Here is a 288,358-nt window from a genome sequence, read left to right as displayed (position 1 = left end):
CACGAACGTATCCTTAAAAGCAGTATCTCAGTTTAGACCAGAGCAACCAATCAGCTTCAATCCCAGTTGAGATTTATTTTAATTCAATCTTGCAAATTGCCTCAACTGACTTTCCTTGGGTGGTGAACAGTTTATACTGATGATTAGAAAAGAATGGTGTCCTTATTTGAGAGAGAGAGAGAGAGAAAGCACAGCAGACTTTGTTGGATTGTGTAGTGCTCTCTTTTCTTCTCCCTGACCTAATCCTTGCCCCAGTCCTTACTCCCGTACTCTTCATTTTACTCTCCAGAAAACCCAGCTCTATGATAAACAATTCTTCTACATCCTCAAACTTTCTTCTTTGCTCTTTCTGCTCTTGACTAAACCAAACTTCCCCTGTGAAATGCCACTTCCCTTACAATCCTTGCTGATAGAAGTTGCATGTTTCCTAATCTCCAAGTCCCTCAGGTTTGGAAGTGGGTCCATGTTCCACACAAGCATCTTTCCACATTCTGTAAATCTTGGACCTGCTGCGTCCCACGTATCTCACCTCCCCACTCTCATCCTCCACGTTGCTGTGGTCGTCTGCCCACTCCTGTGCGTCACCTGTTCTCTCCTTCAGACATTCCCCACCATCCTCAACTTCGTACTCTCTCCAGCCTACCAGCTCCTGGCAAAAGACATTACCTTCTTCTCTGGGAAAATAAACCATCTGATTGGAACTATGTAGCCTCAACTTCCCACCACCAAATTCATAAACTATTCCTTTCTCCTCCCTTCTGTCTTAACATGGATATTATCCATTACCATCAAAAGCAATCCTTCCATCTGGGCTTAGATTCTTCTTCTCTAGATTCTTCTTAGGAATCATGCACTGCTGAATCTCTCTCCTCTCTGCCCCCATGTCCTTCACACTAGCGTTTAACCATATTCATGTCTCTTTCAACTTAAAAATAAAACAGACAGAAGGCAGAACAGGACACTCCCTTAACCCCATAATCCTTCCCATCATCATCCTATTTCTTCCCCTCTGTCCACTGTTAAATTTCTTTATTTGCCTTTATCTTCTTGCTCCCACTCTTCGTTCTAAATCTGGCTCCTGGGCCCACTGTCCCACTGATATTGCTCTTGCCAAGGTCAACAATGACCTCATGATACTACGCCTAATGAATACATTTGAGTTCTTAGCTTACCTAATGACTCAGCACCTGCCAACTCAGGGGAATAATCTCTTTTTCTTAAAATGCTACTTGGTATCATCTCTTTTGCAACCCTTTTTCTGTCTCATTTGTTGGCAATTCCTTCTCTATTATATTTACCATTAAATATTGGGGTTTTGTAGGGAGGGCTCTGTCTGATGCTCTTCTCACTTTATCCTCTCTCCACATCATCCACTCTTATGACTTTGTATAAGACATTGTTGGTCTGCACAGATCCCCTCAAATCACCTTTACCAATCTATGTGCCTCTCTGGGGTTTTGGTCTGCTTTTGCTTCCAATGGCCCTTCAGCAGACTTCCTGTGGGGTTTTGGAGCTGGTCCTATTGTATTGCTCGGGTGGCTGTTAGGAACTTTGGGGGTGGGGATCTGGCCCACACTAGAACAGTCTCCTGAGAGTTCTAAGAAAGAGATCTAAAGGCCCAGAGATGTGGGCATGCTAAAATTGTTCTATGTAATTCTTGAGAACACAACCAATGATGAAGGAAAAAACCCAAGCCTGGTTGATAGGTGGATCAGCTTGGTTTGCTGGTACAAACTAAAAATAGACTGCTCTTTCACTAAACCCCCACTTACGGTTCTCCTACCTTTAAACAGCCAGAGCATCTGGTCATGTACTTCGTGTGAAGAGAGAAGTGGGAAAATAAAGGAAGGATATACACGGACTTTTGGACAGTGAAGAATAAAACTCAAGGAAGGATGTACATCGACTTAAAGGAAGGATATACATAGAGTTTTGAGCAGAGAAGAATCGCTCATTTGCAGTTGGATTATTCGAACTGGAAGATTGGGAACAAAGAGATTTGGAGTTGAGACAGGTGCATGGACCTATGAGAATGGGCACACCATGTTTATGTATCATGTGTTAATGTGGCCAGAGAGTATCCACTTCAGAAGAGGCACTACGCATGTGACTGGTTGGACAGGATGGCTCAAATGGTAACGTCAGGCAGCCTTGGCTATGCCAGTGCTGGTGCGCTGGGTGACTTCACAGAATAGTCATGTAGGTAAAAATGGAGGTTTTGTTGGCGCCCCATGGCAGGGTCTCCCTCCCACCATGCTGGTCTGTTACTGCCACTGCTGAATGTACAACCTGTCGGAAACAAAGACGTTGAGACCCAATATGCTACTATCTCTCAAGAAGACAAACATGCCATTTAGTTTAGTGATTTTAGCAAATCATTCCCATTCTACCCTGGGAAGGGAAGTGATTTGTCATGTTCAAGAATGGCACATTTTCTGGATATAGATTTGGCTTTCTGCCCACAGTGCCTCAGCCAACATCCACTATCCAAAGATTCACAGAATACCTGATTTTATGACATGGGGTCCTGAATAATATTGCATCAGACCAAGGAGCCAACTTTGTGACAGAGGAGGTCACACAATGGGTGCATGAGAATGGAATTCATCAGTTCCCCACATACTGCATAAACCAGACATTGATGTCCTAATAGAGATCAGAACAGCCTCTCAAAGGCACAAATGAGGGGCCAGCTTAGAGATGACACCCTATGAGGCTGGGGTGTTGCTTAAGGATGCTGTACGTACCTTGTGCTGTGTCTCCAGTGGTAGAATATTTGAATCAAGGGGTTAAGGTGTTGAACTAGAAAGAGTTCACTCACTCATTCCCAGGGACCTAGTAGTCACTTAGGAAATGTGCATTTCTGGGGATCTAGACCTAAGATAGGCTTTAATTACCATCCCTACAGTGACAAATGCCACATCTATTATCTGACCCACAACTTTCTTATAAGCTCCAAATCTGAATATCTAACCACCTACTGATATTCAAATTAGATATCTCACAGGCACCTGAAACCTAATATATCCAAATATGTGTGTATGAATAGTATGATAGTACTGCTGTCTCCTCCGGAGGTCTAGCCTGAAATTTGCAGGCTTCTGTAAAACCTCTCATTCCTTTATCCACCATAGCCAATTGACTGTCACATTTTACTAATTCTTTTCTTTAAAATATCACTCCTGTTTTGCAATAGAAGATATATTAACACTTCTGTCTAATCCTTCTGCCACCATCCAAATTCAAATTCCATCATTTCTCAGTTGGACCATTGCAATAGCCTTCATGGTGGCAGCCTCTAATGTGGTCCCCAGTGAGTCCCACCCTCTGGTACCCACACCATTGTGTAATGCTCTCTTCTTTTGCTTTTAATAAACAGAATACAGCTACAATGATGGGATGTTACTTCCCAGAAAGATACAAAATACTGTGCTTTCATCTTTCTCTCAGCCTCTCACTTTCTCACGTGCTTGTTCTGAGGGAAGCCAGCTGCCATGTTGTGAGCTGCCCTGTGGAGAGACCACATGACAAGGACTGAGAGGACCCTCCAGCAACAGCCAGTGAGGAACTGAAGTCTTCACTCCAAGAGTCCACGAGGAGCCAAATCCTGCCAATGGCCATGTGAGTGAGTGTGCGTGTGATCCCCCCCTCAGCTGAGCCTTCAGATGGGACGACAGCTCTGGCTGACATCTCGATTGTGGCCATGTAAGACTCTGAGCCAGTGGCACCCAGCTAAGGAGCTGTTCACTGAAAGGAGTGAATTTTACTGTATGTAATTTTCTTTAGCTTTGGAAAAAATACAGTGTGCTCTAAGAGATACCGTAACATCCATTTGCACTGATTTAGAAATAGCAAGTGAAAGTACAGAGCAAAGACATAGCAATTATAATGGCACCCAATGCGGAGTCAGAAGTCCCTAAAAAGTTCAGAATCGGCATACAATCCTAGTAATGCCATATCGGCTTTTTCCAACAGATTCATATCAATAAGATAGTGCAGCCCAGTAAATCCTCCAACATATTTATGAAGCAAGCATAGTTTAAGGACTCTGTGTGTTAAGAAGCTCTTTGGGGGAGAGGAAAATTAGTGTAAATCCAGAGGTCACTGAAGCTGGCTGAAACCTTTGCCAGTGAGACTGGAAAGACGTATTGTTACATATCATCTCCCATGGCAATAGCAGGTCGATTAAATCTAGGAGGGAGATGTCAAAATTCTAAACTGGAAAAGAATGTGATTGGCAAAATACAAATTGAATTTCATTTCCCTATCTATCCTCATACACATAAGCACATCAAGCCAGAATCGAGCAGCAGAACTGAACAAGGCAATGCTTCAACCGAATCATCTGTGTGGAAATGCTGACCCCTTGTGTCTGTAAGACACTAAATCATGGGGTCTGTGCCTAACTACTTGATCTGGTTTTACAGCTGTGTTTGTGTTAAGTGATAATGAAAGAAGCAATACAAACACACTCCAAATCGAATTCAGCCTGGGACATTGTGCTTGGCACAGAAAATGTGTGTGGGCTCTGCTTCCGTTCTCCCAGCCCCACCAGCCATGCTCTTTCTACGAGATGTTAATCACGTGTTGCATTTCTCCCAGAAAGACATAAAACCATCAGAAGAAAATTAAGCTAGAATATCCCCACAAACCCCAGCAAAAATAAGTGAGGGCACAAAGGAAAAGTAGAGCATGTTTAATTCCTTGCTAGGTCACAGCCCCATTGTGAGAATATTTACTCTGTCTCATCCCTGATTCTCATTCACTCTAATCTGAAATCTTTTTGTGGCATGTGAGCCACTGCTGGCTTTCATGGCTAATATAGGAATTCACTTCTCACACCACTTGACTGATATCTTGTTTGGCCTCGGAGAGGTAATAACACTAACAAAAGGTAACTATTAGTACATGAGGAAAAAATCATGCTGGGAGAAATTGTCAAATGTTGCATTTGCTTATCCATTCATTTGACACATTTAGATACTGACTACATGCCAGCCTGGACAAGATTAATCCTCTGTTCCCTCCGAAACCCAACACTACCAGAAACCATCTATGTGACTCCTCTTTATTCTTTAGGGCTTGTACTGGCCTCTAGTATTGTCCTTTGGCCAGTCTTCCAACACACATAAATGTTAATTTGCCTTAAAGCTACCACCCTGACAAAGGCAGGGCTATTAGTTTGATCAAGGCTACAAGGGTAAATGCAAAATGACATCCAAGCAGGAGTTTCAATCCAAGTCCTTCAGTCATTAATTCATTCAACAAATATATATTGAACATTGGTTTATATAGGAGAATAAACAAACATGCCTGCCTTCATGGAGCTCACATTTCAGCTGAGGAGACTGATAGTAAATTTAGAGTACATTAGTAAACTATATAGTACAATAGAGCAGGATAAGTTAGATCAGCAGGAGGAGTTGTAGTGTTAAGTACAGTGCTTAATCAAATCTAAGGCATCAACATTTGTAAATCACACTACTATTTTCTGGACGACTAAAAAAAAAATAATGCCAATTAAATTGTGCTGCAATGTCTAGAATGACAGTCTTGTGGCTTTGAAATGTATTTCGTATATTCTCAGGGATTTGGCAATTTCTTCTGCTTTGCTTCACAAGCTATAGGCCTTACCTTTGTGTGTCTCTTACTAGAAAAATGAAACTCAGCTTCATCTACTTATGCAGAGCCTCCATATGTAGGCCCTGTGAATCACATGGTTGTTGCTTTAAAATAAAATGTAGAAAAGGGCGGTAAGCCTTTTTTGTATTAACATCATTATTTTTAAACTAAAGGATACTATAACCCCTTCACCTCCCCTCTCCACAAAAAAAAAAAAAAAAAAAATAGAAAGGACCTAATTTCTGAATATAAGACAGAACTTTAAACTGAAAACATTTAGCATTATTTTTAAGAAATCAATAAGTTGTCCTCACTTTCTCATTTTGCTATGGATGGTTAAAGAATTTATTTTGGCTAGGTGCCAGTACTGGGAGATCCATTTGGAAAATTGCAATCAGAGCTGAGGTGTTCACAATTTTGCTAGTGTACCCCCAAAAGAATTTTTTAAATCTATGGATTCCTTATTTTTAAGTAAGATTAAAATTTTTCATCATTTAAATAATTGCAAACTATGTACGGATGTATTGAAAAGGCTACTATTTGTGAATAAAACTGTTGTAGCTTTTTAAAAAACTATGCAATTATGATCATTCTTCTAGTGACAAAATATTTGCTTCAGTACCAAGTGTAAGCCCTATTCCTCTATTCCCATGCCTTTTCTTCATACTCAATAACTTTTTGTCTCAATGCTTAATCACAATATCATAATTTTAAAGACATTTTAAATGGCATTGAGATCAACTTATACAGTACCAAAAATGCACATAACTCAGTGAAGCAATGACAACATGAACACCTATGACTAGGTTCCTGGAGGCTCAGGGCATTTGTAGCATGACCAACAGTGACTGTGAAATGTATTCCATTTTCAGAGATGTGAAAATGGGGACGTATACAGCTTAGAATTGAGGAGCTGTGGTTGGATGACCTCAGTGAGGGGGGACATATGGACAGCTATGCGGGAACGACTGATCTATGGTAGCTTGTGTGTGAGAGGACAAAGGAGGGAGAGACAGGGGTGGGGGATTCAGTTCAATCTTATTTATGTGACTAGCTATCTTTCTATCTTAGAATTTGGATCTTTTCCCTGATGAGTCTCTCACCATACCTGAGACTCAAAGGTAGACAGGCAGTAGAAGCCAGGTAGCAAAGGGTCTCCTAAGGAGAACGGTTCTCCAAGTGTGGGGTTCCCAGATCAGCAGCCTCGGCCTCTGCTGGGAGCTTGTCCAATTTGTACTCAGGCCCCAACCCAGACCTGCTGTATCTGAAAACTTGGGGGTGGACCCAGCACTCAGTGTTTTCAATGAGAAACACTGCCTCTGGAGAACCCCTAAAGAAGATGAAAAAGCAGATGAATTACATTACTCTGTTTGTTTTCTTTGTGTTATCCCATTTATTTATAAAGTCACATTTAAATGTCCAGTCTCTTCTTGGGTGTCCTCAGAGGAATTAAAGGAGGAGGATTGTATTGGTGCTTGAGCCAGAACGTCTAGGAAAGCACATCTTGAGGCTGTCTCCATGGCCGCAGCAGCAGCCACTGCTCTAATTAGTTAGTAAACCCAAGAGGAAGGTGAGTCTATGGAAATAGAGCCACCACGGGTTCCGCTTGGTCTCCCACGGAGAGTTGTACACCACCACCCTCAAAGGTTATACTTAGGGGATTTGAGTTGGTTTTATTGAGGCATTGTTTTCTAAGGTGAAGATAATTTGGGGTTGGGAGAAGCAGTTAGTACCATTAAATCACGCTGTGAAAAAGTTCCTCCCTTTTCATTTTCCCTATATTCCTTATTATATCTAGAGAAAGTCTCCATTTAGTGACCTTACCACATCTGTATATATACCCAAAGGAATGGAAATCATCATGTCAAAGGGATACCTGTGCTCACATGTTCAAGGCAGCTCTATTTACAATAGCCGTAATATGGAACCACCTTAAATGTCCATCAACAGACAACTGGATAAGGAAATTATGGTATATATACACAATGGAATACTACTCAGCCATAAAAAAGAATGAAATTCTGCCATTTGCAGCAATATAGATGAGCTTGGAGAAAATCGTATTAAATGAAATGAGCTAGACACAGAAAGAGAAATACCGTATGTCCTCACTCATAAGTAGGGGCTAAGAAAGAAGGAAGGAAAGAAGAAAGGAAGGAAGGAAGGGAGGAAGGAAGGAAAGAGAGAGAGACAGAGAGAGAGAGAGAGAAAAGATCACAGTAATATGTTAGTCTCTTAGAAGGAGAGAACAAATCTATGGTTACTGGGGGGGGGAATAGGGGGATGGGGAGAGACTGGGTAAGGGGTATAAAGAATAATTATGATTTGCAATAATGAATATGCTAATAATATTGATTTGATCAACATATGTTGTACACTGGTGATGGTAGTCAACGTGGTACCCCCAAAACATGTACAATCAATTATGCTTCAATAAAAAAAATTAAAAAACAAATAAACAACAACAACAAAAAATACTTCTGTAACACTTACCAACAAGAGAGAAACAAAAAGAGAGAAAGATTTAGGCTCAGTGCCTTGGCAGGCTCAAGTTTCTAGCTAGAATTCAATATATTCTTGTTTTTGCCATTATTTCTTTTTATGGTCACCATCTGTTGTGGCAGAGGATACTGGTTTTCCACTTGAAGTCATTATCTAAAACTTTCATTTGAGGAAAGTTTATTTCAGTGAAAGATGTACCATTTGAAAGAAAAACACTTAGAAAATTATGGTAGAGGTGGTTTGAGGACACAGTATGTAAATGGAACCACTATATTAAGGAAGACAGTGGGTTGTTATGCTGGCACGTACACTAAGGGGACTTCAAATCCCAAAAGAAAATTGTTATTCTTCATTGAACCTGCAGGCTGGGTTTCAGGAAAATATATACATGGTACCTTTAGCCTTACTTAATCAGCCATAACCACTGATTTCAAAGATCCAAAACGAGAGAGAGAGAGAGAGAGAGAGAGAGAGAGAGAGAAACACAGAACAAAAGGAGAATGTGACCAAGATTTTTAGAGTAACATTTTTAAAATAAAAACTTGAATTAACTTTATGATAAGCCATCCTTCCTAATGACAAGGAGACAAATAAGTAAACACAACTCTCTCTTTGTTACTAGTAGCAGTTAAGGTGCAAATAATTTACATGCTGTGTACAAATTATTCTTCTGTTGATAATCTTACAGGCATTTTAATTTAAGAAAATATAGTTTTATTAGTCCTAGGTATAGGATTTCTCTACTGAACTATTTCTGTTAACTTTTTTTCTCATTTCAAACGCATCTCAAGTATACTTGCTGATGCTTTCCTGGACACAGGTAGTGACGGTAGATTTTTGACATAAATTACAAACTATTGAGTTAATTTCCATTATCAGTCACTCAGGAATGAGCATCGTTAAGTTTGGCACATAGATTTATAACTGCAATGTAAGTTAATTTCTAATTAGCATCATAGCATATACTTCACAGAGCTTGGAGCAAGTCTTATATGTTTATTGGTTTTGCTTACTGGTTTAGAAGGTGTGAAAGTTTCTTGTCAAGCCAAATAAGTGATAATTAAAGGAGGGAGTAACATCCTTCTTTGAAAGGTAATGCTTTGAATGAGGAGAGACTATACGACTAGCGTAGACAACTACAACTCTCACAGCAACCAAAGAGACTTTGACTGGATTCTTCTTTTTTGGCCATTTCTCCTGCTGGGACCCTGCAGTCACCAGAGTGAATAAACACACCATGAATGTTGCTGAATTTCTGAGCTTTTTAGAAGCCAGCAACCTTACTAACAACCCACAGTTCCAGAGAATCATAGCCAGGACCATTGACTTACTAACTCATTAAAAATTAACAGAAATAAAAATTGAACCAGACTAGTACCACTCAGAACGGAGATGAAAAACTTGCTAACCACCGGGGGGATGGAGGGTAGAAGGAGCTAGCTGCTTTCAGCATCGAGCTCCTTTTACAAAAGGACCTGTGGTGAAACAGAACTGTTTACCAGAGGCTTCTAGAGATAAAGGTGGACTCCTGCAGAAAATGTTCCAGATCCTGGGAAGATAATAGCACAAAATAGGTAATATTTTGCTCTTGTTTAATTCTTGCCATCATTACATGTTGCAAAATATAACCTTGAGGCAATCAGCAAAGACATAGCTTGGCTGAATTTCCCTCTTTCTCTAAACACGTACTGCTTTAAAAATCTTGCCCAGTCATCTTTTCCTGCTTCATATCCAATTACCTTAACGTCTTCTGTGAGATGCTTTCCAGGCTGAGAGGCCATGAGTGCAGGCAAGACTTTAAGGTCAAGGCACTTTGTCCCTCCCCACCTACAGCCTGTCTACCTGGCTGCCTCAGCAACCTGGGGGCAATTCCAAGAAGGTCACTGTGGGGAGATGGCCACACTCAATTTACAGTGTTCTCTGCAGTATGAGGCCCAGAGGGTCACCTACTAGCTGCATTTGCGAGTCAGACATGGAAGAATCTCTGTCCTGAGCAGCACTCATCTTAGCCCTCCTCCAAGGACAAGGACTGTTATGTATCCACCTGCATTAAACAAGTGCATCTGTATTATTTATCTATATGCCTATGACTTCAAGTTCTATGTTAGGTGCCCTCGTCACTTAAACTCTGGGGCTTTGCCCAGATACGGCTGTGTTTCTGTGATGAAACAAATCCAGATCTCTCTATACTTCTGGGTTTTCCCTAGCTCACTGTGTCATTTTAGCTTAATTACTAAACTCCTCTATTTTTCATCTACAGTGTGCAAAGTTATGACCAGTAATTAGTGAACAGTAATACCTTGAATTTACAAAAGGCCCATCTTCCAGGAAACTTAAAATACTTCCTGAGGGCTAGCTGGTATCCTTCATAAAACCCTAGTGAGGAAGGTTTTGTTATCCACACTGTTTTTACATTTTGGTCCCATTTTATAGATGCAGATACCAAGGCACCAAGATGTTGAAATAACTTCCTTGGGATCATAAGTTACCATATTTTCTTGGTAGTATGTTATCAAATGCCTCTGTGTTCTTCTGGCACAGGCTACTCAAATCGAATGGAGTGGCTAACATACTTGGCATAGGTATCTGGCAGTAGTCAAAACTTTAGTAATCACCATTAAAGCCAGAGACCTGGCCCCTCATTATTTTAGCAAGTATTAGGAAAAATGTTTTGTTACTGTTTTCCTCAGGTAATAGTTTTTATCTCTAAGTCAAGTATAGGTTCTGTTGCTATTACTGGAAGTTAGCAGAGCGCCCGTGGGCAAGCGCCTGGAAGGGCACTCAGAGCAGTCTCCATTGCAACAGCACAAGTAACCACATCACCTAAGGAGCCAGAATGGTACATAGATGGAGACAGAAACCTGAGAAATGGCCTTGTCAAGGTCCAAAGGTCTGAGCAAGAACGCCAGGAGCCAAGTCTCTAGAGCACAAACAACCAGGCAGAAGAGCTCCCAGAACAGTATGTTCTGCTGCGTTTCCAGCAACCCCAACTGCTGGGCAGGACCCCCACTGCTCTCAAAGAACCCTCTTCCCAGGGGTTCACCTCTAGGAAGGGCAAGAAAAATACACTTTGGAAAGATCATCAAGATCATCCACCAAAGCACATTTTTACATATTGAAAATTGAATCTCTTTAGACTAAACCTCAGAGTTTTGTTTGAAGGAGAAGTGATATGATCAATTTTACCCCTCCAGACTCAGAGTTTAGTATTTTTTATTATCTGAACATACCAGTTAGGCCTAGTGAGTTATCTGTATTTTGACCACACCCAGTGAAATTTACAAGTTCTGTCAATATAGTAAACAAGGATTATAAAGGAAGAAAGACAAGGATAATAAATGAAGCAACGCATGAAGAAAGCAGAAGTAAAACAGCATAAGGTGGCATAAGCACCAAGTCATAAACCCAAGAACCAGGTAAAAACAAACAGTCTCGCCTTACCGATATTTGAAACTGAACTTTGAAATGTATAAATGCATTTGAAATACGAGAGCAGAATAAAAATAGTTTCTTTTTTTTTTTTTTTTTTTTTTTTTTTTTTGGTGTTTTCTACCTAACACTTGGAAGACGATGCTGAGAATTTCTTAATGGCTGTGGTCTAACGACTATTGTGCCACAACTTTTAGGAATAAAAACACAGATATTGCTAGTAAAGCCTATCCACGCTTCGTGTCTCATTTTTACTTACTTCCTAGCTGTGCCTCCAGCAAAGAGTCCCAAGTAGACTAGGCTCAGACAAAAAAAAAAAAAAAAAAAAAAATTAGAAAGGTTCCTTAGCTATGGAAGCATAAGAAAGAAAATTTCAAGTAATAATATGTTCTTATATGTGTTCAAAATGCTTGGGGTATTCTCTTAGGTACATCTCTCCGCTGAGGCCCAGAAGACTATAAAATCACAGACAATAAACTCATAGAGAGATAAAATGACTGACTTGATGTCAGAAACTGTGCTCAAAGATATCTAGACCAGTAACTGAAAAAAAATTCTATCAATTCAGGTTGCTGTTTTCCTAACACAGAGGCCAGCTTTGAACTTGGCAGTACCAGTCATCTAAGGAGGCAAATGTGAAAGAGGACATTAACATTACACTCCACAGAAGTAAGCATTATTATAAGCATAGTATGTAGACGTGACTACCTGCGTTACAGAAGATTCCACCTGGTGTCCCCCGATTCCTCCAAGCATGGGTGGATCACAGGATTGCATACATCTTATCTCCCAGCTACTATGTTCTGGGCTTTGTGGCATCTTTCTTGCAGTGTGACTATGGATATAAATGGTGTCCTAATAATTTTTGCCTTTCTCTAGCACACTAGAAAATTCTCAGGAGTCAATTGACATAGAAAAATGTATGTAAAATACAGTTTTACTTATCATCACTATTACATAGAGATATACACATACATATCTATGTTATATATATATATATATAGAGAGAGAGAGAGAGAGAGAGATCATAGTTGGCTCTAATCTTTAGATAAAAAAACTTCCTCTTTTCTTCTCTTGGTAGAAATAAAGAGAGAGGATATCAGGCTAAACGGGGTTTGCACCAGAGCTAATGGCAAATTAAAGTGTGTCTGTGCGTGTGTGTGTGTGTGTGTGTGTGTGTGTGATTCATTTCTGCTCTCATATTGGAATAGACTCTTGGAAACCCCAGAGTAAGTTTTACTTTTGTTTTAGCTCAGTTTCATTTTCAGGTTTTCATGGTATCAAGGTTAAGTTCATCTACTTAAATTGCAACACCAAAATGTTTTCCAGGTGTTTTTTTCCCCCCAAATACTTGTCATTTAATATTGTAAAGATCAAATGTAAGCTCTCATAACTTCTGAAAACCACCTGTTTCCTCGGTGCCTTACTTATGCTCAATGTACAATAAATATTTACTGAAGTAAAGACTCTCTTCCCAGATTTACTCCCAAAATATACTTTCTAATCCTTCACAGCAGGGAGTGGGATCTTCCACTTCTTGATTAACAGACAGAGATCTAAGTCCTCAGACCTGAACAGGAGAACCAGGACTAGAACTTGAGTCTCCAAATTCCAAGCCAAGTGCTCTAACTCCAGTCATGTGCTTTCTCCCCACACACTATTCTTGAAGTAAGTAAAAAAAATTGTGAGTCAGAATTAGACATCTGGAAAAGCATGGCTGGGACACACAACAGTAATAGTAAAGGTCCTGCAGTAAAACTCGCTTCACAGGAGAAACTAACTGCAGAACAGCTGAACGCTGTGGATTTGATGTGTTCCTCGCAATGCACGCCTCTAGAGGGCAGTGCACTCTTCATAACAGACAGGTCCTGGGCGTCGAAGTCCGGCAGTGACATACTAACTTTGGCATACTTATTAACAGCTTTAAATCAAACAGAATACACAAATATCTCAGGTCTGGTACATTTGGGGGCTGTGTTGGGGGAGAAAGTGGCTGAAATGAGTATTTAGCTATGGGCCTTTTCTCTTCTTCCTTCCCTCCCCAGGCATGAAGACTCTAATATTCAAAATAAAATAAACTTGAAGCTTCCTTTATAATGCCAACCTAACATTCTGAAGTAAAATACATTTATTAGTAAAAGCAGAAGCAATAAACAGAGCGAGAACAGAGTGTTTGCAGAGAACTACTGCCGCTGACTGTTGCCAGAGTCAATGTGAGGGGCAGGGAGCGGTAGGAGCTGAGGAGGCTCAAGGACTGGGAAAGGGACAACCCCGAGGGAGGTGCGTGCCAGGAAAGGAGGCTGAACGTCCTCGTGTGGACTCAGGAGGGGTTTATCAGAGAGGGACAGGGTCATATGTGTGGGTTTTATGGATCATTCAGGTAGCTCTGGAGAGAGCAGGATGGAGCAGAGCAAGGCGAGAAACCAGAAGGCCAGTGCCCTGCTCAGGCTGGAAAAGCAGCACTAGAGATAGGGCAGCGGCGGCAGGAGTGGCGTGCAGAGGATGGATGGATTGGAGAAAGACACAGGACGGGCGTCCATCAGGAACTAATGATCAGCTGGATGAGTGAGGAAGAGAGAGAAGTAAGGCTGACATTTTCTAACCTTGGTTACTGGGTAAAGAGACAAACAAACATAGAGGTTGGAGGGAAATGCTACATTTAGTTTTTGAGGAATTGAATCTGAAATATATAGAGAGTACTCAAGCAAAGATGCCTAGCAGGTGATGGAATTGGTTAGTCTGAAGCTTGGGGGGAGAAATCTGAGCTGGAGATTGAATTAGAGAGTTATTACCCCGCAGGTGGTGGTTGAAATCCTGAGTGTGGATAAATTCACCTAAGAGGAGTATCAAAAATGAGAACAGCAGTGGGCTAAAAACAGGCACTTGGGTGACCCCAGCATGGAAGTGGTGGGTGGAGGGAGAGGAGCCTGTGGTCGAGAAGGAACAGAAACAAGTGAGGCTAACCGAGACAGCACAATGTTACTATCGGGGGGCGGTGGTGCACACAACCGACACTGCCAAAATGCCCCCAAATGTACCGCAAGACAAAGGTCGGAAAATGCCCAGTGGACTTTGTAGTTACAAGAACATGTGTGGCCCTAACAAGAGCAGAAGCCAGATTGCGGGGGTGCAGAGTGACTGGCACAGGAAGGGGGCACATTGTTTGGATGAAATGGAAGAAGAGATGGGACTTTCTCAAGGGGGGGTGGGGTCAAAGGTAGGTTTCTCTTTTAATGAATGTGAGGGAGATGAATAAGCTTATAGTCTGAAGGGACCATGTGTCTGCAAAAGGAAAGGTTAATACTCCAAGAGGGAGGATGGCTGTGCAGCCCAGTGCTGGCACGTATGACTGGGGTCGGCCTGGAACACAGGGGCGCCCTGCATTTTCTGACACTGGAGAAAGATAACGAAGGGCGTGAGAGCAGCTCAGTTTGTAGGTGTGGGGGAGGCAAGAAATTGAAGGAACTCAGGCTCAGTTGCCTCTTGTTGCCTCTGTAGCAGGATGATTTATTGAGATATCGTTTTTGATATTGCTCTAATTACTGTAGTAGAGTTTCCCATGCAAAAACAAGTCAGCGTTTATGTTGTGAGCTCCTGATCTTGCCTCTTAGGGCAGGATGACTTTTATGCTTCTGGGTGGAAGATGAGTTTCTGGGTTACTGAGATGGCAGCTCCCTCTCAGGCTTTTGTTTGAAGTGGTTATTTAATCAGGATTCCACAAATAGTCATTACTATGCCTCCTATGTGAGTGTGTTCATACCTGAGGAGATGGAGATAGATACTGAAGTTGAAAGAGGTGAGTGACAGGACTGTGGGAGTGACTTTTCTGGAACGTAGAAAGGGGCCACTGGTGGCATATTGTGAAGGTGGCTGAAAGCCAGGCCCTTCTGGTACCATTCAGGAATATGGCAGAATCTCTGCAAGGATGGCATATGGATGTGAGGGGTCCTGAGCTCCCCAGTCAGGAGAACCAGGCCACCTTGCCCGAATTGCACCAGTGGGAAGTAGAGGTGGGTGGGCTTGGGAATGGAGCCTGTAGCCTTTGAATGGGCCATTCTGGCCCAGACAGTAAACAAGTAAGCAGTGACTGAGATAGGCTGAAAAGGGGAGGTCTCTTCTCAAATTTTCTGGACTGAGCAGTCTGCCAGGAATGCCTGACAGCCCCTGGAGAGCAGGGCCCCCAATAATGACTGCTACTGAGCATTGCCAGTCTGTAGAGGGAATGTTGAACTTGAATTAAAAAAAAAAAATGACTGTGTGACATATTTCTTTCACGTGAGTATTGTAGAAAAACTTCATCCCTAAGGTACCTCAATTTTCTTGACAAAGAAAGTAGCAAGTTTGCTAATAGTGAGGAGAGTATGGAATGGATATTGAATCAAGGGTCTGACACTTCTTAAATATAGAGTCCTAACAGACTCGTGGAATCAAAGAATGTTAATGTCGGAAGGGACCTGCTGATTCCTCTAGTTGAGGCTCTGCTGCACCCCTTTCGCACATATTTTACAGATCATGCTCAGAGAGGACAAGGGTCGCATCTGAGGTCACACAGTTAGCAGAGCTTCAGACTGTTCTTTCTCATTCTCCCCTCAGTTAAAACAGACACCCTTTCCAGCAGCCCACCTGAGCGATCACCCTCGCGCATGTGTTCCCCTCACCACTGCTCCACACAGAGGCTGCCCTGCCTTCAGCTCTCACCACAAAAGGCTTGGGCAGTCCAGCTCCCTCCCCACAGCTGACCTGCAGCAGCAGCTCAAGACATCTCCACGCTGGACCTGGTCCCCAGCCCACCCGACTCTAGCAGGCCGCCCAGGTCAGAACAAGGCAGTTGCTGGTCTCAGCTGCACACTGCACAGGGAGGGAGGAGACAGCAGAATCAAAGACCTGTGAAGGCCCATGGGCTCCCATTCCTTTCCCTCCACTTCACTTACACAGAAGGAAACTGAGGCGTCCCAGCAGGTCAGGGGTTTGCCCAGCTTCCTAGGGCGTCTAAATCATCAGGAAAAGGCTGCTCACTCTGGTTTTTCTTTTTCCAAGCCTCTTTTCCAAACACACAGCTCCTCATCTAACTGTGCAGATAACAGCAAAAGCCTCCCTGTGTTAAAATCCCCACCAAGAACACCCTGTCCAGGTCACTCTAACTCGGCACACACTGAGTCCTGGAAGTGCAGACAGAGGCAAAGGAACCCTGAGCTCCTGCCCTGTTAACTGGGTCAGGGCTTCATGCTGAGGAAAGAGGAGGAGAAAGCAACAATTTACACTTAGCTGATGGGATCTTAATGGAATCAGGGAATGGCAAGGAAAGAATTTATAAAAAAAAAAACTAGGGCTTCCCCTGTAAAATTGGCAGCCCAAGCCCCAGGTCCTTCAGGAAAGAAAGGCCAACCAACAAAAACCAAAGCAGAAATCAGAGTGCTGAGTGATAGTGCCAAAAGGAAGCCATGCGGCTGGAGCCGGAGGTACAGATGGTGCCGGAGCCAGGAGACCAAGCGACGTCAGGGAGGAGAAAACAGAGCTGGGCAGAGCCGGCACAGGCTGCTTCGACACCTTCACAGCAAATTTAAGCCTCAATGCAGGAGGCTGTGGGCAGCTCAGCAGGGCCCTTTGGAGCTGCTAAAGGGCTTAAAGTGTCGTCATCAGAACTGAAGTGTGAGCCGGACAATTTTCTCCACTATCCTCTCCACGATTTGCACCTAGAAGTAAAACCACTCCATTATGTCACATTCCTAGATGTCCACTTTGTTGCTCCATCCCCAAGCCTGGATTCACACCTCAGTGTCGGGGACCTCTAAGATCATGGTATCTCAAAGGGAGGTGCACATACTCAGGGTGCACAATGATTTTAAGGGTATATAGCATATCTATTTTAATAGTTACGTGTTCTTTAATTTTATCATCTCCCACTACTTATGATAAGCAATATTCATTTTCTGTTTATTATTTTTGAAATTTACCCAAGTTAAAAAAAAGTCTAAATTAATTTGAAAAAAACCATCTGGGCAAAATTAATGAAGGTAATAAGCAACAGCCTTAAGTCTGGGGAACACCACCCGAGATACTCCCGAACAAGGAGCAAGTCAGCTCTGTCTCACCAGGAGCCTGAAGGGAAACTGCAAGGTTGGAAAGATTATGTTATAATAAAGTGTGGATACCTCTGAGGTTTGCTTTTGTTTTTGTTTTGTTTTGTTTGTTTGCAGGAGGTTCCTTAGTTATTTTTTTATTCTTGTATAATTTTTATTTTTTAAAAAAATTTTATTAGTTATGAATATATCTTTTTGCCCAAGATGTGATGGCCAGATCCATACTGGCAGCATGACCATTACCACAAATTGTGATTATACCCCATGTCGGGGCTCCTTAGTTATTGATCTCTTGTTTAAACTTTACAGATGGGCATATTTTATTTTCCTATTTTACAGCTGGGGCTTCCTTACTGCCAGATTAGCTACAGGACCAGTGTTTACGTAAGCACTGAGGGGCTTCGAGTCCTAACAAAGGCCCCCTGCAGAAGAACCAGCAAAGTGTCAGGAGCGACTGCTCCACCTTCTGCCAATGACATGATGAATATGTTATAGAAAACAAACTTTGGCCCATGAGTGATTATATCCTTATCTTTCCTCTTCATCTCTCCATCATTTAAGGCTGGAAAAGCAAAACCAGTTAGACAAGGATTTAATCCATAGTAATCTCTGCATTGAAAACCCTTCCAAATCAGTGACATTTCTGTCTATAAACCCACCAGGCAGGGACAGTAATCTGGTTCAGTGCCAGGATAAAGCCAAGATTCAGTAAATATTTAATGTTGTCAGTGAAATAATATCCTTAAACTCTGACCTTTGATTCAGCTAGTTTCTTGCAGAAGAGAAACAAAAGCCTATTTTGGTTCTCGTGAGCATATAGAAAAAAGAAGCCTAAGCTGATTGATCAAATGAAAACCATGAATGATTTGGTATTTTGTCTAAAAGAACTGAAAATATGAATGATTTGGTATTTAGTATAAAAGAACTGAAATTTTTTTTTCAACAAAGTGACCGAGTCCATTAATGCTGTTGGTATAGTCTCTGCCTGTGTCTCCTGGTTGCATAATTTAGAAGTGGAGGATATGGCAAAGCTCCTCTCTGTCAGCTCCTCCTACCTCCTCCTTTGGTTTGGTTTTATGGGGTTCTGCATGTAAGGGAATGAGAGAGAGTCATATAACCCAACACTCAAGGAAAGAGAAAAGAGAACTAGAAGTGGAGTCATTAGAACTGGGTTTGAGTCTCCAATTTAAGATTGAAAATTTTATATCTGGGGAAAGTCACTTCATCTCCCTGGCCCTCAGTTCTCTCATGTATAAAATAAGGTGAGAGGGCTCCTGAGTCATGGTTTCTTAATCTGGAGTCCCTAGCTTCTGTAAGGGTTACGCAAAACTTCTAAAATTGAATACAAAATGTAGTGACTCTATAATTTCACTTTTCTGGGGATAGATTCCATAATTTTTAATCTAATTTGCAAGTGTCAACAACCATTGCTCTAGATCATGTTTAAGGTCACTTTCTGATCTAGAGTTTTATTATTGTAATAGGCAAAGAATCACAGGAGGCAGTAAGCAGGCATGGATCAGAGTGATAGGAGACATGCATGGAAGTTCATGCTTTCCTTAATCCTCTACCAATGCTGAGCACCCATGGGTTCTTCACCTTCTCCCAAAGTCACTCCAAGGTCCACGTATCCATAAATAATGGGCTACCTCCTCAGAAGAAGGAAGCCCTATGTGTAGAACACAAGGCATACTACCTTTGCTGTTATGAAATCATGAAGGAATTCTTAGATGTGCACAAACTAGATTTGCTCAGCTCCCACCACATCTCATTTCCATTAGCTTTGACTAAAATAACGCCCCCCCCCCATGACACTATCAAGGGAAGCTTTAGAATGAATGAAGCCATATATTCATTGTTAGAGGCTTCTTAAAAGCATGATTTCGGTTGCCTCGTAAAGGTACAAAAGGCCAAACTGAGCAGGAACTAGGGAGGAAAGTGATGAGAAGAAGCAAAAATAAAATGATGAGCTATTGAAAAGATGTGACAATTTAAAATCCAAAACTGACACATTTGTCCATAAAGCAAAGCCCCCTGAAGATGTCAGCAAACTTACTCTGTACCTACTAAGCTAAGTGAGAGAGACAAGCTGGCATAGAGGTGGGAGAAGTGCCTCTCTTCTGTCTGCGTCTTAAAGCCCGGCTAACTCTTACCAGACAAGAGAGAAAAGATATCTTAGGTTGAATAATGTAAAACTACCATCTTTGTGGATTAAAAAAAAAAAGGTCAAATATCAGCAGTTTCATGTGGCTCAACCTAATATGTGCAGTATCTCCAAAACAGGGTATTCTGACCATTTGGGTATTGACAAGGTGTTCCTGATTCATTGTTTTTTGGCAGAAATGACTAAGACTCTGGAGAAAAAGATAAGGGATAGGTGATTCACTGTGAAATCAAGTTGGCCCATTCTTAATGATTAAAATAATGTCTTAAACTGTGGTTACTAGAAGTGGGAAAGGGGGAAGTAGGTCAGCAAGAAATTGGTTAATGGAAACAAAGAATGATTACATATTGTAATGATGAATAAGCTAACTATCCTGATTTGACCATTACATATTATACACAAGTATTGAAAGTCAACTTTGTACATCGTAAATATGTATAATCAATTATGTTTCAATTTTTAAAAAGTCTTAAAAAGACAGAAATATTCAAATTCCAAGACCCAGAAAATAGAGTTATGCATCTTACAGAATTCAGTTTAACAAATTTCTGGCCAGAGCCTCAGTTGCACAAACCACAGATTGCTGGGTATAGGGACATTTGCAGGGTTTCTTGAGATTAATCTAATAGGAAGAGAGAAGTCCTTCAATAAATGGGGAATAGCTGATATCACAGTAATAATTTGCTAACAAAGAAAGGTATCTAGGTCATCAGCACCATCTCTGAAATGGTCAGATCTTGACAGTAACCATTACAGCTATATTAGGAGCAGAAAATGCTAGGGGCATGAAGAGTAGATTCTGACTTACTGCGTTAGTGTTACTGGATGTTGGGCCTCCTAAAGAAAACAATAATGCAATAAAGATAGGCTCTGGCTTTGTTTTTTCTAGCTGCAGCTCCCCATGAAAACTGGGCAGTGGAGCCTATGTTCTAGAGGGGTCGACAGTAAAATTTACAGCCTCTGTCAGCAGGAGCAGGGCCCTTGTTGATCGACATTCCAAGTTAAGGCCCATCTGTTTGTTCAGCTTTACCTAAGGGAGCTAGAAAGGGCCTGCTTCAGTTTTACAATGAGTGAAAATCCCTAACAAGAAAAAGCATTGTGTTTGAGTCAAAAATAGTAAAACAAGTAATATGCTGACATTTTAAATTCACAACTTTCACCAATTTAATAACATGCAAAGTTGTCACACTGTTTTCTGAGCATTTCTTTCCCTACTGCAATAATGAAGCTAACTGCACATGCACACATATACAAGTGGGTTGAGGGAGGACTCAAAGTCTCCACTGGACCCTCAGTTATTATCAGTGAATCCACAAGTACTACTACTACTAATGTATTAGTAGGTAGTAATAATAATGAACTTGTAATAATAATTATAAATCCAGCTAAAATTCTATACTATTCTATAAGAAAGAAAATTTAATGTAATTCTTGCCATAAGGATTAGAGAAAAATAATCCAAAAAAATTTTTTTAAGTGACCAAATAAAACACAGATAGGACTTTTAGCAATAATTGCCAAACTGTGTAATATGAACAACAGCATAAGGGTAAAGAGAAAGGGGATCTCAAATGGGAGCTGGAGGGGTTTAGAAAGAGCTGAGGAGGCAACACTTTAATTGACAGCTTCTTGTTTTGCTTCATTTTTCCATGATGAGAGAGGAAAAGTAGAGTATAACAAGTGGAGAACCAGGATAAAGAAGCAGGAAATGACATGTTTGGAGTTAGTGAGTATAGAACAGTTTGGCTGGAAATGAAGGGTTGGATTTTTTTCTGGGATAAGGTAAGGCCTGACTCAAGTTTTAAGTCAGAGGGTGTGAAATGCTGCTGGAGGTCATGTAACATTTTTTCCAGCAGTGAGTTAGTAAGAAAGACTGATGATTTGTGAACCTTTCTCTCCATTAAGATAATTAACATAAAATCTGCCTTGATTTCTACTGCTCTGAGAAGAGAGGGTACAGAAATGTCCAGAAGGGAGATCTGGTAGCATAGAGAGACTCAATTTTGCAGGTAGCTCACATCCAAAAAAAAAAAAAAAAGAAAAGCAATAGCTAAATTCATTCTTCATGCTTCCAACCTGCAAAGACAAATCAGAAGATAACTTCATTCAGTGCATTAAGAGATTCATCCAGGACTTCTGGGCAATTTCCTGTGGTTTGGGAGTTTGGTAAGTGGCCTAATTGCAGCTGACAGATACTTTGTGTTAACACTTTTCAGAAGAGCAGTTAGAAATAGCAACTAGGATCACATGAACAAATCTTTAATAGTCAATGGAAAGGCCAAGGAAAGCCCAGCAGCACAAGAATGAAAGAAAGAATAAACAAAAGCTGACAATTTTAACTATAGCCACTTGTTACCTCATCTCTGAACCAACTGAGTTGCCGTTAGAGATTGGAGCTCATTAGAGTCATCTGGTGGAAGTGGGTGGCAGTAAAGCAGAGTAATTACCTTTTTAATAACTAAGTTTTTTATAGCACTTTACAAATTGTAAAGCACTTTCACGTATATGATGCGATTCACAACTCTTAAGAACAGGTGAGGTCAACAGGATGGGTTGTAAAAGTTTTCAGTGCATAAGGGACTGCCCTAGGTTATCCCCAGAGTAAGTCACTGAACTGATTCTCTGGCTTCTAGTCCAATGCTCTTTCAAACACAAAATTGTTTCCTCTACCTTAGAAGCACAACACAGTTAAAAGAAATAAATAAAGAAAACCTTCTCTTTGATTTTGTGCTAATCCAAGATGAACCTAAGTGACTTGAACACTTTATTGCTAATTCTAAAAATACATTTCTGGCTCACTATACTGCTGAGTTTAGGTCAGAATGTGGGGGTCACTCTGCCTTTCTCAAAGGGGGAGAATTAATGCCCTAAGGCACCATTTGTATACAAAGAATTACAATCTTTCCTGTGCAAAGACTGACACTAGTTAGCTGGCATTCTTGGGATAACTGAGAAAATACTTACTCAAATAATTTTCAGTGTTCTATGGATTGGATAAGGATTCCAGTAGCATATGTATCTTTGAAGGAGGACTCTCTTGGTGACCAGAAGTCAGTATCACACTTCTTCCTGCCTATGCTCTCTAGAGGCTAATGTAATAAAAGTAATGATAATGATAATATCTCTCATTTATTAAGAAGTTATTATATGCCAATGACTATAGTTAGTTCTTTACACACATTACTTGATTTAATCCTCACAACAAATTTGGGAGTCAGGTGTTATTACCATTTTACAAATGGCAAATTTGAGACTCAGAAAAGTCAATTAACCTTGTCCAAAGTCACACATGGAATAAAAAACAGCAGTAAAATTTAAACTGAGGTCAGTTTCACTCCAAAACCATCTTCTTGCCCATTATGCTATACCACTGCAGAAGGTGCACTATGCCATTCTCATTGCACAAGGCAATTGCTTCTCCTCTATTTCACCCTCAACTGTTTCCGAGAAAGACCAGGCTGATAAAAACAATGATTGGGCAACAAATTGGCCCCTGACATTTGAATCAATGTTGATACCTAAAATAAGTATAAAATCATAAATCACAGAAAAATGGAGCTTAAAGGACTCTCAAGAGATCATAGACTCCATTCATTCAATTAATATTCACTGGGAACCTACCGTGCACTACATGATATGCTAGATGCCAAACACACGCACACAAAATATGCAAAGTCATAGTTCCTGCCTCTGAGGAACTAACATTCTTAAAGGAAGTACAGGCATACGAACAAATGATGGCAATACAGTTAACATGGTACTAATGAAGTATGCACAAATTAAAGAGGAGGCACAAAAAAGAGAACTCTGTTTGGGGTCCCAGGAAGGCTTTCTGGAAAAAAGATGCTTATGCTAGGTTTTGAAGAATGAGTAGTAATTTGACAGATAAAATTATGTATGAATAACGCTCCAAGAAAAGAAGAGAACATTCAAAGGCATGGGATACAAATTCACATGGGAGGTCTAGAGTCTTGTGAATAGTTCAACGTTGCTGAAGTATAGGATGAGAGAAGGCAGTAGAGATAGAAGACTAGTGAGGCTAGTCATAGAAGACCTTGTAAGTCATTCAATGAGAGATGAGATGCCTTTGAAGCAGAAAGGAAATTATTGCAATAGATTGGGGAAGAGAGGGTGAGGAACTGAGCTGAAGCAGCAGCACTAGAAGAAATGGGTTAAAGAGGAAAAGATGATAAGGGAACCAAATCCACAAAACTGAACTTAACGACTAATTAGATGAAACTGTCTGGCAGATGCTAGGGGGAGAGTCATGAGGATGATATTCAGGTTCTTGGTTTGAGTTAGGTGAGTGAATGAGCAAGTCAGGTGAAAAGATTAGGAGTTCAGTTGGCCATAGTTTGAGGTAGTGGTATCTGTAGAATAGCGCTGGTGATTGTTCTGCAGGTGCTTAGATACATGGAGAGACTCAGTCATGTAGATCATCGGTTGGGTCCTTGCAACCCCGACTGTAGTGGATTGAATCATGTCCTCTCAAAACTCACTGAAGCTTAATTGTGTCCCTCAAGCTTTATGTATTAGAAACAGCCCCCACGGTGACTGTTAAGAGGGTGGGAAATCCTATTATGGTAATTGAAAGGTGGAACTTTAAAGAGGTGATTAAATTGTAGGACCATGCCATAGTGAATGGATTAAAAACGGTGGTCAGGGGCGTGGTTCTGAGGGCTTTAAAAGAAGAGGAGAGTCTGTCTTTCTCTCTCTGTCTCTCCCTGCTTCCACCATCTTGCAATGTGAGACCTCTGGTTCCCTGCTGCCACCACTAGACGGACTTCGGACTTCCCAGCCTCAGAAACTGTAAGCAATAAATTTCATTTTTCTTTATAAATCACCTAGTCTGAGGTATTCTGTTATAAGCAACAAAAATGGACTAATACACCAACTAAAAAAGAAATCTGTCCATTGGTGTCATTCAGGTGACCATTATTCTCTCCATGAAAGATTTTGGCATTTTGAATTTATATTGCTCCTTTCTTTTTAAGTAATTGGAGCTGATATTACCCCAATGGAAAATAAATATGCATCAGAATTCTCTAACACCACCTCCCCCTTTCTTTCATAGAGATTCTAGTCTTTAGTTCTAATTTCCTACCAATCAATCACTTCTAACACAGATACAGAAAGGATTGTATGGAACAATAGCCTATATATAAGAACCTGTCCACTCTCATCACTTCATAAACGTTTAGTGGAACTTGGAAGGAAAGGTAGAGTTCACAGTAGCATACCTTGTCATGAAAATAACAGTAATAATAATAATAATAATGAGTTCTCAAATAACATACATTAAGAGACTATCTTGGTATATAAAAACTTGACTTAAGATTTTTTTTTTTTTTTTTTTTGTCTTTTTCGTGACCAGCACTCAGCCAGTGAGCGCACTGGCCATTCCTATATGGGATCCGAACCCGCGGTGGGAGAGTCGCCGCGCTCCCAGCACAGCACTCTACCAAGTGCGCCACGGGCTCAGCCCAAGATTTTTTTTTTTAATGTTTAATTGGGTACAATGCCCTTAGGCTGCAGTGTTACAGTGAAAACCTTTAAGTACTAAAGTACATTCATGTTTTCTCCTCATAATTGCCTTGAACTGCAAACAAAGGATTACCACAAGATGATATAAGGGAGGAAATTCCTTCTATTTTAAAGATGAAAGAATGAAGGTAGGGTGGAAAGGAACTGATAAGCCTCATGTGTATCTGAGCAGACAAGAAAGGCTACAAGAGAATTATTAAAGGACATTCTAATTACAATCAGGATAAAAGCCAGTTCAGCTCAGCAGTCACATCTGGCTTCTGGTGACATCAGTCTGCATAATGGAAATAATAAGTTAAAGTGGTGAGGTTGTTGGAGTCTCTTGTGAATATTAGACTTATTTCTTCAGTGAATCCGACTTAGAATGTCAGTGAGATCAATTTATGTGATTACAATTAATAAGGTAATTAAGACATAGAGACAGCTCAAGAGGATATTGCCTTATAATTAATAACCAGCTGGAAAGGATAAAGGCCCTAGGAAACAGTAAGTTAAACAAGATCAGCTTGGAGAATTTCTATCAATAAGATATGGGCTACCCTTTAAGGCAGTCAGGGTTAGTGTCTAAAGGTCATCTGCTAAAAAATAAAACTCAAATTAAACAGAGTTTTTAGAATTTCATGTCCTATACCATTTTAGAGAACCCCAAGAAAGTTCAGAAATAGGCAGGGAAAAGAAAAAAGGGAACAGCATGGTCCATAGAAAAGAGCACCTGTTCTGGAGAGAGGGCCCTGGTTCTGCCCCATGTCTGCTAGAGATGAGCTGTGTAAACTGAACGAAGCTCTTCGGTGCGGCAGGCCTTAGCTTCTCCATTTGTAAAATGGGGTGATTGAAATCTATGGCCTCTAAGGTTTCCCACAGTTCCTTAACAATGACAACAACTCAAAAAAGCTAAAGATGAACACTTGGGCCAGAACTATGAGTGGTTATTGTTGGCTGTTGGTGCTGAATAGATACCAACAGGCATTGAAGCCCCAGATTTTAAAGAAAAAAATCTTTTTTTTAATATAGCATAGAAGACATCATCCCATTTTCTTAAGTCATATGCCTGAAAATAAAAATAAGAAATGAAGTGAAGGACTGTGGTTTATTTTTTTGTGGCTCCTGATACCTATAACCAGATAAATTACTATTACAAGAGTTCTAGCTACAACTATTGACAAAATAACCCTTGTTATAAGAAACAACATAAAGCATTCACCTCACAGTTCAATCCCCTCAGTGACAAAGCTCTCTGGAAACCTTAGCTTTAACAAAAAAAAAATTTTTTTTAAATCTCAGGAGCTTGTTAAACTAGAAAGTGTCTTAGCTAATCAGACATTGTGGTTCGGTGAAAACTTCTTTGAAGATAGGCATCGAGTACCTTATGTACGCAGAGGCAAGTGAGAAAACAGCTGCCTGCCGGGATCTCAGTTTACCTCCCACTTCTCCAAGATGCTTCAAAACCTGAAAACCCACTGAGATTTCTAGGCTAAGTTTGGTTACCCAATTTGGATTGGAGGGTCAGAGCAGAGAGCAACAAAAGTCAATTTTCCTCAGAACGAAAAGCAAGGCTGGGAGGTCAAGCAGGAAGGAGATGAAAGCCTTCTCGCCACCACTCACACACCCCAGACAAAACATGAACTGTCTGCAGGAAGAATAATGGCAGGAGTAACCAAAGAGTCCCTTCCCCTTGCAAACCCACCATGCTGGGAGAACACAGTGTCGAGGTGGGGGAAGCAGATGACCCTGGTTTTTAACATCATCAATGTAGTTGAGGAGCTGGGGAAAAGTACACTTTCTACAAAACTTGCTAGTTTTTTGATATTTTAAGGCAACATCACAGTTTTTAGAACTAGGATGTAAAGATATTAGAAGCAGCTGCAGGAGAACAAGCCCTTGAGACAGGCAAACAAGGGAGTCACTCAGTGCAACCTTTCTCAAAGTTCCTGCCTGCCACCAACCCAAAGCATCGCCCACCCCTTGTGCTCCCTGGGCCGAGGCTGCTGCACCTTTTGGTAGATGGGAAGGCCTGAGACATCTCGGCACTGGACCCTTCATCCAGGAACCATCAGGAATGGTAAGAATGAACACCAAGGCCAGTTTTCAAAGGGGAAAACAAGTCAGCACATCAGCACAGACAGCTTGCTAAACAGGTGTAAATAGATAAGGTCTGTGACGCCAGCTGAGAAGAATGAAGGGAAGGCTGTGAGGTGGATGTCCCTGCAAATGTACCTCTAGCAAGGCTGTCTCTTCTCCCTGACCCATTGCACAGCCTGCCAGCCTCTGGAGCACCTTCAGGGCCAACAAAGGACTTCCCAAAATATGGCTGAGAAATCACAATTCCCCACCCCGAGATCCCACTTGTGTCCTTGCTTCCGAGCAGAGCACTGGGGGCATGCTTTGAGCAGTGATGTGAATTCCATGAGTAGACCACCACATAAAACAGGGCACAGTGTCCCCCTCTGCCTCCCTCCTGTGGAGCCTGCACCCCAAAGGGAGCCCATTCTTTCAGGTCCCCAAGCAGTGGAAAGATTATTTTGGCAGTTGATGATTTAAAAGGATTGCAGTTGTGTGATTAATTATTTAAAACCCATGTGTTTAGTATAAGACATCTGGATAGGTAATCATTGAATGAACTTGTTTAAGTAAACAAGTTTAAATTATTCAAGTTATTGAATAAAACTTGTTGGGTTTTATTTTGGTTTTAACCAAGCAGTTTATTTGAAGAGGGGAGACACCATATCCTAGCAGTACATAGAAATAATTGCAATGAACCTGAGGTCACCTAGAAGAGCAGAAATGATCCTTATAGTTAAATATATCTCACAGGACATCTGCATGTCATGGTTACATTTTCTTTTACAGATCAAGTATTCAATGTTGTGGAAAGAGTAGTGAGCTAGGAATTCAAATCTAGGTTCTAGTTATGTGGCCTTGACCTTGAGCAGTTCACTTCCTTGGGACTCAGTTTTCTTACCTGTAAAATGAAGACATTGGTGACCTGTAAAATTTCCTCCAGCGCCGACTAATGGTTTTAGATCAAGATGATAAGTAAGCTCATTTAGAAAAAAAGAATGTTCCAGCCCGGTCAGGAATTTCAAAACGACCACAAGGCCTGGTCAGTCTTTGACAATTATTGACCAGTATGACACTTGGAGTACAAGAAGGCAGCGTTGTTAATGTGTAAGAATATACAATATCGCTTTATTAGTCTGCAGGTTCTAATGTAGTGGTTATCAACTGGATGCCCTTCCCCAGGAGATATTTGGCAATATCTAGAGACTTGTTTGATTGTCCCAGCTGGAGTGGCATGAGGGGCCAAGGGGTGTGAGGTGCTACTGATATCTAGTGGGCAAAGGCCAGGGCTGCTGCTAAATATCCTATAATGCACAGGACAGCACCTCCCTGCCCATCACAAAGAATGATCTGACTCCAAATGCCACTAGTGCCTAGATGAAGCTCTATAAATACAATGGCCAGGCAAGGAGTGGTGAAAGACACAGGTAGCCTGGAGAGGCGGGTCCTCACACCTTGCCAGGCTGTGGCCATGCAGGAATAAGGGCCTACTGTTGCAATCTTCCAATTCCTCTACAGACATAAGTCTAGATTTTTATCTGAACTCATCTACCTTTTAAATCATGGTGACAATTAATTCAGTTCTTTCAAAACACTAAATTTTGTGGGGGTGTCAGATTCAGACTGTAGGCTGCCAGCATTCCACCCCCATATCAAGTCTTAGGTGACAATACCTACTGTGTCCCCTTAGCCTTCGAGAGAAATTGTTCAAAGGATCGCCCAAGTGATCATGCAATTCTATAAGATCAGTTTAAATGAAGTTTGGGGGGCAGGGGACTGTCCAGTTGCACGATTAGGAGAAACATGCAGTGAGGGATGGGGAGCAGCAAAGGACATGCCTTTTTCTTCCCTGATCTTGAATTTAGCCTATATTCTGGTTTGGTTTTATTTTCATGCAAATTTGATTTTCTCCTCTTTCAAGTCATTTAATCTGGGAGCCCCAAGCCAGATCAGAGGTGATTAAAGAAAAAGCCTTTCCCAAACTGGCCACACCCTTTAATGAGCATCCTCAGCCTCAGCTCCGTGAGTGCTGCGGCTTTCTTTGGAGGAATGGTAACTGTGAACTTCCTGCTTTACTGGGTCATGAAATCCAGAGGCTCCAGAAACTTTTTTTTTAAGCAGGGAAACAGGGGGAGCCCAAAATGATCTCTGACATGCCTAGTAAAGAGAAAAGGTGTTGACACTTCTTCATACCTAACGAGGTCCCTCATTGATATCACAAATTACTAACCAGCTGGCTGGCCCTGGACATTTCACTGCATGTTGATGAAACCCTTATCTGGCTTTCTTCTAGCTTCAGCATCTGAATTGGACATCAGACACTTGCACTTTGGAGCACTTGGCATTAACTTTCTCAAGTGATTAAACACTGATGCAATAATTCAGTTTTCTATCACCTAATATCACCTGCAAAGTTCTGCAACTCAGAGATGCCAGTTGTTTACTACTAACTTTGCAGGGAAGGTAACAATACATGACAGTTTCTAAAGTACTGGAAGCTTTCTCACATTGCTTTCCCATCTATCATGACTGATAATAGAACACCCCTGTGATGTCTTTAGGGTGGGTCTTATTATACACATTTCATAGATAGTGTAGCTAAGCTGCATAACAATCTATGACACAGGGAGCGTGTAGCACAGACTCTGGAGCCACATTGCCTGGTTTCAAATCCTGGCATTGTCTCTTAGCTGTACAAGCTTGGACAAGTTACTTCACTGTGCCTCAGTTTCATTATCTGCAAAATGAGAATAATAGTATCTACCTCAAAAGGTTGTTGTGAGAATTAAATTAATATGTATGTAAACATATATGTAAATATATACATAAAGCACTTAGTTAATATAGATGTAAAGCACTTAGGAAATGGCCTGGCACAAAGTAAGCACTATAATGTAAGCTATGAATGTCATCATTTTCCAGATAGGGAAACCAGAGTACAGAGAAACCCAGGCAGTCTGACTACACGGTACAGGCTCTTAAGCACTTACTGTCACTCAATGAAAAAAATAAGAGGCTGAGTGATAGGCCAGTCACCTGTCATGCAAGGGGGAGATGGAGAATTTGAAATCTGGATCTTGTGACTCCAGATCCAGTGTCTTTCCCTCTCACCATGTGGCTTTGGATATTGTAGACTGTCTGAGAGAACAAGTGGTAAATGTGGAAAGATGTATGCAACACCACAATTGGTCACATCTTACTTCAAACACAACCAGGAATGTATTCATGAGGTACTGACGTATATGAAGACTATGGCCCTCTGGAACCAAGAGGGTTGGGAGAAAGTATAGAGTCAATCAGTCCAGAAATACAGTACCTGAAGACTCATGGAAGTATTCCCACTAAGTTGTCTGTTATGCGTGTTCCAACATATTAGCAAGGAAGCACTCATTTCTCATGGAAAGTTCTCTGAGTTCAGCCAAACATACCAAGTTGAGCTTAAAGTCAAAATAATTGTCCACTCCTGCCATGAAGAGTCTCAAATATACAGCAACTTCCCAGGAGTCCAGAAAGTGATCACTTCATCATCCAAATGATCCAGCCAGGGGAGCAATCTCTCCTGCAGGAAGGTTAACAGGCAAGAAATTGAATCAGCATCTTATAGCTACAAATACGTTTTTGCTGCTCTGACTAAAAATTGCTGTGATTTTTTTTTAATGTTCAGATGCCTAGATATTTTACTGCTGAAAACATCAAGCCACTGAATTATTGTTATAATAACTGGCCACGCCACAATAGCATTTCATGACTGTCTTTCTGTTGTTATGTGGTCAGCATTATGGATTCTGAATAAATTCGAGCTATTGCTGATCTGCTTTCCAGCATGCAGCACTATTAGCTCTGAAGGAAGCATTAGCTTTGTAGGATGTGAATGTATATTAAGAAAATTACCAGGGTACAAATATTACCAAACCTTCATTTGTGCTGTTTGTTTCCTAATAAAACAATTGTAAGGTCTTCCAAGGGACCCACCTCAACTAACCCAGGAATTCACTCAGCCTATTAAGTTAATAGAGTAACACGCCAAGTCAGGGCTTCTCTGATTGTTGCCGCATGCAATAGGGTGTGATGATTTTTAGAAGTGGCTTGTTTAAAAGCTTTGCACTTCCTTGAAAGAAGGATTCATATAATAGGACTGCATAATTATTATAATCATCATACATATTCATTAAATAAAACTGTTTTATGAGTATACACAGAACAAAATATGCTAGTTTTTAATTCCAAAACAGGATGATGCTTTTCTAATGCAGGTGTGCCTCATTTTAAATAAACCAGTGGTTTTCTGAAAAGTTGAATGTACATCAATGGGTTACACCCGGCAACGTCCAAGCTGAGCAAGTCTCTCCTTGGGTATATAGTATCTAACTAGTATCTTTCACACAGGGGTCTTGCTGACTCAAATCTGGTCTCTCCTTAGGTACCAGGAACATACCTAGATCATCTTTTGAGACCACCAGGTTTGGGTACCTCTCTTTCAACAACATCTCCACAGAGATATTATGTGTAATAGTTCAGAAAACAGAAGACCTTATCTGAGAAGAACCGAAGTAGAACTAGAAACAGATTTACTTGACAATTCAGTTAGATAAATGTCAGTAATTACAGCATGTATAACCCAGCTGTGGGCTTATTTAATCTTTCCTCACAAAGGAATTAGTAAAGTCTTTTGGCCCTGGGTGGCTTGGGTCAGTCTCAGTCCCCTTCTTGCATCATTCTCCTTTGGGATTTCTGACTCCACTCCCTGTGGGGGTGCTCAGCAGTCCCCTCTGCCTGCAGAAAGTTTCTTTGTTACAGCAAGTGCGGCTGTTAGTGCTTTCGGTCCTGACTTCTTGCTCCCCCCTGCACATCTATGCACGGTTTATCTGATACTGACAGTTTTCCTGTGCTCCCCATGATGATTTTCTGTGCATATAGTCCCCGATTTGTATGTTTTCTTGTGGTTATGATTGGATGTGGTTTGTCTCCACCAAAACTCATGCTGAAATTTAATTGCCAATGTCCTGGTGTTGAGAGGTGATGGAACCTTTAAGAAGCATTTGGGTCATAAGGGATCCACCCTCATGAAGAGATTAATGCAGTCTCTGGAGTGGAGGCGTTCTCTCTGGATTGTTTTCAAACTGGTCAGCCCCCTTGGTCCCCTCTCTTTGCACTTCCCCTTTTGCTTGTCCCCTGTGTTATGACACAGCACGAGGCCCTCCCCAGAAGCTGAGCTGATGCTGGCACCATGCTTCTTATACCTTCCAGTCACCAGAGTTGTGAGCTAAATAATCCTCTTTTCTTTGTAAATTACCCAGTCTTTGTAAATTATAGCAATACAAAATAGACTAAGACACCTGCCCCTTAGGTTAGGTCACATATCACAATCCTCAGCTGGGTTACAGAACACCTCCTGGCTTCTGGGGAGCTGTAGCAGGAGAAGAACAGAGAAAATGTGACTGTGGACTTCTAGCTAGGCTTCAGCTGAGGCAGCTCAGCTTTGAGCTCTATTACATACACAGTTCTACCTAAGATTTCATTCCAAGCAAGATTTCCTTGGGAAACAACCAAATGAAGAAGTTTGAATACTCAGATGATTGAAAGCACTTCTTTTCTTAAGTCACCACAGGATCAGGGAACTTCCTGTTTAAATTCACTATGCTGGTTATCTACTACTACTGTGTTATAGAACCATCCCAAACTTAGCTTAAAAAGACAATTATTTTATTGTCTCCCCAGATGTCATGGGTAAGATATGTAGACAAGGCTCAGCTGGGTGGTTCTTTTGCTCCATGTGGCATTGAAAAAGTTCACGTGGTGTTCTTCAACTCTCAGGTAGGTCTGAAGGGTCCATACAGCATCATTACCATGTTGCTTGATGGGGATGACAGTAAGGCTGGCCTCAGCTGGATCTGTCAACCCAAGTGCCTACTTGTAAGCACGGCAGTATCAGGGAAGTTGGACTTCTTATATGGAGACCTAAGGATCCCAAAAAGAGTGTTCTAAGAGACAGAAAGTGGAAACTGATGGATTTTTAGGGCTTGGGCTCAAAAATACACCTCATTCACATTCAAAGGGAAGGACCTCTACTCTCAGTAAGAAAAGTAGCAAAGAATTTGTAGCCATCTATAATCTACCAAAGTTATAGAACTTTAAATGCTCCCATTCTTGGCCCAAACAGCCACACAGTCAGTGACTTCACTGCTCCCAATTCTCTTTCTGACCTCAGTTCCCTTCCTGGTCTTGCACTCTACCTAGGCTAAGATGGTTGTCCAGCTGAGTCAACTTACACTGACCTGTCTGGGGTAATAATAGCCTCACATTGTCCATTTTATATTTCTGAACTGACTTCCAAGAACTCTCTGTTTGTAATTAGTCCTTCCACTGTGTGAAGAGGTTTTACTTTGCCTAGGGTTGCCAGAGAAAACACAGGACATCCAGTTAAATTCAAATTTCATATAAATAGACTTCTTTTAGTATAATCATATCTCAAATACTGCATGGGACGTACTTATACTAAACAATAATTTGTTTAGTCCCACAGCCCAAATATTTTGCTGACATGGTTAAAGCAATTACTTATATACATATCACAGTCCAACAATGGAAAAAAGAGTGTCAGAATTCTTTTAATTCTCTGACTTTTCTTTTCCATTACATGAGGCTTATAACCACATGGATTGGGTGAGGGTGAGAGAAATCTAATTGTGAGCTTAATCAAATTTTACCATCACTTTTTTGCCAAACTGTGTATGAATGGCTTTTACTAAACAAACATTCCTATTTAGCAAATGCTTTTCTAAGTTGAAGAAAATCTCTGCATTTAAATATAGCTACACTGCAAATTTAAAGGATCAGTAAAAAAATATTTATCGAGTGTGTACTATGTGTAAAGTCAACAATTAGCATGTGGCTCTTGCCTAGGAGGAGTTCATAGTCAAGGAAGGATAAAGAGGTGCAAACAGATCATTAAAAGGCAATGCAATAGGTCTTAAAATAAAACAAGAGCAGAGCTTAGCAGGTGTGACTAACAGGGCTCAGGGAATTTGGCACCATAGAGAAGGTGACATTTGATCTGATCTTGAAGGACAAGTAAGAATTTCCCAGAAAGAGAAGGAGAACAAAGTCATTCTCAGCAGAAAAACAAAAACAAATAAACATGTGCAAAGAAACGCAGGCATGAAGGACCCTGCCATGTCTGTGCAGCAGAGAAGGTTCTTGTCTAGTCTGGAGAAGAGGCACTGGAGCCTCATTTGTTTAGCCTCATCCATACTGCAACTACATAAGAAAAGCAAGAGAGTGCCTCACTTCATCCAAAATTCAGTAACAGCAAGAGGAAGAGTAACAAAAGCAAGTGATCACAAGGCCTAACAATCAGAATGAAGGCAAGAGGAAAGATGCCCAACTTCTGCAAAGATAAAAAGCAAATTAATGCTGTAGCTCTAGCAACTTTTGTCCCTCTCACTGTGGCAAGAGCCAATTTTCTATGTGAGGCTGGCTTAGAAGATGGTAGAAAATTGGCTACTTTTCAGTTTTAGAGATGATGAACAGAAATATTTCCCTGGTAGGTGGTTCCCTGACACACTGTGTGAATAAAAGGACCAATAATCTTCTAATGATTCTATTAGACATCCAGTGATAGCAAGATCCCAATCTGACTGGGAAACAGACTCCTGTGCCTGCCGAAGCCATGTATGCTTGGGTACTGCATACTGACAGCTTATGATTACTGACAGCCCAGTGATCCAGCGTGGTTAGGAAAACATGGTGAAGAGTCAATGTTCAATGCTAACAAAACAGCAAAAACTGTCTAATGTCTGATACATCTTCAATTATATAATATGTTTTTCATAACTGTTCAAATTTGAAAGACACAATGAAATGCCACTATACACCTATTAGAATGGCTCAAATTTTTACAAAATCTAATAATGCCAAATGCTGTAAAGAATACAAAGCAGCTAGAACACTCATATATTGCTGGTGAGAACTCCACTTTAGAAAAAGTTTGGCAGTTTATAAAGTTAAACTTACATGTAGGTATTTACCCTAGAGAAATAAAAACCTATGTCCACATAAAAACCTGCATATGAATGTTTATAGCAACTTTATTCATGAAAGCTAAAGATGGAAACAACCCAAATGTCCATCAACTGGTAAATAGATAATTGTGATATATACACAGCAATAAAAAGGAAAGAATGACAGATACATACAACAGCATGGATAAATCTCAGAAGCACCATGCTAAGAGAAAGAAGCCAGACTCAAAAGAATACATACTGAATGATTCAATTTATATGCTATTTTGGAAAAGAAAAAACTATAGGGATAGCAATCAGATCAAATGTTTGCCCGTGTCTGGAGGAGGAACAAGAGGATTGACTACAAAGAGTCGTGAGGAAATATCTTATATCTTGACTTCAGTGTTTATTACATGACTATAGAAATTTGTCAAAATTCATTGCACTGTACAAATTAAAAGGGTGAATTTTACAATATGTAAATTATATCTCAAATAATAACAAAATTAACCTTTATGTCTAAGATAGAAAAAAAAAACTTGGAAGAGGCATTATCTTGAATTTCTTGTTTGAATATTAGTTTGACTGTTTTTAGCTTTGAAGGCTTTTGACCCATAGGCTTTTGTAGATGATAATGTATATCCTATCAATCATATCCGGTGGTAGACTTGAAGGTCCATCACCCAATTTCAGCCAGTTTTGAGAGAATTAAGACCTAACGACTACATTGTCCATTATATGTAATGAAAAAACTTCCCTCCTCTGCAGTTAGGGAGGTCCTAGTCATGTACCATGTTTGAGAGAATTGAGAAAATAGTCACTTAAGTCATTTTCCATTTTTTATGGTTCAGATGAAGAATGAGGAACTCCCATTGAACCTACAGCTCATATAGATTAAACTAGCAAAAAAGAGAGTACTTTGACGTGTTAGCACAATACAGTCAAGTAAGTCATGTTTTTGAGCACTCTTTTATTTTATGAAGTAGTTCTGAATATTACTGAGGGGAAATATAAAAAGATTTCTTTAACTAGTTTCTGTCTGCACAAGCCCTTTTGCTTTCTTGGTTAGAATACTGACAGAGACAAGCCTCAAACCACAAAACCAAAATAATTCACCACACCAGGCAGCATTTCCCTTCAAAAACAGGTTTCTTATCTTTCTTGTTTTTGATAGCCCTGGTATTGGGATATAAAATTTCTGAGGTGTTCCCTAATTAAGAAAGGTGGTGCTTTTTTTATGAATACCTAATATAAGTCAATAAAATTCTTGGTCAAGGGGCAGGAAAAAAATTAGTAGATCTTAGGAACACAACAAAGGAATAACCCTTAGACTAATTTTCTACAGTGACATTTGAGTCATCTCAGGAGACATCTGGCACTAAGTTTACAGACAAGTATTCAACAAGTGAGGGCAAGGGAAGAAATTAACTTTAAAATTCATGTAGCCGTAAATTCAGACATCAAAAACATAAAATGGGGGAGGTGGTGCAGTGAACGTGTAGAGTTGTGTATGCAATCAAAGTTAAGGTGTTATCAGCTTAAAATAAACGGTTATAAGGTTAAGGTTCTATGTAAGCTTCATGGTAACTAAGGAAAAAAAAATCTACGGGAGTCATGAAAGACACATAAAAAAGATTCAAAACATACCACTAGAAAAAAAAGCCATCAAACCACAAAGGAAGACAGCAAGAGAGGAAGAAAGAAACAAAGCATCTTCAAAATAACTAGAAAAAACTTAACAAAATTGGAGTAGTAAGTCCTGACCTACCAACAATTACATTGAACATAAGTGGATTAAAATTTCCAGTTAAAAAAATAGAGGGGGCTTCCAGTCAATATGGCAGAATAGACAGACCCAGAGTCACTCTCTCCCACAAATCAACCAATTTACAACTATTAAAAAGCAACGACAGCCAAGCTGGGGCCACTAGAGCTCAGGGAAAGAGGAGGAGAGACCTATGGAGTTCATGAAGGCAGCAGAAGCCACGATGAGAGAAAGAAGGGACTGCTCCCACCATTTCAAGCCCTGGCCATTTCAAGGCTGGAACTGATGAGCACACAGAGCAAGAGCTGGCAAAAGCCACAGCTGTGCCTTTTGTATGAAGTTGCTTGGAGGTGGCAGGGGAGAAGAGGCCCTTGGTGGCCCTCAGGCCAGCAACACCACTAACAGGGTTCCTGTGGACCCACATAGGAGTGAGAGCCACAGACAACAGAAAAAAAGGAGCCATTCAGAGGCTGTTGAGTCATCGCAAGGGACCGGCTCATGGCCCATCCCATGGGAAGTGTTTGGAGTATGGGTGGTGGGGGAGACATACCCACTGGGGAAACATTGGGGCACAGCAATGGACAGCTGATCTGCTCTCCAATCAGTGCAGGACCACTCAGTGGGGACTGGTCAGGAATATAGAACAGCAAGGGGTGCGGTTTGCTGAAAAGACTCAGACCCAGACCAGAGTTTCCACACAACCCAAGTGTACCAGAACTCATAGGACCCAGAAATACATACAACAACAACAATTAAAACCTGAGCTGCACAAAAAGCCTTCCCCAGGGAATCAGCAGCTAAACAGCAATTTAGCTCACAGGACTCAAGTTCTGGTTCCCACACAAAGTTCCCCCATTTTAGAAGTAAACAAAGTACACCAAATTAGTTCTAGTGCACAGTTTAAGTGGTAGAAACAGGGAATAATCCAACACAGAACTGAAAGAAAAAACAAAATACCAACAGACCAGAGACAAAGTTTGAAATTAACTATTAATTAAATTAACTAACACCACCAAAGAAAACCTATAAAACCTAGAAGGACCAGATGTGCTCTAGACTCCCAAGCTGGGTTGGTGAGGTGCCAAGAGCCTCAGCCACACACCCCTGATATCTGCACTGAGCCACTGTTGGAAGTGCCCCATGCTCCCGAGGACCAAGGGCCTCAGCAACACCCCCTAATGTCAGCAACCAGACAGCAATGACCACTGAGCCACTACCAGAAACACCCCAGTCTCCTGAGCCAGAGTGATGGGGGGCCAAGAGCCTCAGCCACGCTCCACTGATCTGCAACCAGCCCAGTGATGACCACTGAGCTGCCACCAGAAATACCCCAGGCTCCTGAGCCAGGGTGGTGGAAGGCCGAGGGCTTTAGCCACACACCCCTGACATCTGCATCCAGCCCAGAAATGACGAAGCTGCCACTTGGAAGCCCCCTGGTCTCCCCTGCCAGAATGAGGGGGGTATTATGGGTCTCAACCACACCCATCATACTTCCCCCCCTACCTTATTACCCTCTCCCTTCCCTTCTTCCATAACTGCTCCACAACAACAACTTAGAATGAGGCATGGAGCCAGGGGAAGCCAAACCCAGCCGCAACTAGGCAAGCTGCCACCACCACCCAGGGCCCCACCAGGGGCCTGACTCATGGAGCCAGGGGAAGCTGAACCCAGATGAGACTGGGCAAAGAGCACAACAAAAACACCATTTCCCCACAGCTAGCCCACCATAGCCACCACAATTGCCATGGCTGCCACAACAGTGGCTAGTCTCTATGGCAGCAGTCACAGCCACCATGCAGATGGAACACCAGACTCTCAACTGCATTGACACAAGGAAAGGCACCAGTGGAGACCATAAATAAATAAATAAATAAATAAAAAGGAAGAGGTCCTTTCTCTCCACAAAGCACACTCCAGAGTAATAGAAGAAGCATCTACTTTAGGATAATAGGAAAGGACTTGATCACACCTGTCTCAGTTCTGGACAGATTATCTGGGCAACAAACCAACAGAGGAATGGTTAATCTATGCAATGGAGAGAACAAATCTATGGTTATTACAAGGGGGAGGGGGAGGGGAAAGGGTGTAGGAAGAGGAGGAGAAGAGGAAGGGGTGTGGGGAGGGAGAAGGGGAAGGAGAGAGATTGGATAAGGGGCATAAAGAATAAGTATGATTTGTAACAATGAATATGCTATAAAAAATTAATTTAAAAAGATAAAGTGAGTAAATTAGTACAGCCATTATGGAAAACAGTATGGAGATTCCTCAAAAAACTAAAAATAGAACTATCACATAATCCAGCAATCCTACTGCTGGGTGTTTATCCAAAGGAAAGGAAATTAGCATACTGAAGAGATATCTGCACCTCCGTGTATATTGCAACAGCCAAGATATGGAATCAACCTAGGTGTCCATCAACAGATGAATGGATAAAGAAAATAAGGTGTATATACACAATGAAATACTACTCAGCCATAGAAAAGAATGAAATGCCGTAATTTGTGGCAATATGAATGAGCCTGGAAGACATTATGTTAACTGAAATAAGTTGAGCACAGAAAAATAAATACCACATTTTGTCACTCATATGTGGGAACTAAAGAAAAAAAATTTGAGCAAATAGAATTAGAGAGTAGAATGGTGGTTGCTAGAGACAGGAAAGGGGAGAGAAGTATATGGGGATAGGGAGAAGTGGTTGATGGATACAAAATCACAGCTAGATAGGACAAATAAGTTCTAGTGGTCTACAGTAGTGCTAGGCATCTATAATTGACAATAATTTATTGTATCTTCTTAATTGGCTAGAAGAGACCAGCTCAAATGCTCTCATCACAAAGAAATGACAAATTTTTGTGATTATGAATATGTTAAGTACCCTGATTTGATTATCACCCATTGTACACATGTATTGAAATGTAACTTGTACTCCATAAATATGTACATTCAATATGTGTTCATTAAAAATAATTAATTTTTTTTTTTTTTTTTTTTTTTGTCGTTTTTTCGTGACCGGCACTCAGCCAGTGAGTGCACCGGTCAGTCCTATATAGGATCCGAACCCGCGGCGGGAGCGTCGCCATGCTGCCAGCGCAGCACTCTACCAAGTGCGCCACGGGCTCGGCCCAAAAATAATTAATTTTAAAATAGAGTGAATAAATGGACAGATAAAAAACAAAACAAGACCTAACTATATGCCTACAAGAGATTTACTTCACTTTTAAGGGCACACATAGACTGAAAGTAAAGGGATGGAAAGAGATATTCTACACAAATGGAAATCAAGAGAGAGCAGGAGTAGTGATATTATATCAGCCAAAATAGAATTTTTAAGTCAAAAAAGATAAATAAGGACATTATATAATGATAAAGGGGTCAATTCATCAAGAAGATATGACAATTGTAAATGTATATCTACCCAACAGTGGAACTCCCAAATATATAAAGCAAAAATTGAGGGATCTGAAGGAAGGGATAGACTGCAATATAATAATTGTAGACAACTTCCATATACCACTTTCAATAATGGACAGATCATCCAGACAGAAAATTAATAAGGAAACATTGGATTTGAACAACACTTTATATCAAATGGACCTAACAAACAGACATATACAGAACATTCCATCCAAGAGCAACAGAATTAACATTCTACTCAAGTGCACAGGCAACATTCTTCAGGATAGATCATACATCAGACCACAAGACAAGTCTTAGTAAATTTAAGAAGACTGAAATTATATCAAGTACCTTTTCCAACCACAATGGTATGAAACTAAAAATCGATAATAGGAGGAATTTCAAAAAAATCACAAACAGAAATTCAGCAACTATTCCTGAAGAATCAATGGTTCAATGAAAACGTCAAAATGTAAATTAAGGAATATTTTGAGACAAATGAAAATGGAAACACACACACCAAAACTTATGGGATGCATCAACAGCAGCTCTGAGAAGAAAGTTTACAACAATAAACACCTGCAGCAAAAAAGAAAAAAATTAGCAAATAACAATGTTATGTCTCATAGGACTTACCAATAACTTAAGTCCTATGTTAGCACAAAAAAAGAAATAATAAAGATCAGAGAAGAGATAAATGAAATAGAGACTAGAAAAACAATACAAAAGATCAACAAAACTGTTGTGTTTTTTTAAAGATAAACAAAATTGACAAACCTTTAGGTAGACCAACCAAGAAAAAAAAGAGAAAAGATTCACCTAAAATCAAAAATAAAAGAAGAGACATTACAACTGACACCACAGAAATACAGAGGATCATAAGAGATTATTAGGAACAATTGTCCCCCAAATTGGATAATCTAGAAGAAGCAGATAAATTTCTAGACATATACAACCTATCAAAACTGAGTCATGATGAAATTAAAAATCTGAATAGACTAATAATGTTGAGGAGATTGAATCAGTCATAAAAAGTCTCCTACCAAAGAAAATTCCAGGACCTGATGGCTTCAGTATGGAATTTTATACCAAACATTAAAAGAAGAACAAATACCGATTCTCCACAAACTGTTCCAAAAAAGTGGAAGAGGAGGAAATACTGCCAAATGCTTTTTACAAGGCCAGCATTGCTCTGATACCAAAGCCAGACAAGGACATCACAAGAAAAGAAAACTACAGGCCAATATCCTTAGTGAATACAGATGCAAAAATCCTCCACAAAATACTAGTAAACCAAATTCAACAGCACACTATGATTCTCATTGGAAATTGTGTCTCTTCTTTTTATAGGTGTCTGCATAAAACTCTCTTCTAGTTTATTAAATCATTAAATGAATGTAGCAGTTATTAGTTTTGATTTTTATTAATTGTGACTTGTTTTTCATTATGACATAATTGTCAGTCATGAAACATAACTGGCACACATTGAAGCAAAAGCAGATTTCTGCTGAATGAATGTAAGACTGTGTAGTATAAGTTGAAATTGTGGATGGTAAGTATATGCATTTTATCAGCAGTAACAGTATGTGTTATTATTGAGTCACTAGGATTTTAATATTTAAATTATTTACAGGTTTTCAAGAGTAACTGATAAAAAGATTTTCATTTTGCATTAAAAAAAACATGCATTAAAGAGATCATTCACCATGAACAGTTGGGATTTATCCCTGGAATGCAAGGATAGTTCAAAATTCACAAACCAATAAATGTGATACACCAATTAACAGAATGAAAGACAAAAATTATATGATCATCTCATTAGATGCAGAAAAAGCATTTGACAAAATTCAACATCCTTTCTGATAAAAATACTCAACAAATTAGGTATAAAAGGAATGTACTTCAACACAGTAAATGCCATATATAATAAGCTCACAGCTAACATTATACTCTATGATGAAAAATTGGAACCCTTTTCTCTAAGATCTGGAACAAGGATGCCTACTCTCCCCACTTCTATTCAGTACAGTACTAGAAGTTCTTGCCAGAGCAATAACGCAAGTAAAAGAAATAAAAGGCATCCAAATTGGAAAGGAAGAAGTGAAACTCTCATTGTTTGCTAACAACATGATCTTACATGTAGAAAACCTTAAAGATTCCACTAAAAAAACTGTTAGAACTGGTAAATGAATTCAGTAAAGTTGCAGGATACAAAATTAACGCACAAAAATCAATAGCATTTCTCTACACTAACAATGAACTTTCCAAAAAAGAAATCAAGAGAACAATCTCATTTACAATAGCCAGAAATAAAATACTTAGGAATAAATTTAACCAAGGAGGTAAAAAACCTGTACACTGAAAACTATAAAACATTAATAAAAGAAATTAAACAAGACACAAATAAGTGGAAAGATATCTCATTTTTATGGATTGGAAGAATTAATATTATTGAAATGTCCTTACTACCTGAAGCAATGTACAGATTCATGCAATCCCTATCAAAATTCCAATGCTGTTTTTCAGAGATATAGAAAAAAATGATTCTGAAATTCATGTGGAATCACAAATAAAACCCAAATAGCCAAGGCAATCATGAGCAAAAAAAATAAATAAATAAAGCTGGAGGCATCATGCTACCTGATTTCAAGCTATACTGCAAAGCCATAGTAAAACAGCATGGTACTGGCAAAAAAAAAAAAGACACAATGATGCAACAGAATAGAGAACTCAGAAATAAGTCCATGTATTTACAGTTAATTGATTTCCAACAAAGCTACCCAGAATATATAATGAAAAAGCCACAGTCTCTTCAATAAATGGTATTGGGAAAACTGAATATCCATATGCAAAAGAATAAAATTAGATGCTTATCTCATACCATATACAAAAATCAACTCAAAATGGATTACAGATTTAAACATGGGACCTAAAACTGTGACACTACTAGAAGAAAACAGAGGAAAAACTACACGACATTAGTCTGGGCAATGACTTTTTAGAATTGACCCCAAAAGCACAGGGAACAAAAGCAAAAATAGACTAACAGAATTACATAAAATAAAAAACTTCTGCACAACAAAAGAAACAATTAGCACAGTGAAGAGACAACCTATGGATTGAAAGAAAATATCTGCAAGTCATATATCTGATGAGATTAATATCAAAAATATATAAGGAACTCAAACAACTTTACAGAAGGAAAACAAATAATCTGATGGGGAAGGAGCCTGAATAGACATTTCTCCAAAGACGACATACAAATGTCTAACTGATACATGAAAAAAAACTCAACATCGCTAATGATTAGGGGATATAAACTAAAACCACAGTGAGATATCACCTCACACCTGTTAGAATGGCTATTATCAAAAAGAAGAAATATAGCAGGTATTGGCAAAGTGTGGAGAAAAGGGAACTTTGTACACTGTGGGTGGGCATGTAAATTAATACAGCCATTATGGACAACAACCTGGAGGTTCCTCAAAAACACTAAAAATAGAATTACCATATGATCCAGCAATCCCACTTCTGAGTATTTATGAAAGATTTGAAATAAGTACTTCAAAGAGATGTCTTCACTCCCATGTTTGTTGCGGCACTATTCACAACAATCGAGTGATAGAGTCAACATGTGTCCATCAAGGGATAAATGGATAAAGAATATGTGGTATATATACCCAATAAAATACTATTTAGCTTTTAAAAAGGAAGAAATCCTGTCATTTGCGACAACATGGATGGAGTTGGAGAACATTACGCTAAGCGAAATAAGCTAAACACAGAAAGACAAATACCAAATGTTCTCACTCGTGTGGAATCAAAAGCAATGGCACTGATGGAAACAGACAGTAGAATGGTGGTGACCAGAGGCTGGGGGTGGCGAGAAGGGGGACACGCTACTCATCGTGCACCAAATCTCAGTTAGGTAGGAGGGATAAGTTTGATTTTTTTTTTTTTTTAGACCTATTGCACAGCATGGTGAATACAGCTAATAACTAAGTACTATACATTTCAATATCACTGAGAGTAAATCTCAGATGTTTTCATCACAAAAAAATATTAAATATATGGAGCAATGAATATGTTTATTAGCTTGATTTAATCATTCCACATTGTATTAAAAAATCATTACATCACTTCGTACCCCACAAATATATACAACTATAATTTGTCAACACATAATAAAAATAATAAATAAATAAATAAAGTTACGTAGCATTGAAATTATCAAACACAATCTTATTTAGGCAGATTTCATATTTAAACATGTACCATGAATATAAGCTGTTGGTGATAAATATTACTTCATATCAGGGTCTTTCACCCAAGGTCTGGTAGTAGTACTTTAATGAAATGCGCATGCTCCCACAAAGCAGAACCAGCGTGTAGTGGAGCAGGGAAGAGGACTGCACCTAACAGGAGCATGAGAGCTGGGACAGGCAAGAAGTACAACTTTACCAAAGAGAAGGACATTTTGATGGTTTCTAATGCTATGATTTGCTCTCTTGACCATTTCAAGTAGCTACTGGAAGCCACAGCTAACCACTTTAAAGTGATGTTTGGATATTCAGTCTTTTTCTACTGGGCTTTATTTTCTGGTGCATTGTTGATTTCAATCCCAGGTCCAGATAGCAAATCAATTAACAAATTAATAGGCCTTTCTAGAAATAGAAAATTCCTCTGCTTTGTCTTTAATTTGTAGCACACGCACACACCCCTAACTTAGGATCCTGATAGCTTTGCATTTTTCACAAGTCTTCCTGACTGTAATTGTTTTAAGTAGCTAATATCTGGACACCTGGTTCAAGTATTTGGTGTTATAACTGTTATTTGTTTTAATTTCAACTAAAAATGTTCTAAAAGTTTAATTACAGATGAAAGTCTCTCATCATTCAACCCATAGTCCGTGGTTTCCAAAAGTCTGTGTTTTTGTAAGGTGCAGTTTGGATTTTTCCTCAGACACTGGAAAATGACATTAATATTCCCAAATAATAGAATTAATAATAACAGCTAAACTTTATCATGTGCCAGGCCCAGTCCTAAGTACGTTATTTGTGCTAACTTATTTGGACTTCACAGCAATTCATAGAAGTAGGTACAATTACTTTAACAATGAAAAACGAAGTCACATACCCTCCCTGCATCCATAATCCTGTCTCTGCCATCTAGTTGACCAATTATACTTATCCTGTGTTAAACAAGAACTACTAAATAGCAATTTGAAACAAAGATTAATTTATTGGATTGCCTAGCAAGGGAAGTCTGCATTATTCAGGTATGAACAGGTCTTACCAAGCATCAACCGAAAGGACTAGATTTAGGGTCAAAAGAGGAGAAAGGCAATATTCTGAGTCCAGGCTTCTCGATTATTTACATCCCTTTTTGCAAATGATGGCTTTCAGGTTTTGCATCACTGATACAGAGAAGCTTCGTTTCCAAACAAGTCCAGGATGAGTTGGGTAAGATTTCTGTGCACCTAGGGTCACCAGCAAACAGGCTGTATGCACATACTTAACATTTAGAAAGATTTCTATTTAATATGAAGCAGATACCATGTGGCAACAGATATGTGTATTGTGGTGAAACTAGAATTTGGCTGGAGAAAAATTAATACAAATCAGATGCTTCTACGTTTCTCTATTCTCTGAGAGCACAGGCACACTCACCATAGAAAAGACCATAGGAGATGAGCTCCAGTGATTTCTAACTTGCTCTCAAGCATTATATTTGGAAACTACTCTGCACATAAGAGACAAAATAAGCAAGAAGAAAAGTTTTCTTGATTTTACTAGGATTTTGAAAACTTGGAAGACAGGCATGGCCATACTACTATTCAAGAAGAAGGGGAAACAGAGTAAAACAAGGCAAAAAAAAAAAGACAGCTATTTCAGATTATCTGAGCCAAGCCCATCTCTGGCTCTTCTGTCACTAGCAAAGGACAAGTTTCTAATTCCCACTGGTTCAGGTTGCTTCCCTGCTTAGTTAACAGCAGGACATAAAGAGAATATAAGAAATTTGCATTGATTGATGTAGCTGGTACAAAATCCCACCCCAAGAACCATATTTCATGTCAGACATCCAGGTTAGGATGAGTGAGAATCTGACCTCACTCTAGTCCTCTCCCTCACCACAGCAGAATGTCACTGCAATAGCAAAGCAATAAGACATGATTACAAGTATGTCTGGTTGGATGTGAAGAAAAAAACCTTACTCAAAGTAGAAATAAGAAATTGTCTATTAGGCAGCTTTCTCCCCCGCCCCTAAAATTTCCCCTCAGATTATTCTTTTGCATAAAGCATTTTTTTCCTGAACTTCTCTTTCAAAAACTAATGCACCTGGAAAGGACAAGCACCCCGTATTATAAATTCTGAGCACAAAACTTTCAAGCTGATACTGACCCTTTGTCAAATATCACACTTCAGTGAGTAAAAGACCTACTGAAAAAGAAAGTTGCCTCCATATGTAAAAATGAATTAACTTCCACTCTATACATTAAAGTATTTCTAAGAGAATGTAAATAATTGTTCACACTGAAAATATCCTCTAGTCCTACAACTCACGTGATTTTAGAACTGACACCAGAAGACAGAAAAATAATTCAGAATAACGCAAACCCAATTACCAAACAGTATTTAATGTAGTGGAGCAATATAAAAGCATCAGTTAGGACCTAAGAGGATGGTCAGCAAGCCATTATGAAATCTAAAGTTGGGCCAACTTCCCGGGTTTCCTGTCTCTGAAAACCAGTCTATGACTGGTATTCAAGTATTGCAATAGTTTGGATGTAACCAACAGAACTGAGCAAACATCACCAGAAAGTTAATTTGACCAGCAACCAAGAGTCAGAAATTTAGCCGAATATCTCTGCTCAGTTTTTCTCACACTATTCTTGGTTCACCTGGTGCTATCCATTTTCAGCTACGTGATTAGTATAGATTCACTCTTCCAGTTGTTTTGCAGAAAGCAAAAATGGCAAAGACCTCGCCTCTTAAATCTGAGAATTTATCCTCCAAATACAGAAGGATGCTTCAATAGAAAATAATTTGCAAAGAATTATAAAACAATGTAAACACAACTATAGTGTAATATGTTATGAATTTAATACACAAAGCTAAAGATTTACATTAAAAAGTAATATAAGGCCTAAAGTTATCTTTTAAAAAAGTAATCAAACTAAAATAGGTTTAATCAGAAAATACCTCCTGAAGGATACATTTTAAAGGGACTTACAGAAATCAAGTTTTAGTGAGAAGACTGGAAATTACCAGCAAAGGCAAACATATTGTCTTGTTTCTAGTGGAAAGATATTGTATTGTTTCTAAGCCATGATGTGGTGAAATAAAAGAGGATCTAACCAGACATGAAAATGTAGCAAACCCTGTAGAAGGAAATGCTGTAATATAGAATCTGAAGTACAATTGGGGTTTTGAATGTTGGTTAGTTTTACACTTGAAACAAATATAATACAGTTCCTCTTAAATAGGAGAAATAAGAAAAATCATTTGTGTAATACTTTAGATATTTTATGACATTTATTTTCCCTCTAATTATAAAAGTAACAACTGTTCATGGTAGAAAATTTTTAAAATACAGTAAGGTACAAAGAAGAGATTTATAATATTCCATGATACCACTGTTTAGACATAACCACTGTTAATGCTTATGGTCTTTTAATCATTTTCCTGTGTGTATGTGCATGTGTGTGTGCAAGTTAGTGTGTGTGTGAGCATCCATGATATGCCTTGTTGCATACTAAATTGTTACCACACATATAGTTTTGTATATTTTTTCCATTTTTAATATTTTAAAACTAGCATTCTGCTTCATGTGACATTTCTCATAGGACTTTTTCTGTTGTTCTGGTTTCATTGATGCGTTTTTTTCCCCAATCCCTATTATTTTTGGCAAGTTGGAAAATTGCAAATAAAAGCCCCAGTTACATTGTCTGAAAGAAATAATCTTTAGCTGAATGGATTTCTTAGCTTTATATTAGCATATTTTGTTTCCTAGACTAATATATTCAGAGATGACTAAGTTAGTAAAGATTTGATACACTCTAATTTGGTTGAACAATAAGGGAATAACCCCTTACTACTTATTCTACACTTCTTGTGGGCTTTTAGAGTATGTTCCTGTTTCAGTTTGCAAACTAGATGTCTTGTCTTCAAATAAGTGAGGGGACACTTTACCATTGTCAATGTCATTATCAAATTTCATTTATGAAAGAAGTGGGTCATGCCCAGGGCATGAAGTCCTCAGTGAGTCCATTGGTTCAAAACATTGCATTGTACTACTCTTTCATCATCCCCTAAATAGTGTAACATGGACTAAAGTCAAGCATGCCCCCTTCCAAAATCAGCTTATCCTACTTAGGCACAAAAGCAGTAGTTCATTTTCACTACATCCCCATGGGGGACATTCAGTTCAAAAGAGAGCTTTAAAAAGCACTATTATGTTAAATGTAGCTTGACAATTCTTTTTCTCTTCCTGAAAAAAAAGTTCTATCCATTATGCATTTGAGTCTCTTATTGAAAATTTCTATGTATAGTTTGCTTGCTTCAGTATTCTCCGTAGTAACAAACACAAGGAAGAATCATTTCCCTTTGTAGTGAATGTTGCCCAAATAGAGAAACACAACATTGGGGAATGTTTCCCTATCAACTGATGAAGCTTTCCTGTGGAGATGCTCATGTGCCCAGCAGCCTTAGCAAGGTGACATGAGCAAACAAATATTCCTTGCTCTTACTCTATTTCTGAAAACTTAAGATGTCACAGGAAATAGGGCATTTCAATGCAGCATAGAAATAACTCCAGGCAAGAAGGCATCCATGCTGGCAGCTGCACAGATTGCTTGCCTTCCCCTATCATGTAGAGTAGGTGACCCTTCCAAGCCTGCTGGCTAGAAATGTTCAATGAAAAGCTGGCAATCTCAGCTGATGACTTAGATTTTTAAAATGAGAAAATGTGTATAAACATATTGCTTACGTTTGGCCACTTGCAAAAATATTACAAGATAAAATGTCTTCAGAACCTACACAAATGCTTGCAGATTACTATATTAGACACTGCAAAGGAAAATGTTCAGAGACCGGCAATTTCCTTTTCTTCATAGCAACATGTGTTCCTTCTATGCAAAATAGGAAAAACAAATCAACTTCTTGAGCATTACAGTGAGAACTGTTTCAGCTGGACCTACGCTAGTCAAACCAAAGCAGTTTCTTAAAAACTCTGTTCCATAGGGTTCACAGAATCCTAGGAGAAAACCCTTAAAATGATTCCCAAGGTGAGCTATGTTGAGAAAGCATACTGTAAAATTTGAAAGTGAGAACAAGAGGCCAGTTTTCTTCTCCTTGTTTTCTTCCTTGTATCTTTTCAAACTACCCTGACATGAAGTGGATGAGTATACAAAGGAGCTAGATACAGGAATGAAATAAACACAGAGGCAGTAGAAAAGACCTAATCCAAGTCAATGCACAGAGATGGAGCAAGAACTCCCCCTGCTTTTTGTTTTGACTTGTAGCTAGTTGAACATTTTACATAGCAATACATTGAGTCAAAATGAGTTGACTCAGTAAAATGAGTATTTTAATGAAATAAAACTTACAATAAAAATAACCTGACATTTACTTAAATTATACATAATTATATGATGATGACACCTAAGCTTAAGCGATACACATATTCTAAATACTGTTTTAGCATAGTCAGATTAAGTGCTTCTGGAGTCCTCTGGAAGGAAAAGCAGAAACTGGGACCCCTGAAGATTAATGGATCCATAACACAAAGGAATCTAGAGAACCAGGCCTGCCCACTTATGAGAAACGGTCTAAATGTTCAAGAACCACAGATTAACTCTCATCCCACAATCACCTCCCTTTGGGGCTGCCTTGTTGCACATCTCCGGGTGAGGGGGTGGCACCCCCTCATATTATAGACCACGTGGATGGAGGCCACTGGAATTGTGCAACATGACAGAGATGTCTCCTGGCCAGAGAAAAATGTCAGGAAGAGTTGGCTACTGTCTCCACCCCCCATGCACACTTCAATCATTCATTCAATTATTTATTCAACAACTATTTGTGAAGAACTGTACCCCCAGGACTCTTGGCAGTATCAGAAAACCCAACTCAAACTGGCTTAATCAAAAAAGGGAATGTGTTGTGTAATAGTCCAGGGGTATACAGGCTCCAGGTGAATAGCTGTTCTCATCAGAATCCTGCCTCTCTCCCTACCTATCAGCTCCACTTCCTCTGTGTTGACTCCATTCTCTGGTAAGACCTTGTAAATTGTTTAGTGCTGTACAAACAGCTATAAGACAAAATTCTTCCAGTTAATAGTCATTATTTTCTTCTGCCTTTATTATTAATTCCAAACTCAACATAATCACCTTGTCAGAACATTAACCTATTAGTCAATAGGTGAATAAGTACCTTGAGGAAAAAGAATGGCCACAGCCTTCAATGAATCAGAATTGTTGGGGGTGGAGCTTGGGCTCCTGTATTTTTAACAGCTCTCCAGGCAATACTTATGCATAGGACCACTGGCCAATGCATTCAACAACTAGCACTGAGCACTAGTTCATCTACATTTGTGAAATGTTTAAAGTCATTCAGAAGTTATTATGACATTGAAATATATCTAAATTATACAATTGTACAACATTTTATTGGGGGGGGGTTCCCAAGAATGGATGCTACAAGTTTTCCAAAACACCTAGGATGCACAGAAGTCTCTAAGCTTCCCTTAAAACTTATTCCTAATGACTACTCCCACCTTCAGACAGCTTCTATTCACATATAATTTTAGTGCAAAATCTGGGTTGGGTAAGTTTGAAGCCTCTGTTTGAATTGTCACAAATGTGTACGGATAGTATCTTTCAGATATTAACATATGTCCCTTTTTTTTCCTTCCAGTGTTTCTCCCTTTTCTTCTTTTCCTTCCAACAGAGAATGCCTAAGAACAGGAGTGAAGCAGGCAGAAAACAGAGAAGTCTAAGAGACTTTCTAGCTTTGTTTTTCAAATGCCTAAGAACTTAAATAGAAAATATTTGAGGAAAAGATTAAATATTTAGAAAAAACAGGAAAGAAAGATTCTATATCTATCATTTCCACACCCTTTCCCCACCCCCACCACACACACACACACACACACACACACACACACACACACACACACACGACTAGGAATAGGTCTCCTAGTTGGGGACAACAGCAGAGACTTTGGAAGAGCCTAAGAGGCTAAGCCTCCTGAAGAGAAGGCATAACCGTGGTAAACCTAAGCAGACAAGAATATAGAATGCCAAGAGTCTCCCTTGCTCTCTTCCACCCAGAGCTTGGCACAGAAATCGCAAATTTTTTTCTGAGCCCCTCCTACCTCCACAAGGATTGGCACAGAAGTAAGAGAGGGAGACGTAAAGTAAGGGAGACAAAGGAGCTGAGTGAGCCATGTGGACACCAGCAGGAGAATTCTAGACCATCTTGCCTCAGCAGACTAAAACTCTTGGTCATTTGGTCATGTGCTAATCTTTCTTTTGGGGAAAAAAAATGGGCTTGACAAATATGGACTGTCATTTGGAGAGTTCAGGACCAGGAAACTTATGTCATTCCATTCCCAAAAGATAATGTGCATACATAGGGGAAAAAGCAGATTATTGATGAAGCCTTTGCATCTATTCATAAGAATTTTTATGTGCTTGTGTATTAGTTATCTATTGCTCATAACAACTTATCCCAAAACTTATTGGCTTAAAATTGTAATAATTTGTATTGTCTGACAGAGCTTCTGTCGGTCAAGAATTTGGGAGTGGCTGAGCTATGTCAATTTGGCTCACTCTCTCATGAGTCAAGATGTTGGCTGAGGCTACAGCCATCCGCAGGCTTGACCAAATCTGGAAGATCTATTTTCAAGATGATTCATTCACATGGCTAGCAAGTCTACCTTGGCTGTTGGCAGGAGGCCTCAGTTCCTCTCCATAGATCTGCATGAGGATCCTAACAACATGGTGGCTGGCTTCTTCCAAAAGGAGAGATTCAAGAGAAGGCAAGGTAGAGACACATTGTCTTTTACGACCAAGTTTCAGAAGATGTACACTATCATTTCCCCCAAGATCCTATTGGTTACACATGTACTGACTGTGGAAGGGGATTATCCAAATCCAAGAATACCAGGAGGTGAGACTCATTAGGTACCATCTCAGAAGCTGGCTACCACAGCTTGCTACTTTGTAATATTTCCACCAAAGAAAAAAAGATGTTTGCCCCAAATGAGAAAGGAAACATTCTAATTAAATGGCATCCTTGTCAATCATCTTAGATATAAAAGAGGAAGGCAGCTCAACTTTCTCAAAGGGAAGCAGTGAATAAGTTATGTTCACTGAGCTTGGCTCTTAAAAAACTTTTTGTCTTTTTCCCAAAGACAAGGAAGGCATCAGGTGGATAGGGGAAGCTTCATCTTTTCTGATTAGACCAAAGAAAGAAAAATGAAACCTCATCTGCAAAGCATTAAAAAAACAGTGTGAATGATATCTTATTATTATTTAATTTTATTTTGAATGGAAAATAAAAGGGGCCTTTCTATAAAAACTGTCTGATTGTCTGTTTCTTGTCATCTTGAACATTTCACTCATTGCCTTATAAAAATAGCAAACTAACTTAAGACCTGGTAAGGACAACGGTTCTTAATCTTTGTCCAGGAATTTTCAACAGTAACCAGTGTGTACTGATATCTAAGAGAAAATTTTCCAACTCTCATGTCTGTGCCCTGATGTTCTCTGAGTCCCCCAAAATCTTTACATAACCCCAGAAAGGTAGATGGAACCTCAAACAGCAGAATGAGGATTTGAGCTAAAATTAAGATGCAGAAATTTAATGTAGGTTATATTTCTTTCACACATGAGTTTTTGGACTCATCTAAAATTCCCACTGCCCACATATTCTGATGAAAATGAAACCAATGCTTGAAGAAGAAGACAAAAATATCACTACTTTCACCTACATAAAACAAAAAAATTGGGTGATTCAATCCATAGGGTCAATCCATTTAGTCAACTCAATTTAAAAAAAACCTTCAAAGAAGGTTTTAAACAAAATTATATAGTTGTTTTTGCCTCTCTTTAGAAGCAAAAATAGAAGAGTGACATCACCAGGATGGTGGGATACACAATCCTCTTTGTTGCTTCCCCCATACTAGATCAAGTTACTACTACTACAACATGAAAACTGCCATCCTGTAAACACTGGAACTTGACGGATAAGGAGTAGAAACATGCTGAATCTGTGAAGGTGTGGAAAGTGTCAGTGAGTGTGAGGAGGAACTAACTGACCAGACCCAGCCCCAGCTGCTCATGTAGCAGCTACCTAAAGATGGCAAAGCTAAAGATGCAGGGGAGAAGGGTGCCATGACAGCCAGCAAAAAAAAGTTAAAAATCATTTCAGGGAGTATCATTCAATTTCCCAGGCCAGCACAGCTCCTTGCAAGCTTCCCCAGAGCCCACATAGGAGGGAGAGTCTGCAGCCGACAGGAGAAAGATACCACCTGGAGGTTGGTGAGTCTTTGTAAAGATGTGGGGTTTTCCCCACGTTTGCAGTGCTGAAAGAGGGGGCTGAACCACCAGCAGTGCATCAGGAAGCAGTGTAGGCAGCTGACCTGCCTTCCAATCAGCACAGGCACCACAAGGTAGAGACCAATCAGTGTGATAGAATTGCAGGGGGCACAGTTTGCAGAAAGACTCAGTACTGGACTGAAATTTCCACATCTTCCTTGCATTTGCATGACCTGGAAGTAACTAAAAGGCCAATATTTAAAATCTGGTCTGCATAGAAAAGTTTCCCAGTCTAAGAAACATCAGTAAGGCAGCAATTTAGCTCAGGCACAGAAGCCAGTGGTGTGATTCTAAGTTTGAAGCCAAAGGCCTGAAAGCTAAGGGTGCTGCTGGTGTAAGTCCTCAGACCCAAAGGATAAAGAGTCACAAGTTTGGATGTCCCTGGACAGGAGAGAAGAGTGTATCCCAGCTTCAGTGGAATAGAACAAGAGATTCATCTTTTCTTCAGATTTTGTTCTCTCCAGCCCTCCAGTGGATTGGATGGAGCTCACCCATATTGAGGGTGGATCTTTCCCACCGAGTCCACTCAGGCTAACATGCTAATCTCTTCTGGAAACACTCTCATAGATACACCCAAAAGTAATGCTTTACCAGGTTTCTATGTATTTCTTAGTCTGCTCAAGTTGACACCTAAAATCAACCATCACAAATTCTAAATGTTAATGGATTAAATTCCCCAGTTAAAGGACACCAAGGGGCTGAATGGATTATAAAACAAGAACAAACAATATGCTGCCTACAAGAAACTCATTTCACCTATAAGAACACATATTGGCTGAAAGAAGGGATGGAAAAAGATATTTCATGCAAATGGAAAATTATAAAAAGCCGGAGTAACTATATGTAGGTAAAATAGACTTCAAGCCAAGGAAAGTAAAAAAAAAATAAAATAAAAGGTAAGGAAGTCATTATATAATGATAAAGGGATCAGTTCAACAAAAGGATATAACAATTTTAAATATGAACATGCTCAACACCAGAGTACCCAGATATATAAAGCAAATACTATTACACCTAATGGGAGAAACAGACTCCAATACAATAATTGTCAGAGTTTAATACCTCACTTTCAGCAAAGGATCGATCATACAGACAGAAAATTAGCTGAGAAACATCAGAGTTAATCTCCACTCTAGACTGACTGCATCTAGTGAACATCTATAGAACATTTCTTCTAACAGCTGCAGAATACACATTTTTCTCAACAGCACATACCATGTCCTCCAGAGTAGACCATATCTTAGGTCACAAAACAAGCCTCCACAAGTTTTAAAAAGCTGAAATCATACCAACTATCTTGTCTGACTACAACAAAATAAAACTAGAAATCAATAACAGAAGGGATATTAGGAACTATACAAAAACATGAAAATTAAACAACATGCTCCTAGACAAAGAATGGGTCAAAGAAGAAATTAAAAAGAAAATTAAAAAATTCCTAGGGACAAATGAAAATGAAAACACAACATACCACAATCTATGGGATACAGCAAAAGCAGTTCTAAGTGGGAAGTTTACAGTAACAAATGCCTACAACAAAAAAATAGACTTCAAATAAACCACCAAACATTATACCTCAAGGAACTAGAAAAACAAGAACAAAACAAACCCAAAAATTAGTAAAAGGAGAGAAATAACAAAGATCAGAGCAGAAATAAATGAAATGAAGATTAGAAAAACAATAAAAAAGATCGATGAAACAGAGTTGGTTTTTCAAAAAGATAAACAAAATCAATAAACCTTTAGCTAGACTAATAAAGAAAAAAAGAGAGAAGACTCAAATAAATAAAATCAGAAATGAAAAAGGAGACATTACAACTACCACAGAAATGCAAAGGTTCATAAGAGACTACTACAAACCACTGTATGAGAACAAACTGGAAAACCTAGAAGAAATGGATAAATTCCTGGACATACAACTTACCACGGTTAAATCATGAAGAACCAGAAAACCTAAAGAGAACAACAATGAGTAATCAGATTGAAGCAATAATAAAATGTCTCTCAACAAAGAAAACCCCAGGACCAGATGGCTTTACCACAAAATTTTACCAAACATTTAGAAAAGAACAAATACCAATTTTTCTCAAACTCTTCCAAAAAAAATAAATAAATAAATTGAAGAGGGAGGACTTTGAAACTCATTCTATGAGGCCAACATTAATCTTATACCAAAATCAGAAAAAAGATAAGCCATAAAAAGAAAACTATACACCAAAATCCCTAATGACACATGCAAAGATCCTCAATAAAATACTAGCAAACAGAATCCAGCAACACACTAAAAAGATCATTCACCATTAACAAGTGAGATTCATCCCAGGGATACAAAGATGATTCAACATACACAAATCAATAAATGTGACATATCACATCAAAGAATGAAGGAAAAAAACATATGTTCATCTCAATAGATGTAGAAAAAGCATATGAAAAAGTCCAGCAGCTCTTCATGATAAAAACACTTAACAAATTAGGTATAGAAGAATGTACCACAACATAATAAAGGCCATGTACAACAAACCCCACAACTATAATCATACTGAATGGACAAAAATTGAAGCCTTTTCCTCTAAGACATGGAACATGACAAGGAAGCCCACTTTCCCCACTCTTATTCAGCGCAGTACTGGAAGTTCTACCCAGTACAATAAGGCAAGACAAAAGCCGTAACAGGCATCCAGGTTGGAGAGGAGTAAGTCAAACTATTCCTATTTGAAGATGACATCATATACACAGAAAACCCTAAAGACTCCACCAAAAATTTACTAGAACTAATAAATTCAGTATAGTGGCAGGATACAAAATCAACAGACAAACAATCAATAGCCTTCCTATATACCAATAACAAAATAGCTGAAGAAGTCAAGAAAAAAATCCCATTCACAGTATCTACCAAAAAAAGAAAAGAAAAGAAAAGAAAAGAAATATCTAGGAGTAAATTTAACCAAGGAGATGAAAGATCTCTACAACAACAAAAAAACTATACAACATTGATGAAAGAAACTGAAGAAGACTCAAATAAATGGAAAGATATCCCCTGTTCATGGGTTGGAAGAATTAATATAATCAAAATGTCCATATTACCCAAAGAAATCTACAGATTGAATGCAATCCCTATCAACATACCAATGACATTCTTCACAGAAATTAAAAAAAAATGCTCTTAAAAATTGTATGGAAGCACAAATAATCCCATCTAGTCAAAGCAATCTTAAAGAAAAAGAGCAAAGTTGGCGGCATCACACTTTCTGACTTCAAAATATACTATAAAGCTATAGTAACCAAAGCAGCATGGAACTGGCATAAAAACAGACAATTTGACTAATGAACAGAATAAAGACCACAGAAATAAACCCACACACTTATAGCCAACTGATTTTTGACAAGGATGCCAAAAATATACACTGGGGAAAGGACATCCTCTTCAATAAATGGTGCTGGCAAAACTGAATGTCCACATTCAGAAGATTTAAACCAGACCCTTATCTCTCACCAAACACAAAAACAACTCAAAATAGATCAAAGACCTAAGACCCAAAACTATGAAACTGCTAGAAGAAAACATAGAGGAAACACTACACGAAATGGTAGCGGGCAGCATTTTTTTGAGCAAGACTACAAAGGCACAGGTAACTAAAACAAAAATACACAAATGTGACTACCAAACCAAAAAGCTTCTGCACAGCAAAGGACACCATCAATAAAGTGAAGAGACAACCTACAGAATGGAAGAAAGTGTTTGCAAACTATATATCAATGAGCTAATATCCAGAATATATAAGGAACTGAAACAACTCAACAGCAAAAAAAACACAAATAACCCAATTAAAAAATAGGCAAAGGACCTAAACAGACATTTCTCAAAAGAAGACATACAAATGGCCAACAGGCACATGAAAAAATGCTCAACATCACTAATCATCAGGGAAAAGCAAATTAAAACCACAATGAGAGATCATCTCATCCCAGTTAGGATGGCTGTTATCAACAAGACAGAAAATAATAAATGCTGGTGAGGATGCAGAGAAAAGGGAACTCTCCTACATCGTTGGTGGGAATGTACATTGACACAGCCATTGACGAAAACAGTATGGAGGTTCCTCAGAGAAGTAAAAATTGGACTACCTTATGATCCAGCAATCCCACTACTCAGTATATACCCAAAGGAAATGAAACGAATATTTCAAAGAGACACCTGTACTCCCATGTTCATTGCAACACTGTTCACAATGGACAAGTGATGGAATCAACCTAAATGCCTATCAACAGATGAATGGATTTAAAAAACTGTGGAATATATACACAACTGAATATTATTCAGCTATTAAAAAAATAATGAAAAACTGTCATTTACAGCAGCATGCATGGAACTAGAGACCATCCTGTTAAGTGAAGTAAACCAGGCACAGAAAGATAAATACTGCATGATCTCACTCATATATAGAATCTAAACAAACAAAAAAAAGTTCTCATGGGAGTACAGAGTAGAATAATGATTACAGAGGCTGGGAAGGTAGGGAGGGTGGGGAAGGGGGGAAGTAGTGGGTTAATGGGTACAAAGCTATGCTATATACCCTAAGCTAGGCAATGTATAGTACATGCATGTATTGAAACAACACAGTGTACCTCACAAATAGGTACAAATAAATGGTAACATTTAAAAAAAGAAAAAGAAAAAGAACAGCAACAATGAAATCATTTCTATGAGGAACACTACACTAGGCACATTTTTTTTTACCTCATTTGTCTCCCAGCAAAGCTGAGAACTGTGCATTATGACTTACAATTATCAGATGAGAAATCTGAGGGTCAGAAAGGTTAAACAACTTACCCAAGGAAGTTAGTAAACCCAGGATTAGAATTCCCAACTCCACTGCCTGTGCTCACTGCCTTAAGCACAGTCTCCAATAAAGTTGTCTCCCTTTTTTAATGCAAGGCAAATTCAAATACTTTGAGAAAAATATTTACAATAGAAAGATCGTATGTACAAGACAGAAGGAGAAAAATAATTGAATATCATTTTCAGTTCTAATGAGTACCCACTATGCCCAAAGTACTCTAAGATTTAAAAAAAAAAAAAAAATCACATAAACTCCAAAATTGAGCAATGTGGCATAGCAGCAGCAGCAAGATGAAACATGACACTTGAAATGAAAAATTCCTTCCCACACAGTTGGCTTTGCAGTCCGATCTAGTGACTGCAAAATTGTTCAAGCCAGATGTGAGGAAAAAGGCCTGCTCACTAACCAGTTCACCTACGAGAAAGCCTCAGAATCCTTCATTTTAAAATGTGTTCTTCATCTACCATATTTCTTCATTTTCACCTAGTTGCAAATTCAGAAGAAAAACTTTGAAACCTTTGAACATTTGTGCTTGTTAGCCAAAGGTCTCTTTGTCCATGCTTTTTAATAGAGAAACTGAGGCACAAGAATTCACCTCTTCCTTAGCCACACAAATGGAATCAGCCAAAGAATTTTGCCTCTTGACTTCAAACACGGCACTTTACTTGTTTTTGTGACATAGTCACACGCCCAAGGTTTACCAGTCGTTTGGAAAATAAGGTAATTCACACAAATGCATTTTAAGGTTATAAAATAATGCAGAAGTTTATTATCTTAATATATTGGCTTTGAGTTAATATTAATCTAGTTCAGAATATGTAATTACTATTTGATCACTTCATTGTTTGCTTCTGTGTCACCGCTCAGAAATTTTCTGAAATGGCTATTTGCAAATCTGCAGGAGATGGCTGCAGGAAATATTTTTTTTTAAGCGGTGGTTAGAATTCAGTACTCAGATGACTTCTTTTCAGTTTTTCTGTACCTCACCAGTAGCTAGTACTGGTGAGAAAACAAAAATAATTCTTTTGAAGCTTTGTGTTCCACAGTACTTTTTACTTTCCAAATAGGAGAAGGAAAAACAGCAGTCCCCTGGTCTCATGTAGCTTCCACTAGCGTATTTGTGTAGCAAGACATATAAGGAAATTGACAGCATTAGTTCAAAATGTGTCCATGGTTTTCTTGCTCTTGAGAGTCAGTTTTGCTGTGCAATGTAAAAGCCAAAATTCTTCCCACAAAATAAGAAAAAGACTGAAATTCCATGTGAAGCCCAGAACAGCTTTTTAAAAAGTGAAATGTCTAAAACTGTAGCATTTTTATGTTTCATTTCACTCTCCTCGCTTGTTTAATGTTTTGAAAATACCAGAAGCAGAATTAGCACTCAAAAATTCCACCATGAAAAGAAAGGTTTTCTGTTTCTAGGGTTACAGAAAATGCTGAAATTCCTTTTGTAGAATCATTTCCATCAGTTTTAAAGAGACAACAGATATGGTTGTACTTTAAATACTAATCATGCATATTCCTCAGATATTTGAATTTTTGATCGCTTGGAAATGTGCTGCTACCTATACAAATGTGATTTTATTTTATCAGCTGTGTCTGTACTGGCAATAGAATCTAGAACAGAAGTAGATAAAGGATCAATTTCCTTATAGAAAGTGCTTTATAGAGTTTTTATATTTAACAGAGGACTAGTGCAAATAGAGATGAAGGTTACGAGGAACCTGCTGATAGACCAGGGAAGAAATCCAGGGGAGTGCTTACTGGTTTTTCCCAACCGTTTTCTTTATGGGTTCATTTCACATCGATCTCACACCTTGGAAAAATACAGGTCTGAAGGGTCACTTGAATGTGAAATTTTCCTCTTTGTAACATGGAATAGAAATTGAGGGCTTTTGATATTGTCGTGGAAATGACTCTTTGTAAATACTGCTCAAAGACCTATTTCAAGCCAGAATGAGCTGGAACAATGTTTTCTTTTTCTTTTCAATTATGAGATTGGAATAGGGGTTGAGAGAAGCTCTGGTCAAGACGGTGGGAGGAAATGGGGGAAAAAAGAATGTGTCTGAGAGAATTCCTCTCACTTATGCCAACAAATTGTGTAGCATAGTTTCGTTCATCAAGCCAAAAAAGATATTTGTCACCTCTCAGGTGCACAGATACACAGCCTGTCAAGAATTGGAGAGGAAAAGTCGAAAAAATAAGAAAAGAGAAATGGGATAGACCATTTGACTATGATCCTTAATTTTTTAAAAAAAGTTGAGTTTTATACTGGGAATTATGGAGAACACACACAAAAATTCTATTTTTCAACACAAGTAATTGAGTTTTATAAACTAGAACTTGAGAAAGAAATAGATAATATTTTAGCAAATATTTAAATAACAGATTAAATCACTGTTTATTTTAATATTTGTTATCATGTACAACTTTATTTTGTTCTAACAAGCTACAAAGGAATAAAACCTTTAAATCACCTTAGTAAAAAAAAAAAATGAATGAATTGAAGACAGAGTGATCATAACTTTTATTTTAAAAAATACTCTTATGCTGAGACTATTAAATTGGATTTCAGGTTTTATGATCTCCGTGTTATCTTAATCTTTAGATTTCTTAGCAATTTTTTATAATAAAATGCAAGGGTCTTCCCCACTTTTGACAAATCAAAAACTTTCAGAGAAACAAACTAAGGAAAAGATCTCTGGATTTGTTAAGCTTCAAGGATAATTGAGAGCTAACGATATTGGTTACTGGTGCAAAGCATGCTGTTTTCAAGTCACAACACAGTCCACATCTTGTCCGTCCCTTTCAGGGCTCATCCTTTTATAAAACACTCTATTGATTCTTTCAACATGTATTCTGTGAGTCCTGGGAGCAAGTGAAGGAAGACCTCTAAAGGAGCTGTTCACAGCACCCATCCATCGACCCCTCCTTGCCCTTTGAGAGAAAGGCAATATCTTGACTCTGCTAAACAGGCTTGGAGAATATTTCTATAGATCGGCCTTGTGTCAACTAGAGACTGTTTAAACAGTATTTAAAGCATCTTAAAATGGGAGATAACAAACTGTTACTACTGGATGTTAACATAGGGAATTCCATTTTTAAATGGCCCAGCTTAATGGAATGAGGAGCTAAATTAATTTAAATTCCATTACCTTGATTTTGCAGAACTGGCACCTTAATGCCCAAGGGCAACTCCTGTTTCTTAGCCCCCAGTTAGAGTTGCTAATACTCGGCCTCTTATGTGAGACTGCTCTATTTCTGTGTTAAAATGAAATCTGCAACTGGCTTCTCAGCCTCACTTTGTAATTCCATTGTGTACACCCCAGTGGGAGAACAGACTGATTTGCTGTTCTCTCTATTCAATGACATGCCTTCCATTTCGAGGCATATTCATAAATGTTTGAGAAGTGTGCTTTTAACATTAATCAAGAAATTACATAAAATGAACTGAGTATAGCCACTATTGAAGATTAATATTTAATACATAGCACTTATAAAGACAGCATGATTCCATCTTCATCAGGCCTAAGAACAAAACAAAGCCCTGAGTAATCCACAAAAAAAGATTGTTCCCATTTTCCAGAATGGGAATTAAGGCGATAAAAGAAAAAAGAAAAGAAAAGAAAGAAAGAAAGAAAAAGGGAACTTTCAAAAACATAGACAGAGGAATACTGAAACTAGGATTCAGGAGACACTCAAATCCTAGATATTTCTGATGCTGATTTGAATTCTCTATTTTAAAAATCATGGGTCCTTTCTCAGCAGCTTCATGCCAATACGAGGTCTTAGGAAAAGGTGGGAAGGTGGGGCCTTTTTAAGAAGGCTGATCTTGTAATGAGTGATAATGGCGATTTTCCTTGTCTGAAGGAATCAAATATACTCTTCAGTGCCAAAGACCTTGAGGTTAATCCTATTACTCAGTCAAGACTGAGGATAAAATTTCAAATTTGTACAGTTCTTTACAGTTTATAAAGCTTTTTCAGTAATACTATCCCCCTTACCTATTTGGTTTTTTGATAGCACTTACCAACATCTGACATATCATATATTTATCAGTTTAGTTCTTTATCATCTTCCTCCTACCACTAAAATGCAAGCTCCATAAAAGCAGGGACTTTATGTTGTCCATCCCTATATTCCCAGCAGCTGGAACAGTGCTTGGTACATAATGTACAATAGGCATTTGTTAGATGAATAAATGAGGTAAATAAATGGATAAATATTATTTTACTTGAGCCTTGAAACCCCTCAAAAAATAGGAAGAAAAGTATTTCTCATCCTCTTTACAGATGAGAAAACCAAGACCTCAAAACACCAAATTATTTGTGACAGTATAAGCAGTTAACTGAGGCTAGCGTTGTTAGAAAGAGTACAGCTGCTAGACGGTCCCTTCTAGTATTACTTTGCTGAATTGTGCAGACAGACTAGACTATGGGTAACCAAAGATTTACTGTCATCAGAATCAGTCCATTTTCACTGTCCATGAAGATTAATGCAAGGGGAAAAAAGGCAGTAAGTCCATGCCCTTTTCTAAAACTATAGCTGTCAACCTTTCTCAGCATTTTTTCTTTAATCGCGTTCCCATATTAAATTGCCCTGGGAAGGTTGTCTCATTGCCCACTTTGTACTACACTTGATCTTAGCCAAAAGGCCGAGAAGCGATCATTGCCCACTTTGTGTTGTGATTTCTCTCCCACCATTTTCTCTTCTACCCTATGTAATTAGTATGGCACACAGATGTCATTTATTGAGCCTTTTTTACACAATGCTAGGCATTTTCTATTTGTCTGCTCACAATAAGGAAGCTGCCAATCTATGAGGCTCCAAAGCCCAGGCTCTTTTCTACTCTGCCATATCGCGCCCATAGAAGTCCTGGCTCCTTAGAGTCAGCTCTCAGGAGACCAAAACAGCCCACCATCACCCTTGACAAGGGAATTCAGCATTAGCTAACCCCATGCTGATCAGCTGCAGGGGTGTTGTGGCCTAGGAATTTTATATGGGCAACTGGATACCTGATTATTAGCACCCCAGCATCCCTGACACTTTGTGGGTATCTGAAAATCCCAGTATTAATGAGAAAGAAAGTAATGATCCAACCAATAGTTATCCTGGGAAGACTCAGACATTGGTGGTTATGGGTAGATCAAATGTATTTTTTCTGCCTCCTTCACCAGTTACACCAAAACACTTTCATAAGGATACTAGGCTTTCTTTTATTTCCACTCCCTGCTCCTTCTTTCCTTTTCTTAGTGAAACACAGGGTTTCATGAGTCACTAGTGAGCAGTTGCAGAAGGTGACTCCTCATGACTCTCTTATCCTTCCCAATGTCCAGTACCAAAGCTGCCTCTAAACTGGGACCTAAGAGCACCCCATCTCCATCACAGTCCAGTGGCTAGAGCACAGAGGCTCCTTCCAAACCACGGCTATAGAGAAGGGTGGGGGACTCAGGTTTCTTTCACTGAGAATGCTGAGCAGACCATAAAAATAAATCATTTCTGAACCTGACCTTCAGTTGCTAACATTTTATAAAGTCATTTGAAAAAGGAACTAAGTTAAATAAACACAGTTTCATTGGTGGACTTATGACACTTTACAAGCAAGATATACTTGTTTGGTATAAGGGCAAGCTCTGGGCTCTGCCAGGTGTCTGTACAAAAGGGAGCCTTACCAGAGTGTCCTAGGACAGGACTCAGGTTATTCTTTCCAGTTGTTAGAAAGTGCATGCTGCATTGAGCTTTAGCTTGGACAAGATGGAAATGATGCTAAGAATGTTCATTGGTAAAGATGAACCACAGGGTTCAAACAGCAGAGTAAGTAAGTCTTGCCAATCAAAGTGTCCAGAAAGTAGGAAGGAAAGCGAGTTTGGGTCCCTCTTGTGAGTCCAAGTGCCCGTGGTTGGGAACATGCTCTGAGTTCCTGCATCTCCAGATGACCTAGATAAATGAGAAAATTGAGTTCTGTATGTGCCTGAATATAAGGCAAAGAACCAATCTAAACCTGAGCCTTTACGATGTCTTTCATACTCTCTTTCAGACAAATATTATTTAGGGAAGATCAATTAGCCCACACAGACTTCAACCAATGTTCATTTTCTTTGTCTGTGGAGGCTAATCTGATGAAATCTATGTTAAAGAAAAAAAAAAAAAGGTACCTAGGCCCTACTCCCTAGATCTTCAGATTTAATTGGTCAATAATCAGACCCTGGAACCAATATTTTTTTTTTTTTTACAAATCCTCAGGTAATTCTAAGCTGCAGCCAAGGTTTAAAAGCACTAGCTTGATAAAACTAGCAATGTTTTTAGCATATTTAGTAATTATTCCTAAGGTTATGATAACATCACAATGACAAGTGTTGGTTTTCACTGTTAGTCATTAATAGTTACAATTTTCAAAAGTTTTAAATACAATATGCAGTTAGGTTATAGAGATTATAAATATTTACCTACAAGAGTCATAGAAAATAAAAAACACTTCCTAGTATTATATCAATGGGTGATTGACGCTTGGATAAAATTTCCAATGACAGCATCCAGGGATGCCTCATAAGGTTGTTTCTGTTACACACTGCACGACTCCAAGGAGTTGTTGCATTAATACAACATTCACATCTGATTGGGGAAAAAGGGCCGAGCTAAAATTAAGGCTTTTGTCATATTTAAATATATATGGTGAGATGTTACTCTGACCATTTTGTACAGAAATTGTAGTGGAAGCAGATTATTCACTCAGCAAAAGAACTAAATTTTGCCTCCTGGTTGACGTGGGATAAAACAGAATGTTCTAATGCTGAAAATGGAGACAGAGAAGCTGTGGTGGACATCTGTTCTTTATAGCCATCCAACATCTCTTCCTCCTTTGTATGGTATTAGACACCCTTTCCCTACATAGCTTTTGTCCTGGAAGAACCCATGTGGTCTGTATGTGGCTGGTATGGCCCCCACACCCCTTCACCACCACAGGGGTGAGCATATGACTTGGTCTGGTCAGTTATCCTACCAGTGACAATGATTGGTTCAACAATGGACATATCACCTGAGCTGAGCCTATCAGAATGTTGCCAGGAGTTTTCTATCAGACCTATCTGAGAAGATGCTTTCTTTCCAGGGAGGTCACAAAGTTGATAGGATGTCTCTTGGTCTATGTGGCAGAGGCTGTTATGTTCTCCAATATCTATTCTCTCCTTTTTTCACAATAATAAAGTTTTAGCTAGGCAAATGGTCCTACACAATATGTAGAATAAGAGCCTGCACGTTCCAGCCTTCCTTGCAGCCACATATGGCCATGTCAATGGTACATAAGTGAAAATGTCATATGAGATCTTTCAGAAATCTTTTTTAAGAGACACTTACTTTGTACCCTTCATCATGACTTTTCCCCCTCTTGCTTCCCACTCCTTGGAACATGCACGTCATGGTTGGCTCTCCATTTTGGACCATAGCAATGTCCCCACTCAGAGGATGGCAGTGCAGAAAGCTGTAGGGATAGGTAGCTGAAGACTTCATGGGACATAATTGTCTTACCAGCCCTGAACCATTTACAACCAGCCCTATATATGAGAGAGAAATAAACTATCTTGTTTAAACCATTTTCAAACTTTCTCTGTTGCTTGCAGCGGTAATAAACTGCTAATTCATCTGAGTTAATTCAGGCTGCCTTATCAGCACGTATACCACATGGTGAGAGCCTGCCTATGTGTGAAAACAACACAGAGGAAAGCAGAGCAAAAAGAGAAAAAAAACTATTAATATAATTTGAGTCACTGGATCTAGTCATGCCTGAAGCCATACTATCTTTTAGATTTTTCAGTGAAATAAGCCAACATATTTACTTTTTTGCTTACGATATATTAAGTTGAGTTTCTGTCACTTGCAACAACCACAAAATTCAGATGAATCTAGTAATCGTAAGTGTGCTCTCATTAATGTGTATGACATTATTTTGACCAATTATGGGCTATGGAATTGGGAGTCTGAATAAATTTATCCTGATACGTCCAGATTTTTGAGAGACAGAGAGGTCTAAACTGACATCTGGATTACATTAGCATTCACATTGCTCCTTTACCATGGCCATGATGTTTTTTGTTATTTTAAAACGCTACATGGGACTCCAGTGGCTTGCAAGACTTAGATATCTCCCTGGAAAATGATAATTTAGGAAGATTCACCTGGCTTCAAAGTACAGGAGAGGCTGACGGGGTTTCAAAGGAGGCGACTGGATGCTAGAGACCAGTTAGGAGGAGGAATTGAGATGACGAGGCTTAGTTACAGTGAGAATAAATAAGAAGGGATAAAAGTTAAGGGAAACAATCTGATCTTGAGCTTTAACACATGTTCTGTCCTGCTGGTACTTTACATGAGTAAAGTGCTTTGCAGTTCATGAAGTGTTTTCACATATATTCTCATCTGACACTTCAAAATAATTCTTTGGAGTAGGCAAAGCTGGTAACTAGTTTCACCACTTTACAGAAATGGAAACTAAGGCTTAGTATGGTTACGGGTCCTGCCCAAAGTTACATGGGTGTCAGATCAGGGACCAGAATCCAGATTTTCTGATTAGTTGTCCTGTCTGGATAGCCTGGCTCTCTCTGTACAAAGAGACCCACTACAAGCAAAGTGTTCTTTTCAGCAACTTTGATGAATTCTACTTCACCGTTACTCATTTCATTCCTTCTCTTCTTACTCTTGACCTGAGCAATGATGCAGGATAAAAGATAGAACTTTATCTTAAGATGAATCATCTTTATAACATAAAATTGGAACCAAGGAGTATGCGTGTTGGGACCAGGGGAGGAAGGGAGAAGGGAGGACCTATCAAACAAAAATAAAAAACCACAACCTTGAGTCCTATAGAATGGATTTATGTTTATTTTTAAAATCTTTTTCTCTGCTCAGTGCCTCCAATATGAGATCACCTCTCATTCATTATGGTACCAGTAGCCCTGATGATTTTAATAATTTACCATTTCAAGGAGCCATGGGAAGAGAAAGGAAATTGCTTTTAGACAGTGTCTTATTCAAGCAAACGGAAATGGTTTCTGAACCACAGAAAACAAATAAACATGCCTCTACCTGGAACTTCATTAGTGTTTGCCTGTTGTCTGGCACTCAAAGATGTGCTTTAGAACAATGGTGCAGTGTGTGCCCGGAGACTCTGAATGTTAGCAGGGCTATCTGAACTCTAAAAGAAGAGGATGTTGACTATGTCTAGGACCACTGAGCTTGGACAAACTCCTAAATTCTGGGTGTGAAACCACGTGCTAAATGTCTTTCCATACAGCAAAACAAAATGCCAAATCCCCAGTGGTCAGCTCAGCTTTTGCAACTTTTAAAGAAGCACATTATATTATTATTCAAAATATAATGCAAGTATACCACGTATAGCTATGGTGTATGACAGTCATTATAATATTGATACTTGGCACTTTGGTGTCATTGTAAAGAATTAGTCTTCTAAAGAATTAGCTGGTTTTTAGTCTATCATAACCACTGATGTACCTTTCATCCTTTGCTGGTAAATTAAAAAATACCTTGTTTGGATTTCTGTGGGATCCTGCTAAATTCCTCAGGACCATGGTAAAACATAGCTAAATGGTTATCCTTTTTCATGATGTTATTCTTGGGCATGGAAAGGAGTATCTTTTTATAAAGGAAAATTGGCAAGGGGAATTCCTGCAGTGCAGTCCTTGTTCGGCACAAATGTGAGGTACCAGGGATGCAAACATCTCCTCTTCAGATCCTTACCTGGCAAAGATGCAAGAAGACACATTTCTCTGATGAAGCTCAGCAATCTGCAGCATCATGGTGGGTCTTGGGTCTTTGGACTAACCCTCAATCAAATGGTGCAAATCCAAAGTAAAGCAATGTGACCTGGCAAACATAGGCTACTGGAGCAGAGTGTGTGATTTCTTCCATTCCTATGGAGATCCTCTTTTGGCTGGAAATCCACTCAAGGGACAAAATGTTTCCAGATCTTTGGCAGAAAAAGAAATGCCCTCCTTTCAACTTTCTCTAATTCAAATCAGTAGAATGCTAACAAGAAAATATGAGTATCATCTATACTTTTACTATAGCAATAATAGATATATAGATTTTAGAGTTTACACAATAATGATGTTAGCAGTAGCTACTTAAAAGGCCATTATAAAAACATAACATTCTTTTTTCCCCCTAAGCTATAGGATATAATATGAGATAGTAGATAAAAAATGTATATGTGTATCTATGCATATGTATATATACATATGACATGGAATATGATAAAATATGTATGCATATGCATGCATGCCTGACTTGTGTGTGCGTGCATGTGTGTATGGTATATTGAGCATGCAGAACTCATGAGGTGTAATCATAAAGAGCCACTTTTTTGTGTTTCTTTCATCTTCTGCTGCCCTTCTTAGTCAGGGGACATCTTCCTCCACCCCAAAATGGAAACACAGGCAATCCCAGGCTTTCTAGAACTGAACACATGTAGAAAATCCTATAATCACTTTAAGTTGTAAAATATAATCTTGATTCAGAAATTAGAAATTTCAGTTCAGTATATGAATCAGTATGGTAGAAGCTAGAGTGTTCTCTATTCCACCCTCTTCCTTCCCATTTACTGGGCTGATACCCCGTCAGCTGCTGGGAAGGTTGTCTATGAATGGCTCCAGGAGAATTCTCTCAGCATTGCCCTTGGCTATCAGGTACCATCTTGCCTGGGAGGTCATGACCCCTCCATACCCTCCACCTTCCCACTCCCACATACACATCAACAACTGACTGCAAAGGTACAGAAGGCCAGCCTGGGGCTCCAGGAGGAACAGTCCTGCTGGACGACAACTGCTGCTAACCTGTCCCCCACAGTTGAGGCCAAGGCTAGGCTTCACCTGAAACCACACCCTTGCTCAGCTTTCTGCCTTCCTTATCCCTAACCTGGCTGACTTTTTCTGAAGAGTGGTCCTTAAACATTTGTTTGTCCCTGAATCCTACTCTCAGGCTCTGCTGCTAGAGAACCCAACCTAAGGAAAAAAAAAAAAAAAAAAAAACAGAAAAATGTCTATTTTCATTCAAAGTTAAGATCGCCCATCCGCCACTCAAGGTAGAGCTGTCTTCCTAAAGGTCACCAGCCTTCAGAGAAGGAGGAGTGGTCAATTTCTTATCATATTACCTGCCACCACCACCCCACTCATCAGCAGCTGGCTGCTATTATCAAATCATTTTCCTGCATCCATTGAAATAAATATACGATTTTTGTTTCTTAAGACAACAAATATAAGGGTACTTTTAAATGTTCATGGAAAGATTCGTATTATCTTTCAATTCTATTTTCCCACAAACTTCTTGAAATACTCTTGTATATTGAAATCCACTGAGGTTTTCTGAGGTTGAACCATCTTTATACTTCTGGTGGGAAAAAAAACCAACCTTACTTAACTGTGATGCTTTGTATGTTTTGAAGCTATTTTTTCTTCTAGCACACATGCACATTCCCTTAGTCTCTATTTCTCTCTTCCCTATACTGATATTATCTAGAATTCTAGTTCTGGATTGTTAACCCCCATCACCTTCACCCCCTGCCTTTGGCCCTTGAAAATTTTTTGAATGAAATAAACTTTAGGACATTTATTTAGTCATATATTTTTTTTTTATCTATATGAGTATCTTTGGCTGCATTTCCTAGATCTTTTATTTTTCATACTGGAGTATTTCCTCCAAGAGTGTTTATAAAGGGGTTCTTTGTAAATCAAACAGTGTGATTGAGAACATCTCCATTGGAACCTTTATGGTGCTGTTGAAATCTGGTTATGGGTATCGTCTGGGTGACAGGCACTCAAAAGTACATTTGAAAACAAGCCCCCAACCTTGGAGCTGCCACACTGCAACAATGCACTTTCTGGTTGACTTCTTGTACCCCCCAGGTCTTGAGCTTCTTGGTTCAAGTGCACCCAAACTCTCTTACTACTGGGATCCTTGCCTAGGAGGAAGCTCCTAGAGAAAGTTCCTTGGAGGTAACGCAAGCCTGGCTACCTTCATTTGGCCCATCGGAAACTCTTGTACCCTTGGTCTTCCAAATTGTCAGCTTCCTGACTTATCCCCCCACTAAGGCCTTTTGGGTGTCTCCTGCCCACCTCCTCAGGCAGGAAGAAGACACCAAATTCCTGGGTACACACATTAGGTTCCTCCAAATGCTTCCTGACTGCTACTCCACTCTAGAGTTGGGTAAAGACTCTGATGTTCCGCAGCTCAGAAAGCTTTCAGGTTAGAGATGAGATGGCAGTCTCCCCTCTTACAGCTATCAGGCTAGAAATAATAAGAAAAATACAAAAAGTTCATTAGAAAAAACAAAACAAGCAAATACTATAATCGGGCAATTTGCAGAAGAAGAGATCTCAATGACCAATAAGTATAAAAAAAGACATGCAAACTCACTAGTGATCAAATTAAAACAAGGAGAAATCATTACACCCTGGTGGAATTGTTGGAGGAAACAGTGCAAAAGCTGTTAACACCAATTGCTGGAGAGAATGCAGGGAAAAGGAATTTACATATTTCTTGTAGAAGAACAAATTGGTACAACTACTTTGCAGAGCAATATGCCAATACCCAGAAAAACTGAAAATGTGCATAGCACATTAATTACACTTCTAGGTGTATCCTTCAGGCCTAGAAAAATCCTTGTACCTGTGGTGAAGGAGAACTGTACAAAGATGTTCTTTATTGCACTGTATTGAAATAGGGGAAAATGGAAAATAACTTAAATGTCCATAATAAGGAATGAATTGAGTAAGTGATGGTTTATTCATACAATGGAATATTATGCATCTGTTGAAATGAACGAACTAGATCTACATGCATAAATGCTAAAACATATTACTGAAGAGATAGGACCAATCTGAAGTTGAAAAATGGTACATATGATTCTGTGCATATAAAATTTTAAAGCACAAAATAATATTACATATGTCCATGGGCATGAACAAATACAGCAAAAGTATGAGAATCTTAATGAAAACACTAGAGACAAATTCAGGTGAGTGGTGACTCCTGAGGATGGGTAGGAGGAATGGGAAAGAAATGGGGGAAGGACAGCATTAGATGCATTCATAACACTTTGTTACAAACACCCAAACAAAAACAATCTGAGGCAGATAAAGAGAAGGCTAACAATTGTTAAATCTAGGGAGGTGGATACATGAGTATATGTTATATTTATTAAGTGTGTGTTTAAAATATTAAGCCACAGTAGTATAAAGGGATATGTGCTGGCTGACCATCAGGAGGCCAGACTTGTTTCTGGTCTCCACTAAAGACATCCGATAAGTGCTCTCTGATAAGTCTTAACATCTTTCAATCTCAGTTTCTTTATTTGTAAATAGAAGGTAATAACATTCTGCACAGCCAGCTTCCGTGTTTGAAAGATAACAAATGACATAATACAAGGGAACTTCAAAAAGTTCATGGAAAAATGGAATTAAAAGTTAAAAATAAAAGATATAAATTTCATTTCTCAACATAAGCTCCATAAAGTTCAAGACACTTTTGTAAGTGATGATACCAGCCATTTAGTCCATCCCTAAAGAACTGAGCATCCTGGAAATTTAACCAATGCAGTCTTTTTCACATTTTTAACTGAAAAAATGTTGGTGCCCTTTGAAGACTTTTTAAGATTAGGAAAAATAAAAAGGCAGAAGGAGCCAAATCAGGACTGTAAAGTGGATGCCTAATGATTTTGCATGGAAACTCTCAGAAAATTGCCCCTGTTTGATGAGAGGAATGAGTAGGAGCTTTGTCGTGATGGAGAAGGACTCTCTGGTGAAGCCTTCCTGGGCATTTTTCTGCTAAGGCTTTGGCTAACTTTCTCCAAACACTCTCATAATAAGTAGATGTTATCTTCTTTGGCCATGCAGAAAGTCAACAAGTGAAATGCCTTGAGAATCCTGTAAAACTGCTGCCATGACCTTTGCTCTTGACTGATCCACTTTTGCTTTGATTGGACCACTTCCACCTATTGGTAGCCATAGCTTTGATTGTGGTTTGCCTTCAGGATCATAGTGGTAAAGACATGGTTCTTCTCCTGTTACAATCCTTCCAAGAAATGCTTCATGATTTTTAACCCACTTGTTTAAAATTTCCATTGAAAGCTCTGCTCTTATCTCCAGCTAATCTGGGTACAATAGTTTTGGCACCCATCAAGGGAAAAGTTGCTCACTGTAATTTTTCAGTCAGAACTGTATAAGCTAAAAAAATTGAGATATTTATGGTGTTGGCTATTGTTTCTGCTGTTAATCATTGTTCCTCTTCAATCAGAGCATGAACAAGATCAATTTTTTCCTCACAAATTGACATGGATGGTCTGCACTGTGGACTTCATCTTCAGCATTGACTCGTCTCTTCTTAAAACGAGTTATCCATTTGTAAACTTCTGCTTTCTTTGGGGCATTATCCCCATAAACTTTTCTTAAAGTATCAATGATTTCACCATCCTTAAATCAAGCTTCACCATAAACTTGATGTTTGTTCTTGCTTCAATTTTAGCAGAATTCATGTTGCTCTCATAGCGGCTCTTTTCAAGCTGATATCTTATCCTTCTTAGTGCCTCAAATTACAGCCTGTTCAGACATGTTATACCAAGTTAGTATGAGTTTATTTTGGTGCAAAAAAATTTACAATTCATTCATAGATTTTTTATAATATCCGTTTTCCATGAACTTTTTGAAGACTGTGCATATATGTAAAAAACCACCTTGAAAACCATTAAGAGCTAAATTATTTTGAAGAATTATTGCTATTTGCATGTTGATGTATAAAAAATGGATAGCTGTAAAAAAAATTATAATTCTAATCCAGTGGCCAAGTACCAACGTAAAGTGTGGCTTTACTATGGGTTTTTATATTGCTATTTTGACTCTACAAAATTATCCTTGTCATCTGATCCTGTTCTGGTGGCTTAATAAGGAGAGGGAGAAAATTGGCCCCATAATTCCTTGCAAGTCTACCTCTTAAATAGTCTAAGGATCTGAAAGAGTTAAAGCACAAAGATCTACCAGCAACTACTGAGAAAAAAAATCACATTGTATGTAAACATGGTGTTTTAGGAAATGTCCATTTAGCAAAGAAGACCACTGACAAAGTAGTACAATATATGCTTCTATTTAGAACTTTAAGATTTTATTTTAGATAATAGGGTTGGAAAATAATGTAAAGTGAAGAGAGAACAAAGGATCTTTTAGGATACGTACTTAGTTTGCTCTTCTTAATAAATGAACTCTCCTCGAAAACATTTGTTAGATAGAAGTAATTAAGGCTGAGGCTCTATCCTCTTCCCACTAATTAATTACAGCAAATGAGCCTATAATGTGCATCATAACAACTTAATAAGCTGGGCCAAACTACTTTAGATTCTGTCATGTCAGTATTTCATCATTGCTGGGCTATCTAAATTAGATAAGTAATATCTGAACATAATAACTTTTGAATTAACTGTGTCCTTCAAAATAAACTCTGTATATTGAGCAGATGTGGCATTTACATGGAAGGGGTGAGAGCAGAGAATGGCACAGTAAAGGTGAGGACAGGGAAAGGAGGAGGAGACTGGGCAAATATGAGAGCTTATGCAAACTATCACCTTCAATAATCGAATATTCATCCCCTCTCCAGCATGTCACACTGGCTGACCGGATGCCATTCCAAAAGCTTCTTCACATTTTTCAGTATCTGTTGGACCTGAACAGTGGAGAATACAAAGCTGCACTAGCCTCTCTTTTTGACGTCATTGTTTACGTAATCAATCCTCGCCTCAAATGTCCAACTGAACCTGGATCAAAGTGTGACTAATACAGCTCTTTAGTAATGTCTCTGTTTTTAATGAATCTTTAACTGCAACTAGTGACTCACTGAGTCAATGAATAGACTTTTTACATCTGGGGATGAGCTAAAATATGGCTTATTGTCAATGAAAGAACCAAGGGTCCCAGACTGGCTGTGAATTATCTCAGACACTTTTAACTGAAACTTTAGAGCTCTGGTTTCCTTAAAATCAAAAGTCAATATGTCTTCCAGGTTATAGCATCTGCTACCACCTCAAGGTGTTAACTGACTTAATTCAGCAAAAGTCAAGTTAAACAGGGAAATCCTCATCTCCCCCTCCTGAAAGCACAAATTGTTCACTGTCCATGAAGGTATAATTCAGGCATTGCCAAATTAGAAGGAGAAAATGAAGTATAGGAGGCAGACCCCCAGCTTAAGGAGGTATCTCAGGTAATCATTTCTCTGGGTTCTTCTTTCCTGTTGATTATTTGTATCAAGTTTCACCAGAATATATAACCAGGGATTTGCACTACACAATGGAAAAGATGGTGGAACGATTCTCTTGACATATTTTTGAAACATGAGCTGTTTTTTTTAGGGGCAGAGGAGAATATACCAGTTTGACAGATCAGAAGAAATATTATAGGTGCAGGCCAGTGACAAGGAGAGATAGTTAATCGGCTTCCTTACTGTCTTTCCATTGTTGCACCCATCATCCCTAAGAGGAATGAGTGGAAATGGAGATGCACAAAAAAATCTGTTTGGGGCCTACAGGCAACTTTAATAGTGGTATAAACTGTATTTGAACACATTTCTTGAAGTCTGTTCCAAAATACATTTTAGCCTCAAATTTGTGAAGCTTCTAGGATAGGAAGTCAACACATGTATACCTTTCAGGAGTGATGTTTTGGACAGAATCAAGACTGGACTGTAAACTTGGGGCTCTGAACTATTTCTTCTCTCATAACTTCCATCCCATCTCCTTCTCTTTCCTATGCACAGTCTTGTTAAGATGTCAAATGATAAGAATTTCAGGTCTATCCTCTACCAAGTATACATACATTTTTAAAAGGTGACTCCAAAACCCCAAAACCTTCAAGACTCAGAGGAAGGACAGGCTCAGGGATGTGATGGTCGATGGTCAGGCCTCAGTGCCGTCCGTACCTGATCCCTTCACTGCTAACGCCAATCCGGGAGGGGCCTTAGCAAGAAGAACCAACAAAGGAGGAGCTATCTGCATCGTGTTCACCCTTGACCCGTGAAGCGGAGAGCTCAAAGGAACTCAGCTTTGAGAAGACTGTTCCCTGAATTAGACATTTCATAAAAATTTTCTCAGTGTAGAAAAAGATCTAAATAAGCAATTTGGAAAGACTTGGGTTCAGTTCAAATACCAGTGATGCCCCAAAGGATGAGAAGTTTCAGTCAGCAAACAACAGGACATAAATCCACTTTGTTTTTGCTTAGAACAGAAGAATTGATATATAGCAAGATAATCCTGCTTATTATATTTCTGTGACTCCTACTGTTCTCTAGGTTTTCTTTTCTCAGCTGTTACACTTCCCGTGTGGTCTTAAGCAATGTCCCAAATGCTCCAAACTGTCGGTCAGGTTAATGAGCTTATCCAACTCACCGAACTGTGGACGCTTCTCTGAAGTTCCCTGATTGCTCTTCACAGAACAGCTTGGCAGCTTTGAATTCCAATCACAGAAAATGCCTTTTAAACAAATTTGGCTTTTATTTAAACGAAATTTATCATGTCATATCAACTCTAGAACAGTATTCTCATTAAGGAAACAAACTCCATCAACATAAATTCTTCTCTGAGTCTGTTGTTTTGAGAAAAATTTAATTGGTATAAAACATTTCATCTCATCTAAAGATTTATATCAATTATTCAAATTTCAAAGAACAACACACAAGTTTTCCTAGAATCTGTCCACATTTATAATACATAGAAGTACTTGATTTTTGTGAAATACTCCCCTTTGCTTTGGGAGTAAGTTGTTCCCTTTACTACCAGGAAACTGAACAATTTGAGAAAATGATTTTATCAGGTTAGCCTAAGGGGGGAGAATTTGATTTCTACATGACATTATACCATTAAAAAAAATGTTTTAAAATGTTTTGAAAATTCCTAAGTGAAAAAGCAGGATAGAAGTTTATTTATAAGTGTTTAGAATAACCATGGTAAAACAAGCAGCAAAAATTATTTGTCAATGGCCAATAAACATGACATGTGCTCAACTTCAATAGGCACCAGGAAAGTGCAATTAAAACCACAGTGTAATACTGTGATGGATAATTTATGTCAACTTGCCTAAGGGATGCCTAGGGCATGTCTGTGAGAATGCTCCCAGAAGAGATTCACATTTGAATTAGAAACTTAGTGAAGAAGATCTGCCCTCACCAATGTCATTCAATCTGTTGAGGGCCCGAATAGAAAAAAAAAGGTGGAGGAAGGGTGAATTTGCTCTCTCTTTTTGAGCTGAGACATCTATCTTTTCCTGTTCTCAGACATCAGAGCTCCTGGTTCTCTCAGGCCTTAGGACTCTGGGACTTCCACCAGTGGACCTCTGCCCCATCTCAACTCCATGGTTTTCAGGCCTTTGGACTCAGACTGAATTACATCGCTGGTTTTCCTGGGTCTCCAGTTTGCAGATGACAGATGGTGGGACTTATCCTTCCATAATAGAATGAGCCAATTCTCACAATAAATTATGTGTATATCCTCTACTGGTTCTGTTTCTCTGGAGAACCCTTACTAATACTCACACATATACCAGAATGCCTAAAATAAAAAGATGGAAAAGGCCAAGTGGAGACACCAGAACTCCACTAGACAGAAGACTCAGTACAACGACTTTGAAAATCTGTTCAGCAGTATCTATTTAAACTGAATACATACATACACTATTACCTGACAACTCCACTTTTTGGTATAGTCCCAAAAGAAATTTGTACATACCTTCACCTGAATACATGTCCCAGAATGTTCACAGCAGCAATTTTAAGAGCCTCAAACTAAAAACTACCCAAATGTCCATCAGCAGTTGAATGGATAAACATATTGAGGTATACTCACACAATGGAATACTCTACAGCTATGAAGGAAAACTATCGACAACTACACACAACAATATGAATGAATCTCACAAACACAGTGTCAAATGAAATAAGCCAGACACAAAAGCAAACACATGTATGATTCCATTTATATAACGTACAAAAACAGATGAAACTAATGAATGTCGTGTTATGTTATTTATGTTATGAAGGCATGAAGAGCAAGTCAAGAGTCCAGAGGATAGGAGGATTTGTCCTCCAAGCTTTCCCCTTCTCCCATGGAAGGCTCCCACTTCAAGAACTATCCGCATGATAAAACTGAGACAGTCTTTCCAACAAATGCTGATGCAGAAGTGAGGATAAGTAGGCACGAAGCCACAGAGACATACTTGATGCTGCTTCCAGGGGAGAGAATGACCTTGAGGTGTTTCCAGAAACACAGACCATCCTATCACCCTTATCAAGGAAGACATTTTTCTTTAACTTTCCTATTTATATTCCCATCAAAGCACAGACACTACTTGATTTAAGCTATGGTTATAAATGGAAACGTGGTAGGTGTGATGTGGTGGAGGGAATGGGGGGGCAAGGGGGGTGTGAAAGAAGATGAATAGACTTAATGCATTCTATACCAAGGCATTTGCAAAAACTTTTTAAAAGTCTTGCTGTGAACAATCTTTATGAGAAAAGTTGCAGGTTCATATTGTACTAGGTCTCTTCCAATTTGTTTAAATTGTGCACAAACAGACCACATAAAGGCTAAGAAGATGTAAACAGAGGATACTGCTGCAATTTAATGCAGTTTACAACATAGATCATCCAACAAATATTTAATTGTGTTTGACAGCTAATTGTGCTAGATAATAAATGACAAATAGTATGCATAAGTAGTTAAATGAGGGTTATTCTTACTTGGGCAACCAAGTTTTTTTAAATTTCTCTCTCTCTCTCTCTCTCTCTCGTAATTCTCTACGCTATAACTTTTTCCTTGACAGGGGGCCCTTCTTTTCTATCTTTGTACCCATATGGCAGGGACTGGTGCAAAAGGTGCTCTACAAATAACTTTTGAATGGAAGAAGTGCCAATATTGATAATTCACCCTGCAGCTCTCTCTTTCACCAGGGTTTCCTGAACTCCACTTTCACCAGGGTTTCCTGAACTCCACTCATCCATAATGGCTTGTCACCCTGTGTGGGGTCCTTGCTACTTCTCTTTCATCTCCACTGCCTTCAGTTTCCCTGAGCCACATGTCCAGCTGTTTACCACTTACTACCAACAGCACCCACCCCTCTTTTCCCCCAAGTCCACCTACCTAGCTAGTGCCTGGGTTCCTGTAGTCTGGAAGCAGTAGAACTTTGGGACACATGCAGATGGCAAATCAACAAAGGCTGTGATTCTCAGCCCTGCCTGCACATTAGAAGCACTTGGGGGAACTTTTAAAACATACTGATAGCCAGATTCCGCTCTCAGAAATTTACACTCAGTTTGTCAGGAGTGGATCCTTGTGTTTTTAAAAGTGCACCAGTTAATTCTAATGGAGCCAGGGCTGAGAACCACTGCCTGGAGTAGGAATGCATATTCATTAGATGTGGGAAAGAACCAGAGTAAGGCAAGACATAGGAGAAAGGGAAAAGGGCTGTAAATGTAGACTCTGGGCATCTTCAGGTGTGAAGGAGGAAGAGTGGGGGTGGGGAAAGAACCAGTTGAGCAAGACATGCTGTCCTTTGCCAGGGCTTGGGCTCAATGAAAAGGAGCTGACAACTCCCAGACATGCCTCTACTCAGTCCTAAGAAGCTACTAATAAGTGAGCTTCTGGCGGATCTATTTGGGGTACAAAAGTCCGATTTTAATCTAATGAAGAAAGGAAAAATAGTAAGGACAGACCACATGACTCTGGACATATAAAAAGTTGAGGCCATAGTGAGGGTCGCCTGTTTTTCACCAGTACAGGGGCTTCAGCACCCTCTAACCCCCCATCTCCCACCTCCAGCACGTGTCTGCTGAGCGTGTGGCCTCAGCCCTGGACCGGCACATGCTCTCTTTTCACTCCCTCTCTGGAATTCTACTTTTACCATACAGTGATGCTGATGGGAGTGTTTTGATAGTTGTTATTGTTTTTATTATGAATTTAGCTTCTATCTCTTCACAGTAAAGACTACTTCCCCAAGAAAACTTCAAATGCAGGCTTTAGAATCAAAGAGACCTAAGTTTGAAGGCTGATTTGATTATTTATCAGTCACAAGACGTTGGGCAGTTGATTTTCTGAACTTCAGTTATTTTCAGACTTTAAAATGGAAATAGTAATATCTACCCTAAAAAGTTTTGTGACGATTAAATAAAATTATTTTAAAAAGTGTTCCTGACAATTGGAAGGTGCACAACAAATATCAGTTTCTCCCCCTCTGGGTAAGGCTTATCTTTCAGACCTGCACTGTCCAATACGTCAGCCACTAGCCACATGTAGCTATTTAAATTTAAATTAGATGAAAGTATTTAAAATTCAAAATTTAGTTCCTTGATTTCACTAATCACATTTCAAGTGCTCAAAAGCCACACATAACTAGTGCCTATCTTATTGGACAGCAGAGATAATACAACATTTTCATCATTGCAGAAAGTTCTAGTGGACAGCACTTTTAAACCACCACAGCCTGATTAAGCGTAGCTGCAATTAAGATGGAAACCAACCATGAAACCCACTGGCCAGGCAGTGAGGTACAGGATTGAACCCTTCGATCAGAATATCCCAGGTGTAGGGCTGGCCAGTTAGCTCAGTTCGTTAAAGCGCAGTGTTATAACATCAAGGTCAAGGGTTGAGATCCCTGTACTGGCCAGCCACCAAAAACAAAAAAAAAGTTAAAAAAAAAAAAAAACCCTCTTGATAACACAGAATATCCCATGTGTAACATACATGTTTCTTCTTGGTATCCACTTCCAAGAAGAAAAGGATGAAAAAAGAAGATGCTGAAGAATCTCAAAATAAGTCCAGCTTACTCAGCAAGTTTGCTGAGGCTGGGCAGGTTCTATTAGTCTTTAGCTCTGTGCAAGCAAATAAAGCCATCCCAGGTTGTGAAGTAAAGGCATATTTGCCATGAATTTTATTTATTATTCATTCACAGCTTCTACACACTGACTTGGTCAACTTTTCATGCATTTCCCTAACAACCTGGGATAAATTAAGCAACATGGTAGAGCCATGAGGCAGGGAGCCTTTTGAGAACATCTAACCCATCATCTCAGACTTTGAAGTTCCCTTTTATCTTAATTGCTATGCCTAGGCCAGCATGTGAGGCCTATGGTCTACAGGTCACTAGTTCAGGTTATGACTAGTTTAAGCAGGAAAAACAAGAACACGATGGGCCACAGGGTGTGGTTGTACAGTCTGTGCAATGCACAACTCCATGAAGTGCCATTTACAGTGTTATCATCATAGATTTGTATATTTATTCTGACAATTTCCCAGAAAATAGTAATAAGTAATAAGTGTCTTAAGGAAGGGTGGCTTTTTCTTTCACAAAGTTACTACATGAACTACAGGGATGGCCAGGGTAGTTTACTCTGAAGCCAGAGGCAGAAAACAGACAAAGATTTTGAAATCCTTAATTTAGGGGAAATTCAGCACTGGGGCCCAAGAATGTTCTGGATGTCCACAGAAGTCTTTGTTCCAACAGCTGTTGGAGAGATTCTTCCTCATGATTCACTAGACTGGACCACCCTCACCCTCTAGATTTAGAGGTGTTTTTTACTGGTTCTGACCAAGTTCCAAAAGCAACACAGTGGTTCTCAAACCTGGCTCTCCATTCACCTGGAGAGTTTTTTAAAAAACATTTTATTGTGAACTCTACCTCAGACCAGTATATCAGAATATCTGTGGGTGAGGCCCAGGTACCTGTATTTTGTGAAAGTGTCTGACGTGCAGCAGAGTTGAGAGAGCTCCTCTAACATTTGGAAAGGATGGAAAGAAGGGGGCTCTGTGTCCTAAACCTGGGGCAAATTGTTGAAATGGAAGAAGACTTCTTAAATGTACTCACACAGGCCTTTTAGTCATTAGGACCAAAGACAAACAAAACATAAAAATAAATTTTTTAAAAAGGCAATGTTATCTGGTATTCAAGATTGTGAACTGAGTAGGTCTTCATAGCTCAGATCAAACAGTTAGAATTGCACTACAAATTTAAAGAAATAACATCAAACTTTATTGATTAACTCTTCTAGAATGTTCAAATTGAGCTTTAATGAGTTAGAAGAAACAGGGCTGGTCAGTTAGCTCAGTTGGTTAGAGCACGGTGTTATAACACCAATGTTAAGGGTTCAGATCCCCATACCAGCTGGCCACCAAAAAAAAAAAAAAAAAAGTGAGAAAGGAAATGAAGAAAAAGGGAAGCCAAGCTCATTTAAGAATGAAAATCTTCCCTCAACTAAGTTCTGTATGTAGCACAGCATCCCAGAGCCTGATCTCAGGAAAAACAGGGCTCACTATGATTTGGAACATAAGTGGCATGACCACAGGGGAATCCGAGATTATATTCCAAAGCTCTAGCTTGTTTATTAAAAAGACCTCAAAATTACCCGCTAAATAAACCAATTGTGTCCTATTCTAGCTTGTTTTAGATAAGAACCTCTTAGTCATGTTAGCCAGTTCAAGAGTGCTCTCTGAGTCATGGTTCATGCTCAATTCACATTCAGGTCTAAGATAGCAAGTCCCCTGGAAATCCCCATGGAGTTAAATCTGCTCCTCTGATCCTTCCTGTGCCGTCTCCAACATGAGTCAGTGCTTTGCCATCCTCTTCTGCCACCTGAATTTAGTGAGAAGTGTTCAAAATTTCCAGAAAAGCAGACAATCTCATAAATGTATGCTGTACTTTCAAACACATGCTCTGAATCTAAAAATACACATCCACTTTGAATTCATCTGTGGCTGCCTACTGAAGATAGATGCTAAAAAAATTTAGGGAGAAAAACATATTTACCCCTTCCCCATTTTTACTCATCTATATCCTTTGTAACTTTCAAAACCCAGTTCACCTCTCATATCTTCCATGAACTTTTCCCAGCCCAAAGTGACCTCTTCCCACTCAGGATTTATGTTGTCTGACCCTCTCATTTAGTACATATTCATACATTGTATTATGACACCTCTCATAGTCATTTAGCTCATCATATGGGAGTATCTTTTTTACCTGTTATATTCTTCAAATTGCCCATGGTGCATAGCCCATAGTGGAAGAACATATACTTAGTAGCATTCACTCACTGTTAGGTGAATTCATCATGAAACAATCCAAATTTATGAGTCAATTTTATCCCATATCTATCTATGCTATGAGTATTAGAAGAGGACACAATAATATGTCTAGAATGGGATGAGGTGCTCTGTTTTTTCCACAACCTCATACCCAAATGGCACAAATCCTTGAGTTCCTTTAATGTGTCATGTACCAGAAACACGGAGGTCTGCAATCCTCCCCCAGTAGAGGTACATGCCTCTAAAGAAAAATTTTTAAAGGGTGAGGAGGAATGCTACCAACTAAACTATGACATGCCATTGATTGGAAAATACATCCTGATTTCAAAGAAATTACAATGTGAAAAAATATGTATATTAAAATTGATGAAGTATGGTAAGCGAATATGATCTTCCAAAATGAAGACAGTATACAATTAAACTCAGAAACCTCCCTCATTAAAACATTATCATAATTGGAGGACGATTTACCTGAAAGAGAGGCAAATCTTAGACCTGCCTCTGAAACACTGAGCACCAGACCAGACCCATGATCGTGTCAGGGTCTGATGATGGCCTGTAACACATGAGTATTCACTTACCTTCCCAGAAGGGGAACTATCCAAAAGGAACAAAAGTTATTATGTCATGGCCTTTGCTTCAAGAGTGCATGAAAGTTGCAAAATGAAGTCCTGAAAGAAAACAGTAACATGAGTGTTGCTTTGCCTTTCACGGATTTGTCACCCCTTTTCCCCTGGGTGACAGAGCCACCAAAGATTAAGTAAAGCCCATCTCTTCTGAGCAGTGAGAAGCCCCAAAAAGGAGTTAATCTCCCAGAACCCTCAAGAGGCATTCCTTCCATTTGGGAAATTAACCATGAATTGGGGTTCTCTTCCCACATTTATTCTCCAGATGAGGAAGTTACAGGAAGAGAACATAGGTGTGGTTTTTGCTAAGTATAGTTTAACAAGTTTAACAATAGAAGCTGGTAACATTCAGGAAAACAAGCAAGGTGACCTTTCATAATGCAATTTTCAAGAAGTTAAGTTGATCCACCAACAAAAACTTGATCTTAGCAAGCATTCTGTTCTTACAGCAATTTCCCAGTATCTTTACGTATCAATCAGTAACCTGTCTTTGAGCCAGCAACCTTGCTGTGTTACAATTCTTTATCTTACAACAGAGACTATAGCCTGGGGAAATTTTCCTGTCTTTTGCAAGGTCCATGTTTGAAACTGCAAGGCTTTGGAAAACCAGGCCCTGTTAAGTACATTTGCTTTATGCATACTCCACACATGAGTTTCATGTTTTAAAAAAATAATGAGGTTGCTTTCATGTTGCTTGCTGTAGGTGACTATGCAGTGTACATATAAGCCAGTCTACACTGAGCCTTCAGTGGCTGGAATCCACCTACTTATGGTCACACTCTACAAAGCTGTTGCAACTTCCTTTGTACTATTTTGCATGAAATTTATAACACACATTTTGTATTATGTTTAGTTGTGTACATGTCAGTCGATGGCAGGGAGAGGACCCTGTGCACTGATGTGTCTCCCTGGGTGCCTTGCGCAATGCCTCACACATAGGAGTAAACCCTCAGGGAATTGTAAAGAAAATATGAGCAGAGAACTGACCAGAGAAGAAGCAGTATTATCACCTAGTTCTGGGGTCAGCAGTTACCCAACAAATCAGTAAAAAACAATGCACGAGATTGCTACTTTGCAGAAGGTCAGTCAAAAGAAGAGTGAGTAGTGGGCTTCTTAGGAGAAGGCCCAGGAAGCATGTCCCCTCCTCGCCTTCTCTTTCCTGTCAGCAGGCTGTGAATGAGGAGCAATCCCATATGATCTTTTTAGCAACTGGTGTCAACATCAACAGTAAATTCAGCAATCTTGCCTTTTATTCTTTCCATCCCAAGACATCCCAACTTTCCTTAGCTTGAAGTAGAAACTAATAGATATATTTAAATGTCCCAGGTGGGAACACTTCCTTTATTTTTCAACTTCGATGTGTGTTTAACCTTGCTAAGTTCCCTGCATATAATTTACAGCACATGTAATAAGAGGCCAACAAAGGTCAGGGACTCCTCTACACATGCAACCTGGCAATGTTGAATAAGTTTAACATGACTATAGCACTGCCTTGAAATATGTTAACATGAGCCCAGGATCCTTCTAAACTCAGATAAGAGAACAAATTAATTTGCTCTTTCTCTGGTATGCTCTTCTCCATCAAGACCTGCAACTGAGCATGGGGAGAAACAGCCCAGATGCTGTAAAGATCTACACACCTGCTACAGATGCATTCCCTCTGGCAGTGCACCAGGTACTGCTGCGTTGTCCCTTTCCTGCCCCACAATGAATCCCAATGCCATCTGGGCTACCTGTCTTGAGAATGCACCAGGAAAAAGAAGATGACATCATGCAGACCTGCAACACGTCTCGTGCACAGGAAAGAGAACATAACCTGCCAGTGTCATCAACTAACCAAGCAACAAGTACCAGATTCTTGCTGCCCCATCCCCGTGCTGGCACTGCGTGATGCTGGTTTCTGGGGGGGGGGGGGGGGGAATACCACAGAACATTTAGATCAAACAGTAACAGGAAAGTAATAAATAGGTATGTGTAAAGTAATAAATAGATGTATGTGTGCATATATATCTATATTTACATATATTTCTTATAATTTATCTATTCATTGTTTATATAATAAATATATATTTATATAGATTATATAGAACATATATTTAAATGTGTTTTAAAAATGATAAAATATAAGTGTATATTTTTAGTCACACATACTGGCTTTGAAAAATAAAGCAGCTTTTATATGTAAATAAGAGTTTATGAATCAGCAAGAACAACCATTATATGAACTTGTTAGATAACCAATAGCTACTTGAGAACCAGGAAGATGTCTCCTCTTATTTATGTTTGTATCCCCATAGCCTAACACAGGGCTCGATACATAATAGATATTCAGTATTGGGCACTGTATGAATGAATAAATGAATGAATATCTTACATGAAGATGGATGCCACCTAAACTAAACAGTCCTTAAAACTTAACTTCCTGTCACAGCTTCCATCCAAGGAAAAACAGAACTAAATTTCTGTGGTTTGAGCTATTTCATACTGCTTCCCTGGCCATAGCTAATTGGTCCAGGAATTCATGCTAAGGTCAAAGCATCATGTATAAGAAAGGCCAAACTGCTATGGGGCACGTTGTTTTAAGATGGATCAATAGGAGTCCCCCATATTGGACAATGGCCAATGGACTTCACCGGATGTTCTTTCTCAGGAAGTACAAATACAAGTAGCTCAGGGAGGAGGAGGGTTACAAGCCCTGCTGTTGAATCAGGCAGGTTATGCGCTTTTAGACCTGGGCCCAGAGGAGCTGACTGCCAGCTGTGTACTTCTAAGGAACTCTTTCACTCTAGGCAGGATCTTTCTTTCTAACCATGTTCTGAGAAACAGAGTTCTGAGAGATGAGAATAGATGCTGCTTGATAGTAGTCTGGAAATGCTGCACGCTGTGCCTTTCTTGATTAGTCACAACTCTCACTTGCACATTTAAGCCTCTTGTAAATCTTACTTTAAAAAAAAAATGTATAACCCTGTTTAACAGAGGGTCCCAAAGTCTTTATTTTGCAACATGCTTATTAACCAAAATGTATAGCATGGGACACCTGATTAATGCAGCACTAAAGTGGCCTGGATGTCTCTCTCCTCACAACTCAAATAAGTCTTCCTAAAATATTGCCTTAATTATGGGCTTATAAATATTATCCTTAGGAAATGAGCCTCCAACTTGCAAGAATGCAGCCACAGGCTCAAAATTAGACCAGGCCCTTTTCTATAAAGCAGTTACTCAAATTATAATATGAGTCAAAAGTTTGAGTTCCAAAATTTTTAAGACCTCATGACTTCATTCAGGAATCCTAAAAACAACTGTGGTCATCATCCATTAAAAATGCAACTTTCATAGTGTTCCACAGACAGAGGGATAAAAGTCCTTTGGACTGATCTATTTTCATGAGTGCCTTGCCAGTAAATATGTAAACAATTTTAAACCAGACAAACATACATTCTGTGCATAATAAAATCCATCTTAACTGTTGCTCTACCAAGGAAAAGAACTCTGAGTAACTTGTCAAATAAATAAATGATCTATGCCTTTTCTTGTCCCCTTTCTTCTCTTCAGTGAGTTTAATAAATAAAATTGATAGTTGTGGGAAGAGTTTTAGTTCAGCTATTCCAATTGCAACATTCCTTCACTTAAATATCATTACTGCAATATTCCAAACTTTGAAGAAAAAGCTGTTTCCTGCACTTACTATGACACCCATTGTAAAGCAGCAACTATGAAGCTCAATCCGGCAGCCCTGGCTGGAGTTTTGCCTGATACATGACGGCTTTTCACCTTTCACTTTTCTTTACTGCCCTCCCTCCTCTCACCAACCTTCACTCTGCCCAGAGTATGATTCATTAAGCTCATGGTGGAAAACTGAATTCTTTTTGTTTTTTAATCATTTGATGCTTGCAACATAAGCTACAAGAAAATGCAACTTTTAATCTACCCAAAGAATCTAATGAGGATCAAGAATAACTGAAAAGAGTTAGCAATGAGCAAATATCCCTAACAAGAGAGAGAAAAGGTAAGAATGGACTCTAATAGTTATAGGAATATAAAATTCCAGCTCTAGATAGAGATAAAAATTAGTGTTTTAATGGGAATTCATAAAGACAGAAGTAAAATACTCTCAATTTTCACCTGCTCCCAAAGTACAATAAAATATTCCTGACATCAGAAACTCTTCTTGTATCACACATCAATCAATGCCTTCTTTTGTAACTAGCAGAAGAACTCTGGGCAAGATTTCAATCATGGTCCCAGGAGTAAAATTCAAAGCAAATTTTCTGAAAATGTACATAGGTGGCCAGCTTTCACCCTCAAGAGCTAAGTAATAAATTATTCTTGAACACAGAAACTGCTATTTATAGTACAGACATAGAGATAGGGATTAAATAAGGAAGGAATATGGCAAAGAGAGACACACATTGCAATAACCTATTATTAGTCTCAATGATGAGAGAGAAATAAAAACTATGAAAAGGAAATTTAAAAAGGAGGGAAGAAAATGAGAGGTCAAAGGAGGACAGATGGGGAATTTAGTCTCTATTCCTGCTCTTTGTGAATTGCTTTCATCTTTAGATTACGCCCTGTATTGTGTGTATTTTGTTTCTGAAATGAGCAATAACGTAAAGTCACTGAAATAACATCACTAAGATATACTAAAAGAAGAGAAAGTATATGGTAGTTTTGTGCTCTGAAGAAAGTGATGGGAGAAGATCAGCAGAAGGACATTTCCACTAAGCAACCAGAAGATCATGGCTGTCCATACATGCTGTTCCCAAGCTTCTGTCTCTCACTCCAGATTAGTTCAGAGGTAAATTCTTACAATATACTAACATCCAAATAAAAACTGGAAATCATGTTTTAAAAAAATTAGAGTTCTTGGCAATACTGATTTGATCACATTCTACCCCACCCCACCCCAATCCCAAGCAATGGCTACAACTTGCCAGAAAGAAAATGCATTTCTCTCCTTTCTATTGGGTGCATATTTCCTAGCATGTCCTATAAATGCTAGAGGCAGATAAATGACTTTGATAAGGTGTATACCAAAATAGATGAAATTTTGCAGCATTCCTTTGAAATAAAATATGCTCTTGATTTTAGATTTCAGGCATTCGAATGACTACAATTCAAATACTTTCAATAGTGACAAATGCAGCTTTTTCCATTATAAAATCCTTTATCTGCAAAGCAATTATTCATTTTCCTTCAACCTTTTTTGTCAGAGAATTTAATAACAGCAACAGAAATAATGACGATAATATTTAGTGCTGAGGTATGAGGCAACCTGCCATGGGCTTTACATACATTATCTTTTTTAAACTCCAAGACAAGCTTAAGAGGCAGGAACTATTATCATTCTCATCTTACAGATAAGGAAAACGAGGCCCAGAGAAGTTAATAATTTTCCCAAGGTCACACAGCTAGTAAAGATGCCACACCAGGATGTAAATTCTTCTCTCTTTGATCCCATTGCTCACACATTTTATACAGAAGAATTTAACAAATGTAATAGATGTTATCACCTGCCCATAAACGAAGAGTACAGGCATTTCAATTACAAATGTATGAATGTTGAGGTTAATGCACACACAAAAAATAATGACTAGGAGGATACACTCTAGGTAACTAGAAAATTTGAGAAATATTTGAATAATTTGATATCCAACCCCTTCTATATTACCCCCCCCCCAAAAAAAACCCTAGGGAGAAAAAAAAAAGGCTTCAAATGCTCCAACATCCTAATTGTTTTAGGGTCTATATAGACATAGCTTTAATGATAAGGAGATAAAGATAGATATACAATCAAAGCTCTGGACAATCAAACATATTTACATTCCTACAAATTTCAGTTTTACAAATTATCTACTCAAATATAGGTGTTAGGTAAGCATCCAACACATTTGATTTTAAGAAGCTGAATTCAAAGCCAGGACCACATAAGCAAAGCAGCTCCCTATGCTAGATGAGATCGTTTATATTACACTTTCACACTGACCAGAATCTCCATCAGATACTGATACGGAAAATGTGAATAATGCTATAAGCCATTCGCTCTTTAGTAAGAATTAGCTTAATTTGATTACTTTGCTTTCTAACAGAAGTGGGAGTTTCCAGAAACTCTCAACCCTGGCTGCACATTAGAATCACCTAGGGATATTTTAAAACAAAGTCAATGCCTGGGACGCACCCCCAGAGATTCCATGGTTCTAGGTAGCCTATTTTACGAGCTCCAGAGGTGACTCTGGTATGCACCAGGTTTGACAAACACTGGTCCAGACAGACTCTGCCTCCTGTGAAGAGAAACACGTACAAATCATTCCCTGACCATGTCCGTATTTTCTTTGTTTTTAGCCCTGGATAGATTAAACTCTTTTGCAGAAGGCTATGTGATCAGAGATAGCAACCACTACAAAATCTTCTTTGAGATGAGAAATGAAAGTAGTGTGGAAAAAGTTCTTTAAAAAGAAAGAAAAATGTCTCTATTTTGGGTTATTTACAAAGAAAAAAATGTTTGACCGCGTTAGAACGCAGGAGACATGATCCCATTTTCTTAAGTAATCCTTTAAGTATGCTCAATGCTTTGAAATACACACTTCCTAAGAGCCCATATGTCTTTATCAAATGCATAACAGCAGGCAAAGGCCAGGAGTCACACCCAAACTCCCAGACTCCAGTCATTCTGATACCAGCAGAAGTTTAGAGTACAGAGCAGGTTCAACAACCAACAAATCTAATTGCCATTTTTTTCATTCCATTTTATCAATAGTTCAGATCTGCAATGCATGAATCGACCCAGATGACCCACCTGTATGTCAGGAATCTGGGTCAGAATTATTAATATTGAAAGATGTTAAAAAAAAATAGACATCACACGTCACCTAATGTTCTTATAATAAAATTCCATATATAAATAATTCATTTCATTAAAATGTGAAGCTTACCAAGAATTAACATTTAACTCTCTTTGCTATTAACTTTCTGTGCAATCCAGATAGGTTGCTTAACCTCTGTAAGCCTAAATTTCTTCACTTTGGAAATGGGACTATTAATATCTATTCTAAACCTCTTGAGATTTTGTTATTAATGCTGGTGCATTTGAAGAACTCTACAATACAATACAAGGGTAAGTTATCAACAGTCACTCAATTATAAGCTTTGTGAGGGCAGAAGCAGTTTCTCACTGATTTTTTTCTTTCTCAAAACTTAGCACAATGCCAAGCACACGGCAAGCACTAAATGAATGAGTATTATTCGTTAACTAGATGAATAAGCAAATGATCGTCATTAGAACTCACAGAAAACACAGCCTAAAAAATTATAAGTAAAAGCAAAAGAATTCTTGGGCTTTTCTTCCTTCCATCTCCAAAGTTATCATTGCCTTTAGGAAATCAACAACCATATTTCGGACCATATTTTTGTTACTTCTTTCTTTGGACTGATGGAAAAACTGCTGAAGAGAAGCCTTCCGTGACTGACGTAAAAGTGTTTAAATCAAATAAGAGCATGGAGAGACCAGACACGACTTGCATTCATCCACTTGTTCCTGGATTGTGGTCTTACATTTCACATTTCGTTCTGGTTTATTTCAGAAAGATGGGCATTCGGGAAACCAGGTAGGCAAGAGTTTATAGGATTTCAGTTCTAACATGAACATGAAGATGCAGCAGTAACAACAGAAAGGGTATACTCTTTAAGTCAGCCTTGTAAGTGATGTTAATTGTCAGCATTCTTAGTGCTGAGACCATTTCTTGTCTAAAGAACCCAGCAAGTCAACAGCCTAAGGCTCTTCTCTAGGTTTCTGGGGATAAAGTCAGTTACAAAACACATTACCTGTATTCATGAGACTTACATAAGATGACCCCGATTGTTTCTACCACTGACATCTGTCTATGAACCATACTGGAGCTAGCTAGGTCTGAGCTTATCAGTGACCAGAGAGAATAGATCGGTTGATGTCTGTGTTGTACCATTCCTCTGCTTATCTCATTTCCTTTCACTTTTAGAGACCAGGTGCAAATTTTCAGGACTCTTTGTAGAGCAAGTGTGCATTTCCTTTGATTTTACTTTTGTGGTTCTCAAAGAGTACTACTATGCTATAAGGGGTGGGGGCAATCCCTTTCGTTCAATAAAATCTGAGATCTTTGGGGCAGAAAGAGAAGTTAAAAACAAAGTGGTCAGATAAACTTGCTACACGCCATCCATTCCAGCTAGACTCTGTACTCTTGAATAATTTCTTAAAATATCAATGACAGTAATATACATATCATAAATAACCTTATTCACTGACTTATACCTTCCTAAAATGTTAAAACTACACCACTTACTCATAGGCTTTTAGTAAGTCACATCATATGAAGAAATTAGCCCAACCAGAGGCTGGTTTATGGACCTACTATGTTTGTACATTGTTTATAGTGCAGAACAGAAAACAGTCAAGGAAAGAACAGGCTTTTAGCTTTCAACAGGTAGAAAGCCTTGGCAAACATTAAGATTATTGGCTCTGAGCTCAAATGAGTTGAATAAACAAAGCTCTGCCCAAGTAAGGACTTCTCTGTACTTTTTCTCTGATATTTTAATTAATTGGTACCATTTTCTAGAAGTTGAGTTTCCAGAGACAGATATAGTCCCATTCTACTCTTCAGGTCGTCCCATATTGTTGAAGTAGAAGGCCACATTTCAAAAGAGGATATTTTAAGAGGACATTCTGACACAGACTATAATTGTCTACCTCATTTCTAGTCTACCCTTTTTTCTTATTAACAGAACCCTGCTTTTATTCAGAGGAATGCTAAAACCTAACTTAAATATGCCATTTCCTTGCCTCCCTTACACTAGGGTTGAGCATCTGACATCATTCTGGTCAACATGAAGTAAGTAGAAATTGCTGTTTAATGTGTCCAGAGTAGCTCCTGAAAAGGGGAAGCAGAGTCAGGAGGTTGTACCCTGTGACTTTCTGCCCTTACCATTTTTCCTGCCCGCAGTGGGAACACATGGCTACAGCTACACCGGTCACCTTCAGAGCCTGAGGATGAGAATCATACCTTGGAATGGCAGAGAAGAAACCTAGAAAGTTCTGGGTCCTGATAAACTTGCTGAGTCACCATGTTGGCTGTAGCCTATTGCAGGACTTCTTTCACATGAGAGAAAAATAAACTCTTTCATTTTTTAAGCCTCTAGTTTGGTGGTCCCTGTATTTAACCTACAGCTAAATACAATTTCTAGCAGAAATAAGTTCAGTTCCAAAGCTCATCAATCACAATATAAGAGGACTTGAAATCATGTCACTTGAGAAAGGTTGGAGGATAGGGGTTTATGTTTGGGAAATGAAGGGAATACTAGAAAATAGCTATATTCAAATATGTAAACCACTGACATATGGAAAGCCGCAGAAGCCACATCAGGAAGGATGGGTGAATGCAAGAGAAGATTTCAACCCAACCTAAGACACCTTTCTAATAATCAGAACTGGCTCTTCATGAATACGTCACTGCCACTGGACAGGCTCAAGTCTAGAATGAATGTCTACTCCATGAGCATATGGGAGAGAAGATTAAAACACTGAATGCGGCTGTTGGAGAAGCTGACATTTACTTAAATTTCCACACCCAACCCGGAGAGTCTATGAATCTATGAGCTCCTAATGCCTAATATCCGATTCTCTTTAATACAACAAATATTTATAGAGTGCCTGTGAAGTGGATTTTATTGCTTTGCATTGTTTATTGTGTTTAATCTAGCTAATTTTTATGTCACTGCAGGTCTCTTTCAAAAATGACTAGCTTTTCAGTTAGTTTTGGAAATGTCTTCAGTTTGTCAGAGTATGTACAGAAATGATGGGCTCGCTTGCAGCTGGGACAACCTAAGTGGTTGACGTTTGCTGCATCTTTACCATGTGTCAGGCACTGTGCTACATGCTTTAAATTGATTTTCTATAATTTTGCAACAATCCTATGAGGAAAATAGTATTATTATCTCCTTTGTAAAAGGAGAAAAATAATCACAAAAAATTTAAATAATTTTTCAAGATCATATAAATATGGCCAATGTCAAAATTGGAAACTCAGCAATCAGATGCCAGAATCCCTTAATGAGAATACTGTATCCATGCTTATTTGATATCTGGCTTCAAAAGACATATCCACCTAAAGAACACAACAAAATTATGAATAAATTGAAAGTACTCTAAATTCAAACTATAAATAATGAAGGAAGATGTCCTGTATATTTTGGATATGTTTCACCAATATTTTCTTCTTTTATGTTCAATGCAATTTTATCCTTGTCTGTAAATATCACCCTGTGAAAAACAGATCTGAAATAATGCAAGTTAAAATGGCATATGGCAACTTTATGACAAAGGTTAATATTTAGTCCCTGGATAAATTGGTGAGGGGTTATGAGACCCTCTACAAACAGCTAAAATTACCTTTGTAAGGTAGAGAAGCTCCAACAGGAGTCCAAATCTTCTCCCATCAATAAATGAGCGAAAGCACACATACAGATCAGAAAATCTTAAAAGTGTTAACAGGCAATAATTTTCTATAATAAATCTGACAACAAAATTAAAAAGCTATATACTGACTCAGTGTTTGCAAAACAAAATACCTCTTTGGCAAAGGATCCAAACTTTTCTCTTAAAACACTGCTAATAACAAGAATACAAATATGTAAAGTCGACACATGATAATTATTTCATTGTAAATTATCACCTATGGTCTCATTGGGATTTAAAATTTGTTTTTTAAAAGCTGAAAGAGCTGCCTAATTATTCAAAAAAATCATTACTGACATTACAACAAACAAATTTAACATTAATTATTAAGCATCTTTTTACTCTAATCCATTTCTATCTGGTTTTAGTTTATGATTTGGGAACTTTGTCCCATTTTGTCCCTTGTTCTTATATATTCTTATTCTGTCCTGCAAGCTGATTAGTAATAATAAACTAAGGATCAAAACTTTGAAATCATTGCCTTCAAACATGCCCAAATATACGACACGTGTTTCATTTCCCTCTGGCTCAAAAGCCTGGCACATTCTACCCCTCTCACCATGGATACCATCCCATTTAGCTCAGCCTGCACCGTGCTGACTGCAGACACTGAAAGCCTGATGGTTCATTGAGATGGTTTTCCCTCTCTTTACACTCATCCAATGGGCATCAAGTGATCTAAATAAAAGACACTTTCAGAAAGGACCCAAAAGGGATAACGAGCAAAAGAGAGAGAAACACAGAGAAAGAGAGAGAAAACAGTAAGATTTGTAGAGATAAACAAAGGGGAAGCCAAGAATGCTTGGTGACGATTATCATTTTTGGCAGGTACATTTATGTTGTTTAATGGCAAAAAGTAGAAAGCCAAGAGGAAGCCCTTCTCACTGACCTCAAAGATACACAGATCTGTAGCTTGCTTGGCTGAACATGTCTCCTGTAAGCAGTGACCCTGCCTGTTCCCACCAAGTGGCTACTGTGGACTAAGCCCATAAGCCAGGAATGTTTTCCTCTTGTATGCAAGCTGTGCGTCTGCACATGGCTGCTCTGTTGTACCAAATGCCTTCCCTGGAAGAACAGCCAGGGGGGGTGGCGGTTTGCTTTGGAGATTGGGCATTAATTAGTTCTTCTTTGCTTTCATAAGATAACCTTGCAGATGCTTTTCTTTGCTCTGATTATCAGCACATACAAAAGGGTTGCGTTTTTCCAAGCTACCATGTAGCCAAGGATTTGTGTGGCTATAACAGCTGCCAAATGATTTTCTGGGGGAGAAATAAAACAACAGGAAGGAGAAGTCCACTTCCTGCTGCAACCCAGGACCCATTATTGCTGATATTCTGAGAGGGAAAGAAAATAAATGTTCTGATTTCTGTTTGCTCTCCATTCCAGCTGGGCCTTATTTCTTTTCTCTCTCATTTGAGCATGTTATACCTGAATATGTTGGCACACGTGGGCAGATATCACTCCAAGTTCTGTGCTACAGACACAAACTCCTCAGTTCTCAGAACTAACCAACTCAGAGTCCTCTGAAACACAGCCACACACCAGTAAACAAAGTAAACAAGTAAACAAAATCTTCCAGGCAGCCAGAATACACATCACGATGTTCATATCCTAAAGCTGGCACAGTTATTCCCAGGAGAGATGGCCAGACCTTTGTCCAGAATCCAGCTCACTCTAATTAAGAGCTAGTTCTAAGCAGTTTGGTACTGCAGCCCACAACGATTAGAAGCAGAAAAACGAAGAGCTGTGTACTGCCCAGACAGACATACTGACACGGTATGAAGACAGCTGGCCGTCAAAGAAGAGACAGATGGCACCACACAGGCAAACCAAAACCAATAACAACAACACAAAATAAAACTTGTGGAAAAATGTTTCATGTACTTAATAACTTCCTTAATATCCTGCAGAACACAATAAAATAAACCATATTTGTAAGGAGAATTCTGAATCATCAAGAAAAATACAAATGTTTAATACTTTATGAAAACAGTGGAGTTTTAATACTTTTGGAAAAAAGTTTTGATACTTCAATAGGTGAATTTCTATTTTCTAGAACCTCCACTGGCTACTGAAATTATTACACTTCAATATTTATCTTTAAGGTACATGGTTATTTATCTAGCTGCCCAATATTTGGCCAGGGCAAAGCCAAGCCAGAAAATGGGAAAGTCGATAAAAATATGTCAAATTCAGATTACTGGGGAGTAAATCTAGCAATTTGGAAGGGTGGATGTACCGTGAAACTTGCCCCAAACTACTTCTTACTCTCCAAGAGCACATTGGTGTCAGTTTCTACACCTTGCTAACTAGCAGTGTGCCAGTGGAGTCAGAAAGGAGAGTTGTTCCTTCTCAACAAGGGACTTAGAATGATAGCTCAGAATCCTAACTGATCCTCAGAATTACTTGTTTAGAAGGCAAGTTTCCAGGATCCATCCTTGGATATGATAGTTTGGAATGTTTCGTTGGAACCGTGGAGTCTGCATTTTTTTAAACTTCTGCAATATTTGGAACCAGTGCCCTGGGATGCTATGGTTTGGGGAGGTTCTCTGAATGTCTGAGCTCTCAGTTCAGCCAAATTCACCTTGAGAGATTTATAATCACCTGTCCACCCAATCCAAAGGGCAGTTGATGCTACTTTTGGGATATACTCGCATTCAGCCAGACTCTCCAATGTGAACACACAGAGCTCACATTCTCCCATGTAAAAACAGCCACTCTCATAGCTAACACCCTAAGGAGTTCAAAGAGATTAAAACAGAACAAGAAACAATAAAACTATCTATAAATTCTCACACAGATTTTCTAAATACAACCTCACATACATGAAGTCTTAAAAATAAAACAAATCATTAGTAATTAATATGAATATGCAGAACCTTCCTGCATGGGTAGAACCAAAGCTTAGTTATGCTTCTTTGGTATTTCAGCTGCCAGAGTGTCTACTCATTACCTTTATGGTTTTTTTCCATTACATGGAAAGCAAACATTGATATCTCTGAGCACACAGAAAATTTCTTCTGCACAAACTAAGTAAACTCTGCTGTCAATGGGCAACTTGTTTAACCTCTTCCCTTCTATTGCTGGACAGGGATGGTATATAGTGTGAGAATGAAGGGATGGAAAGTATTAAAATTTACAGTTTTCTGCACACTCCTGCAAGTTCTCTATTATGAGTGCTAGAAAAGATAAGGATAAAGTGGTTGCCAGCTTTGACTATAGACACTATAAAAGTTTCTGCACAGTCATTACATCCTAGTTCCTTGGAGGCTGGAATTGTAGCTAATCTCTGGTCCTATACAGGTGTGTTTAAAACCTTAACAGCAGTGTTGGTATATTTGGGACTCAACCCAGTTTCTTTTTTAGCAAATGGCACTCTTTACATTCTTGCTGCACAGCAAGGCCCTAAAATTAAGTGAACTAAAATTCCCTGGAACTTAGAAAGGTTCCTAAATACACCACAGTATAAATGTATGTTAGATTAGTAGGCGGGACTGGAGTTATGGGAACAAGAAGGAAATAATTTTTTGTGTGTGGTCTATTTAAATAATTGTAAGTGAATTACCTGGACTAAAATGAAGAATAGTTACTATGATGGCCTTTGACAAGCAGACATATTTTAGACTTTATCTAAATAATCTACAAAAGTTGTTTCTTCTTCATGATATTTTCCCATCTCCACTTCTTAAAACATATCCCGAGGCTATACTTACACACACTCACAAATATCTTAATTACCCACACAGTCACTCAATAAATATTTAACAAAAGAATGAATAAACATTACTTAAAAAATTTAACTTAACATCCTAAATATAGAAACAGAAAGAATTTCACAATTTAAGAAAACTAAAGTGTGTCATTGTAGAGCAAGTACAGGCTTTGTAGTAAGTAGAACTCTTCTTAGCTGCTAACTAATGAACAAGCCTCAAACATTCAGCTTTCCCAGCTGTAAAATGGGGTAAATATTATTTGCAGACTTGCTATTACGAATAACTAGAAATAATATCTGTGAATCTCTAAACACAGTGTCTAGTATATATGATTTTGGGGGTTACTATAATGAGTTTTCTTTAAAGAATTAATGCTACTGTGAACACAGCTATTTATTTACATAATTTTTCATGTTCCAACTTTTTCTCTGTCAAATAACCCTACAGTGGTTTCATTATTTTGTTTGATGTAATTTCCCAGAACAATAGAGCACCCACCATATTCAGAAGAAATAAGAAAACACACTTCAAAGTAAGATATAAATAATTTTTAAAATTTTGGAATATCACTTAATTGCAATATTTGGAGTTTTACTGAAAGCTCTTTATCCATCAAGATTCTTGGATTGCAAGAAAAAAGAAAGCTGAATTATTTATTGAGTGAATTTATTGGAAAGATACAGGGTAACTCATAGAATTGGAAGAAATGTTTTATAATTAGGCATTGGGAAGGAGAGAAATTAGGCTGCTGTGGGGACCAAGGTAGAGGAACTAAGGGGGCATCTTAGGACACTGTGGTTAGAATATCCCAGCTCTAACCACTTTATAGTCTTATGTCACTCTGCTTAAAAATAATTATTTTTAAATAAGCAGCTCTTACTTATGTATTTCTTCCCCTGTGCCAGTAATGCTTCTAACTACTTTACATGTGTTAAAGTACTTAATCTTCACAAGTTTCATGAGGTGGGGAATTCTCAGGGGAATAAAAAATCTTGTTGGTATAGTTTGAGTCATATGTCCGTGGCTTGGGTAAGGCGGTACCTCATTTGAGAGTACCATCAAGACAAGATGAAATGGGGAAAAGTCAGGGTAATATTACCAAAAGAAAGATTAAATGAAGCTGGACAGACAAAACCCACAGATGTCCACTACATTTGATAAAACCCATATGCCTGGCTCTGAAGGATGCATATCTCTTCTTCTAGTTACCAAAATATCTTCTATTAGTTACATGCACTGACTAGCATTTAGAAAGTTCAGAAATAAAATGCCTCTTCAGAAACTGAAGCTAAAGTTTGTCTTTTATTATCTGTGGATAAGAATAAAGCAGTACTTAAAATAAATATGTGATTGCACATTGGTGCCAGTTATTTAGAAAATGAAAAGTCACATGTTTTTAACAAAAAATATTTTTAAAAATGTAAATTCAGTCAAGTTTAACTTTTCTGACTCCATTAAGTCTAGGAACCATAGAAAAGAGGAAATTCTTCCTTTATTACCCTTGGATTAGTGAGATAAACATTTTCCCAATCTTTTGTAAGCCCCTAGTAAAATAAAGTAATTCCTTTATTGATTTGCTCAGATAAACAAGTCTTCCATTGCCAGAGAGAAAACGATATTTCATTATCCTGAGTACTTCCATTTTCAAAAAACAATTCTGATGTTTGACCTGGAAAAGAAAAAAAAGTTCCTGCCAATAAATCATCACATTATAATGTGAGATTCTTCAAGGATTGAAACCATGCCCTTATTCATCCTTATGTGTTGTTCTTAACACAGGCGTATAAGGAATGTAGTCAAATATTATTTTATAAATTAAGGAATAACTATTTGAATTTATTTCAAGAGTAGTCCCAGTTTTTTTCCCTGATGATGACCTATTATTATTGTTATTTGAAATATCTAGAAAAGAAATATATAAAACCTCAAAGATTTCAACATATACAAGAATAATAAAAGTCACATAAAATAATTAGTATCACTTGTGCTGAAAATGACGTTTATTCTTTGTTCATTCATTAGCTATTCTTTGAATGTTTGTTATGGTCAAGTCAACAAGCTAATGTTAAAAGAACTAGAAATGAAATTCAGAGCAAAGATGCCTCACAGCCCCTGTTCTCAGATTTCCACTAAAATGTTCAAAGGGTTATAAAATGCAAGAGAACATCACCTTCAAATTTAGAAACCAGGAAGATACCATCCACAAAGCAGAAACTTAGAAGACTTTCAGCTATAAATAAAGTAAATCTGATAAAAAGCAATTAAAACCATTCACCAAGGAACAACTCTCCAATTTTCCAGTACATGGTCTGTTATTGGGAGGGACAAGATCTGATGGTTGGGGGCTCTAAGATAGCAGAGAGTGAACACACCGCTTTGGTTTCAATTTGCTAAGCTGATCACCACCATTTGAAAGGGGTGTTTCTTGAAGTCCCTGAAGTCTTACAGAGGCCATACCATTCAGCAAGATTCCAGCTGGGAAGGAACATAAGGACAGCTGCAGATTTTATAAAGCATAAGGCAAGCTGGGTAAGAAACAAGCAGTAAAGAAAGTTGTACCCAGAAATCTGACACCTGCACAGCAGCTTTACCAAATATGGAGAGACAACACTGCACCTTCAACATTCCTTTGCTAATGTACCCATGTATCCACCTTCATTCTTCCTCCCACAGGCTGTGGGAGATGGATCTGTGAACTGGCAATATGATTGATATCCAGCTGTAATCAAGCTTATGAGCAGAAAGCCAGAGTCTAAGCTACCCAGTTTGTGGGCAAAAAACAAACATTCGAAAATGATAAGCAGGGAGAATAAATACTGAGATGGGATCATGAAAATATTCTACGGCATAATAAATTAATGAAAACATTCAAGATTTTTTTTAAAAAAGCAAAATGTAATACTTACCTACTATAGAGGAAATAAAGTAAATGTTAGAAACGTGCTTCCTGTTCCTGATAAAATTATGAAAGCATATACTATAAAAGGTGAAACGAGGTTAGATTACAAATTAGATAGAAGTTTGCTTGGGTAAAAAGTAACAAAAAGAAAAGGAGGAGGTAAAGAAACCAAAAGATACAATATTATAACTAATCTAGTATGGAGGCAGTAAAGGTAGAATTGATAATGCAGAAAATAAAATTAGTGATGTGAAAAATAAATTTAAAAGGTTCTTTCAGAATGCAGAGAAAAAAGGCAGAGATTTTAAAGATAAAAGAATGTTATAAATAGATGATAAAAACTCAAAAATACAATGTTATTAATTAGTATTTCAGATAATATCAGAAGAAAATGAGACAGAAGCAATAACTAGATATAATACAAGAAAATTAAAAGATGTTAGAACAGAAAGAATAATATGGCAGATTAGTGAAAAGACAGCAACAGCTCCTGAAATTTTAACAATTCAGGGATAAAGAATCAATGCTACATGCATCCAGGCAGAAAAAAGCAAAGCTAAAAAAACTAAGATAGAAATCTAATAAAGTTCTGTGATACTGTGAAAATATTATTTAGTCTTCATCCCTGAATCACATACAATTCCTAAAATCCTTAGAATCTCCAAACTACTATCTTTTCATATACTAATGAGTTTACCAATTGCTGGCAGCCCCTAGGTAGCTTCACCAGGGAGGCTGGTCTCAGAAAAGACCAAGGAGAGACTCTCAGTCCCACCTCACCTCCACAACCTCCGGGGAGGGGAAAGACACAGGAGCTTAAGTTGATTGCCAACAGCCAGTGATTTAGTCACTCATGCCTATGTAATGAAGTTTCAATAAAAACCTAAGAGCACAGGGATCGGAGAGCTTCCAGATAGCTGAACACATGAAGGTTCCTGGAGGGTGGTGCTCTCGGGAAGGCATGGAAGCTCTGCGCCCCTTCCCCCATACATCGTCCTATGCATCTCTTTGTATCCTTTGTAATATCCTTTATAATGAATCAGTAGGTGCCTGTTTCCCTGAGTTCTGTGAGCCGCTCAAGCAGACTAATTAAGTCCAAGGAGGGGGTTGTGGGAACCTTGATTTATAACTGGTTAATCAGGAGTTTCAGAGGCTTGGAATCTGACGTGAGGGGCAGTCTTCCGGACTGAGGGGATCTGTGGGAGCTGAGGCTATCTCCAGGTAGTGTCTGAATTGAATTGAATGAGAGGACTTCCAACTGGTGTCCACTTCGGAACTGGTTGCTTGCTTGCTAGTGGGGAGAAATCCCCACATCTTTCGTCACAGAAGCTGGTCTTCTGTGTTGATAATTGTGCTGTGAGAGCAGAGGAGAAACAGATTGTGTTTTTCCAAACCAGTTCATACCAGAAAAAAAAAAAAAAAAAAAAAAGCCTCAAATAACACACTTCCAATTAACTCTGGGGTCAAAGGGAACTAAAAAATCCTGTTAAAAGACAATTCAAATATAAACATCAATAGCAAATAAGTAAAGAATAATTATAGGCAATTTACAAAATAAAATTAATAATAAAATAATAAAATTGCAATTGCTCATATAGCACTTATGTGCAAGGTGTTATTTAAATAACTTAGATGTATTACATATGTTTATATATGAAAATCACATTTGCATATATTAATTGGTCAATACATTTATCAGAAATGTAACCTTGCCACTAGTTAAAGAAACAGAAATTAAAACAACAATGAGGTTGTTAAAAAATCATAAATTCTATCAGATTGACATTGACTACAACACTAATTTTTAGCCAGTGGTGCCAGGGTGTGCAGAGCAAACACTCTCACACATGTTGCTGGAAGTGTAAATGGCACAACCAATCTGGAAGTTTGACAAGACTTATGAAAACTTAATATACTCATATCCAATGACCCCCAAACCCACACTAAAGAAATAATAAGGCTGATGCATAAGAAGGTATGTACAATCATTTTCAATGCAACATTTTTATTGGTTTTTATCTTATTAATAACTTAGCCTTCATTATATAGTAAAGATATTAACATAGAAAACACAGACCTTAAATATTTATCAAAAGTGGATAGTTTAAATAAATTATGGTATATCCAAGCTGTGGAAAACTGAACAGCTATTAAAAATGATCTATATCCAAATTTTCTGACATTAAAATATTATCTGAAAAGTGAAGAAATACAAAATTAATAAAGAAATATAAAAGAGGAAATAAAATTAGTAAAGAAATATAAAATTAGTAATAATATCATATAAATGTGATATTATTACCAATTAAGAAATAATAAAAATATGAATTAAACTTACAATTTCAATAAATTAGAGGATGTGGCAAACCTCAAGAAAGCAAAAATAAGTAATTAAAGATAAAAATTTATTTTAATAAATTAGGGACGGCCCTGTGGCTCACTCGGGAGAGTGCAGCACTGGTAGCGCTGAGGCCGCGGGTTTGGATCCTATATAGGGATGGCCAGTGCACTCACTGGCTGAGTGTGGTGCAGACAACACCGTGCCGAGGGTTGTGATCCCCTTACCAGTCAAAAACTATATATATATATATATATATATATATATATATATATATATATATATATATATACACACACACACACACACATATATGTATGTGTGTGTGTATATATATATATACATTAGAAAATGGAAAAAGAAGAGAAATAAAAACAAAATCATGAGTAAATCCTTTGGATAAAAACAAGCTTTAGGAAAAATTAGGAATGTGTAAGGAGACAAATCAACAGATAGAGAGCAGATTTTTTTCAATTGTTAAGAATATGTACATGCAATTTTATGAAAATAAACTTAAAGTCTCAATAAAAAATGCTTATAGAAAAAAATACAAATTCCCACATTTGAATCAGGAGGATATAGGCAAACTGAATAGATTAATGATGATAAAAAACTATCTAGAGCTTTCTCAAAGACTATTTCCAGAATATGGTTCTAGGCTCCTTTAGTTTTTATATACAAATTATAGAAACTTTCCAAGGAATTGGTGATTTTTAAACTATTAATTATCGCTTCCACAAGCTAGAACAGGATGTCAAATTTCTAGACACCATTTTCAGAAACTAGGACATCCCTAATTGCCATATTAGACAAAATTAGAATGCAGATATACCAAAATAAATAAATAAGTGAAAGCTCAAACTCGCATTTGAATAAAGATTTATATAACTAAAATTTTAGCAGAGACAGACCACAGGATACTAATCCCAATACTAAGTTTCTGGGTAGCTCACCCTTCCAGAACCCACCTCCCAGGCCCTTCTTTCTCCTTGCAGAATTAGCCTCTTTAGGGCCACCTCAGCATTACCCAGCTATATGGACCCTCACTGTGGACAGACCTCAAGTCGTTTTAGTTTCTGCTGAACATCAGTGATTTCAAATCATTACAAGGCAAGAAGCTGTCGTCTAACTTCACTCCATTTACCTGTAATTACTTCTTTTGCTTTCTTTAGGTTTACCTCATCTGATGCTCAGCTTCTCTTTGAGAAAACTCAGGCAACTATAATTCAATCATACAAACAAAACAAGAGCCAGGCTACGGGATTCAGAGGAAGAAGACATTACTTCTGACAGAAGGACAGGGGATCAGGAAAGAGGCAGTATCTGAACTGGTACTTCGAAGACAGATTGGACATGTTTGCATCACCACACTACACACGGAGAGGGTTATAACATAGTGTTTTATTTCAGTCAAAGGAGAAGAACCCAGGTTCAGTCATCTCGTGACGGTAATAAATATATTGTCTAACTTAGGGTTGCCAGATAAAATACAGGCTACCCAGTTAAATTTGAATTTTAGATAAATAATTTTTTAGTATAAGTATGTCTGAAACATGCAATATTTGGGAGAAACCACCACAGGGCCAGGAGTGGATTATCAGAAAGTCCAGCAGGACTGTCTTTCACATGTATTTTGGACATTCATAGAATGTTTTGTTTTGCCTTTCTTCCATTCCTCAGCCCTCAACCCTCTCAAAAGTTCAGGGGAATTCACTGGAAGTGCCCCTCCAGGCACATTTCAGATACACTCCAGGGTTCCTGGGAGGCAGTCCTAGAGAGGCCCGTGTAAGCGATGAGCCTTGCTGCTGTCTCTACCAGGCACTGCACACACAAGCCCTCAGAACTGGCAGCTTCACGAGGGGCCAGGCCAAGGAGCAGATAGCCAGACTAAAGGCAGAGAGTCCAGGAGCTTGGCAAAGACAACCACTTCTCCCGGACACATCACTGAACTGTGAGTTTTAAAAGGGAAATAGAACTGACCATTAAGGTATTTGGGATTTCCACAAAACTGTTTCCAAAGGCGGCTGTGATACATATTTCCCGAGAGGAGGCAACTCCAAAACCAGCCACAGGATAGCACAGTGGTTAAGAAAATGGGTCTGAAGTCAGACAGATCTGGGTATGAATCCCGACTCCATCCATTGTGAGCTGAATGACCTTGGGCAGAGTGTTCAACCTCTCTGCAGCCTCAGTTTCCATTGTGTAAAGTGGGGATAATCATAAGGTAATTAAATGAGAATATATGTCTATAAATAAGACTGTATATATACATGGTGCTTGCTCATCATAGTTACTCAATGAGAGGTAATGATTACAATATTCCTATATATTTTTGATGTTATCAAAAGGCATAAGAAATCGCAGAAAGAACTGTTGATCTTCACAGCATTTCCTCATACCCCTGAAAGAAATCAGAAATCCTGTGGTCTAGAATCAGGGTCTCCATAGTCTAGGATCAATTCCAGCACCTCAGGAAGCTATGATGTCTCTCCAGTGCTAGGATCATTTCTAGGGTTCCTGCTGCTGGAAGAGGGAACCAGAATTATTCACAGAGAAGTGAGCAGGGAGGAGGACGGAGAAATATGCTGTAGCTGCTGAGTGACTTTGAAATAGAGGCAGGGAATTTCTGAGATTCCAAGAACTTTCTTCTCCCAGGGGGAAGAAACCAGGTCATATACTCTTAACCCAATGAGGTTTAGGATCCTAGTGGGGGAAGAGAGAAGGTAGTTGGCCTTAATTAGCTCCAAAACCAGCCCAGAATTCCTGGGATTACTCTAAAACCAAGGGAAACTTCTAATGGAGAGATCCAAACTCCCAAATTTTAGTACTAGTATTAGAAAAATGAAGCCAAATCTAGGACAGCTTCTAAACAATTACCATTAAACTAACATTTATATGTTGTGAGAACTAAATTTATCCTTGCCACAACTCCTATTAATAGAAAAGCCTCAGCTACCCTTGGATAATAAGCTCTGTGAAGGGATGAACTATGCTACCTTTTTTTACTGCTACATGCCCAAGGAGTGGCAGAGTGTCCATCATATAATACACAACAAATAGTCATTGAACTGAATCACTCAAAGCCACACAATGAGTTAGTGGTGGGAGCCGGGATTTGAACCCTGATCTGATTCTAAAAACCATAATTGCCTCTATGTCATAAATGCCAAGGCAAACTTAGACCAGAACTGATCCCAAGGTAAGCTCCTTCCCTTGTTCTCTCTGTGAAGCTCTCCTGGGGTCCACCAAGCCAAACCAGGAGAACCACTTGGAGAGGTACCCTTGGGAAAATTTATGAATCTGGACATTGTGGCAGATACTGCCAGTTGCCTCTCAAATATCTTTTTTTCCATTTATCTCTTGGTAAAAGAAGCTTGATTTATTCAAGTGACAGTTCCCATTTTAAAATACTCACCTCCCAGAAATATTTGGTATCTTAATTATAATGACGACTTCATTAGCAGATACATATATCAAAACTCATCAAATTGTACACTTTCTATACATGCAATTTATTGTATCTAAATTATACCTCAATAAAGCAGTTAAACACATACATACGCACAACACACACACCTCCCTGGATTTCCTTTTGATCTATTTCTGGCCAGTTACATGTAAGCATAACTCTACTGAACGGGGTTTTTGTCAGAATTATGATATTACTGTAAAAATAGAAGACTTAATTGGAATGAACATTTTACCTTTTGAATTTCCCTTTTCTTTCTGCCTAGAGGTGGAACAACCATCCTGAGAGAAGGAGGACTAAAGCCTCAAGCTAAGGATGGTGAAACAGAAAGCTAAAAAGAACCTCAGTCTTTGACGACTTTCTGGAGAGGCTGCACCAGCTTTGGCCTGTCCACCTCCTGACTTCTTGTTCTGTGAGCAAAAATAAAAGTCCGTATTTGGTTGACCTCATATAGTATGGTTTCTTTGTTTGTCACTGCTTACAATTCGGAATGACAATATTTCCATGAAAATCATAAAGCTGGAAACACTTTGCCATTCCTCAACATTCTTTAATTGCTGCAGAGTAAAACCCAAGTCCTCTCTAGCCACATCTCCTCCTTTAGCCTTCCATGAACACTTCCTTCCAGTCCCAGGAAGGCTCTTTGCCATGTTCCAAACAAGCAAAGTATTTTAAGATTAATGCTGTTCTCTCAACCTAATACACCCTTCCTTCCATAAACTTTTACAGACCCTGGAAGAGTCAAAGAACTGATGCAGGCCACAGTTAGCCAGTGGAAGACTTCAGAATACAAACCAGGTGCTCTTTGCCCAGCATACACACTTCTGGAGTAAGGAAAGCACCTGATTTACTCTTGGCTTTTACTAAACGTCAGAAAACTCTCACTTTGAAAAATAATTAATGAACTATTTTTTGAAATTATGTCAGGATGGAAAAGCTCATTTACAGCTGCAGTCAAGGAAAAAAAAACTAAAATCTTAAGATTATTATTTCCTGCTATACAGTGTCTGATTATACAAAAGATATAGGATGTCTGTTTTATATATGTAATAGAACACATATGTAAACAGGAATATAACAGTAGAAACTACAAAGGGTAAGTATTGTGTTTTCACATGTTGTGTGGTGGCCAAACACCCAAGTTACTGACCAAAATGTTTCAATTCCAGAGCTACTTATTATGTAACTAGGAGAAAGTAATTAAACCTTCCAGTTCATCCATCTGCCAAGGGGAGAAAATATTATGTTTGCCATCTGCTCAGCTTTCGGGTATGGAAAATATTGATGAGATGGCTTTATGTCAGCTCATTTAAAAGAGCTGATCAGTATTGAAAGATTTGCTTTGCAAATCAATTTTTGTTTATTAGTTTTTGGTGTTTTGAAATATTTCAAAGATGCAAAAGTCATATAATAGAAGCTAATTACTTGCCACCCAGATCAAACAGATGTCGTACTAATCCATTTTTGCTCCATATTTACTTATTCTTTTAATAAAGTACTCCGATACAGCTAAAGCTCTGATCCCATCCTGCATACCTTCCCTCCCCTCTTTTCCCAGAGATGTCCTGAAGTTTTGGGAAATCAATTTCATGCAAGACTACATAATTTTACTATGTGTGTGTGTGTGGTACTACATAGCATTAATTATTTCGGCTTTTAAATTTCACATATTTGACATCATACGTAAACACTGCTTTTCGCATTGAATATTTTATTTTTCAAATTTAATCATACCGTTGCATGCAGATTGATGCAAGTGCTTCATTTAAACTGTCAACTAGTAATAACTCTGAGTTAATTTATCCATTCCCTTACTGGTAGGTAGTTAGGTGTTTCCCCTTTTTTACCATTCCAAGCAATGCTATAATAAATAAATGTGTACACATATGCAAGTGTTTCTCTAAAACATATGACTGCATTTTGAAGTAGAATTGCTATGCACCTTTGTGCATTTTTACAGTAAGTCTTAGAAAAATTTTCATTGGAGTTGCATTGAACTTCTAGATAAAGTTGAGGATATTTAATATTTTTATGAGTCTTTCTATCTGTAAACATGGTATGTTTCTCTAATTGCTTTAGAAGATCATCTCTTTTATATTTTATAATTTCATGCATAAAGAAAGAAAAAAGTTTTTGTGAGATTTTTTTCCTAGGAACTATATAGTTTCTCTCTCTCTCTCTCTCTCTCTGCTGGCCTCCACTTACCCTCTCTCTTAATTTGTTGCTGTTTTGAATTATACCATTTTTTTATGTTGCATTACTACAAAGTTGCACTGTTATACACAAACTCTACTGAGTTTTTTTAAAATTTTGATTGTTAATTTTGTATTAGCAACCTTGCTGAACACTATAAATTCTAACTATTGTTTTATCCATAGATGTTCTTGATTTTCCAAATGTCCTTGTCTACAGATTCCTATGGATTTTCTTTTAGACAAACATATTTGTGAATAAGAACAATGTCACTTCTTTTCAATCCTTGTATCTTTTATTTATTTTTCCTATCATATTGTGCTAACTGGGACTTTTATGAGCATACAATAAAAGTTGTGAAAATGGGCCTTCCAACTCTGTGACACTGTTCTCTAGTTTAGTTGCATGAGAATCACCTAGTGGGGCTGGCCAGTTACCTGAGTTGGTTAGAGTGTGGTGCTGGAACCCCAAGGTCAAGAGTTTGGATCAGATCCCCCCTACGAGCCAGCCACCAAAAAGAAAAAGAAAAAAAATCACCTAGTGATATATTTTTTTAAAGAAAATGTAATTTTATTAAGATTATTTTTTACATTCTAGGATGTCGTTGCAGAGCAGTTGGGAGGGACAGGGAGAGGGGAAAGGGGAAAGAAATGGGATGGAAGAAGGAGGAAGGAGGAGGGGAGGGATTGAGGCCAGTGGCTTGGTCATTGCCAGGCTGGATGCAGATGCCAGGGGAGTGTGGCAAAAGCCCTTGCCCCCCACCATCCCAGCCCAGGAACCTGGGGCCCTTCTTGCTGTGGCATGGTGGTCGTCACTGTGCTGGTTGCATGTGTCAAAGGGCATGGCTGAGGCCTGAGGCCCACCACTGCCCTGGCTCTGGAGAGCCGGGAGCACTTCCTGTGGCAGTTTGGTGATCACCACTGAGCTGGTTGCAGGTGTCGGGGGGGGCATGGTTGAGGCCCCAGATCTGAGGTCCCCCACTGCCCCGGCTCAGGAGAGCCTGGGGCACTTCCTGCAGCAGCTCAGTGGTCGCTGCTGGGTTGGCTGCATGTGTTGGAGGGCATAGCCAAGGCCCTCGTCCCCCACCCTTGGGATTGGTTGTGGGCATTAGGGGGCATTGCTGAGGCCCCTGGCCTTTCCTACTTTCTGGCTTGGTAGCTCAGGGAACTTCTGGTCCTTCTAGGTGTTATAGGTGTTCTTTGGTGAAATGAGACCTTTACTAGTTAATATCAAACTTTGTCTCTGGTTGCGGTACTTTGTTTTTTCTTTCATTTCCAGGTTGGATTATTTGCTGTTCCCACCATTTAAACTCTGCACTGGAACTAATTTGTCGTCCTTTGCTTACTTCTAAAATGGGGGAACTTCCTGTGGGGACCAGTACTTGAGATCTGTGGTTGAGCTAAATTGCTGCTTTACTGCTGATTCCCTAGGGAAGGATTTTTGTGCAGCTCATGGTTTAATGGTTGGCTTTATATGTACTTCCGGCTCTCATGTGATCTGGTGCACCTGGGTTGTGTAGAAACTGTTCTGGGCCTGAATCTTTTCATCAAACTTCACCTCATACAATTCTATATTCCTGACCAGTCTCCTCTGAGTAGTCCTGCGCTGATTGGGGTGCAGATCAGCTGTCCTTGCTGTGCCCCAGTGTTCCCCCAGTGGGCCTGTCTCCCCCACCACCTATGCTGCAAACACTTCCCATGGGATGGGGCCCTGCTTCGGTCCCTTGTGATGACTCACTGGCCTGCAAGTGGCTCCTTTTTGTCAGTTGTTGTGGCTCCTTGGTCCTATGTGGGTCCATGGGAAACCTATTAGCAGTCTTGCTGGCCTGGGTGCCACCAAGGCCCTCTTCTCCCTGCTGTCTTCAAGCAACTTCATCTAAAGAGCACAGCTGTGGCTTTTGCCAGCTCCTGCTCCATGCTCCATGCACTCGGCAGCTCTAGCCAGGACATGGCCAGGACTTGAAATGGGTGGAGCAGTTTTTTCTTTCTCTCATTATGTCTTCTTCCGCCTTCACTCATTCTGTAGGTCTCTCCTCCTCTTCCCCTGTGCTCTAACAGCCCCAGCTTGGCTGTTGTTGCTTATTTATAGTTGAAAATTGATTGATTTGCGGGAGAGAGTGACACTGGGGACCATTTATTCTGCCATCTTGACTGGGAGCCCTAGTGACATTTTAAAAATTGCAGGTACCCAGCTTCTATCATCCCCATCCTCCAGAGATACTGCTATATAGAGCTAGAGTGGGAGTGATATATTTTCATTTTTAAATAAGTATTCTTCCTCCAAAATTCTAATGGAAATTGGTCCCAGATAACACTTTTAGAAGCACTTCTCTGTAAAGTATGCACCCACAGCTGATTGTGATCTGTACCAAATCTCTGCTTTGTTACTCCCTTCACCACCAACACGTACCAAATTTTCTTGCAACCCCTTCTCCCCAATCCATCCCTGATTAGTAAAAACAGCTTAGGCATTCCTTTGTAATTGGAATTGGCACCATGCACCAGATTCTTATTTTATGTAACCTCTTGATAATTTCCTGTGTTCTGTCATCCAGTGCTATAGTGTTATGGAACAGACTCGACAGAGAAGCAGTCGGCTCTAAGAGAGCTGGAGAGTCAGGTATTTTATTACTCTGGCAGGCCCAGATGAGCTAGCACTCCAAGATCAGAGCCCGAAGTTTAGGTTACGGGGCTTATATAGGTGGACTCTTCAGAGTTCTTTTAAGTTTTGTTTTCTCAGCATCCATGTAGCCAATGCAGTAGCCATTGCAATAAGCAAGCACATTTACAAAAGCAGGAGTGCGAGCAGTTGATTATCAGTAAAGCTGATACAACAAGCAGGTTCTGTCCTAAAGGCAAAACAAAATACTGAAAGAATTAATTTTGTATTTTTCCAACAATAGTATGGTATATGTTGGTGATAATAGGATCTAAATAACTGGGTCACTGACAAAATTCAATGTGCATTGTTTTTGCTTTCTTTTTTTATGTTTTTATTTCTAACCTAATCATTGTTATTCCACAATGAAAATAATAAATCATAAAATATTACCCAATGTCATTGTTTTCATGTTATTCTATCTTAATTATTCTAACAGTTTTATTGAGATATAATTTGTACCATAAACTCCACATTTTTAAGTGTGTTTAAGTGTACAATTCAATGCTATTTAAAATATTTACAGAGTTGTGCAACCGCCACCATAATCTAGTTTTAAAACACTTTATCATCCCCAAAAGAAACCCCATACTCATTAGAAGTCACTTTCCATTATCTTCTTGCCCTCCCCTGCAAACCCTAGTCAACTATTAATCTATCTTCTGTCTCTATAGATTTACTTATTTCATGTTTTTTGTATAAATGGAATCATACAATATGTGTTCTCTTGTGACTGTCTTCTTTCACTCAGCATAATGGGGTTTTTTGGTTCACCTATGGTGTAGTATATATCACTACTCCATTGCTTTTTATGGCCAAATAGCATTCCACTATATGGTTATGCAACATTGTCTATTCATTCATCAGATCGTGGTCATTTAGATTGTTTCCACTTTTTGGCTTTTATGAATTATACTTCTATGAAAATTTATGGATGAGTTTTTGTTTAGATATATGTTTTCAATCCTCTTGGGTATATATTGAGAAGTAGAATTGCTGGGTCATATGGTAACTCTATGTTCAACATTTTTAGAAACTTCCAGACTGTTTTCCAAGGATGCTATACCGTTTTACATCCCCACCAGCAAAGTTTGAGGGTTTCAATTTCACCACATCCTTGTGAGCATTTATCATTGTCTTTTTGATTATAGCTATTCTAGTGAATGTGAAGTAGTATCTCATTATGGTTTGATTTGCTTTTCCCTAATGGCTATTAATGTTGAGAATCCTTTCACATGTTTGTCAGTAATTTGTGTAATTCTCCTCTTTGGAGAAAGTTCAGTCTTATCCTTTGCCCATTTAAAAATTGGGTTGTGTTTTTAATGTGTAGTTGTAAGAATTCTTTATATAGTCTGGATACAAGCCCGTTTTCAGATATATGACTTATAAATATCATCTCCCAGTCTGTATGCTGTCTTTTCATCTCTTGATGGTGTACATTGAAGCACAAAAGTTTTTAATTTTGTACCAATTTAACAATCTTCTCTTTTATTGCTTATGCTCTTGGAGTCATATCTAGAAAATCATTGCCTAGTCTGGGATCATGAAGATTTACTTCTGTGTTTTCTTCTAAGGGTTTTATTGTCATAATTACTTTTATAGATGTGAATGAATGTAAAGTGAGGTTTAAAGTGGTATAATCAGAGAGCTATCAAGGGGGAAAGTTTCAATCATTTAATCTTACAGATAATAATTATTAGGATTATGGGGTGGTTTCTGGGCATTAACACTAACTACAGATAAATTGATAAACAGAAGACAGTGCCAATGAAGGGAGAACTGCAAAGTCATGGTGAGCCAAAAAGGACTTCAGGAGTAGGTGGGAATCTGAATTGGTGAGAAGTCAGAAAAAGACTTTGTGCCTCTGTCTAGGGCAGCTCTGGGGGACACTCCAAGGCAGCTCCAACAGCTTCTGATCATAGGACAGAAGTCAGAAACCCCGACTCCTGTCATACTGCAGGACATCAGCCAGAGATAATGAAGCCATTTCCAGGTTCTACGATAAGTCGTTTCATACAGATTTGGTCATTCATTTCTCACCGTGAGAATGGGAGGTTTATCCTTCCGGAACTGGTAGACAGCTATGTCTGAGCACAATAAAGTGTCCGCTTTGTAACCATCCCTAACACTTCATAGATGCTACCTCACCAGCCCAGTGACTGAAGAGCAAGGGTCATTGATCAACTGCTCTCCACGTCCAGGTGGGAGAAGGATCAGAAAGATATTATTGTTTTATAACAGAAGGAACATGGGTGAAGATAAAAGAAAAATGTATTGATGGCCTGTAAAAGTAACTCCATGAGAGAAACAAAACTATTATCATGGGGATTTTGAACCCAGTCTCCCCCTTCACATTTCCTGTATTACATGAAGATTAAATGTCTCCTGATTCAGAGAAGAGTACACATAAATGAAAAACAGGGCACCCTGTATTGAAACAGTATTGCTTTCAAAACATAATACAGAATAATCATGCGTAATGTTCACTGTGAACATGATGTGTTGAGATATACATTCAATACATTTAGGTTCCTCTACAACTTTAAAAAAATTCATTTCACAAAGCAATACTCCTGCAGGACCCCCATGGTTACCAGGCCTAGGAAGGTACCACTATTTAACCTCTGGACCTCTCTGCTTCCCCAAGCTTCGGTATCTTTATGTTGCTGCTACTGCCATGCAAATCGTGTCTCTTTTTCCAATGCACAATTTCAAAACAAAGTCATTGTACTGTGAACACATTCTGGAAGACATTGCTGATGGAAAGCAAACTCATTCACAACATAACAGTGAAATGTGAAAGGTCATATAACAGCCTAGTAGAAAACAGAATGTCTTCTAAGGACCTGAGGGAGAAAAGAGCAAAGTGTCCTTTGTATCTAGCATCCTTCATGTAACAAACCAGAAGTACTCTTAAAACATGATTTGATTTGTGTTCATGATACATGATTATTCTCTATTCTGTATAAAAAAGGTCCAACTTTCTTTTCTGTAGAATCTTCAGAAGATCATCCATTCGCACCTAAGTGGGATAGTTTGATGGGTCTTCTCTTAAAGCCAGGAAATAGATAAGCTGAATTTTGGAGTCTTTTAAACCCTAGAATTCTATGGTGTCATAAAATGTTTGTTTTAAAATAGAGAAAACCAATCAGGTAAAATTTTTATTACACAAATATAATTGGTAAATCCAGGAACAGGGCTCAATTTTTCAGATAATTTTGGTCCTCTATTTCATACATTTTGAGATATTGTTATTCACATGTTTTATTCTTATTCTTTTTATTTTTGCCAAATATTTGCTTACAATTTTTTCATTTTGGTATCATTTCATCTACTTGTTCCTTAAAACAATTTCTAGAAAGGAATCTGAAGTTTTGAAATAAAATCAACTTTGTAAGCATATTGACATTAAATTCTCTCAATATTAATGTGACTCACAATGATTACCTCTTCTCAAATCAAGGTTTTCAATATGGAAATGAGTCATCCCATAATCCTGAACTTACTTTGTCAAGTCTCTCTACTGAAAGACAGGTTATAAAATTTATGAAATTTCCTTTAGTAAAAAGGATTGTAAATGCAGACGCTAATCTGGAGAACAAATACAATTTACTGCAGTACCTCACTTAAAAACAAGTTTAATCAAAACAATAACCCATTTATTCATGCAGAGACTAATCTGGTGATACAGTAGGGACAGAAGTTATGAGGGAAAGATACTAAACAAGAAATTAGAAGGGCTGAATTCCAACTGAGACTGTCACTATGTCTTTTACAAACTTGGGCAAATTAATTAATTTCTCAGGGTGTATTAATTAGGAATGTGCAGATATATGAGTAACAGAAAAACTAACTAAAAGCTAAAAGTGGCTTAAGAAATAAAGACAATTAATTGCCTCACACAAGAGCAAATCCAAAGGTAGGATGTTCCAGATTTGGTACTGTGGCTGGCTACAGTCACAGTGACCCAAGCTCATTTCATCCTCCTACTCTGTCTCTCCATCCTTAGTCTTGCCACCTCATAGGTCCAAGATGGCTGCTAAGCTCCAGTCATCACACTCCTGTTCCAAAACAGGAAGTCAGGGAAGCTAAAAAACATTTTTATCGAGTTTCTTTCTCTTTTTAACAGTGAAGAATCCACCAGATTTCCTCTTATATATGGTTAGCCAAAATTTAATCACATGGTCATCCCCTGTAGATATATATAAGAGAATCTGGGAAAATAAGTATCCAGCTTATTTTCTGTAGCCTCTACAGAGGGAAACAGACAAGGAAAAAGGGAGCCTCATGGCTTTGTCTATAAATTGTGGATGTTCAGTAAACTGATCTCTCAGGTATAGCTCCAAGCTAATGTGTAATTTTTGAAAATAAAAAATAATAAAAAACAGACGAGCTGAATTCTACTTAACAATTTTAAAGAGGCTTCTGTTTTGATTCAAATTTCCTGTGATAGCACTTTTCACCCTCTTTAAACACAAAAAAACAAAATAAACTTCCTCCATCCATGATTCTAAATTTCTAAAGTGAACAGTCTTTCCTCCCCTCTAACTTCAAAAAAACCTGAGTGGTCCAGACACTGAGTCATTCAATTTAAGTTTGATGGGGCTGCATCTATTTTTGAGGTTCTGACATCGTGGTTTAAGAACACTGACTGTCTGCAGACACTTCAGATATTTTCCCCAGCACCTCTCTGAGTTTATGCTGCACTAAATTTAAATTGGAAAATTAAAGATGTAAAGGGCTAAGTAAATAATTTATTGAAAAAAGCGTGAGTAATCATCTTCTTTAAAAATACCCAAAGATCTCAATTTGTCCAACTCACATTCCATTTGTGGTGTCATAATCCCATGTAGTATTACAACGTATTGCTGCCTCATTTTTTACAAAGAATTACACAGCGTCCCTTATTATTAAATGTACCCTCCCCCTCATTCCCCGAATAAATGTGTATTCTGACATTAAAACAAGACACTACATAAGAAAAGCTGGGAAGCCAGAATGTCGCCAGCTTTATGTGCCAGATGTGATTACAGAGCAACAGCAAACAATGCGGCAATCAGCCGGTTGGTTAGCCGGAAACCGTGGACGTCCAGAAAAGCTTCAGTCTGAACGCGCAGTCAATGGTGTGTTAAAAACTACCATGCAAAAATGCTTGTTTTACCAAGATACTCTATGGGAATATTTAGCTGTTACATTGTAAATGCTGTTATTTTGGTTTCTAAAAATGTCTTGACAGGAAATGATTCCAGGGAGGAGTTGCCAAGATGGCTGTTGGGTAGAACTAAGGCAGGGGATGGGGGGATGGGGGCAGTTAAATCTAGAAAACAAGAAGCTAGAAAAGGTGAAAGCACGAATTACTATCTGCAATAAAATAGACTCTTAAAATCCAAAATAAATTTGATGTTTCCTTCCATTTGCCCTCTCCCAGAAGACGGGGTCCATTTTGAGGAGTCCCTCCTGCTCATTGTTACAAAGGTTACAAGGTCCTGCTCTGGCTTTGGAACAGTTGCCAGGTTGAGACAAACTGACTAAGGGACGACATCCACCTTATTCCGGGGCTGAAGACCACTCCTCCCCTTCCTTATGGCCAGAAGCTACAACCAATGGGCAGGTCAGGCTTTCTGGTAAGAGTTTCTGTAGGTTCAGAATGCACATGTTCATGCTGTTTTTAAATTTCTCTTCCTGCCTGAGAAGTGCAAGGTGGGGACAGGTAGGAATAGAGGCTGGTAAGGAAGCATAGTTATCGCTGCATTAGGAGTCCGGCCTTCCTCAGAGGGATGCTAGAATAAGTAGTTTAGTGATGGAAGAGCTGGGGAAATTAAAAAAGAAAAAAGGAAGGAAGGAAGGAGGGAAAGGGGGGAAACAAAACAAGGAGGAAGGAAGGAGGGAAGGAAAGAAAAGGGGAGATACAAAAGAAAGAGGACTTATGAAAGAGGAGAAACCAAATAGGTTTTTCTCCCTGAACATGTTTATGTTATACAACACCTGTCTTCTAGTATGGAGTTTCTGGTTTAGCCAACTTCTCATAGATGATATTTATCAATTTTGTGCCTTTCTTTGAGTAATAATTTGTCTTCTTTTACTACTGTTTCTGTTAGACCTACCAATACTCAGAAATCACAAGAAAATCACCTCAGACAGAGAAATAGTTGTCTACATATGTAGTAAAGTTGTACAACATAACTCACCAGTAAAAACTTTTCAAAAAATTTTCCAACATACCTACAATTTTATTTTCACTGCTTTTCAAGTAAATTCAATGCCCTCCTCCCTTCTATGGCAGCATAAATGAGCTTCTTCCACCCTTTATTTTTAGGCTCCCACTTAACCCTTTCCTGTCTAGTATGTTCCTCATGTGTTTTAAAGTAAAAGTTGGATTCAATTTTATAGCTCAAACTATTATATCCCTATATTCCCGCATTACACACTGCCTTGAATGCAGTAAGTGCTAAAGTGTATATATCATTGTATACTTCCATAAATATGTTTTTTCCTTTTAACTAAAAAAGGTGGAGAGAGAGTGAGGAAGGAAGGAAGGAAGGAAGGGCAGGTGACAAGGGGGAAAGGAAGGACAAAAAAAGATGGGAAGCTAAGTCAATAAACATTTATTGAAAACAATTGCAGGTAAATAGCACAGAGGTGGTATACCTCTCTACATGTGTGCTCATAAGTGGAGTAATTTTAATTTCATACCATGTATATGATACGATTTTAAGCTTAGAGGCTGATGTAAGATCAAAGCTAGAAGAGTTGCCTCCATGCCGCCAACATGCAAGGCAAGCGACTGTGCTCCATTCTCCTTCCTCTCCCCAGGGCCTGCAGTCCCTTGGCAGTTGAACAACACCCGCTAAGAAGAGGATTTTCTTCATTCTTTTTTTTTTTTTTTAATTCATTACACATATTAATGGGACAAGAGCTGACTGTCAGCACCTGTGCCCAAAATATGTTGAGCAAATCAATGCCGTCAGCATGCCCATCACCTCAAATTGCAATTATTCACCGTGTCCCCCATTCGATCTCTCCCCAATACTCATCTCCCTCTATGCTGTATTTTGAGAAACCTCCATACTGTTTTCCATAGTGGTTGTACGAATTTATGGTCCCACCAACAGTGTAGGAGCGTTCCCCTCTCCACATCCTCACCAACATTTGATCATAGCTCATTTAACTGGGGTGAGGTGATATCTCAGTATGGTTTTGATTTGCATTTCCATGATGATTAGAGATATTGAGCATTTTTTCAAGTACCTGTTGGCCATTTGCATGCCTTCCTTCAAAAAATGTCTGTGCAGCTCCTTTGCCCATTTTTTATTTGGGCTATTTGGTTTTTGCTGTTAAATTGTTCAAGTTCCTCATATATTCTAGATATTAATCTCTTTTCAGATATATAGTTTGCAAATATTTTCTCCCATTCTGTAGGTTGTCTTTTCACTCTGTTGACTGTTCGTTCCCTTTCCTGTGCAGAAACTGTTTAGTTTGATATAATCCCATTTATTTATTTTTTCTTTTGTTGCCTGTGCTTTTGGGATCTTATTCATAAAGGCTTTGTCCAGTCCCACTTCCTGAAGTGCTTCCCCTATGTTTTCCTTTAGTAGTTTTATAATTTCAGGTATAATATTTAAATTTTTAATCCATTTTGACTTCATTTTGGCATATGACAAGAGGTGCAGGTCTGGTTTCATTCTTCTGCATATGGATGTCCAGTTCCCCGAGCACCATTTGTTGAAGCGGCCGTCTTCTCCCCAGTGTATCCTCCTCTAGAGATGAGCACATTCTAGCTTAGTAAAAGTCTGACCCTGGTTCAGTTAGGAAAAAAGAAAGTGCTCACCATTAGTCAATTTAGACACTTTACACTTTGATAAGTGTGTGTATATGATTATTATTTATTCCTGTATTTATGCATAAGAATTAACTTCATAAAAATATTTCAACAATGAAATCATCTGTAATATCAGGAAATTACACTGAAATTATTCTTCATTATTGTAGTGATATGTAGTTTGTACATTCGGTTTTCTTTCTATTACCTATTCCCAAAGTAGTACTTCTGGGTTAGTGGGTTAATTAGCCAGCTGTAAATCTTTTTTAAAAAAATTGTGTTAAAATTAAAGAGTGCAAACAACTAAAGATCAAACAGTGCATTAAAAGAGATTTTCTTATTTTCTTTTAAATAACTGTTTAAAAAGTAAGACTATTACTTACATTGATAACTTCAAAGTGTGAAAGAAAATTCACCTTTTACATTCCACTTTACAATGGATGAGAGAATATAACTCAAATAGATCTAGAACTTGATTCTTTATTTCTCCACTGGATTACTATTGATTTTTCTTCTGTTTTAGTCATTTATGATTCATTTGATGTTGGTCTTTTTTCAGATCTGAGGCATCCCTTATAAAAATGCATTCCCTGTCTATCAGCCAATAATTTAGATAAATGTCAAGTACACATACCTAAAGAGAAGAAAAGGGTTTCTAACAGCCTCCCTGATCACTGAGGACAGAGTTTGTTATCATTTAAATGCTAGATAGCACAGATGCAATTGCCTTAGAAGTCTTAAAAATAAGATTTCTGTTTCCTGAGGCACCTATAACACAAACATCTGAGGTCAGGAACAGAGCAATAGGGACTATAAAGATACATGATTCCATAGCTGTTATTGCTCAGAAATCAAGTAAAACTTGGGGTGTGGTAGGTAAATAAAAAGATAATTGGATGGAGTAGGCAGAAGAAAGAAAATGTGTATTATGAGAAGCTAAATATAAATATGCAGTTGGCAAAATATTACAGAGCTGAGATTTTGTTGCACTGAAGGAACCTAAATGTATTGTAAATGTATTTTTGGCTAATTTTTGCTATTATGGTGAGACATTTAGCACTGTAACACCATAATTTATTGTTACTTATTTATTTAACATTAAATTCAACAACACCAACAAGAAGATATTATGTACAATCTGGGCCACCAAATAAACATAAAATGCAGCCACTAACCTCCAGGAATTTACAATCTAGAAGAGAAATCATTTAAATTCAAAGGTAACCATAGTGTACTATTTTGATTAAGTGATCTACGAAGCAAAATACAAGGACTGAGAAGAGGGCGGCATCATAACATAAAGGAACTCTGATAGGGTCTTTTAGTAGATACTCATTGGCTTTTGGTCAACTGGCAAACGTCCTTTAGGAAACCAGGCCTGGCCAACAGTTCTCAGTTCAAGTGGCTTAGTGGGTTTGAATCAGTTCTGTCCAATTAGAAAACCTAATTCCCTAGACAGCTCAATTGATTCAGGAGTGGGTGTGTGAGCCAAGCTGGCCAGTTCAGAGTGCATCCTGAAACTTACGTGTAAGACACAATAAGAAACAGCTCTCTTTCCTAACTTACTTGCCCCTTGAAGAGAGCTGCTGGCAACCATCCTGCCTTCACTATCATCTGAGAAGGTAAATTAGTAAATCTGATGTCTTAAAACAACAGAACCTTATTCTCTCCTAGTTCTGCAGGCCAGAATTCTATTCAACATCAGTTTCAATGGGCTGAAATCAAGGTGTTGGCAGGACCTCACTTCCTCCAGATGCTCTGGGGGAGAATCTGTTCCTTGTTTCTTCCAGCTTCTGGTGGCTGCTGGCATTCATTTGCTTGTGGCTGCACCATTCCGATCTCCGCCTCCTTCTTCACACTGCTCTCCTCTCTTCTGTGTGTATCAACCCTCCTTCAGCTTCATTCTTATGAAGACAGTTGCGATTGGTTAGATTTAGGGCCCACCTAGATGAGACAGAATAATCTCCCAGGTCAAAATCCTTAACTTAATCACATCTACAAAGACCCTTCACTCTTAAAAGATAACTTTTATGGCTTCCAGGAATTAGAACTTGATACCTTTGGGTAGCCATTACTCATCCTCCTAAGGAAGGAAACACAGAGAAAAGCAGAGGTTTGAGATGGGGAGAGATTGGGTTCTGACATCATCTGAATGCCTGGATTAATCTTCACTCCACATAATCTACTACTGGACTTTTCAATTGCAAGCCCAAAGATTTGTCAGTATGAGTTGAGTTTTCAGTCACTTGGACCCAAGACAGTTCTGACTGATTTAGGATTTCTAGTCAAGACTCCAAGTCTATCTTTTCCTTCTGGGTAACATTATGTATCCCCTTTTTTCTCTTTCTATGAGTCAGAGAGATTCAGCCTGCTTTCTTTACCTTTTTATAGCCGTCACAATCTATTTTTTTCTATCCAGGTTCCTCTCTGCCCAGACCAACTGCTTACCTCACTATTTCCTTCTGTACCTAATCTCAAGGCATGGTCATATTTGTTATTAATCTGCTTGTTGATTTCACAAAGATATTCAGAAAATATTTTAAACTTTTAATATTCTCAAAAAATTCTCATGATAGTTGTTATCTGGGTCCATAATATTTATTAAACATGAAAATGTAAGCCCAGGAAATTGACTGTCTCTCCAAAGATAAATTCAAGTGCAGATGGAGAAGCAGCAGAATCTATATCAGGTAGGCCCACCGATGCCATGTACTAGTTTCCTAGGCCTGCTGTAACGAAGTGCCACAAACTGGGTGGCTTCAAACACAAATTTATTCTCTCACAGTTTTGGAAGCTGGAGGTCTGAAGTCTGAAATCAAAGAGTCAGCAAGGCCATGCTTCCTCCAAATATTCTAAGTAAGATTCTTTTTTTACCTCTTTCTACTTTCTGATGGTTGCTGGCAATCTTTAATATTCCTTGGCCTGTAGGTGCATCACTCCAGTCTCTGCCTCTGTCTTCACAAGGCCTTCTCCCTGTGTCTTCTCTGTGTCTCTGTCCCTGTGTCCAAATCTCCTTTTCTTTATAAAAGCACCAGTCGTTGGATTAAGGCTCATCCTAATCCAGTATGACCTAATCTTAACTTGATTACATCTGCAAAGACCCTATTTCCAAATAAGGTAACATTTACAGGTACCAGAGGTTAGGACATTAGCGTATCTTCTTAGGGGATGCAGCTCAACCCACGACAGGCCAGGGGAGGACAAAGCAACGTTCAAGCCATCTGTAATGACCTGATACTATTGAATTTAACATCGAAAATATATGCTGTGAATGAAATTAATTGTAATAATCTTCTCTAGTGAAGCATATAATTATAAATAATGACACTGGGAAGTGATACAGCTCTTCTTTCTCTGATAAATATACTGAAAAAAGGCATCAATGAAAATGTGTTAGTTTCTCTTTTGCAGAATGACTAAAATCATGTTGCTTTTTTTCTCCAAATAATTTATTAAACTCAAGGAATAATCTCAGAAAAAAAAGAACGTCAGATAATCTCACTCGATAACCAACTAAGCTCAGAATTATTTAAAAACACAATGAATCAAACAAGTTGAATCATTGCAGATGGCCACTTACTAGTCATATATATTTTAAATAGCTCAGCTAAATCTGAGTAATGTCTTATTCATCAAGAAATATCTCATAGAACTAATGTTTGAAATAGAGTCAGAAGGTCTAGCTCTTACGCCAGATTTTGTCACTAACCACCTCTATAATTTTGGAAAAGACCTTTAAGTGCTCTGGGTCTCAGTTTCTTTTTTCTGTAAGATGAAGAGCTGATAATCTAGATAACTTTATAGGTTCCTTCCTCTTCAAAAATGTTTCTGTAAAAAGATTCTATTCTTTATCATAGTCATTTTCACATTTATGTAGCATATTTGCACAGCTCAATTAATTCCAAGTAAGTCCTAGTGTGCCCGAGGGTGTCCTTTACCACCTGAGACTAAAAAGCATGAAGAGGGGGCAGAAAACATTTTGGGAAAAAGATGGCTGCCAGAGCTCCAAGCATCACATCTTCACAAAGCAATGCTCAAAACAGGAAGTGTAGGAAGGGTAGAGACTCTGCCTGCATACCTTTGCACTAAGGAGTAAACCTTTTCCCAAAGCCTCTGAGCAAACTTCTCATGTCTCATTAGCCAGGACTGAGTCACAGACTCACGCCATAGCAACAAAGGAGGCAAGGAAAACCAGTATTTATCATTTTCAGCCTGTGTCATGGGAGACAGAATCTAACAACAAGGAAGAAAGGAGAAGACAAAGACTATTCATCAGGCAACAAACAGGGTCAGCTAGAGACCTCCTGCTCCAAAAGAAAGTGACTTTACAACCTTTGTACAGGCTCTGACAGTCCCCTAGCAGGAGATAGAGTAGGGTCTTCCGTGGATAAGGAATTTGAAAGATATCAATATTTTTTTAGTCATGCCAACAACTTTGATGTAGTCCAAGCAATGTCACTTCTAGCTTTATGACCTTTTATAAATTATTTAGTACTTCTCCAGGGTTCGGTTTTCTTATCTATAAAATGGGTAAAATACCTGCCTCACAGGTTTGTTCTGAGAATGAAATGAGAGAACATGTGTAAAGTGTAGTGCCTGACATATCGTAGATATGTAGTAAATGTTGGTTTTCCCTCTCTTGCTTCCCTCTTCCTAACTTACCTTCCCTCTCTCCTTTCTTAGAAAGAAAGTCACTCCTGTCCCCTCCCATTCCCTCTCATCCCCCACTGTGGCACACTCTCTCTCTCTCTCTTCCTAGCTCTCTCTTTTTCCTAACTATATACAGTTGACCCTTGAACAACTCGGGGGCTAGGGATGCCAACCTCTGCACAGTTGCAAATCCCTGTATAACTTTTGACTCCCCAAAATCTTAACTACTAATAAATAGCCTTCTATTGACAAACAGCTTTACTGATAACATAAACAGTCAATTAACACATATTAGGTATGTTATATGTATTATATACTGTATTCTTATAATAAAGTAAGCTAGAGAAAAGAAAATGTTATTAAGAAAATCATAAGGAAAATACATTTACATTATCATACTGTGTTTATCGATACTCTAAGTTTATGTCATTTGTTTACAAGATGAATCATCTGTCAGTACCTACATCAGTATTGTCTTACATGATAGAAAACACTGTAGATGTCATAAGTATTACTAATACTAGACATCAAAAATGAAAGATAATGTGAAAAAGAGATCAATGAGGTCTGCAGCTGGTGTAGCTGCAGTGACGGCTTCACGAATTTCGTTTTCTTTTTTCTTTTTTTACAATGGTCCTTGCACTGGATTCATTTACCTGGAAATGGTGGGCAACGGCAGCTGCAGACCTCAATCTGTGGTACATATCAAGCAATTCAACCTTTTCTTGTAATGACCTTTCTCTGCTTCTTGGGAGAACTTCCAGCATGTCTAGTGGCACTTCGTATGGGTCCCAGGGGGTTATTCAAGGTTTACGATATTGCACTAAACACGAAAAATATGCAAGAACCGTGAGAGATCACTTTTCACTGAGATACACAGTTTACTGGAGAGAATCTCACAGAGAGATGATTAGCATTGCACAGGGTTTTAAGCAGATACTTGCAATACTTGAGCTCACGCAATAGCAACAGGAGGTGGCTACAAAATTATTACGCAGTACAGTATGTACTGCAGTTAACTTTATGCAGTTATGGTTCAATACTGCATCGTTACGCTTGTTCACATTTCTCTCAACTGCAAATGGTGCCATATATGGTGTTTGTTACATAAGTTTTGATAAATTTTAACTTTTAAAAATAGATTTGTGTATATTTTATGTGTAAATAATGACATAGATTTAGTATCTACATATATTTTATGCATTCATGACATACCTAACTTTTTTTAGTATTTCCAGGCAGTGCCATTCATCTGCAAGTTTTTCAAATTGCTGCAAATCTCCAAAAAAATTTCCACTATACTTATTGAAAAAATTCCAAATTGAAGTGCACCCATGCAGTTCAAACTTGTGTTGTTCAAGGGTCTACTGTACTTCTGTACTTCTTGGAAAGGGTTTGTGGTTAAACAACCCTAAAAGGGGTTTATTAATGGCTTGGCAGAGTATATACAGTGATACTCAGCTCCACTTTCTCTGGAATAAACTGAGCAGACCTCTCCCTGGTGAGGAAAGGCATCTAGGGGACATGGTTACAATGAGATATCAAGACTCTCTGAGGTTGCTAATTTGTTTGTGTTGTCCAGAAGCAATCATTATAAGGATAGTTTGATTGGTGATCAAGTATAACTGAAAGTGATAGAAAGATTTGGGGCCCTGAATGATAGGCACCATTTGTAAAAATCATCTCCCCTGCCCACCACCCATCCCAATAGAATAATGAGTATTGACACATGTAGCTAGTAAGAACTTTCTTCAATCAAGCAAAAACTCTCATAGGGAGCCCACTACATATAATGACATATACGATGACATCATACTATGACAATGATCCTCCTCTTATCTCCCCTAGCTAACCCCAAAATATTCTCCACCAATTGGATGGCCACTTTTGGACCATAAGACAGGGGTAACAAGAAAGAGAACCAACAAAGAGGTTTGAATGAAGAGTCTTACGAAGAAACGTATAGGCCTAGCTCCTGAGAGTGTAATAATGGAAATAGATGGGGAAGAAAAAAAAGATTTTCTTGATTAGTGTGTGCCTTTATGAGTTCAAGAAACACAATTAAAAATTTTGAGTTAAATTGAGATTAAATATTTACAGTTGTGATATAGCTCTCACAATCGACCACATGGGCCATGGCATTATGAACATTAAAGAAATAACAGTGTTAATATCTCATATTCGTTGAGCACTTATCCTGTGCCAGGCATGTACTATGCACTCTACACACATGACCACTTCATTCATTCCTAACAAGGCCTGTAAGATAGAAACTCCTACTATCTCCATTTTCCATCTGAGGAAACTGGGATTTAGAGACCTTAAGCAATTTGCCAAACATCCCACAAAGTATGTCACACAGCAGAGGCTCAAGTTGAGGTCTGTCTGACTATGGCCTAACTCTAAATTCCACCTGATATTGTCCCAACGGATGCCTTCCCCGTGTACTGCCCCAGCCTCCTGTGCTATCTCTAGCATCACACTTACCAGGCCATATTGAAGTGAGCTTTTAACTTGCCTTTCTACCCAGCTGGTTTGAACCATTTGTCTTTGGTCCTAAACCTCATAAGGTAAGCGTTAGATAAATATACAAACATAGATTGAATCAATGAACAAATAAACTGGAAAACAGGCAATAAAAAAATGAGTGCTGAGTTCAGAAGAGGAGAGGTAACCACAGGCTGCAGAGGTTGGAAAAGCCTTTGTGGTTGAGGTAGGGCCTCAGCCAAGCTTGGACGAAGGAGAGAACTTAAACTTGTAGGGAAGGTGGGAGAGGATTCTGGGAAGGGAATATTATTTTAGTGAAAACCAAACACGTAAAATGTTTTTTGGTACTAATTCTATCTCTCTAGCAGAATATCTTTAGTTGTGTAGTTCATTATTCTATACCAAGAATAAGCATATTACATCATTTCCACATCAGCCAGCCCCTTTCCCTGGATCACGGGCATGAATTATGGCCTTGCTTCATTATGATCTTCTTCCAGATACAATAATCCAATGCAAGTATAAAACTGTGCTGAAGACTAGCAACCCCATGGACAGTTTGCATCCCACCACATATACCACATTGAAACCATAGGGAAAAATGGCCAATATTCACTTAGTGTCAGTCACATAGTGTCCCAAAAATGATGGACTCAGATTTGAACACAGGCAAAACCTTTTAAACTGATATTGCTAATGTTTAAAAAAGCAAAAAGTCACTTATTCTTGGTTATTATTACTCAGACCTAAGCACCCAGAACCTTCAGTTAACTGGGCTAAGAAACAAAACATAAGAAAATAAATCTTGTTGGGCCAGCCCTGTGGCTCACTCAGGAGAGTTTGGATCCTATATAGGGATGGCCGGTGCGCTCACTGGCTGAGCGTGGTGCAGACAACACCGTGCGGAGGGTTGTGATCCCCTTACTGGTCAAAAAAAAAAAAAGAAAAAAGAAAAGAAAAGAAAAGAACTCTTGTTTTATTTTCTGAAATTTTCGTTGAAGTATAATATACACACAGAAAGCATACATATTAGAAGCATACAGCTTAATAAATTTTCACAGTCTGAACACACCCATGTAACCAATGTCCAGCTCAAGAACAGAACATTCACAGCACTCCAGAGAATTATATCATGCCTCCTTCTTTCTATTCACTACCTTTAAGGATAACCAGTCTCCTAATTTCTAACTCCATAGATAAGTTTTGCCTGTTTTTATATTTTATATATAGAAGATCAGGCAGCACATATTATTTGGGTGTTGCTTCCTTCACTCAACATTAAATTTCTGATACTCATACATATTGCTGGGTGCAGTTATAGATCAGTTTTTTTCACTTTTTTTCTGGCAGCAGTTCTCAAAGTGTGATTCAGAAGCATGATCCAGCGATAAACTATTTTCATAAATATAGTAAGATATAATTTGCTTTTTTCACTGTGTTGATAGCACAAAATAATAGTAGGCAAAATTGTGGGTAACTTACCACCAATCAAGGCAATGGGACCAAACGGTTCTGGTCATCACTCCATTATCATTCAACACCATGCACTACCAGGTGGCAATAACAAAATTTTTTAAAATGCCAGTTTCACTTCATAATATTTTTTGTAAAAGATTATTAATTTTATTAATTCTCAACTATCAAGTACATATCTTTTAAGTAGTTTATGTGCGATATAAAGTGTTCATAAAGTACTTTTGCATCCTAATGTACAATGGATGAAAAGAACTCATAAGGAAAAGCAATTGTTTCACTTGTAAGCTAAACTAGTCACTTTTGTCATGGAGCACCATTTTTATTTGAAAAAATGATTGACAGTGGGGGGGGGGATGGAGAGGAACCAGTAAAGGGGCATGAAAATCAAGTACAATGTATTTTGAGAAGTAAAATTTCTTTTTAAAATGATTGACTGGATATTTGGCAAACAATTTTTCAAAAACAAATGAAGTGAGCCTGTAACTTCCAGGAAAACAATTGTCAGCATTTAATGCCAATGATAAAATTTGAGCTCTCAAAGAAAAATTAGAATTTTAGAAAACATATTTACCACCATGAGCTTGACAGCTTCCCAATACTTAAAGACTTTCCTATATCTGATTTTTTAAAATACTCATATTATATAAGGAAATATGTAAACATTTAGACGATCTGAGTAACTCAATGAACTAATATTGCCCAAATAACCAATGCTTGATACAAAATTACTTGTGGAAAAAAGATATATTTACAGTACAGGATGGATCGATGGATTTTAATATAATTGACTATGCAAAGTTCATTGACATGGCTTCAGAATCCACATTGCAACTAACCTTTAAGAAACTACTACTTGTCAAGTTTTGGTGTATTATCAAACAAGGATATCTACATTTGTCTTTAAAAAACAACAAAATCATTTATATGTATGAGGCTGGATTTTCTTCATGTACTTTAAATAAAACATGTAACAACAGATTAAATGGAGAAGTAGAGATGAAAAACCTAGCTATCTTCTCAAAGCCAGACATTAAAGAGATTGCAAATGTAAAGCAGTGCTTCTATTCTCACTAATTTTTGTCTGTTGAAAAATAAAGCAATTTTTAAATAAAAACATTATTTATATTAGCATGCAATGAGTTTGTTATTTTTAAATGAGTTTATAAGAAGGCATTTTAAAATTTCTCAGCTTAAAGTTATAATATGGTAAATATCAATAGCTACAACCCACATAATCAAAAGTCCTTTGCCATCCTCAATAATTTTTTGAGGACATAAAGTGTCCTGAGACCAAAAAGTTTGAGAACCTCTACTTCACAGTATTTTATTGTAAGCAGGGATTTAATATTAACAGTAACTTCTGGGAATATTCTTGAGATAGTGTATAGTTAGCTGACTTTCCTCATCTGGCTTTTCTGCTTGTGGTTTCTTCTTCTCTCCAATCCCTTTTGCACTGGGCCAATCAGATCATTCTTCATTCGAGGATTTACAGTGGCTGTTACATCAAGTGCACTTTATTCTTCCTGGCAGGAATATTCCAGAAGGCTTTACCAAGAATGTGGAACTACACTGTGGCTTTAAGGATCTGGCCAGAAAGAGGTCAGAGGAGGACAGAGCAAACTAGAGCAATGTAAGCAAAAGACTTTTTCTTGGATTATGGGTATGGTTTCCTGTGTTTCTCAGCTTAACATCATCTTCTAACACTAAATATAATAAAGCAATCTTCCTACGTCTCTGTAACACATAACTCTGTTCTGTTCTCATTATAACACCTGTCACTACCTGGTTTTTTTTGTCTTTATTTTCTTTCTTTCCACTGCCTTTCCCACAATGTTAGCTCCAAGATAGCAGAGACCTTGTCTGTCTTATTCACTGACTAGAACTGTGTCTGGAACACAGTAGGCACCTAATATATTTGTTGAATAGATGAATCACCCTGTCTTCAGAAATCTGTTTATTTTGTAATTCCTAAAGGACAAAAAAATTCCAAGACCCATAATTCTATTTTATTTCACAGGATATTAGGCTTCTCCCCATTTGGGGTATATGAGAAAATAATGGCATAAAGTATTTTATAAAGTTTCCAGACCTACATTTTGACTTAAACATTGCCATTCCTTTTCCAGTCTTATTTCATTATTCTTAGCCATATAGACAGTTCCTGCTAAATAATTTCACATCTCCCTCGAAATTTTAACTTATAAGTAGTAGATTTCCATTATTTCTTTTTCAAGCTCTATACATTTAGCAATTTACATATTTCATTATAAGTTAAATTCTCCATACTGCTCCTTAAATACCTTCAACTTATGTATATTTTCAGATTTAATCTTTCTGTTTAAAAGTGCACACTTCCTCAGACTGACACCTAAGGCTTTTGAAGGTGGAAGAAAATATTTTTATTTAAATGTTGCCAGTATGCTCTATATGTACCAACATAGAAATATCTCCAAGATATGCTATTAAGTATACACACACACGCGCGCGCGTGCATCTCAACAGGTAGAAGAGTGTATATGCTTTGTTCTCATTTGTGTTTTCTTCTTAAACAAAAGATGTATAGTTCTATAAATATTTTAATGTGTGTAGACTAGCTCTGAAAGATGACAACAGAAAAATGGAAAACATGATTGCCTCTTGGGAAGGGGATGGGAAGATTGGGGAAACAGGTATAAGGAGAATGACTTTTTATATCAGTCTTTTTAATATAAGATACTCTTTGGCATCTTTAGAATTTTGTACACTGTGTATGCATTACTTAAATATTGAATTTTAAGGAAGTAAATTATATAAATAAAAGGGTGTACACATGCACCAATTAAAAGACAGATATTGGCAGAGTGAATGAAAAAAACATGATCCAACTATATGCTGTCTCAAGAAACTCACTTCAAATATAATATGCAGATGCTTCTTGACTTACTGGGGTTTCATCCCAATAAACCTATCATAAATTGAAAATACTGTGTCAAAAATGCATTTAACACAACTAACCTACCAAACATCATAGCTTAGCCTAGCCTACCTTAAATGTGCTCAGAACACTTACAATAGCCTACAGTTGGGAAAAATTATCTAACACAAAGCCTATTTTGTAATGAAGTGTTGAATATCTCATAATTTATTGAATTCGGTACTGAAAGTGAAAAACAGAATAAAATTGAAAAATGGTAAGTTGACCCACTGTAAGTCAGGGACCATCTGCATTTGAAAGTAAATGTAGAACAACTTAAAGTAAAAAGTTAGAAAAAGATATATTATGCAAGCATTAATCAAAAGAAAGTGGGAATAGTTATATTAATATCAGATTAAGTAGACTTAAGAGCAAATAAACTTACCAGAGGCAGAAAGTAACATTAGATAATGATAAAAGGGTCAATCCACCAGGAGGACATAGCAGTCCTGGATGTGTGTACACCAAGCAACAGAGCTACAAAGTATCTGCAACAAAAACTGGTGGAACTGAAAGGAGAAACAGACAAATCTGCAATTACAGTTGGAGATTTCAATACCTCTCTTTCAACAATTGATGGAACAACTAGACAGAAAATCAGCAAGGATATAGAAAACTCAACAACACCATCAATAAACAGTATCTAATCAACATCTATGAAACACTCCACCAAACAAACAGCAGAATTCATATTCTTCTCAACAGCCCATGGAGCGTATACTGAGATAGACCATACCCTAGGCAATAAAACAAACCTCAACAAATTTAAAGGAATTGAAATCACACAGACTCTCTGACCACAGTGGAAGTAAACTAGAAATATAAACAGAAAGATAAACAATGTACTTGTAAATGATTCATGGATCAAAGAGAAATTCTCAAGAGAAATCAAAAATTATATTGAACTGAGTGAAAATGAAAGTACAACACAACATATGAAAATTTGTGGGACACAGCCAAAGCAGTGCTGAGAGGGAAATTTATAGCAATAAATGTTTACATTAGAACAGAGAAAAAGTCTCAAATCAATAATCTAAGCTCCCACTTCAAGAACCTAGAAAAAAAAAAAACCCGAAATAAATAGAAGGAAAGCAATAATAAAGAGCAGAAATTGATGGATTTGAAAACAGAAAAACAATGGAGTAAACCAATAAAACTAAAACCTGGTTTTTTGAAAAGATTGATAAAATTGACAAACCTCTAGCAAGATGGACCAAAAAAAAAAAAGAGAGAGAGAGAGAGAGAGACAGAGACAGAGAGAAGTCAAAATTACCAATACCAAGAATGAAGCAAGGCATATAATGACAGACTACAGACATTAAAAAGATAATATAATATGAGAATACTGTGAAGAATTCTACATGCAGAAGTCTGGCAACTTAGATAAAATTGATGAACTTCTTAAAAACCACAAAGAACCACAACTAATCCAGAAATAAATAGATAATTTGTATAGTCCAATAACTATTAAGGGAATTGAACTCCTAATTTAAAAGCTCCCCAAAATAGAAATCTCCAGGCCCACATGGTTCCACTGGAGAATTCTTCCAAATGTTTATAGAATTAACACCAATTTTACACAATCTCAGAAAATATAAGATAAGGGAACACTCTCGATTCATTTGATGAAGCTAGTATTACTCTGATACCAAAACTAGATGGTACAACAACAACACAACCATAGACCAATATCACTCATGAAAACACATATGAAAGTCCTTTAAAAAATTAGCAAATAGAATTCAGCAATATAGAAATTTTATACAATGACATAGTGGGGTTTACTCCAGAGATGTAACATTAGTTCAGTATTTGAGAATCAATCAGTGTAATCCACCATATTAACAGGCTAAAGAAAAAAATCACATGATCATATCTCTTGAAAAAAATATTTGACAAAATTCAACACCCATTTATACAAAAACCTTATCAAAGCTAGGAACAGATGGGAACTTCCTCATTCTGATAAAGTTATTATCACACTTAATGATGAAAGGCTGACTGCTTTTCCCTAAAAATCAGGAACAAGACAAAGATGTCTGTGGTTACCACTCTCATTCAACCACAGTACTGGAAGTTCTACTCAATACAATAAAGCAAGAAAATGAAATAAAAAGCATACTAACCTAAAAGAGAGATATAAGACTATCTCTATTTGTAGATAACGCTTATCTACATAGAAAATCTCAAAGAATCTACAAGAAAACTTTAAAAAATACTAAATGAGTCAAGCACGGTCACAGGATACAAAATAAACATACAAAAGTCTGTTCTATTTCTATATACTAGCAATGACCACCAAAGTTAAAAATACAGTGCCACTTACCATAATTCAAAAAATGAAAGGTCAAGGGTTTAGATCTCCATACCAGCCAGCTGCCAAAAAAATTAAGTAAATAAATAAAAATGAAATAGGTGTAAATCTAACAAAACATGTATAGGATTTATATGCTAAAAATTACAAAATGCTGACGAAAGAAATCTAAGAAAATCTAAATAAATAGAGAGACATACTGGGTTTAAGGACTGGAAGACTCAGTATAGTAAAGATGTTAATTCTCCATAAATATACAGATTTAATCTACTTCTTATCAAACTCCTAGCCAAACTTTTTGTTGTTAAAGGCAACACTATTCTTTCTAAAACTTTTGTTAAAGGTGAAGGAAGACGAATAGCTAAAAAAAATGTTTTTGGAAAAAAAGAAAGTGGGAGAAATCAGTTTACTTGATTTCAAGACTTATTATGTAGCTACAGTAATCAAAATTATGTGGTATTTGTGGAAAGACAGGAACATAGATCAATGGAACAGGATAGAAAACCTTAAAAGAGTGCCACACAAATTTGTCCGACTGGCTTTTGACAAAGGTGGAAACGGAATTCAACAGGGGAAGGAGAGCTTGTTCAAACACATGGTGATAGAGCAACTGGACATCCATAGGAAAATAAATAAATAAGAACTTTGATGTAAACCTCACACCATATACAAAAATTAGCCCAATATGGATCACAGACTTAAATGTAAAATGTAAAGCTATGTTACATTGTAACTATGTTAGAAAAAAAGTAGGAGAAAATTCTTGGGATTCAGGTCTAGGCAAAGAGTTCTCACTTGACACTGAAAGCATAAATCCAGAAAAGGGAAAATTGATAAACAGGCCTTCATCAAAATGAAAATGTTTGCTCTGCAAAAGACCATAAAGAGTATGAACAGACAAACTACAGACTGGGAGAAAATATTTGCAAATAGCATATCTGATGAGAGACTAGCATGTAGTGTAAACAACCTGTAAAACTCAATAGTGGAAAAACAAACCATCCAATTAGAAAATGGGCAAAAGACATGAAGATGTGCTTGTCTTTGTCACATTTGTTTGCACAAGATTTGAATTTAAAGACTATGAAGGATTGCAGATATGAACTTCACCGCATGCTGGAGGAAAAACAGAAAAAAGAAGCTGGCTAGACTTGAGAATTCCCATTCATGATATTATCTAGGACTACATAATCCAGAATGTATAGATGCTGGACTAATAAATTCTGATGCAAATTATACGTAGCCCTGAAGATCAATAGGCCAACCTCTGGGGGTAGAGCTGAGGTCTTCTCTATATGGTATTCCCTCTTCCCACTGTCAATCCCAGGAGGGGTCTGGATTAGAATGTAGAGACTCCAGGGTGGGAATTTTCACTGGAAAGAAGGAAATTTTCTTCTCTCTGGGGACCTTTTGGAAGGATTTAAATACTCCCAGATTGAGCTAAAGAACAAGCAGTCCCTTTAGCAGCCCTGAGACAGGGCTGGTCCTAGAGGCTTTGTCCTGGATATAAGTTATCCCATGTGATACTTCCCAACATTACCCCTGCCCACCCCCATTTATCCCATGAAGTTTTGTGGGAACTTGCAGCCTGGTCCTTACTGTGTGGAATCAAGAGAGGAAATGGTTTTCACTTTAGATGGAGTAGCTGAGTGTACAGAGAGATCCCCTACTAGCCAAAGTCTCTATACCACAATAGAAAAAAATCTTAAAAGCAATCTAAATACCCAGTAACATAAATCGGTAAAACAGTTTCCCCGATTCCTCCCACACACACCAAGTCAGAGAGACGGCAAAAACATCTTTGTGCATCAACGCAGCAACCTAACAAAGGTCACTGACAACAGAGGCAGCTGTGTGGTGAAACCTGCAGAAAGCCCAAATAGAACAGCACAGAAGACCTGCGCCATCCTGCATATCCTCCAGACAGCACCCCTGGGAATGCAGGAAAGTTGGTAGAACCTGTGAGGGGAGGGCCCAATTTCCTGCAGACAGGCTGGTCTGTAAGACTGGAGCTCATATCACTTGGGTATTTAGAAGAAATAAGATAATATTTTGTAGTTATTGGTTGTTGAGGCTGGGACATTTGGGTTTCACTAAGTTAAGAGAAAAGATCATTCTCCCCTTTTCAGTAACAATGTCTTTTCATTAGAAACCTGAAATAGCGGAGTTTTTCTCTGCTCTTCCATTCCTTCAAAACTCTACTCATAATTAACTTCCAGCAACTCATCCTAGGTTTCTCCAACCATTATTCATCAGCCTGGTCTATTTGTGTTACAGATTACACTTTCTCAACCTCTGGTGGTTTCACCAAGTACGGAACCATTTTTTTTTTTTTAAGTCCATATTGCCGATCGTTGGGGAACATAGATACTTATCCCTTATTGCTGTTTTTAAATGCTTCCAAGTTAATCTGATAGATTCACAGAGGACCTTAATCTGAGCTTTGTGGCTATGAGGGTTCATGGATAAAATTTAAGTGGTCCATGAGTTCAGACAGAAAAAATTTCATATCTTTATTTTCATTAACTTCTACTGAAATTTATCATTTCCTTTTGTTATTAATGTCAGCAGCAATCACAGTGAAATGAGTAGAACATAGTACCTACTTTCATTGTTTTGAGTATCTTGAAATTTATTTATTCTCATCACTATTTAAAATTATGGTAGTTATTAGATATGCCACTAGATCAAATGTTTATAAATAAACATGTATCACAAATTTTAAAAATATTTTAATAATGCTTTCAATATAATTTGTTCTCTTTGTAACCCTGTATTTTCTATGGAAAAAACAACAACATTATTCTGAGAAGGGGTGTATAGACTTAACTAAAATGTCCACAGAATAACAGCACAAAAAAGGTTAAAAATTCTTGTAATAGCCAATAGTCTCTACACCACAATAGCAAAAATATTAAAAGCAACCTACATGCCCAATTACAGAAGATTGGTAAAATAAATTATGATATATATTTACAGTGGAGTATTATGCAGTCACAAAATATAATAACGCTGTAGACTATTCAATGGCATATATGGAAAGATGTTCACAATACATTACATAAAAGAAAAGGTTGTATATAATATGTTTTTTTTGTAAATCAAACACACATACACATCTACACATACACCTATAATACACATATATAAAAAATGGATGTCAAGACACAAAAATGCTAATGGTGGTTATTTACAGTTGGTGGGAACTGTGGGTAATCTCTTAGCTTATCTCATTTGTAAAAATTTCCTGTGAACTTGTAATTATTTTTGCAAGAAAGGTAAATAAAAATTATTATCTTTAAAAGAAATGAAGTCCTAAGAAAGAATCCAAAAGGATATATAATTCTTAGCTCTCATCACCTATGCATTAATTCATTCAGCAAATAAACCTCAATTCAATGGTCAATATAATAGGATGAATTAATGCTATCTACAAGATCCACTATCATTATTTTTAAGAATCTACTGATTTTTATACAAATAATTTAGCAGCTAAACCAGTAAAATTTTTAATTAGGCTCCTTTTATCAACTTTCTAGACTATAGGACATAAAGTCAATTATGTCTTTAGCACAAGTATCGGATATTCACTCCTTTCAAAACTGTGTCCCACTAATCAATAATAATTTTGTCTTCAGAAAGTCCTTTTTGTTTTGTTTTGTTTTGTCTTGTTTTGCTGATTAGTATTTTTTGTTTTTTGAGTGTCTCATAACAAAGGAAAAATAAATTTAGATCTCCTCATCCAAATTCTCCTATTAAAAATAAGCGTATTTTATACCAACACGTTTCTGAACTTACATTCCACATGACAAAACCTTTTCTTTTCTCCGTAATTGTGTCATACTTTACAATTTTGAATAATTCTGAATTATTTTGCCACTGGAAAAAAATATTCACCGTTATTTGTTTTTATATCTGGATATTATAAATTCCAAAATGTTACTGAGATACATATGACTATTATACTCCTTATATGCTAATAACATTATATTAGCTGGCAAAAATATACTATATTTTATGGAAGCTCCTAAGTGAAGGTTTTATGACTTTAAAATACAACTCTTTTAAAATTAGACATTCATCTAATATGCAAGATGTGACTATAAAGTAATTGGCCTGATACTGTTGTTTGTGTTCATAAAAGCACCAGCATTTACATAAGAAATGAATGTCGTCCCCTCTGAGTAGTCTCCTTGGAGGACCCCAGACTAGCCTCAATGACATTTTCCTTTTCTCAGAATTTTAGAACCTGTCTTTTGTACTTGCCTTCATGCTGTTCTGTTTTTATTTTAAACAAATATCTTTAAATGTAGCCAAACTTTGTCCTTTAAAGATGGTTCTGATCTTCATTAATAGCTGGAAGTAATCTAGAGTAGGAGATGGGGCCCTGAGTGCACCAGGGAGAAAGCAGTGGGCAGGGCAATAGGAATGGAGGATGCAGCGTGACACTCTAACATATTAGGAGTGATATTCAAAATATTCAACAATAGTTATGGCTGGACAAGGAGCAATCAGACAAACAGCACCAGAGCAAAGGCCTGGAGGACCTTGACCAAGACCCAGGTATTAACTCTTAAGTAGCTGGATTGTGAGGCATTCTAGGTGGTCTCATAGGAGAAACTGTAGCAGAGGGGATGAGTGGGCACTTGGGAGTTTCTGAGGTGTGATATTTACTGTCCAATAAAGGAGAATTTGTGCATATTAATGTCCACCGAATATCAGTCCTTCCAAACAGTAAATCAGCCACTGCTCTTTTTGTGTGGCTCATGCGTTGATTCTGAAGACACTGGCCAAGATTTGTTTGAAGCTGTCAAGAGCAACAGCAATGATTTGGGATTAACGTGCAGGATCCCAGGATAACTATTTTGAAGGGCACTGCTTATCTGAATATTTGAATTCTCCAAACTCATTAGGAACAGGCTCCATCCATGCCTTTTTCACTTTCTTGTCCTAGCACAAAACACAATGCTTTGCATATAGTGGTTGCTTAATAAATAGTTGTTGAATGAATGGCATGTTTGTTAAAGAAAAATAACTTCAAATTACAATCTCATATTTAAGGCTTTTAAAAATTATTTTTATTTTTTTAAGACCAGTGAACTCTCTCGCATTAGTCCTTTGGGGGGGGAGGGAGGGAGGGAGGGAAGGAGGGACGGAGGGAGGAGGAGGGGGAGAGAGAGAGAAAGAGAGAGACTCTCTCATGTGCTCTCCTTTTAAAGCCCTCAGAACCACACCCTGATCATTATTAATCCATTCACTACATCAGGATCCTACAATCTGATCCCCTCCTCAGGGCCCCACCTTTCAATTACCATAAAAGGTTTTCCCACCCTCTTAACACTGTCACAGTAGGAGCCAAATTTCCAATACCTGGAACTTTGGGGGACACAATTTAAGCTTAAGTGAGTTTGGGGGAGACATTCAACCCATAGCAACTCTCTTCATTTTACTGGAGGTAATTCTAAAAATCTCTTTGAAGGGAGAAATTCACCAATATTTATTTCCAACTAAAACATACTTTGGATAGCTGCGTACTTCTCTCTGGAAAGCAACACTTTTCAATGCTCTTTTCATTGTTACACTACTTAAAAAGCCAGAAGTAGATGTAAATCTGTCTTTAACTCCTTGAAGCTCCTATCATATCTAGCCAAAGAGAACCTTCCTCTTAGCAGGTCAGACTTGAGGCTTTGCCAATTCGGACTACGTTCTGTGGCTGCTGGTCAACATTTATCAGGCTGAGGGTGTCTAGTGCTGTGCTATGCACTTATCATACCATTTACTTTTCCTAACAACCCCTTCTACAGTTGAGGAAACTTAGCCACAGAAGGACCAAGCAATTTCCCCACATTTATACAGCTAGTAATTGTTGAAGATTGGTTTAGAATCCAGGCAATTTGGTTCCAGAGCATCCTTGACCAACACAGTATTAATAAGGAGCAGGAGCTTATCTCCAATCAACAAAATAGGAATTGAAGGATTTCTTGCACCTAAAAAGTACTTTAGAGTTCCCATTACACTGATTCTCAGAAACCAGGTGTCAGAAGCAAGACTTAATTGTACATTCACCCTGCAAGTGCTTATTGAACACATGATGTTCCAGGTGCTGTCCTAGGTTCTGGAGGGGAGGTAAGAGAACCATAGTCTCTTTCTGATTAGTAAACATAGCATCTAGAAATCTAGTCAAGCTTTCTGGGGCTCCTTTTCCCACTATTCCAAATGGGTGAAAAACTGCTTCACCCTATGTTCACTTTGAATTCTGGATCCTGAGCAATCATCATCCTTGGTAAATTGCAAAATAGACATACCTGTAGAGAGAAGGAGATCCATTGCTTTCTTCCTTCTGGATTCCCCTGGAGGAAAATATTTGACCTTCTTTGACATCCTGTCCTTATAAGGATAATAACAGAGGCAGGAGTGAAGAATGCAGACTGTTTGGAGCACAGGTATCATATAAACATTCTATTAACATGGACAGCACTGTTCTGTTACTGAAGGACTAACTTGTGTGATGTTAGAGTTCAAAGCCAGTGCCCCCCACCCCCAGGGCTAACTGTGTCCTATATAAATTCTATGTCTTAGGAGACATTTCAAGTTATAAAGTGGCCTTATTTATTACCATAATTAGGAACAATAGTAACATTTACTGAACTTTGTACCTTCCTAGAACCATTAAGTTGGACTTTAAAGGGAGGTTAATCTATAACCAAAGAGAAGGCTACCAAAGAACTAAACCTGGAATGGTAAACTGTATTTAATGCCCCAAACAATCTGAGAGATAAAAACACTAACTTTTTTGCCATAAAATTATGTACCATGTGCTGAAAGGTTGTTCTGCTGTAAGTGGTGTTGATAACCACACCCCATCCTTGACCTGCTAAGATTTCAAGGTAAAATAAGGGTTTTCTGACAAAAACAAAAACAACAACAAAATAAAAGGTTCTTTCCCCTTTTCTCTAAAAACCAAAATTCCTAATATTTAAAGTCATCCTAATGGTCTCAATTACTGTACTTACTTTTAAATTTATTCTCTTATTATATGAAGTGTGGCCTTAAATCTCCTTTCTAGAACACAGTACCTTATATATTATAAGTAGAAGCAAACAGACATATAGATAAATCAATAACTAGAAGATTCCTCTCTTTCACCCAAAGATCTGATCTATGTAAAACTACATCTTCCTTTGGGAGAGATCATGTTTTAAGCTGTGTTCAGTCATTTTCACTTAGTGTGAATGAGTCCTCGAGTCTTTCTTAAGAACAGATGTTGCTAGAAGATAAAAATGAAATTTCCCACCCTTTTTTGAGAGGCAAATGTGCCCAGAACTTAACCTTGTTCTTTTCTTTCCTGTGTCAGCCCAAGAACAGGACTCCTCTAATCTTTAAAACTGGACACCAAAACCTTTCTCTCTCAAAAATAAAATGCTGAAGTGTATCCACCTTCTATCTTGTGAGAAAGAAATCATATCTAAATCTCAAATTTAAAGGGAACTTCTCCCTCACGCTCCTTTATTATATCCAAGGGAAAATAATCAAGTTAACCACCCTGTAGTCACATCACCCATTATAATAAAACTTTCAAGGGTTTTTATCAAAGGGAGTACAAAAAATCAATCCTTTTGTCTCACAGAGTATTTCTGATTTTTCTGGTACTTTAAGCTTTCACCTCTCTGTGTTTAAGTCAAGTCATCAGATCAATAAAACATGATGCTCAAAGCTTGCGATTTTAGATTCGGGAATGATATGGAGCATGCAAAGTGGACATTACAGCACACAATCATGCTGTGGGGAAACTGTGGTGTAATATCCCGAAAAACAACTTCAAGTCATAAAAATGTAGTTTACTGACCTGTGGAGAGAAATGTCTCTACGGGTCCCGGAATGATGTCTTGTTGTCCAACACCCTCACTCCACGTCTGAGCCCTTTTGCTCCATGTGGTTTTTCCCTCAGGGATAATTATTGGGTTTTTATAACGATGAGTTTGTGTATGAAAAAGGAAAGCTCAAGACTATAATTTTATACATACTTAGAAAAACCATGTAAAGAAAATTCAGTAGCAAGACAAGTAATCTCCTGGAGCCTGCTGTGACCAAGAGTATACCTGTGAGAAGGACAAGCTGATAAAGGAATGTGCTCAGCCCATAAGGGGACAAACCACAGGGAGGAGAGCTTTGTCTCCCTCCAGCTTAGGGAGCTCTGCTTTCCTGGTTCCCCTTCAGAAACAATGTGAGTACCTACAGAGAAGCAGGCAATAGCTGCTAAAGTAAATGAGTACAGGACCATCCAAGTCAGAAATTCAGTGACAAAGAGAAGGACAAGGAGAACGGGCACATTTCTTTTAACGTTGGCAACCACTTACTCATAGAGATACTTATTAACAAAGGCCTAAGTGAAAAGTAGATTGAGGTAAAGAGCTGGAAATGAGGCCCAGAGGAAAACCTAGATTGCAACCGGACTGAGCATTGAGGGGCTGGAGACTGGAGAAGGGGTCTGGGCAATGACAGGAGGGAGGGAGGCAGGGCACGTGGCCAGGTGAACAGTTCCTCAGGCCAGCCCTGCAAAGGTTCCTTTCTCTATGGGATTGCCAAGTCTTCTCACCTAGAGAAGCAGTGTAGCCTAAAGAAGAGAAAAACCTGTTTTTAAACCCAAGGTTGGCCCCTCAATGTCAACGTCAATGTCAATCTCTTTGGGGTCTTGAGCTAATTACTTAATGTCTCCATGACTCAGTTGTTTCCTCATCTGTGAAGAGGGGTAGCAATAGAACACACCGCATTTCAAAAACACCTACAACAGTGCATGGCTCGTGGGAATGGCTCAGTAAGTGTTAGGTTTTTTTATATTCCTATCAATAGCCAATATGCCTTAGTTTTTAAAAAAGGGAGGGGGTGTTGAAAGTGTGTCCTACCCCTTCCAGCTGTACTTAAGGTAAAATGAAAAGGAAAGGTAACTTCCCCACTTTCTTTTTCTTGGGTGAAATAAATTGAGGCGTTTTCTACATTTTTTATTTGTATTCATCTCTGTATTTCTCTCTCTACAAAAATAACCCCCCGAAAAAAACAGCATAAAAATTAAGGAGTGTTTTTCAGAGTAGGCAGCTGAGTAGGAGAGAAGTTGGGAGACTGTGTTCCTCTTGAGACAGAAAATTAAGCAGTAAAAACTGGGAAGGAAAAGCCCGTGGGAAGAAAGAAGGGAATGACAGAAGCAGCTGAGGGTCAGTCTCTGGATTTTATCTGGGATGGATGCCATTTGCCTGATAAAAACCAAGTCGTCCTGGTCCTGACCTATCACTTAACCCAACGATTCTACACTGAGGGAGGTCATGGGCTAAGAGCAAGGAGAAATGAAACTGATGGTGCTGGACACGTGAACATGAAGGCAGAAAATACAAAATCAACTAATCGTCTTGCAAGAGTCATTTATGTGACTTCCTAATTGAGAGTGTCTGTTGAAAGGGACATAGATGTGATTTTCATATATATTCCCTCAGCTGAAAGCATTACTCTAACAAGCAGTCATCATCCCCAGATGGAATTAATGCAACAGCTCTCTAGCAGGTCTTACTCATTCCACTCTTACCTGACTGTGGTCCATTCTGTCACAGAGCCTGAATTATTATAAAATACAAGGGTATGTCACTCTGGGATTAGAACATATCATGCTCAGGATAAATTAAAATACCTACCATGGCCTGTAAGATTCTGCTTTATCTGGTCCTTGCCTTCTTTTTGACCTCATCTTGTATCTCCAATTTTTCATTCATAATGGTGCCACCCGGGCCTTCAGTTCCCCAGCTGATTCCTGCCTCAGGGCCTTTGCACTGGGTGTTCTCTTTTTCACAGCTGCTCACAGTACTCAGGTCTTGGCTTAAATATCACTACCTTTTCCAAACTATGTTATCTAAAGGAGAATCCCCCAATGATTCTCTGACCTATTTAATTTTCTTTACAGCAATTGTCACTAGCTGAAGTTAATATGTATTTATCTTCAAGTTTATTATTGCTTTTCCCTTATTAGAATATAGCTTCCTTAGACCAGAGACCTTGATTACCCAGTACCTGGCCTTGTGCATAAAGCTCCCACTAGGTATCTGGAATATGTAAATGAATAATAAGCAAGCAGAACTTAAATGCAAAAGAAGAAAAGCAAAATGCATTTATCAAAATATGTTCCTAAGGAGTTGAATGACTCAAAGGGTATTAGGAAAATTTTCTCAAAGGTGAGAAATTCAAAAAGCTTCAAACAATCATCTATATATTCAGTTGATTGATGGCTTCCATCTAGTTTCTTTGGTTTTGTTTTGGTTTGGGTTTTGTTTTGTTTTGTTTTTTGCCTGTAATTCAGGTTCTATACTCCTATCAATGGTTGAAAACCTTTCAGATAATCTATATGGAAACGTTTGAGATAGAAACTCAACATAGACAAACATTCAGGTCAAAACTGCAGATTCTAAAAACTGGTAAGAGGACCTTGGTCCACTCTGTTATTCTGCCTTAATAATTCAATTACTGGGATAGTCACTCAAATCATAACAGGATGAAACATTCATGAAAATGAAATATTATTTCAAAATAACAAAGTCCTCTTTTCTAGGAATAAACATATATTTGATGCCGTATTAAACTAATATGCAATTTGAGATAGGAAAGAATGAATCACTGATCTTATAAATAAAAAATTTTAATATGAACATGTTATCTGTTTGTCAGTTTCACACATCCATATTTCATAATTAGGCCCATGACTCCTTTTCATCATGTGAGTTAAGTCCTCTTGCAAGCTCAAAGTAAACCTTGCTTTAAAAAGTTAAATGCTGGGCTGGCACCGTGGCTCGCTCGGGAGAGTGCGGTGCTGGTAGCGCCAAGGCCACGGGTTCGGATCCTATATAGGGATGGCCGTTGTGCTCACTGGCTGAGCGTGGTGCAGACAATGCCATGCCGAGGGTTGCGATCCTGTTACTTTTCAAAAAAAAAAAAAAAAACCAAAAAAATAAGTTAATTGCTTTAAAAAAAAAAGTTAAATGCCTTCGGTTTATATTAATGTTCAGATAATTGGTTGTTTCAAACATAAATTTTAAATAACCAATAATAAAATATGTTATATTAAGTACATATTCAACTATTGATACCATAACAAAATGCTATCTCTTTGCAAATTTTATGGAATCTGTCATCACAGATGCTTCAAAACGTCGGAATTTATTTCGTCTAATAATTTTCCAAGGCTGCAGACAACTTAACAGGGTTAGAAAACAGTGATTTTAGTACAACCTCAAACTCAGTACAAAACCCCTTTATCTACATTCGTACAAATTGTTAGTCAGATGTGCTTTGAGCTTTTGCAGAGGGTAGGCTATCACATCATTTTATAGTTTATTAATCTTTATTGGAAAAGTCTGCTTGTTAAAAGCTTTTGTTTAATATTAAACTGAAATGGGTCTGCCAGTGACTTCCTTGAATAGATCTACTTTTGCCTTCTGGCATAACATGGATTATTGTGTATGAAAGCTCATCAGGTATTTTAATATAGCTTTCAGGTTTCCCATAGACTTTTCTTCTACACGTAAACAGCTGGTTTCCACAAACAATTGCACAGAAATCTTTTATCATCCAAGGTATCTCTGCACCCTACTGCACCATCCACACATTCTTTCCAGAGCTATCCCCTCCACCATTGCCAGCACAAGGGTCCATAAAACAGTTTATGAGGCCCTCGACCCTATATAGCAATGGAGTGGCCACAGGCAATATCAACTATACATACCCTAGACTGTTGGCTCTCAAAGGCTGACATGCCAAATGGTGCCACAATGTGAAAAAGTTGTCACCAGTCCACGGGGAAATGAGAAAAATAAATAAAAACAATGTAGCTAGATTTAAAAAGATTGGACTTTCTTCCTATATTATGTTCTGCCTGGGTCCTTTTTTAAATTTAATTTCTTTTTATTAAATGAAACTATAAGGATAATAGTTGGCTTGATTTATTTTTTTGTTTGTTTTAATTAAAAGTCAGCAATCCCATGTTGATGATCCCCTGTTTCTTCTAGAATTGTACTAGCCCTTAAAGACCAAAATTTGAGGACCACTGCCCTAGCCTTGCCTCCTTTGCTGATATACTAATGCTCTCTAATCCAACCCTTGCCCCTCAAACACCCACCACATCACAAGAAACCATGGCTCACAAGCCACTAGAATCATTAGGTAATTAGAATCAACTGAGTTTTATGAAAACACAGATTCCCAGGACCCATCACCAAAAATTATGGTTCAGTAGGTCTAGGGCAATTCTCAGTATCTGCATTTTTAAAAGCTCCTCAAATGATTCCGATGATCATTCAATATTAGAAATAACTTTCATGATGTGCATTTACTCAGTGTATCTCTTCTCTGCATTTATAACTTAACATCACCAGGGAACAGGGTTGATTAGAAGAGCAGAAGTGTGGTCAGGTGTATTAGAGCAACCAAGGAGCTCCTGATATATAAATGTTCGGCACACTCCCTCCCTTGGGTGTGAACACGTCTGCAATTGTCATTCTTTGCTCCTCTTTTAGCCTTTCTTTTGTCAGGCCAGATGGTCTTTGCTTTAGGTTCACACACACTTCCTCTACCTGCCCAATTCCACTTTTTCTCATTCCTTCTAGATAAATAATTAACCCAATAAACTGACATCAAAGCTCCTGGATTTTATCAATACTCCTGTTAAAGGGTAGTGCCCAGAACTGGACATAATACTAATGTACAATAATCTCCTCATTTGGACACATCTATTAATATAGCTTAAGATCAAATATGTTTTAAACAATTGAGACAGTATCTTGTATAATGGGTCCTATGTGTGATGTAAACTTGATAAATACAACATCTTCAAGTAATGGATAACATATTTTTGAACAGATTAAGACAAAAGGATTACTTCCTGAAGATTTCCCTCTAAATTTCTTGTTCATCCAGCTATGAATTCACCTACCTGTAATCTCATTCATATCATGTTTCTCCACATTTTATAGCGGGACATAATACACATGGTCACAATAAATACAGCATAATATCATAGTAAATATGCAGCAATTTACTTTAAAATATAATATGAAACATTTTTTCAAACACATTGTTTAAAACATACTTCACTGTATCTATAGCTTTCCACAGACTTCTAACAATGCCCTCAAAAAAAAAAGAGAGAGAGAGAGAGAGAAAGGAATAAGCATAGTTTTACATATGCTTACTTAGACTATATTGGCAATTAATATTTTTTTCTTTTTCTATAAACTCTCGAATCTTCTGATAATATGTACTAATTTTTTTTAACTGGAAATCTACATTAAGATTACTGGTTAGTAATTTTCAGAATCTACTGTTTACCTCCTATAAGAGTCAAAATAGGCTAGGATGTGCTGTGGTAATTAACAATCCTAAAATCTCAGTGGCTATGACAAATATGTATTTCTCATCATTATTGGTGTCCATTGTACATTGGCTGCTGCTCTGATTGGTGTCACATCATTCCAGAACCCAGGCTAAAGGAGCAGCTCCTGTCTGGAATATGCTACTGGTCTTCTGCCAGAGGGAGAAGAGAGATGGCAGAAAACACAGTGGTTCTTAAAGGTTCTGCTTGGAAGTGGCTCCTGCTAGGAATGTCACTCCTCACATTCTATTAGCAACACCAAGACACATGGCTGAGGCTGACATTGATGGGGTGGGAAGTATAATCTTCCTGTACAAAGGAGCACTGCTGAAATGTGCCTGCAGGAAAAGGTAGCAAATATGTTAAATACTTAATACAACCTATAACATCCCTCATTTTGAAAATTGAGGCCAATGTCCCTTTTTCATTTCTTCTGAATATTTTTCCCTATAAAATTTCTCAAAAGAATATGACAGTTCTATGATCATGTAAATGAGATTGTTTATTGCCTAAAATGTAATTTGGGTCTGGGGATTGTAATTCATCAAAAATAGTTAAGTTATTGTTAACCTTCTCTTATCATGCATGTCAATGACATTTTAATGCATTGATCTCTCAATGTTGCCAGTTTAACAATCATTATTCTTGGTATAGCCAGAAGAAAGCATAAGTGCCATGTTTTTTTTTTTTTTAATTTATTTTAGACATGATACCATCATTCTCAAGTGATGGACCTATAATTTTCATCTATCTATTGTTCTGAAAATAGCTATAAAAATTGCAGCTGCTGTCTCTAGTGGTTTTTGCAAGCCTCAGCTAATCTTTTGCTTTAACTCTCTTGAAATCTTTGTCCTATTCCTTTGTATTCTCCTTAGCTGTATGTTTTCTCATCCATAATTTATGTAGATATTCTCTAGCCTTATCAGACAGCTTGTAACACCAACTTGCTGGGTTCTTTACCCACCTCCCCATTTTCTTTCCATTGAGATTTTTAATTGTATACTCAGAATTTCAAAATTCAGACTCCCTCATCACCATAGAATTATATTCATTTTGTGAGTCTTATCTTTATATGCCTTTATTTTTTGGACAAAATATTCCACCAGCTATTATTTGATACTCAACCTTTATTATATCCTCATCTTTTATTTTCTAATGACCTGACTGTGAAAGGCAATATAGCATAGAGGTTAAGATCTCAGTCCCTGGAGATGAAATTTGAATCTTGCTTTTTTATTTATGAGTTGTGTGACCTTGGGCAAGTTTGCCTCAGTTTCCTCATCTGTAAAATTGGGACAATTATAGTACTTTCTTTTCACTGTTATTGTTAGCTTTCAATGAATTAACATATATAAAGAACTTGGATATATATAGAGCTTTCAATGAATTAACATATATAAAGAACTGGTATATAAGTACCCCCAGGTGCCTATTAATATCAGGTCATATAGTTAAAAGTGCCTCAGGCCAAAATAAGAAATTCATGGACAATAAAATATCAATGGTATGGAAAAAAAGATCAAACAAATGAAAGGGAATTTAAGAGTAATAAAGTATCAATCCACAAAGTACAATGTTTAATGAATTGGGGTACCAGAAAGAGTATAAAGAAGATAGAGAAAAGTAAATACTTTAAAAATAGAGGAAGTAAATTATTTTAAAATAATTTACTTTTAAGTAGTTTACTTTAAAAAAAAGTTTATTGAAGACAGATATAAGCCATCAAACTAAAAGAGCCACTGAATATTTGCTCAGCAGGAACAATGAAAAGGGTCTCATATTTAGACATATACTGATGAATAAAGAGGGCCCTGGAGCAATACCATCGGTGTTGTTCTGAGAGGAAATGGAAATTATTTTGAGCCTAGAAGTATATGCCCAGCCAAATAACAATCAAATGTGCGGACAAGTAAAAACATTGTTAGATATGCCAAGAACAGTGACCATCACCAACCCAGCCCTCTTCTCACCAAATCCTTTCTGATGAACTTACTTGCGAACATGCTCCAACAAAGTGTTAGAGAAAACCAAGAAAGATGAAGATTTAGGATGCAGGAAATGGTGGAACAAATCTAAAAACAAGATACAAAGAAATTCCAGGGTAATGGTTTATAGCAGGCATAGAAAGCAACATACAATTAAAACAGAAAGTCAGTAGGCTCTGAGAAGATCGTCCATAGAACATAGTATGTTTTAATTAAGAAAATGAGCACAAATCTGAAATTTAGTGATATAGTGAAGAAGCTATGTTTCTTCTCTTAACAAGAAAAAGAAAAGCAATTAGAATCTACAAGAAAATTTTAGTGTACAAAAACACAAGTTCCGGGCCGAGCCCGTGGCGCACTCAGGAGAGTGTGGCGCTGGGAGCGCAGCGAGGCTCCCGCCACGGGTTCGGATCCTATATGGGACTGGCGGATGCACTCACTGGCTGAGTGCCAGTCACGAAAAAGACAAAAAAAAAAAAAAAAAAACACAAGTTCCAAATATGAAGCAATCAAAATAAAAGCAATATGCTTTTAAACAAATGTCATAAGACAATCTATTTGGCTTCAATGATAAGAACATTACCCTCTGAGTGACTAGGGTCATAACATTGAACCCACAAAAAAAAAGAATAATATAGCACCCTATTTTAATCCACAGTACAACGACCTCAAAAAGTTCATGGAAAAATAGAATTAAAAGATAATACATATCTTTCTATGAACTTTTTGAAGTACCCTTGTATTTAACATTTATATGGTTTAGGAAAAAGAATCTTGATTGGCTTTAGGATTACTCTATAGAAAATTTAGTTACATTTTCAGAACAAAATGTAAATGTGAAAGAAAAGGTATAGCTGATGGATTTTAAAAGGGGGATGAGAGAGAGGAGAGGTGGTGGGAAATATACAGGTATTATCATCATCTTACATAGTATTCATTCGAGAGATATATTTAAGATCGAGGGAACAATATAAAGAATATATTATTACTGCAGACATAAAAAGTTACAACAAAAAACAGAAAAACTAAAATTAATAATATAATATCAAACATTGGGAGAAAGAATGGAAGAAAAGTTTAGTAGTCTTTCAATAAATTAAATCACAGCATTCAGAACAGAAAATCATCAATAATATTTAAAGTTAATTAATCAAGAAATAGCAATATAAACATATTACTAGATTTATAGAAGAACCCATTTTAAAAAGTTAAAAGTGCTTTTAACTGAGAAGAATGAGATTTGCAAAAAAAAAAAAAAAGAGAAAGAGAGAGTGTATTTTACCATTGAATCTTTCTATACTAGTTGGTTTTTTATTTTGTGTCTCTCTCTCTCTCTGTTCAGGCTAGCACCTTTTTGTGCAACATACTTAGGCCTATACAGACAGCAAGGGACGAATGATGTAATGAAATTGTATGACCCATAGCCAGGCTCTGTGGGAGAGTGTGGACAGACCCAGGTGGGAGAGTGGCTCACTGACTGGGCTGACCAAAGGGGAATGTCATCCCTTGGGTAACTACAAAAGCATTTGGAGTCCCCTCCCAGAACCCCAGGCAAAGTCTGTTTTCAGCTTGACCGAGCTGCCAAGATTCCCACACAGCTTAGTAGAGATGGGCCTCCTCATGGGCAGCCATTCTGCCACCACCAAGCTCAGTTTTCACTACGCCCTTAAAGCTCTATCCTTGCGTTGGGACATGAGGAGATAAAATACAAAACTTCTGTAGTTGGTTTTCAGTTCAGTATTCTCAGCTACTGAACTATTTACTTCAACAAAAATTACTGACTGCCTACTTTGTGCATGGCCCTACAGGAAATACAAAAATAAACGAAACACGATCCATTCTCTCAGGGAGCTTACAAACCACTGAGCAAGAGAGTTGTACACAGTTCATCTTAAACATAAATGAATTGGCATATAAAAAAGGAAGAGAGTGTTTCCAAGAAAGGCCTCAGGAAAGACTAGGTGAGGAGGTGTCAGAAGTGAGTTGGGATCCTGCGCCTTGCATCAACAGGATGCCTGCTGGCTAGTGCTAGGGGGCAATTGTGATTTGGGATTTAACCTGAAAATGTTATTATCTGAACTGTACCTGCCCTTGCCAAGGACAATGTCAGCATCTATAGTTTGGGATGGCCCTGAATTTCTATTATTAAATGCTATATTCATCCTAAATGCCTCACTTACCCACACATATGCATTTTTCCTTGGAAAATATAAATTAGTAAAGTATAAATCTAGCTGCGTACGGAAGTCTGTATTGTGGTATAAGCAAACCAGAACTCATTCATAACTCCAACTAAATCCAAAATTTTGGGTTGTTTGTATTTTTAATAGCATATTTCAACATATGCTCATGTCCATGTGTCCACATTCTACCCTCAAAACCAGAAGATTAAAGAACCAGAGAATGTTAAAATTGGAAGGGACCTCAACTCTTATTCAATATAATCCTATCGTTTTACAGATGAAGAAACAGGCCAAAAGAGGATAAATGTGACTTCTCAGGGTTACAAAACCATGAAGAGCAAAGCCTGGACATAAACCAAGTTTTCAAATGCAGGTCCAGAAGCTCTTTCATCTGGACACTATGCTGAAAGAAAAATGAGGGAACAGAAAAAAAACAAAGGAAATTAAAAAATAAAAAGTAATGCTTACCAATAAGTTGTTATTGGCAATAAATCTAGAATTATCAGTGTTTCTGAAACAAATTTAAATAGCTTTTAAGTAATGTCTTTTTCTTGAGCTCTTTTCTACTTGGACAGAATATATTGGCTACCCAAATACAAAGTATTTCTTTTAGATCTATTTTAATTCATTCTCACATTATTTAAATTATCAAATAATTATTTCTTATTCTGTTAAACAAAGTAGCCAAGAAAATAGTAAATAGCTAATTATCCACCTATATATAATTTTTGTCTCATAAAAGCAAAATTCGAAAATATTTTTTCTTTTTTTTATTAATAGCGTGTTCATTATTACAAATCGTAATTTTTCTTTATGACCTTTACCTGATCTATCATTTCCCAAACCCCCACATTTCCTCCCCCACATCTCTAGTATTCTTAGGTTTGTTCTCTCCCTCTGAAAGTTTGATGTATTGTTGTGGTCTTTTCTTTCTCTCTGTCTTTCTTTCCTTTTTTCTTAGCACCCAGTTATGAGTGAGGACATGTGGTATTTCTCTTTCCTTGTCTGGCTTATTTCACTTAACATAATTTTCTCCAGACTTATCCATGTTGCTGCAAATGGCAGAATTTCACTCTTTTTTATGGCTTAGTATTATTCCATTGTATACATATACCACATTTTCCTTATCCAGTCATCTGTCAATGGACACTTAGGCTGGTTCCATATTTTAGCTATTGTGAATAGAGCTGCGATGAACATGGGAGTGCAGGTATCCCTTCAACATGATCATTTCTATTCCTTTGGATTTATACCCAGCAGTCAGATTGCTGGATCAGATGGTAGTTCTATCTGTCATTGCTTAAGGAACCTCCATACTGTTTTCCATAATGGCTGTGCTAATATATAGTCCCACCAACAATGTAGGAGAGTTCCCCTTTCCCCACATCCTCATCAGCATTTGTTATTCTTGGTCTTTTTTATAATGGCCAGTCTAACTGGGGTGAGATTATTTCTCCATTTGGTTTTGATTTGCATTTCTCTGATGATTAGTGATGCTGAGCTTTTTTTTCATGTATCTGTTGGCCATTTGTATGTCTTCCTCTGAAAAATGTTTATTCAGCTCCTTTGGCCATTTTTTAATTGAATTATTTGGTTTTTTACTTTATAGTTCTTTGAGTTCTTTATATATTCTGGATATTAATCGCTTGTTGGATGTATAGTTTGCAAATATTTTCTCCCATTCCATAGGGTGTCTTTCCACTCTGTTGATTATTTCCTTTGCTATACAGATTTTTAGTTTGATATAATCCTATTTGTTTATTTTTTCTTTTGTTGATTATACTTTTGGGGGTCTTATTCATAAAGTCTTTGCCCAGTCCTACTTCCTGGAGTGTTTCCCCTATGTTTTCTTTTAGTAATTTTATGGTTTCAGGTCTTATATTTAAGTCTTTAATCCACTCTGAGTTGATTTTGCTATATGGTGAGAGGTACAGGTCCAGTTTCATTCTTCAGCATATGGATGTCCAATTTTCCCAGTGCCATTTATTGAAGAGGCAATCTTTTCCCTAATGTATGTTCTTGTTGCCTTTGGCTGTTAAGTATAGGGGTTGATTCCTGGGGTTTCTATTCTGTTCCATTGATCTGAGTGTCTATTTTTATGCCAGTACCATGCTATTTTTGTTTATAATAGCTTTGTAATATAACTTGACATCAGGTAGTGTTATGCCTCTGCTTAATTTTTTTTGCTCATGAATACTTTGGCTATTTGGGGTCTTTTGTTGTTCCATATGAATGTTAGGATCGCCTTTTCTATTTCTGTGAAGAATATTATTGGTATTTTGATGGGGATTGCATTGAATCTGTAGATTGCTTTGGGTAGAATGACATTTGCACAATATTAATTCTTCCCATCCAAGAGCATTGTATGTCTTTCCACCCTTTTGTGTCCCCTTTAATTTCTTTCAGTAGTGTTTCGTAGTTCTCATTGTAGAGATCTTTCACCTCCCTGGTTCAATTAAATCCTAGGTGGGTTTTTGTGTGTGTGTGTGTGTGTGACTATTGTAAATGTGCTTGCTTTCTTGATTTCTTTTTCTTCTAGTTCATTACTGGAATATAAAACTGCTACTGATTTTTGGGTGTTGATTTTGTATCCTGCAACATTACTGAAATTGTTAATCAGCTCTAAGAGTTTTTTGGCAGAGTCTTTAGGTTTTTCTATATGTAAACTCATGTCATCTGCCAACAGGGACAGTTTGACTTCATCCTTTCCAATCTGGAGGCTTTTTATTTATTTCTCTTGCCACATTGCTCTGGCTAATACTTCCAATACTATGTTAAATAGGAGTGGTGAGAGTGGGATTCCTTGTCTTGTTCCTGCTCTTGTCGTGTTCCCATTCAGATGATTTTGGCAATTGGTTGTTGTAAATGGCTTTTACTGTGTTGAGATAATTTCCTTCTCTACCTAATTTGCTGAGAGTCTTTATCATGAACGGATGTTGAATTTTGTTGAATGCTTTTTCTGCATCTATTGAGATAATCTTATGGTCATATGGCTTTTATCCTTGATTTTGTTCATGCAGTGTATCACATGTATTGACTTGCATAGTATGTTGGGCAATCCTTGCATCCCTGGGATGAATCCCGCTTGATCATGGTATATAATTTTTCTTTTTGATGTGTTACTGTATTCAGATTGCTAATACTTTGTTGAGGGTTTTTGCATCTATGTTCATCAGAGATATTGGCCTGTAATTTTCTTTTTCTTGTTGCATCTTTGTCTCGTTTTGTTATCAGGGTAATACTGGCCTCAAAGAATGAGTTTGGGAGAATGGCTTCTGTTTCAGTTTTTTGGAATAGTTTGAAGAGAAGTGGTATTAATTCTTCTTTAAAGGTTTGATAGAATTCAGCTATAAAGCCATCCAATCCTGGGCTTTTCTTCATTGGAAGATTGTTGATTACTGCTTCAATCTCATTGCTTGTTATTGGTCTTTTCAGGTTTTCAATTTCTTCTTGGTTCAGTCTGGGTAGTTTGTATGTGGCCAGAAACTTATCCATTTGCTCCAGGTTTTCATATTTGTTGGTGTACAGTTGTTTATAATAATCTCTAATGATTCTTCATATTTCTGTGATATTGGTTTTACTGTCTCCCTTTTCATTTCTGATTTTTATTATTTAGGTCTTCTCTCTTCTTTTTTTTTTTTTTTTTTTTTTGGTTACCTAGCTAATGGTTTGTCTATTTTATTTATCTTCTCAAAAAACTCAACTTTTTGTTTCATTGATCTTTTGTATTGTTTTTTGGGTCTCTATTTCATTTAGTTCTGCCCTGATCTTGATTATTTCTTTCCATCTGCTACTGTTAGAGTTGGATTGCTGTTGTTTTTCTAGTTCTTTGAGGTATAGTGTTAGGTCATTTATTTGAAGTCTTTCCATTCTTTGATTTAAGTGTTTATTGCAATTAACTTCCCTCTTAGTATTGCTTTTGCAGTATCCCACATGTTTTAGTATGATATATCTTTTTTTTGTTAGTTTCAAGAAATTTTTTAATTTCTTGTTTAATTTCTTGTTTAATTTCTTCTTGGAGCCATAGGTCATTCAGGAGTCTGTTGTTTAGTTTCCATGCACTTGTATAGTTTCTAGAGTTTTGCTTGTTATTGATTTCCAGTTTTAATCCATTGTGGTCTGAAAAGATACTTGGGATAATTTCAGTTTTTTAAATTTGCTGAGACTTGATTTGTGGTCTAACATGTGGTCTATCCTGGACAATATTCCAAGTGCTGATGAGAGGAATGTGTATTCTGTATTCATTGGATGAAATATGCTGTAGATGTCTTCTGGGTCCAATTGGTCTAAGGTGTAGTTTAAATCTAGCATTTCTTTGTTAATTTGTTGCCTGGAAAATCTGTCCAGTGCTGAGAGAGGAGTGTTCAGGTCACCCACTATTATCATATGAGGGTCTATCTCTTATTTTAAGTATATGAGTGCTTGCTTTACATATCTGGGTGCACCAGAATTGAGTACATACATATTTGTGACTATTATATCTTCTTACTGGATAGGTCCTTTGTCATTATATAATGGCCTTTTTGTCTATTTTATGATTTTCAGTTTAAAGTCTGTTTTATCCAATATAAGAGTAGCTACTCCTGCTCATTTTTCATTTTCATTTGCATGGCATATCTTTTTCCATCCTCTCACTTTTAATTTGTATGTGTCTTTATACATGAGATGGGTCTCTTGAAGACAGCATATACTTGGGTCTAGCTTTTTCATCCAATCAGTCAGCCAGTGTCTTTTGAATGGGGAGTTTAATCCATTTACATTTAGAGTAGTTATTGACAAGTGTTGCTTTACTCCTGCCATTATACTGCTTTTTGTTTAGATGTTTTAAATATCATTTGTTCCTTCTTCTTCTTTTACTTTTCATCTTCAGTGCTAGTTGGATTTTTGAGATGACATGATTTAGCTTCTTTCTCTTTTCTTGTTTGCATTTTGGTTTTAATGGTGGGTTTTGCTCTTTCTTGTGAATCTGTGATAGTGATTATTGTTTTTCAGATTCCAGATGCAAGACTCCTTTGGGAATTTCTTTCAGGGATGGTTGTGTGGTAGTGAACTCCCATAATTTTTGTTTGTCTGGGAAGTTCACTATTTCTCTCTCATTTCTGAAAGATAACCTTGCTGGGTATAGGATTCTTGGCTGGCAGTTTTTTTCTTTTAGTATTTTGAATATATCATTCACATTTTCTTCTGGCCTATAAGGTTTCAGTTGAGAAGTCTGCTGTTAGTCTGGTAGGGGCTCCCTTATAGTTGATTTGATGCTTTTCTCTTGCTACTTTTAGAATTCTCTCTTTGTCTTTGAGCTTTGCCAATTTGACTATAGTGTGTCTTGGAGAGGACCTTTTTGAATTGGATTTGTTTGGGGATCTTTGGGCTTCCTGGATCTGAAGGTCTGCATCTCTCCCTATAACTGGGAAGTTTGCTGTTATTATTTCCTTGAATAGGTTTTCAATGCCTTTTCCTTTCTCCTCGCTTTCTGAATACCCATCATTCAGATGTTTGTGCACTTGAAGTTGTCTGCTAGCTGTCTTAGATTTTCTTCCTTTTTTTTTAAATTCTTTTTTTCCTTTTTTTATTGTCTGCCTGGGTTAGTTATCTCAAAAAGAACATCTTCAAGGTTTGAAATTCTTTCTTCTGCTTGCTCTAGCCTACTCTCAAGCTATCTGTTCTGCTTTTTATTTCATTGAGTGAATCCTTCAGTTCTAAGAGTTCTGCTACATTATTTTTAAAGGTATTAATCTCTTTGTAAATTTTCTCCTTCATATCCTGGATATTTTTTCTTGTTTCATTGTGTTCTCTAATTGATTCTTCTCTTATCTCCTTGAGTTTTCTTAAGATCAGTGCTCAGAATTCCTTTTCAGACATTTCAAGGGTTTCCTGCTCTGTGGAGTCTGGTACTTGAGAATTATCATATTCCTTTGGTGGTGCCATATCTTCTTGTTTATTTGTAGTTCTAGTATTTTTTCTTTGTTGTTTGGTCATCTGGTAGGTCACTTGTTTCTTTTATTACTCTGGAGTGGGCTATGAGGGGAAAGACTTCGTCCTCTATTTGTAGGCTTTGCTGGTGATTGTTCCTGTATCAATGCAGTTGAGTGTGTGGTGGGCTGCCTCAGGTCCTGCTCAGGCACTGGGTGGGCCTCTCTGGGGCTTGGGTGTGGGCCTGTGGCAACAGTGGTGGTGTGTGAAATGGCGCTCATCTTGGTTCCCACTCAAGTGGTGGGCAGGTCTCTCTAGGTCTCAGGTGTGGAGGTGTGGACCAGCAGTGGTGGCACATAGAACCAGCTCTCACCTGGGCTCCTGCTTGGGTGGTGTGTGGGCCTCTTTGGAGGCTTGGGTGTGGGCCAGCACTGGCAGCCTCTTTTTTTTTTATTGATTATGCATATTCATGGAGTACAAAGCTGACCCTCACCACCTGTGTCCAAGATTTGATCAGATCGATACTACCGGCATGCCCATTACCACAAATTGCCATTATTCCTCATGTTCCCCACCCAACCTCTCCCTGACTTTCCTCCTCTTTCAGCCTTCCACCCCTGGCAACCCTAGGTATGGTCTCTCCCTCTGCCAGGGCAAAGCACCACTGTGGTCTTTCTTTCTTTCCTTGTTTGTCTCTTAGCTCCCACTTATTGAATGAGGACATAGTATTTTTCCCTCTGTGCCTGGCTTATTTCACTTAACATAATTTTCTCCAAGCTCATCCATGTTGCTACAAATGGCAGAATTTTTTTCTTTTTAATGGCTGAGTAGTATTCCATAGCATATACATACCACATCTTCCTTATCCAGTAGACCATCAATGGACATTTAGGTTGGTTCCATATCTTGTCTATTGTAAATAGAACTGAGATGAACATGGGAGTGCAGGTGTCCCTTCGACATGATGGTTTCCATTCTTTCTATACCTAGAAGTGGGATTGCTGGATTGTAGAAAGTATTTTTATAATAGGTACTCTCTTGCTTTTACTTAATATTGTATATTCAAAAACATCGTATTATTAAAGTAGACTTTATTAGAGTACAGACTGTGTTGTGTTCACTTATGAGTTCTTTAGCATCTATCATAGTATCTGGCTTATAGAATATACTCAATAAATACTTGTTGAATAAATTAATGAATTAATACTATACTGTATTGGAATTCTGCATCAACCTTTGTATATCACATATTATGCCCAATATTTATATGGTAAATATGACATATAATACCATCACTATTTGGATGAGTACAAAACTTTACCTACACTTAATTTAAAATCAGTCTATCCTTTCTCAAAGCAGACTCCATGATTAAAGGCCTTTCTTTAAACCCAACCTGCAATTAAATCCTAGGTGATAGCCAAAGCTTGTTTAGAGTAGAATATCTATTTTCCTTCCTTCTTTACTCCACCCCATAGGAAGGTCTAGAGGTGAAACCCATGCCTTACTACAGACCCTACTTCCAAGCTCAAGTAAGGACTTCTCTACCAGCCAAGAGTCTCCAGTTCAAATCACCAGACAGTGCCCTACAGACATGGAACAGGCTAACTAAAAGACGCTCTAGGAATTCTGGAAGTGACTTCTAACCCACAGGGCTATTTGCCAGGGCATAAAACATGGAAGTATACATCAGGAAGAGAAAAGAGAGCAAGAAAAACTCACAAGTTCTTCAAGATATTAAGAACCTCACTGAGGAAGTTAAAGATGGATAATAAATATGAAAGGCATTTTTTAAATCATGAGAACTTCATTTAAATGTTATGCATATAAATAAAGAGTTAACATAGCTCGTTATTTTTCTCATTCATTTCATAGAAATGAGAAAAATGCTGTGTTTTGAAAACTAGTGTCACTGAGGTTTTCCAATTGTTTGAAAAAACAGCAAATAAAACTGTCACTTCTAATCTTCCTTGGTATGTTAATACAACAACAAAATTGATTTTATAATATAATAACCTATTTTAATGTCTGCATATTTATGCAACTATCTATAAATGAATTATTACAAATTTGGCCATTTTTCCAGTTATTTGTTTATAACATTTATTTAAAGTAAGATGATATTTCCCCTAACCCCTAATGCAGAAATAACTATATACTAAATACTGACAAAATAAAAACTAAAACACAGAACAAGAGTTAAGAAAGCTATGTTCTCCTGAATCAATTTTGACCACTGAGTCACAGGGGTGCTCCCTCTGTCTGCACGTCAGTTCTCTCCTTCTAAAGACCTGAGTCACAGTTATGTGATGGAGAGAAAAAATGTCAAACAGTGGTTTGCAAGTCTTGCTAACCTCTTTGGAAGAATAATTGTGGCTCTTCAAGACCATTTGCTGCCCTGTGTCCCAAGTCCACTTCAGAAAGTGACAGCAGCCCCAAGAAGGAGGCAGAGAAGGAAGCAAAAGAGAAAGGCAGGCCTTGATGCAGAGACTCTGGAAACTCACCAGGATTTGGCCACACCCTGGGAAGGAAAATTTTTACAGTGACTCCAGAGGGAGAAAAATCCTGATATATAAATTTTGTACTTTTCTCATAAAATTGAATCAGGAACTAAGAGTAGTCTGGAAAATTTCAATCCAAACAAAAATTTTAAGAGATTCTATCAGGGAATGGAGAAATAACAGCTTGATCATTTTATAAATGTAAGCATGTTTCCTGTTATGAATATTTTCAGAGATACCCCATGCCTTCTTATCTGATGGTGAGAAAAGAAAACATCTACAATAAGAGCAAAAAAAAAAAAAAGAAAAAAGAAAAAAGCAAGGTATTCTATAATTTTGTATATAGACATATACATTAGCATATAGAAAAATTATCTTTATAAAGTGATCCTTTTGTTTGGGGACTTGGTTCTAAATACATTTGAACTTTTTCAGAACTCTGGAGGGTGGATACTTGAAACTTCCAGCAAGGTCAGGGAGTTTGTTTTCTCACTAAGTATCTCCAAGCTTGGTTTGCTTGTCCCCGTGTCCAAGAAGAAGTCACACTTAGACAATTTTCCTCAACTACAGTAATTAAATATTTCCATTGAGCTAGTGATTTTTCTTAATATTTTCTTCAATGTGTCCTTCCCTGTCCTAATTTTTTTAATCTTCTTTTTTCTTGTTTTAAAATTCATTTCTTTTGCCATTTATTAACCAGTTAAAAGAAAAAAAGTGGCAATATGCAGAGAAAGCTCTCAGGAGTAAATGCCTCAGTACAACATTCCTAATGAAGTATTTCACAAGCAGGACCCATAAGAAGAAAGCAAGGGACTGAGAGTGAAGGGCCATTTGGCCCCCAGCTCAAATGTTCAAAGTTAGACTTTTGATATTACCTCCTAAGGAGGCACTACATCCAGTCCCAGAGATATGCTGACAATATTAAAAGAAGACATTTATCTCACAACTTTAAACTTGTCCCACTGCCTGATCATAGCTCTTATAGTCTATTATGCACAAATATTCTTATATAAATATTGTAATTTCTCATAAATAACAAAATTAAACTGCATTGTAACTTTTGTGTCAAAAGGGTTAATTTTTAAAATGTAAGTGTATAAGAATATCACACATTGTGTAATCCTGTTTGGACATTTCTTTATTCTTAACTATACTGAGAGCCTCAGGAAACCTTCTCAACCTTTGAGAGAAGCATTTGTTACGGATTATAACAAATGTGTTAACTTCTGAACGTAGCTCATGCTGCAGAATTCTGTATCCGTCTTTTATCCTTTAGCAGTTCTAAACCACTTAGTCCTCTAAACACAGCCAACTCTCTCATGCTCGTACACGTTATTCCTTCTGCCTTAAATACCTTCTCTTCCTTGTCCTATTCCTCCCTCAAGTGTGAGTCAGCTGAACTTCTTCTCTGTGTGACTTACTCTGATTAATCCCCATATGCATTCAAAGTGCCAAGCACCATACTGGCTGCTGAGCTGGAAAAATTAAAACACTGCACTTGCCCTCAAGATGCATGATGTATTAGCACAATGGTCAAAACAAGGTACGTTGGGAACATTTTGTGATGGGGGTCAGGAAGAGGGTCAGGGGAAGTCTTCCAGGAGGAGGAAATAGCTGAATCAAAATGTGAAAGACAAGAAGGAATTATCCAGGAGAAGAAAGGAGAAGGGGAGGGCATTCAAGACAGAGCCTATGATGAAGCAAGGGTGGGAGAGAGGATGCTCACGGAGAGGTAAATATGCCATTCAAGGGAGTTTAGATTCTATTTTTTTCTTGAAGGCAATGGCAGCTTCTTAAGCAGAAGGATGAGAGGACCACATGTGTGTTTTAGAAAGTATAGTGCTCAGAAGAGAGAACAAGATTGGGGCAGTTAGGAAGCTTATTTGTAAAGGAGATGGCATATATGGACTTAGTGTGGGAATGTACAGCCTGGAATAGAATTTAATCATTCAAGAGAGATAAATGAGTGAGAATCAAAAGGACTTGGTGACTGATGGCTATGGTGCACAAGAGGCAGAAAGGAGTCAAGAGAGGCCCCAGGTTTCTCTGTCTTCTTGTTGGCGTGGAAGGTAGAGCTTTCATTGAGATGATCAAGAAGACAGGAGGAGGAGCAAGAAGTCATCAGTTGAGTTTTGACCCTGTTGAAGAGCAGAGGCCTGGAATATCCAAGTTGAGAGGGAAATGTTCGTTCCTCCATTCTATGACCACACATTATTGCTGGCTTGTCTGTCTCCATCTCTGACTTTCCCCAGACAGGAAGGGTTCTCCAATCTAAAACCTCCCCTTAAGATCGCCCTCAACCAGCCCATGCTCCCCATGATAAACAAAGCTCTCTCATTTTTCCCCTCTCTCTCACAGGCCACCATTAGAGAAGTGCTAATATGGAAGAAATACTCTGCAAGGGTTAAAGTCCATCACCCCTTCTAGAGAGAGCAAAAAATGCACCAAAAAAAGTAAGGCTATTTTTCCTATATTTTAATATCACCATTCTCAAAAGGATAATTGTTTTAGGAGAACTGAGCACTTTCTAAAGTAAATAAATAAAGGAGTGAATGACAATATTGCTTAAGATTCCAACTTATTAACAGAAAACATGTGTAGACTTAAAAATGGAAAATAAATCCCTTTAAAGATGACCTGGAAGGCTTTTTACCTGCCAAGAACAGAGTTCAAGACCTCAGAGGACCATGTTTTCCCAGAAACAGTAGATTATATCACTAGTAATGGGCAAAGGCATTAAATCATGCTGGGTTTTCCCCTGAAATTTTGGTAGTACTTAGGTAACTTTTATAATTAATTGCAATATTGAAAGAAATCTCAAGACTGATCTTGAGTTGTAGATATTGGATCCATGATTTCATCTTTTGGATGGATGTTTCCAGTTCTTGCTTTTCTTTTCAGGCATGTATATTTCAGATGAGCTCTTCACATAATTGAATTACATTTTAGTAATTTCGATTATGTTGGTATACACAAATATAAACTCATTTTTAGAGCATTTCCCATCATATATATTTTAGTTCAACTGGGCATTTCTAATGAAGAATATAGTTCTTTCAACATTTTTATTCATTCCAAATTAGAGGAAGATTTCTGAAGGTTGATATGAATCAACATAGCAATTACCAGCAGCAGAATATCTCCAAATGGACTATAGCAAGTGGCAGACCCAGCAGAGCAGCAGCTCAACTTACTGAGGAGAAATTGATATTATCCTCAGCATTCATTGACTTCTCTGATTTTCATAGGACAAATAAACAGATGAGTCAGTTTATCTTTTTTCTAAGGGACTTTACATGCTTAGGGTCAGAAAGTCATTAAAGAAAAACTTAGTTTTATAAGTATCAGCTCATGAGGTTTCACAATGATTAACTTCAAAGGTTCTGGCTATTTTCAAATAACTGCCGAGAGACCTTGCTGTTCCCTGAACTTGGGAGGCTAGTTCTAGCACATGCACAAATTCAGCTTGCCATATGAGCAAAAGTGAGATCATATGGGTTGATCCTGGCAGACTCTGAGAATGCAGTAATTCATGCTGTCAGTTACTATCAGCAGCAATTAGCTTCTGGATTGGTTCCTGTAAGCACTCATGTGAGCATTCTGCACAAAGGACCAGAGTGCAATATTCTCTTGGATTTCAGGGACTTAGTGTGGTTTCAACATATAATCAAAAGTGCCACGTAGTTCACCACCTCGCATTTTGTTTTAAAGAGACAGTGGCTTAAAACTGGATTCCTTTCTTTTCTCCCAAAATAGGAAGTTAGTGGTAATTTGGAACTTATCTTTAGAGCAATCTGTTGGTGCTTCAGCAAAATCTACCCTGTTAGTAAAGTGCAAAGTAGTTTTTTTTAACTAAGTATAATTTCACTGTCTCCACAGTAATAATAATAATCAAACATTGGCTTAACCACAAAACTGCACTTCTTAGATTCAACTTACATGTGACCAATTCTTAATTACTACAGGGTAAATACATTGAGAAATGAAAAGTCCCTTGAATTCATAAGTACTGTAATAGCATAGTCTTCCAAGTTTAGTACAATTTCCAAAAAGTTCTATGGCAGAGAAGTTTAGATGCTGCACTCCTAAGCTTAAAGGCACATTATTAAAGAATCTCTGCAAAACAATGTAATTTCATTGAGCTTCAAATAATTTGAGAAATCAGTAGCACTCTTGCTACCAGTTTATCTATTGTTCTTTCTATTCAATTAACACTAACTGTTGAGAACCCATGGGATACAGGGTTATGGAGCAGTCCTGATTAGAAGGGGCTGAGGATAAAGGAAAAGCTAGTCCTTGTGTCTGAGAAACTGTAGTTTAGTTTCACTCAGAAAAGTGAAAGTATGCCAAAATATCGAGTGCAATTGTCAAAAATATATATATTCTTTGGTGTTAATCTGTGACCTGAGTGTTCCCAGTAAAAGATTGTTTTCAGTTTTTTCAAGCTCAAAAATCCTCAAAACCTTGGCATTTTACTTGACTAAGAATTTCTACCTTCTCCCTTAGAATGTAGAAAGAATGAGCACAAGGACTTCTGTTTGTTGATATATTCTCAGTGCCTAAAACAGTGCAGGGTGCATAAGGCACTTAATAAAAATGTGTTGAATGAAGGAACGTTGTTCTGTTCCTCAGCCTAAAGTCTTTAACAAAGTTTACCAGGCCCTCAGTGATCAGCTCCTGCTGGTTTCTTTAGCCTCCTCTCTCTCTCATCACTTTACCTCTTCTGCTGTACACTTTAGCAAAATGCGGATTATTCACAGTTCCCCAAATGTACCATGTTCTCTCCCCCTGGAGGCCTTTGCACATGTGCCTCTATGTAGAAGACTTTTCTCTCCTGTTCCCCTGTTCCCTTGCCTGGGAAACTACTCTTTGTCCTTCAGATTCCAGTTTAGAAATTTTTTATTTCAGAAAGCCTTACATGGCCTCCAAAACAGAGCTAGACAGGCCCTTAATACCCTGTGATTTCCAGCATGGTGGCACTTACCCACTTGTGCTATCATTGCTGCAAGGAGATGACATCACTAGAAGCACAGAGATATTCATGAAGTTGTACATCGACAGTTGGGCTTCAAATAGGAGTTCACATAGGAATTGACTGTAGTCTCAGTATTGGCATAAGAATATTTAAGAAAAATAACCAGGATGTACTGGAAGAGAGTCACAACAGTGTGAGAAAACTAACACATTTCTAAAGTTATTGCTCTGTCTCATTGAGTGGAAGCATCACGCCAATCTAACCATTAAAACAAAAACAAGCATGGCATCCATGTGAAATGCTAACACAGATTGTTCCATGGATAATTGCTTCCTGTCATTCATGTCTCAGTAACAACATCATTTCCTCAAAGAGGACATCACTGACCAAGTCTGTGTAAATTACTCCAATCACTTTCTATCTCATTGCCCTGCTTACCATCTTCATTACAGGTCTATCTCTGAGATTGTCTTAATCATGTCTGTGTTTACTAGTTTATTTTTAGGTCTCCCCCTCTAAATGATAGTTTCCATGAGAGCAGGAAGTTTGTTTTTCTTGTTCAATGCATTATATCTTCAGAGCCTAGATGAGTCCTTGGCATTCTGCAAATACTCAATCAATTTTTTTAATGAATGTGCAACAAGGAACCTCAAAACTAAAGCAATTTCTATCTTGACCAGTAGTTGACTTTCACTGGCACTGGTTGCCCAGAATTGGAAACCCCTTGCATATCACCTAAAATTCACATGTGCTAATAGGCTCTCCTCATCAACTGAAGAGTCCTGTCCAATGACAAACTGTTGTAGTGTGTTGTACTGACTTCGTTCAATTGAGTGTGCTATTATATAATTACTTTACACTACATTTTCTGAGTATTACTGTTACAGTACCAATAATAAAAAAAAAGGAAAATCTATGTCTTCTAAATTACAAAACTTACATAGCTTTTCTTCTGGTTTGATACATTTAAAAATATACCGAAAGCTAAATATTTGTTTACATATACTGGAAAATCTAATCAAAATATACTGTCTTCCTATTGACTCGATAGGTAACCATTAAAAACCATCAATTTTCTTGGATAAACTTGAAGTGAATAGAAAAGCTCTTGTATTCATTAAAGACTGAAAATAAAATATTTAAATATATACTTTAGCGAAATGTTAAAATACTACACACACACACCCTATTTGGGGGACCAATCACAGGGATTGTGCATGGTCAGACTCCATTAATTCTGTGGCAACACTATTATGGAGGACAGTTTTACCTATTTTTACTGATCAGAAAAGAGAAGACTAACAAGATTACAAATCATGAGCCAGAAGTGAAAGAGAAAGGGAGAATAAAATTATAATACCTCTAAAAATTCTTAAACAAAACAAATTATACCAAAAAAAGTATCCAAATATTAAACAATTAAATCCACCTGGAGGATGAAACCTGCAAAGCTAATATTTTAGCCTGTGTCCAAACATTAAATCTTTATAATCCAACTACTAGTAGATTTGCCATACACATTATTCTGACATGGCTTTCTATCCCCACCTAAGCAAGAGGAAGAGTAATCTGTCAGAAGTCCGTGGAGCAGTGCGAGAATGACTGCAGCACCTAGTACAGGACATTGTTCACAACTACTCAACAAATACCTGTTGATTGTTTCATCGACTGGTGACTGAGCAAATTGGAGGACATCCTTCACAGCAGTAACTTGGCCTAGAAGTGCATGCTCCAAGAAGAATCAGAACTAGAATTCCTTTAATGGAGTAGGACCAGACACCCAGAGAGGAGGAAACTGACAAGTTTGGGCAGCCCAAAAGGGCCCCTGAGAATGTCAAAATCTTTCTGCACAGCTTTCTCTGTGTTGTGCTTGTTAGTACAATCTTTCTCCAGATCCTCTAGAGTGGCTATCTTCATGAAATATAAAGTAAAAAATCTGGGTTCACGACCCATGTGTCATTTAGCAGGTATGTGACTTAAAAAATAAGTTTATCTGTCTGCAATTTACATTCCCAAACTAATATAATGAGAAAAATGATACATAAAACACCTAACAAAATTTTTGAAATTCAAAAGAGCAACATATATAAAACACTTTTCATATTATAAAACCTCTATACAATGTAAATTACTATCACATGTACCAAATAGTTACCAATATCCTCTAGATACTGTCATAATATGTATCTGTTTTAGAAACATTTTCCTGAATTTCTGGCATTAGTATTTGTGGGTATTACTGTATTATCCATTTTACTCCATGTTAAGCTTCCAAGTTCTAATTAAATTCCTTGTGCCCACCATTATTTTGGTGACAATTCTTCTTGTACTTTTGCAAATTGTTCATCTTATATCTCATAGTACAGAAAACCTCTGACATTTATGAGGACTATCACCCAGAGCCCTTTGAAATCCAGCAACTGCAAATAATGTTACAGCATAGAATTCCTACCCCTTACATGCAGCATTATAGCCAGTGTAACGTCTCACTATTTCTGGTGTAGTAGATTTACACTAGTTCTGGTGTAGTAGATCTTTGCCACTTTGTAGCCACCCAGAATGTTTTGAATATTTTTCTTGTGTTTGGGGAGTCTCAACCTTTGTAGTCACTCCTTCACAAAACAGAAGCCAGAAACTCACTTTCTCAGTCCATTGGTATCTATACCACAGGTTGGGTGTTAGATCTGCCAATAGGAAGCACCCCTATGAAACCTGGATTCAAAAGGGAACATTGTGGATTCATAAGCAGGAGCCACCTAAAATTCATCTTCTGGTGACCATCATGGCATATGTGCCCAGCATTTGGCAACGGCTGTGGTAGAAATTCTGGCATCCATTTATAGGACTCAGCAGTGGAAATTATTGGGTCTGTGTCCAAAAATGGTGGCCATGGGGCTTTTGCTGGAGCAATCAGCAGTGTTATTTAAGGCTTGTTCTTGGATGCATGGCCTCTAAGCCTGATGCCATGGCACTCCCAGAGAATCTGTGAATTACACAATATCCTACGATACATTCCTTTTCTGTTGAAATTAACTGGAGAAGGATCTGTTGTTTCCAACTCAAAACACTGAATAATATATATAAGTATTATTGTTCTCTCTCTGTCTTTTAATTTATTCTGAAATATCTAAGACATACACAAAAGCCATTTCTTTCTTAGTTGTGGACTTCATCCACATACATCCACACTAGAAGTAACAGCTGGCTTTCTTTTTGTGGAAAGTTATTCACACTGTAGACAAACTGCAGATCACCACAACTGCATATTACCACACATCATGTGCATTTGGGATCACTAGTGAATAACCTAGAATGTTATATTCAATAATCCAAATGGTCTAGGCTACTTGTACAACATCTGTAGTTATATCTGTTAATTTCTTGTAAGTCTGCACTTATGACAGAGAACGAGAACTTTGGGTCTTGCACGATCCAGCTTCCTGTGTACACTATTCAATCAACCCCATGATTGCCAATGCTACTCTTCACTTAAGTATCTGTAGTTAAATATTCAATAGACATTTTTCTCTAAATTTTTTCAAAATAAAAATAATTATAAATTCAATCCTTAAATACAATTGTAACTGGGAAGTTTTTCTTTATAAGAAAAGATTCCTGTATGGAGCACGTAAATCATTTACTATTTACTATTTAGTAAATCATACTAAATCATTTACTATGTTGCCCGGGTAGCCTGACAAACCAGAGAGTTTCCCAGGACACAGAAATTGAGACACGACCTGAAGAGCACACACTGCTGTTGGGATGGGCAGATACACTGGTGTGCTCATTCTGGCCCATGAGAGCTGATTGTTAAATTTTCAAGAATTTTGCAAACCATTTCATCAATACTGCCATTATTAAAAATTAAATTATATAAACTTACAACCACATTCATTATATTAAAAACAAAAGTAATAAATTCTCAAAAAATACATTAAAATAAGGTAATACGTACTCAAAACTCATCATTTCCCAATTACTTTATAATTTACTGCTCTCTAGGCTCTTGGGGTTACTTACATGTTTTGTATCTGACGGGGAGTACTGTGGAAGGGTGGGCTGCTGCCATTTGCTTCCCAACTGAATACTCAGGGGCACCATGACAGAAATATTCATACAACAGAAATTGGCAAAAGCTACCAATCAGGGCTTCATTCATTGTTCTGATAATTGTCAAGACTTAAGAAAGTGATGAAATGTTAGCAATGAATAGCAAAAGAGAAAAATATTAATAATGCAGATTAAACTTAAAAGCATGTCCCATTTGTAGCTACTACATTGTGAATAACTTTTTAAAAAACACTTCGGGAAAACATTCTTCCACTATTCAAAAATTATTATCTGGCTCAGTGAAGCAGTCGTTCACATCACTGATAAACAAGTGAAGTTCTGACAGGTGTCTTCATTGATTCACTTCCATTTTATTTGTTAACATAAGTGAAAATACAACGGATGTTAATGTCACAACTATGCTTTTTCATCAGCTGAAATCACAAGTTGGCTAGGAATATAGGAGTTCAGCAAAAATCAATAAAAGCAGTCTGTGAGAATCAATGGGCTGTAAGGAATTTACTTCGGCTCTGTCGCTTTTACATCAGTTGACTCTTTCTACTTTATATTACATTTAGAAGTGAACATGTCTCCTGTCCCACACATTTCTGTGAGCAAAGGGACTGACTGATGTTTACTTTTCTATCTTCTCCATACCTTGTATGTCAATGTACTCAATACATTTTATCAATTGAGTAAATTCCCCCCCCACATACATGTACACGCGTGTGTATGTGTATTCTTTTCTCTCCCCAAAACACATGTATGTGAGAGAGAGAGAAGAGAGTGAGAAAATACCTGTCTTTTAGTCAATGCTTATTAGGGGCTTATTCTTTGAATCGGGCACCACTAGTCTAAGTGTTATCTTTGTTTTTATTTTTTAACGTACTAATTCATTTAATCTTTACAATAATCTATGAGTTAATGTAATGTCATCATGCCCATTTTATAGAAGAGGAAGCAGAGATATTAAATAATTTGCCCAAGGTTAAACAGTTTATAATCAGCAGAGTTGGAATTCAAACCCAGAGACTTGGTTTCAGAGTGACTTTACATAGTGACCATGCTGTTCTTATTATATCTGATCCTCACAACACTCTTATGAGGTAGGCAGAAGCCATTCTGCCAAAAGAAAAAGAAAATGGGGGCTAGGGAAGTTAAGTAACTTGCCCAAGATTGCAAAGTAGGTAAGAAACAATTCTATTAAGGGAACATGAATATTATTACTAATGACTATTATGACCGAATTACATGCTAACAATGTTTCAATGGTGAGTCTTGATACCTGTATTAGTCTGTTTCTCTTGCTTATAACAAAATACTTGGAACTGGGTCATTAATTAGAAAGTGAAATTTATTGCTTGCAGTTTCTGAGTCTGGGAAGTCCAAAGTCCAGGGAACACATCTAGTGAGGGTCTTCTTTGGTAGTGGCTTTACAACAATGCAGAGGTTTCACATGGCAGAAAACGGGGAAGCAGAGAGAGAAAGACTAACCTCCTCATTCACTATCTTTTTAAAGCCCTCAGAACCATGCCCCTGATCACCATTATTAATCCATTCAGTATGGTATGGTCCTACAATCTAATCACCTCTTCAAGGTCCCACCTTTCAATTACCATACTAGGATTTCCCCAACTCTTAACAGTCACAGTGGGAATCAAGCTACTAATAAATAAAACTTGGAGGACACAATTCATATCAATACCTGAATGGATTTCAGGCCCACTGGCTAGGCACTAGAAGTGAACTGCTGAAAAGAATGTTCTTTTACATTTCCAAGAGCATCATTCATAAAGTAATCTAGAAATATGTGTTAAAATTAAAAATGTACAAAAATCACACTCTTTGAATCTGTCCTGCAGAAATTAAAATACCAGAACTTGAGATACAAGCAAGGGTATATATTACGGTTTTTATTGTAATGGCGAGAAATTGGAAATAGTCTAAAGGTACATCAATAGTTAAATAGTATATAAAGAATAGGAAGACAATAAAGAAGGTCAACAAAATCAAATATTTGTTCTTTTAAAAGGTCAACAAAACTGGCAAAACTATAGCTAGACTGACAAAAAGAGAGAAGATGCAAATTATTAAAATCAGGAATGAAAGAAGAAACATCACCACCAACCAACCCTCTAGAAATAAAAAGTATTCTAAGAGAAGGCAATTGAGCAATTGTATGCCAACAAATGAGATAACCTAGGTAAAATGGACAAATTCTAAGAAATATACAAACTACTAAAACTGACTCAAGAGGAATTAGAAAATCCAAATAAACCTATAAGAAAGAATGATTCTAAACTAGTAATTTAAAAGCTACCCACAAAACAAAACAAAAACAAAAAAAAATAGGCTTTTCTGTCTTTCCTGTTGAATTCTACTAAACACTGAAAGAAGAATTGAAACCAAAACTCTACAAACTCTTCCAAGAAACAAAAGAGAAAAATATACTTCCTAACTCATTATAAGAGGTCAGTGTTATACTGATAACAAAACCAGACAGAAACATAAGAAAAGAAAACTATAGACCAATACCCCTTATTAATATAGACACAAAAATCCTCAACAAATATTAGCAAATCAAATCCAAGCAATCTATTAAGGATTATACAGGGATCTTCAAAAAGTTAATGAAAAATGCATATTATAAAAAACTGTTTACAAATTTCAAAAAAATTTTGCACCAAAATGAACTTATATTAACTTGCTATAAAATATATCTGAACAGGATCTAGTTTGAGGCACTAAGAAAGATAAGACAGTTTGAAAAGAGCCCCCATGAGAGCAACATAAATTCTGCTAAAATTGAAGCAAGAACAAATATCAAATTTATGATGAAGCTTGGGTGAAAGAATGGTGAAATTATTGAGGCTTTATGAAAAGTTTATGGGAACAATGCCCCAAAGAAAGCAGCAGTTTACAAATGGATAACTCATTTTGAGAAAAGATGAGACAATGTTGAAAATGAAGCTCACAGTGGCAGAACATCCACATCAATTTGTGAGAAAAAAGTTAATCTTGTTCGTGCCCTAATTGAAAAAAACTGACGATGGACAGCAGAAACAATAGCCAAAAAGCATAGACATCCCAATTGGTTCAGACTACACAATTCTGACTGGAAAATTACAGTTGAGCTCTTCTGCTCAATGGGTGGCAAAACTGTTTTACCCAGATCAACTGCAGAAAACAGCAGAGCTTTCAATGGGAATGTTAAACAAGTGGGATCAAGATCCTAAAGCATTTCTTGGAAGGATTATAACAGGAGATGAAACATGACCTTACCAATATGATCCTAAAGACAAAGTACAATCAAAGTCATGGCTACCAAGAGCTGGAAGTGGTCCAGTCAGAGCAAAAGTGGACCAGCCAAGAGCAAAGGTCATACAACAGTTTTTTGAGATGCTCAAGGCATTTTGCTCAACTTTCTAGAGGGCAAAAGAATGATAACATCTGCTTATTATGAGAATGTTTGCAGAAAATTAGCAGCTTTAGCCAAAAAATGCCCAGGAAAGCTTTAGCAGAGAGTCCTTCTCCACCATGACAATGCTCTTGCTCATTCCTCTCCTCAAACAAGGGCAATTATGCAAGAGTTTTGATAGGAAATCATTAGGCATCCACCTTACAATCCTGATTTGGTTCATTCTGCCTTCTTTTTCTTTCCTAATGTTAAAAAAATATTTAAATGTTACCCATTTTTCTTCAGTTAACAATGTAAAAAAGACTGCTTTGACATGGTTAAATTCCCAAGACCTTCAGTTCTTTAAGAATGGATGAAATGGCTGGTATCATTGCTTACAAAAGTGTCTTGAATTTGTCCTTATGTTGAGAAATAGAATTCATCTATTTTATTTTTATCTTTTAATTTTATTTTTCCATTAACTTTTTGGAGTTCCCTCATATACCATGATCAACTATCCCAGGAATAGGAAATTGACAACATATGAAAATCAAACTATGTGCTACACCATGTTAACAGAATAAAGTATAAAAACCACATGATTATCTCAATAGATGCAGATAAAAAGCATTTTACAAAAATGTAATATCTTTCATTATAAAAACACTCAATAAAGTAGGAATAGAAAAAGACTTTATCAACATGAGGAAGGGCACCTATGAAAAACCTACAGCTAACATCCCAATCAATGGTGCAAAAAGGAATGCTTTACTCCTAAGATCAGGAGCAAGAGAAGGATGTTAGCTTTTGCCACTTTTGTTCAACATTGTACTAGTGGTTCCTGCCAGGACAATTAGGCAAGGAAAAGAAACAAAAGGAATCCATATTGGAAAAGAAGTACAACTATCTCTATATGCAGAAAACATAACCTTGTACATAGAAATCCAATGGCATCCACAAGAAAACTATTGGAACTAATAAATGAGTTTAGTAAGATTGTAAGATATGAGATTAATATACAAAAATCTGTTGTATTTCTATACACTAGCAATGAACAATTGGAAAATGAAATTAAAAAAAACAATTCCGTTCACAATAGCATCCAAAAGAATAAAATATGTAGGCATAAATGAAGAAGAGCAAGCCTTGTGCACTACAAAACATTGTTGAAAGGAATTAAAGACATAAATAAGTAGAGAGTTATCCTATGCTTATAGATCAGAAAACTTAATATTGTTAGGACAGCAATAATCCACAATTTAATCTATAGATTCAATGTAATCCCTATCAAAATCTTAGCTGCATTTTTTACAGAAACTAGCAACCTGATCCTAAAATTCAGATAGAAATGCAAGAACAGCAAAACAGTCTTGAAAAAGAACAAAGAAGGAGGACTCATACTTCCCAATTTCAAAATTTACTATAAAATTACAGTCATCAAAGCAGTGTGGTACTGGCATAGGGACATATCTGTAGATCAACAGAATAGAATCGAGAATTCAAAAATAAACTATTACATTTATGGTGGGCAATTTTTGACAGGGGTGCCAAGACAATTCAATAGAGAAAAAATAATCTTTTTAACAAATGACTCTGGGAAAACATATGAGGAAATTTTATAAGTCAACAATATCCACATTCAAAGAATAAAGCTGGGCCTCCTACTTCACATGATATACAAAGTTTAACTCAAAATAGATCATTGTCCTAAATATGAGAACTCAAACTATAAAACTCTTAGAAGGAAACAAAGGAGAAAATCTTCATGACCTTAGTTTAGGCAATGGTATCTCAGACATGACATCAAAAGCCCAAGTGACAAAAGAAAAAATAAATAAATTGGTCTTCATAAAATTTTTAAAAATTTGAGCTTCAAGGGACATCATCAAGAAAGTGAAATGACAGCACACAGAAGGTTAAAATATACTTGCAATACATATATCTGATAAGGGACCTATATCCAGAATATGTACAAATAAAGGATTCTTAAACTCACTAATAAAAAGATATCCCCAGTAAAAGGTGGGCAAAGGAATTTAATAGACAATTCTTATATGTATATATAAGCCTAAAAGCCCGTGATAAGATGCTGAATATCATTAGTCATTGGGGAAATGCAAGTCAAAACAACGACGAGATACCACTTCACACTCCCTGGGGTGGCTAAAATAAAAAAGGCAGACAATAAGCATTGGTGAGGATGTGGAGAATACATTATACATTGCTGGTAGGGTTGTAAAATGGTGCAGGCACTTAGAAAAACAATTTGGCAGTTCCTCAAAATGTTATACATAGAGTTACCATACGGCCCAGCAATTTCACTCCTCGGTATATACCCAAGAATTGAAAACATATGTCTAAACAAAAACGTGTACACAAATGTTCATAGCAGTATTATTCATAACAGCCCCCAAATGGAAACAATCCAAATGCTCATCAACTGATGAATGGGTAGACAAAATATTGTACATTTACACAACAAAATATTATTCGGCCATAAAAAAGGAACAAAGTACCGATACACGCTACAACATGGATGAACCTTGAAATCATTGTGCTAAGTGAATGAAGCCAGACATAAAGGCTACATGTTGTATGACTCCACTTACATTAAATGCCCAGGACACAAAAATCCATACAAACAGAAAGTAATTTAGTGGTTACCAAGGGCAGAAGAGGGGAGAATGGAGAGTGAATGCTAATAGGTATGGGGTTTCTTTTTGGGTGGTGAGATATTCTAAAATTATACAATGGTGGTGGTTCCACATCTCTGAGAATATTCTAAAAGCCACTTTACATTTTGAAAGAGTGAATTGTACATTATGTGAATTATAGCTCAATAAATTCGTTATTTTTAAAGAAAAAAATAGCTTCTTTATATGTATAAAGTTACATATATATATAGTGAAACAGTGGACTAAACGGCTATGCCCAGAAATAGTGAAGTATATCTTTATGTACTGCCTAAAGAAAGGTTATATGGTGGCCCCCAAAATAAAGTTTCGAGAGTAGCATGCATTTTATCCCATTTTTGTAAAGTATAAAACAAAAATCTGCATATGTACATGTCTGTTGGTATGTGTTCGTATAAGTATAGGAGAGGGCTGAATAAGCAGCAGAATAGAACGCTGGTTTCCTCAAGGTAGAATGATAGGAGGTTATTAGCTTTTTCTTTATATATCTTTTCATTGTTCTGCTTTATACAACTTTGCTTTGTTTTGATTATAAAAATAAATATTTATATTTGTTATTTAAAACCTCTAATATGAACAAATTAATAGAGAGAAAGTAGCACTTTAAGGGAAGCTCCCTACTGTCCACATAGGTAAGACTAGTCCCGCCCACACTGACACCCCCAGGCAGGAGAAGGGAGTGAGGCACCTAGGAGTGGGTGCTGACTCACAGGCTCCCAAATACTCAGGCTGTGAAGGATCAGGATGTAAACACGTTGACTGTGTCTTATCCTCTATGCTTGTTTAGTCCTGAACATGCTGTGGGCATTTCATTAGCATGCAAAAGGGACAGTGTATTCCCCACAGTGGAATTTCATGATTTAAAATTTTTCTTTTTAAGCCTAAAGGAAAATCTACATCAGACCCCAGCTGGCTCCTAGATTTTTGCTTTTCCAGTTGAGCACACCTGGCAAGTGAAACAGTTGGCATGAACAACTGAGGGTCACAAAATGCAAAATTATTAGTGCTAAGTCCATTTAAGCATTAGTCATATAATGAGGGTAATTAACCTAACTTTTAACACACGAACAGTGGAATGAAATAAAAACAACTGGCATTTATTCTATATTCTTACTAAAGGAAGTATTATCCACTTAAAGTAGTTCTTTTTATGAAATGTACATTCATCAATTCTTCATGGGAAATCCCCCCTTGTGTTTAGCCACAGCATCTACATCTGCTTACATATTAGATGCCGGTGCTCACTGCACATTAGCATACTCTATATGACAAATATAAAACATGTTTCACACAAAATGTCTAACGTGTTGTCACCAATCTTGTCATAACAATACCTCCAAGGGAAAGGGTACCACTGTGGCAGAACTACAATCTGTGGTACTTGATGGGTCAGAAATTTAAGATTCTTGGTTTTTCACTTTATAATTCTGCCTCCCCCCACCCCCATCACATTATTATAGATCCTTAAATATAATATCTTATGAGTAAAGAACTCTGGTCCTAAAAGCAAAAGAAATGGTGGTGAGGGTGGCGTAGAGATGCAGTTATTAATGCTGGTTAAACAAGGATCCTCCTAGCATTTTAGATTGGCTAAAGAAGCAATCAAAGGCGGCTGCTGACAGATACAGATTGTATGATAAAAAGCAATAAAAGGCATTAGCATAAAATTTGCTGTAAGTCGTTCCTGGCCCAGTCAGTACTTTCAAATTAAAAATCCATGACTGACTCTTTTTATGGTCTCTTTTCTCTCTGCTTAGTCATAAGTCTTTCCAGGATACAGACTGGATATGGGTGACTGCCTAGGTGGGGTAGGATCTTAAGAAATTGTAGTTTGCATTGTTAGACAGTTTTTTGTGTTAAGGTTTTGTTTGGTTTGGTTTTGTGGGGTTTTTTTGGTTTGGTTTTGTTTAAAAATGTTTGTTTTTTGTTTTTTACTTGTATTATATTTCAAGAGCTATGGTTTGTTTCTTTTGTGCAATTTGTGCCCTGGGAAAACCAACAGAGTAAAAGATTATATGAAACCAGTGGGAGACTTCCTTGATCAAATCCATTCTTTAATGTCTATTATTACTGTCATGTTCTAAATTTACCTGCTTGAATAAAGAAAACATTTGACTTAATCAGCTTATGATATGTTTACAGGATGTGACATTTTGATTTGTATTTTTTATGCATCTATTTCTCTAAACACTATGGCTTCCACACAAAGTTATAGAAAATAAAGATTTTTAACATAATGCAACAAGGAAAAGTGAGAAGGCCAATTGCTGGTTAATTGGGCTAAAATTTATTCAACTCAGCTCTCACCTGAGGCTTTCTTTATGAACAATGTTGTTGCTGACAGTTTCATTACTTTAATGTGTAACCATCTTCCTGCTGTGGTGATGCTGTGAGTGTGACTGTCCACAGAGGCACCCCTGACAAGACACCCTGCAAGGCAGAGCTATGCTACAGAAAGCCAATTAAGGACATCACACCCTCAGAGCCAGTGAGTATGCTTTCATCTTTGGGGAGTTTTCTAAAAGAGGTTTTTCCAGATTCAGAACATCTGTGGTCAAATTAGGACAGCCTTCTCAAACTCAGAGAACATCCTTTTGGGAGATTTGCCAAATCAAATCCTGTCATCCAAATTGCAAAGCTGGAGGGATCTTAGAAATCATCTCATCCAACCCCTTACTTTAGAGATGAGATGAGGTAACAGGGGCTGTGGAGGTTGAGTGACTTGCTTGTGTTCACATGAGGAGGGCAAAACTCGACAAGATTCCAGGTCTTTCTGGTCCAAAAAATCAGTTAAGTAAAAGGCTCTTTTGTAAATAAAAAATAATTTTATGTCAATTCTTAACCTTAACAGTTTTATAAATCTATTCAGAGAAAAAAGCATAAACCTATAAAAATGTATATCACAGTTAACTATTTAAAAACAATTCAAGGTAAAATAGAAGATTTGTCACAAGGTAATACTCAAGAAATTTCCAAATGCACTGTATAAACAGTTTTATAACATACGTAATATATTATTTTAATAATAAATGTATTGAATGTATTACAAGACTTAAGTAGTGGAACAATTTTTATGGATAGAGGAATTTGACAGAAAATGTTGATAGAACTTTGCTATAAGCAGTTCAAAGGTACCCTAAAAATAGGCTTTGAAGGGATCTTGCCCTCCAGGGGGAACTTTGAAAAGAAGGTCTCTAAGAAACTGCAGTCAATTCATCAAGTAGCACAGCCAGATAGTGATAATAAACTTATCTAGCCCATCATTATGTCGAATTTTTGGACTTTGAAAAAGAGACACAACCAAGATCAGAGAGTGATTTGAAATATTTTATTTCTTTCAACACCAACATGCTTAATTATTTCTCCCTTGTCAGAGCTCAAATTCAGGGAGTTACTTGAAGATTATTCATCTTCTAAATCACATATAACTTTTTTTTCCTCAGAAGTTTGTACCATTTTCTAAACATACACATTATTCCTCTAAATTAGGTGGAAGAGATAGGATCACCCATCTTATACTAAAGAGATGCCTGCACTTGTAGGCAACAATGTCATAGGCTGGAGAGGGAACAAGTGAAGTCCACGGAAGAGAAACTGACTGCTGGGCTCCTTTGAAGGCGGAAGTAGAACAAACTTCACTACAGATACATTCCCTTCAGTCAGTTCTCAACAGCAATCTGGTACTGCCCAAGGCTTATACTGCCTTGTGAGTTAGCCCTAAGCCCATAATGGCATAGGCTTCAAGTTAAGTGTGAACAGCAACATATCAATATTAGTTCACACTGTTGCCTTAATTAAATAAATGCTATCCTGGGGCTTCAGCAAGCAACTCCACAAGTCAGAAAATCAATCTGAGAGTGTATAAGCAATATGCCAGTAATTACTGTGAAGCCTAGGGCTTAATTCTGGAAAGCTCCAATGACCAATGTGATTTTTTTTTTTTAATTTAAAAAACCGCTTAATAATGATTTACTTTCCCATATGTTAAACTATCAAGGTCTGTGGGTTGGTAAACAGCTGCTGACCTCAGCTGTTCCAGTCCCCTTGGCATCCTTCAGTGGGGCCACTGCCCTTGGACCCTTTCTACCTAACGGCCAGTGCCTGGAACAACAAGGCCCAGTGACAGCTCCAGAGCGTAGACTGTCAGAGGTTTGGAATATTACCCCTGGGTCAAAGCAAAGTCACAGAAGCCACATAGAGACCACAGAGGAGCTAGGATTGAACAATAAAAAGCCTAAGAGGGTCTTACACAGGTGGGAGAGGAGGTGGGAGAGAAGAGGTGAAGAGTGAGGGGACTTAGCCTGAGATGGTGTGGGACTAGAGCTGCCTGAGGGCAGGTAGGTGGGGATGCAGGAGAGTGGAGTGGGGCCCTGCGGCTGTGGGAGGGGACTCTGTGCATGCTCCCAGCAAGAACCACTTAGATTTCCATCTATATAAGCACCCCTTCCAGTCCTGAATAATCCCAATTTAAATTTCTATAAAAATGCATGTTTAAAAAGCCCTGACAAGTACGTGAAAGGGAACATTTGTCTTACTTTTTAAAAGTTATACTCTTAACATGGCTATCACCATGTTTCCTGGTATTTTCCTGCAGGACAAATTTGTTCCGAAGGTCTGGAAGCAGCCAGACGTACTTCCTGTTTAGGAACGTACAGCCAAGCCATGTGTGATGGGCAGGGACCAGCCAGGGCTCTGGGAAACAGCAGTGCTTGGGGCGGCCATTATCCCTGCCCACTAGCCCCCTTCATTCTCTCTTCTTATGAGCCACTCAGTTTCTTCTGCCATCAGACGGATGCGGTGGGTGGAAGTACATTTTTAGACTTTTCAGATTTAGATATAATGCTGGTTCTGGCCCATAATCCTTTATCCACAATACCGAAATTTAAAAGAAAACAAAAATGTTTTTAACCCATTTTAAAGCAAAACCTGATCCATGAGGGAGAAAAGACCAATCTCCCATGCAGTAGCATTCCAAATAATTTACATAGGCAGTCCACCCTCTAGGAAATGGAGCATAATCCCCACTGCTTAGGTATGGGTTATACATAGTGAGTTCCCTCCAAAACGTACAGTAAGAAAAGTGGGGAAACCTGACAAACACTACCTCAGCCAGATGCACAAGGTCATCATCACCAGTGATAAGTCATACTGATGGCATGTTCCCTTAAAGTGTGATGAGAATGGCACTGTGGTCTTCCATCCAAAAAAACCTATAACCCCAGTCTAATTGTGAGAAGAACATCAGACGAATCCCAATTGAGGAACATTCTACAAAATACCTGAGCAGTACTCCTCAAACTATCAAGGTCACCAAAAACAAAAAAAAGTTTGCAAAACCATCATAGTCAATAGGAGCCTATGGAGACTTGACAACCTAAATGTAATGAGATGTCCTGGATGGGATCCTGAAACAGAAAAAGGATAAGTAAAAAATTAAAGCAATTTGAATGCAGTATGGACTTTAGTTAATGTATCAATATTGGTTCCTTAATTGTGACAAACATACCATACTGATGTAAGATGTTAACAATAGGGAAAACTGTGTACAGGATATATGGGAATTCTCTGTACTGTCTTTGAAATTTTTTGGTAAATCTAAAACTGTTCTAAAATTTGAAGGTATTTTTTTTTAATTGACCTGAATTGACATCAAGGTTATTTATGATCTTTATTTATCACACATATTCATTCAATAGGTTTGCAGTGGAAATATGTATGTATTTCATAACCTCAAGTAATAATATATTGAAACACTGCCTCAAATATTCCAGGGATAATGCAATACATGACTTGTGCATATATTTAGAAATATTTGGATTTCTAAAATCCAAAACTTCTGAATTCTGAAAACATCTTGGCCCCAAAGGTTTCTCATAAAGGACTATGTATCTGAAATACTGTTTGTGCTATTAATATAATTAGTTATGTATGTCAATTACATGGTGGCTTTAACAGACATTTTCAGTTTAGATTGAAACTCTAGCTGAGTTTGATTACAGTGACAAGCATTTATTGTTTACTATGATCAATATAGTTATGTTTTTATAATTATCTATTAAATTATTATGTAATCCTTAAAGTCTGGGTTCTTAAAATCTATAAGTTAGGAATGCTTGTACACATTTTCTAAAGGAGGTAAGGAGCTTCAGAAAGGACAAGTTGCTTGCAAGCAGGAGCTACGTGTGAGGATCTCACCCCTGATATTTTGGGGGCCCACTTCAAGAGTACAAATGGGGGTCCCCCAGCCCACTGACCCACCTTTCTCTTCCTCCCCTCCCTGTCAGGCCCGATCCTGCACCATAAGAGTGGACAGCCCAGCCAGTTTGTCCCAGGCCTAGGCAGTCCCTGGAAGTGTACTTCTAGCTGCCTGGGCAGGGATTCCAGAGTCCTGAGAGCATCGGAACAGAGGTTCAGGTGGGCATGTGTTCTTGGCCCCTCAGATGTCTGTCTCTGTAACGAGGGTTGTACCTGTCAGACAGTCGGAGTAGAACCTACAAAATGGGAACCTAGGGTAGGGATCCAGACCCCAGGTCTAAGACTGGTGTTCGAAAGCAGATTTGCCTGACCCAAATGCACCCAAGGACCATGGTATCAACTTGAAGTCTGGTTTTTGAAACTGTTAACAAATTTTTGGTTTGTATTTGTAAATTAAGAAGTACCAAAGAGCATATCTTAAGGTCTGATATTCACATATGATACTAGCAAGGCCAACTAGTTACAAAGCACTGTAATTCAAAATTCTTTTTAAAAGATTTGAAATTCTTAGATCCCTATATCCCTTAACTCGGTTTTTAAACACATTTAATGAGAACTTTCTGTGTGCCAGGCAGCCTCTTTGGAGATGATCTCTTCTCTAAGTGGTGCAGGTTATAATGGGGTGAATTACTACCCCTCACCAATGGGAAAAGAAGAAAGTCAGGGCACAAAACTCTTTCCTCCAAAATTCAGAAGTCCCATCTTTATTTACAAAGTATTCTTTAAAATGAAAATTCTTGATGTTTTACACTGTACTTGCCAGTTTCTCTGTTGAACGTGTGTTATCAGGAAAGCACATAGATAAAATTGGAAGCGAGAGACACGTAAATCTCTGGTAACTTAGAGTGCGCTGTCTTTTCCTGGTATGCATGGGAAGCATATTTCACCTCTCTTTACCTCCTTGGGTTGGTTCTGCATATGTGACCACCAGATGTGTTGGTGACACAGGATTTGTCTCCCAACCAGAGTTCCTTGAAAGCAGGGGCTGCCGGTGGTCATCCTCCTCTGGAGCCCCCCAGGCCTCCGTGCATCGCTCCTGTTCTGAGATGCTCCATCCCCTGGTGCCAGCTGGAAACCCAGCAAGGCCTTGGGAAAGTGCCACCGTCACAGGCACTAACTGAGGTCACTGTCTGCCCAGGATACAAGCTTTAAATGGATGAGTCCACATTCCTTCAGAGATGCTCCCCAGGCCTGCACTGGGCTACAAGTTCACCTTTCTGCTCTTTTTATTTCCTCAGTGAGCAAACTTAAGCCAGCAGAGGCGAGCAGCTTTTCCAATCAGCATGTCAATGGGAGGGATTACATCTGCCCCTACTGACAGAGCTGCTGACATCTTCCCTCTATTATTTTGCATGGCACGCTTCCAACGAGCAGTCTTGTCTAAACCTTACACATAAACAGAGCCCTAGAACAAGTGGAGACGTTTTCCCTCCCTCCCTCCAGCTCTTGGGCAGCTCTGTGTTTCTTTGCCCAGCCGCCCCTATGCTCCACAAACGGTAGTCAGCTCACTAGGACAGGCCACTGGCCACAGCGAAACTCAGAAAAGAAGAATGTTGTTTGGGGCCATCAGCAGCTTGGGACAGATGACAGGAGCTTCTCTGCTCTTTACAGCCCTTGGACCTTCACTTTTATCAAAGTGTTTTTTTCTAATATCGCTCAATTAAGTCTCAAAATTCAGCAAAGATGGCATTTATCCTGTTTGGAACACATAGCATTTACCTCAGTGTCCTGCACAAAGAATGAAAATATCCTTGGTTGAAGCCACCCACATGTTTATCGGATGCTGCTCAGATGGCTCCACATAAAGCTAACATGTGCCACTCCACTGCCCAGACCCCAGAGACCCTGCCTTCCCCTAACTCATTCCTCCAGTATCGTCTCCTGAGAGCTCCTCCTTGTCGCCCTATCTAAGTAGGCTCCTGCCACTTCCACCCCTCTCCACTCTCCTTTAAGAGCACAGTTTCATGATTCTGCTTTACTTATTTATTTACTAGCATAATCAGGTTATGCTAGGAGGGGAGCCAGGGTCGGGATGGAACAAACAGCAGCAATTCCTCCTCTCTTAGATCTGCCTTTGAGTCTGCTGCCTTCATGTATTCCTCCATGTCAAGAGAAAAGTCTCCATCATTCCATCCTTCCCACAGCTATCTCAGTCACATCCAGGTTATAAACAAATAGTACCTTTTGTGGGATGATTTTAATGTCAGAACTCTGAACCTAAGTTCACCTACAGTGTCTCCCCTCCCCTGGCTCAGAGCGGCTTCCGGCTGGGCCACGTTGGGAAGGCAGCCTTGTTGGCTTTCTCCTCAGGCCACCTTCTCTCATCCCTCTGGCTGTGGACTCAGCCCTTCAGGTTGGAGCAGCAGACAGAGAAGAGGGGAGGATAGGTCTAACTTGTCAAATATGGCTATAAGCAAGGGGTGGTGCCTCTGTACCTGGACAACCAAGCTTCCCAGGCCTGCCGTTGGGGTTTTCAGAGACTCAGCCCCCATCATGGTGGATGTCTTACCCACAGCTGCCTGGCCAGGCAATGCTCTTTCTGACTGGCCCCTGTTGCATCTCCTCTACCTTCCCACTCTGCCACTCCATCTAGAGGCCCACCACGAGGTGACCTCACTCCTCTATACACTCCTCCTTGTCAAGCTACTTTCAAGCTGACTGAGTCTGCTCCTTCCTCAGAGTCATTCTTGCCCAGTCAACTCTGAAAAGTGCTGACCACTCCCAATGCAGCACCTCTTCTCTCTGCTGCCCCCAGCTCTGCCTGGAGATGCGTCAGGTATTAGTCCCCATAACCTGGTAACTCCAGGGAACACAGGACAGTCTCTGATTCGTTCCTTAAAAGCCTCCTCCTCATTCGGTTGAAGGGAGAGGAACCACACCACACAGTGACAGCTCTCCTCAGGAAATCCTCCCTACCAGCACTTCAACCTCCAAGAACACTAAGCCTCTCTCTCTTCAGTGCCCTACAGGTAGATGATGGGCTCAGACTGGCAGAACCGGTTCTGAAGTACCCTTTCTGCAAGTCCTGCAGAGGTAGTCTAGCACCTCAGTTCAGAAAGCCAAAGAACTTGACACCTACTGCTTTGTTCTTCAGTGCCTCAGCCGAAACTGAGACAGAAAGATCCTGTTACTCTTGTTTGTAGTCAGTCTCCCCCATTATGCTATAAACTCCAGGAGGCAGAGACCTTGGCTGTTTTATTCATCAATGTATCAGCAGAGCCTAGCAGAATGTCCTGCATAAACTCTCAGTGGGTGTTTAATAAATATTTCCTGAAATAACAAATATATAATAGAATGAAGATGCTGATGACACAGCCAAGATTTTACTGAAGAAGAAAAAATAAAGGATAAGGAGATTTTCATATTCATCAATAAAATATCTCATCTTGAAATAAGGTACTTTGTGATTCCTTCTCCTGAAAGAACTCCTGTAAGATCTAAGTCTAAATCTTAGAGCTGGAGTTTTCATTTAAAGCCCAAAATTGCCTGGGGCACAGACAGTAAATGCTTACACAAGAGTTAACAGATTGGATGCTGGCTGATGATGCTAATATCAATTCTTTGTCTAGACATGCAATGCTGGTTCTGCTGACACATTCTCTTAGAGCACTTTTGCAGGATGTGAAAATGGCCTCTGGATCAGTGACATTCAGAAATAAACTTGAACCTCTGCAGAGAAAAGCCTTCAAAGGGACTCCAACCCCATGCTTTGCCCTTGAGTTTTATCAAGCTCCTTTCCACCAGGACAGACTTGGAGAAATAGGGAAGCACCATCGCACTTCAGTGAGGCTGATGCCATGTTCTTCTCAGTTGGCAAAAGAGTGGGAGAAGAGAAAGGAGCTGAAAAAGCAAATTCCCCCATATTCATTCCATGACAAAGTGACCAAGTACATGGGATGGGGGTGGATACAAGAGCTGCTAGCAAAAATAGCCTGGTGAACACCCTCCCCATGCAAAAATTTCTTCTCTCCATCAGTAAGGTACTGGGTGGTAGGAATCAGTGGTCTACAGTTCAGCCTCCAGCCCAGGAAAGAATGGGAAGCAGGGTCATAGAGAGAGCCTTGCCTGACAAGTTTGTGCCTGCCCTGCACGCCCAGCCTCCTTGCAGACAAGCCTCATTCCCCAATTCCCTCCTGTTCTCTTCAGCGAAGCTGATGACAGAGAAAAGATTCCATATGCCAAGACAGAGCCAAGGAAACTGTCGCTCATTAACAATTGCCACTTAAAAATAAATGTTTAAAAGAATGGGAATCTTAGTTGGATTAAAATTCACCTAAGGAATTTGTGTTCCAAGCACAAATATAACAGTTTTGAAATTCTGCAATAGAAATTTAGACCTTAGAAAACGTCTACTCTGATGCTTCACACCTTCCAAGTAGACACTGAGGTTCTTGAGAGGTTAAGTGTCATGACCAAGGTCACACAGCTCTCACTGGAGTCTGCTTCTTCCAACTGTAGCCTCTTGCTCTTTCCAGCACATTAGGCAGCCTTCTGTGTGTACTCAAGCATCTCTTCACCCAGCCAGGTAGGGTATTGCAGCCGCACTTCCAAGATGGATCAGATAACTTGATTTAAGTAGTCTCAGTTTTTATAACTGCACATCATTCTATTGTTCTAACACAAATTAAACTAAGAGAGTGTCCTTGCCTCCAGAAATTTTACTTACACAAGGTGCTTTGGCCCGAGCATATAAACTGGAGTTTAATCTGAACTCTGCCCCTGACTCACCAGGACGCGTTGGGCTAGTCATGAAATTGTCTCAGTTTCTTCATCTGATCAAGAGTAATGCTGATCTGTCACTTATTCATTAGAGAAGCTGCCTGTCTGGTAACTGCTAAATAATTGTGGGGGGGATATCCTATGAAGAGTCTAAGCATAAGAGACCATATAACTAAGGCATCAGAGTACATAACTCGAAAGCTTTCTAATAATTGTGACGTTATTTTAGTTTACCAAACAAAGACAGGTGACTGCTACCAGTCAAGCACGTTTCTACAGAAAACATATCATCATATCGTTTCAACATATCAAAGATGTTGATTAAGCCTGCAGAATTTAAGAGACAAAATGGAAATGGAAATTTGCCTCAAAGACGCTGAGATGGTGTACAGTATGTGTCTCTGAGCTTTTGTCTGCCAAACAATTTCTTCCCATCAGCAGAGGAAAACTAGGAACTTCTTTCCCTTAAAACCAGAGAATCTCTATGTGGCCAGCAGTCCTGGTCACCCATGTCAATTTTTGTGAAGGCATCATAAAAAAAGACTTCCAGGCAAAGGCAGACAATAGAAGTAAGAAGGAATCTATTGAAGAAATTAAATCAAAATTATGCTTTGTTTTTCACTGACAATATTCTGTACTACATTTTGTAATACCAAGCTAACAGTGATATTTATGCGAATAGGGTAAAAATGAATTTCATTCTTTTGTTTTCAAAAATGCTCACAAGATGGTTTTAAAGTCCTGATATTGCCCTGTTTGTTGCCAATGGCTCCAGCAGCATAAGTAATCACTTTAACAACTACCTAAAAAATTATGTGGCTGGTAAAATCAGCAGCAAAAAAGATGGTATCTTATTTAATCAGTCTTTATATAATAAATAAAATTACCTGATACCAAGAGCTTGCCAAATTATTTGTAATAAGGGAAAAAAAGTTTTAAAACATTTTCTTTTGACATATTCACATCATTAAGCACACTGTTTAAAGCCACGCAGAAAATTAGGAATAAAACCATAAATTACTCATGGAAGATAATAAATATTTTTAAAGTAATACCAATAATGTTGGAATGTAAGCATAGGTGTACATATAGTTCTGAGGGCCCATGAAACTCCTTCCACTTCTATCTGTGCCTACTCACAGAATATGGGCCACTAGAGTTAGTTGCATACTGTGGTAGAGAGAGATAATTAGAACGTACTAACTATCCATGCACTCTCCTACATTTCCCAGCTTCCTTTGCACTTAAGTGGTTGTGGTCTTGTGACTAGTTCTGACCAATGCACTCTAAGAAGGTAACCTGTGTCACTTCTAGGCTGAGGCAGTCAAAAGCTGGTGGGCCTTGTTCATCTCTTCTCCTTTCTTCCCTGCCTCAGCAACGTTAGAAGCCACATGTTCCAGATGGCATAGTGCCATCGAGAGGAAAGCTACTGACTCACATCAAACTTTACATAAGTGGAGAAGCAACCTTTGCTGTGTTGAGCTAATGAGATTTCAGGGGTTGATGTTGCAGTGATAGGATTAATTACCCTGACAAACATAAAGGTCCAATGTTAATGTGTATTATGGCCTGAAACTTAAACTACTATTACTAGGCTTTTAAAAATACTATTAGAGAAAAAATACAATATTTTCCTTTTTCTCTTCGTTTACTTTCTCACTTTTTCTGGTCCCGCACGGTCTAAAGCAATGGTTCTCAAATTCCAGAACCAGTAGCAAAAGCATCATCTGGGGATTCATTAGAAATGTAAATTCTCAGGCCCACCCTGAGGCCTGCTGAATTAGAAACTCTGGGAGTGGGTACAGCAATCTGTGTTTTAACAAGTCCTCCTGGTAACTCTGATGAACACTCATGTTTGAGAAACACTGGTCTATGATAATATTTCCTTGGGCCCATCAGAATGTGATCATCACACAGCTAACATCCCCCTTTATATCACGTGCAGTCAGGAGACACGTTATACTCAAATTCCTGGTCTTTTTATGCCCCTCTTTTTTCTTTCAAATACCAACTTTTGCATTGGTTATTTATACATAGCTTTACTAGAGTAGATTAGAGATGACTGCAAATTCTTTGTCACTGCCCTCACTGAGGGGTGGAGTCTATTTCCTCACCCCCTTGAATAAAAGTTGGGCCTGTAACTGCTTTGACCAGTAGAATGTGGCAGAAGTAAAGTTGTGCATCTTCCAAGCATAGCCTTTAAGACGATTGGCAGCTTCCATATCCCGCCTCTTGAAATCCAACCTCCGTGCTATGAGAAAGCTTAAGCAACCATAAAGAGAGGCCAAGGAGGCCACAAGGAGAATCAAGACCCCTAGCTGACAGCCCCAGCTGAGCTAACAGTTGACAAATAGCATCAACTCTCCACTGTATAAATACACCATCTTGAACGCTCTGACCCAGTTGCGCTCCAAGATAACTGCAGTCTCAGATGACTTCATGTGGAGCAGAAGAACCACCCAGCTGAACCCAGTTTGCCCAGAGAATTAGGAGATATAATAAAATGGTTGTTGTTTTAAGCCACCAAGTTTAAGGGGAAGAAGGAAAATATGAAGCAATAAAGAATCAAAACATTTACTTGTGTTGCTTTTAAAAAGTACTATCAAAGTCAAATTTTAATAGGTTTTATTTACCCCAAATTCATCTTTGGCTCAAATAGATTGGCTCCTATGGCTTCTTATAATGGCCTTTTCCTAATATTTTCCCCTCCTTTGGCTTAGAAACATTAGTAACTGTAAGTTGCTTCTCCATCCTTGATTCTGGAACTTGTAATAACTTCTCTACTAACCATCCCATGTGTTTCAAATGGACACCTGAATCTTTTGTCTCCCACATTCATAACTGGTGAGGAGGAAAAAAAAGAAATGGAAGCAAGAAGTTTATAACCTCATGAGAGAATTTAAATAGAGTTAGATGAGGGAGGAGTCAGACTTTGCAACCTAAATAAAATTTTTCCTTTCCACATTCACCCTCAAATGTGGTAATCAAACAAGATTAGAAACATAGTTACCAAAAAGCTTAAAGCTACAAAGACATTATCCTAGTTTTGAAGGCTTTTTAAAAAAAGACATTTGCAAAATGAAAGATAAAATAATATTAAGCGGTCATATCTATTATCTGATGGCTAAAGACAGCTTAGGCAGGTTGACTTTCACAGATATCTAACAGAATTTAGGAATCAATTACTTAAAGCCAAGCATTTAAAAGTATTAAGTACAGGTCCAGAGGCTACAACTAGCAAAGGATCAATCTTACGAAGACCCTGCACCCACAAAAATGATACTGGGCAGTAAGATTTAGAAGGTGAGGAGCCTATCTTTTCTATCTCTATAATCCAACATAGTGTTTGGTATATAAAGTGTCCAGTAGATGTTTATGAATGAATGAACAAACAAAAGTCATGGCGAAGGAAGAATCAGAAGAAACCAAAGTGAAAATGAAGGAGTGATAAGGAAAAATTTCAAGTAAAAAATACATCTAGGAACAGGCATCACTAAGTGTTTCAAAGGCGCATTCTCAACTAAAGAGTTCTGATACATACGCAATTGGGATATAAACCTCGGTAAGCACACTTGAATAGCAGCAGCTAAACAGGCCCTGCTGCTTTGAGCTCCCCCAGGCAAGTCAGTTATGAGAAAAGGAGAAACAAGCCTTTCAGCACCTTAAAAGGCACTAGAGAAAGAGAAGGTCTCACCCTTCTTCCTGGTCAGTCCTTCATCTTTAAAAGAATGAAATCAGTAATCAGAATTAGAGGAGTCATCTGGTATTAAGACAAAGCCAATTCCGTATGTACAGCCTCTGTCTACCTGGAATTTTTAATACACCAAAACCCTTGATGATAACTTTCAAATATTAAAATTTCCACCAAAAGGGATGAATTTTCACTTAGGACAATAGTCATATGCTAATAGTAATGGTTGATGTTTGCTAGCCATTAAGACACCTAATTGCATTCTATTATTTCAATTTCTTTTCATTATTTAATTTCACATAAGTATTAAGTCACTGTTCATTTTCTTGATGTAATCCTCAGAGGACATCCTACCAAGTATATGTATAAAAATTAATAGCCCCCCTAATGTCTGACTGCCTAATTACTTTTCATTATTTAGTAATACTTTCTGGTATACAAATGAGTATAAATATACCAATAAATAAAAATTAAACAATAATATTTCAATAAGTCAAACTCAGAATCTTTCTGTTTTCCTACATCATCCAAGTCAAAGTTCCATAAATACTTTTGGTTATGTATATTTGCCATGTTTTACAATAATATCATAGAGTCAAATTTTGCAACTGTAAGAAAACATTTTTTACTAGCTAGCTCAAATCCTCTTTCCACAGATGGAAAAGTCTGAGGTCGATAGAGATGATGTAACTTAGCCTTATTAAAGTCAATGGTTACTGAAGCACCACTGTTGATGGGTAGATTCATCCATTGGATAATCATGCACTGTGCAGGCAGCTGGGGACTGGGTGCTCTACCTGCCCTGGGGGATAAAAGGATGAAGAAGTTGTGTCCCTCCCTCAAGGCACTCAGTTTAGGGATATGCCTACATGAAAATGAAAAATGCAATTCTGAGTTGCAGCTTCTGTAAGAAAAGTTATGTGGTATCAGCATCAAGAGAGTAAATTCAACTGGGTCAAGGGATTAGAGTGGGGAGGATGTTGGAGAAAGTTTCACATAGGAGATTTTAGCCATGTGTTAAAAGTGCATACATGTGGGACACTGTCTCCACCTCTGTGGAGTTTAAGTTAACCCAGTAAGCCCATTTTGCAGGTCAGACAAGAAGTAAAGACTGTGTGAGAGTCACTGCCTATATAAGAAAGATCATGCGAGCAGTTGAGTCATGTGGGGGTGAAAATTGAGTCACATTGTCATTACATTCTCTTATAAGTAAATATTGTCTATATACATATCCAATTACTTCTTATCATACTCATTAAATCACATTATTTTCTTTTCATAGCAATTTACTTTTCAATTATTACAATATCACTCTGTTGGAGGTGGGAGAAAGAAAACTGTATTTTTTTATTGAAACTCAGACATTGTAATGTTGACTGGTATTCCCAGAAATCTGGTAAATGAGCAGCACCAGAGTATCACAGTTCAGGGTCTATACTTAATCCACTAAATCGTACTGCCTCTTGGAAATGAGCTTTCTTTTGGATGTCTAACTGGATAAGATTAGGTAATAACACAATAACTAGCAAACAGCAAGAGCCAATTAGTGCATGCCTCATGAAGGTGTTTCGTATGTGCTTTATTTTGAAAGAGGAATGGGAGGTTGCCAAGTCTCACACAAATCATGTTTATTCCTGTATTTGAGCTGACTGATACAAAATTTTCCTGAGTAAATTTTTCAGTGTTTTCATGCTGCACCTCCATCGTATCTCTTCCCATGTGAGCACATTAAAGATATACTGTCGAAAGCTCACTTGGGGCTTCTGAAAAAGAAAATACATTCCATGACAGGTAAAAACAGGAAGTGCCAATCTAGTATAATTTACCATTTACAGGTTTCAATGTCTGATAAGAACCTCAAATTCCCACACGCTACCCAGAGAAAAATACTATCACTTTGCTTTATCTGCCTTTTAGGCTGTATCTGTAAAACCTGGAGTGAAATGATCTGGCAATTTTATGCTCAATTTAGTCAATGTAAACAATAAAGAGTATACAATTTAAGTTTCAAAGCAGAATATTATACAGCCAACTGGGTGTCTACTTTGACCAAATTAACTGGATTATTGCTAAATCATTCCCTTTGTGGGAGTTCTCCTAAGCATGGAAATTTATGGGATACACTTGTAACCACAGGAGATGATAAATCCTCAATATAATTACTCAAATGGTCAAAATTTGAATGTACAGTCAAAAAAAAAACTCAATTTGTAAACTGGCCTGATGTCAGTGTCAAATATTCTCCTACACACTCTAACATCAGTGCATGTGGCCCCCATACACTGTCACTATGTGGCTGACATCACATGCCCAGGGGTCATAGGGTTCTGAATAAGACAGCAGGGCTTGTTCAACACAAACCACCATCGTCATGAATAACTCATCTTCATCTTCACAAACTGTAGGGTTTCTCAGAACAAAATCAGCAATATCAGTTTTGAATAGAATTTTCTACATTAAGACTATACTTAGCAATAGAGATACAGACTTCACTAAGATCAAACATATTTAACAAAACTTGGTTAGGGAAACTGGAAGGTGGTGTGGGTATCTGCTTTTGCTTCTTCAAGTAGATCAGTTATTTATCACCCACCTGGGAATGAATAAAGAGCAGTACTCCTCACTATTCTGTATTTATCAAATCATCTTTTTCTGGAGGAAAGGATAAACTTTCCACTGGTAGCCACAGAGTGGGGTGTCCATGTTACTTATCATTTGAGTGGATAATGGGTCCAATTGGAGAACATCAATCATTTTTATACAGCAATGGAGATTTAGTGTTGCTGAATCTCCAACTTTGTCAAGGAAAGCCAGGAATTCAATCTTTTGTTGTAAATTCTCCTGATTTATTTCAACATCAAAAGACCAAACAAAACAGGTCTATATACTTAATTTGGTCCGTTGTCCATCAGTTTAAGATGTCATACAAACACAGAAATTTTCATTCACTGAGTCATTAAAGCACTGAATATACATTTATCTGACCAGTTCTTGATATTTGTGATCATCCCTACATTAGTTTAATTCTACACAATTTTCTTGAGTCAACTGACTGCAGTACTCCTACATGTTAACAAAAGAGGATCCAGCTATGAATAAGCTAACATTTCTGACATCAAAGAGACACAGTGTGATGGTGGATATAAGTCAAGAGATAAGCAGGGTGTGTTGTAATAGAGCAGTGTATTCAGGATAAATGAGGAGTTTATCTATGGGGGTAATGACAGCAGATGTGGTTGTAAAGACCAGGTAGCAAAGTCCTTTTATGCCAGAGTGATGTGGACACTAGCAGCTACCATATACACATAAAATGCCCCAAGTGCCATGCCTGCACTGTACATATATTACCCAATTTAACTCTTACACGGTCTTTATGAGGAACGGACTATTACTGTCTCTATTTTAAAGTTGAGGAAACTGAAGTTTGGAGACATCAAGTAAACCGGCCAAGGCCATGGCTGTGTGCAGCAGAGTCAGAATCTGGGCTCACAGCATCTGTCTCACTCCAAAACCTGTGCTTTCAGCCACTATGAGATTGCTAAGGAATTTGGATTTCAGCCTATAAAGAATGGAAAACAAATGAAGACTCCTAGACCCACATTATTGTATTTTGTTCTCACAGCATCCCATGAGCTAAATAATGAAAAGTGTATTTCTGTTTTTTATCTGGAGAAATCAAGGAAGGTTAAGCAATTTAAAGCCAGGGAAACAATGGGCTCCTAACAGCCAAATAGCTCCATCTCTAGGGCAGGACTCATGCTGGCTTTACACGGGTGGCAAATATTACTTTCCAAATACTTGGTGTGCTTTCAACAACCATACTTCTTCAAATTCAGAAATTCCAAGCACATTCCCAATTAAATCCTCCTCTCAGCTGAATCCTACCTATTTCTAGCCAAGTAGTTCCTAATTTGTGATGTCAATCTGAGAAATACAAAATACCTACTGTGACAAAAAAGTTCACCTTTTTACCCATAGCCAACTGTATGTGCTGAACTACAAACCCCATTTGAATGTCAATAATGAAATAATAGCACACTAAGAATTTTCTTTTGCACACTAGTAACTCTTTAATAACATTCCTTGCATTGACCTATAACTGCTGTAAAGCATTTAAGCAATCAACTTTCTAGGTCCTAGCTACATTTCATTCATGTCTGATGAAATTCCCTCCCACCCCCAATCAAGTTTTCCTGCAACAAAAATGTAATACCGCTTCCATTGTTCAGGTCAAGACTACTAATTCGACAGGGGTTACTTGTTACAACAGTGACATGACATGGTTAGAGTAAAAATATGACAGAGATAGTTCTCTGCTCGTGGAAGAAAACAGTTGCATAAACGGAGCTATATTCTGGTCATTTTTGTTCCCCAGATATGCTACAGAGCAGGGCTGTGTCATCTTAATGCTTTCCAGAATTTAAAAAAATACAGTAACTTTCTCCATAAAAGATAAAGATAATAACAACGACTTTTTGAGCACTTGTAGGTGTAACAGGGACCCTTTGAGAAAGGTATAATACCCCAACTTTTTCAGGGGGGGAAACTGAGGCTCAGAAAGGTTAAAGAATTTTTCCAAGATAAGACAGCTAGTAAGTGGAGATCTAGGAACTGAACCCAGAAGAATATGACTCCTAAGCCCATTCGACACTACGCCCTAAGATACTAAGAAGTCTTAGGAGAGAAAAATAAAGGCAGAATGGAAGAAGTAAGTGATACAAAGAAGCTTGAAGTTTACCTGAGACCTTATATAGGAAGATGTTGGGTAATAGAGACTATTGAAATAAACAAGTATAAAATGTGTATATGGCAAAAAAATAGAACAAAATATAAAAATAAATTATAGGATGGGGATAATATTTGCAAAATTTATAACATATAGCAAACTAAGAGTAGAGGAAAATTTCTCAAATTGATAAAGAACATCTACAAAAGACCTATAGCTAACATCATATATGTAGGCAAGTAACTGGACGTTTTCTCCCTTAGGTCAGGAACAAGGTAAGGATGCCCCCTCTCACCGCTCCTATTCATCGTTTTACTGGAAGTCCTAGTGAGTGCATTAAGACAAAAAGAGGAAATAGAAGGCGAACAGATCAGAAAGGAGAAAATAAAACTGTCTGCATTAGCAGGTGGCATGATTGTCTATGCAGAAAATCCCAAAGGAACAACAACAAAACTCCTGGAACTAATAAGCAAGTATAATTGCTTTTCCATATACCAGTGATGAAACAGGAATTTGAAACTTCAGAAACAATACCATTTACAATAGCACCAAAAAATAAAATAAAATATGTATGTATATATACAAAATCTGTATGTGAAAAAATATAAAACTGATGAAAGAAATATAAAACATTTAAATAAATAGAAAAATACTCTGTTCATGGATTGAAATATTCAACATTGTTAAAATGTCAATTCTTTCCAACTTGGCCTGTACCTTCAATGCAATCCCAACCAAAATCCCAACAAGCTATTTCTTAGATATTGAGAAACTGATTCTGAAATGTATATGGTAAGGCATAAGACCTAGAATTGCCAACACAGTACTGAAGAACAAAGTTGGAGAACTCACAGTACCCTATTTCAAGCCTTAATACAAAGCTGTAGTGATCCAGGCAATGTGGAATTGGAAAAACAATAGACAATGTTATGTAATAGAGAGTGTAGAAATAAACCCACACAAATGCAATCATCTGATCTTTAGTAAAGGAGCAAAGGCAATTGAGTGGGGGTGGGGGGGAAGGACAGTCTTTTCAATAAGTGGTGCTGGAACAACTGGATGTCCATATGTCAAAAAAGAATCTAGATTCAAACCTTATACCTTTTATAAAAATCAGCTCAAAATGGATCACAGATTTAAATGCAAAATGCAAATCTACAAAACTTCTAGAAGAAAACATAGAAAAATATCTGTGTTCTTGGGTTTAATGATGAATTTTATTTACAACACCAAAAGCACACCCATGAAAGGAGAAACTCATAAGTTGGACTTTATTAAAGTTAAAAACTTCTGCTCTGTGAAAAGCATGGTTAAGAGAATGAAAAGACAAGCCACACACTGGGTGAAAAATTTTCAAAATACATATCTGATAAAGGACTTATATCCAAAATATATAAAGAACCCTTAAAAATCAACAATAGGAAAACAGACCAACTAAAAAATGAGAAAAGATCTGAACAAACACCTCACCAAAGGTGGTACAAAGATGGCAAATAAGTATATAAAAAGATGCTCAACATAACTTGTCATTAAGGAATTGCAGTTTAAAAGAAGATACCACTATACATCTATTAGAATAGTTCAAATCTAAAAACTAATGATACCAATTTCTGGGCAAGGATGCGAAGCACTTTCATTCATTGCTGGTGGGCATAACCACTTTAAAAAACATTTCAACATCTTTTTCCAAAGTTGAACATCTTTCCATATGATCCAATAATTGTACTCCTAAGTATTTACCTAACTGAATGTGTATGTCCACAAAAACCTGCACATGAATGTCTATATCAGTTGTATTTATAATCACCAAAAACTGAAGCAACTAAGAAATCTTTCAGTAATCAGATGGATAAGCAAACTGTGTTACATCTGTATAATGGAATACTATTCAGCAATAAAAAGACATGACCCATAAAGTCATGAAAAGACATGTATTAATCTTATATACATATTGCTAAGTGAAAGAAACCAAGCTGAAAAGACTACTTACTCTATTATACAAATACATTACGTTCTTTAAAAAGGAACAATAAGTGAGTCAGTAAAAACATCAATGGTTATGAAGGGAGGAAAGGTTGAATAATTGAAGCACTGGGGATATTTTAGGGCATTGAAACTATTCCATATGTTACTAAAATGATGGATACATGAGACTAAGAATTTGTCAAAACCTACACCCCTTATTGCACAGAGAATGAACCTTAAGGTATGAAAATTTTAAAAACATAATTTAGGAGGTCAGGGAATTCAGGATGTAGTGCAGAATGTGACAAAACAATCTAACTGTATTTAAATGTATGAAGGAAGTTCATAGAAAGGAGGAGGGACAAAAGGTGTTGACCTAAATAACTTTGGAAAGGAGTGGAATCTGTAAGACTAAAGGAAAACAAAACAAAACACAAAACTGTCATTAGTACTGAACTCTTGTTGATAAAGATGTCTACCCTGGGAGTTCGGGTTAACAATTCTGATACCACTCTACATAACAGAACAATTAAGAAAATAAATGACAATTGCGGGGAGCCAGGTTTTTTGTTGTTGGAGTGGGAGGTTGCAGAGAAACAAGAGGAGGAGTCTAGAATAATCCATGTGGTAATGGATTGGAGACATCAGTATAAATTTATATTTAGCATAATATAGACACAGATGGTTACATGTAAAAAATGTATTCATAGATGTATATATGCATACATTTCCTTGCTCTGTCAGCTGAGAGGGCCTTAAAGCAATGACACTCCCACAGCAACAAGCAGACCTAGTGCCCAGATCCTTTTTCCTAATAGATTATCCAGTATGTGGAACCAGGGCTCCTTGAAGAAGTGGCTGATTGTAGAACTGGGGAAGGGGATAGACAAGATGAGCCTGGAGCATCCTGTAGTCCCATAAAACAAGGAAGTGCTAAAAAAAAAAATCACAATGAGGGGGTATGTCAAAGAGGCACAGGAGCCAGCTAAAAGAGTTCCTAGTAACAGATATATGGAAACATTTGGGCAACAAAATAAAGTAATATTAGATCATAACCCAAAATATAAAATTAACATTTATGAGTTTATGCTGACATAAATAAGTGATGGAATAAGTACATAATAGGGGAGAAGAGACCAATCTCCCTGGCAGAAGAATTACAAATAATTTATGCAGATACTGCACCTTCAAAAGAAGTTGAGCGTAACTCTCCACTCTTTAAGTGTGTGGCTGCATATGTGGGTAGCTTCCTTCCGAAGTGTACAGTATACAAAGGGGTGGCGGGGGAAGAGTAACTTACAGTGAACACTACCTCAGCCAAGTGATTAAGATCATCGCCAGCATGAAATACCTTTGAGATGATGCAATGAAACTGGCATTTAACATCTGTGATCTACCCCCAAATACCTACAACCCCAGTCAAATCATGAGAAAAAAATCAGACCAATCCCAATTTAGGAACATTCTACAAAATACCTGATGAGTGCTCCTCAAAACTGTTAAATTCATCAAGAACAAGGGAAGTCTGAGAAACTGTCACAGCACAGAGGATTCTAAAGATATATGACAAGACAAATGCAACACGGTCTCCTGGATGGGATCCTGGAACAGAAAAATAAGATTGGTTGGCGGGGGAAGGCTGGGGAACATAAGGATATCTAATAAAATATGAGCTTTAGTTAATAATAATGTATCATATTGGTTCATTAATTGTGACAAATGTACCATACTAATGTAAGATGTTGATGACAGGAGAAACTGAAGGGGATAATACAGGAACTCTCTGTACTATCTTTGCAATTGTTCTGTATATCTAAAACAGTGTTCTAAAATTAAAAGTTTATTTTAAAGAATTACATTTACAGGATTACTAGTTCTAAAATATAAGGCACTACAAATTGAAAAGAAGAAAACAACTCAAAATAAGAATAGGCAAAGGCTATGAACAGGATATTCACCAGAGAGGAAATTCAAATGACCATAAAATTTAAAAAACAAACAAACCAAAAGATGATATTGTACATCAGTGGACAAAGGGAAATAGAAATTAAAACATGACTTTTTTAACTATCAGCTTGGCCTACAATTAAAAGAGTAAAAATATCCAGTGTTTACAAGGATGAAGAAAAACGGATACTCTCCTACACTGCTGACCGAAACGTGATTGCTACGACCTTTTGCAAAGTATGGGGCAATATCTATTACAATAAGAAATAAATACACCTTGACCTAACAATTGTGCTTTGAGAAATCTGTCAGACAGAAATAAAAGCACCACAGTGAAAAGATATATGTATAGAGTTCTCACTGTAAAATCATAACATTTTTAGTGGCCAAAAATTAGAAACAAACTTAATGTCCATCAGTAGGATAATGGTTAAATTATGATAGATAAAGACTGTAGAATATCATGCATCTGTTAAAAAGAGTATTATATACGTCTATTAGCCTAGAGAGATGCTATGATGTCATTTTAAGCGGTAAAAGAAAATTGCAGAGTAATATGTATAGTGTGATACTATTTTTCAAACCCTCTGTATGTGCCTCTATGAAGCCTACATACCTGGCTGTTAACATTGGTTACCAAAGGACAGTGGAATGCAGCTTTAAATTTAATCTCTTTTTCCTCCTTACACACACACACACACACACACATACACACACACACACACAGACAAACACACACAGATATACTAAAATAAAATAAAGTAAAACAAAACCTTAAGCATGATTGGTTTAAGCTACATCTAGCTGTGGGGTGTTCAGAAAAAAAAACGAATGCCAGAGCTGCAGCAACTGACTTATATGATCACAGTGTAGCAGCATCACAGTGACATAGTAAAATGAGAAGATATTTTCCATGGGACCACAGTAACCTACTTCTACATCAAGAGAAAAAGCACCAAGTTGTTTATTTTTATCAGTGACCTACATGAGAGAAATGAGCCCAGTAAGTCTATATTTGCTCTCATATAGGTGAAATTGCTAACTCCCTAAAGTTTGGAAAAAGAGTTCACATCAACTGTGACAATTCAGAGAAACACCATTTTTGAAAATAAAATAAAGTCCCAAGTATGTAAGTACCAAATCATACACAGAAGGACCCAAAACAATAAATTCAATTCAGGTGATGTCAGCAACCATGGGAGATGTCTGAAACCAGAAGTTGAGTCAGCAAGGGTGGCAGAGTACAATGAATAGACACAAACCCAGTGGGGTAAGTCTGGAAAGAATAAGCCAGAAAAGAGAAAATTTAGCAGAATATTTGAAAACTGCTCCATTTCTTCTACACACAACACAGACAAAGCTTCATTCAGCAACACAAAGGAAAGATGGCATCTGAAGCTTTTCAACCTAATCTTAAGTATTTGGCAATAGTTATAATCGAACACAGTTTGATACAAAGCAGTGTTAATGAATGTGTTTTGAAGGAAGGGAGGGAGAGATGGAAGGAGGGAGGGAGGCATTTAGAAGTAAAGTAATTAAAGAGAATGTTGACAGTACTCAATAGAGAAATAACTAATCTTAAATTTGAAAGCATACGGACTTAAATAGTAAGAACTTCTAGAGTCTTCATGGGACTGGAAAAACAAACAGAAGGAAAACTACAGGAAATTTTTAGCCAACCTGGTTAGCACAGATCTTGCAAATGGAAGGTAAAAGATGTCCTGGTTGTAGTAAACCTACAGAATGTGAGTTCTATGAGCAAGCTTGAAGCATAGCCACTGGACTTTATAGTAAATTCTCTATACTCGTGGACCAAAGATAACATGCTAAAAGGAACAGGAACAAAGGGATCTACACACCAAATGAGGATATCATTGTATTTCAGATTAGAACTTCAGAAATATCGAGAAGATACCAGACAAGAGCCAGACCTCAGAGGTGGCAAATTATAGTGCTTTCTTTTGTAACCATGCCTGTCACACAAGGGATACATCTTAACTCCAAAGATCTCACGAAGGAACAAAAAATGTTTTAAAAGCCTTACTTTTACCCAAGGCATTTGCTGCAGCAAAAAAAATAAAATAGAAAAAAAAAATCAATATGATCAAACAAAAGAAAAATTAACATTAAGAGATTTTCAAATGTGTCTACTCTGGTTCAAAGGACAAATTTGGTTCTTGTTACAGACCCCTCAAAAAACATTCAGAAAAAACATATACTTTTTGCTAGAAATTTTAAGTCACCCTCAATGAGCTAATTTTGAGAGAAAATGGTGTGCAGAGGAGGCAGCACAATGGAAAGAGTGCTAGGACAAGAGTCGGGAATCTCAGCTCCCATCCTTGGCTCTGCCCTAATGCATGAACGCACCCTGAGGTCTTCTGCAGCATTCGCTGTGATCTGAGAAGGGTGAAGCATCCCACTCCCATACTTAATGTGCTATGACTGAAATGCGTTTTGTTTTACTTTAAATGGAAATTTACTTGTGCTTGTGGTTCTGAGTTTGAATCAATTTCTCATACTTTACTTCTGAAAATAAGGCTATAGTTACCTCTTAGCCAATTGTTTTTGTTAGAAATTCTTGTATCATTTGAAATTCTCACATGGAACTGCTATGGTTGAGGGCAGTGGTTTTTGAACTTGGTTTGCAATGCCCTTTGGTCAACAGGCTTGTTACACAGAAGACTGATGTGCAAAATAGAAAAGGGGGGCTTCTTGGTTGCTGACAAGAAAGGCCAGGGAGTGGGGAATGAGGGGTAGAAAGAGCAGAGTTCTGCACGCTGTGCTGTGTTTCCCCCACTGTTTTTCCAGGGGTTGGTTCCTGAGAGCTACTACTGAAACCCTGTCTCCTTAGACTCAGTGTAAGAGTCAAGGTTCTATGGCAGCTTACCACAAACAGTTAATGTAGCATACATATTTGGAAACAAAGGCTGAGGAACACAATTCTGTTTAAACTGCTGCAAAACCTCCATTTCTACAGTGGGGATCTAACATCATTTGGTCTTCACTTGGTGTCAATTAGTCATGAACACAAATGCACAGGGAGGCACTGAAAAGTCACTATGGTCCTCTGTTATAAAGTGGTTTTCCAGGTGATCAAAATATGCTCATGCAATTTTTTTTTTGTTTAGATTTACTATCAAAATGCAAACACAAACGTAAAACCAAAACTGTATTAGAATTGCAGATCCAAGAGTATATGCCTTTCATCTCACAGAGTTCCTCTAACCCATCTTTGGTTAAAACCGATTGCAGAAATGGCAATGCAATCTCAATTTTCCTTCTCAGAAGTTGCTACGTTGTGCATCACACCTTTGAAAACTCACTTTACTTTGAAGGTGAAGAATGAATAACTGGCACACACTTTAATGACGAATACATCTAGAATCCCAGCTTCAGCCCAATCTGTGCCTCTACTGGGATTTACCCATGCCAGGGCCTTTAGGATAACCAGAGGGATTGCCCCTACACACCCCTCACCTGAGGTCTACTTTCATGAGCCAATTCATAGGAGGTTTTTTTTGTATGGAGAGCAGGAAAGAGCTATATGAAAGTTGAAATATGGAGTAGCAAGGCCCATATATTTCTCTAAGGTATAGGGAGAGAGAGATGGTAGGCCAGTGGTTCCCAAAGGCACAGGAGGACATTTAAATAAAGAATTCTTCCACTCAACCAATATTTGTGGAGTGCTTGCTATACATCCCATGCCTTGTTCTAGGCAATGAGAAGCCACAGGTTTCTGACTGGTAGGAATGGAAATGGTACATAGATAAGTTGGAGATCGCAACGAGTGCAGTGAAGGAAAAAACGAAGCAATGTGGTAAACGGGGACAACTTTGGACAGGATAGAAAGGGAAGACCTCCACAAGGAAGGACATTGAAGCCCACATGGTAGGATGAGAAAATAGGAATGGGGTGAGAAAGAGAAAGATACATCCAGGAAACAGCAACAACAAAGCCCTAAAACTGGAGAAAGCATGGCACCTCCAGGGAACAGAGGCAGCAGTGTGGCTGGAGCCTATTGAGAGCAGGTGCTGCAGCACAAGGGGCCAGGTTGCCCCCAGCACTGCAGGAGTTTGCATTCTACCCTCAGAGTCATGGGAACCCACGGGGGGGTGTTAAACAAAGAAGACGGATGATTTCATTCACTGCCTTATACTATCCCTCTGCTGTGAAAGAAAGGAGCGTAGCAAGAAAGAGTGCAAAAAGGGGAATTAGAGATTAGAATTCCCTCAAAGTCAGCCAGAAAGGAAATGATGGTGTCTGGGGACTGGGGTGGCAGTGAGAAGGAGACAAATAAATAGTTTCAAAGTTTATTTTGGAAAAAGAACTACAAAATTGCTGATGGGTTGGTGATGGGAGGTGAGGGAAAAGACATAATGAAGAAGGGCTCCCAGGTTTCAGCGTAAGTAATTGGATGCATGATGATGGTTTGGGTGGGAAGTTAGGGAGAAGCTGGCACAATCTTGAGGTGCCAGCTAATGTTACCCAGACATCAGCTGAAGGTTCCCTAATTCTTCAGATCTAGATAGCACAGCACCGAACGCTCAGCTTTATGGTCTTCCCAAGATTTAGGATCTCATCATTAGTCTGTGTTTCTGCCTTCTGTGTCCTCATCTCCCACCTCCATTCACCTCTGTCAACCTTTCATCCATTTTATTTTTCTTTCTTTCATTTTTAACTTGTGTGTATGCTTTCTTTCTTCGCGCATTTATTCATAACAACACTAATGGCAGCGCTTGTGATGTGTCAGGCTTGGTGTACTGATTATGACAAAGCACAGTTAATTGCCTAACAATGCTACACTCTGGATAAAAAACAAAGGTAATCAAGACAATGCTATTGTAATTAATACTTTTTAGACATACCTTCATAATATCTGAAATCATATAAATTTTTCTGCTTGTCAAAGCCATGTTACACTTTCTAAATGATTTCGTGTTTTTATTGAAGTCACCATCACCAAAGTTACATTGTTCTTAGTACATATAATGCAGAGAAATATCTCTGATATCATTTCAAGCCTAATTATTTTCAAATGGATCTAGAAATGGTACCAAGTTCTTTATCTCATGCATTTCTGTGCCGGTGATGGTCACTCTTGTATAAAGATCTTCGTATTACTAAACAATTTCTTCCCAATAAAAGCAGTGATTCATGATAATTTCTGATGGGGTGCATGTCCTGGTGTAATTCCTGCTTTGTCTCAACTGGTATGGTATCAGCCAAAGGCACAGGAATTAGGACATCCCAGCTTCTTGCAACAGACTTCCTGTGAAAAACACATGCTCCTGTTGATGGTTGACTCTCTCACCTGCCAGGTTTACAAAGCAAATCCACTCAGGCCTAGCATTCTCTGAATTTTTACCCACTTTAATGAAGACCTGGGGGCTCAGCAAGACCATAATTAGACTCGTATCCTATTTACGATCTCTACAAATTTTAAATGAAAGCATGTAAAATTATCTTGAATGAGATTTAGAATGAATATGTGCAGTATATCTTGTCTAGATTATATTTTACTTTTTTTAATCAAAAAATATTTATCATATATGTAATAGGGCAGAAACTCTAGGTGCTAAGGATAGAGAAGAGTACACAATGTCCATGGTCCCTACAGTCAGGCAGCTCAAAGGTCTCAAGGTCTTTATCATTCCAGCTTCCAGAGGAGCCAACCTACTCAATTTAGCCTGGGTCTCCTGTAAGCCTTTAAATAAACAAGTAAATAAATAATAAAAGGTCTAATTGAAGCTCTATCAAGGCCCTAACCATTTTCACAGCTTTTCAAGTGAAATCTCATACTAAATGAGATAAGCCATCTGAAGGGGCCCCATACATTACCTGGTACTATATAGAAACAGAAGGATCATCCATCATCCTGCCCTTCCTTTGGTATACATTTAAAGTAAGTTTTACTGTCTTTCTAAACTGGGGTTCTGCAACAGAATTAAGCTCTAATGCCCATGGCATCAATGGGTGTAATGAATTAATTTCTCTCCTATGCATCCAGAAGGGTATTACCTATGTAGCACTCTCAGGAGACTTGAAAAAACAACCACTCAAATCATTTTCAGTAAAGCTTACTTTTCTCATGTGAACCTCAGCTGAGGCAGAGGAGGCTTAGAGGACAGTGTCGCTTTTACTTTCCATTTTTAAAAGCAAGGTTAAACTGGAGCAGGATGGGAATCTCATTTGGTAAAGGCATAGACCCTAGAACAACAATAAAAAATTAAATAGAGGCTTCTAAAGGTCTCTAGAGAACGAAGGAGGCAAAGAGAAGAGTTAGACTCACTGAAGGTGAGTGATCTAAGCAAAACATAACTGTGCAGAGGCTAGAGCCGAGGAAATAGCAGTCAGACTAAAATTAAATACAGTGCAGTTAAAACCAAAACAAATGCCCCCATTCACAGAAAGAGACAGACCAGAGAAATTTAGAAAATATTATCCTTCTCTGTACTCCTCAGTGGGCCCTAAAACATTTGAGATAATCTGCTAAATGCTCCACCCCCTACAATGTTCTAATTGCATGAAGGGAACAGGGCATGCCACTAAAAATCTCAAGGCTGAGAAGTTACCCAGATGAGAAAGGTTTATGTCAGAAGTTAATTTGAAATTCCAAAATGTGCTTAAAATCATTTATTTTAATTAGTCTATGTCTCTTTCCCAGACAGGAAATTACCTAACTCAAGGACATAAAAACTCATCACGGCCTTGTTCAAGGCTGACAAAGACACAACAAAAATTAATTTGTAGAGATATATTAATGCTTCGTAAATTAACATGTAATTGCTTACATCCATATAGTTCAACCGCATGAACTATGCATGCAGTAATTCATAATACACATCTATCATTACCAACAGAGTTCTATCACAAATTGACCTTAAGCAAGTTATACAAAAATTAGATTTATATTTAATGCACTACTGTAAATTACACCGATTGCCAGTGTTAATACTGGCAGGATTAGATGCCAAAAAAGCTTTTAAATGCCTGGAAGGAGCATCTTTCCAAAACTGTTAGGAAAAAATTTTTATAAAGGGAATTGGAAACAAAAAGAGAGAGAGAATGAAAACTTTCTCCTTGTCACTTAATATTCTGTAGGAAGATCATAAAGCATACTCTAACGTAAAGAAAACATAGATCTTTGGAGTTCTCAAGGACAGGAGAAAACAGGCTGTCCTTCCCTCCTCTCCTTTACAATTCATCAGCACAACAAGGAGGTGTGGCTGAGAGGAAGCACTCCAGCTTTCAGGCACAGCAAGAGCAACCCTCAAATTCATTTTCAGATGAATTTACAATTCACTTTTTAAATGAACAACAATAAAAATTGATCCCTTAGAGTATCTGTCTTCACACCAGCAATTATTGAATCTCATAATTTCACAAAATCATAATTTGTAGTAATGCTTCTCATGATCTCCTCTGACCACTCTCTACATACAAATGTGAAATCAATTCAGGTAAAATTATCTTGGAGATGATTGCAAATAAAAATGTAAATAAAAGTTATCCCCCTCTTTGATTTGTAATTTGACATTTGATAATAATGCTAAATTATTCCAACATATTTTATTTATTTATTTATTTTTTTTTTACATTCTAAGATGTTGTTGCAGAGCAGTTGGGGGGGAGGGGGAGAGGAGAAAGGGGAGGGAGATAGGGTGGGAGGAGGAGGAAGGAGGGAGGGTGGAGCACAGTAGAAGCACTTGGCACCCCTCTCATTACAGCAGGGGAACCCAGGGGGCTTCCAGCAGCGCATCAGTGTTCATCGCTGGGCTGGATACAGATGTTGGGGGGCGTGGCTGAGACCCTCACCAACATATGTTGGCCTTTGGCCAATATATTTTAAAGGCCTACGACATGGAACTGTTCAAATACCATAGCCTATGAAGATTTGGGTAGCCATCATACTTATGCCCCTAACATAGAAAAGATGTAAGTCAATAAGCCTTCAAAAGGTGGAGAACCAATGGACTTTTTTTTAAGTAATTAGAAATGGTAGAGACTAGAGTCCAAGCTCAATTGAACTTAAAATCTGACTTCTTAACTTACTAATTTTATGACCTTAACCTCTTTATACTTCAGTTTTCTCACCTATAAAAGAGAAATAACATACTCTGCATAGCACTATCATGGAGATTAAAAGACATAATTTACAAAGTATTTTTGCACAGCTCGTGGTACATAGAAATGAACAAGTAACCATAATTATCATGAGAGGGCCGAGCCCATGGCGCACTCGGGAGAGTGCAGTGCTGGGAGCGCAGCGACGCTCCCGCCGCAGGTTCGGATCCTATATAGGAATGGCCGGTGCACTCACTGGCTGAGTGCCGGTCATGAAAAAGACAAAAAATAAAAAAAATTAAAAAATAAAATAATAATAATTATCATGAGAAAATAAAGGATATTAGGATGCCATAATTTGAATACTCACAGATATAATAGTTTTTATACACCACTTTGGTTTCAGGAAATATTTAAGGTAGCTACAAAGATATTTAAAATACCAAGTCACTAAATCAAAATGTAAACACAAAAAAGAAGGGGGAGAAAAGATCAGGTTAAAAAAAGGCAAAATGTCAGAAAAAATGAGCTTCATCAGCTATACACAGTATGGGTCCTAAAAAGATAAAAACAGAACAATTACTTAGGAAAATAAGTCAATAATCAACTGATACTAAAGAAAGACAGGAATTTTTTAAGAGTCAAAAGAGAACAAGAGGAATAAAAAACGTCAAAAATATTCTTACAAAAGACAAATTTCACAATCTATTTCTCAATAGTTTCCCCACAAATTACAGGAAAACTTTTTTTTTTTTTTTTTGTAAAATCAGAAATCCTATACTAAGCAACCACAAGCACTTTTTGAATTTGAGAAATTAATAATATAACAGACGTTGTGCTGTTTGCAATGGAATTCCCAAAGGGGCCTTGCCTGCATGAAGCAGAAATCTATTAGTCATCCCATCAAATAAGCCCACCACCCTCTGTACTGATCCTTCTGGGAAAGGATCTTTATAGGGAAAGGAGAAAGCAGGTACTTTCTGAATGAATGGAAAACATCTCTGCAAGGAAAGCACGAATCATACCAGAGATTACAACTATAAGAACACTGTAGAATTTAAGTTTTATCGCCTCCTCATACTCATCAAACTCTGTTTTCTCTCAATAAATAATGTCAAAACTCTGAAAATGAAAGGGATAACAAATTAAGAAGATTGCATTTCACAACACTGCCAGCTTAGAAAGGAGGAAAGGATAGAAGAGGAAGAGAGGGAAGTACTTGGGAGCAGACTGTGAAATAGTTCTCTGGGCCAGATAATTTCTGGCAAAGTCAAGCAGAAGACTAAAAAAAATAGAGACATCTCACAGAAAGGGAAGAATAGTAATATTTGACTTTTATTGAGTGTTAACTGAGCACTTTAAGCTGATAATATCATTTCAAGTTCACAATGACCTTAAGAAGGAAGTACTATTATATTCCCCTTTTGCAAATTAGAAAACAAACACAAAAATGTTGAATTGTTTACTAGCGCTTCCCCAAAGCTTGCAAATGGCAGAGCTGGAATTCAGAGGCAGGCAGTCTAACTACAAAGCATTCTCACAGCACCCCACATTATATGAAAAATCTACTCACGTATCTGATCCAGTGTTTCACCATCTAAGTTATTCTTTGAACTTTGAAAAGCTGATCTTTAGATGTCTACCCCATCACTGAGAAAAATTATTGAGGTTTCTGTAAATAAGAAGTTATGATTGCTCATCTCTCCCATGAAATATGACATTTACGGAGTTCTTAATCACTGGGCTAGCAAACTAAAAGTTGACTCGTTACATTTAAGGGCACTTTAGATACCATTTAAAATGTTAAGCAAAAACTTATCATCAACTTTGAAGAATATATCTCGTGACTGCTTTGCTCTCAAGGGCTGCAGAATCTTCCTAGTTAAATAACAGGCTCAGAATAATCTGCACAAAATCAGAGATTGATTTGGTAAAATATGGGCAGTTGTGATACACATAAACTGTCTCCTTGGGTTAAGATATTTTTATTCCTACCAAGTGGTAACATTTTGTCCCAAGAATGGGAATAGTCTTTTAAAAATTTAATCAAGAGGGAAAAGAAGATAACCATGTAAGACTAATCACAAAAATCAATTGATATCTTATTCAAACATCAAAGAACAGGGCAAACAAGGTGATAAGATATAAAATGATATTAAGATAATTTTACCATTATCATCAATACACATTATGCATTAATAGCTGCTGTAAGCCTCAGTTCTATGAAACAATTTGCATTGTTTTGCTATTGCTCTAACTTATCTAACACTGATATGAGATCAATGTTTAAAGTGACTGTTGTCATTATTAAGAAATACAGGTATGGACTACTATCAATTTGCTCATTAAGCAAATAACCATGTATAAAGGGCATCCTATGAATGTACCAGGAACTTCCTACAGGGTAGGAATATAAAGAGGAATATGGAACAAAGTAAGGTCCCTACCTTTAAGTAGTTTACATGTCTAGATGAAAAAATTTGAAAGTTATAATGAATTACAGTTAAATCAGAATCAACCATACAGTTGTGTTTCAAGATATATAAAATTGGAGTATTAAAAAGGAAGAATGCTTAAAAATTTGGGATTAGATCATTTAGAGAAAAACGAAAGGTACAATTTAACTGTCTTAATAAAAGTTTCTTGACACATTAACAAACTTTAATCTTTAAAACAAAATTTAGGAAACGGTGAAGGCTTGTTCTGAGCAAGTATAAGAACAAGCATGATGACCAGGATGATTAAATTTTGGTGAAAAAAACAATACTTTTCCAGAGTCAAAATTCTGAAAAATAAATAAGCCAATCAAATGGATATTGACTGTCATATAGACAGAACGAGCTGAAAGAATTGTTTATGGAAAGAAAAGGCAACTGAATGGGACCTCAGGCCTTGTGACCCTGAGGGGAAGAGAATAGGACCATAAAACAGGAAAAGCAGAAGAAAAACGTTTTAAGCACACAATATTAAGAAAAGACAGGCCATTTTTTTCCTAATATATTTGCAGACCTTAAAGAAGTTTTTTAATATACAGGTTTTCATTTCAAATCAGTTCTCAGTTCTACCATAGGTGCATAGTCTAATAGTTCAGAATACATTTCCATCATTTTGAATTTGCTGTTAAAACTATTTTTCAATCTGTAGGTGCATACCAACCTTCAGGTGTCCCCAGTGAGAAGCCAAACTTGGAATAAAACCAGCAACAGTTTTGCTAATCCACCAAATAAACATCCTCAAGTAGATAGCCCAGAGTTGACTTTTCCATCGTGCTGAACTTCTATTTGTAAAACAGCTACTTAAAATAAAAATTTAAAATTCATGCCAACAATGTAAAGGTGTCAGAAGCTTTATTTCTGAGTTCTACATCATTATCTTAATGCTATCAATCAACAAGACTCACGAAGGAAATTTTTTATTAGGTATTAGTAGTATGTTCACTATACCCACCACAAGGTTAGTAAAAAAATAGAGACCTGGCCTAGGTGTCAGAATAAATAATGATGCAGAACTATTACTTAACCTCTAGGTTTCAATGGCTCCTGACTTCACGGGGAGGTGCTGAGAACATGCTAAAATAATGAATATTAGTGTGTCTCATAAAGCTATTTAAATTCAAGGGACTATATTATAAACCTAATATGTGTATCGTAAGAACTTCTAAATGGCATAATCTTGAGAAGAGAACATATCAAAGAAGAACTGATGCCATCTCTATGGGTCAAACATCTAAATCACAGTAAAAAAAATTGTCCCATTAGTTCAGTTGATTCACATTAAACATGTACAGAGCATCTACTATGTCTTGCACATTGTGCCAAGTTCTGAGGATAGAAAAATTAATAAGAATGGTCTCTGCTATCTGGAGCTTCCAATTGCTCCACTGACTACAAATGCATATTATCTGATAAATCGTGAAAATCATTCTACTGCCCAGGATGGACATTTAATTTATTTGACCTCACATGTACAGGAACAACACTTATCTAAGCAGGCACAAAACAAAATAAAAATGGAAAATTGATGCTACCATCTGAATAGCCATTAAAAACCCACATAACAAATTCCACTTTCATAACTACATAAGCTTGACTAAAACAAAAAATAGAGAAACAAACTAAAAAAAATAAATAAAAGACCACAGTGAACTCTTGCTTAGAGTTCCTGGATAATTATCTTTTTTATTCAATTGGTCTGTGCACATGAAGTCTGAGAGTCAACTCTTTAACCCCATTAAGAGGGCTTCTTACTTGCTTCCTCAGATACATGGACAACAGAACCACCTCCAGCCTCAGGTGGTTTTGATTTGAATAGCAGGACTCAAACAAGTTGAACTTTACCTTAAGTTGGATTTAACAAAATCAAATATTGCCAGTGCTGTTTATTATTTTTATTTTTAAAAAAGATTTAAAATAAACTTGGACTATGCTCTTAGGGTTTGGGAATTCACAATGCAAGGAAAAAACTCTTGGTTCCAGAATTGAGTCATAAAGGAAAAATGAAAGTATCTCAGCATTTCAAAACTGACGAAGCTCAGGAAGGAAAAGTTCTCTTTGTGCAATAAAGAAGTTTAACCTAAGCAGTATTCTCTCAAGTTGACAGCAAAACTTTTTCTCTGCTTTTGATAAAAACACAATCTAGTGTTTGTCTGAAGCTAAAATGGGCACTTTCTCAAAACTTATATTTTTGCCTTTATGATTTTTTTCTAAACTGAAATTGACCAATGAGATTTTGAAAGGACCCCATTGTTCAACAGTATCCTGTAATCATAGAAGTTCTCATTAATCGCTGAAATAGCTTAAATAATTAGAAATTATGACTAATACCACATGAAGCGCTGCCAACCTAGAAGACAGAATTTTGGAGTGGAAAAAGAAAATTAGAATACTGAATTACAGAAAGAAGAAAAGAAATATTCTGACTGAAAGAATGGACTAAATTTGGATTAAAATTATATTTATCTTTTTGTCACAATACCACAACCATTTGGTTCCATTGGTGGGCAAGGGGCAGGGGGACAGAGGAAAGAGGATGGAGGGATCAAAATATCTTGTTTAGTAATAGTCCCTTCTTACATCCTATGTTTCCCTCCAAGGAGTGTCCCTGGCAACACTGCATGGACAGCCCATCTCTCACTGACCCAGCAAGCACACACACATTTTCCTATCCTGGAAATCTTTGCCTCTAAGAGAACTAATAACATGATCCCATTCCACTTCTACTTCAATTGAACTTGCAAATGAAATGTGCAGACTAGGATGATCAATTGTATTTCTTGGCTTGATTCAACCTCCAGAGCTTCACCTCCAAAATGCTGACTGTGTAAACTCACTGAAACTAATCTGAGCCTTTCTTTAAGCATGTTCTGTCCTGATCAGATTGCCTTTTTTTCCCCCATCAAAATGAATACAAGCACTGGGTGGAGTTAGTCCCTATGATTATTACAAACCACTTATCAACCAGAGTATAACCATGAAAGGATTAGGTCCTGAAGACTTTGTTCCTTGTAACAGTCATAGCAGCTAGGGACAACAATGAAAACACAAAAACAAAATTTACTATGTGACTATTCTGTGTCACGCACTGTGCTAGATCTTAAGGATACAAGTCGAATAAAATATAACTAACTGCTCCCCCAAGGGCTACATCATTTAGTCAACAAATGAATTTGCCAAGCACTATTCTATATGCTGGAAATACAGTAGTGAACATTATATGGCTTTTTGGAACTTATGTTCCAGTGGGCATAGATAGGCAATCTTTTAAAAATCAATAAGAAAATAATATGGTGTTTTAGATGATGATAAAGTTCCATAAAATAAAATTTAAAATAAGCTGAGGAATGAGTAGGAAATACCTGTGGTGGGAAGATCTTGACATTTTTAATAGAATGATCAGGGAAGGCCTCATCAAGTAGGTGATATTTAAACAAAGGTGATATGAAGGTGAAGGTGGGAGTGAGCCAAAGCAGCTATCTGGAGAAAAAGTAATTGAGGCAGGGGGAAGAGCCAGTGGAAAATGTTTGCGGCTGGACTATCCCTGGCTTTAGCAGACCAGCAAGGAGGCAATGCAGCAAGGAGGGAGAGAAGAGAGGAGATGAGGTCACAAAGGGAATAGGGGCCAGATCATGGGAGGCTTTCCTGGGTATTATAAAGATTTTGGCTTTCACTGAGAGTGAACTGGGGACCCATAGGAGGGTTTGAGCAGAGGAGTAACTTGATCTGACTTCTAAAGGTTTTAGCAGATATATATGTTTATCTGCTTTGATCAGTAAGGAGGCTGTTACAGTATTCCAGGCAAGAAATGGTAAAGAGTGGACCAGGCGGTAGCAGGGCAGATGGTGAGACAGCATCAGAGCTTGGATAACAGTTAGAGCTCTTAGACTGTATGCAACAGAAAACCACTATACCAAAAAGAAAAATAAAGGAAAATAATAATAATAATTATTATTATTATTATTATTATATCAGGGAATCTCATGAAATGAACAGGGAACATGGAGAACCAGACTTGGCAACAGGATAGGGAAAAAGCCAGGAATGTCCTGACCATTAGTACAACATCCCCAGAATGCATGAGCTCCAACGGTTGCTTCTGACTTTGCACAACTACACTCCAAATTCAACTAAGCAGGAAAGTCCAGCTTTCCAAGCTCAGGTCACATGCCCATTTGCTGGCCCATACCTAGCAGTAGATTGTGAGAACCAAGGGCTTCTCTAGTAAGAGTCCACGGTGGCCTGATTTACCACCCTCAGCTCCCCAGGACTGTACTCAGTGGGAGAAAGAGAACACCCCAAAAGGAAATCTGGATGCTAATAGGAAGTATGAGCACTAGGAAGCCAGCCTAGGAAGCTATTTGTATCCACTATAAATTATTTGCTATCTAGTGCATAAAGGCAGAATTATAAATGAAAGATATCTCAGAATAAAAGCTGTTTCACAAATTGACCCATGCTTTTCAGTAAATAGCTACTGGTGGTGTCTGGTTGTCATTTTCCCTCTCTCTAGATATAAATAGAATTCTGGTACTCCCAGATTGCTGTGGAGATGAGTGTATTTTGCTGGCAAGTGGTCACACCTACAAAGTTTTTGCTTAAAAGGCCCTAAATCTCTAGATACACCATTTAAAAAACATTTAATTTGCTTTTTAAGCCTACATGATATATAACACATATCCATTACACCTTCCCCTCAGAAGAACCAAAGGAAGTATATTTGAATCAGTTCATATTTGGATAACCTTGTGAATTTCTGACTATAAACAACTGAATAAAGGTCCAAATATATCATCTTAAATTATTCTTTTCATTCTCTCTAGATAGTTTCTTTCCTTCGAACAGAGATAGACATGGGAAAACATGATAGTCTCTCATTGTTTTAATAACAGAGCATGAAAACCCTACCGATTATATCTCCAGGGATAAGCTGGTAATAAGAGCCATTTTCCAGTAAAGATATGGAAGTGACCTGGCTTTCTGCTCCCTCTATAATGTCCGCAACCACCAGTGTTGTGGAACTGGTTAGGATGAGACCACCATTGGGCAGCCAATAAGGACACACAAAGTCACCAAAAGAGGCACTTAGGCAATGAAGTAACTGACTCTATGAAAAAAAAAAAAAAAATCATGCTAAAACAGGACCTCAAGGGGAAAAAGCCACAATTAGAAAAGAGCTCTTCTTAATTTCTCAACCCCAACCTTCTTCCCCAGGTCACCTCCTTGTTCTTTTAGATGCATGGATTGGCTTCTTTAAATCAACCAAGCACCATGAACATCAGGCCTCATGTAAGACACAATGGACAAGAAAAATATGTATGAATTTCCAAAAGCAATTGAGAATAAAATTTTATGGAATGTGCTCAGAGAATTGGTTAGCAGAGGAGATCTATGTAAATATTTTTAAAGGTATTTATAATTGGCTTAATCCAGACAACTAAGCTTCCTTTTGCAATTTTTCCCCAACACAGTGGAAGCTTTATTCACAAACTCTGTGTGAACGAATATATTTTTCCATCCCACGGTTAAGGATCTGTGGAATCATTTCCTTTCTACAATGCAAACTTGGCACATGACTTACTCACTTCAGGTGAACGGCAAACCACAATCCTGAGAGGGAACAATAGGGGACTGCCCTGAGACAGTGCTTTCCATCCTCTCAAGACACTCACAAACATTAACCAGTTAATTGTAGGTGAAGTTAGCCTTTTTTTAAAAAAATGAGTGAAAAAACTGAAGCCGAAGATATTTAAAAGCTTTCTCTACAAAGGGATTCAGTGTCTGAGTCTGAATTAGAACTTGGACCTTCCTAACATTAGCAGTTCAGAGATTCAACTCATGTAAACATTTGAAAGGTCAGCTGTTCATCAAATACTTTTCCAACTACAGCAAACGTATCCTTATTAAGTTTCTCTTGCAAAAGTTCCAAGGTGCTGAACACTCATCCATTGCCACCAATAATTAGCAATCCAAAACAACCTAAATACAGGGAATTTTTTGTTGGCATTTGAAACTTCAGACTATCTTAGGAACAGAGCATGTGGGAGTGGTAATGAGCAAAAGGCAGACTAGGAAAAAGGACATCAGGCTGCAAATTTTCCTGGGATTGATCCTTCTCTGTTTCAAACAGGTTTGCAGCAATAAGAAAAGAGTTTGTCCTCTTCAAATAAGGAATCTATACTCCCTGGAAATGAGCAGAAAAGTAAAAACAAGGGAAACAATATCATTTGAACTAATATTTAAAAGATTCAACAAAACTTGGAGTCAAATAGGTACCACATCATTCCTTATTCTATCCAATTAACTTTGATTTGAACATATCTATCTGCCTAGAGTTCAATGACCCCAAAATTACCTGAACTCGATATCCACATTGAGTTATTCCCTTGCATTCTTTTTACACATTCCACATGAAGAATCACAAGCCTAATTTAAACAACACCATTTATTGTGGGACTTGAGAACTGAATAGCCAACAGTTTTAAAGGTTTCCCTGAGTCTCACACCCACACACTCTCTTATACTAGTTTCTACAAGGCCATGTTTAACCTGACAGGGTTAGATGGTGAGCTATGTGGCACAGTCAGCAGGAAGAGAGGACTCTAGTGAAAGCAGGATGGAAATCTCTATGTCAGACTCAAAATTAACTTGAAATGAATGCTAGATCTAAATGTAAAAAACTGTTAAACTTCTAGAAGAAAATCTTTGTGACACTGGATTACATTAAAAAAAAATGTTAAGGGAGATGCAAAAAGCACAAAAAAGAAAAAAGTGGATAAAATGAAATTAACCAAAATTTAACATTTTTGCTCTCCAAAAGACACAATTAAGAAAGTTAAAATGCATACCACAGACAGTGAGAAAATATTTGCAAACCATACATTTGACAAAAGGCTTACATCCAGAGTACATTTAAAAAAAAATACAACTTGGTAAAAAGAAGATACACAACCCAATTTTTCAAATGGGCAGAAGATTTGAACATCAATCACAGAAGAAGATATGCAAATGGCCAATAGGCACAGGAAATATGCTCAACATCATTAGTCATCAAGAAAATGCAAATTAAAATCACAACAAGAGTTCCAAATAAACATCTACTAGAATAGCTAAAGTTAAAAAGACTAACACTATCAAGTGTTGTCAAGGATAGAAGAAAACAGAACTCTGGGGGAATGTAACAGTACAGCCACTATGGAAAACAGTGTGGCAGTATGTTATGAGTTAAACATAGATTTACCGTATGACCCAGTAAACCCACTCCTAGGTATTTACCCAAGAGAAACGAAAGTGTATTTTCACACAAAGAATTGTACATGAATATTCATAGTAGTATTATTCATAATCACCCAAAACTGGAAACAACCCAAATGCCCATCAACTGGTGAATGGATAAACAAATTAAGGTACATTTCTAACATGAAATACTTCTTATCAATAGGAAAGAAAAAACTACTGACAAAAACAACACAGAACTCAAAAGCTTTATGTTGAGCAAACCAATCTGGACTCAAAATACTACCATATTGTATGATTCCATTTATACGACATTCTGAAAAAGGCAAAACTATAATGACAGAAAGCTGATCAATGGTTGCCTGCAGCCAGGGGTCAGGGGAAAGGATAGAATGCAGAGAGGCATAAGGGTACTTTCCAGAGTGATAGAATTTATCCATATCTTGATAGTGGTAGACACTATGCAGCTGTATACAATTATCAAAATTCTTCAAACTGTACACGTAAATGGGTAATATTTATTATAAGTAAAATATACCTCAATAAAGCTGAAAAAAGAAATCTTGATATCAGGAAGTCTTTGTTAACTCTTGTTGTTCTACATAATCTTGCTCTTTGAAATAATGAGTACTTACCTTTACAATTTCATAACAGATTTGAGGTTTCCTTTCAGAAGGAACCCATTAAACATTTTTTTTTTAATTTTATTTTGTCGATATACATTGTGGCTGATTCATTAAACATTTTATGTCTGTGGTTTGTTTTGATACTGTTTTAGGTTAATAAGACACATTGGAAAACTGAGCAATGATTTCACTTGCTCCTTTGTGATCCTCAGAACACCATTTTTTGGAGAGGGAAGATCTCACCTGAAGTTGATGCACTCACAGTGTAAGCAATTCAGCAAGACTTCCCTGAGTGTCTGCTGCCTTTAACTCGAACTCGGCTGCTGGGATCAAATTACAGGTGTGCCACTTAGTGGTATGACCTTAGGCACGTCACTTAACCTCACCATGCTTCAGTCTCCCTGTCTATAAAACAGAGATCATGGCAGTGCCTACCTCACAGCATTGTTCTGAGGGTTCAGTGTGTGAGTACATTACAAGTGCTTAGGACAGTGCCTAGCACATAACCATCACCTTGCCTTTGCTATCACATATGAGGTATGGAAACTACGAAGAAGGATACAACAGGGTTTGTTTTTGTTCTTTGTTTGTTTTGGTGAGACTGCAGTTCAGTGAAGAGACAGAGAACAAAACTATCAAAAGGACACATGAGAAAATGTTTAAGTACTATGAGAGTACAGATGTGTAAGCAATTCATTGTGGTGGTGACAGGAGCTTGTCAAGTACCCTACAAAGAACAAGTAAGTCTTGGAGAAAAAAAGGAAGTTCTCCAGACAGAAGAGTACAAACAAGAGTTGTGATCATATACTAAATGCCTGCTAAATGCTATATGCCATGCTATATATTTTACACAGGTCATTTCTCTTGTAATTGGTGCAATAACCCTACAGGACAGGTACTACAGTACCCATTTTACACATGAGGAACCTGAGTGTCAGAGATTGTAAACCACTTGCCTCCGAATCACAAAACTAGTACAGACTTTAAACTCAAATCCAAACTGAGCCTTTCCAACTCTGAAACCTGAGCAGAGAAAACATGGTAAATTGTGGTAAAGAACAAAGTGCTCAGTGTGACTTTAACTCAGATCAAGTTAGAAAGAAGAGTCCTTGGGGGTCCTGCTACCAGTTTTCATATCTCAGACAGGGAATTCCATTACACTACTCCCAGGTAGGAAGCCTTTTACGGTCAGCTGCTTCTATAGACTTTATTTAGTAAGCACAGTCTTCCTTTGCCAAACCTTGAGATCAGTGGCAGAGGTTTCTTAAAATGCAGTCCAACAATCACGTGCATCGGAAACCCTGGGAAATTTGTTAGAAATACAGATTTTCAAGGTATCACACAAGCGTATGGAATCAGAACCTCTTTTATCTGGGCCCTGAACTTGCCTTTTTAACAGCTTCCATAGGTGTTTCTTATATATATAAAAGCTTAAGAGCCCCAGTAGTTGCGGATTTACTCAGAACCCCACCCCCAGGACTTTAAGAGCTGAGCTGTCAAATTCAATGTGCATACTAATCACCTGGGAATCCTTTTAGCAACCAGATTCTGGTTTAGTCTGTTGGGGGGGATAAGGACTGATATTCTGCCAGAAAGACACTTCTGGTCCATAGACCACACTTGGAGTCAGAGGGTTGTAGAATATCCCACCCAGATTTCCTCTACCATCTCTCCTGCTCTTGTGTTTATCTCCAGACTACTTCTCCTTGCCCAGGAGTACCGTACCCTAAAACAACCTTCTATTTATTTACCGTCTAAAAATTTTGTACCTTTGCCGAGAGGCAATGGTCAAACTGTTTTTATTTTCATACACTCGTTGAAAAATAGCACTTTTTAAAAAACTCCTTCTTGGATGTCTGGAATTGCTCACTGAAATTTTAGGAGGACCTAAGATGTCAGGCTCGTCGTATATAAAATAAAGGGGCTGATGATGACAAAAGGTGTGAATAGTTGACTTTTTCCTGTAGTATAATTCATTTAGTTAGTCATGGGGCCCTGTTAACATTTTTAACACACTTTTAAATAACATAATGAAACCAACAGGGCTGTCATTTCTGGAGTCATCAAGGATTGACTAAGGAGGATTCTTAGTCAAAATGAATCTCCTTATTTAGAACTTAAGGAACCTGAGCTTTCTGGTCTCCTGTGCAGACATGCTCTGGAAGCCTCTGCTTGCTGGCACTGCTGCGGGGAAGGAGCTATGTGCAACTGGCTGCAAAGGCTTCAGCTCCCTGGCACCAGGCAATTGCAAAGCCACACCAGCTGAAAGGCATCTTTTGCACTCTGGGTGAGAATGTCTGCTTTAGAAAATGGCTTTAAATTTCTAATGGCATTAAGTTCCTAATGCCTTTTAGTCTGTGCTATCATATTATCAAAGCACTAATTCTTGATCCTTTGCAAGACCCCCACTTTGTATTTTTGCAGTGCTTTTCCTATTGTGTGTTCTTTAACCTGGACTCATTCTTGGCTTTGCAGTTCAGACAGCTACTTTAGCTCAGTGGTTAAAACTCTTGTTTGTTGTTCCCACTTAATTGAGTTGAATTAAATAGGCACTTTCATAAAGGGGCTACATTAACCACTCTCTATAAAATGGACAGACCTGCATGCTGAGGGTTCCCTAGAGACAATAGCCTTATTTAATTTGGTGCACTTTAGGTAATGAGAATATATTTTGGTCTGAAACCCCAAATCTTTGCCCTGAAGTCTTAGTCCTAAGACCAAAATAAAACTACGAATCAAATTTCTAGTATTGTTGTTAAGAAACATGCTGTCAGTGGGAAGATAAATCTATACCTTGAAAAATAAAATTAAGACTCTCCTTAGTACTTCTATCAGGGCGTTCAACCATTTATGGCTTGTGGGAGAAGGCAAGGAGGATTCTGAGCAAACTTGAAAAATAAATATGGTTCAATTTTCCCCCTTTTCTGTTTTCTTCCCTTTTTTGCTTCCCTCCTCACCCCTCACCCCAGTTACTCATTCATTTAGTAATTTTTCTGGAGTACCAAGTATGTGTCATACACTGTTAAGTTCTAGATATGTAACTTTAAATAAGTCAAATACAGTTCCCACTCTCACAAAATTTACCAACCAACAGGGGATATAGTAGTAAGCAATTACAACATAATATGTTCCATTCTGGATTTAAAGTGGTTGCCAATCAATTCCTGCCATGATTTGATGTTCTCTGTCACTGAGTAGGTTTTGGATTTGCAAGGCTGGTTATTTCTTCCCAAGCAGAATCACTATGCCTGCAATTTGTGTAGTTGCCACTAGGGGATACAGTGGAGTACCGGATTAGGTAACGTATTCTCACTAGCTTTCCCCAGACATACCTCTCAGAACAGTTAATATACAATTCAGTCAGTTTTTCTTTTTGTATAGAAGAAGGTTTCACTAAACTAACAATATAAATAGAAAACTACTCAGTAACATTGCTAATTATAAACAAAAGATATGTAAAATATATAAAGTTTTAAAACTATATGAGATAAGGTGTAAAGAAATGCAAATCCGTACAAATAAATTGGTGCCCTCCATCATAGGACCTTGATTCCTGAGTCCTTGATTTAATTTAATGCAGTGCTGCTTCTTAGGACCTGTGATGTTGTGTTATAATAAGAAATATATATTTGGTCTTTGTCCCCAGTTTCTGGCACAGAACTTCTAAAACACTAGGAATTTCCAGAGTGATAGGGTGAGAGTAGCATCTTTTGTTATTCTTAATAAGCCACTTTCAGCCATACTTGAGTTTATGCTAATGAGGTGACTTTGGAGGATGAGGGCTGGTTGCCTAAAGAGCCAACTACTGTATGTGATTAGAGGGTTGGAACTTTCGGTGTCATCCACAAACAGAAAAGAAGCTGAGGATGGAGTTAACTGCCAATGGCCAGCGATTTAGTCAATCAGGCCTATAAAATGGAACGTCCATAAAAACCCTTAACCAAGCGGTTGGTGAATCCATCCACCTGCCAGGAGGGTGACACATCCCAAACTCCATGAAGACAGAAGCTTCTGCACTTGGGACCCTTCTGGAACTTGTCCTATGTACCTGTTCATCTGACTATTCATTTGTATTCTTTATGATATCCTTTCTAATAAAATGATAATAGAAAGTAAAATGTTTCCCTGAGTTCTGTGAGCAGCTATAGCAAATTTTCAAACCTGAGGAAGGGGTCATGCAGCCAAGTCAAGCAGAAGGGTAGGCAAGCCGAGGGCCCACTACTTGTGATTGGCATCTAAAGTGGGGGGTGATCTTGTGGGACTAAACCCTTAACCTGTGGAGTCTGCACTAACTCTGGGTAGTTATTGTCAGGATTGAAGTGAATCATTGATACCCAGTTGGTATCCAAAGAGAATTAGGGAATTTCTTGACATGGAAACCCTCACATTTGGTGTCAGAAGTGTTGTGAGTAGAGAAACAGTTTTCCATTAGGCCCAAACAAAATTACTTCTCTCTGCTTGATTTTTAGAATTGGAAACATTTAGGCTATTCTCATCTGATTGTGCTCTGTAGCTACTAAGTGAAAGCTTATCTCTTTGATGTGCTCCCTTGGGATTAGACACCTCCAAGTGCTTACATAGGCAGACCCATCTTCCCCAACCTGTAATTGCCCAGAACTAGTTTCACTAGACTTCCCACCTTCTCCTCCTTCACAGCTTCCTTCTCTTCCCAATCCTGGCCAGATACTTAGTACCTCAGCTAAAGCAAAAAGAACAGGAGACTGGGCCAGCCCGTGGCTCACTCGGGAGAGTGTGGTGCTGATAACACCAAGGCCCCAGGTTCGGATCCCTATTTAGGGATGGCCGGTTAGCTCATTTGGGAGAGTGTGGTGCTGACAACACCAAGTCAACGGTTAAGATCCCCTTACCAGTTATCTTTTTTTAAAAAGGAAAAAGAAAAAGAACTGGAGACTGACACAAAAATCAATTACATTGTATATTGATAAAATTAAAAAATTAAAAAATAACATATTTATAATAATTACTTAGTAAGTACTTAAGAAAGCTTGTCAGAAAATTGTAAAATTACAGAGAAAATAAAATCTTAAATTTGTAAATGCAGTGTAAAGGAGTTTGAAGGCAATAAATTAATTGAGTTTTTAAATAGGGTCAAATATCAATCAGACCCCTTAAATGATTATTAAAATTTTATAGTGTTTAAAACTGAACAATAAAATTCCTTAAAAGCTTAAAAAAAGAACAGGAGACTGGAGTTATATGAGACTAGGTAAGGAAATTACCCAGTGCTAATCTTTTCAGATCAGGAAAAACCATGACTCTTGACAATCGCTCCAGCTAATTCACTCTGAGCCTTTTTCAGAAGAGCCCATTTGTTTGGTGGTTTATATATAATGGTAAAATTAATGTAACTGTGATTTGTGTATTCAAATCTTACTTTATCAGAGGATTACCTCTATTGATTGATTTTCAGACTACATTTTCTACTTCTCAAAAGGATTTGAGATGACTGACACAAAAAGCCACACACACAATTAAACTGTAAGATCACATAAAAACATAAAGGTAAGAAGAGAAAGAGATAGAAACCACTCGATAATAAAACTTCCCAGAACCAGCCACTCCCCATTGTAATCTGAAGAAATCTAGACTGATAGACCGTCTACAACCTTGAATAGTATTTTTTTGGTGCTGTATATGTTACCCTCTACTATATTGTGAGTTCTTTGGGAAGTGGAGATGTATCTTAACTGGAAATGTATCTTAGTCAACTCCTTCATTTGTGGGGCCTTGGCAAAGTGCTGGACACAGGCTAGATTTTCAAAAACATTGAATTTGCTCTGCATTTCTAATTTCCCACTCTATTTCTTTTAAATGCTGTGCTTCATTTTTTTTTTTCTTTTTAGCACTTTAACACACAATAATTTAAATATATCAAAATAGATCTATTTTAAAACAGTTTTATGTGGTTTTCTTTCCTATGATATTAAGATGCTAAATTATAATGAATTAAGATGTGACTACTTCCCCAAGTGATCTGTATTTTTAAAGACAGGGGGGAAAACCACCGTTCCCTTTGCATATCCTCTGTCAGTTTTGCTGCCTTAGAATTTTCTCAAATAACCCATCCACTCACCAGACAACCTTGACACATAGGTGACATCTTCGAGCTAGTGTCACACTCCTCTCCCAACACCCTTAACTCTTATCAGACAGGGCCATTACCCATGCCCCTATTCAGAAATGTTAATAAATGAAGATCTAACATTTTGAATCAAAAATATCGCCAGTCCCTCTTAGAAGATAACTGATCACTGACAGCTTTGTAAATTTCATCACATACTATTTATCTTAGAGCCTCATAGGTTCATCAACGTTTCCTAGATGATTCCAGATTTCAAAAAAAAAAGTTATAATGCCTTTTATTATTCAGCTTCCCTTTTGAAAATGTAAAACTTATATCAAGGTGAAAGCTAATTACATTTATTATTTATTACACAGTATTTATTATTTCCTAATTCAAACATTATTAACATCTGTATTTGGCCAAGCATGTCATAAAAGGGCATAATTCCCAATCCTTGATGATCTGTTTAATCTTGAACTCATCTTAAAATATTTCTGCCCTTCAAATTTGAATAAAAGTTTTTTTTTTTTTCTGCTTTTGTGTCCACCTTTGATGGACAATTTCTGACACAGATCTTTGTTTTATTCACTCATATTCTCCTAAGCACCTAGACCAGTAAAATAAGAACTAATTAAATATTTGCTGAATAAACAGCAGTACTTTTTTCTTTTCTTATTCCATCATTATTTCCTTATCTTCACCACCACAAAAAAGGCACCTCTCAGTGAACCTCCCATAATAGATAGGTAGTTTCTTGAGATCTTATTCATTTTTGTAAAATAATGTAACAAAACACAGAAAATTCTCAAATGTGGGCAAGAGCATGCTTGGGACTAAAGAACAGCTGCACTCGGCAGTGTATCACGTCAGCACGAGCCTGAGTGGACAGTAAGAGAAGAGCACATAGAAACCCCACAGTAATCGTCCCACCATCCTCAGCCTAGCCTGTACCCTTCTTAAACTGCTTTTGGTTTAAGCAACACAATAAGAAAAGAATTTGGAAAAGGTTTAAACTGGAGCCCAAAAGATGATCAAGTGATTGGAAATTAAAGCCATGAAATAGAAGGAATTTGACAATTCGGTCAGGAACAAACAAACACAAGAAAACTAAAGAGAACAAATTGTCATAAAGGAAGCTGCTTGGGCAAGAGGCTCGTGAGAAAGCAGCTGAGGACGTGCGGGTGGTGGGAGTATGGGAGAGACAAGCTGCTGGGGACGGACATGCAGGCAGCACGGTGCACAACATCCAAAGGACATGGTGAACTCAATTCCACACAGCAGACAACATCTGCAAAATTTGTAATCAAGCAGGCAAAACTTTTACGACTCCAGGCAAGCCAACAACAATTATAATAAGAGCATCTTACATTCACTGAGCACTTTCTACATATTTTACATGTATTGTTCATTTAATTCTTACAATTCTGTGAGATAAATATATTATTTCCTTATTTTACAGATGAAGAAACTAAGGCGAGAAAGATAAAGTCATATGAAGAAACTAAGGAGTGCTGAGGTCACTGGCCCAAGCTCACCCAGCTAGAAGATGCTCAAGCCAGCTTCCAACCCAGGCAGTTTAAGTCTAGACCTGCACTGATGGCTACACAGGACACTGCACTCCATGTGCTATGGGATCAGTCGATGGTAGAGAGAGAGTCCAGACAACAGGTCACAGGAGAGAAGGAGCAATAGCCCCAGCTGCTGGGATTGTGGGCTAAAACTCCAGGTAGGCTGCAGCTCCAGTGGAGAACTGGAATGCCAGGTTGGTAAACTGAGGCATAAGACAACATTTTAGGGGAAGGTGGAGAGGCTCCAACAGAGAGGTCACATAGCACTCACACCTAGTACACCAAATACAACCTGTGTGTGCTAGGACTCATGCTAGGTGAGGAGAATACAACTAAGGCCATCAATGTTCTCCCTGGGCTGAACAGGACTGTGGCAAGGAAGAAGTTGAAGATGCAGGGGGGTGCCTGGGAAGATGGGCTGACCTGGTACCACTACCCCTCACACAGCCCACCAGCCCAGGGCTCAGAACCTGAAGGCAACTTAAGAGCCTGTTCTGCCTCGAAATCCCAGTAAAAACCTGGTGTCCCTCATCAACTTTGTAGCAGAAGCAGCTAATTCAGTAAGGGCTAATAACAGAACTAAATCAGAGCCCTCTGAAGTCCTGTATAATATCACATTGTTAGGTGAGCAAACTATTAAAGTTCAATGAGTTTCCCATTCATTCAAGATAAACCATTCCTTTGGAAAGGCTCATTTAGGTCAAAGTCTCCTATGATCACCTATGAAGCTTTTAAAATATATTCCTGGGTGCCACGTCAAATGTACTGGATCAGAATATCAGGTGGTTGGGCACAGGAAATTGTATCTTTTAAAAGCATTCTGGAGAATTTGATGATATGTGTGACTCATCTGCATGAATAAATGCAAGAGGCTGCCAACAGGAGTCACTGGTGGGAATATTCTCCAAGAGCTGTGTCTTTTTGCCAGCTCTGACAGGAGTGATACAACCACCCTGTTCAGAACACTAGTGTGGGGTTGTCACCTCGTATCATTTGATCAGGTACTTTAGGGATCTGCTGAACCCAACCAGGAACAGCCCTTCACTCAGATGTTAGAGGCCATCTGGATTCAGATGCTTCTGCTGCAGATGGTAATGAAATAGGGTCTTAAACTAGGTCCTTCAAACAGGAGAACTTGAGGATGCTGCAGTCAACTGTGGATAAGTTGAAACAGCTCGCTAAGTGGTTGATTAAAAAGTAAACAACACTGCGGCTATTACCCAGAGGTAGGTTTGAGTAGTGACTCAGAGTGCCTCTTCCGTAAAGTAATGACAGTTGTTCAGCAGGAACAGTTGGGCCAATGGCCTGGTTCCCATCACATTCCCTGTGTCACCTTCCTTTGTCCTTTTCTGTGTGTCAGTGATTGAGACAGTGGAGGGAGGATTTTAGCTCTGGAACTGGTTTCTCTTCATAAAAACAATAGTTAATTTTTATCAGACCTTTAGAACTGTTTGGGCTTTGTCCTAAATTGTTTACAAGCATTATTTCATTTAATGGCAACTTTAGGTCCTTAGGATAAATTTAGCAGCAAAGGAGTCTCTGATATTTATTCTGAAGATCCAAAGTTTCTGGTCCTCAGCTCCCAGTATATACAGAGGTCTTTTACACAGTAAATGGCAAGAAGCTATTTTCACCTCCATTTATAGGCGCTTCAGAGGAGGTTTACTTGAATTACACCCTCAAGGATTGAGATTAGGTAAAGGATGAGGTTAATGATAATGAGGTTAGGTCTTTCACTGTGACCTGAGTGCCACATAATCCATCCTGGTTTCTGCTTAAATATGAATAGCTGATGTCTACATATCAATTCAACTGGCTATGTATTGGCTAAAACAAACAGGAAGATGGCTACAGAGTTGGATCCGCCTTGCCAGCATCTGCTTTTTTCTTAGTTGCTAAACACTAGAATGAATAATAAAGAGAAGTTGGGATCTCTTTAAGGATTTCTAAAAAATGTGACGACTTTTTCTAAGGATGTTTTAAATTTGTCCTTGTCAAGAGGCTAGGGGCAAGGTAGAAAGAACCAAGGTCCCTTCTGGTCAAGGAATGCAGTGATTCTATCAGATGTAGAAGAAGCGACAATTTCCCTTTACTGCCTTTCATATCTTCTTGGGACTTAAAAAGAGGCGAAGTGTTAATGATTTGCCACCAGTTCAGGCAGAGAATACACCACCTTTCATAGAGCTCTGTCTTAGAGTGATAAGTGGTCAAAAGCAAGATGATCAAGAAACCTCAATGGGGAAGCGGGGACATAGCGGACCACACCAAGTGTGTTTGCAAATCAGTATTTCCTACAGCCATGTGGCTACATTTTCCTCAAAATGTTGCCCTTGTAAAAACGGCTGACACAAGAATCCAGCCTAAATGAGCCACTTCACCTTTCTCTTGCACGACAAACTTGAGTTTGAACCAAAGTCCCAAAGACAAGGTAGAAGTTGCCATTCAAGGTAGCTGAATATAGTGAGAAAAATGGAATACTTTTTTTTTCTTTGCAAGGCAAGCAGGACCTTGTAAGAAGCAAAACAAAAACTTGGATTTGCTAGATAATTTAAACAGCTGTCTGTGAGGATGACTTTTGTAGCATAATTAGTTCACAAGAGCTAATAGCCAAAGGAGAGTAATATACAACCCTCTCAATTGCTTGTTGTAATAGACAAGTCCAAACAATCCATAAAAAACCAATGTCATATAATGTAAAAATAAAACATGTAAACAAGTTGGCAGTTTCTCCAAGCCTGACTTCTTGCCCAAGCTCTCCACAGCAGAGTGAGAAAAAGGATTTAAAGGCAGATGGCCAAGGTTCATCACCCAGCTCACTCTATCTCTCTCAGCCTTTCTCTGTACCTTTACCTCTAAAATGGGAATAATAATTGTATCTACCTCACAGGATAACTGTGAGGATTAAATATTAACAACAACATTTTTACTCCATAAGTGTTTGCTAGCATTAGGAAAATTTGCAGCACAGCCCTCTTCTATGGAGTCTTCTTTCTAGCCTCTCAGGATGAAGGAGATATGGCAGTAATGAAATAAAACGTCCCTGGGACTAGAAAAAAAAATGTCTCCCTATTGTAAAGGATTTGCAGGCCTCCGTGCCCTAGAAGCTTTTTTCGATTCCATCAGTCTGCTAGTTAGTTTTACCAAGGTCCCCCAACTGGCTCTCTTTGTCATACATGTGAATTAAACCATTTCTGATGCCCCTCTGTCAATGCCAAAACCATTGGGAGCTCATTGGACACAGAGGGTGGATCAATGTGACTACATTATTAGTCAGAAAACAAACATTCCAGGTAAGTAATTTTGTTTTCTCCCAAAGATTAAATACATTCCCACCTGTGGAGACTAATGGGCTCCAGGGATCTTCGTATATTTAACAATGAGATAACTAAGTGGTAAAGTCAACAATAATCAGAAAGCAGGTGCAAGGAACCAACCAACTTTTCACAAATATTGTTTTTCCTTAAGGGAAATAGGACACGCCTTTAATACAACAGCTCTGTAACCTGAAACACAGGAGAGGAAGATTGCCAAGACAGAATAGGTGCTATTAGAGCAACCAGCTCAAACTCTAGGCTTTGCAGAAAATGGAGTTCAGGACACAGACAAACTTCTTTGAGCCTGGTCACCTAAGCTAAAATCCTCAAACCCAACTTTGAATAATTTCTCCTCTCAATCTACCAAATCTAAACAGTTACCCCAGCCATTACTCCTTTGAAATGTCTTTGTATTTTCTCCTTCTTTTCTACCTTCGCTTATCTCTACCATTTTACCATCTCCTCTCTAGATACTCAAATGTCTCATAACTAGTCTTCCAGACTCTTTAAACCCATACTGCCAACAACTGCCCAAGTGACTGTAACAAACAGGCCTCTACAGAGTCATGCTTTAGCTCAAAACGCAAGGTGAGCTCCCTGTGGTCTCTAAGTCTGATCTCTTCTACCTCACTATTAAGGTCCTTCATAATCTGACCATATCCTACCACTCTGTCCTTATTTTACAGTGAGACTACCTTCCTCTCCAGGGACCCATGAACATGCAGGGTACACCCCACACTGCCCCGTGCCCCTCCCACTACTTCACACACGCTGTCGGCTCTCGTGTGGGATGACCTGCTTCTCCAAATACATATCCAGACCACACTCATTCCCCAGGGCTTGGATTTAGCCTTTTCTTGCTCCTGCACCACTCAATACGCGTTTTCTCTCTACCACTTACTCTATCACTTAACAAAATGGATGTATGCTGTTCACCACTTATTTCACATATGCACTAGACTTGTCTCCACAACTAGATGATAAATTAGGTCACAAAATGCTGTCCTTGTGTCAAATATGATCCCAAACAGATTTAGTTTGATCCCTCATTTTATTCCTTTAATTTGGCACAGCCCCAGCACATAATTTCCTCAATGAAATCAATTTTCTGCCATCAATCTTTAAATTATTTAAATTAAGGATAATAACATCAGAATATGCATCAATAAAACCTCTGATTTGAATGTAGAAGAAAAAGCATTGCGTGAAGTAGAAAAATCACTGAACGATGACTTAGAAGATCTGGCGTCCAGGCCCCACCCTTCCACTAACTAGCTCTATAATCCTGGTTAAGCCACGTAGTGTCACTGCAAAATGAAGGGGTTGAACTGAGTGACCTCTATGGTCTCTTCCAGCTCTTTCTTTTTATGATTCTAAAGCTGCCAACAAGGCATCATAGTCTAGTTTTGTCATCTCTAAAAAGTAGAAGTTAACAGGTTTCTCTTCAGGAAAGGGAAAAGCTCCAGAGCCTTCCCTTTATAATCATAATATTAATTGGGAAATTTAGTATCAAATTATTCCCAATTGTTATACAGTATGGTATTGTAATCTTCTAGATCAAATACAAAAGAGGCAATTCGTTAACTTCTAGTCTTCAAAAGTCATCAGGTATATTTTGAACAAACTCAGTATGGCCTATGTTGAATTTGAGTGTCATGAAGCTACATTATGAAGTTACATGAAAATTTAAAATGAGCCCAATTTAGGTTTGAATGGGAAAGAGTCTAAGAATGCATATTGAGCGCCACAGTACAGACTTAAGAGAATTTTATACATAAATCCTGAAAAGAAAATATTTCTCCTACTTTCTAACCAAATATATATTTTAAAAAACAATACATACTAACAAAATCTGCTATAAATCCCTGAGGTTTTGTTTTTCTTTCTTTTTATTTTCTATTGGTTTTGAGGCTGAAAGAGTTTCTTTGACAAGTTATAATTAAGGTACCTGTAAAAGATGATTTATAAAGCAATACACAGAAGCAGGAGAGTTTTCTAAGGGAAGGAAGGAGTCGACAAGAAGAAACTGATTTCAAAATGGGGATCTTCCAAGGATGCCAGTTGAATGAGAATGGTAAATGTGTCACAAAATTAGTCACAGTGTGACTCTGCTTTAGGGATCTCGTTCATTCATTCTTCGAGTGCTTAAGTAATGTGCTGTGTACTTGGGATATAATAAAGGGAAAGACACAGTGTCTGCCTCCAAGAATTGACCATCAGGTACAAAGACAGCCAGGATCCGAGTTAGCTCTGCCCTTGACTGAATGCCAGACACTGCTGAGCACATAGCCCCATAAGACAGGTACCATTGTTATCCCTGTATCACATGAAGAAACTAAGTCTTCGGGAGATTCAATCACTTGCCTGAGTCTGCCCAACTAGAAAGTAACAAGGCTGGCTTTCAAACCCAGGCCGGTCTGGCCCCAGATACAGCACCCTCCACTGCAACCCCACACTACAAACTGATACTGATGTGCAGTGCAGTGAGTGATAAAGAAGACAGGTGCAAAGTACTGTGCCTTCTGCTACTCACAGACATCTGCATCCTCACCGAGAGGTACCAGGAACCTACACACCAGAACAAATTCCAAAAGCTGGGAAAAATAAAAGGGTATCTTGTCTCTCACCAGAGCTCAAATGTACTCAGTCCTCCTTTGCAGACTCAAGGCCATGGCCTTCAGGAACACCTGAAGTTAGTGTGTGTAAAACTACCCAGCATGTGGCGCACAGCAACAAGACCAAGGCCACAGGGGGACCAAAGCAAAACACTTCAGTTGCTTCCCATTCTCTGTTGATCTCCCAAAAGAAACAGGCACATGTGTGCGCACGTGCACACACACACACACCACAAACACACACTCTATTGCCATAGTGGTTCCCCCAAGAGAGCACTTTATTTAAAAAGTACCCTCTTCTCCCTGCCAAAACAGAAATGAGTTTTTGTACATGTTTGAGAAAGAAAAAGAAAAAGAAAAAGAATTAAAAACAAAACAAATAACCCCCCCCCCAAAAAAAACCTCACCTCTTCCAGAAAGTAAAGGCCCCAGGAGACTTTGAGGGAATAAACTCTGGGTAGCTCCATGGCTGTTTGGTGCTCCTAGGCTTAGCATCTGCCAGAACTAAAAGGACCCTAGAGGGGCCTAAGGGTCACAGCCACAAAGAAGCGTTAAACTTAAGGGGCCCTGGGGAAGATGCTGTGAGCTCAGCGGGGAAAGTTGCCCCACCTGCTCTAACGCCAGCCTGGAGGCCCTCTTCCCAGACCTGTTTTGAATAAAGACACCAGTGAGGAGGTTTTGTTTATTTGGTCTGAGGTATCTTTCTGTCTTTTTTTGTTTGTTTTAACCTAGTGAGCCATAAAGCCTTCCATAGGCTACAGAGAAGACATGCTCTCAAAGGACAAAGGAAAGATTTTTGGCCGCAGGGTGGTGCTAGAGACACTTACCCCCCCCCCCATCACTTCCCCAAGACTGGATGGGGAAATGGAATACGCTTTCAGCTTTCACCAAGGCGCCTCTGAGGATGATGGCCTAGGCACTGTGCTGGAAACCTTTCTTATTCAAGCCTCACAACAGTTCTTGAGATACTAATAACCTCTTTTACAGGGGGAAAATAAATCAGATGATGCTCTGAGCAACACGAAATAATTTGCTGAGTATCATCGCTGGTCAGTGGGGCCAGAACCAAAGGTCTATCAGACCCCAAAACCCAATAAGAGAATCCTTTCTGTGGAAATCGAGCAGTAAGAAGAAATCCTAAAGAGAAGATGAAGAATTAACATTTTGTATTTATTTATTGTTTATTTAATTACCTACCTATTATTTAACTACCTATTATTTGAATATGCACAAGAGAAACATTTTAAGCTTTATAAAAAGGCATACAATGAAAAGTAAGACTCCTTTGATTCCTCTACTTCCCCCTTCCCTTCATCTGAGGCAACTGCTGGTAATAGTATGTCAAGAAAGGCCACACATATACAAACACACAAACATACACGTGTGCACATACAGCCCCCTTTTTTTCTTTTACACAAATGGCAGTATTGGTCTGCCCCTTCCTAGACACCCAGTATATCTTAGAAATTTTCCGTATTGGTACATTTAGACCTGCTTCATTCTTTTAACAATTGTTAAAAGAGTCTAATGTGGATGTACAATAGTTTTTTTTTAACTAGTCCCCATTAAATGAACATTTAATTAGACAGTTCTTTCACTATTGTAAACTATGCTGTATAAATATCCTTGCACATACTTCCTTGAACACATATGCTAGTATACTTTTGGGATACATTCTTAGAAGTAAAATTCCTCTGTCAAGAGTATGTGCTTGTTAAATACTGATAGAACCAAACTGTCTCCAGAAGAGTGTATACCAGTGTACAGTCCTTAAAATGTATACTCATGTCTGCTTCTCCCACTGTTTCCAAAACAGTGTTCCATTCTGTGCTTAAAAGAAAAGCACCCATGTGATCACCTACTCTGTGAAAGTCCCATACTTCCTTCAGAGTGAATAGCAGAAACCACTTTCTTCAGGCCTGGGCATTGTATTCCTGGAGTAAAGATATTTGGAGCTCCTCACAGTGCACAAGATGCTGACCAAAAGCATCTAGTCCTCAATTAGATGATGTTGGCAAAGTAGGAAAATGGATTAAATCCCTGAAAACAAGCAGTTGGCTGTGACTAATCAGCTCAATCCACCAGGGCACTGTCAGAGCCACCCCTGGGTATCCCAGTAACCAGCCTGCTGCACAACAAGGCCAGGGCAGGCTGTAAGCCAGGAAGGGGACACCCATCCCAAGCAGGAGTATTTAAAATCTGCTGTCTGCCCTGCTTGTTGGCAAAAAGATCATGGGGAGAACAATCCTTCAGAAACAGAAGACTAAAGAAAGACAGCCAAGTATTGGGCTGTTTTCCTAAGTGTACTGAGATGAACGGAAAATGGATATAATAGAAAATGAAATACCCTGTAGTCATATTTTCCAATAAAAAAAACTCTAGAGTGAATTAATCCCTAATGGCTTTGCACTAACATCTTTAAGAAGTAGTGCCGTCCGGTCAGAACTGTGGGCTCCAGGCAGGAATCACGGACTCAGAGGCTGAGAGAATGGGAGCCATACTTCTCGCTTTGCTGTGCTTCCCTGAGTCTGCTAAAATTCTGGTCTGCCATCCTTTCGGGGTGCATTATAAAATGTTCCTCTTCTGTTTGGCAGTCACCTTGCTGAGGTGTTGATTGTCAGCACCTGGTAAGAAGAGTATGCTGACAGCCATGGCCTGGAGAGGACATCCAGAAAGAGCAGTGGTTTGGATAGGCATTGAAGGTTAACCAACAGGAGCAGGAATTTTTCTCAGAAGGGGTGATGAGGTCCCAGTAGTGATCATACTAGTGATCCTTCGGAGCTTGGTTTTATGTTTGAGCTTGAGCACAGATGTTACAACAAGTAAAATAACAAGTAAATAGACATTGCTAATATCACCTGTCAAAGAATTTTAAAATCTAATTTAAGTGGTTGCTCTATAGAGCTGAATATTTTAACCATTTAGAAAAAGAGCCCTCCAGCAAACAACAGAATCCCTTCTAATTATTACTTGTGTTTCCAATTAGCAAACGACAGCATATTGTTATGGAGGCATTGTTGGGAGTTGTTTGCCTCTATGCAGATGCATTCAGATACTTAAGTGTAGGTTTCTAGGCTTGGTATATGTTATTATAAAAATTACAGGTCTGAAAAAATGATTTCAGATGGACTTGTCCATCCATCAGATCTGAAGCAGCATCTGGGTCAGGAGGCTGTTAGGTAGAATTTAGTGTTACACAGCCTACATTCTGTCAGCTATATATACAAGTTAACCTGATTTGCCATAGTTAGCTCTACTGTTCTGAAATCCCTCCAAATCAGTCACTACTTCACTTTCAAGTACCATCTATCACCACTCAGATGAGCTTTTCTCCCTTCTCATTGACTGAGTTTGATTGAGTGACTGATTGATCTCCTATTAGTCTGTCATCTGGACACAGAAAAAAATCATTCAGAATACTCCTCTTCAAATTGCATTCCAAGGGTCATTTAGCTCAATGTGGGTATCCATGATTTATCTCTCTTCTTTATTTCACTAACTCTGAGCCCTTACTATGTTCTTCTGATACAGAGAAAGGTTTCATAAGCAAGAATAAACAACAGTCTGTAAAAAAATAGAAAGATAAAGAAAGTTTAGAATCCTAAAAAAAGGAAAAAATTGAACTGGAGTTCAAAATTTACCTTAAAAAGATTGGTCTTACAAGCTTTATGTGGAATACATAAAATAAAAATAAATAAGTAAATAAATGCACATACACTCCTAGCTCTCTCAGTTATATACTCTGACAAAAACGTAAATGAAACCTCTGACAGTAAAATAATCCAGAGCATAAATCTATCAAAATGTTGTGCTAGAGGATTTCTCCCCACTAACACTTATGGAATACTACCTATTACCAGAGTTATATGAAAGCTAATCATGTGACTATAGAGCAAGTTGTTCTAAGTTCTACAAACCGGAAATCTATGGGTAATCTAAAATCTATTCCTGTCTGCCAATAGCCTTTTAGAGTTGCTACTTTTGCCTACATGCCCTTTAACTTATATTTTGTATCAGAGAAACTTTAAGCAAAACAGATAGTAGGAATGTTTACTAAAACGAAGTGTTCTGCAACCAAATACGTCTGCACTAGTATCTCACAGATTCTATGGTTTGGGTTAATTCATTTTAAGTAGTAGTAAACTTGAGGTAAATTGATAACTGATTTGAAAGCATTTCAGAAAGGTAGAGCTAATCATCTCATGTAGAAGTGACCTCAGAGGTCAACTAATCCACCTGGGTCATCCCAGTATTTTACCCAGGCTCACACAGGCAGGTTGAAACAGAGCCAAGACAAAGCTCAGGACTCTTAACTCCTACTTTATCTGGGGCAACAGAATGGTGTTAGAGGACCATTTTATAGGACTTTGGACAATTTTCATTGACTCAAACTAGATAATTAATGCAATTATTTAAATAGATTTTACTTTTAGAGATTTTTTATTTTTAAAATTATTCATTCACTCATTTCCTCTCTTTTCCCACCTTGGTCTAAAAAAGTGATCTGAGGTAGTTTATAGAGATACATGAAATGCAACAAGGTAAAGCAACTATACCAAGAGAAAAAAAATATTTCCCAACACTTGAGAAATATCCACTTGCCACAAGAAAATTTACTCTCATTATAAGAAATTCTGACAATATGTTTGCCAATTGAGAATAGTCTAATTGGTGAGGTTTACCCATCCTATTTGGTGATGAAATTCCTCTTATCCAAACTAACTTTGAGTTCTTTATTACTACTATATTCCTTACTCTAACTTTACAGCTTCTAGAGGAGTTTGAAATCCAGACACATTGCTAACACAAAGGCATGTTATAAATGAGTTCTAGCATAGATATGAATGTTAAATATGTAAATAGCCCCTGTACTATAAAGTCAATAGCTGACCCAAGACCCCTGCTCAATCCAGCAGAGACCCTGATCTTCAAGATGCCCAGCCCATGAGTGACAGCTGCTGATGGCTTTGAGAAGTCCTGGAGGCACCTGGCACATTTCATACCTAGTTAAGTTCATGAAACTACAGTTATTACCAATGGGGCATTGTTTACAAATTGTTGTAATTTAGATACCACAGCTTATTTGTTCCTCACTTTTTGACTTTCAAGGTATTACTTATGACCTCACTTCTTAGCCCCAGAAGACTGCACAACAATATTTATGCCATCAGTGAATGAAATTGGTTTCACTGACAGCAGCGCAAATGATGTTTATAATTTGGGGTCATGATTTTGTTTATATAATAAATGTCTCAATTTAAAATTATAAGTGCTCATTCATTTTCAAGAACTGGTTCAAATGCCACCTCCACTGAGTCCCCCAGGCAGAGAGTTTAGCTGTGCCTTTTTTTTTTTTTTTTTACTCTCTATTATACTGTTCTCCACGCTACATTATAATCATGTAATTTATTTGTTTCTATGTCTGTCTTGCTTCCCTGACAGTAAATTTCTGGAAGGCAGAGGACAGGGGTGTTTTGGTTTTTTATTGATAGAAAGTAGACATCCAATAAGTATCTAATGAAAGAATAAACACCATCATCTTGATAAAAATCCATACAGTATTTTAAGCCGTTTCCTTGAAATCAGACTGTGTTAGGTCAGGAGAAAATTCCAGCAGAGCCTTCAGTTCCTCCTGGTATTAAGTCCATACTTCAGAGTCTATATTCAAGGTCAGAGGAGAAAACAAATAGGATAAAGGTAGAGAGATTAAAAATTCAAATTTGGGGAGCCTCCTTATCTCCCTACACCTTTTGTCTCTCTCCTTGGTTGCTTGAAGCAGTATAGAGAAATGAGGTGGATGCTTGTTTTTGTCCATTCTGCCTTCTCTCTTCCTTCTTCTGCTAACAGCACTCTGCTTTTGTGTTGGAGGAACTCCCCCATCAGATACGGTCAAGTGTGATTGCCAGTCAAGATGCCTGCCCTCCTCCAGCCGAGGACTGTGCACCTGACCCAAGCTAGGCCAGATTCTTCTCTCTGGAATGTGAATTTTAAGCAGAGGGACAAGGGGCTGATTGGCCCTGAAATGACCATCCAGCAGACCTTGCTCCCCCTCCTCCCAGTGGCCTTACTTCCTAGTCCTTCTCAGCTTCTTTCCCTGCCTTGCATTTGGTTGTTTGAGCTTCCCCACTTCCAATAAATTACTTCTCTGTCCAATGAGCCAGAAGTGGTTTCTGTGCTTGCAACTAATAAATGGCAACTGATAAAATCAGTGAGTTAAAGATAAAACACTCTCTGATTTATCCAAAAGCCTCGCAAGAAGGAATAACTCTGGACATCTCCAATCTATTCCCCAAGCTCATTTTATCTCTTCTAACTCGCTACACAATCCAGACAAGTAATCTGAGAAATCCCAATCCCCTTTCAAATATTCATCTTTTTCCCAAAGTAACCTTGTTTTCCACCTTCATCCTGCTGGCCAGCCCCAAAATACCTTGCCTACTGAAGCAACCAGTGGGTTTCAAGGCCCCTGCAGTATTCTACCCTAAACATCCTGTTTCTCACTTAACCACCTACCCATTCTGCCATAAAAACATTGACACTTTTTTTATTATGATGATATTTCCACGTCAGTCATATGTCATTAGGCCACTCCTAGCTAGTTGTTTTACCTCTGGTTCACCAGCAATCATCAATGGGAAGCCTAATTATAGTGTTTTACTTAACGCTTTTATAGTTCTTACTACGTACCAGGCATTATTCTAAGTGCTTTACACATTTTAACTCATTTGATTCCTATAAAAGCCCCATGAGATAGGTACAAATGAAGAAAATAAAGCGTAAAGATCTTTAGTAGCTTGCCCAAAGTCTCAAAGCCCATAAACAGCAGAATCAGGATTCAAGCGCAGGCAGTCTGGCTCCAAGTCTGTGCTCTGAACCACCAAGCCATGGTTTTGAGATGATGAGTTTATTACAGGGTCAATTAAAGGGAAGGGCTAATCATATTTTAATATGCAGCAGCTGACAGGGTACACTCACATGGAAATGAGATTAGTCCCCACATGTCAAAAACCTAAAAACATCAAGTCAATTTAGTGTGCCCTCCAGGCCTCCTACTTTCCTAAACACCATGGAAACAAGCCAAAACAATTCTGCAGTGGTTTCCATTCACACTGAAAAGACTCTAAGGCTCTGGTGGAAGGTGCCCTTCTTCTTTCACTGACCTGAAATAAACATGTTAATTTTTCAGAAAGTCTGAAATGTAAATCTAGTGCTAAACTTTTACTCCTAGTCACAGCCCAGTGTTTCACACCTCCAGGGGAGGAAGGGAGGAGGTTGCTGCCTTTGCACAAGCAGTGCTGTGCCCCATGGCTGACTTTCTAACTTCTCTGTGTAGTCCAAGAAAACAGATGAAGTGACAAAACCATGCCCATGGGTTTGGAAAATACCCTGCAGCCAAGTGGTCAAATCCCTCCTGGACATGATGTCCCTCCTCTCTCTAAGATTCTTAAGCCACTCATAAACCATGCTTCAGATTTTTTTATGGCCCTTTTGGTATTTCAAATTGCAGTTAAAGTTTATTCTAGGCATAATAATCTCGCTGCATCATATGAACATTTCTACTTTCCTTGAATCTTTAAAAGATTTCTGGAAGAGTATATAAAGCAATAATTTGCATGTTGAGTATCTAAATTTATCTGTAAAGCCCTATCGCCAATAATTTCTTTTCCCACTGATCACTACAATCTAAATAGAGGCTCTTGGTTTCATGAACACTAAATACCCTGTTCTACGGAGAACACTCATGATAAAATGACATAGAGACAAAGTATTGTTACCAATTTCCTAATGTTTCTAAAATCAGGGTGAATTATAACTGAATGTTAACAGTGGGTATCGGTAGGAAGTGGAATTATAAGTGAATTTTAACTTTTTTCTTATCTTTTTCTGATTTTGCAAATTTTCTACGGAGAGCATATATTTCTTTTACAAATAAGCAAGGCAGTATTATAAAGAAGCTTTGTCTATGTCTTTATTATACTTGTGGGATCACAGTCATATTGTATTGGGTACCTGCTAAAAATGTGTAATTAATTTTAAAAAGTAAAATAAGCAAAATATTCTGCTCTTTATGTTGAAAGCAGTAAAGCAAGATATACGTAAAAGTTTACTAAAATAAGTGAAAAACTAGCTTTCTTATTCCATTGTTATATTGAGACAGTAAGAGAAAGAATCATTTTACCTAGGAAGGGGGTCTGGTGTCAGAGGGCTGACAGTGTGAATGACCTATCTCCCTCCTCCCACCGATGGACGGCTGATATGTGTTCCCTGTGCCTTGGTTTTTCACAACTGCAAAATGGAGATAAGACCTAGGTCACAGGGCTATGAAAGCACCTAGGATAAGTTGTGACACAGAACAGCCAACCAATAAATATCCATTTACTCATTCAAAAAGCTTACTGCAGGCCTCCTCCGAGGCAAAACTTTCAAGGAACAGGAACAAACAAAAAAGAAAATAAAGAGATTGTGATCCAGAGAAGCAGACAAGGAATCAAACATTTACAGTGCAATGGAGAAGTATTAGAAGAGCTAGAAATCTTTATTTTAATTTTTTAAAACTCTAACAAGCTTCTATGGAGTTTCTATTGTCCAGGCTGTAGAAACTTCATGTGCTGATTTGGGACTGCTCCATTTCTCCGGAGCAGGCTGGGAGTGAGTGAGCATCTGGTCCAGGTTACTTGAGAAGATGTCCTCCCTCTGGTCTCCAGTGGTCGGTCCATGCAGGTCACTGCCGATCCTGTTTGGGGTCCAACTCTCTGCAACCAATTCCCTTCTCCCTTGAAGGTACATGGGATTGTTCTGATGTTCCCACACCACGATGGGCCCCAGGAAACAAAGCAGAACCATTCTCAGCCTTTTACCACTTCCATGCTCCTCTCGAGCACAAGAATATCATCCTCTGCTCCCATGCCTGTCCACAGGGATGTCCCGTGCAGCCATATTTCTACTCTTGGTTCTTTCCACCTCCCTGGGCTCTCCCCAGAAAAGGAAACCTGGGTTCTTTCAGACTCTGCACACCTCCCTGCAGGTTCTGTCCTTTTCCTGTGCTGAGCTCAGGGAAGGGACAAGGCAGAGAGCCTCACTTTTTCATCAGGGATGCAGTGTCTACTCACACCCTGATTACTCCTGTCTAGTGAACTTTCTCTCCTGGAGCATGGAACCTTTACTGGGCAAGACTTCTCCCAGTAATTATTTTATCTAGGCACATATGCCTTTTCATTCTCAACAGGACCCAGACTTCTGAAATTCACAATCCAAGAAGACTGTGTCATCCCTTCCTGGATACACCAAAAATACAAAACCAAAGCTAAATCTGGGGTAGCAGATAAAAATTATCAGTGAATATTTCAAAACTCTTATCCCAGCACCTCACGCAAGGGCTAAGACGGCTCAGAGGGAGAGAGTGCCTAACTCAGCTGGGGCTTCACAGAGGCCAGCCAGAGAGAGCTGAGTCTCCTGGGATGAGTCAGAGCTCAGCTCAACACTCAGATAAGGGGGAGGTCATTCCACACAGAGGGAACAACATGTGCAAACTCACATTGCTAATGACTCAGGATTTAAATTTATCTCCCACAATCGTCCAAGCCACATAAATCACATCTCATTTTGAAAATGGAATAAGCATGGACATAATTGTTGGAGCTGGAAGGTGCCTTCGGGATCATTTCTAATCCCTGGTTCTAACAGATAAGAACACCGAGACCCAAAATGATGACCTTTAATCTAATGTTCAAAAACAAATGAGACTAAATTCAGCCTCTCACTTCTACCTACAGTCAGGAACTCCTATTCTCAATTTACCTATTCTAACATCTCCTTTGAAACAAAGCATGAATTATATCAATACTTGTAACAAGCTTAGTAGTGGGTTCTTCTTCATCAAATTTGAAAAAAAAAATACTCTCCAATAATAGCATTGACATTTTTAAAAGCGAAGGTCCTGGCTTCTAGGAAATTATCCTAATAATATTATTTATGGAGAATGTATTATATGTGGGTGTCAGAATGCTGCATACAATGGGTTGAACTGATTCCCCTCAAAGTTTAATGCATTGGAGGCTTTGTCCCCACTATGACAGTGTTAAGAGGGTGAGAATCCATTACAGTAATTGAAAGGTAAGACCTTGAAGAGGTTATTATATTGTGAGGACCCTGCCATAGTGAATTTTTCAATAGTGGTCATGGGTACGGTTCTGAAGGCTTTAAAAGTAGAGTACATAAAGAGCTATCTCTCTCTCTCTGCTCTGCCATTCTTCCATGTGAGACCGCTGCATTACTGTCACCACCAAAAAGGCCTTCGCCAGATGTGTTCCCTGGACTTTGAACTTCCCAGTCTCCAAAACTGTAAGCAATAAATTTCATTTTCTTACAAGTCATCCAGTTCCAGGTATTTTGTCATAAGCAACAGAAACAGACTTATACACTGTATTTATGTTAGCTCCTTTAATATCCATAACATCTCTTTAACATATGTACTATTATTTATACCCATTTTACAGATGAGGAAACGGAGTCACAGAAAGTTAAGCAAATTGTCCTAGATTATATGGCTAATAAGTGGTAGGTGGGTAGTTGGTAGTCAAACCCATAATATTCACGCTTTCAACCACTGTTATTTGGCATATAGGTACATAAAATATACTTGCAAAACTGTACCAACATACAAATACAGACATATAAGGCTTTTCATACACTGGGGTTTGCCTTTTTAAAAAACTAGACATAACCTAAATACCTATTAATAGAAGACTACTTTAATAAATTAAGGCATACCCTCACCATGCAGCCATTAAAAAGAATAGGACGAATGTATTTCTGCTAATATAAGGCAATCTCCAAGAAACAAAACACAGTTAAGTTAAAAACAAAAAATAATAATAACTGAAACATATATACTATGTTCCAAATTGGGTTTTCTTAAAGGAAGCTATATTAACAATATTTAAGTTTGATTATGTGGAGAATGTTTCTAGAAAGGTAATAGCGAGATATTAGTAGTGGTTGTCTCTGAAGAGAAGGGAGACAGAGGAACCGGGGGTGTGAGATGGGAAGGAAATTCATTTTTTTTACTGTATAACTTTGTGTAATGTTTGCATTTTTAACCCTGTTAAGATAAGTTTTATTCAAACTCTACAAAGGAGTTATATTTTTTTAAAAAATTATCAATTAATGGGATTTTTTAAATCCTAAGATAAATTTTCAAGCTTAAAAATCATATAAGTAAAGAACATATGTACTTAAAAGTGTTTTCAAACACTCAAGTTATCATGTTTGTATTTACCTACAAAACAGCCCTTTAAGAAGACCAGCCTTCTGGTCTCCCTGCCAGGATATTGATTTATTCCTGACTCACAAGAGAGAATAAAGAAATAGCCAGATGTGTAACTAGCCTGATGCCAGTTGGTAGATGGGAGCTTAGGGCAAGGAATGTGGGTCAGAGTGAAATAAAGGGGGAGGGGGAGGGTAGCAAACAAGTAGTTCCTAGTCTGCTGAGATCCCTGAATTAAGAAGCTACATCCCTGTTTTCAAGGCTGGGACTCAAAATTCAGAATGCATGAGTTACTAGGCAAAAAGCACCCTTCTTGTCACTGAAATGATCCTGAAATCCCAACACACACTCCACAGCACCATCAATACCCACAAGAAAAATCATGCTTAGTGGTTGATTTAATTTGGCATTAAATGCTCGAACTACTTTCTTTCCACCTGTTCTTTGTTTGTTTGTTTTATTTTGTTCCATATCTACTAATTAGATTTTTTTTAGGCTCAATCAGATTTTCATGAAAATGTACTGCTGTCATTAACAGTAACCAAGTTCTCCCTAATCAGGAGACTGTGTGCTTAGGCAGAGGCTGAAGTGATCTGAGAAGTGAAGTGTTATGAATCGAAGTCTGTGTGCCCCCCAAATTTATATGGTGATGCCCTAAGATGCCCTAACCCTCCAGTGTGATGGGATTTGGAGATGGGGCCTCTGGGAGGTAATTAGAGTTAGATGATGTCATGAGGTTAGGCCCCTCATGATGGATTAGTGCCCTTATAAGAAGAGACACCAAAGACTTTGCTCTCTCTCTCTTCCTATGCCATGTGAGAACACAGCAAGAGGCAGGATATTTTTTTCATGGTACAAATTTAATAGTTACATCAGCCGAAATGTAGTGAGATGTTTCAGACAAATCTCATCTAATAAAAAATTCTTGTAATGTTCCTGGCCTAAAGATCACTATAAAAGAGGCAGTCAAGTGTCCAGGAGTCCAAGAGTACTGTTTCTCAGAAAAATGATGAAACAGAAAAAATAAGTCATTAAGCCATCACAGATAATTCACATCTAAATACCACTAGCAAAAACAGCAAAACAAAATCCATACACACAAAAATGTTTATTCCACTAATAATCAAAGAAATGCAAATTAAAGCAAACAAATGCTAATACCCAATACACATAACATTGCAGAGGAAGTTAAATAGTCATATTATATAAACACTTTAGAAGGCAATATGTCAACATACAGCAAGAACCATAAAGACATTCAGAATCTTTAAACTTTATACCATATCTGGGAACTTAATTATGAGAAAATAATTTAAATAATGATAAAATAAAAAGCTACTACATGAAGATGCTCAATACAATATTATCTATAATATACATCTACATTTCCACAATTTAATAAGTTGAAAGCTAAGTAACTAATGGTAGAAGTTAGCAAAGTGGATAGATATTATGATATCTATGATACTATATTATTCAACTATTTAAAATGGCAATTGTTAATATGACATAAAAACATGGTTTTTAATGTTGAGAGATGGATAAACCATTACATGAAAAAAACCATAACATAAAATATTATGGTTATAAGTATTATAAAACACATAGGCATATGAAAATAACTAGAAACTACTATGGAAAATACATATCATTGTATTGGGGAAATGCAATTATGAATTAATTTTTTTAAAGTTTGTTTATATTATTGTTGACCTTTATTAAAAATCATGAGGATTTAGGACTCAAAGGTTTGTAAGTATAATCTAAATACAAAGGTAAAAATAACCCACTTTACAAAATACAACCAATTTCAATTATTGAATTTGATATTTATTACTTTCCTTCCTGATTGTTTCAAGAAATTCACTAAATATTCTCATTACACAGCAAATTCTTATGATATGACAAATGCAGAGACTGACTTCCTAAAATCTGCCCCAAATTCTACTAATTATTCAACTCCCGCAGCCCGTTATGGTAAAGATGGCTCTGAAGTTATTTTCCTCACTAAAATGCTTGCTTTGACCATTGTTGTTTATTTACACCCAGAGGGATTTGGGAGCCCAGGCCCAGAATCCAGGCCCTTAGGGTTATCAAGAAATACCTCTTAATTCAGAAGGAAGATTATAAATAACTGTTCTACTCCTTTTTGATATTTGCTTCTGTTACCTAGAGGAAAGAAGAATGTGTGTTTTCACTTAATATTTATGATTTTTCATCATGTGTTGTTTAGAGAAACATGTTTAGAGTAGGGGTACTAAAGAACACTGACGATAGACTTTCTCAGATTTCAAACAGAAAGTAGATAATCCAACAAAATGTTATTTGACCTTTTCCTTTACACTTTTATTCTCAGGCTGTTGCCTCAAGGTCCAAAATTGTGGTTTCTAGCCCTGAAAAAGGAATCCTGGAACAGCTGGCCCCGCGCTGAAAACAAACCATCCTGACCTAGGGCGTGGTTGTCCAGGAAGAAGAGCTACAAGCAGACCCTGGACATTCACTCTAGAGATGGAACAGGAGCAGGGTGCCCACACAATATTCACTTCTCCAAAGACAGGAAGGGAAGATGCCTATTAGAGAAATAAGACAGTCCCAGTTCCCCTTTGCCTGTTTTTAACATAAATGGTTAAACCAAGCGGATTTTTGTGACAAATTCCCAAGGAGAAAATAATCCTTTTTAAATTTTTGTTCACAAGGAAATAGGACAGTGTTTTATTCACCATAAAGGGATCATTTAACCCATGAAATAAACATGCAGGCATATGCCCAGGGAATAAAGCAATCTGGCAGAGCAGGCTTAAAAGCAATCCTTCCAAAAGCATTACCTCTCTGCCCATTTCCTCCACGTGGCTCCAAATCGTCCCCTTTTGCTCAGTGAAACTCAATACTTTGAAAATTCTATTTCTTCTTTTTTTTCCTTAACTGTCTTTCATTTGGGTTGAATGGGAATTGCTTTTATTTTCTGTTGGCAGTTTGTAAAAGTAGAACAAAAGTTGAACTGGAAATCTGAAAAAGTGGTTTCAAGTCCCCACTCAGTCACAGATTAATTATATACTCATCAACAAGCCAGATACTTCTCTAGGCCTCTATTTTCTCACCTGTAAGCTCAGAAGGGTAAACTCCATGATTGCTAGGATACCATCAAACTCAACATATTTCATAACTAATAGGAAAAAATATAGATGGTTCCAAGAAATACTGGTGGGAGGGTGTATATCTTTGAAAGCAGATGAAAAGTATTGTAGAGTTGGTAAAACCTTATATTACATCTTTACCAAGCTTGATTTCTCAGAAGTGAATCATTTCATGGAATGTACTACTCTAAGAGCTAAGAGGCATATAGACCAAAACAAAGCTCTAAAAATAAAAGATGAACCTGTGTTAGGAAGAGATGACTAGGAGCCAGTGAAGAAACTCCTGCAGTAGGAATTTTTTACATTCTTTAAGACCAAAGCAAACAAGTTGGAAGAAAAAAATTGGATGTCCGTTTCAGTGCAGCCTTTCTTCCTGGCAGACCATTTTCTAGGGATAAGTTTTCATTTCACCAGTTCTGCAGCCTAAAGAGAAAGGCACCCTGGGCCAAGTTATTTTCTAACTCTCCACTGGTTTGTCCACCATTCAGAGCTAAATCATGATCAAGTTAGGAATGAGGAATGTGCAAACAAGATATAAGGAGAGTAAGAATAAGTATAATCCATAAGTAGTTCCAAAATCCCACAGCAAACCTCCCCCTTACTCACAAAACTTTTCCTACCTAGAGATGATAACCAGTCACTAAATTTGCTGGTTTGACCATTGTCCTTCTTTCTTCCCCATCTTAGAGCCAAGGTACTAAAAGCTAAAATATGTCTTCTCACTAGTCATTTTGTAGTAATCCGATTCTTTTGTGTCAAGCAATGGAAACTAACTCCCTGTCTTAGCTCAGGCTGCCATCACTAAACACCATAGACTGGGTGCCTTGAACAACAGAAATTTATTTTGTCACAATCCTGGAGGCTGGAAATCTGAGATCAGGGTGCCTGCACAGTTGGTTTCTGTTGAGGGCTCTCTTCAGCTTGTAGATAGCCACCTTCTTGCTATGTCCTCACATGGCAGAGAGAGAGCAACAGCAAGCTCTTGGGTGTCTCTTCCTACACTAATCCTATCATGAGCACCTCACCCACTTAAAGATGGCAGAACAGCTGCTGATTTACTGTACAAGTCTGTGCGCACACAGAGTTTACTTAAAAAATATAAAATACAACTTTTACTATGTGGACATGTTATACTGTTACAGGTGTTTTATATATAAGGTGATTATCTGGCATCAAAGGGATAACAGACTTTGAGTGAATAACTTTTGATAAATCCTCCTGGACTAGGGTAAGAAGGTCAAATTTTAGAGGCCTGGAAAATATGCAATCTCAGTGACAACACTGCTCATCATTTCTGAGAGCCAAAAATGAGCTCTCTGTTTGCTAAACACAAATGGATATATTTCATTAAGCCTTCCTACCACATGGCTTCAATCCAGGATTTTAACTGGAATCTCTAGTCTTTGAACCTCTTGAAATTATATGAAAAGTGTGTGTGTGCGTGCATGAGTTTGCATGTGCATGTGCACTTACATTGAAAACCACTACCTTGGCCAAACAGAGGGCAGATAAGCCCCTCTGAGTCACTCCAAAAAGCAACAGCCACTCTCAAAATTCTCTTCCCTCTGAGACTGACTTAATATCCATCATCCTACAGTGTGTCTTACTAACATCTACAACAAAAGCAACAGCAAGTGCATAGCACACCAGAAAGTACACAGCTATGCCAGGGATAGTGCGTATTTAGTTAAATATTTTAGCAGTGGAACTTTTTTCAATGGAAATCCTCCCTGAAACCCAACATATAAAACAGATTTAAAAGGGACAATAGATTAAACCAACAGTTTATGTCTTCATTGATTTACAGAAAATACTTCTCTGTTTTTGCAGAAAACCTGAAGCACCTGTGAGGGTTCCTAGAGTCACTTAGAAGACCATGTAAACTGCTAAGACGGTGACAAGTAGCTCTACTGCAGGTTCACATCCCCCAACCCCAGCTGCTGCTTACTTCTAGCTGGCTCCCTTCCTTTCCCCACAATGACTGTCTCGAAATTCTTCACTCGGGTCCTACCTGTTCTGCAATCCCTTACTACCTGCCGTGAGTTGAATGTCCTCCCAAAACTTAGTCCCCACTGTGACAGTGTAAAGAGGGTGGGAAATCCTATTATGGTAACTGAAAGGTGGGGCCTTGAAGAGATGATTAGATTGTAGGACTATGACGTAGTGAATGGATTAAAAATGGTGGTCCTGGGCATGGTTTGGAGGGCTTGCTTTATTTATTTATTTATTTGTTTGTTTGTTTGTTTGTTTATTTATTTTTATTGGTTATGAATAAGTCTGGAGGGCTTTAAAAGGAGAGTGAATGAAGGGGTTAGTCTCTCTCTGCACCACTATTTTCTGCCACATGAGACCCCTGGGTCACTGTCACCACCATCAAGGCCTTCACCAAGTGTGTTCTCTGGACTTTGAACTTCCCATCCTCTGAAACTGTAAGCAATAAATTTTGTTTTCTTTATAAATTACCTAGTTCCAAGTATTTTGTTATAAACAACAGAAATGAACTAATACACTCCCTAAAGAGCATATGGACTCCTTGACCAAGAGGATCAGGAACAAACAATGTCATTACCAAGACTTCTTTCCTCCCTTGTCAAACTCGTGCTCCTGCTCAATCCCCCTACTCGTTTTGTGCTCCTTCTCCATGATCTTAGTATTTTCTCCTCTTCAGGCATTCAAGTATCACCTTCATGACTTTTGCCACATCATATTTTTGCCATATCTGCATAATTGGTACTTAATAGTTTTCTTTATATCAATTAATTTGCATTAAAACCTTTTAATGGAAAATTTTAGACATATATAAAATCAGAGAGAATAATATAAGAAGCCCTCCTGTACCCATCAGCTGCAACAATGATCAACTGAATTAATAATTTCTTCATTTATATTCATTCACTTCCTTTCACTCCCAAATACTATGAATCAAATCTCAGTCATCACAGCATTGCATCAATGAATATTTCAGTATGTATCCCTGAAGGGTAAGAACTTTTTTAGACATACGAGGGTACTTCAAAAATTTCTCAGAAAGATTTGTATTATCATTTAACTCTATTTTTCTACAAACTTTTTGAAGTACCCTTGTACTTTTAAAAAAAACTCGCAAATAAATAAAAATTACTGATACAAAAGTTGGCCATAGTCCAAAAAGAAAAACAGCATCCAAAGTGAGAAAAGAGACCAGAAATTTGAGAGACAGGCAGAGAAAAGCACGTCTGGGGCTGGCAGCAAAGCCTCTGAAGACTGAGACAACAGTCCCAATACCAGGAAAGTGGTGGGTACAGTTGGAGGCGGTGCATGAAGTCTGGGCAGAACTTGTGAAAATGGCAGTGCCAGGGGGAAGTATGCCCAGGTATAGGGGCAGGAAGGATGGAAGTTGAGGAACTAGTTCGGGCCTAGGGACTCCTGCAATTGGAGAAACATCAAAGAAAACTGGGAGGGCCTGGAGCCTGAGAAGGAGAAGATATGGCACTGGGAGGCTCACTGTTCAGTGAGTCTGGGAAAGGCACAGAGCTGGGGACTGTGATTAAAATGAGGTGCTGGCTTGGGGAAGGGTTTGTTGTTTGGAAATGTAGGGTGATGTAGGCTTGAGAAGAGACACTGGAGGACTAAGAGAAGGGAGGCTGAGGACTGGGTGGGGACAAAGGGATGAATGCTGTGTATAGGGTAGGGGCTGAGGAGAGGTCCAGGGTATGCAATTGTCCACCCTAAATGGATCATGACCTTGGCCTAAGGCAAAAGCATCTCTGCACACCACCAATGACCTCCTACCTGGGAAACCCAGTGTCCCTTAGTCCTCACTTTACTCATCTCTCTGCAGCATTTCACTCTCTTTATCACCACTTCCTTCCTTTGCACCTTTGCACCTTTGATTTCCATGACACTCTAGATTTTTCAGTCTTCAGATCCTCCTTCTACCTCCCATATTGGTTCCCTCAAAATCCTTAGGCAAGTCTTCCTTCTCTTCTACCTGCCCGTCAGTAGCAGATGTTCCCCAGGGTTATGTACTTCCTGTTCAACCTTATCTATTTCCGCATCTATATAGTAATTCCCAAATTCATATCTCTAGTCCTATCTGCTATCTTGAGCCTACAACTCAAATTTCTAACTCCCTATTGTACAACCATCTCCACACAGATGTGCTGCAGTTATCTTAAATTCAATGTATTCAAAAGCAAAAATTAAATTTTTTAGCCGCACAAATCTAGTCCACCTCCCATTTTCCTTATCTTGGTCACAGCATCTCCAATCACCCATTTGCTAAATGAGAAACCTTTGAATCAGTTCTGTTTCATCCCTCTTCTTCACCATCTGGAGTGGGCATGTTTGTGTCCCACCAGCATCTTGTGAACTTGCATTCTAGGTTTAAGGAACTTCTCAGACCATGAGTTCCAAAAGTAGAAGCCAGAATCTCCCTTTCCTAGCCTCCCTTGCAGCCAGGGTACAGGCTTTGACCCAGTGAGGAAGGCAGAGCTGATAGAGTACCCCCTTTTCGTGAGGGTGGAGGTAGAAGTGTGCAGTTTGGGGGAAGCAGTGGTGGGGGTCCTGGCATCCATGCCCAGCATCGGTGGTTATCTGTGGTGTGACATGCAGTGACTAGTGGTGGCAACAGTGGAATCTTCACCACAGGGGTCCCATGGTGTGATACTTAAACATGTTTCCTGACTGTGTGGCCTCCAAGTTGATTCTCTGGCTCTACCAGAAATCCTGTGACCTATGAAATATCCTTCCATAATTCCTCTTCTGCTTCAATTAACTAAGGGTGCTCCTTTGCTTACAACTAAGAGCCGTGACACCTAAGTTACTCCAGTTTTCCAAAACCAGCTAGGGTTTGTCTTCGGAACTTACAAAATACTCTCAAGTAAATCCTTCCTTTCATTCCCATTGCCTCTGTCTTATTCTGGATTCATTGCCTGTGCAGGCTCCCAGGGCCCCTTGCTTCAGCACACTATGCAATGTATATACATTTGCTCATACCTCCTATGGAACTCAGCATGCTACTCTCTGTACCTTATAAATATCTTCATCATAGCACTGACCCTACTCCTTTGGAGTCATTTGTTTATAACACTGTTTTGCCCATAATCCTGGGAGTTAAGGCAGTATGGCTTAGTGGAAAGAGCACAGGTTTTGACATCAGGCAGCCACAGACTGAATGAAACTCAACTTACTGCAGAATTCTGAGAAATTCACTAAATCTCTCTAATTCTCAGATTCTTTGGGATAAGAGTGTTTACTTGGATTGAAACAAATTTAGCAAAGAACCAAAAAACAGACTATTACAGATTCCATTCCCCTGGGTACTGTCACACAAGCTTCCATCTACACCAAAACAGATGCAGAATCACCTGGGGTATGAGCTAAGGTTGGGCCCAAGTCCTGCCTGCCCCAAACCCAGCTTAGCAATGAAAAAGCCGTGCTCTTCAGCCCCAGCCTCTCTGCCTGGGAAACTCCCTTTCCTTCCTGTGACCCAGGAATAGGCTCAGTAGATCCCCACTGTCCACAGATAGAATACTGTGCTGGCTGGGCGTCACCACTGAGAACCATTCCCACAGGGTGGTGGGACAATAATTGAGATAATGGGTGTGAACACTTAGCATAGTGCCTGACACATGGCAAGCAGCACTCAACGGACAGTAACCATTGTCATTATTCATCCAGGGCAATGATGCATTATTTTTGCATTCCATCCGCCCCTAAAATAGTAAGAGGCATGGAGACTGCACTTGATAAAGCTGTGGAGAATAAATGAACTCACAAACAAATTCTGTTTTAACTAGCTCTAGGATGTTTTTCTCTCCCCTAGCCTTTACCTTATTCTACTTAGCAAACTCCTACTTAGCTTTCAACATCCATGTCCAATTTTACAAAGCTTTTCTTACTATCCCTAGTCAGATCATCATGCCTTCCTCTGGATTCCCAAAGATCTTTGTTAATAGCTGCTAGGGAACTTACCACAAGACCCATGACTTGATTTATAGCTATTTATTTAAGCAGCCTCTCCCTAACTAGACATACATTCATTGAGGACAAGAGCCAGTACTATTTTCCTTTCTAAGATTTATAGTATCTGTAATGATTGATTGTGTCAAATTGGCTAGACCACAGTACCCACATATTTGGTCAAACACTAGTCTAGATGCGAAGGTATATTTTAGATAAGTTTAACATTTAAATCAGTAGACTTTTAGTAAAGCAGACAATCCTCCATAATGTGGGTGGGCATCATGCAATCAATTGAAGGCTTTAATAGAAAAAAGGCTGACTTTCCCCAAGGAAGAAGGAAGGTTGCTCCCATACTGCCTTTGAACTTAAGCTTCAACATCAACTCTTCCCTGGGTCTCCAACCTGCCAGTCTACTCTGCATATTTTGGACTTTCCAGCCTCCGCAATTTGCATGAGCCAATTCCTTAAAATAAACCTAGATAGATTAGATAGACAGATCAATACATAGATATGCAGATAGATACATAGATAGGCATATACGTATACATCCTATCAATTTGGTATTGGTGTGTGTATATGCATACATAGCAAGATTCTGTGAAGGCGTGGAGCTGGAAGTGAACACTGGGTAGAAGAGGAAAAATGCTAGAGTGTGAGACGATCAAGCACAGGGATGAGGAGTGTGGGGAAAGTTCTGGGGGATGGAACACAATCTTGAAGGTAAGGCCTCAGGAATCCCACCTCTCATTCAGTTTTCCTATGCAAGTCTCAAGACAGACACTGCCCATTCAGTGATAAAAATAATCCGTGAGGCCAGAGGTTCTTTTGGCTGAATCTCTAAGAGGCTAGGGTTCAGGCAGGGTAATCGTGAAGAAACTCCCAAGCAGTGAGTCAGTGCCCAGTAAATGCTGCTGCCTGACTGAAAGGATGACTAGATTGTTATCTAGACATTCATGTAAGTTCAGCAGTGCAGGCTAGCTCTGACCCTTTTCCTTCCCACACTGTGCTCCCCTTGAGGCCTGTAGAACCTGCTGTGCTGCCTACACCTTCTCTCACACTCTTCCTGACACCTTTTTGCCGAGAGAGGCCCCTTATCTCTGATCGCCTTGAGCCTGCTTGGGTAGCCTGTCAGCTGCTTTGGGTTTCCAGCATTGCCAAGCCAGTGCTGCATTTAAAAGCCATTTCACTCTCTAGTTTGTGCAAATACAGGAACTAGGTAAGCATAGTTTTTTGTTTTGTTTTGTTTTGTTTTGTCTTGTTTTTTTTTAAGGGAAGACTATAAAATATGGATAGCAAATTACATTGTTGTTTTTCCCCTCCCAGTGAAAAATGGCAGGCTGCTAAGTGGTTTGGTACTTAGTCGATGTTTCAGATTAAAGGGAGTCAAACCTAAACCTCACATTACCTGAAGAGCATGAAAAAGATATAACCTGAAATAGTCCCCATAACTGACAGGGAGAAGGGGGCTGGCTGTCAGTTGTTACTGCTATTTTTGTATCTGCAGATAGGTGGAAGGTCTCTCTGGATTTTTTAAGCAAACGTATGCCCGCTTTCAAGTAAGCCAATTTAGAAAATTCCAGTCTAGCAAAACAGATAAGTTAGCAAGTGCTTCTTTACATTACAAAGAATTCTTCACTTCAGAAGCAATTAGGATGGTCTCTACGATTATTAATGGCTTAAAAGTCTACCACAAATGTATTTCTAATGATCCATCAGGAAAGTATTTCCTTTATTGACGGGCCCTGGTAATTATTCAGAGACTGTAATGAGCCGTATCTATATTGCATTATTTAAAACCTGTATTTGCTGGAAGCCTATGTTGGGCAAAGGATTTCCTACACATACGAAATTGGCCCCTCTTGTCAGGTTGATTTGTAACAGGAAAATAAACAATAAATAAAGAATATAACCTTAAGAATGAGATTGTTTGAGATTCAAAATAATATCTTTATGTATCCATTTTCACACAGCATTTACTTTAAACAAAAGATTGAGTACCTGGTATTGTAGGAGCCTTGAATATATAATTTGTTCATTCCACAGGTATATTTTTATTACCTAATATGTGTAAGACACTGTGTTTCCTCTAAAATGATACAAAATGAAGGTGATGTTTTCCCTCAAAGAAAATTGGAGAAATAAGGCATAAATATGAACCATTTAAGAAATAAGGTCAGAAATTATATGATTAAGTGCCACGCTGAAAGATACAGACAGTAAGTATAACAGGAAAGGGGAGAACAATATGGACTGAAGTGGTAAGAAATATGAAATCTGATCTAGCTGTTAAAGGAGGAGAAATAGATAAGAGGAAGAGAGGCAAGAATTTGCACCCACGTTGGCTTAAAACAAGCTAGGGAAAAGACTTAAAAATTGGAGGAAAAAGGTGGAAAGTGCATAGGCATAAAAAAAGAAATGGAAGTAGTTAGAGAAGCTACCATCAAATAGCAAGCAGTGGGAATGGATAAAACAGTACAGAGTCAACAGGGAAGACAGAGACAGAAATCATAAGAGATCAAACCCTGCAAGAGCAAAGGAAGCCAGGCTGGCTCTCAGGGCCCTATTGCTCAGGCTGACCCTATTGGCAAGATGCACACTAAAAGGACATATACTAGTACTAGCTTGCAAGTGACATTTAGGCCTGTTTTAATGATGGATCTAGGTCGGAACTCACAAAACAGTTTTTCATCTTCTCTCTTCATGAACCTGCCAGCACTAGCAGTTTTCCATCACACAAGGCCCAACAAAGCTTTAACAGGAATGGGAGTGTTCTAGTCTGTTCTCATCCTCATTACACTCTTATGAGGTGCTCTCTCTGTGCCTATAATTGATTTCCTTAATACAGCCCCTGACTTCATTGAATTTCCCTCCAACTGTTGGAAACTTTGTCCATGTTTATACCAGGGACAACATGTGCTATTTCATGGTCATAGTAGGGTGACAGGCTTTGAAAAGGACCTGCAGGTTAACTGCCCTAGAATTAAACCTTTAAGGCCCACAGCAGGTTTTTAAAAGATCCGGGTCTAGAGGATGGAGGACAACTCACTTTGTATACCAATTATGTCAGTTATATTTCTAAATCACAATCTTTTAGTTGCACAGCACTTTACACTTTTAAAAATTCTTTTACTTACCTTATCTCATGTTCTAAATGTTTTAAAATAAAATACCCTTCAAAACTAGGAAATATCAATTTGTCTTATTGTAGTATAATATATACATAGTATAGAGCACAAGTCAAGCATACAGCTCAATGAATTTCTACATATATACACACACATATATATAGATACAAACACACAGACACAGACACACACACACACACACACACACACACACACACACACACACACATTTAACCAGTACCCCAGATCAGAACATAAAGCATTTCCAGAACTCCAAAAGGCCCTCTCGTGTACGTCTCCTCAATAATTATTTTCTTCATACTGAAGCTTTTTTAAGTGAAAATTTTTAAATTGTTAATCCAAACAATAACTCTCAGCAATGTTCATTTTACTGACATTTGGAGAAGTTGATTTGACTCATTAATGTGCTTTCCAAGTTTCAAGAAACAGTGATGAGAAAAAAGCCAAAAAATTGCCTGTGTTCATAGTTTACACCAAGAAGAAATACACTGCATCTCTCAAACCCCAGCCTTTTGAATTGAGTTATCAGGGACTTTTTAAAAAAATACTTTTAGAAGAAAATCATATCTAAGAAATATTGGTAACAAGAATAACAAGTAGCAGGAGACAAATATTTTTAATAAATATTTGAAATAATGGCCTTTAAATTTTTTAATCCAGAAATATACCCAAATATATGGGCATGACTAACACGTGAGGCCAGGGGAAAGAGGATAAAGGGAGCTGAACAAGAGGGACATCTGGCCTGGTTATTTTTCAAATTTTGATGCTTTTAGCTTTATCTCAGTCAGCCAGTAAGATATTGGCATAGATGTCACTGAGGGCAAGAACCAGAAGCAGAAAATAATTTCCAGAAAAGGGAATTTCACACCTTTCTGAGAAAGTTAGACAGGGTCATTTCAGGAAACTATGGACTTCTGACTATTTAAATAGTTAAGCAGGTGGCTTTTTTCTCCTGCAAGCCACATAACAAACCACAGACAATAAATATCATTTGTGAAAATCAGGCAGAATGAAGAGAAGTTTCACAAATATGATAAACTATAGACAAACAGCCCCAAGAGACTTCACCACAATAACCATCCCCCAGGTCAGGGTTTGAGGTGCATTCTGTAATTTGTAAAGGATGATGTCTTTAAATTCAATTATCAACTTACTGAAAGTAAAAAAATGAAATCTTTATGAGGACTGCAATTACATCCTTAAGGCCATCACTCAACAACTGTCTGCAGTACTCTAATGCCAACTTTATTTGCAACAGAATATAACCAAAGTTAGCTTTACACAAAAGCAACTTAGAGAGAACCAAGTCACCAAGTCTGGCTCCCAACTACCACCTTGTCAATAGCATCAAGAAATATTGGAGTCAAAGAAGGAAAAACTACTGTCTCCTTGCTACCGTTTACCTTCTCATTCTCATGGCCAATGAGACACACAAATCTATGTCACTTATCCTTTAATAGCTAAATTCATCCTTAACAAGTAACCAAGTTAAATCATTCCCCTATCTCCATCTGAGGGTGAACCAAAACAACCACTAGATTAGCTTTCTCACAGGAAAACTTATGAATGGATCATGTACCACTTAGGAGGCCTTTACCCACAGTCTCACATACTCAAACTAAGGTGGGGTTAGGAGCCTCCATCCAGCAAATACACACTTTCTTATGTTCCAGAAGCTTTACAACAGCATAGCTTAGCAGGAGGCAGGATGATGAACTTCAAATCCCAACTTTGGCACTAACTACTTGTGTGAATTTAAGAAGTCACCTAACTTTTCCATGCCTCAGTTTCCTCATCGATAAATTGGGAATAACATACAGCTACCACCAAGAATTGTTGAAAGGATCCAATAAAATAAAAAATGTAAAGTGCTTACCACAGCCCCCAACTAAATAAGACCACACATCAGGATTGCATACAGAAGTACAGTTGAATGTCTGTGTGTAATGGGCCTCAGTGGGGTCTCCGATCTTTGCTGACCCACCAGAATAAGAAACTGTATGACTTCTGATGCATTCCCTGGGAAATGGACTCTGAGATAGACATTTCCTTGCAGGCAAGTCCTCTGGAAGTGCCCTCAGGATCAGCAACCGTGAAGGAGCACAAGGAATAGGAATGGGCACAGGGAGGAGATGAACTGTATTGCAATTGCAACAAAGAACTCGAGTAGTCCCACAGGGTCCTCTAGAGTGGACAGACCTTCTGAGTTGTACCACCTGAGTCAAGGGACCGGGCCTTTATAACCCCACATTGACCAGTCAGTCGCTGTGAGTTGCCCCAAGGGAGGGGGCATGACCTTGGGTGAATGGCTCCCTTGAGCTACTGCCCAGTGAGGGATTCAGCTGAGAACTATCAGCCAAGAGCAGTCCAGCAACTGTGGGAATGAGTGCCTCAGCCCTGAAGGGAGGACCTGGGCAGCACACCAGATCCACCACAGCCCAGCCCTGTGCTGCTAGTATCCACTTACTTTGTATAATAAGAAATGGGCAGAAGTCTTCCAAGATTCTGCTTGGTGTCTTTTCCTGGAGAAGCCTACCAGAGAGGTCATCGGGACAAATTCACTGCTGCTGGTCTCAAGGCCACAGCTGATACTCATTCCCTCCTGCTCTGTTACTCATTCTTGATACTTCTTAACTTCCACTACCATCTCTGCTGGTCTAGGTAGCTTAACTGCTGGGGTGATCCAGACCTCCTCCCTGAGGGGACTGAGTCCCTAGTCATCATGCCCTTCTAAGGCCATGACTGCTGTACTTTTCCATTTACTCTCAAAATTGGGCAAAAGAATACTAAGAAATTCCCCAGTGGATCACCTAAGTGCCAAACAGTTTTTTCCATAGCCCCATTGTGTAGCAGCAGCCTTACTGTTTCCTGTTCAGGGTCAATTATCCCTGCCAGGATGGTGACTCCTTTCCTGACTGCTGGCCTCTTGGCCTTATGAACCTGAAGTGATGAGGTGGCAGCCATGGTTTAAAGTTTAATAGTGTTGTACTGACCCTTGATGGAAGTGCTCCTCCTCTGGGAAACAGGACCTCTAAACCCACAGATCTCAGAGTAGTGGGGACAGGAAACTCAAATTCTCATAGTAGGCCAGTGGGAGAGTGTTGATAAACAGGGCTACTCTGACTTCTAGCCCTTGGTCTCTGATTTCATGTATTCTGCCCCTGAGATACAGAGCACTATATAATGATGGTTGATTAGGGGATATACCACATTACACCCTATCCTTACAGGTTATCATCTCTAAGCTGGCACCTCACTTGTGTATTCACAAAGTCATTCTATCACTCTACTAGACAGGCAGCTTCTGGGTGGCATGGTATTTGACAATACTGGTGGATCCTATGGCCATGTGTCCACTTTGCCACCTCCTTTGCTGTAAAAAGTGTTCCTTGGTTTGATACAATGTTATACCAATCCTGTGCTGGTGCATCAGATGTTCTTGAAGCTGTCAGATAGTAGTGCTGATTGATGCTTGACAGAGTTTGGGTATGTCGTCTCCCCAAAGCTCATGTTGAAATCTGATCCCCAATGTGGCAGTGTGGAGAGCTGTTTGAGTCACAGGGGCTGGATCCCTTATGAATACATTAATACTCTCCCTGGGGGTCGGGGGAGGTAGTAAGTGAGTTCTTGCTCTGTTAGTTCCCATGAGAGCTGATTGTTTAAAAGACCCTGGCACGTTCCCTCCCTCTCTCTCTCTTGCTTCATCTCACCATGTGATCTGCTTGCACCCACTCGCTGTCCTGCCATTTTCTGCCATAAGTAGAAGTATAAGGCCTGCATCAGAGGCAGCTGTCCCAGAACTGTGAGCCAAATAAACCTTTTTTCTCTATAAATTACCCAGATTCAGGTATTCTATTATAGCAACACAAAAACAGGCTAATACAGAAAATTAGTACCAGAGAAGTGGGGTGTTACTTATAACAAATACTTGTAAATGTGGAAACGTCTTTGGAACTGGGTGTTGAGGAGAGGCTGGAAGAATTTGGAGTAATAGTCCAGAAAAAAACAAGCTGCTGATGGGAATTTAGAACACAAGAAAACTAGGGAAGGTTTGGAATGTCTTAGAGAGTGGTTAAATGGCATTGAGCCGAATGCTAATAGAAATATGGACAGAAAAGGCCATTCTGAGAAGATCTCAGATGTAAATGAGAAGGGACTTATTGTAAACTGGGGCAAAGATCATCCTTGCTATGAACCAGCAATGACCTTGGCTGCATTCTGTTCATGCCCAAAAGTTTCATGGAATGTGGAATTTCAAGGTGCTGGCCCAGGGTATTTGGCGGAAAAAATTTCTAAACAGCAAAACATTCAGAAAGCTGTGTGGCTACATGTAACAAAACAGCATACACTGAGTTACGGTGACAAAGGCATGACATAAAGCCAGAATTTATAATTTAAAGGGATGCAAAGTGTAAGGATTTAGGAAATTTGCAGCCTAGCCCTATAGTGAAGAAGCAGTAACCTTTTCAAGAGAAAAATGCAACGGTGCAGCCAAGTGACCATTTGCTAAGGAGATTTAGTACAGAAGAAAGGGATTACCCAGAGAAGGGGGAAAGGGACCTGAAGGCATCTCAGAAGTCTCTGGGGCCAAACCTTCCATCACAGGCCCAGAGGCCTAGGGAGACAGAATGGTCTCAGGGAACAGGCCTGAGGCATCCTCCATGGGCTCGCTGCCAGGGGCCCCCTTGGGAAGCTGCTTCTAGAATGAGCACCCTGGCTGCTTTGTCTCCTCCATCTGTGGTAAAATTGGCCCCAGGTGTGTCTGGACCCACAGCTTTGGAAAATACAAGCCAAAAGCCTTGATAGCGTCCATGTGGCATTAGATATGTAGGATCCCAGAATGCAAGAGCTGTGAGGTTTGGGAGCCTCCACCCCAATTTCAAAGGATGTATGGAAAAGCCTGGGGGCCCAGGAAAAGATTGTCATAGGGGCAGATTCACTACACAGAGCCTTCATCAGAGTGATACCAAGAGGAAATGTGGGGTCAGAGCTGCAGAAGAAAAAAACCACCAAGGCCATGCCTAGAGGAGCCATGGGAGTGGGGCTGACACGGAGACCCCAGAATTGTGGAGTTACTAGCATGAAATGCCAGCCTGTGAGAGCTGAAGCATGGCCTCAGACCAGAAAAGCCACAGAAGCAGAGTGGCCTAAGGACTTGGGGACCCAACCCCCACACCAGTGTGCAGAGGATGTCAAACGTGGAGACAAGGTACATGATTTACCAGCTGTAAGATTTCACATCTGCCTTGTTGGGTTTTGGACTACCTTAGGACCTATTACCCTTTATTTTGGCCTATTTCTCCCTTTCTGAATGGGAATATGTAGCTTATGCTTGTCCCACCATTGTACCATGTAAGTAGGTAACTTGTGATTTCCCAGATGGGACTTTGAACTTTGGACTTTTTGAGATGAAACAAGTGAAGACTTTTGGGATGAGATGAATTTATTTGTATGTGAAAAGGATATGAGTTTTGGGGAGCCAGGAGCAGAACGCAGTGGATTGAATGGCCCTCCAAAGTCATTGAAGCTTAATACCCACTGTAACTATTGAGGGTGGGAAATCTCATTATGGTAATTGAAAGAGGGGGCCTTGAAGAGGTGATTAGATTGTGAGGACCCTGACATAGCAAATTGTTTAATGGTGGTCATGGGCATGGTTCTGAGAACTTTAAAAGAAGAACAGATGAGAATCTCTCTCTTTCTCTTTCTCTCATCCCCCCCCCTCCTCTGCCATTCTGCCATGTGAGACCCCTGTGTTACTGTCACCACCAACAAGGCCTTCAGCAGATGTGTTCCCTGGACCTTGGACTTCTCAGCCTCCAAAACAGTAAACAATAATTTTGGTTTTTTACAAGTTACCCAGTTCCAGGTATTTTTTTTATGTGCAACAGAAACAGACTAAAAGAGAAAACTGATACCAGAGAAGTGGGGTGCTGCTTGTAACAAATACTTGAAAACATGGAAGTGTCTTTGGAACTGGGTATTGAGGAGAGGCTGGAAGAATTTGAAAGAGCAGACTAGAAGAAGCCAAGCTGCTGATGGGAGTTTAGAAGACAAAAAGATGAGGGAAACTTTGGAACTTCTTAGAGACTGGTAAAGGTGGTGAGCATAATGCTGATAGAAATATGGACAGAAAAGGCCATTCTGAGAAGATCTCAGATGTAAATGAGAAGGGACTTATTGAAAACTGGGGCAAAGATCATCCTTGCTATGAACTGGCAAGGACCTTGGCTGCATTCTGTTCATGCCCAAAAGTTTCATGGAATGTGAAATTTCAAGGTGCTGACCCAGGGTATATTTAGCAGAAGAAATTTCTAAACAGCAAAACATTCAGGAAGCTGCATGGCTACGTGTAACAGCCTCCATTGAGTTATGGTGGCAAAGGCATGACATAAAGCCAGAATTTATAATTTAAAGGGATGCAGAGTGTAAAGATTTAGAAAATTTGCAGCCTAGCCCTATAGTGAAGAAGCAGTAACCTTTTCAAGAGAAAAATGCAACGGTGCAGCCAAGTGACCATTTGCTAAGGAGATTTAGTACAGAAGAAAGGGATTATCGAGAGAAGGGGAAAAGGGCCCTGAAGGCATCTCAGAAGTCTCTGGGGCCAAACCTTCACAGGCCCAGAGGCCTAGGGAGACAGAATGGTCTCAGGGAACAGGCCTGAGGCATCCTCCATGGGCTCACTGCCAGGGGCCCCCTTGGGAAGCTGCTTCTAGAATGAGCACCCTGGCTGCTTTGTCTCCTCCATCTGTGGCAAAATTGGCCCCAGGTGTGTCTGGACCCACAGCTTTGGAAAATACAAGCCAAAAGCCTTGATAGCGTCCATGTGGCATTAAATATGTAGGATCCCAGAATGCAAGAGCTGTGGAGGCTTGGGAGCCTCCACCCTAATTTCAAAGTATGTACGTAAAAGCCTGGGGGTCTAGGAAGGGATTTGTTGCAAGGGTAGAGTCACGACATATGGCCTTCATTAGAGCAATGCTGAGCAGAAAAATGGGGTCAAGTTGCAGCAGAAAAATCCCACCAGAGCCATGTCTAGTGGAGCTGTGAGAGCAGGACCGCCATAGAGACCCCATAATTGTAGAGCTGCCAGTGTGCAACCCCAGCCTGGGATAATTAAAGCATGGCCTCATTCCAGGAAAGCCGTAGGAGCAGAGCTGCCTGAGAACTTGGGGACCCAAGCCCCACACCAGCATCAGATAACATCAAACATGGAGTCAAGGTACATGATTTGCCAGCTTTGAGATTTGATGACTGCTCTCCTTTTTGGGACTTGTTTGGGACCTGTTACACCTTTATTTTGGCCTATTTCTCCCTTTTGAACAGGAATATGTACCTTATGCTTGTCCCACCATTGTATCTTGGAAGTAGATAACTTGTGTCGATTTCACAGATTGAACTTTGGACTTTTGAGTTGAAAGAAGTTAAGACATTGGGGACAAAATGAATGTATTTATGTGTGAATAGAATATGAATTTTGGGGGTGGGATGTAGTGGATTGAATGGCCCTCCAAAGTCATTAAAGCTTAATCCCCACTGTAACTGTTGAGGATCCTATTATGGTAATTGAAAAGTAGGGCCTTGAAGAGATGATTAGGTTGTGTGGACCCTAGCAAACTGTTTAATGGTGATCATGGGCATGGTTCTGAGGGTTTTAAAGGAGAACACCTGAGAGTGTCTCTCTCTCTCTCTCTCTCTCTCTCTCTCTGCTCTGCTCTGCCATTCTGCCAAGTGAGAACCCTGCCTCACTGTCACCATCAACAAGGCCTTCAGCAGATGTGTTCCCTGGACTTTGGACTTCCCAGTCTCTGAAACTGTAAGCAATAAATTTCATTTTTGTACAGAGTACCCAGTTCCAAGTGTTTTGTTACAAGCAACAGAACAGACTAATACATTTGCCATTTCTTGCTTGTCCAGTCCTATTAATATGCTGTCATTCACATAGAGGACGCATGTGATACACTACAAAATGTCCATATGGTGCATATCCCTTTGAACAATATTATATTAGAGGGTGAGAGAGTTAAAATAAGCTTGGCACTATTATCATTCTACTGAATGCAAACTGTTTCTGATCCTTCTTCCCATTAGGGACACCAAATAAATGCTCATATACCATGTACCTGAGGCTGTGTTAATCCGTTCCAGCAAAGACACCAAATATGGTACAGCTGCTACAGCTGGGCTATTACCAGAAGGAGTTTCAGTAGTCCACGCTAATTCTCCAGGATTTGTATGGTTTTGAAAAGGCCAGACTAGACTGGTAAATAAAATGGGCATAGGGACTGTCTGTACCCTTAAGTCTTTAAAAGTGGCCCTAATCTCTACCCATTGCCTCAAGGATATAATATTGTTGTTGATTTACTGTTTTGTCTGGGGTTAAAGGGTATTTTCAGAGGCTTCCATGTGGCCTTCTTCACTAAGATAACTCTTATCCCACAAGCCAAAGAACCAATGTGGGGTTGTACCAACTACCTACCTATATGTTCATTCCAATTACACATTCGGAGCCCCATGAAGTGACCACAGAATAGATCCTTGGACCCATTGCACCCACTGTGAGTCAAACCTGAGCCAGGATTCCATTCAGTACTGGCCTTCATACACCATCACACACACATGTGCACCCCACAAAAGAGGGCCATAGGTCTCTAAGTATTAAGGTCAACTTGGACACTATATCCAACAGCCCTCAACGTGTTTGAGTATTCTCCTTTTCCCAGTATAGTTAGTTACCTGAGAAAATCGCCTTAGGTCCTTTGGGGAATAACTCAAAGAAACATTACATTTGCCATGCTATTGCAGGGCACTTCTTCCTGAGGATCTAGTCTTTCCCTCAATAAGTGGCTTCTAAGTCTGAAAACCAGCTCAGGTCCAAAACCTCGGCACAAAATTGTGGCTTTTCATTAGGACAATTGCTCTCAGCTTCCTGATTATCCATCCTGCTGGGTTCTGCAGCTCCAGGGTTCAGTCCCTTTCCTTCCTCAGCAAGCTCATATTTCCCTAGCCCAGTTACATTTGACTTAGAGGAAGATCACGGGGGGGGGGGGGGGGGTGCAGATGTGGTTTTGCAAGGCAAGGTCTCTGCATTGCCTTCAGGTAAGGAGTGGAGTGCTATCTCTAACAGAAAGAAAAGTCGACTTCTGCAAGTCCAGAAGGTTTAGAGAGAGTGGGGTACATTGACCCAGATGTTTCCAACTCAAGTTTTAGAGTCTTATTCTTTTCCCAGCCCTTGGCTTTGGCATAGCATATTTGCTGGGGCTAAAAATTTAACTTTTTGGAGACGTGCTACTCTTAAAATTCAATCCTAGGTGTGGTTTCAGTGTTTTCTGTCTTCAGGCTACAGGAGATGAGTCCCTTTAATTGCTGTTAAGGAGGCCCACCCAACTTTCATTTTTCAGCTTTCTTATAGTCGCCCATTCATTAGTGACACTCAGCAACAGCTATCCAATTCCCTTGTCCTTATAATCAGTACATTTACCTCTCAAAAGTCTGAAATGGAATAGATTCCAGGGGTACACCATCCCAGTTCATCACCAGTGAAACTGTTATCAGTTGGATGACCACTTCATGATAAAGATTACCCACCATTGCCAGCCACCTGCAGTGACCAAGCTCCAAAACCCCATTTTGAAATCAGCTTTCTTAGAGCACTTTCTTTCCCCCAGTTACTAGAAGAATTAGTGACTTGGTTCTGAAGGGGAGATCTGGGTAGTGTACAACTACATAGCATAAACACACACTATACACACATAACCCTACAACACACACACACACACACACACACAGAAGAGAGGACAGAGGATAAGGTCAAGAAACAATGCTTCTTTTGGTAGATATTTCTAAGAAGAATAAAGCACCGTACCCTTCAAAATGCTGAAGACTCTTCTTCTACCATAAGAAAAGCATACAAATGATTTCAGTCAAGGACAGGGTCAAGAATTTAAATGCTCTTGCCACATTGAAACCAAAATATAATATTAACATAGATAAATGTAGGTTCAAAATATTGAATTGCACAGATATAGACTAAAGAGAGCTGGTACAACGACATTTCATGCAGAAAATATCCAGGATAGTTAGTAGTTCCCAAGGTTCGTATTTGTCAAGAGTATAAGGCAACTACCAAGAGAGCAAACGCGTTTAGTCTCCATTAATAGAAATATAGTGTCAGTAGCAGATGTTATCGTTCTGCCATAAATCCCATACGGACAACCACATCTGGAGAGATATTCAGTTCTGAGCCTCACATTTTAAAAGACCACAATTTAAAAACCAGACTGAGTCCTGAGAATAGCAATCAGAAATCCGAAAATAACATCTTGCGGAGGAAAGCTGACGGTATGGGGGTGGTTACTCCAGAAAGGGTGAGCCACCGTGAGAGGAAGGGAGTCAATTGAACATACTGGGTCCGAGTTTCTTCAGAGGAGTAGGCTCTGTGGGTAGAAATTACAGGAAGCAGATTTCAACTCAGTATAGTGAAAAACTTCAAACAGAGCTATCGACAATAAAGCCAGCAGTGATGGCCCTGCCTGAAAGTGTCCAAGCCAAGGCTGGGCACCTTCTTTAGGTCCCTTGCCAAGTAGAGATAGTACCGAGTCTCCCCACACACAAATTTTAAAATCTTTTTTTTTTTTTCCCTAAGGCTAGGAAATAAGAACCAAGACCACTCCAAGCCAGGGAAGAAATAAATTTCAAAACAGAGGCTGCTTTTTTCCCTGCCTCTCCCTTGAATACCTATATTAAATGTAAAACATTCTCCAGCTCGGCAATAGGGCAGGAATCCTGCTTTTATTATTCTAACTTGCCAAGAAAACAGAAGCATGGATAAATCACATCTGAAAGATAAAGTGGCATACGGCTCATTAACAAACCAATATAACTAAGACATTTCTAGTCAAATATCTAGTTATGCCACCAATCCATACTTTCTCAAGAACTCCCCAATAAAGTGACTCGTCTGTGTGAATTTAAGTAAATTGTTACCTCCTTAAAGCCAGTTCCTACATCTGGGAATAAATACAGGAGTTGGGGCTAAATAGTCCCTCAGTTCTTTTCAGCCCAAACCTTCTCATAGCCCCAAGGAAGGGGACATTGTTTTTATTAACAATGCCTTAAAAGTCACTAGTTATCCAAGAGAAGCAACATTTTGTTGTTGTTGTTGTTATACAAAATGGTTATGCAAGATCTGTTTGTTACTGAAATTTATGACTTAATAAAACTCCTGGAAGAAAGCAAAAGATAACTCGCAGAAAGAAAAATATATGAGACAATCAGAGATGTTTGGTTGGTTGTTTTCTTACTTGTTTTTATTTTTTTCTGTGAGTTCACAGAAAAGTTTCAAAAATCAACTGCTCTATGTTAGGCATATATGACTAGAAGGAAGTAAGCTGATTTGGGGAACTCTGTGCTTAAAACAATATCCCCCCAAAAATGAAGCTTTTAAAAAACAACAACAAAAACAGGATATTGCAGGTGTGTGTGTGTGTGTGTGTGTGTGTGTGTGTGTGTGTGTGTGTGTGTGTGTGTATTTGGTTTGGTAGAAAACTTTGTAGGATAATATTAAAATAGGAACAGAACTGTCTGGGGCTTTTTTTTTAAGAACATGGATGTCATGTTACATATGTGTTTCAGAGGATTCATTCATATGATATTTAAAAAGTTAATCATCTTGCATTTGAACCAAAGTTTAGCAAAAGTAATTAAAATATATTATATTATCTGATATTATTAAAATTAATGAAAACATAATAAAGATATTATTAAGTAACTTTTCATCCAAATCCAAAAAAGAAAAAAAAAATGTGGCTTTTTGATTTGTTTGTTTGCAATCCAGGAGCAGCATTAGAGTTTAGCAAAGTGTGGAGCTGACTAGAAGGTATACTTTCAATAACAAAAAGCACACCTGTCCTTAAACATTCACCTCAAATCTAACACAGGCCTGAAATATTTACATTCATCATCCTTTAGGTTCCAGTACTCTGGGTCATGGCCATCTAGGAGCACTTATTTTGGATTAGTTCAAGAAATTAACTAGTCACCTAAAACACCATCCACATATCCATAAAAGCTAAAGTTATCTTAACCTGTGTTAATAGAAGTGTAATTACATAATTAAGAAAATAAAACCTACGGAAGGAAAATGTCAGTATAATTTGGGGGAGGGGTGGGAGTAAAGAAAGTAAAAGAGAGAAAGGTCAGAAGGTAAAGATGTCCAGGTGAGAAGACCATAAAGGAGCAGCAAAATGGGAGAGAGGGGAAATTCTGGAAGCAGCACCAAGATTCTGAGCCTTGGCACTCAGGAGAAAGATGCAGGGCTTGAAAGGCAGATCTCAATGGCTTCAAGGATGAAGATGCATCCAAATTCAAATGAAAAATTAGCTACTGTTTGTGAGGTGCTTTGCTATTCACAAAGTACTTTCATATTCATGACAGTATTTAATCCATCCACCCTCTGAGATGGCTTCCATTATCCTCTTTTTAAAGATGGAAATTGAGGCCGAAATGAAATTATTTGCCCCGATCACATCAGGCCTTCCACCTCCAATCTCACACACTCTTCATACACTCCAGTGCAGCTTTAGGATGGTCCTTGGTTTATTTTACTAAGTTTGTAGGTATTAGAAGGAAGATGGATTCAGTCAAAATAAATAATATTGAACTACACCGCACTTAATATATTTCAAAGTGTTTTCACATACAGCAATATCGTTTGTTCCTCATTTTAATTGGAGAGGTTAAAAATTATTATCTCCATTTTGTGGATAAGAAAATTTTAACAGAGAGTAAACCAAAATTTCACAGGAAATCACTGCTATGGAATTAAAAGTCAGGTTTACTAAGTGTGGCTTTTCCCGTGTCATGACCCTGGTCCCTGTCCTGGTGTGTGGTTTCTGCAAAGCTGAACTCAGGACTAGACCATGATGAATGAGGCTATAGAAAGGAAGACTGCAAGGAGAGGCAAAAGTTCCCAGGACACGCAGAAGTGGATAGGATCTCTTAATCAAAGTTACATTGAACTGCTTTGGAAAAACCTATAAGTTAAAATATTAACAGCAATAATAAAACAAAACAATAATAATAAGTGCTTTGGAAAGGGGAAACAAGGTCTCTACTACGGCTCTCCCATAACTGTTGCCCATACCGTGCTGCTCACACTGTACCAACAAATAATGTCAAAGATCAAAACATTAAGAATAAACCACAATGGAATAGATAAGAGGAATCCTCCCTTTGAGCTGCCAAAATAACTGTGTCTAGTTTTTCTAAAGCTGCATTGGAGGTGGGAGAGGCACCTTGATGTCATAGATGACAGAAATGTTTTTACCAGCGAAGTTCATCATATGTATGTGGTAGACAACCAGAAGGTACTCTACTTTTATAGGACAGTGGCTAACTACTCCCAGAAAAACTGAGTAACATTTGAAGAAGATTTCATTTATTACAACTGACATACTTTCTTTTTTGAGCTCCCTGTCCTGCCCTATTTCATATTCAGTAACAGATGAAAATGTATTTGTGAAAAAACATAATGATAGTAATATCTTGCTCATCCTCTTCTACAAGAAGGCTGCTTATGTCAGACTGAAGTTGGTTTACTAATTGTAAAAATTGCGAAATAAAGATCTGGGAAATCGTTAGCTCAGCAATTCCCGACTTGAATTTAGTAATGCAGTCTTTCTACCCATCTTGTACCAGGATATCTGCAATTATCCAAAAGTCTATCATGGAATTTTTCCAAAAGTCTTAAAATAAACCAAGAGGAAAAAAAATCACAAAACTTTTAGAAGATAAGGTGACAAAAGAGTGTCACTAAAAAGAAGCCTAGAGATCATTGAATTAGACCAGTGGCTCTCAACCTTGCTAAACATTAAAATCCCCCAGGAACTTTTAAAAATCCTAATGTCCAGGCAGCACCCCAGACCAATTCCATCAGAATCTCTGAGAGTAGGAGGCAGGCATCAGGAGATTCCAGTGTATGTACAGCCTATATTGAGAACCACTGGAATAAACCATTAAAAGACCAAATCCTTGAAAGGGTGCTGTCTTCTGTTAAGTTTAAGGGAAAAAAATATTTGAAATGAGATCATGAGCTTTGGGGTTTCAAATAATGGCTGAATTGCCTTCCAACTGTATGACTAAGCAAAATCTTCAATTCTCTTAATCTCCAGACTACTTGCAAGGGCTGCTGTGAAGAATAAATTCAATAAGAGGACATTTGAAGGCACCTAGCCCACTACCTGGCACATAAAAGCACCAAGTAAATATCCTACCTCTCCCCTCTCCTTCTTCTGCATGTTTTAGGTAAGGGCTACTTCCTGACCAAATGAATCAAGAGTAATAGATATAATCATAGAGCACGTTTGTTCCTAAAAAGCTTTAGGCACATACAACTACAATCATTCTTTCACCAATAATGGAACAGAAATATGCACACCAAGAGTCTCCAATTCATTAATGACGCCCACACCAAAAACTCATCTAAAAAGTGATTGTTTGAAGCAAAAATGACATACAAATTATTGACAGTTGGCTAAGCCAAAAGATTGATAATCACTAGTGTTGGCAAGGATGGAGAAACAAGTTTCTGAAAATTAGTACAACCTCTTTTGGAGAGTAATTTGGGAGTATCTACCAAAAATTTAAATGTATGTGCTCTTCCATCCAACTAATCTGTGCCTGGGCACTTATCTTAGATCTATCTCTACACATTGACTCAAGAAGATATTGTTCTGTTTTGCTTTGTTTTATTTTGTTTTTCATGGCACTTATCACTTTCTGAAATTCTTTGATTGTTTATAGTCTATCCATAAAACCAGAAAACAAACCCTGTAGGAAGAGTCTTCTCACTTTACCTCACCCATGAGAAGAGCTGGGCTTGCTGCCAGAACCCATGTGATGGTCACATTTGTTGTCCACAATGTCATTTTGCTTGAAATGCATATTTCTTTGGTCTCTAATGTGTTAGCTCCATCATTTGATGCATCACCCTCTTCATTTTATTTTCAATAATATATAGACAACCACAATCACACCATATAACTCAAGCAATGGCATTAACAAAAACTTATAAATACTTACATACTCTTCCCTGTGATGTTCTCTGTGTTCCCTCCACACTCCCCGCCTTGGGGGTAACCACTATCCTGAACTTTGTATTAATTATTCCTTTGTTTTTGAATATTACAAAAATGGTATGGTACTGTATATAGTTTTCTGGAATTTTATTTTTTCACTTAATATTTTGTGACAAAGATTCATCTGATTGTTGTGTGCATCTGTACTTTCACTCATCACAATATTCCACTGTGAAAATTAACCATAATGTATTTATCCATTCTCCTATAGTTGGCATTTTGTGTGTTTCTTTTTTTTTTTTAAAGATGACCGGTAAGGGGATCTTAACCCTTGACTTGGTGTTGTCAGCATCACGCTCTCCCAAGCGAGCAAACCGGCCATCCCTATATCGGGATCTGAACCCGTGGCCTTGGTGTTATCAGCACCACCATTTTGTGTGTTTCTAATTTGGGGCTATTAAGAACAGTGGTACTATGAACACTTCCTGACATTTTTATTGCACGGGGGTGGTCGATTTCTGGCAAGAAATCTGGCTGCCATCACACTAACCCCATCACCCCCAAGAGTCATTCATTGATGGGTTCCCCCAAAAGGCTTAATTTCTTTCCACCTCTCCCTCCCCCACAGACAGATATAGGCACCCTAGGGAGGGAGCCCATAAAAGGGACAGGTACTTCGTTAAAAAGGAGCACTTGGCAGCAAACATTTATTGGCACAACTGGCCCCTTCCAGAACTATCCTATTATTTCCAACCCCAGTCTGGCTGCTTACCTTGCCTACCTCCTGACAGGATTTTAAAGATACTTTTATTTGAAAGACAAATTTATGAACAGTTTGATTTCAATACTTTATTCCTATCAGAAAAAACCTCAAAGAGAATTTTAACTGCTGACCTAAACTGATATTAACACTTCCCAGTCAGCACCTCTGCACCCTCGGCCCTTGCCCTCTGGTCTCCCCTGTCTTCCAGCTCGCTCCTATCAGCCATCCTGCCCCTCAGTCCTGCGGCTGCAGCAGGGAACTCTGGTGGAAGAAACCCAGCCAAGCACCCTCTTTAACCCCGGCAGGGACCGGAGCACTCAACAACCCCTTTCTAAGCCCACTTCCTAGCAACCGGTTGCCCAAACAGCTGAACAAAACCATGCCTATTCTCCCTAAGCCTCTTGCCTATGGCCTGCCATTCTCTCCATTCACCTCTTCAGACTGCTGCGATGATCAGCGTGAACTTCCTCAACATCTGGCCACACACCCCCACTCCAACCCACACTTTTGTCTATTTTTATCTGCACCCATCAGTGCCAGCTTTCCTCTCATTCCAGAGGAAGTGGCCTCCCTTTTCTGGTTTCTGGCTAATTCCTTCACCTGTGCTGGCAAATTCCACCCCCTCCCTCATACTTCGGAATTCTTTCTCTCTCTAGTTTGGCTACTTTCCCGCACATCCAAGTGGTTCACTGCTTTAAAACCAACAAACAAAACTTGACCGTTCCTATTTCTCTCTTTCCCCCTCATAGCCAAGCTCCCTGAAAGAACAGAGGACAATTCGAGCCCTTGTCCACTGCTTACGTCCCGTCCACGCTTCCACAGACTGCAGTCTGGATTCCAGCCATACCACTTCAGACTCAAATGTTTCAGGCAAAAGTGGGCCACCCCACCCCCCACCCCCACAGTTGCTAAATCTGGGGAGGGAGATGGAAATCACGGATTGCCTTAGTCAGTCACTGGCTCTAACTCTAGAACCAGTGGGTGAGGCTCCAGCCATGTGAACTGGGAATAGGAGTACAGAGGTGGATCCTCAGAAGAAAGTCAGAGGAATGGATGCTATTGTATTGTAGATGTCCCCCAATGAACCACGCCTCCTGCTATTAACACCCTTTATAGTCCCCTAAACTCAAATTTGGGCTGGTCCTCTGACAATTTTCTTTTTTTAATAGACCTAACTTTTTAGAACAGTTTTAGATTCACAGAAAAAAAATGATACCATACTACAGAGAGTTTCCATATACCAAATCCAATTTCTCCTATAATTAACATCCTACAATTGTGTGCTACATTTGTTGTAATTAGTCAATGCATATTAATACATTATTATTAACTAAAGTCCATAGTAGTTTATTCAGATTTCCTTAGTTTTTGCCTAATATATTTTTCTGCTCCAGGATCCTATCCAGACCCTACTATATTTACTTGCCATGTTTCTTTAGGTTCCTCTTGGCTGTGGAAGTTTCTCAGACTCCTCTTGGCTGTGACAGTTTCTCAGACTTTTCTTATTTTTGATGACCTTGACAGTTTTGAGGAATACTGGTCAAGTATTTTGTAAGATGTCCCCCTATTTGAACTTGTCTGATGTTTTCTTCATGATTAGACTGAGGTTTTAGGGAAGAGACCACAGAGGTGTCATTTTCATCACATCACATCAAGGATACATACTGTCAACACGATTTACCACTATTGATATGACCTTGATCACATGGCTAAGTACTCTTAACCTCCCTTCACACTGTGCTCTTCAGAAGTCAGTCACTATGAGCAGCCCACGCTTCCCCTCCTTGAGGGTGGAGTATCTATACAAATTATTTGAATTCTTCATGGGATGTTTGCCTATTCTCACCCATTTGTCTACTTATTCCATCATGTATTTATTTAGCATGAGTGCATAGATCCCTATCTTATACTTTGGTTATAATCCAACACTATTTTTTGTCATCATTGCTCAAATTGTTCCAGCTTCGAGCTCTTTCAGATGATTCCTCTGTATGATCAATAGAATGCAACAAAAGTAACAATGCATGATCTCCTAAACTAGGTTATAAACAGCCTTGCAGCTTCTGCTAGGGTCTCATCCTCCGGGGGAGACAGCCCCCACGTAAGAACTCTAACTACCCTGTAGTTCAACTGTAATGCTGTGAGGAATCCCAAATTGGCCATGTGGACAGAGAAAGAGATACCAGCCTCTACTTCTTCCAACCATTCCAGCTGAGGAGCCAAATAAATACTTGAGTCAAGAAGCCACCTTAGATATCCAACTCAATTAGTCCTTCAGATTATGCTAGCCCCAGCCATCATCTGACTGCAACCATATGAGAGGTCTCAAGCAAGAACGCCAAGCTCAGTTGAGCACAGGCAACCTCAAGAACCACAAGCAACAGCAATGAATTGTTTTAAGCCCTGAATTTTGGGGTGGTCTGCAATGTATCAAAAGATAAGTGAAACAGATGCAAAAAATCAACTAAACATGGCATTAAATCTCAACCTAGAACAAGTTTTATTAAACACATATAATGGTGGATTTCATGATTCATTGCCCAGAATAAATCATTTGGCCAGATATATAAGATAAAATGTTTTGGGTTTTTTTTTTTTTTTTTTAAATATAAACTTTTTAATAAAATAAATTCTAATATATATATATATATATATATATGAAGGTAGTTCATGGAAAAATGGAATTAAAAGATAATACAGATCTTTTTATGAACTTTTTTAAGACCCCATACACACACACACACACATATATGTACACCATACGTATGCATATATATATATACACATAAATATGCATCTATTTCTGGATTCTCTATCTGTATTACCAATTTAATCAATTTTTTATATAATGATGCCATCCTATTTTGATTACAGTAACTTTATAATATGTTTTAACAATTGGTAAGGAAAAGTACTTATGATTATTATTCTAATTTTATAAAATCTTGTTTATATTTATTTATTTTTTTCTTCCAAATTTTATTTTATTTTGTCAATATACAATGTGGTTGATTATTGTGGCCAGATATATATGATAAAATGTTAATGAAACTTTTTATTCTCAAATAAAGTTATTTAATTCTGTAACTTTTGAGGTAACATTCTGATCAGGAACATTGGTCCACACAGATTGTTAGGCTTTCTAAAGATATTAACATCAGTGCAAAGCCAGTAATATTTGTCTTGAGTAACTCTGCTGTCTGCCTAACAATTAGTCATAGCAAAGTAAGCTTCTGAATAGATTTATTAGGCAGCAGAATCTTTAAGAATCCAGAAACCTGAAATATTTCCCAACATAATAGTAGAAAATGTAGTTCTACCTCTGAGCCAATCTAAACTTCTATTGGCATATTTCCAACAGCTTGGGGAACACAGGACTTCATTCTACCAGAGGAGAGAAGTAATTGCTTTTGTACATGCACTATACATTTCTGGGAGTTAATTGGTTGTTGGTGGTGAGGAAAGAGGTGGGGAAAGAAGCCATAATACATCTCCAGAAGAGAGAAGATTATTAGTGTCAAGATTAGATTACTAGATTTAAGGAGACTATGTCATATCTATTTTTTTTCTTCAAGGGAAGGTAGATTGGATTTCTATTTTATTCCTGATTCCCCCTCTTTTCCTTATTCATATTTCCTGTCTGTCATTGAAAATAGTTTTCTCTCAGACATTTTGTTTACAAGTATATTTAAGTTACTATTTTATCTAGAATTTGCAATAGTTTGACTTGGCATGGGTTTATGTTTACCTTGGGATAATGAACAAAGTATTTTGCTAACAAATAAATACAATAAAAAAGACTAAGAAGGGTTTATTTCACAATAGTTAAGATCAAAACATTTGTATGGTCTTAAACATTAATTGTGTGTATACAAACATGTACCACTAATCTGCAAGCAAATCTTACCTATTCACTAGGGATTCAACTTTAAAACACTTATTAATTACTTCAACTCACCAAAGGAATAAAAAGAAATTTCCTCTTAAATATTCACCAAGTAGGGCCACTGGGGTCTACAGACAGAGGCTCCTTGAGGCCAGAGATAGTGTCCTGGAACCTGAACATGTAGACTAGACCTTAGGAGGCATTCCAAAAATGTTTACTGAATGAATTAATTAATAGTTCATACTTCAGTGACTTCAGTTTAGGGGTTTGTGTAAAAAAGAGAACTCAAATGGTAGTTCACTGGCCAAATTCAGCCCACAGTTTTGCCTGGTTCAGCGTACATATTGTTATATTTTATTTTGTTTTGTTTAAAAGGTAATAAATTCATTCTGTTCAAAATCTTTTGTGTGTGTGTGTGTGTGTGTGTGTGTGTCTTTTTGTGACCGGTAAGGGGATCACAACCCTTGGCTTGGTGTCGCCCGCACCATGCTCAGCCAGTGAGTGCACCGGCCATCCCTATATAGGATCCGAACCCGCGGCGGCGGGAGTGCCGCTGCACTCCCAAGCGCTGCACTCTCCCAAGTGCGCCACGGGGCCGGCCCTGTTCAAAATCTTTTTAAAAATGCTATACTGTGCAGTGAAAAGTCTCACTCCAAATTCTGTGTCTTATCTCCCCATCTTCCCCAACTTCTCTCAAAATAATCCCTTTTATTAGTTTCCTGTGTATTCTTCTAGAGTCTTTTTAGGCAGATTTTAAGAAAATATGCATTGACAGTTGCTGTAGATTAGATGTCTACCCACCCAACAACCTCATTGAGGCTTAAATCCCCACTGTAACTTTTGAGAGTGGGAAATCCTATTATGGTAATTGATAGGTAGGGTCTTGAAGTTGATAGATTATAGTACCATGCCATAGCGAATGGGTTAAAAATGGTGGTCATGGCTGTGGTTCTGAGGGCTTTAAAAGAAGAGCATGTGAGAGGTTAGTCTCCCTCTCCTCCACCATTTTCTGCCAGGTAAGACCCCTGCATTGCTGTAAATCCACCAAAGAAGACTCAACAAATGTGTTCCCTGGACTTTGGACTTCCCAATCTCTGAAACTGTAAGCAATAAATTTTGTTTTCATATAAATCACCCAGTTTCAGGTATTTCGTTATAAGCAACAGAAATGAACTAATAAGTTGATGCCAGAAAAGTGGGGTGTTGCTTATCACAAATACATGAAAATGTGGAAGCAGCTTTGGAACTGGGTGTTGAGGAAAGACTGGAAGAATTTGAAGGAACAGGCTAGAAAAAGCCTAGATATTGGTGAAAGTTTAGAAGACAAGAAAACCAGGGAAAGTTTGGAATGTTTTAGAGACTGGTTAAATGGTAGTGACCAGAATGCTTATGGAAACATGGACTATAAAGACCATTCTAAAGCGATCTCAGATAGAAATAAGAAGGAGTTTATTGGAAACTGGAGCAAAGATCACCCTTGCTATGAACTGGGAAGGAACTTGGCTGCATTCTGTTTATGCCCCAAAATTTTATGGAATGTGGAACTTCAAAGTGCTGACCCAGGGTATTTGGTGGAAGAAATTTCTAAGCAGCAAAGCATAAGGAAGATGTATGGCCACTTGTAACAGCCTACGCTGAGTTATGGCAGCAAAGGCATGACATAAAGCCTTTTAAAAAGAAATTTTAAAAGAAAAAAGAATTTTAAAAGAAAGCAGAGCATGAAGATTTAGAAATTTTGCAGCCTGGCCATTTGGTAGAGAAGCAGAGAGCATTTCAGAAGAAAAATGTAGTAACGCAGACCAGGGAACCTTTGCTAAAGAGATGAGTACAGAAGGAAGGGAAGAGAAGGGAAAAAAGACCTTAAAGGCATTTCAGAGATCTTGGAGGCTGTGTCTTCCATTACAGGCCCAGAGGCCTAGAGAGACCGAATGGTCTTGGAGAACAGGCATCAGGCACCCTCCTTGGGCTCACTGCCCAGGGCCACCTGAGGAAGCTGCTTCTAGCACCAGCACCCCAGCTGCTTTGGCTGCTCCAGCTGTGGCTAATTTGGCCCCAGGTTTGGCTGGACCTGCAGCTTTGGAAAATATAAGCCGGAAGACTTGCCAGTTTCCATGTGGTATGAAGTCTCCAGGCTCACAGAATGCTAGAGTTGTGGAGGCTTGGGGGCCTCCACCCCAATTTCAAAGGATGTACGGAAAAGTCTGGGGACCTAGGAAGAGATTTGTCACAAGGGTGGATTCACTGCATAGAGCCTTCACTAGAGCAATGCTGAGCAAAAATGTGGGGTCAGAGTTGCAGTAGAATAAAACCACGAGCACCTTGTTAAGTGGAGCTGTGGAAGCAGGACCTCCATGGATACCCCATAATTGTACAGCTAACAGTGTGCAACACCAGCCCACAAGAGCTAAAACATCACCTGAGACCAAGAAAGCCATAGAAGTGGAGCTGCCTGAGGACCTAGGGACTCAACCCCCATACCAGAGGATGTGGAACATGGAGTCAAGGTACATGATTCACCAGCTTTGAGATTTAATCCCTGCCCTGCTGGGTTTTAGACTTGCTTTGGACCTGTTACCCCTTTCTTTTGGCCTTTTGGAATAAGAATATGGACCCTATGCTTGTCCCACCATTGCATCTTGGAAATAGATAACTTGTTTTTGATTTCACAGATGGGGCTTTGATCTTTGGACTTTTGAGTTGAAACAAATTAAGACTTTGTGGACAAAATGAACGTATTTGTTTGTGAAAAGGACATGAGTTTGGGGGGGTCAGGGGAGGAATGATGTAGATTGGATGCCCCCTCAATCTCATTGAGGCTTAAATCCCCACTCTAACTGTTGAGGGTGGGAAATCCTATCACAGTAATTGAAAGGTGGGGCCTTGAAGAGGTGATTAGACTGTAGGACCGTGCTGTAGTGAATGGATTAAAAATGGTGGTCAGAGGTGTGGTTCTGAGAGCTTTGAAAGAAGGGCACATGAGAAGCTCTCTCTCTCTGCTCTGCCATTTTCTGCCATGTGAGACCCCTGGGTCACTGATGCCACTATGAAAACCCTCACCAGATGGGTTGGACTTCGGACTTTCCAGCCTCAGAAACCATAAGCAGTAAATTTTTTATTTACTTATAAATCACCCAGTTCCAGGTATTTTGTTATAAGCAAAAGAAATGGACTAATACAGTAGTCTTATTTACCCCTTTTTTACACAAAGGTGAAATATTATACACCATGCTTTTTATCTTGCTTTTTTTCACTGAAAAATATACTTGGAGATCTTCTTCCTTACCATCTTAAACCAGTTAATTACACTCATTGCTTTTCATGCCCGGCTGTGATAGGCATTTGAGTTACTTCTGGAGTGATACTGTCAAAGGCAGAGCGAGAGAAAAGATGTTTTGCCTAGTTCACCACACTGAAGCAGCTAAGCAATTATGGGGAAGCCACTGCATAGTAAGATGTCTTAAGTATAGTGGGCACATTCTACATACAAGTTACAGTGAATAAACTGCAAGTACAGTTGACCCTTGAATAACACAGGTTGGATCTTCAATAGTCCACTTACATGCAAGTTTTTTTCCAATAAACATATTAGAAAAGTTTTTGGAGATTTGCAACAATTTGAAAAAACTTGCAGACAAAACCTATAGCCTAGAAATATTTTTTTAAAAAATCAGAAAAATAAAGAAAAGAAAAAAACGAAAAAAAATCTAGAAAAAGTTAGGTGTGTCATGAATATGTAAAATATATGTAGACACTAGTCTATTTTATCATTTGCTATGTAAGAGATACACAAATCTATTTTTAAGAGTTAAAATATATCAAAGCTTACACAAGCACTTACAGATGGTACATGGAGCCATTCACAGTAGAGAAATGTAAACGAGAGTAAAGATGCAGTATTAAATCATAACTGCATAAAGTTAACTGGAGTACATACTGTACTACTGTAATAATTTTGTAACCACCTTCTGTTGCTATTGCTTGAGTTCAAGTGTGCAGAGTATCCACATAAAACACCGCTAATCATCTCCCAGCAAGCAGTTCTTCTCTCCAGTAAATTGCCTATGGCGTTGAAAAGTGATCTCTTGCGGTTCTCGCATATTTTTCACCATGTTTAGTGTAATACCGTAAACGCTGAAAAACCCCATGGGACCCATACGAAATGCCACTAGCAATGCTGGAAGTGCTCTGAAGAAGCAGAGAAAAGTCAATACAAGAAAAGGTTGAATTGCTTCATATGTACCACTGATTGAGGTCTGCAGCTGCGGTTGCCCACCATTTCCAGATAAACGAATCCAGGCAAGGACAATTGTGAAAAAAAAAAAGAAAAGGAAATTTGCAAAGCCATCGCTGCAACTATAAAAACTTAATGACCAACTTTCGAAAGTCTCACTCCGCAGTCAAAATTATTAATCATTTATTCACTGATTTACAAGCATTAGTTTAGCTCTTGTATGCCTGGCACTATACTTAGAACTAAGGCTTTTCTCTTGCATCTACTAAACATGGACAGGTGTGTATTGATTCCTCTATTTTAAGGAAAAACAAACTGCGATAGTCAGATTTGGATCATGCTCTTCCAAGGGTAGAGTCAGGAGCTAAAATTTGAACTGATGTTTCTGGCTCCCAAGTTCAACATCTTTTTGTCATTGCCTCAAATGATAGCCAATGTCTACTTGAAAGACTAAGGAATATTCAAAATGAACTCAAATGACACAACTTCTCCTGAGTGCATTTTGGCTTCAACCCTAGTTGCTGAGTGCTCTGCATACAACCCCATTTGTGGCAGCCAGTCTCCAAGCTGGCTCCTGGTGTCCCTGACTCCTGGTACACACGCTCTGGGATTCCTCCTCCCACATCATATCAAGATTGGTCTATATGACGAGTAAAATACAGCATAAGTGGTGGTATGTGACTTCAAAGACTAGGTAATGTTCTCTGAGAGAAGCCAGTTATCACATGGTGAGGGCACTCAACTAGCCCTGTAGAGAGGCCCACCTCATGAGAAATTGCCAACAGTCATGGAAATGAGCCATACTGGAAGTAGTTCCTTCAGCCCCAGTCAAACTTTCAGATGAATGCAGCCCCAGCTGGTATCTTGAGTGCAAACTCATGAGACATTCTGTGCCAAAGACCCCCAGCTTAACCTGCTCCCAAATTCCTGATCCACAGAAACTATGAGAAAATACATGTTTGTTGTTGTAAGCCACAAACTGTTGTGGTAATCCGTTACACATAAAAATATAACTAGCACAGGCTTCTATCATACAGATGAAAAAACAAAACAAAAAACAGTAGACATTTGCCTCTGCTGTGATGTACATTGATAAAGACCATAGTCCCTTGAGAATGGAAAAAAAAACAAGATTTTTATTACACTTTCCAAACATTATTAACTTTTTACTTTGCTTTATTAAGGACTGGTGATGAAAATAGAAAAAAAAAAAAGCAGGGCAAGTTTACTTCAACTATAAGGAGAGGAAACGTATCTTTATGAATTTGATGTTTGAAACAGTATAACTACCAAGTGTAATCTACCAAGTGAGCAGAAGAAATAGTTTTTTAAATTGAGCTCAGTGCTATTGCCATAGTCTGACATACAGCCTCAGATTATAAATTTCTTCTGCAGGCTAAAGATGAAGCACATGTTTGCTCATTGGTCCATTAAATAGAAAACAAGGACCATATGTTAATTACAACCGGAAGACCTGAAGAGAGAAAATAAATGGAAATGAATTTCTGTCCAAGGTAGAGTTTTTTCCTTTTTTTTTTCCCCCCTTTGGTCATGTTCTGAGAAAAGAAAGGAAGCCTATAATTAGGTCTGAAGAAAGTTTGTTTAGATTTCATTATTTTCTGATCATCAATATATAAATATTTCCAAGAAAAATATTAACAACTAAGTGAAAATATGATAAAAAGATCATAACTACATGATAAATAAGTTTTCAGTGTGCTAGAGTGATAGCAAATATTATCATGGCACACTCATTTGGGCTTTATTTTTGCCAAGCATTTTATAATTATTTTTATCTACAACCCATCAAAGCAACAAAGTATATAATAGGTTAATACTCTAACACAATTTCTAAGTGAGGAAACAAACTGGCAAGATTAAGTGCATAAATGGTTTTTGTAAGCATTATGGCTAAAGCTAGGTAATATTACCTAGCTCTCGGGCACCTGCCTTTACTGTTAAGTCCCAGATTGGTATGGGGTTGAAGGGGAGAAGAGGTGGTGAAGAGTACCACTTAAAAGTAACTTCTTCCCCCTTACCCTCATCACCAGGCATTTGGTGTTCTTAAGCTCTCTGCTGTCTGCAATAAACCATTTCAAGGGACTACAAATAATGTTGCTTTTTGTTTGTCCTTATGGCCTAACTCCAAGCTGTCCACAATCCCATCCTACCAATTATTACCCTAAACAAGGCTGATCAGGATGAGCCTCTCCAGGCCACTGTCCAATAGGCAGGTCAATTGAACGCTGTCCGGTAAATTCCATGTGCACCAGAGAAGCAGTTCCCCAGGGTCTACCCCTAATATTTGCAGGGCTGGGGCAAGAATACAAATGGAGGCCCATATTTATAAGTTATAAATCAGGCTAACAAATTGCTCGCTAAAATATGTCCTGTCATCCAATCTTGACAAATAACTTCATAGCAACAAAATTTTTCAAATATGTGTAAGAATATATATAGGTTTTATATGACTTAAAGTCAGCAAAATAACAGACTGCTGAATTTAATTATTATTGCACCTATCTGAGTGGTGTGTTGATGCATAGTGATATTTGGATGAGTAATATAGACATTTATAATTCATAAAATACTATATATTTATTTTATAAAATGTATTCTTCTTGGCTTTGGTTCACCAAAATTACCACTTATGTTGCTATAATCAAGATTTTCACATAATTTGAGTTCTACTGACAGGAAAATGTCAAATTAGACAACCTTTCTTGGGTCAAAATTATTATATAGTTTTTATTAATTGCATTTAGAGAAATTTAGCTCTGCTGAGATAGCAGCAACTGAAATTGTCAATAAAATTCTTAAAGCAATACTTAGTTCAAAAGAGAACATTAATTTCACATACCATGCTCAAACATCATAATGGGTTTGCATATGATAAATTATAATCCCCAAAACTACTACAAAGTATTTTAATTTCATCATATACATTGCTGTTATTTGTGATTTCCATGATCTAAGACATTATCTGGATTCATTCAGTATTTCTTAACTCTTCTGCTTTCATACTTTTTCAATTTGGGAATATTATAAAAAATTTAAAACAGAAGTATGTTGTTCAATTTGTTCAAATCTTTCTTTGGTTCAGAATATACCTTGATCTCTAATGGCCAGAAAATAGACTTTATAGAAATTAGTTTTGGGGATTTTATTATATGAATCTTCTTCTTCATAGTCATGTGAACATGTTTATTTCTTCTTTGAATTCTCCTTACTATAGAATCATTTGTTTCACTATTTTTTTATCCACCTTAAATTTTTGGTCATTCTTTCAACAAACTTAAAAATTATTTTGATAAATCCTAGACATTTTCCATCAAGCTCTGTAAATATTGATTGTGCTGTTGTGTCATAAAAGACATTATTCAGCTTGGCTGAATATTGAACATATAAAATTCTATAAAGAACATGATGCCCATGTACTAGTTTGGCATTTATTTTTATTTGTTGAATACTATCAGTTGTTTGCTATTTGACCTTTTTTCAATTCTCATAATTACATCTGCACTTTTTTGTGTGCCAAGGATATTTCATGATATTTTAATTGAGATTTTAAGTGTTTCCTCTCACAAATACATTCATTGGCTGAAGTCTGTCTTGAAGATTGGTTGTGAAACATGTAGCAGTGATAACAAATTTTTTAAATAGAATATTAAAGCCAATTTCTATAATCTCTTTCTATTTGGAAGAATTTGGAATAAAATAACATATAAAATTTCTGCCATGTTTATGCAATAGAAAATTATAATCATTAATTTGAATTGAAATGTGTTTTATAGCAATCTTCTCACACTGTCAGAAGGATGTGGTGTCTCCATTTCTAAGATCATCCAGTCAAATGCTCTAGAGGATTTCTTCCCCAATTTGCTAATTTCAAGACCATTAGTACTGTAGATTGGATGCCGCCCCCGCAACCTCATTGAAGCTTAAATCGGACTGTTACTGTTGAGGCTGGGAAATCCTACTATGGTAATTGAGAGGTGGGGCCTTGGAGCCCGTGGTGCACTCGGGAGAGTGCGGCGCTGGGAGCGCAGCGACGCTCCCGCCGCGGGTTCGGATCCTACATAGGAATGGCGGGTGCACTCACTGGCTGAGTGCCGGTCACGAAAAAGACAAAAGAAAAAAAAAAAAAGAACGAAAGAAAGGTGGGTCCTTGAAGAGGGGGTTAGATTGCAGCACAATGCCATAGTGAACGGATTAATAATGGTGGTCAGGAGCGTGGTTCTGAGGGCTTTAAGAGAAGAGCACATGAGAAGTTCTCTCTCTCTGCTGTGCCATTTTCTGCCATGTGAGACCCCTGGGTCACTGTCACCACCACCAAGACCCACACCAGACGTGTTCCGTGGACTTTGGACTTCCCAGTTTCTGAAACTGTAAGCAGTAAATTTAATTTTCTTTATAAAATACCCAGTTCTGTGTATTTTGTTATAAGCAACAGAAATGGAGTAATACAATTAGTTTCTCCATCTTCTAACAAGTAGGTCAGAGTTGCTTTTCTTGTTTCTAGGTTGTAAAATTGATACAAAATTATCTTTTTCATTCTCATGGTTTTGATCAGTACTTAAATCTTCATTTAATAAAGAACATAAAGTTGCAAAAGTTTTTTGTCTGACTCATTGAAATTGTGAATTTGATGAGAATAATATTCTTCATTTGCATCATTTTGATCAGTAGTTAAATCTTTACTAAATAAAAAGTTATGATCTTGTTTGCAAATTCTATGAGGGTCATGCTCGACAGAAATCTGTTTACTTTTATTGTTTACAGATTTTTGTTTTTCACTTAAATGGTTCCTTTCTTTGAAAATTTTGTTTCTTTTTTCTTTCCACCTTTTTATTCTTTTCTGAATTATGATTTTAAATTCTCTATTTCTATCACAACTTTATATTTCCTCACTGGCCCTTATTCTCAATGATCTAAAATATTAAAAAGTAAAAAGTAGCTGTACAAAGGGTAGAAATTTTGAATATATTTTATTTTAAAATGCAAATAAATTTAAAATGCAGAAAAATAAGAGCTTTTCATTTATTAACAGTTATTTCTCTTCTAAGATATGTAAAGCTATTAAAATAAATAGGCAAAATACAAACTATAATAAATATCAATTTATAAAGAAAAATTAAATAATGCTGTAATTTTAATTTTAGTTTTAAAAATTTAATTAATCTATAAACATTTTTATAAAAATAAAACTATTTGCATTTCTAGCATTCAATGTCCATCTAGTTGCCAGTATTAAAAACTGGTATTACACTTTAAGCATATTACATCTAGACATAGATGCATACAAATTTAAGAGTAATATGAATTGTTTAATATTGCAAAACATTCCTAAGCTAGTATATCCAACAACTGCAAATACCGAGCATATCTGGAGTAATTCCAGAGCCATAAATGGGTTTATATAAAGAGAAACAAGAAAATGGATGCTCAGCACCAGAGGGAAATGAAACTTCATTATGCAAATACCTATTGCATTCATATTATAAGAAGGATTTGACAAGTTAATTAATTTATCTTTTCTCTTACCTAAGTGCTTCTGCCATTTAAGTCCTCCCTGGACTCTGAAGCATTCTCCTTTTCTCATGCTGGAGGTAACATAATCCACAATACAACCGGCCCTTCATATCTGTGAATTTCTCATCTGTGGATTCAACCAAGATGGAGTGTAAAATATTCAGGGAAAAAAAAGAATAGTTGCTTTCGTACTGAACATATACAGACTTTTTTCTTGTCATTATTCCCTAAACAATACAATATAACAACTATTTACATAGCATTTACATTGTATTAGGTATTATAAGTAACCTAGAGATGATTTAACATATAAGGAAGGATATGCATGGGTCATATATATGCAAATAGTACCTCGTTTTATATAAGGGACTTCAGGATCCCTGGATTTTGGTATCTGAGGGGGGTCCTGGAACTACCTCCCTGCGGATAGTGAGAGACAACTGTACTTCATAGCATTCGGAAACTATTGCCTTTTATTTCCAGTAGGCAGATTAAAGGATGTGGAAAAGACTTTCCCTGGGGCCTGATGAATGTTAGTCACAAGGGTGAATGTTTCAAGACAGCAGGGCCTATGATATTTTAGTTATTTTTTAAATGTGTTATGTATGAGGTCCCCTCATAAATTTCATGGAAAGATTTATATTATCTTCCAATTCTATTTTTCCACAAACATTTTAAAGTATCCTTATATATTTGTGAAGAACAGGGCCCAGAGCCTCCACCTCCCAGATCTAAGTGTGGTACTGAGCTCACCTGTCTACACTTCCCTCTCATCTTTCTGAGTCCACTGTCTCAGTGCACAACAAAATTACTGACCCACCATAGCCCAGTTTAAGGCTGTACTGATTAATTTACTCTCTCAGCCACTCCATGATTTGTTAGAATTTGAACTGAAAAAGTTCTTCAGACTCTTGCAAGTTGTGAAACTTTATTGGCAAGGGGAGCAGAAGCCCCTCTAGTAAGGATGGGCCATCAAACTTTTGTACATGCTGTTTCCACTGCCTGGAAAACTATGATCTCCTCTCTTCAGCTACTTAACTCTTATTTAGGTCTTAGCTTGGGTGTAACTTCCACAGAAAAGCCTTCCTAGAAACCCTAATTAGTTCAAATTCTCCTTGTTTATGTTCCTACAGCATCTTGTTCTATTTAATGGAGCAATGATTTTGCCTTTATTTCTGTGATGTGATTAGTATTTGTCTCCCTACATAGAGAGGAATTGACATGAGGATCATGTCTGCATGTGTTTTGGCTCACCATTCTATCCCCAGAGCTTAGCCCATGTTTTGCACATAGAAGATCTGCAAGATAATTAATTAATTAATACGACTTGCTGTGGACTAAATGTTTGTGTCCCCTCCAAATTCATATGTTGAAGCCTCATCTCCCATGTGATGGTATTTGGAGGTGGGGACTTTGTGAGGTGATTAGGTCATCAGGATAGAGGCCTCATAAAGGGGACTACTGCCCTTATAAGAAGAGAAATGACAGAGCATCCTCCCTTCCCCCCATGCCCCCACCATGTGAGAAAACCTAGAAGGAGGCACTTATCAAACTGGACCATGCTGGTACCCCTGAACTCAGACTTCTGGCCTCTAGAACTGTGAGAAACAAATGTTTGTTGTTTAAGCCACCCAGAATATGGTGTATTATAGCAGCCTGAGCTAAGAAAGATCCATTCAGATGCATCTTACATTCTGTTTTCTTCCTTGCTTTTAAATGTGGTCAATCACGTTTAAAGTAAACACATAAGGTAAAGAAAGCCTATTTGTCTTTCAGATCTCAGTGTAATAGTAACTTCTTAGGAAAGTTTCCCCAGACCTGTCTGACTAATTCAAATCCCATCATTTTTATGTCATAAAAATGGAAAACTCCATTTGACCCCCTGATGTGATTTCACATTACATGTTTACACTTGTGCTGCAGTGAATTCTCCCCAAACTTGCAGAAAATGCTATACGGAAAAGACCAGTTTCATAGTGGGCATGTGCATTACAGCTATCTTAGGAATATTTTCACTGGCTTAGCAAAATCTTAAGTGTGGCCACATAGCATTGTCAACTTTAGCAATAGGTGTATTTTCCTCAAATAAAGCATTTTGAACTCTAACTTACATGGAAACTAGGAAGTAAGATAATCATATTTTTTAAGTGGTTCAGAATTTATCCTCAGCAAGCAGTTTTACCTGGACACTAAGCAGCCAGGGAAACACAAACAAATATTTCCAGAAGTTTCTTGACTCCTTTTTTGCAAGTTTTAACTCCATTACCATGAAATCATTTGTTTATTATAGAATGACTTCCATCCTGGCTTTGCTGAGAACTTGAAAAACTAGAAGAACCAACAAATGATGGAAATGTGTCTTTTTTTATTTTCCCACTACTCCCAATATTTGGTGGACACAAACCAAACTTTAATTTAGCTTCCTGCCTCTTCAGCTTTCCCATACACATTTGCAGAATGTTTGGTCCCTGCCTCTTCACATAATTTTCCTTGTACTTGAAAGGAAAAGACAGCAAAACTGGACTATAATAACTGGATATTGACATCACAACCCACAAAATACCTGTTGTTAAATTGAAACAGCAGTGAAAGTTTTTCAGGAGATAGATTTTTTTTCTCATTTGAGTCTTCATCTATTTTAAACAGTGGTGTAATTAATCAAAAATGGAGAGTCAAATTGGAGACAGTCCAATGGGGCACCTCATTCTCATGAGATATTGTGTCAAATGGGGCACCTCATCCTTGTAAGTGTCTATGTGGCTGCGGAGGGGGAGGGGTGGCTAGCTAGCTTTGTCTCAAACAACTGAACTTTCTACCCAAAGTGTCCCAAGGGTAGATGTTATAGACTGAATGTGTCCCCTTAAAATCCATGTGTTGAAATCCCATCCCCTGATATGATGGTATTAGGAGGTGGTGCCTTTGCGAAATAATTAGGTCATGAAGGTAGAGACCTCACGAGTGGGATTAGTGCCTTTATAAGAAGAGACACAAGAGAACTTGCTCTCCCTCTCTGCTCTCCACCATGTGAGGATAAGAGAAGAAAATTCTCTATAAACCAGGAAATAGGCCCTCACCAGACATAGGATCCACTGCCACCTTGATCTTGTACTTTCCAGCCTTCAGAACTGTGAAAAATAAATATTTGTTGTTTAAGACATCCAGTCTATGGTAATTTGTTACAGCAGCCTGAACAGACTAAGACAGCAGAAAAGGACTTTATTAAACTCCCATCAGTTCAGGGAAGTGAGAGAAAGCATCAGACTAATTTTATTCAAACTCAAGTGATCAAGCTCTGGCTTACTGGCACAGTCAGAAATCTTACTAAGTGAGAACCAGGAGCAGGAAATTTGTTAATGTGTTAAGAAATAAATTAGCAAAAATATGACCTAGAATGGGACATTTCACCACACCAGAGGCCTGAACTCCATTTAGAATCAATGAGATTATCCTGGCAAAAAAAGTGTACCGTCGAGTTCTGAGAAAGTGAGCACAGCACACCTGATCTGGAGCCTTAGAAACAGAGAAGGGAAAAATACACACTTTTTTTCCCTTCTCCTATGAAAACAAGGCCAAAATTGCTGTGAGGTCTTTATTTAACACAAAATAGCATTCATCTATTTTTATCAAGGTGATATATTAGGAGTAGAGGGATAATTCATCTGTTTTTATCAGGTAATACAACAGAATAGAGATCCTAATAACAGTCTATTATCTTGCTTCTAGTTGTAAAAAACATACCTTAGCACTTTTATCTGCTATTAAAAAGTGGGGGGGCAGATGTTTCTACTGAGGTTCTGTGTAAGTTCTCTTTGGAGCAAACTAAGCACTTTTCTTTGGGGTTGAGAGGAACCAAGGAAGGATCCTATGGAAGCATTGTCCAGTCCCTAGGAATTCCAAATAGCACTGCCACATTGCTCACACTTGGCCTCAGCTGAGAAGTGAAAGATTATTAAAATTGTTTAGTGATTTTCAAGTGCAGAAATGTCTTAATTTTTTGCCTTTACAAAAGCATCATGTAAATACATTTTTCTCCTCCCCACTTTGGATTCTTTTTTTTTTAGCCATGGGTAAATAAAAATTAACTGAACTTGCTAAGGGCTGGTCCTGACACAAGATGAGTAAATTAAAATCCTGATCTTTAAAATAATAAAATAAATTTTGCTTGAGTTCTAGAGGAAGAATAAAGAGGGAAAGACTGCTAAAAAGTCACCTGGGGCAAATATTGGTCAGTCTTTCTGCAGTACTTTTGGTTAGCGTCAACTTTGAGGATTATGGTTCTAGTAAGTATTTTGCTCTATTGGATGATAATAACTCTGTGGTTTTTGTTAGCAATTTCATTTCTTGGCTGGAATTACTCTGCAATAAAGGGAAGTCTGTGTTTATTTCATAACTACTTCAATAATGCATTATATATTGCATTTTTTTTATCGGTCAAGTTTTATTAGGGGAAGAGAAGGAAAGTAATTTCCACAGGATTTTATTAACTATCTATACCTCTGAAGGTAATGGGGAAACAAAATTTCATCTCCTTATCATGTTGCATAAATCTTATTATTTTTATTCCTATTGCTCTTATTTAACTGGGCTGTTACACAAAATAGGACTGAAAGCTTGTCTCATAACATTGCTATGTCCTTAAAACTTGCCATGACCATATTTTGGATTATATCTTCAATACTTTTAAATAGTGAATAAGTTTATGCTTATCTGGGACCCAATCTTTCCATTATTGCTCCTGTGCTCTGTGTCTCAGTTCATGAGTTTTTTTAGCATAAAGCAGCCATAAGAAAACATGTATCAGAGGTTCTAATAGTGTTACAGGGCACCCTCAGCTCCTGGCTGAGGCTACCCAAAATTGATACCAAACTCACAGGTCCAGCAGCCTGCCCCGAACCCAAAAGTTAAATGTTGGTGAAAATGGAAATCAACTTTTATTCAGGAATACCTGTGACCTGAGGACAGATGTTAGGCTCACCCATCTCTCTGGTAAACCTGAAAGAGAATGGCCAGGCTAAAGCCATCTCAAAGACTAAGTTACTCAGGGGTTTGTAAAGAGGGAGATGAGGGAATGGAACGTGAGAAATGAAAAGCAGGAAGGAGGGGCACGTGAGCAGCAAGGACTCATGCAAGGTCTCAGGTGCAAAGTTTCCTTATTAAGTCCTTATTAAGACTCTGGTTTCTTTTCTTGTCCTTCCTCAGGGTCTGGGTGGTACGTGCAAGTCTGCAGCTTCACACTGGCTGGAAAACAACTTTACATTCATGTAAATAATGTCATCTTGCCCCATAATCATGGTTCAAAATATCAAATAACTATGTGGAAAAGAAGTAACTCAGAGAAATGCATGCTAAGAAGGAAAACTGCCTTCTTTTCAAATCTTTTAGAGCCCAAGTAGTTTTAGGTCCTTCAATCCTGCTCACTCCAACAAAAGCAAAAGAGATTTGGAAACCTCAAATCTGCTACTAGTCTTGAGCCTGTCTGCTAGCCTAATAGTATTAATTTATTACTGAAGATTATAAATTTGAGCCAAGATGAGGGAGAAGGCCAAAACCAATTCCATACATGACATTTCAAAGTAAAGCTTTATTTAGGCTGTCATCAGCAAAGTGAAATCCAGGGCATCATTTTCACCAAAAGTCTATGCCCTTCATTCACCCTGCCCCCACAAGAGCTACTTGTCAGGAGCCACCATAAAATCATCTAAATATTGACCTCTTACATCCAGGTTTCCCAGAAGTGATTGAAACATCATTTCCTAGCATGTCTGGAGCACAGCTTCACCT

General features: G+C 38.2%; 1 long non-coding RNA gene across 1 annotated transcript; it reads right to left on the bottom strand.

Annotated features, from left to right (window-relative positions):
* Nucleotides 1-143,959: 143,959 nt before the first annotated feature.
* On the bottom strand, nucleotides 143,960-282,696 carry LOC134369384 (uncharacterized). Its single transcript, XR_010022617.1, has 3 exons — nucleotides 282,590-282,696; nucleotides 148,587-148,665; nucleotides 143,960-144,144 (listed from the first exon to the last, which is right to left on the bottom strand). It is a non-coding gene; the product is annotated as an uncharacterized LOC134369384 (long non-coding RNA).
* Between the last annotated feature and the right edge of the window lie 5,662 nt (nucleotides 282,697-288,358).

Source organism: Cynocephalus volans, chromosome 2, assembly GCF_027409185.1.
Source record: "Cynocephalus volans isolate mCynVol1 chromosome 2, mCynVol1.pri, whole genome shotgun sequence".
NCBI classification, from domain to species: Eukaryota; Metazoa; Chordata; class Mammalia; order Dermoptera; family Cynocephalidae; genus Cynocephalus; species Cynocephalus volans.
This window is presented reverse-complemented; position numbering and strand designations above follow the sequence as displayed.